Here is a 287,765-nt window from a genome sequence, read left to right as displayed (position 1 = left end):
GGCCCCTCTCGGGCGTCCCAGCGTAGCGGCTGAGCCAGGTAGGCCAGGGCCCCCCGCCGAAGACGAGCTGCGTTGCACTGCGGGTGAGCGTGCTGGGGGCGGTGAGTTGTGTTTACACGACGGCGGGGAGCGCACGGGCGACTGAGGTTACTGCCCTGAGACACGGGTCACACCTGGGGTGCCCCCCCCCGTTTTTATCACACGTCTCACAGTCCCTGGTGTGTTCTCAAAACGCCCGCGCAGAGCGTGGAGGGGGGGTGATGGGAGCAGCTCAGCTGCCAGCCCTCAGAGCTTAAACCATGGCCTGTGTGTGCCTGAAAGCCTCACCAGCAGAGTTCTCAAACGTTTTGGCCCACAGCCCACCCTGCTCAATGCAGCCAACCACCCATGATGACAAAATGGGTGCAGGAGCAGCCTGGGGTGGGGGGAGGGTGTAGGAGCAGGCTAGGGGTGGGGGGGACGGTGTAGGAGCGGGCTAGGGGTGGGGGGGAGGGTGCAGGAGCGGGCTGGGGTGGGGGGAGGGTGCAGGAGCAGGCTAGGGGTGGGGGGGGGGGTGCAGGAGCGGGCTGGGGGTGGAGGCGAGGGCGTAGGAGCAGGCTGGGGGCGGGGGAGGGCGTAGGAGCAGGCTGGGGGCAGGGGAGGGCGTAGGAGCAGGCTGGGGGCAGGGGAGGGCGTAGGAGCAGGCTAGGGGTGGGGGGAGGGCGTAGGAGCAGGCTGGGGGCGGAGGGGAGGGCGTAGGAGCAGGCTAGGGGCGGGGGAGGGCGTAGGAGCAGGCTGGGGGCGGGGGAGGGCGTAGGAGCAGGCTGGGGGTGGGGGGAGGGCGTAGGAGCAGGCTGGGGGCGGGGGGAGGGCGTAGGAGCGGGCTGGGGGCGGGGGAGGGCGTAGGAGCAGGCTGGGCGGGGGGGAGGGCGTAGGAGCAGGCTAGGGGCGGGGGGGAGGGCGTAGGAGCAGGCTGGGGGCTGGGGGGAGGGTGTAGGAGCAGGCTGGGGGCAAGGGGGAGGGCGTAGGAGCAGGCTGGGGGCGGGGGAGGGCGTAGGAGCAGGCTAGGGGCGGGGGGGAGGGCATAGGAGCAGGCTGGGGACGGGGGGGGGAGGGCGCAGGAGCAGGCTGGGGGCGGGGGGGAGGGCGTAGGAGCAGGCTAGGGGCGGGGGGGAGGGCATAGGAGCAGGCTGGGGGCGGGGGAGGGCGTAGGAGCAGGCTGGGGGCGGGGGGGAGGGCGTAGGAGCAGGCTAGGGGCGGGGGGGGAGGGCGTAGGAGCGGGCTGGGGGCGGGGGGAGGGCGTAGGAGCGGGCTGGGGGCGGGGGAGGGCGTAGGAGCGGGCTGGGGGCGGGGGGGGGAGGGCGTAGGAGCGGGCTGGGGTCGGGGGGAGGGTGTAGGAGCAGGCTGGGGGTGGGGGGAGGGTGTAGGAGCAGGCTGGGGACGGGGGGAGGGCGTAGGAGCAGGCTGGGGGCGGGGGGGAGGGCGTAGGAGCGGGCTGGGGGTGGGGGGAGGGTGTAGGAGCAGGCTGGGGGTGGGGGGAGGGTGTAGGAGCAGGCTGGGGGAGTCTGGGAGGAGGCAGGGTGCAGGGGAGGGTGCAGGGTCTCAGCATGAGGGGGTTGCGTGCGGGCGATGGAGGTGCAGGGTCGGGGTGGGGGCGGAGCTCCAGCACAGGCCCGCCTGCAAGATGGTTGCTGACCATGCTTTGAGAATTGCTGCTCGAAAGCCAGAGAGTAAATGACTCCCCCCCCCCCCCACATGTACCAGGGTTTTTAACAACTAATCATGGCTTGGAAGCTACTCTCATGCCTTTGGGGGACCCAGGAGTGCGGCGACACTGGCCCGTCTCCGGGCAGAAGCAGCGTGTTGCGCGCCGTTAGGTTTCATGCCGCCTTGCGCAGGGCGGGTCTAGGATGGCGGGCAGGGCCGGCTTCAGGCCGATTCGCCCGATTCCCCCGAATCGGGCCCCGCACCTAAAAGGGCCCCGCGCCCTAAAGCCGGAAGCGAGCTGGTGTGCCGTGCGCACTGCGGGAGGGGGCGTTGGCCCCGGAGGAGGAGCGTGGTCTTCTGTGCGCCACGGGACGGGGAGTCGGCCCCTGGGTTTGGCCGATAGACGGGACTCTGCCCTGTAGCTGGAGATTTAAAGGGGCTGTGACTTTTCTGTGTGTGCTGGCTTGTGGGTTGTTTTTTTTGGGGGGGGGGGTTGCCCTTTGGAAAGCCCAGCCAGAGCTTCCATGGACCCTGTTCGCTTGGAGGACTCGGTCCTGTTCCTGTGCATTCAGGGCTTGCTGCCATACACACGTCTCCAGCTGAGAACGTAACATCAGCACGTTCCCATGGTGCACAGTGGCCGAGGGTCACGCAGGGTGTGTCTAGACTACAGGGTTTTTTCGAAAAAAGTGGCCTTTCTACGCAAAAACTATACCTGTGTCTAGACTACTGCCGTGTTCTGTTGACAATAAATCGATAGAACGCGGTGGTTTGGTTGACAGCGGTAAACCACATTCTACGCGGAATAACGCCTTTTGTCGAAAGTCACCTTTTGAAAAAAGGCGCTGTTGCATGAAAATAGGGCTTTTTCGAAAGAGAGTCTAGATGCCCTTTTTCGACAGAGGCTTTTTCGAAAGACACTGTTGAAAAAGCCTCCGTCGAAAAAGGTGTGCAATCTAGATGTCGCCTCAGTTAGGCTCTCGCGGTGCATCTTTAAAAGGTCTCTTGGCTCTTCCCGTGGGCTTGGAGAGAGACGTGGCCAAGTGTGCTCCATGCTGCGTCACAAAGCCACGGCTCATCTGCATTCCGAGACAACGGGCCCAGGTTTGTCCTGTGCAACGCCCCTGCTGGAGGGGGCGGGAGTGGGGCTTGCCTCGTTGTAACCGATGCCAACGTTTGCCCCATTAGCCGTAGCAGGAGAAAAGTAACTTTAGCGGCCAGTGAGTGGGGCAAACGGAGACGTCCGGGCTCGCTCGCAGCGCGCTGGCCTGGGCCGGGGGGCTCCGAACTCTCCCAGCACTTCGCTGCAACGGAGGGTTCTTTTTTTAAGATGGGCTCTAGGGTGTTTCTCTTTTAACGGGGCTGTTCAGCAGGCCACGCCCCTTCCGACGTGGCCGATGGATGCTGGTTTCTGTATCGCCTGGCTTGGGCTCTGCTGGGAGCAGACGCACGGACCCCCCGACTCCGCAGTGGGGGCCAGGCAGGAGGCAGCGTGCGCCCAAAGCCAGGGAGCAGGACCCGAGAGCCCGTTTCTCGCCTCCCCTCCCCGTTGTTTCCTTTTGAACAAGCCGGTTTACAGTACAGGGACGCTCAGCGCGACGAGCTGCAGGTGGAACAGTGATCAGGCCGGGGCACCAACAGAGCTCGGATTGGGAAATAAAAGGGCTGGTGGCCTGGGCTGGAAGAGCCAGTGTGTGGGGGGGAGGGCTTCTGAGGGGGACCCTCCCCCCAGTGGGAGCAGTCAGTCCGGTGGAGTAACCCCTCCTCCTGGGCTGTGCCCATTATACAGACCCGAGAGCCGCACCCTCCTGCCTTGTCCGAAGGGAGCAGCCCCTGGTAGGCAGGAGGCCTTTCCTGGAGAAGGCTGCTGGGTTTATTAGAGCAGGGGTGAGGGGGGCTTTGCCAACCCAGCCCCCTTTGAACACACCAGCCGCTGTCGGGCTCCTCAGCGGGAGCGTGCCCAGACCGATGCCACCGGAAGGGCAGCCTCGGCCTGGCCTAGCCCTTTGCTGGGGCTGACGTATCAGTGGCGGCGCCGAGGCCCAGTCTCCGGGGCTGCGCGTTCCAGCCTGTCGCTGCTGCCTGCTCAGAGCAGGCCGTACGGGCGCCATCCCCGAGGCGGAGCGAACACGCCGGAGTGTGGTGCCTCATGCCGGAGGGGGGAGCCTCGTGACGGAGGAGGGAACCTCGTGACGGAGGGGGGAGCCTTGTGCTGGAGGGGGGAGCCTCGTGACGGAGGAGGGAACCTCGTGCTGGAGGGGGGAGCCTTGTGCTGGAGTGGGGGAGCCTTGTGCTGGAGTGGGGGAGCCTCGTCCGGAGGGGGGAGCCTTGTGCCGGAGTGGGGGAGCCTCGTGCCGGAGGAGAGAGCCTCGTCTGGAGGGGGGAGCCTTGTGCCGGAGGGGGGGAGCCTTGTGCTGGAGTGGGGGAGCCTCGTCCGGAGGGGGGAGCCTTGTGCCGGAGTGGGGGAGCCTTGTGCCGGAGGGGGGAGCCTTGTGCCGGAGGGGGGAGCCTCGTCTGGAGGGGGGAGCCTTGTGCCGGAGGGGGGAGCCTTGTGCCGGAGGGGGGAGCCTCGTCCGGAGGGGGGAGCCTTGTGCCGGAGGGGGGAGCCTTGTGCCGGAGGGGGGAGCTTCGTGCCGGACGGAGGAGCCTTGTGCCGGAGGGGGGAGCTTCGTGCCGGACGGAGGAGCCTCAGCTTTGCCCTGTCTCTGCGGCGCGCAGGGACGACTGGGCGGCAGTTGGCTGTGTGCACCGAACTCCCCCTTTTGCGCCAAGCCCTATGTCCTCCCTAGCAACACCCAGGCCGGGTCTGACCAAGGGTCCGTCCAGACCAGGGAGCTGCCTCCCGACAGCAGCCAGCGCCGGAAGCGCCAGCGGCGATGAACCGAGCGATCCATCCCGCGGTGTCCAGTGTCAGCGGCTGCTGTCTAGGGACACCAGAGCTGGGCGTTAGCGCCGTGGCTCGTTAGTAGCCATTGAGGGACGCGGACCGATCCTCCAGGCACTCGTTGAATTCTTCTCTTGGGCCTTCACCATGGACCTGGCAGCAAGTTCCCCGGGCTGCTTGTGTGGGCAAAGTTCTTCTTTCCGCAGGCTGCTGCCTCTTCATTTCACCGGGCGACCCCTAGGTCTTGTGTCAGGGGAAATTGGAGAAGGTTCAGAGAAGAGCAACAAGACTGATTTAAGGTCTAGAAAACCTGAGCTACGAGGGAAGACTGAAAGAACGGGGCTTGTTTAATTTGGAAAAGAGAAGACTGAGAGGGGACAGGAGAGCGGTTTTCAGGTATCTAAAAGGGTGTCACGAGGAGGAGGGAGAAAACTTGTTCATCTTGGCCTCTGGGGATAGAACAAGAAGCAATGGGCTTAAACTGCAGCAAGGGAGGTTCAGGTTGGACATTAGGAAAAAGTTCCTAACTCTCAGGGGGTATGTCTACACTGCTGCCCTAGTTCGAACTAGGGTGGCTAATGTAGGCATTCCAAGTTGCAAATGAAGCCCAGGATTTAAATATCCCGGGCTTCATTTGCATCTTCCCGGGCGCCGCCATTTTTAAATCCCCCTTAGTGCGGACTCCGTGCCCGCGGCTACACGCGGCACGGAGTAGGTAGTTCGAATTAGGCTCTCTAATTTGAACTACGGTTACTCCTCGTGGAACGAGTTGTACCAATAGTTCGAATTAGAGATCCTAATTCAAACTACCTACTCGGTGCCGCGTGTAGCCGCGGGCACGGAGTCCGCACTAAGGGGATTTAAAAATGGCGGCGCCCGGCAAGATGCAAATGAAGCCCGGGATATTTAAATCCTGGGCTTCATTTGCAACTTCGAATGCCTACATTAGCCACCCTAGTTCGAACTAGGGTAGCAGTGTAGACATACCCAGGGTGGTTAAACACTGGAATAAATTGCCCAGGGAGGTTGTAGAATCTCCATCTCTGGGGCTATTTAAGAGCAGGTTGGATACATGTCTATCAGGGATGGTCTAGACAGCACTGGGTCCTGCCATGAGGGCAGGGGACTGGACTCGATGACCCCTCGAGGTCCCTTCCAGTCCTAGTATTCTATGATTCTGTGATGGGAAGGTGCAAGGCTCCCTCCCTCTTCTCATTCTCCACACCGGTCCTGGATTCGTAGCCCTGTAGGCTACCCGCCCCGTCATTGTCCCTTCTCTGAATGGCGCGGTCCCACTCTTCTTACTCGTGCCCAGGGGCGGCCCGTGAACCTAGGAAGACTAGGCGGTCGCCTAGGGCGCCGCTGCCCCGGGCGCCAGATGATGATGTCACAGGGCGCCTGGGTGCCCCGTGATTACATCACGGCCATTGACGGCCGTGCAGGCGGGGGCGCCGATCGCGCTTTCCGCCTGGGGCTACAGCCGGCCTCGGGCCCCTCCTGCTCGCGCCTCACACGCAGGCCGTCCCCCCATCATGCTTGTGGCCCTTGCCCGTCCCTTTCCCCATTCGAGTGCACCTCTTTGGAGGTGGCGGTGATGAGGACGGCCGTCCGCGCCCAAGGTGTGGGTGTCCCGCGGATTTATATAGCGGCATTGTGCTATTTTCTGGTTCTTTCGCCATGCCGTCCCTAATGGCTCCTAACATTCTCTTGGCTTTTTTTTTTTTTGACTGCCGCTACACACTGAGCAGATGTTTTCAGAGAACGAGGCATGAGGACTCCAAGATCCCTTTCTTGAATGCTAACAGCTAATTTAGACCCCCCCCCCCCCCCGCATCATTTTGTGTGTCTAATTTGCCCTTCGCAGGCTCAGCTGCAGAGCCCTGCACTGCATATTCTGTGTAGGATGTAATTGCCTTTCACAAGAGAATTTCCACATTTACCACTCTGCCACCACACAATCAAAGCCAGCGCCACAGACACGAGAGACTGCCATTTGAGTTCTAAATAGATTTCTCTCCTGAGCAGGTAAAGAGGTTTAATTAAAATTAGGGCTTCTCAAAATAGCAATATTTATGAGGACAGCACAGGTTAGCTTTGTTCTACAGAAGGGCTTAATAGAGCCTTAATGGATTGACCTATCATTCGATTTCATGACTTACATTCATGAAGCAGCTCCTCATGGGGAGGGGAGGAAGAGAGGCTTTTATAGCCCACATTCCCTTAAGCGTTTGCAATTTATCAGCAGCTTCTCCCAAACAAAAGGCGCTGTGAATAGGAAGAACACTTGAGGGCATAGAAATAATCCCAGGCATATCTGTATGTGTGATGGGCTGCTTTGTCGCAGGACAGAGCCTTTGCAACTGCGGCAGTGTCTCTAAATGAAGTGAGTCAATGTTATTTGGACAACATTCTTTATTCATCGCAGGAATGAAAAGATTATTCAAATATTCAATTAACCAGTGAATAGGGTCTTTCTGAGAACCAGGTGAGTTCATCAAGTAGAACTAGCTATTGTTGCGCCAACTCAGGGTAGAGATTTGACATTTATCAATCTAACTTCTTCTTCTTTTTGAAAAATGACACTCACCACAAGCGCCGTATGCAGATAAAGAGATTTCAGACCCACTTGCTCTAGCGGAACAGGGATGGGCTGCGGGCGTGGGGATGGGAGTCCGGAGCTGGCCGTGCGTCTTGGCCGCGTTGTGACGACATGGCACCGCACCGAGCAACGGTCAGGGAAGGGCCCTTTGCTCACCGCCTTGGCCGGTCCAAGGCTGCGCCCTGCGGCAGAGGCGTAGGGGCTCCATTCATCCGAGTCGCGCTGCGGGGCCGCCGCCATCTCCCTGAAAGCCGGCTCCAGCCCCGCAGGCTAGATGTGCGCCAGAAACGATGGCACCACTTTTCTGTGCCGGCCCCAGTCCGGCGAAGCGCTGACACGCCGCTTCCCGGTGCGTCGGATGGCCCTTAAGCACCTACTGATGAACGGGGCCACGTATCACCCCGGTGCTGAGTCCGGTGTCCCTTTCTCCAGGTCCCGGTGAGGCTTTTATTGAAATGAAAAGACCCTGAATGGGCCGTGGATGCCGCAGTCACGGCGAGGTGGAGCGGCTCTTCCCTAGGGCCCTTCCGCCAGGTTTCACTCCATGGAACCGCTCGCTCCAGAGCCAGCTGGCAACGCGGGTGCAGCGATAACGGGGGAGACCCTGCGTCACATGCTTGCTACAGGGGCTCTCAAACAGCAAAAATTACTACATGACCCCCAGGAGGGAGGGACCAGCGCCTGAGCCTGCCCACACCCTGCTGCCCTGGGCTTCAGCCCCAGGCAGGGGGCCTGTAACCTGAGCCCTGGCACCCCAGGCTTTGGCCTCAGGTCCCAGTAAGTCTGACGCTAGCCCTGGCAAGCCCATTAAAACAGGGTCCCCTCAGGACCAGTGCTCCCTCTCAGTTTTTCCATCCATGTGCAGAATAAATTTTGTTCTGTGCCCTGAGGCATGTGCAGATGTGCACCACCAATGGAAACACGTGCAGCTGGCTGTGGGAGCTCTGCTAATCAGCCAGGAGGCACCTGAATCTCTCCTGCTATGGCCGCCCAAGAGCTCAGCTCACAGGCAACACTGACTGTGGGGCCCTCTGGGAAGCCACCTTGTACCCGCTGCAGGGGCCAGTCCTATAGCATTCACACCCCAGGTACCACTGGGCTGCTAGGCCTGATTCACCAGCCCCTCCAGGAAAAGGATCCAGTGGCTCAGTGAATTCATGCTCCAAAAACCTTGGGGCGCTTATCCTACTGGGCTGAGCTGGATCTATTTAACTTTTCCAAGTACTCTGTGACCTGCCCCTTATCGCCCACGGTCTAGTCCAGACGTTGTTTTATTTTGCTGGCTGGAGACAGATTCCAGGGAGATGTGCGGCAGCTCACCCAGCTCCGCCCCGCATCCTTGTGTGTTGCATTTCGCTCCTAGCAGACTCCTTTTGCCATCTCTGCGGCTCAACTCTCTCCCCGGCTTTTCACGGGCTTTAATCCCGTTGGGTGGCGTAGTCACATATTCCGCTTTGCTGCAGCTCGAAAGCCCAAGTCAGGCCCGGCTTAAACCCTGCTGCCGGTATTAGAGTCCCCCCGGTGGAGTTTGTACCCTCATCTTTTCACTGCCAGTCACTGTGTGTTCTTGCTTCATCCTTTCCATGGTCAGTTGCCATTACAAATGCCTTTGTATTACAGACCTTTGAGACAGTCTCTTAGGCTGTGTCTAGACTACATGCCTCTGTCGGCAGAGGCATGTAGATTAGGGTTGTAGGCAAAGGTAAATGAAGCCACAATTTAAATGATCGCGGCTTCATTTACATTTACATGGCTGCCGCGCTGAGCCGACAAACAGCTGATCAGCTGTTTGTCAGCTCACCGCTAGTCTGGACGTTCCCCCTGTCGACATCAAAGCCCTTTGTCGGCAGCCCCGTTATTCCTCGTGGAACGAGGAGTACAGATAGTTCGGAATGGCTACGTAGTTCGAACTATCTAGCCCTTGCCGCGTGTAGCCGCGCGGCACGGGGTTCGCACTAGCCAGCTTTTAAAAATGGCGGCACCGGCTTTATGCTAATGAAGCCCGGGAAATTCAAATCCTGGGCTTCATTAGCAAGTTCGGTATGCATACATTACCCCGCTAGTTCGAACTAGGGGGGTAGTGTAGACATACCCTATCAGATTCAGTCTAATACAAGCTGAACCCCTCTACTCCGGCACTCTCTGGTCCGGCAACACCCGTGGTCCGGCATGATTTGAGTGAACTGGGGGTTCACTTAGCATGGGTGTGGCCAAGTTTCCCGCAGGCCCATAAAGTTTGTTGACAGCCCCCAGTCCTGGCTCTCAGTGCTCTGTGCTGCGCGTTAGCTCTAATTGACCCTCAGTGTCTTCTCAGAGCCCAGCAAGCCCTGGAAGTGTTGGAGACGCTGCCAGACAATATTGACTTCCTGTGGTCTGGCAAATTCTCTGCTTCGGCACCGGTCAGGTTCTGAGGATGCCGGACTAGAGAGGTTCAACCTCTGGTGGCAACACTGGGTAGAAGAAAACCTCTGGGCCCGAGCAGCCACGCTCCAAATTTGGGCCCAATTCTGCCTCTTCACAGTATTCAGGTTCGATGCGTTTGAGCTGTGGGCTCTGATCTGAACTTGAACCTGTGTGGGGTGGTGGTTGAGGCCCATCTGTCCGCGGGAGGCTGCGCACCGCCGGCATCCGAGATCTGCTGTCAGGCAGAACGGGATGTGCGGCTGCAGCTCCACCGCGTACGGCCACGCCTGTGCAAGCCAGGCGACACAAATGCTTCCTGGGAGGCTGCTTATAGCAAGAGCCCCTGTCAGTGGAGTCCAAGGTATGAGCGTTGTGTGCACCTGAACTGGCCCAAGAATACGGCATCGGGCTCGTGCCTTTGACCCGGCTTGGCAAGCTGGGTGATGTGTGGGTTTACCAAAGTGTAACAGAGATGAAATTCGCCGAACACAAATGGAAAACTCCAGGGTTCTGTATTTACAAGAGCGCCCCTCTGGGGAGAGTTGTAGTAAAACTCCCGCACGGGCCAGAAAGACTGTCAGGTCTACGCTGCCACTTTCACTGGCAAAACTTGGTTTACTCAGGAGTGAAAAACCCCTCCGCAGAGAGACAGACGTTGCGCTGGTATAAGTGGGAGTGTGCACCGCGGACAGGTAGCGCCCGCCGCTCATCGAGGGGGTGTGGGATGGTACAAGGAGAGCTCGGTCCCGCCTGCATGGAGCGGCTACACAAGCAAGCTTACAACAGTGCGGCTGTGAGCTCCCTAGTGGAGGCCTGGGCTGCGCTTATCCGGAGATCAATCTTCCGGGGGTCGATTTAGTGGTCTAGTAAGGACCTGCTAAATCAACTGCCGATGGTGCCCCCGTCAACCCCGGCAGGCCCCAGGGTTGTGATGAGTAAGGAGCGTTGCTGGGAGAGTTTCTCCCATCGACCGCCCACAGTGGGGACGTCATGGAAATTCGCCTTCAGCTATGCTCTTCCCCCGCCTGGAGCTATGTATCTTAGGTCGAGTTTCTCGCATCGTGTGGACCCAGCCTGGCGCAAACAAGATGAATGATCCGCATCCCTAGGTTAGCCCAGCCCAGCCCGGGGGACTAACACCGTTACGTGCTGACCTCTGGGTCACGCCCGCTGATTTGTGCCCGAGCACCACGTCACACAGATCGGGGCCAGGCTCGTGGTCTAGCGCCGCTGAGCGGCGGGACTGCCCCCCACGGCAGCACTGGGCTCAGCATAGACCTGGTGGGACAAGATCCCTCAACCCTGCTTGGCCTCTAGATCCCAGTCCATGGCAGAGCTGCCAAGATGGATCTGGATGGCTGCCAGGAGGCTGCATAGAGAGAGTCAGAACATCAGGCCGGCATGGGCCCCACCCGGGCTCTTCTCTGAGGAGGGACACAGCAAAGTCCGTGGGGGAGGCAAGTGCTTTTAGGGGATTTTTATCACAGTCTTTTACCAGGACGCTCATGGGGCTAAATCCCATAGAATCCCAGAAACCTAGACGGGACGGGACCGTGCGAGGTCATCGAGTGCAGTCCCCGGCCCTCCCGGCACCGTCTCCATCGTCCCTGCCAGGCGTCTGTCCAACCTGCTCGTCAGTATCTCCAGGGATGGGGATTCCACAGCCCCCCAGGCAATTGATTCCCGTGTTTCACCACCTGACAGGCAGGATGTTTTTCCCGATGGCCAACCTCAACCTCCCTTGCTGCAGTTTAGGCCCCTTGCTTCCTGTCCTCGGAGGAGCTGTGGGGGGCGGGGGGGGGGTTCTGTGCCGGAGAGCTTCCTGCCTTGCATTTCAGTAGGGCCAGGGCCAGGCAACAACAGTGTTACCGGAGAATTGTTTGGACACGTGGGAGGCAAAAAGGCTCAGGGTTACTAGGTGTGCTGAGCTCTGTTGCCTCACAGAAAATGCCGAGTTTAGCAGGGAATTAAGCCAGGCTTGTCATAGCCAGTCAGAGATGGACGCGCGCTAAGGCCCAAGGCCTGTAAGATTGTCTGGGGGGGAAGGCGGGGGGCACAGCAACCATTAAGAAATTCATCCGCTCTAGACGCCGCAAACTTCCTGAGCGGGCAGTAGCTTAGCTGCCTGGACGCCGCTGCACCCCAGTGGTGCTGCTGTGTTCACTGTGCATCTCACACACACTCACGCTCACACATGCACAAATACACACTGTCTCTCACACACACACATGTACAACTACACACACACACACGCACAACTACACACACTCACAAACATGCACAAATACACTCTCGCTCACACTCACACTCTCACACAGCTACACTCAGACACACTCTCTCAAACATGCACTCATACACAGTCTCACATGCTTTTGCTCTCACACTCACACACACACACTCTCGCTCTCTCACACATATACACACACACACTCACACACGCGCATGCGCTTTCTCACACAATCTCTCTCACGCTCTTTCTCTCTCACACTCACACAGATACACTCACACACACTCTCACACACTCACATTCAGTCACTCTCTGACACACACACGTGTGCTTTCTCACACACAATCTCTCACGCTCGTTCTCTCTCTCACACACACACTCGCTCTCTCTCACACACGCACACTCTCGCAAACACATACTCACGCTCTCACACAATATCTCTCACACGCACTCACATGCACAACTACACACACACTCACAAACATGCAAATACACACTCTCTCTCACACACACTCACACACACACACATGTGCTTTCTCACACACACAATCTCTCACATGCTCTTTCTCTCTCTCTCTCACACACACACACACACACACACACACACACACACACACACACACTCTCTCGTGCTGTCACTCTGACCCGCCTGTTTAGAGACGCATGTTCACCCCCTCGTGCTCCTCACCCCAGTGCTGCGTTCACGGCTGTGAGCCCGGCTCTGACTTGCCTGCGTCTGTGGTTTGGTGCCGTCCCTCCTCCCATTGCTGGAGACGCCTTTTTCCTCAAGGGCCGCGCGAGAAGCCGTGACCCCCAAATCCCACCCCAAGGCTGGGCCTGTGTGGCCCTGCGGGTCCCTGCCCGCCACCCCAAAGGGCTTCGCGCTGCTGACACGCGTGGATTTGTTCTTTCTTTTCCCTTTCCTTAGCACGCGCTCTTTGGTGGCTTGGCCAGCGAGCGCTGGGCCCCCGGGTGAGGGGCAACGCTTCCTCCCTAGTGCCGGCGGGGCAGGCCTTAGGACCCCGCGGGCTTTGGGGGGACTGGGCAGTGAGGGGGCTTTGTTCCCCACTTGCGGGGAGACCGGGGTGGAGCCGTCTTGGCCACAGCAGCACTAGCGGGCTGTTTGGAATCAGCTTCGAGGGCGGTTTGGACCGGCCCGGCTGCGCAGTAGCGTACGCGCCCGCGGACGCCCCGGCCCCCCGCATTAGTCATTGCTGGGGGGCCGAGGGGGGTTGCTCTCTGTGGCACCCGGGTGCATTTCATCTTCCCTTAGCCCGTCCAGCAGGGCTCAGGTGAGGCTTGCACCACGGCCAGGGTCCTGCCAGTGCCGTGGGGCCATTAGGGATGTGCCAGTGTAACCGTGCGTGGTTACACTCAGGCTCGGGGACGCCGGCGTGTCCCCCCCCAGGGACGTGCCCATGGCTGGACACACAAGACGTGCAGCAGCAGCAGCAGGCTCACACTGACCCGCGTGCTAACGGCCCTCGTGGTGCTGCAGGGAACGCGGACGGGGCGGTTGCTGCTCTGCAGGCTGCCTTGCCTCCTTCCAGCTTGCCTGGATCCGGATCTCGAGGCGCCAGCCCCCCCACCTCTCGCCCGCTCCCACACCCCACCCAGCCCCCACACCCCAAACCTGCTTCCTGGCAGCTCCCTCCCACACACTGAACCCCTCATTTTTGGCCCCCACAAGATCTACTAGGCGGGGCCCTCCTGGCGCTGGTAGGGGGGAGGGGAGTGTCTGTCCCCATCTGATTTTTCTGTGGGATGGGCCCCCCCGATCCCCAAAAGGAGCCCCGCCCCTCCAGCCCTGTGCGCGCTGCGGTGGGTGGGCCGTGGGCGGCGCTTCGTGCCCATTCACCCGCTTTCTGTTTTCCTGTGGCAGACGTGAAGTACCTGGAGAACCACAGCCTGGCGAAGGCGGCGCAGGAGAAGGCCAACGCGGCCCTGCTGGAGTACACGGCCTGCCACTACCCGCACTGCGGGGACAAGTGCCGCCAGCTCCTGCTGCGGCTGGCCGAGGTGCGCGCCCTCAGCATGCAGGCGGAGGAGTACCTCTACCACAAGCACCTGAGCGGGGACGTGCCATGCAACAACCTGCTCATCGAGATGCTGCACGCCAAGCGGACTTGAGCGCGGCCCAGGGACACGCCACGGAGCATCTGGCCCCCCCGCGGGGAGCGAGTGGGCCAGGCCCCGGGGGAGGGGGGCCTGGCCACGCAGCCCTGCCCGCCCGGCGCCGCTCGCCGGGGCGTGTTTCACCAGAACTGTTGGCCGGGCGCAGATGATCTATTTTAATACACAGGAACTTCGTTTCACGGCTCTCAGGCGAATCCGCTTTCCTCCGTGCGGCCTGCCCCGGCGGGAGCGCCGCCTGGCCGCCCCGTCCGCAGCGCGTCCGCCCGGCTCGCCGCAAGGGCAGGGCGCCGGAGGATTAAACCTTACGAGTGGCTTTGCTCTTATGTACGCTCAGTTTGACTTGTTTGTCCTCAGCAGCTGTCTGCCCTGCCCCTTCCCCCTCTGCCCCCCGTCTCGCCGGCAGGAAAAGGGGAACAGGGTCCTTGCTGGGGTTGCCCGTCCGACAGGGCTTCGCCGGGTGAGGCCCAGGGACCGGCAGTGGGACTTGGGGTTGGGCGGGGGGCTGCCTAGTGGGTCGAGTGGCCCTGGAACAGCCATAGTGGGACGTGCTACCAGGGGAAACGCAGCCTCTCCCTGGCCACGGACGCAGCCATTAGCTCCTGGGGAGAGAAATGCTCCGGCCCTGAGTCCCAGGGAGGCCTGGGGGTCTGTGCCCCAGGGCCAGGAGCCCCGCGGGAGGCCGGTGCGGGGGCAGGAGACGTGCTGGAGTGAAGATTTCGGTGCCCCGCCCCCACCGAGGTCGCAGTGCCCAGTGGCGGCGACAGGCCCGCAGACCCGCCTCAGGGGCCAGTGCCGCTGGCCTGGGGCACCTCTCCGGGCCCGGAGGGCATCAGCCCAGCCCAGCCCCCAGCAGGCGGGGCGGAGAAGTGGCAGCCTGGCCCTCCTCCCTGCACCTCCAGCCCCACGGCCAGGAGCCCTGCTGGCCTGTAGAGGGGGCTGCCCCGAGCTGGGGCGCTCCTGCCGTGCCAGGAATTGGGAGCAGCAAGGCCAGAAGGGTGGGCGGGAGAGAAGCCCTCCCTGGTCGTCCCCCCTGCTGCCCTGACCTGGGGACCGTTCCGGGGGAGGGTGGGTGACGCGCGGATGCGGATGCTGGCCGAGGGACGAGTCCTCCCTGGCGGAACTGGGGGGGGAACGGGGGGGGAATCGCCCTAGAGTTTAAAACTGCTTCCTGGCCGAAGCGCTCAGCCCTGAGCCACAGGGAGCCCCTGCCCGTTGTGGTGCCAGGACCGTGGGGCGCACCCCTGGCCTACGTCTACGCTGGCAGAGAGGAGCAGGGCTGAGCGGGAAGAGGGGGCGTCTTGGCACGAGCCACACGCGTCTCAGGCAGGTGTCAGCCCGCGCGCCGTGCGGCCACGTGGCAGGGGAGTCTTGCGCAAGAAAGCCCGGTGGCTAAAATGTCCAGCAGAGCTTTCTCGTGCACGCGCCGCCACACGGCCACGGCAAACGCACGTGGCCGCGTTCTTGGGCACGACCCCGCCAGTGTAGACAGAGCCCGGGGGGGGTCAGCGTCTGGCTCTGGCGTTTCCGCAGGATCCAGTGAGCGCCAGCCCAGCACCCTCCCACCACCAGCCCCGACTCCCTCGCTTGGGACGGTTTCCAGCTGCCGCCGCCCTCCCAGAGCCATGCCCGCCTCGGCCCTCGGCCGCTAACGCCTCCAGAGCCCCGCAGTGGGGGAGCCTGGCGGCCGAGCCGCTGGGCGTGCTCCAGCCATCGGGGGAGCGAAGCAGCGGTGGGGGGGTGGCCCAGGCGGGAAGGCGATGAAAACGCCTGGCGGCCGGGCCGGGGAGGTGGCAGACGGAGCAGGGCTGAGCGGTGCCCCTGGAAATGGCCTAGGGCCAGCTGGAGCCATCGCAGGCCTGGTCTCCCCAGGCCTACAGGCAGCTCTGCCTGGGCTCCGGGGCGCCTCTGCTTGGGTGGCTCAGCACGTCCTTCACCGGAGCCCGTTAGCAGCGCTGGGCCCGTGTTCTCGGCTGCGCCGGTGCGGTCCAGGTGCGCACGCCGGGCCTGCCCGCTCTGCCCTGGGGCCTGCCCGCTGCACCACCCAGGCCTCGGTTTCCCTCTATGTTCTTACTCAGGCTTTGACGGGGGGATCCAGGTGGCGCCCAGGCCCGGCCCAGGGGGGTTCTGCGGCAACAGCCCTTCTGCGCCTCTGGCGGGGCGGGGGTCCCCGGGGCGAACCGGCGAGCAGATGTCTTACTGCGCGCTGGGTCCTCGAGCACGCCCGTGAGTAAGAGGCCTGGGTGCAAATGGCCTCGGGTGCCGACAGACGGCCCGGAGCTGGTCAGTAGCAGCCCTACGCCGCTCCCCAGGGTCCGGCTTTTGCTGCTGGGGGGCAGGAGCGCTCCCTCCCGCGCCAGACCCACAGCCCACCCTGAGTCAGGCACGTGCCCTTGTCCTGCTCCCCCCCGGGCAAGCCTGATGCGAGCAGCACCCCGTCACTGCGCCTCATGCCCCGGGGAGGAGCCACTTCCATCTGACAGCAGCACCCACAGGCGCCCCTGGTCATAGAGCCCCCCAGGGACGTGCCCCTGGCTGGACACACAAGGCAGCCCCCGGGTCCTTCCCCCACTGAGGGACGGTGTAAAACGCACCCGGACGGTGCCTCAGTCTTGCTGCCACCTTGGCTTCCGCAGCCGCCCTGGCCTCTTCCCCGAGCACAGCTCCTGCCCCGGCCTGGCTCCCGACTTCGCTCCCACCCGTGAGGGTCCCTGGCGATGGGGGGGTCCATGCCCGGTGCGTGTTTCGAGTGGGCGCTCGCACCCCTGAAAGGTGGCACTTGGCGTGTGCGCTGCTGCATTTCGGGACGCGTCTCCGGTGTCTGCGGGGGGGGGGGGGGGGGGGGTGTTTCGCTTTGTGTTCTGGGGCCAGAACGAGCCGAGGCTGCTGGTTTGGGCGCGAGAAGAGGTTTTATTTTCAGAAAACCGAGAAGTGTCCTTACATGTCCCCCCGCCCCCTGCCGGTCCGTCGGTGGCAGGCGCTTGTGCGCAGTGTTCTTGTCAGGATCGAACCACTGGAATAAATTTTGCAATTCACCGAGGCAGGCCGGCTCTGCGTTTGTGTCATGGCGCGCGGGGGTCGCACCGGCTCCCATGCCGGGCTCCAGGGCCGCGGCGCAAAGCCCTGGGCCAGGTTGCCACAGATGCCGCTAAACGGGGTTTGGCCTTAACGAGCGCGGCCTGGGGGAGACACTGGGGAAGCGGGTGGGACGGCCCGAGGCCAGGCCCTGCTCCCAGTGTGCGCCAGAGCCACGGGGGTCATGGGCGGGCGCCGCCCGGTTGCGCTGCTCAGACGGGGGCGGACGAGCGGCCTGGCCCGCCGCAGCCCTGCTCAGCCGCAGACAGGACAGGGCGACGTGGCGGCAGGGGAATCGGCCGTGACCTCGCCGCTAGCCAGAGGCCCCTCTGCGGCTCTTCCCGCCCCAGCTGCCAAGGGGTCTCCGGGGCGCAGCTGGGTTTCGGGGAGTCGGGCTCTTAGGCCCTGGCTACTTGGCGCGGCTCTTGGCTCTAACGCGCAGGCTGGGCTGGGCACAGCGAGGGACCAGAAAATCCCTCCACAGGCACCGGGACGAGCCCTTAACACCGTGCACCCCGAGGGGCCGTGTCACAGCCAGAGGACGCACTGGGCCCCTGGAGTCGCACCCTCAAACCCTGCGTCTGAGCCCGGCGCCCCGTGGGGCTGGCTGTGACCGATGCCGCGCGGCCAGTTTGCCTTCGGCGCCGCCATGGGCCCCGGGGGCTGGCCACAGCCCCAAGGGCGCCTTTCCTGGGCAGCAAAGTGAGCGCGGGCTGCCTGCCTGCCTGCCATGAACCCAGGGCCGGGTCCTACACGGGAAAGGGGCCTGCGGCTTAAACACACCACGGCACAGAGCTCGGGGCCTTTCAATGCCGCCCGGACGCTGCCATGACACCCAGCCAAACGGGCGCCGCGCACCAGGCGCTCTAGCGCGGGGCACAAGGAGCTGGTGTCGCTGGCTCGGCATGCGGGCTCCCCAGGCCCACTGCTGCCTGACAGCCCCCTGCAGGCAGTGCTGCCTAGCAGTGCTCCCACCTGCATGTGGGAGGCAGCGGCAGGCTGCCCTGTGGGCATGCACCTTGCTTGGGTTGCCCTTCCTGGACGGCAAGGCCTGTGGGGACCGGCCGGGTGTGCACGCCCACAGAGCCGGCACACGGACACATGGGCAGGGGCGCTGGGGGGCTTTTTTTTCCCCTCTGCAAAGCTCCGGCTCCTAGCCTGGAAGAGCAGGAAAGGGCCCGGCTGGTCTCCAACAGCCAGGAGAGCAGGCATCTGGCTTCACCATCTGCCCGCCCCCACGTCCACACATCTTTACTAACCCCTGCTGGGGGTGCTTAGGCCCTTGCGCCCACACCCCTGGCAGGCACCAGGCCGGGCTGGTCACAGACGGGGACACAAAACCCATCTGCCATTAGCGCAAATAAGTGCGGCTGCTTGTTCCGAGCGTCAGTGGCCCCGTGTCACCAACGGACCCGTCCAGGGCTGGGCCCGCGGGAGCATGCGGCAGTGCAGGAAGGCGCTATGAGCGCCCGAGCTCGCAGGACCCCTCCAGGCCGGCCCCGCTGGTCTGGCAACCCCCACGCCGGCCCGGTGGCAGTTACCCGGGGCCCTCTTAGCGGGGGTGGCCACATTTCCCACAGGCCCATAGTTTCTTGACAGCCCCGGCCCTGGCCCTGTGCGTTGGCGCCAATTCACCCCTCAGGGCCAGCAGTGGGCGTGTGGGCGACGCTGCCAGACCGTACTGCCCCCCCGCGGCCCGGCAAAGTCTCTGCTGCGGCGCCGCTCGAGCCCCACGGATGCCGGACTGGAGCGGTTCAACCTGTGGCGCCTTGCCCACGCTCCTGCCCGAAGGCCACAGGCCTGGGCCGGAGACACGGCTCCGGGTCACTACAATTCCTTCCTGGCGGGTCAGGCTGGGGGGGCCCTGGGGCGTCAGGGGCCCTGTGTCACCAACGGACCCTTCCAGGGCTGGGCCGGCCAGGGCCGTGGGGAGCATTTTGTCTGAGCGGCTGCAAGGCACAGGCCAGAGACTCCCCACAGCGAGGCCTGCATCCAGCCCGAGCGGGAGATGGGGGTCAGGGACACGCACAGCCCGTATGGGGAGGAACCTTTTATTGTGTGGGCAGCACCGGGGGGGCTAGTGCCTGGCCAGGGCTATTGCTGCCCCCCTGGGGACAAAGGGCCGAGCTACCAGCAGCAGCCTGGCGCCCGGGCGAGCGAGGACACTGTTCTAGCTGGACTCTGACTCCTGCCCCCGTGTCCCCGAAGGGCACGTCCCACGGCCGCTCTCCCATCGAGCTTTCAGCCTCTCCAGCGCCCGGCGTGGCACGAGCCCCGTCAGTCACGGTGCGGCTGTGCCAGGAGCGGCCCTGTCCGGCCAGGCGCGTGTGGGAAACCAGGGCTTTTCAAAGCGCCTCCGCCCTGCCTCCTGGCAGCCCAGCCAGGCAGCCCGGTGCGGCCCCGCGAAGGCCCAGAGAGGAGCCGCTGCGGCCTGTTCCCCTGGGGCTGACGCCCGGCCGGCCTGGGCCGGGAGTGAAAACACACGAGGTCAGCAGGTTCGGGTGGGAGGCTGCAGCTTGTTGGGAGCCCGTCGAGACGGCCCGGGCGCCCAGCTGCGGCAGGTCTGTGTGGAGAGCTGGGGGCGGGCTGGATCAGGCCGTCACCTCTCAGAGCCCTAAATGCAAGGAGAGCCAGGGTTAGTCAGCGCCCGGGACTTGCTTTGCTTGGGCCCTGCCAGAGCCCAGCCTGGGGCGGCTCATACATGGGGGGGGACCCCAGTCTCTATGGCTGGTGAGCAAACATGGCCTGGACACCCAGAGCTTCCAAGCCCAGGGGCCTAGACTCCCAGGCACAGCTAGGCCCCCCGGCCTGCTCAGTAGCGGCCCCACCCCTCCGCTCTCCCCCGGCCGGCTACATGCCAAGGCTCAGGCGGAGGGTTTCAGAACCAAGGTCTCTAAAACAGCATTGAAAGAAAAACCAGCTGGGAGCGATTCTTCCCAACGCCTGTGCATAACCAAGGGGAACGCCAATGCGGTTACAGGGAAATGATTTGTAGTGATAGAAAGACCCATAACCCCCTCCCCCAGCAAATAACCTGGGGAACTCCCTGCCACAAGCTACCACAGTGTTGGGCTGGACAGAGGCGTACGCAGACAGCCACACTCCCACGGGCAGGGCGGGCACCATACGCTGGCTATGAGCAACCTCGGTCTGTCCGGGGCGCGGGGGTGGGAAGAACTTGCTCCTGTCGACCGAGTCGAACACAGCTGGAGCCAGGCTCCGCGGCGGGATGAGCCCTTCCGAAGCTGCGCTAGCCAGTCGCTCTTCCCACCGGCTGCTTTCCCGGCCAGCGAGGAAGCCGCCAGCCACCAGCCTGCGAAATTTCGCCCCTGCAGATTAGTAGGTGAGGAGTTCCCCAGAAAGTCGCTGCCAGGCGATATTCCGATCCGCTCGCGCTGCTTAATATTGATCACAGAAGGCCGGGGTGGCCGGGAGGAGAAGACACTTGTTGCTATGTGTGGCTTAGCAACACACACAATGTATTCAAAGGGAATAATGAAATTATCACGAGGAAACAATGAAGCCCTCACTTGACGAGCTGGAGGCGGTGGAGCCCGCGGGGGGGGCGGGGGGCTCTCGTTTGCCGAGGCAAGAAAGACGCGGCTTATTGTCTGCGCAAACCTGTGAGCCGCCCGGCCCGCCCCTCCCGCGATGGTGGGCCGCCATGGGGCGGGGTGGGCTATTCAGCGGACGTGGCCAGCTGGGCAGGCATGGGGCCTCAGCCTGCGCCGTGGCCTTAGCAGGGAGAAAGGTGGCGACGAGGCTCCTGTCGGGTGGGGGAGGGCGAGGGGCAGGAGGGGAGAACGGCCGGGCTGGAGACCTGTCGCTGGCAGCTGGGGCCCACTGCACATTTAGCGCCTCGCACGCTGCCCTAATCCTGCCGCAGGATTTTGGGAACCGCGGGCCAGAGGGTTCCCTGTGCACGGCAGGGCGATTACTGGCAGGAGAGCTTGGCGCAGAACAGCCTACGCCCCCCCGGGCAGCTTTCCCTTGGCACGCTCAGCAAAAGCGGTGGCTACTAGGCGAGCAGCATTGAACCTAACACCAGGCCTGACGGAAGAGAAGCCAGCACTGGGGGACGCGTCTGAGGGGGAAGTCTGCCTCAGTGGTTAAAGTCCTGGCCCACTGCTTCGTGCCCGGCGCTGGTACTGCTTTCCTGAGTAAGATGAGGCAAGGCAGGAATGGCTTTGGCTCTTAGTGCCCGTCTGCAAGATAGCTTAACAGCTCTGGCTTTCCTGTGCTTGTCACCTTCGACCGGGAGCTCTCTGGGCAGGCCCTGGCTCTCAGGTAGGGTTGCCAGATGGTTTCAGAAAAAATACCCAACCACGACAACAAAAAACACGCCAGGAAAAAGTTTGTTGAAAAAAAAAACAAAAAAAACCCCACGCACCGTGGCCCCTTTAAAAACCAGGATTTTTGCCTCCTGGCCAGGAAAAAAAAATCAGAAAGTACTGGACATTTCTGAATTTTTTTACCAGACAGGAGGTGAAAATACTGGACTATCTGGTCAATACCGGTCGCCTGGCTCCCCTGCCCTCAGGAGGCAGCTCCGAGGTATTACCCTCCGAGGACTGAATCAGTACAGCCGGTGGAACTATTCAAACTGGGGGGCTACAGCTAGACTGGCAGGATTTTCCGCAAATGCTTTTAATGGAAAAGTTTTCCGTTAAAAGCATTTGCGGAAAAGAGCGTCTAGATTGGCACGGACGCTTTTCTGCAAAAAGTGCTTTTGTGGAAAAGCGTCCGTGTCAATCTAGACGTGGTTTTGTGCAAGAAAGCCCTGATGGCCATTTTCGCGATCGGGGCTTTTCTGTGCAAAACAAATCTGAGCCGTCTACACTGGCCCTTTGTGCAAAAGGGACTTTTGCCCGAACGGGAGCAGCGTAGTATTTCCGCAAGAAGCAGTGATTCAGACAGCAGGAAGTCAGTGTTCTTGTGGAAATTCAAGCAGCCAGTGTAGACAGCTGGCAAGTTTTTCTGCAAAAGCAGCTGATTTTGCGGAAAAACTTGCCAGTCTAGACGCAGCCGGGATGTAAGCGACTAGTTGCTCCCCCGACCCTCCTTGCTGCCTCTTTCAGAGAAAGGCAGCGGGGGGGGGGGGGGGGGGGGGAGCAGGAGCCGGTGCTGCAGGGGAGCTGGCTTTAAAGCCGGTTCCCCCCAGCGCCGTCGCCGCGGGTGGCAGGGGAGGTAGAGGCGCAGCGGGAAACGGCACAAGCAGGGACTGAAACCGTCTCCGCTCCTGCCGGTTCCACTGAGATTCGGCTTTTGAAATGTACAAGAAACCTGGAGGGCGTTGGCCCCGCGCTCCCAGTGGGGATTCCTTTTGAAATGGACAAGAGCCCCGCGGGGACTCCTGAACGGTTCAAAGGCTCAGGCGCCGCAGGGCGCACAGGATCCCCCACTGGCCACGTGCTCCCCACTGGGCTTTGGAACTGGCGCGAGAGCCAAGCAGGGCTCTTGCTTCAGCTGAAAGGCGGAGGCGCCCTGACCGGAGAGGCGATGGAAATCCCACTGTCTAGTCAATTAGTTCATGAATCTACATGGAACATCGCTAATTGAAAGGGGCGGCCGGACCGCCCGGTTCATCTCGAACAGACTGAACAGGAGCTGCCTGGCCACGTTGATCATTTATCATCTTAAAACCAGGAAAATGCCCCCAAGGCCCGATCAAAACAAAAGCGTGAGCCTGAGCTGAGCAAAGCCAAGTCCCTTGGTAGCATGTCCTAGGCCAGACACACACGTCAAAGCGCAGAGCAGAGGCGTTCACACGTTCGTGTGGGCGGGAGGGTCGCAAGCAGCCGTCCGGGCTTTAGCCTCCTGGCTTCTCCTCAGTAGCATCAGTGACACGCCTGAGGTCGCGCTGGTGCAGGAGGCAGAGATGGGGGGACTCTGGTATAGACCCCCTGGGGCCAGAGCAGGATGGTTCCCCCGTGGGCCGTCACCAGCCCCAGGCCAAGCCTAGGCTGAAATGCACCAGCAGCGAGGCCGACTCGGGGCAGCCGCCTGCTCTCTCGGCCTCGACTCGCTCTGCTGTCAGCCAGCCCCGGACGCTGTGTCCAGTGGGCCGTTCGCCTCTGCTGACCGGGAGGGGGGAGCTGTCAGAGCCGGCCCGGCAGCGTGGAGCCTTGGGCGGCTGCAGGCCCTTCGCGCGGGGCCCTGAAAAATGCGTCTTGGGCTGCAAACTCTGGGCTTTTGGGGGCTTGCCCCCTCTTCTGTGCAGCTTTCCTGGGGGCGAGCAGCGTCTCTCAAATGGGCGGTCCTGCAGGGCAGGGGAGTTACTGGATCCCAGCCAGCAGCCCCCAATCTCCAGCCGCCCAGCTCGGAAGGCAGCACTAAAATAAGGTGGCAACACCATGCCCCCCAAATAACCCTGTAACTCTTTTTTTGCTATTTGCGAAAGCAGTGCTGCAGTACAAGTAGCAGCCCCCCAACGCCCCCCCCCCCCCCCATTACAAAGGAATACGAAGGTTTTTTCAGTACATCACAAGCAGGAAGCTGCTAAACACCCAGCGGGGCCCTCGGAGACGAGAAGCGCATCACGGCGAAGCGAACGGAATCCTTTGCATCCGGCCCCTCCGCTGAGGCTGATGCCCAAACCTGCACCTCCGCAAGCAGGAGCTAGCACTGCTCCCATTGGCTGCAGCTCGCCGTTCGCGGCCAATGGGAGCTGTGGGAAGCCATGCGGCTTAGAACAGCACTCCCTGCAGCTGCCATTGGCCGGGAATGGTGGTCCATGACCAAGAGGAGCCCCATGGCCCATACCGGCGCTGACCAGGCAAATAAAGTGCCTACGGCCAGCTAGCGGCTTGCCCGTGTCTGAGCCAGGGTTTGAAAACCGCGGCTTGAAGGTTCACGTCTGACACCTCATAGACTTCATGTTAACTATGAGATGTGCCCCGGGCTTTATTACTTCTGCCTTGCCAATCTGTCCAGAAACGGGGGAACCGGTGATATTTCTAGGTGACCCTTTCAAAACAAAGAAAGACTCGATGTGCCTCACACAACTTCCTCCCCGCAAAGAGAAACCCCCGGCCAGGGCCCAACAGCTGCTAGCGTCCTGTCCATACACGGTACGCCCCAGATCAGCTTTTACAGCCAGCCGGGGAGTCGTGCACCCAGGGCCGCATTATGACTTTCGTGGGCCCTAGGCACTTTTGACTTCATGGGCCCCTTCCTCCATAAAAAAAAAATATTAAAATTATTTTTGATATAACTTTAAATACTTCAACATTTTTTTTCTGTTTTAGGCAAAATGCAATAGATTTTCATGGACCCTAAAAGTTTCATTTTTTCTGATGTGAGAAAAAAATTAAAATATTTTCTTCGACCCTAAAAGGTCATTTTTTTCCTTCTGGTTTTAAAAGAAATTAAAACATTTTCGTGGGCCCCTAAAAGTATTGTGGGCCCTCGGCACTGTGCTTACTGTGCCTAATGGGTAAGTCGGCCCTGCTTCCACCGCTCAGCCCAGAAAAGCTTCATCATGGTTAACAAGGCAAAAATAAAACCCACCCATCCACCCACCCACCCACCCACCCATCGAGGCATTTTCACACACCCGATCCCAGTACTGCCTGCGATAGGTGCAAATATCCTGAATTTAGTCTTAGGCGTTCGCAGAGGAACTAGGCAAAGACGCCATAAAACCCATTAAAACGGAGCTGATGTTCCCGGAGGGGCCTTGCCGAAGGCTCTGTGCTTTTCATTACCATAGGCTCTGTCGGTTTCCCCTTTTAACCTTCTTTAGAGGAATACAAACAGCCCGGCACAAAACAATCCCCAAGGGACAATATCTTCCAGGAGAAACTGTCATCAGGGCAATTTGAGAACTGAAAGGGACACAAATAATCTTAGGACACAAAGTACCTTGCGCAGAGGCTTGTGTGTTCGCTCACTATTGCAAGGGGAAAGGAAATATTTATTTTACTCCGATACATTGTGTCTCCCTCAATGACAGAGGCAGCCCTAAGCTGCCTCCTGTGCCGCGACTGGCTTCAGAAGTCCCCAGACACATCTGAGCCACCGGAGGTGTGCAGTGTGGGGCTGGTGCAGGCGCTGGGGGTAGGCATTCCCCCCTGCGCGGAACAGAACAGGACGCCGCGGCACACGGTACGGATCAGGCTCAGGTAAGCAAGACTCACAGCCTGGCCTCCGGCCCAGCCCCCTGCTTCCCACTGAAGTGCGGAGCGGAAACACCTGGCCGGCTCCGGGCGTTGGCCATGGGTGGGAAGGAGCGTCAGCACTCGAGGAGCAGCCTGGGGCTAGGGGCCAGCACCTCGTCCCAGCTCTGCCACTAACGGTTTGGGTAACCTTGGGCAAGTCCCTTAGTTGCTGGGGGCAATTACCCATTGGAACCGCTCCCCAAAGTGTGGCATGTTCTCCGGCACAGGCCCCTGCTATCCGCACGAGGCAGGGTGGGGCACACAGCAGGTCAGACTGTGCCCACACTGGCCCCCTCCGGCCTGGGAAACTCAGAGACCTCTCCGTGCATTCGCCCAGCGGGCAGACGGGGTAACAGCCCTGGCTCCCCTCCCTGGGGCCGCGTGAGCCTGACCTCCCCGGGTGTGTCGACTGCTCTAGGAGCCTGCTCCTGGAAGGCAGCACCAGGCACCCCAGGCAGGCAGGTTACTAATGAACCACCAGTCCAAAGCCAAAGCGCTCGCACTCTGCACCTCTCTGGGTCCACGGCAGCCAACCCAGCGCGCTGCCTGAGGCCACGGGCGGCTCCGGTGTCTGCTGCAGCCTCGCGGCAGCAGGACCAGACCGGGGCCTCCTCCGGCTTCCCAAGAGACTGGCCCTTTGGGGAAATGCACTTGGCAATCGCCAGGGGCTTGCCAGGAAGCCCCCAGGTCCTAACCCCTCCCTCTCCAGCCCAACACGTGTGCTGTCTGCAATGGACTTCCTATCGGTCGCCTCTCCTGGGCAGGGGGGGCTGGGTGGGGGGCTGGCAGGCTGGTTGGGTGGGGGGTAGGTGGGCTGGCTGGCCGGTGGACTGTCGGGCTGGCTGGGTGGGGGGCTGGTGGGTTGGCTGGGTGGTGGGCAGGTGGGCTGGCTGGGGGCCTGTTGAACTTACTGGGTGGCTGGCTGATGGGCTGGCTCGTGGGTAAGGATGTTGCATTTAGATCAATGGGCTAATCAAATAGTCGATGCGATTTGCATCGGCTATTCGATTAGTCGATAAAGGCGCCTCCACCTCCGCCCAGGGCTGTTGCTACACTGCAAAGGTGGACGTGCTGCCGGGAGCATGGAGCCAATGGGGGACTCGCTGGTCTCGTGCTCCCCATGGAGTTTCAAAGTGGCAGCGCTACATGGAGCCCGGGGGTCCCCAGCTCCACATGGCACTGCCGCTCTGAAGCGCCCCGTCCTCTTTCCCCACCTTGCTGCCTCTTTCTGATAAAGGCAGCAAGGGGAGGGGGAGCGACTAGTCCGGTGTTTCTCACCCAGTGGACAGTACCCCAAGGGGCACTCGAGGAGTCTGGGGGTTCCTCAACACAACTGACGTTTGGAGAAAACGGAATTTTAGTTTTCAGTTTTAACGCGCTTTGTTGTTTTTGCACTTTTTACACCAAAAATGTCATTGCCTGCCTGGCTATGATGAAGTTGTTTAAACAAATGTATTACAACGGTAGAAAAAAATGCATGTGTCTGAAACCTGTAGGTACGGGGGAGGGTACTTATTTTTTTTTTGGAAAAAGGGGGTACTGTACTTTATATGAAAAGGTTGAGGAACTGGGCTAGTGTGTTGGCCGTCCGATAAGCATTTGCTTATCAGATAGTCAACTAGTCCTTCACCGCCCTGCTTGTGGGGTGGCTGGCAGGGAGGCAGGCAGGCGAGCAGGGGGGCGAGCCAGCCGGCGGGCTGTCCCATGCTCGTGCCATCCGTGTGTCAGCCGAAGCCCTCGCAGGGCGTTCCCAGGAGAGGAAGTGTCATCGCCCACACGCCGAGAGAATGAGGGTCACAGGGTCAGTCACCTGCCGAGTCTGGACTAGAACCCCCGGGCGTCTTTTCTGTCCCCCTCGTCCGCTCCCTGGGGACAGAGACTGTCCTCAGAGCCCTTTGGCTTAGCCCGGGCGGATCTGGCTGGGGCGCACAGAGCTTCGCCGCCTCCCTGGCTCTTGGGCCACCCTGAGCTCGACAGGGGGCTCTCGGCAGCCCCGTGGCGGGACCTTCGCCCCGGCAGGTAACGTTCCCGCTCACCGCTCCCGACTGGCGGTGGCACCGAGAGGCAGCGAGCGGCTGCATTGCCCAGAGCCCGGCCAGAGGCCCCGACCTTCGCCTGGCTGGGAGAGCCGAGTCCCCTGCCTCATTTCGGACTCCCTGGGAACCGCCCGGCAGTGGGAATTCTACGCAGGGCACCTGCCCGCCACAGCTGTCCAGCAGCGGGCTCCCCCATGCCGCGCCCAGCGCTCTCCTCGCTGAGCCCTGACCTTGAGCAGATGCCTTTGCTCGTGCCCAGAGACTCCTGCAAATTCGCCCCTGGCGGCGCGCGGGCCTGGGGGAGCCGGAGCTGCAGCGCGGGGGACAAACGGCAGGAGCCGAGCTCCGAGAGGGGAGAGCGTGAGCCCAGGCGGGGTCAGCCCCCAGGTCCATACAGCCCAGTGCTGGGAGTGAGAACGGAATCACCCAGCGAGCCCATTCCCAGGCCCTGGCAAACAGGCAGGGACCCATCCCTGCCCAGCCTGGCTCACAGCCCTGATGGGCCTGCCCTCCCTGGACGTCCCCAGCTCTTTCGGGAGCCCTGCTAAAGCCGTAAGGAAGGATTCGCCCCCCCAGGTGGGCCCCCACTAGGAGAGCCGCCATCTTCACCGCGTTTCTCCTTCCGACACGCCTGTGGGGGGGCAGCGCGAATCCACAGACGGGGAAGCAGAGGCAGGGGAGACAGACCCAGCAAGTCCGCGGCAGAGGAGGGAGGAGGAGCCAGGTACCTGTAAGACCCCCCCCCCCCCATCTTTCCTTCCCTGCTCCCCAGAGCGAGGGGGCAAAGCGAAGGGGGGGGCACGTTTTTAATTCTGCCGATTTCTCGTGGGGTGTGTAGGGACCACGCTCCCCCTCCCCGGAGGAGAATGGCATTCGGCCGTGGCACTAACGTCTGCAAATCAGCATTCCCGGGTTCACTGCCGGGAGCAGCACTTTCTTCCCCAGGGCAGCCGCGGCTCAGGCAGCTGGGTGGTGTTTGTGCCATGGCGGCTGCTTTAGGGTTCCCGGCGCCAGCCGGACTCTGCCCAGAGCCGTTGCTGCTGCACCCTGCCTGGCCCAGCGCCCACCCCCCAGCACCGGGCGCAGACACGGCGATTCGCAGAGCGGCCCCGCAGGGGTTGGGTGCCTGGGTGGGGTGGGGCTCTCTCAGGCCTGGCCGGCCGCATTGCAACAGATCTGTCCCCCCGTGCACGACGCAGTGACCGGCAGGGGGGTGCCACCGGGGCGGGTGCACGCAGCACAGAGCGGGTAGCGGGGAAAGCAAGAGCGGCTGGGTGCCTGAGGGTCTCCGTGGGGGAGCTGTGACTCGGGGTGCACGGCTCACGGGGTGGGGGCTGCGGCACACAGGGGGGCAGGGGGCCAGGGGTCGCTGCCTGGGTACGTGCTGGGCCAGCGTGGCACGGCATTCTCCTGGCTGAGAGCAGGGCAAACGTGGGCCGGCCCGGAGACGGGGCCACGCAGTGCTCAGCCCCCCCAGGCATTCTGCCAGGCCTGATTTGCTCCGCAGCAGGGCAAACTTGGGGTCCACGCGGGGTCTCTGCTGGGCCGTTCCGAGCAGCTTTCCAGTGTCTGACGCGCGGGCAACAGAACGCAAGGAACAACATCCAGAACCCCCGGCCCAGAGCCAATGGTGCCGAGGCCGCCGGAACGGCGCAGGCCGGACCCGCTGCCGCACGCTGGGATTCAAACCGGAAGGAGGGAAACGTGCCCGAGCCCGGCTCCCCCCTTCGGCCACCAGCACCCCTCAGCGCAGAGGCAGCCAGGGCCCCGGGGTCCTTAACGCAGGGCAAGAGAAGAGCCGAGGGAGGGAGCAGTTACCTGAGGACTTGAACGCGGTCAGCTCCACCGCCTGGAAGAGAGGAGAACGCGCGTTAGCCGAGACGTGAGCAGGGAGGGAATTTCCGAGCCCCGAGGAACCCACCTCTGCCCACAGCCGCACCCCCCAAGCCAGCCCGCCACCGATGCGGCTGAGAGGGGCTTTGCCATCGCTCCTGGCAGCTCTGCTGCTTTGCAGGGAGGGAAGAGCCCTGTTCTCGTGTTCACGAGCTCTGGTGAACTCACCCGCAGGTGCCCCCCGAGCCCACCCGTGTTCGTAGGGGGCGGGTGTGAGGCGTGAGATACTGGGCCCAGTGCGAGGACAATCCAAGCCTGGCTCCTGAGGGGCCCGGGCTGGCTTTGCCAGCTCTCCCCGCACTGGGCGGCACATGGGGCCCCCCAGGGCCGACCTTGGGACTAGCCAGGCCCCCGGGCCTCCTCTCCACCCACTGCCGCACAACACTCCGGCTTCCCGGCACCCCACGCGCTCACAGGCCCGGCCGGCTTAGCACCACGCGCTTTCTTTCAGGGCCAAGCTTCAGGTTCGTTTGCTTTGGCGCCTGGGCGGGGAGGGGAGCCCCGGGGAGCAGCCGGCTTGTTCCCAGGCTCTGCGCTCTGACCGTCAGGGCCGGGATTTCTGTCACCCGCCTCCACGCGCCGTCAAGGAAAACGCCCAGGATCGGGTCCGCTAGGCGGGGGAGGGCGTTGCCTTCCCAAACCGCCAGCCTGGCCCCACCCAGACACCGCCCCGCCTCCCTGTGATGCTGGGGGGGGCTTAACGCCAGTGGGGGGTGGGGCCTGGGCAAAAGGGGCGGGGCAGGGAGCTTGCCTCCCCCAGCCCTACCTTCACCCAGCGGCCATGGCTGTGAGCAGCACTAGAGCCACAGCGCCGGCCCATCCTCCTGCCCATAGCGACGGCGAGCCTGGCTCAGACCCAAGGCCGACAGTGGCCGATGCCAGATGCCCCAGAGGGAGGGAACACGACAGGGAATCCCCACGGGATCCCTCCCCTGCCGCCCATTTCCCGGGGGGCTCTGTGCAGACGCGAGAGCTGTTTGTAGGGTCGAGTCTGAAGTCGCATTTATCCACCTGTCGCGCCTGGACCGCAACTCGTGTGCTCCGGCGGGCCTGCTCCAATTGCTACGGGGCCTCCCGCGTGGGACGGGACGGAGGACGAGGACCGGACGTTGGCAGACCACCAGGGCGGGGCCTGTCCTCGTCAAAGAGCTAAGCACAGGGGCCGGAATCCCCCCCGCCTCCGCCAGCTCTCAGAGCAGGAATCTCATGGGCACCCCCCAGCACACGGGCATGCGAAGAGCGCCCCGGCTGCAGAGGGAGGGCAGAGCGGAGAGGCGGGGAGCATTCCCCTTCAAATAGCTCGACCACGAGACAGGAGGCCAGCCCGGTCCCTCTTGAAGAACAGCTGGTTCTCCTGTTCTTCCTGCCTCAGACCATCCATTCTCCTTCAAGCAGGGACCTCTGCAGGCAGCCCCCTTCAGCCACATGGCAGCAAACGGCGACGGCCGCTTTGCAACCGCAGCGTCTGCGCAGGCCGGATGACGTGGCCCAATGAGCCAGCGCCATGAGGTTAGGGGGCGTTTAATGCTGGGGGGGGGAGGCAAATCCCCAGCTCTGAACTTCTAGCTAAAATATTGCCAATAAGCTGTCGGCAAAATGCCGTGAAACGCCCTCGGGGCTTCGCAGCCTCTCTCAGCCCAGCGTTTAACCTTTTCAGTGTTTTCAGGTTTACGGAAAAAATGACTCCTTAATCAGGAGGAGGCTGCACTCAAATCTAGCACTCTGAATTCACGCTCTCACTTACATAAGGGATTCAGGCAGGGAGCTGAAACAATACCAGTGACTTATGTAACTCACCTGCACCGCAGGCGCTAGCGAGGCCTCGGCACAGGCTGCACAAACCTCACATTCGCACTTTGCTTATTGCAAAGAAATCAGCTTCAAAATTCCCGGTTTCTGAGCATTCGCGGGTGGAGCCGAAACGCTCCCCAAGAGAGAACAGGGGAAGAGTGGCGAAAATTCACTTGCAAAGACAAAGGAATATTTAAAAAAAAATAACCAACTGGCTCCACGGCGCTTCCTCCCCCACTGGCTCCTTGGGCCCAGTGAATTTCGCATTTTGATTGTTGTTGAACGTGTATTGTTCAGAGGAGAAAATAAAGCACTTTCCATACAAATATTTAAGTAACAAATGCAAGAAGCAGCTCTGGGTGACCTCAGCCTGGAATCAAGCTAATTTGATCTTTGCCAACGAGGAAGTGGTGTGGCCTTGGCATTTAGGAAATCTACAGGCTCCTCCGTTAATGCCCGGTGCATTAGAAAACTCAAGCCTCCTGGTTAATCTCTTTAGCCCATGTCTCATATTTTGTGCCAAGTAGCTTAGCGATGGTTCGAATTTACAGAGCCAGCACCTGCCTGGGTTGCAAAAGCACCTATTGGAAAACCGGCCAGGCATTTATCACCAGGAAGAATAGCAACATTAAACAAAAATAAACCACGAGCGCCAATTTTGCTAAGTTGCCTTGAAATAGAACAGAATGTTTTCTGCCACATAAAGAAGGCAGCATTTCAAAAGCAGCACAGGAGACAGAGAAAGAGGGAATTTTTGGTGTGTGTCTAGATCCTTTGGGAAATTCCTCACATGGAAGTAGCATTAGGGGGTTTTTCCCCCTGAGAGAACTACAGCGTCTTTTTCCTGTGTCAAGTACCCGGTGCACTGCATGATCATTTCAGTGGTGGGGATGGAAGTGGTGGCCGCGTGGGCACATGCAAATGACGCTCCTCTTTGCAGCGCGCCTCGTTGAACTTTGCAGAAGATTCGTTGCTGCCGGGAGAGTGAAACGGGTTGGCTGCACAATGCACCGTTTGCAGAGACTGGGACGTGGGGACAGACCAGGGGTCTCCAACCTTTTAAAGCACAAGATCTGTCTTTGAATTTAAGTCAGTCCAGGATCTACCTCAAACCCAAGTAGCCCTGCTCCGCCCCTTTGCTGAGGCCCCACCCTCCTCACTCCTGTATCCCATCTTCACAGAGAGAGGGACAGAGAGACATCAGTGCCCCCCTGCCTCTGTCTCCCCCACTCTGCACAGCAAGCAGGAAGCTCCCAAGGGCAGCTCTGAGGCTCTGGGCCGGGGCAGCTGGGCAGTGGTAGGAGGGCAGCTGCAGTGCCAGAGCTTGCTAGCCTCCCAGCCAAACCAATCAGGATCACCTGCCAGACGCTCCAAGATCTACCGGTAGATCCCGATCGACTGGTTGGTGAGCCCTGGTACAGACACACAGCAAGCCCTTTTCTAGCTTGCTTCCGTTTTCGACCCTGACCTCCCTCCTGCCTTGGTGTGGCGTAGTGGGGGGGCTGTCTGCTCTGTAACCCGGGGTCCCCTGCGCTGTGAGTGTGATTCCCACTGACTCCCCCACATGTGGATTGGCCCAGACCCCTAGGTCCAGCCCGGGCAGTTAGAAAAGCTCTTCCCAGGGGGAGAGACAAAGGGAGGGAGGTGGAGACGGACACCAGGTGTTGGGGAAGGGGCAGCTGCTGGCTGGAAAACACGAAGGGAACAACCTAAGCTGAGGACTGAGGGTCTGGGGGGGGGAGGCGATGGATCCCCCTAACCTTAGGGGTCTGAGGCACCCTGGCCTTGACTCTGGTAAGCACATCACGTCTAGGCTGGGCTGTATCCCGGAGAAGCAATAACCCCCTTCTGTTCTACTGGCTGGCGGAGTCTGTTCTCGCTGCTACAGGGGTGCAGGACCAGGGGAACCCCGACTGCGCCGTCACACTTGGCACCGCTCATGTCCATTCGTGCTCCTCTGGGTACCCGTGTGGCAAGTCTCCGAGGGGTAGTCGGGTGAGGCTGGTTCAGCAAAAGCAACGAAGAGTCCAGTGGCACTGGAAACACGAACACGTTTACTTGGGCACAGTGGGGACGCCGGATACGTCTGACACGGGGGGGCCGCCCACGAAAGCCGATGCCCAAATAAACGTGGACACCTTTGAGGTGCCAGCGGACTCCTTGTTGGTCTGGTTATAAACAGGCCTGGGAGCGGATTCCCATCGGATACAGAATGGAGAAGAGAGACCACAAACTAGGCATCGCTAGGGGGCGAGAGGCTCCTCCGCCCCTCGTGGGCCAAGGCCCGCTGCGCCTCTCCCTCCCCTCGGCGGACCAGGAGTCAGATGAGCTCCCTTCGTAGCCAGGAGCCGCTTGAACACCCGCGAGCCCCACATAAAAGTCTCTTTCCCACAAGGGCAGGGTCGGATCACGGCCCCCTGACACCTCCCCGATTGCCCCTGAGCAAAGCCAGGACGCTGGGGGCGGAGCTGGCAGAGCACCAGGGCGCAGGGCGATGGAGGGAGGGAGACCCCCCACGCCTGAGTCCAGCTCACCCTCTCCCGAAGGGCCCTCCCGGGGCGGGGCTGGGGGCCGTTGACATGTCGCTATCAGGCTGTTTGGTGTGACTGGTCCAGGCTGGACGTATGCAGGGCCTTTTGTCCAGCCTAGTCCGGGCGCCCTGAGCCATGGGCTTCCCACCCCTTTCCCTTGGCTTTGGCCAACTTCCTTTGCAAAAAACTCTTCAGTCTAATAGGCTGCCTTTACCGATCGTAATTTCACCCCATTATTGTTTGCCACCCCTGTTGCATCATCCTCCATAGGCCGGTTGTTTAGCCGCCTTTAGGTCTCGTTTGCACTTACCGGTAGGGTTGCCAAATGGCTTAACAAAAAATACCAAACACTCCTCCCCCTCAAAACAACAACAAAAAAAACCACACTGGGAAAAAATTCTGTTGCGAAAAAAAAGGGGGGGGGAGACCAAAATTGTTAAGCAAAAAAAAAAAAAAGGGTGCTGTGCCTTTAAATGGCCCCACGCACCTCACTCCCCTGCCTGACGCAGCAGGGGAAAATAGTCCCCACAGGGCTTCCCGCACTCCTCACTCCCCCACCCCGGCCAGACACTGCAGGGGAACATTGTCCCTGACAGGCTTCCGTCCAAGGGAAACAGGAAATCCCGGACATTTCACATGTCCCGTATTTTCTGGGGTTTTTTACTGGATGGGGTAACCAAATACCGAACTGTCCGGGCAAAAACCAGACACCTGACAACCCTACTTACCGGGAGATCTACGCTGTAGGGATCAATCTCCCGGGGATCGATTTAGTGGGTCTAGAGAAGACCCACTAAATCGAGTGCTGATCGCGCTCCTGTCAACTCCATGAGGTCGAGAAGAGTAAAGGGAGAGTTTCTCCCATCGACGCTCCGCAGTGGAGATGCTACAGTAACTCAGACTAAGATACGTTGACTCCAGCTACACTATTCACGTAGCTGGAGTTGGGCACCTTGGTTCAACATTGCCCCCTTGTGTAGACCTGGCATCAAACACGTCCTTCCTTACTGGGATCAATTCCTGCAGCTGCCCAACCCAATCAATGCTTCGGAGGAGGCGCCTCCATTCAGTGCTGCCCATACCAAGGAACCTTCACAACTCCCCCCATAGACAATTCCGTGATTTACCCAGGATATGACAAGATGTCTATGACAGAGCTAGAAACAGACCCCAAGAATCCTGAGTCCTCGCCCTTTGCGCTAACCACTGGACAGCACGCCCCTCGATGTAGCTAGTCTGCCCGTGAAATGGGACAGTAACTCAAGGTACTACATACCGGTCTCTCTGGCGACATCATTGATGAAATCCCCATGGGAATTTTGGCACCAAAGTTTCCTAAAGTGTGAAGTGAGACAGTGAATGTGCAGAACAGAAATGTGCCTTCTTTCAGCAGGCCCTCGCGTTTGCTCCCCCAAGGGCCTGACGGGCTGTCTGAAGAACTGCAGTTGGTTTTCAGGGCTGCCAATCGGCTGGCGCGTGTGAACGTTTCTTTCTGTGGTTTGACACCAATTTCCTGCTCCTCCCGCACCCCACCCCATGTAAATCAGTGTTAAAGTGCTGCTCCGCCTGCAGGGAAGGCCGTGCTATTCCAGGCCAGCTGCAGGGGCCGGCAGGCAGCACAGAGGCCCTGGGCACCAACTTGCAGGTGCACCCTTAGGTGCAGGCAGTGGCAGTAGGGCCCAGAGCGGCATACCATCACCTATTTTCTCAGCCCACAGAAAAGGAATGAGATTTCTCCCGTGCGTACTGGCACCTGTTTTCCTGGGGCGGCTAGGCTCCTGATGGAAGCCTGATCAGGATGCACGGTGTTTTTTTTCTGGCTCTTAAAGGGACCACGACAGCATTTTGACCCCCAGCATTTTTTTTTTTTTTTGGCTTTGCTCAACAAGTTTGCCCCAAAGTACCGGCACCTCTTTTCTTACCAAAAAAAGCACTGGGTGTGGGGATGGAGAGCCCGAAAACCGTTTTCTTCCTTGCTGGCACAAGGGCTCTGGTCACTCCTGGTGCCGTGTCTTACTGACGGAGGAACCCCCCATCCGCTCCCCTCGAAGGCGTGAGTGACCCACGGACCCTCGAGGGACGGATCCCACTCGCGCCAAGTGGCAACCTGAACACAAAGCGCAGGTCCCAGAACGGGTGTGTTACCTTTGCTGGGGACGCTCTTCGGCGGGGGGTCTTTCTGCCCCTGGCTGGGCCCGGCGCTGTCTGGCGCGGAGGGACCCCGCTTCCCACTCGGCCAGGACGCGGTATTCCTTGGACTTGACAGGTAGTTGATTGGATGGGAGCAGTTCTGCAACGACACAACCCTCAGGGCTCTGCGGCACAGCAGCCGTCAACGGGCTTGGATGCCGGGCTGCACGTGACACGTCTCTGACCACTGTTTCCTTAACGATCGATCGCTGCCTTGCCAACAAGGCTCCTCCCCAGCCCACGTGGATGCTCCCGGCCGGTCGGAGGCAACTGCTCCAACCACAGACCCGGGGCATGTTCTCCCCCGTCCCTGGGGCTGTTCAGGACAAGGGTGTCCCCCGACTCCATGATCCTCAGATGCCAGGTCCATTCACAAGACAGTCCCAGGGCCACGTTTCATCCTCCCACGCCTGCCCGGGGCCTCAGCGAGAACCCACGCGTCTCACGGAGCGAAGATTTGGCTCCAAACCTGGATTCAAGGGGGCTGGGGAACGGGAGCGCCCTGGGTTTTAAAGACAAAAGTCTCACGTAGACCAGAACACGGGGAGAGGCCTTTTGCCCGGCCCTGGAATCCGTCCCACCCCCCACGCTGCTCGGGTGTGTGGATGAGAAATAGCTCCTCTCCCCCACCCCCGACACAGCCCAATCCAAAGCGGGGGCAGGACGGGACGTTTCCGCGTCTGGGCCTTTCTTTGGAGTCTGCGGGTGTTTAGACCGGGGTGGGCAATAATTTTTGCCCGGAAGCCACTTAAAAATTTTTTGAAGTAGCCCCAGGCTACCCGGAAGGGGTGGGGCCTAAACAGAAAGGGGGCGGGGCTACCCCACCCCCAGACCATGATTGGTCTGGCGGTAGGGGAGACCCTTTGCCCCCCCTTCCCACTAGGCACCCATGCCCTGAAAGAGGCTTGGCACGCTCCCCCACCCCCAGGCCAATCAGGGCGCGGGAAGCCTCCTTCCACCCTATGAGGAGCACGTGGCACTTTGAAGCACCGCAGGCTCCTTGCAGGGCGGGGGCAGAGCAGGAAAGGCCTTGGGCACCTCCCCGCCCACAGGCCCTGATTGGCTTGCAGGCAGGGGAGCAGCAGAGCCTCCGCGGGCCGGATCCACCCGCTCGATCTGGCTCACAGAGGCCCTTGTGTCCACCCTGGTTTAGACTGAAATCCCCAGAGAGACTGTGGAGGGCTAAGACGGTTTGGCCAGGTGGGAAGAAGAAACCAGCCTGCTCCATAGGACGCCCCATCGGGCCTCGGCTGTCAGAGGCGGGCGGATCATCTGTCTGTAGGGAGGGACTCCCACTGGATTCTGTGCTGCCGTTTTGGGGGGGGACACAAACCAAGTTTCCCAGCAATCCACTGTTCTGAGCACCCCCCCGCCCCACCCGCCCCGTCCCGTCCTCTGAAAGCAGCCCGAGCGTAGAGGAGCCGGAGCAGCGTCCCTGCCTCACACTCACAGTGAAGGAGAGCGCTTTCTTCTTCTCCTTCATCCTCTGGATGGCGTTCCTCACCTGGAAGGTGAGCAGAGACATGAGGCAGGGCTGGCGCTGCCCCACGGGAACCACGGCCTCCTCCCAACGGGTCCCGGGGGCACCAGCCACAGCTGCCCTGGGAGCAAAGAGCCAGGCCAGGAGAGCAACTTGGGTCTTTGCTGGGAGTCTGGTTGCCAAACTGCTCCCCAGGCGGGTCCGCGTCCCGCGAGCGCGCCCCTTACCTCACTGTTATAGACAGCATAGACCAGGAAAATGTACAAGCCCTGGAAGGGAGAGAAAACACCAAGTAGTACAGGCTCGCAGGAGATGGTTTCCGGTTTCAAAGTGGGAAGTGAGTGGGGTCTTTGGGGGGGAGGGGGGCTCTATCCACATTGGTCAGAGTCCAGCTGAGCCCTCCCCTCGGTCTCCGAGCTCTGCCTGTGAATCAGGGCGCTGGCCCCTCGGAGCGTCACTGGCCGGGGAAAGCCCCCGTGTAGATCCGTCGCACCCTGGCTGCTGGTGCAGAGGCGGAAGGATCAGCTGCGACCTCTCTCCTGGGGTCTCCTTCCTAGCCCGTCACTTCAAGACGTGGAGGAGAACTACGGACTCAGCTCATATGGCCTGCTCCCGTGTCAGAGCCAGAGGCGTTCTCCCCCAGAGCTGCTCGCCTCACGAGTTAAGCAAACGAGCCTTCCACAACCCTACCCAAGCAATGGGGATCATTCCACGGATAACTGCAAGCCCCTGCACATGCACTCGCCCGGAACGTCCTGCATCTCCCCCGGACACTGCAGAGAACTTCCGCTGAGAGGAGCGGCCTTGGAATCCTAGAATCCTAGAGCTGGCAGGGACCTCAGGAGGCATCAAGTCCTCAAGGCAGGACCAACCCCAACTCCATCATCCCAGCCAGGGCTCTGTCAAGCTGAGACTTAAACCCCTCTAGGGATGGAGATTCCACCCCCTCCCCGGGGATCCCAGCCCAGCGCTTCCCCACCCGCCTAGGGAAACAGTTTTTCTACTGTCCAACTCAGACCTCCCCCACTGCAGCGTGAGCCCATCGCTCCTCGTTCTGCCCCCTGTCACCCCTGAGACCAGCCTCTCTCCAGCCTCTTTGGAACCTCCCTTCAGGAAGCTGCAGGCTGCTCTCAAACCCCCTCACTCTGCTCTTCTGCAGACTGAACAAGCCCAAATCCCTCAGCCTCTCCTCCTAGGTCATGTGCTCCAGCCCCCGCATCATTTTGGTCACCCTCCGGGGGTCCCTCCCCAATGCGTCCACATCCTTCCTGTAATGGGGGGCCCAGAACTGGACACAACACTCCAGATGTGGCCTCACCAGAGCCGAATAAAGTGGATCCATCACTTCTCTGGATCTGCTGGCCAGGCTCCTCCTAATGCCGCCCAACGTGCCATTCGCCTTCTGGGCTACACGGGCGCCCTGTTGGCTCACATCCAGCTCCTCCCCCACTGGAATCCCCGGGGCCTTTTCTGCAGAGCTGCCGCTTAGCCAGTCGGTCCCCAGGCTGCCGCAGTGTTTGGGATTCTTCCGTCCCCAGGGCAGGACCCTGCACTCGGCCTTGCCGAACCTCATCCAATTTCGTGTGGCCCAATCCTCGTGTGCCACGAGGCGAGCACAGATGGCTGCGGCCAGTCCCCGGCTTTTGCATGGGTGGAGGAGAACCAGACGACAGGGCCTTTCCCTTCTCAGTGTGATCCCTCCCTCTGTGCCAGACCAGCACAGCTGAGCCGTGGCCGGCTGCGCTCCTCCCGCTTCCCCGAAAGGCATGCTCGGGTGGCGAGGCGAACGAGTGCCGCGCACGGCCGTGGCTAGCCCAGCCGGGTCTCCTAGCTCAGGCACTAGTGGCTTGTGTACGAAGGGCAGGAGGTGCTCGGTTCGATCCCCACTGAAGCACGTCCCTGTTACTCCCCATGCTCGGGAGATCCAAGGTAAAGCGGGAGGCCCATCCGAAACCTCTTGCCACGGAGGTCGTGTGAGGCCCAAACCCACCCCCCTGGTCCTCCCTCCCCACTCCAAGAGGGCAGAAGCGGGGAGTGCAGAAACTCCAGCTGGCAAAGGCACATCTAGATCCCTGTGACCAGGCCCTGGGCTGGCAAGTGCCCCACCTAGAGCTCAAAATGGGGCTACGCACCAGGGACTCGTTAGCTTTAAATGAAGGAGTTTGCCCTTAAAGGCAGCCCTCTCTGGCCCGGCAGATTGATGTTCTATCTGCGGGGTGTTCCTTATCACCGCGAGATAAATCAGCCGCAGTAAGGAGAGTCATTCTTCTTGTCTTCCATGGGCCTTGCTCTTCATCTGAAAACTCTTGGCAAGCGCCGCGGTAGCAGAGCCCTGGCGCGGTGCCATGACCTGTCCTTCAAGCAGCAAAGCCGGTCACTCCTCCAGACCAGATTTCGAGAGCGGTTGCCAAGGCAGGTCTCCCTTGAAATACTCATCTTGTACAGAACTGAGGGATGGATGGGGGGGGGGAGGGCAGGAGGGAAGCCCTGCACAAAGAAGGCCCAGCTGCAGGAAGACGGGATGTGGCTAACACAGAGAACAGCATTAAACTGGCACCAAATCAATCACCAATCCAGCCCCAGCGGCCACGGGGCAAACAGAGCTTCTCCTGATTGGCCTGCGCAGCACCTTGCACAACCTCAAGAGAGAGTCACAAGTGAGAAGACAGCCATGAAAGACTCAGACTTCAGCGGAGAGTGGGTCGTACTGATCCAGGGCAGGACAGCGAGTTAGGAGAGCGGATCTCCATTCCCAGTTCTCCCACCGACCTGTTGTCTGACTATGGCCTTCACCACTCTGTGTCTCAGTTGCTCCATCTGTAAAATGGGGATAGCGAAATCTACCCATCTTCGCAGAACCCTTGCGCTGAAATCCTGGCCCCAGTGAACTCAATGGTATGTAACGGAGCCAGGATTTCACCCCGGACTCGGCAGACGGCGCATGTGGGAGTTTTCAGAGCACTCTCCAGCTGCTCCCATTGACACCAAAGCGAGCAGTGGTGGAACAAGGCAGGCACCTCTGAAGAGCCCTCCGACCAGTGCTTGTTTGCTTCCTAGATGCATAACTTTACACTGGCTGTATTAAAACATGCCTGGTTTGCTGGTGACCAGCTCAACACATAATCCAGATTACTCTGTATCAGGGTCCGGTCCTCCTCATTATTTACCACTGTGTGTGTGTCATCTCGTGACTTTATCAATGGTGCTCTTATGTTTTCTTACAGGGCCCCGCTAAAAACGTTGAACAGCGTCGAGCCAAGAGCCTGTGGGACCCAACCAGAAACACGCCCCATCAATGATGACTTAGAATTACATTTTGAGAGCTCTGAGTTAAGACAGTTTTTACCCCATTTACTGGGTGTCATGTTAATTTTACATCGTTCGAGCTTTCACCGATTTGTAATCTCATCCAAAAAAATCAAGGTAAATTGACAGCATCTACTTGCAATAGCGACATTAATTATACACCCTCTTTTAATTCTCTTGAGTCCCGTATCAGCCACTCCATGATCTTACAACATAAGAACATAAGAGCGGCCGTACTGGGTCAGACCAAAGGTCCATCTAGCCCAGTAGCCTGTCGGCCGACAGTGGCCAGCACCAGGTGCCCCAGAGAGGGTGGACCGAAGACAATGATCAAGCGATTTGTCTCCTGCCATCCTTCTCCAGCCTCTGACAAACAGAGGCCAGGGACACCATTTTATCCCCTGGCTAATAGCCTTTTATGGACCTAACCTCCATGAAATTATCTAGCTTCTCCTTAAACTCTATTATAGTCCTAGCCTTCACAGCCTCCTCTGGCAAGGAGTTCCTCAGGTTGACTACACGCTGTGTGAAGAAGAACTTTCTTTGATTAGGATCTTGCCTGGGATCAACGTCTGACTGCCAAACCAATAATTACCCAGGTCATCCCATTGATCCTTTTTAAAAATGAGAACATTCGTTTTCTTCCAATCTTGTGGAACCTCTCCAGTGTGCCAGGACGTAGTGAAAATCAACATGATCAGTCCAATGAGATCCTCAGTCAGCTCTTTTAAAACTCTTGGATGCAAATAATCCAGACATGCTGATTTAAAAAAATCTAATTTCAGGAGGGTCCATTTAACACAGGGGTGGGCAAAAGGGACTCCGCGGGCCAGATCCGGCCTGCCAAGCACAGGGCGGAAGGAGACATCACGCGCTTCCTCCCATCTCCAAGCCCTGATTGGCCTGGGGGTGGAGGAGCACGCAAAGTTTCCTTCTCCCCTTCCCCGCTCCCTGCGAGGAGCTCATGGCACTTCAAAGTGCCTTACGCTTGCGCAGGGCGGGAGCAGGGCAAGGGAAGCTTCGCAAAGCTCCCCTGCCCCCAGGCCACTCAAGGCTTGGGGGTGGGGCAGCGCGTGACATCACCTCTACTTTGAAGTGCCACATGCTCCTCGCAGGGTGGGGGTAGGGCAGGAGGAGGCTTTGCGCGCTCTTCCCTGCCCCCAGGCCAATCAGGGCCTGGGGGTGGGGGAGTGTATGAAGCCTCTTCCCGCCCTGCCAGGGGCATGGGTGTCTAGAGGGAAGGGGGGGCAAAGGGGCTCCCCTACCCCCAGACCAATTATGGTCTGGGGATGGGGAAGCCCAGGAGCATTCTGGGCCCACCCCTTCCAGATTAGGCCACGCCCCATCTGGAGTGGCCCCCAGCCAAAAATTATTGCCCGCCCCTGCTTTAACACCATCCTGGGATACTAGCGGAATGGAAACAGTCTTATCAGACTATGTGATGACATCATTTCCCCCGAAATAGACAGCAGAAATATTTACCGAACACATCTGCTATTTTTGCATGATTGTTGAGGTTTCTACCTTTTCCATCTGGGCACGGCTGAGAGCCCTTGTCAGGGTGCCTGGCATAAACTTCTTGGCATAACTCTGTTACTCAAAGTTACCCCTCGTGTCTCTTGCCTTCCTTTATCAGTTTTCTACAATTCCTAACTTCTGATTTGTATTAAATACTTTCAGCTGCCCCCTTCTTCCTTTTGTTATATATTATTTTTCTATTTGTATAGCTTCCCCTCTAATTTAGGGGTTGATGTTCTTATGGCCTTCCTCCTCAGCTAGGGAGATTGTGACTTGTTGGGAATCCAGGGAAGTGTTCTTAGACAATTTCCAATTATTAGTCACATTTTTCTGGTAAAAAGCTGATTTAGCTCATAACCGTGTTCAGCTTTGTGAAATTGGCCTTTTGAAATCACCAAGTATGTCCATCGCTGGTCTGGACTTTAGTCCTTTTTTGCACGTTATAAATGTGATCACGTCATGACCACTTGTACCCACGTGACTATTCATTTTTAGTTCGATGAGCCATTCCTCTTCTTCTGTCAAGATGAGGCCTGGCGCGGAATTCCCCTGAGTTGGAGGCAACATGTTTTGAGTTACGAAACTGTCATCTCTACTGGTTAGAAATGCAAAGGATATTACAGTGCTGGCAGCGAGCGCGCGCCAGCCTTGGTGAATGATTGTCCATTGTTTTATGTTCAGGGACATGGCTGCGTGTGCACCGCGACAAGCACATTCATAGATTGTCATGGTGTTAATACAGCGCTGTCCAGTCAAGCATCTCAAAGTGTTCGACATCAGTGAATTTAGCCGCAGTCCCGCCCCCCTCCTGGGAAGTATTAGTGTTATTAACCCCATTTTGCAGAGGGGAAAAGTGAGGTATTGAAAGGTAAAGAGACCATTCGACACTGCAAAGGGAGTCCGAGATAGTAATGCCAATGGAAGCCACATCTCATGAGACCCAGGCCTGGACCAATCCTAGGATGGCTCTTCCTACCGCCCACGCTCAATAAAAACAAAGGCTGTTACCCCGTAAGGAAGTCAGTCCCCTGGCCTCAGCATTCAGCACCGAACAAAGTGTTCACGGAACCCACTGCCGAGCAGCCTGTCACTTTTCTAAGGGCCTAGTTCCGTCAGCAATTCGCAGCTGGCCACAGCCCGGCAGTGTGCCATACCGCTCTCCGGTGCCGTGTTTTCTTCTGCCACCGGCGGGCTAGGAGAGCACTGAGCCGGGTTTGGCTCTGACGTGCGGGCTAACCTTGAAGACAGATGTGAATTGCCCCAGACAAACAGAACACGAGTCAACAACAGCAAAAAGTTGTCTGCTACCACGTTGCCGCATGAATAAACAAGCGTGCTTTAAACGCAAGTCAAAGGTGAACTGCTGCAGAATTCTCTCTGAATAGGCCAAGCAGCAGAGAGCTGGAAAAGTGATGTTATTGTCTCTGCTTTCCCTTTACTCTGTAGCCTTCTGGTCAGGATCCGAACTCCTCCTCCTGGGTAATCTTCTAATTAGAATAACCTTCCTGGGTAAAGGGGAGAAGGCAAATGAAGACACTATATTCATGGGCGAAACTCCCCCGCCCCTCTGTTTGACTGTACGGTGAACAAGGGCGCCTTTGCTGTGATTTATGACAAAGTGATTACAGAGATTATTTTTTTTAAAGAAGAAGACAAAAGACAGAAAGAAAGGAACTAGCAGCTCCTAGCTCACCTCCGCGGTGGGGTTTCATGTGATTCATGATAGATCAACTCCCCGCACGCGCCTCACCCCGAGGAGGGTGCTTAAAAAGGCCGGGGCTCGTCCCCTGCAGCCGTGAACTCTGCCGCCGCGTGAAAACGGTGCCCCAACGGGGACTCACAACAGAGGACCGCAGCCCAGAGGCCAGTGTGAGGAGAGGGGGGTGGATGGCAGACCAGGTCCCAGTGTCCATGGTGAGGCAGCCTTGTTCCGGGCGTCACCGGAGAAGGCAAAGGCCGAATGAGCCATGGAAAACCAACTCCCCTCTTCCAGCCGGGGTGAGGCACATTAGCAGCACAGAGTGAGGAAGCTGGTGCCACCCGTCTCGGGGATACACACAGGAGGACAGTCCGGAGGGCTGCCAAATTCGGCCAGGATCGCTCACCCCTGTGCCACAAGGCACTGGGACAGCAGGAGCAGAAATGCTTTGGGGGAGGCAGGCGGGGCAAAGGGAGACTCCCCACTGAGCCCAGGCATCCGGGAACAGGCAGAAATTCCCTCCAGCTCTTCCAAGGCGGGGGGGGGGTGGGGGGGTGGGACGAGGTTAAAATGCACCCCGCGGGGAAGGCTGACCGAGGCCCCGGCTTTAACGCCGACTCTTCTGAAGGGTTCGGCCCCCGCTGGGAAATAGATTGAAGACTAAACCAACCCGGATTCGAAAGAGGGCTGGTGCTGTTCTCGGCTCCCCTCAGAGCTGCACCGTTCCAGCAGCGATGCCAGAGGAGGCAAGTGGCATTGACACGATATTTAATTACAGCCGACAGGCCTCCTGTCAACCTTCCGACATCCTTAATAGCAGAAACACGGAGAGGTGGCCTCTGGCCGGCCTTGGGCCTTCACCATCTGACAGCAAACGGATGTGCTTTAGCAGCCCCGCACAGCTGGGCCAGCTCCAAGCACGGTCAGAGAACGCATGCGAGCAGCTATCCATCTTGTGCCCGTGGCAATAACGGCTTCATTTCAGCTATTGAGAGCCGGGAGTGGTTATTAAAGCGAAACCTGCCAAATGTGCCAGAATCAGGGGCCGGAGCCTCCCCCGCTCCGACACACAGACACCACTGGGGCCGTTCTCCGCCTGGGAGCAGGAAAACTGAACCAGGCACCGGACGCCTTTGCATCCCCGTCATCCAGAGTCTGGCTGCACGGTCCCTGAGGTGGCCAGGCCGCTCGCCTGGGATTTCGGAACGTGCGAGGGGCCTAGCGAACGCACAGCACCGAAGGGTCGGTTTCCATTCAAACCGACTTTTTTTTAAATTTCAACATTAAACTCATCCGAATCGGAACAGAATGCTCCCTGCCGGATCGCCGAGCCCGAAACTAGGGTTTTTTAACTCACCGAAAATTGCTAACGATGTTGCTTTCATCCCAGCCCTAAACGGGTTTTAATACTATTCCCCCTCCCCTCCTCTGCACACACACAACAGAGCTAGTCCAAGGCCCCCTGAGCTCAATATCAGAGCGCCCTGGGCTGCCCGGCGTCCAATTTAAGGCAGGCTCAGACTCAGGATACCATCAATATGGAGCACAGCACTTCCACACGGGGTGTTTACAGTTCGGCACATGCTCCAATATCTTCCCGGACTGGAGGCTGAAGAAAGCCTGTTCAAACCAGTGGGGATTTTCCATTGACCCCAGTGAGTTTTGTATCAGGAACAGCAAGCAGTCCTGGGCACCTCAAACATGAACAAATCTCTATCCAGAGTATCCGGAGCTGCCGTGGGCCCCCCCCCTCTTCCCCCACACCTTCCCCAGACGGTTTGCACGCTCTCCAGCTCCGTCTTCTCTCCACCCGGGCAGGAGCCGCTCTCCCCACAAGTCATGGTTTGCAGGCTCTCACTAGAATCCCACCCTTTGCCGGCCGCAATTCTCTGGCCAGCCGCTGGGTTTCAGCGCGCCTCTAGCTCCACCTACAGCCGCTCTCTCGCCAGGTGGAGGAAGGCTTTTGCACACCCGGTGGCTGACCCCTGGAGGCTCCGGCGCGTATGGTGCGCTCTGTGACCCCCCCTCCTCGCCATCGGGGGACCTGCTTTGAGGCGAGGGTTCTGCGAAAGGCTCGTTCTCAGCTGGACGGCCGCCAAGACTGCCCACAGCTGCTGCCTGTGACGTGTCTAATCGGCCCCCGCCCCGGTCTCTTTCCCAAATGGCCTCACGTTCCCTCAAGGAACCAACAAGCCTGTGACCCCAAGAAACACCCCGAAAAGCGAAAACGCTGCTTTCAGATAGAGTCTGGGTCGTGGCGCCAGTCTCGCGCGGGGGGCGATATTCGTCTGTGGTACGTGCGCGGCGGTACCGCCTGGGTACTCCAGCCCTGCACCAGGCCTTAGTGTCCTAGGTGCCATAGAAACGCAGGCCAGGGTCAGTCCCTGTGGCCCCCACGCCCAATCTGATTGGTGGCATCCCACAGCCCACGCCCTAGACACGACGGTGCCAAAACCCAGGACTCCGCCCGGCGCACAGCGGGGGCAGCCAGATCACAAGTAGGGGTGGCAAGGGCATCCGGTCTGTCCGGTAGGGAAGGCTGGCTCCCTATGGACCACAGATGTCCAGACTACAGACACCGGCGACTGTGAGCTATGATGGTACCAACAAAGCTCTAGGCCCGTTGTACTCACAGTTGTACTCATCTTGGGGGCCAGGCCCTGTCCTGCCTCCTACAGACATGGCAGGAGACAGGTGACGTGACTTTCCCAAGGTCACCCGGCAAGACACCAGCGAACCCCAGGTCTCCTGACTCCCAGCCCATCACCGCAGCCACCGGTCTCTGCTCCTCCATCTTATGCAAAAGCGGCACCCCCCTTATGTTCCTCGCAAGTCACTAATGCAGCCCTACTTGGACCAAGCGTGGGCAGCTTGAGAATCAGCCGCAGGGCCCTTCACAATCAGGATTCCAAGGGTTTTAGCTCAGAAATGTGCTTGCGTCTTTATAACCCGGAAGGTGAGACGCCCCGGAGCAACGCCTGTTTAGAGACACCAGGCAGGGACACGGACGGCCCCTGACAAGCACCACTCCCGACGGCCGAGCTGGAGTTCACAGTGCCTCCCGCGTGGGTCTGTAGGAGTGGGGCTTGTTTCACTCATGCAAACTGCAATTAGAAGGTCTGCCGCGAAGCTTCATTGCAACGGGACGTTCCCCAGTAGTAAATTCTCCAGCAAATGACCAAAACAAAGCTCAGTGGAGATATTTTATGGGGATATAAATTTAGAGGCATCATTCCAAAGCCATGATTTAATGTCAGGAAATCTAATTATGAGAAACAAGATTTAGATGGCAAAACGATGAGCTCCAGGGAGGAGGCAGAAGGGAGCGCTAAGTAAACACTCCTATGTCACACCTCGTTATGACCGACTTAGGTTCCTCTGATGCGGAACCACCGCTCGGAAAAGCCCGTCGGTCCTCCGTAGTGAGAAAGGCCTGCGGCGGCCACCAGAACCCTGCCATGTTGGAACAAGGTGGGCTCAACCATCCAGGGTCCGTCGCCCACTGGGCCCTTCCTGAAAACATCGCCCATTCCAGAGGAAACAGCTAGCCGTCCTCGCCGAAGAATTCCCTGGGCCCCGTCTCTCTAGCATGGCAGCCCCACCCGTCTGACAGAGGGAGACCTTGGCTCGGACCGGAGGTGCCTAGCACCAGCTGGCTGGGCACAGCCCTCCCGTTTGACCACACTTCTCTCTGGCCCTTGGTGTGTCAGACGCACAGTGGGAACGACAGCCCATTTCGTGGGAGGCCTGGCTCCGATTCTATGGCCACGGAAACCACATAATTCCCTCGCTGGCAGGCCTGAAATTTCATTTCATTAAAGCTGCATTTTGCCAGGACTTTCACGCACACACCGGGCCGTACTGTACGTCTTCCCGCCGCACGCTGCTCAGACCCGGGGAGGTCCCTCAGCAATTGTCCTGTTTTGGTCAGTCCCTCTGACATGTCTGGCGTCGGCCACTGTCATAAGACAGGACATTGGGCTAGGCGGAGCACAGGTCTGACCCAGGAGCGCCGCCCTTATGTGCTTAAACCTGATGATCTATTGTCTGACTGCTGAGAAACCACTCGTCTCAAAGCTGCTCATTCAAGGTCAGATGTCCAGACCTGGCTTCCATTTTGGGCAGGTGTAATAACCAGACTGCGAGGAAACGCACAACTCGGTTGTGGAAGAAGAGGGGCACTCGCACAACCAGAGGCCTGCTTGGAAAACGAGGCCGTAATAACGCCAACGCTTTGCCCTAGGCAGTCTTCCTTCGGCAGGTTCTCTCGTCACACGCGTGGACCGTGGAGATGGGACTCGCTGCTTGCAACGTAATGCCCCCCCCCAGCGAGGCACTGAGAGCCCTTGGCAGTTCAACGGGGCGAGGCACACAAGGTAAATCAATCAATGAGCGTGCTGGCTTGCAATAACGCAGCACGGATCCTACAGCTTTGTTCGACTCCAGTCCAAGTTCTTACCAACGAGCAATTCCGCCCCAGGCTCCCAAGTACTTCACAGCCCCTGGGATAAGCCAGCTCTCGGGGCCTGGAGAGAACAGAGCTACAGAGCTACGTGCTCTGACCCATGAGAGCTCTCTGGGACTTAGCGGGGAGCAAAAGGCATCGCGCCAGGCCATGCGCAGCCAGGAGGGTGGCTGGGTTCCTGCCTCCTGCAGGAAATCTGCTGCACGCCCCCAGGGAACAAGCCAGCAGCCTGGTTCCATAGCGACCGGGGGGGGCTTGCTGCAGCAAAGTGCTGTGTGCGCGCGCCCCACGGCCGAGCATCACGAGTGGGGAGATGCTGCAGAGGGCCCGTCCGACGGAGTGCAGCCCAGGGGCCACCTTTAGTTTTAACCCCACTGGCCGAGCCAGGGAACCACAGGCGTGTTTCCGTCTCCCCTGGCACGCGGGTGGGGTCTTTACCTGCCCGGTGCTGGGCCTGGCCCCCAGGCAGACGCACTGAGAGTCTTAATCCCTCAGGGACCACGTTCCTTAGGCTCTTCCGTGAGGAGAGCGCCCATCCCCCGTGGGGCCTGCTCATACCTGCCCCTCCTCCCCCACCAGCATGTCAATCGGTAGCTGGGCCGGGGAGGCCGTTCAGAGCCCGATTCACTCCAGCGTCTCACAGACGCCGAGACACCTCAGTGGGGGGGAGGCTGGATTAAATGAATGGAGATTGCCGACCTCCTAGAGCTGGAAGGGACCTTGAAAGGTCATCAAGCCCAGTCCCCTGCCCTCACAGCAGGACCAAGTACCATCCCTGACACATTTTTGCCCCCAAATCCCTAAATGGCCTGCGCAAGGATTGAACTCACCACCCTGAGCTTAGCAGGCCAATGCTCAAACCGCTGAGCTACCCCTCCCACAGCCTCATCGCTGGGGCTCCACACGTCCCAGTCACCGAGCCAAGCCTTACCTGGAGGGAGTTCAGCACAATGAAGAGGTGAGCCCAGACGATGCTGAGGTGGACCAGGACCCCGCACACCCAGGTCAGGCCCAGGACTGGCAGCAGCACCAAGATGGGCTTGGCTGTGGCCCTGAGAGAAAAAGCAGCTCGGTGTGACTTGGGCCCAAACCTCCCTCTTGGAGAGCGGGGGAAGCAGAGGCCATGCCAGGCCGGCCCCGTCCTGCCTCTTTGCAGCTTCCACCTGCCGCTTCTCTGCCTGCCGCTCCCGCCGGCTCTGCCTCCCAGCGCTCCCTGCTGGCTCCTCTCGCCAGAGACCCGGGCGCAAAGCCCTGGGCCGCATCCTGCCGCGCCCTCCCGCTGGCGTTACTGCGGGGCGGGCCTGGAGGGTGTTGCCCTGGCACAGCAAAAGGGAGCCGCTTTCTGCTTGGGTCTTGCTGCTGGGCCTTCCCGAGGCGGCAAGGACCACGGGAGACGACAGCCCTGGAAAGAGCCCTGAGTCTGAGGGGACGTTTGTGACCATGTCACGGCTGTGTGCACGCCCCAGAGGCGACGGGGCAGCACAAGAGGCGCCCCCCGTAGCCAGGCTGTGTGCAGCGGTGGGACGTGGCCAGGAGAAGGTGGGTGCGAAATACATTCCTTTGAGAACAGAATGGTGCCTCCCCAAGGAGCATTGCCCGACCCCCGCTCCACCAGCCTTGCAAGGGAGGTTCTCTCAGACAATCTCTCGGTGCCCCCCACTGGCAAGAGGGCTTCTGTCTGTCTGATTAGCCTGTCTGTGTCACCCTGCCCTCCACCACCGCCCTATCTCTGGGCTACTGTAAATTTAGCAAAACGTATTTATGCAACGGGAGGAACAATGTGTGTCTAGCCATGGTGACTGGCGCCAGCAAACAACAATAAGGATTCATCAGGAGTGATAAAGTAACGGCTTGAACGGCAGTTTTCAAAATCTGTTTGGATTAACTGATTACTGAAATCTGTGTTCCAGAGCCTCCCCCGGGCCATGTTCCATGTCCTTCCCCAAGCCTGTCACCAAAACTCAGACAGGTGCAGGTATGGACCCGGTGCTGCAGTCTAGGAGAACCTCCCAAATTCTTCGAGATTTATCTTAACAATTCCTCTGTACTGTCCCAAGTTAGCCTGGGGAAACTGAGGCACGGAGCAAGGAAGCCGCCTTCCCCGAGATCACTCAGGGGGACGGTGGAAGAGCTAAACAGAAGCCAGATCTCCCAAATCTCAGTCCAGTTTCTTTATTTTTATTTTTTTTAAACTGCAGCACTCTCTTCTCTGCCAGTCAATGCTTCTGGTATTCCATAGGGTTTATGCAGTGCGTGCAACTCAAGAACAGAACAGCTGCGGCTGTTGTCTGGGCCCAAACACATTTTGTGCTCCTGCAGACTGACACATCACAGGGCACCCAGGAGAAAGCCAGGGGGAGTTTGCAAGGGCAAAGGCAGATCGGTTTCATTCTTGCCCTGATCTGATCTTCCTTCCTAACTTTAGGGTACCAGACTGACTCTCAGCACTTTTGAGTTTCATTCATCAGCAAAATAAGACATCACAGAAATCGCACTGAAATCAACGGAGATTCAAACAGAAAGAAGGGACTTTGTTTTTGCAGTAAATGCCTCAAAAATAACAGTGCTTTCCCAGCCCGAAAGCCGCTGAACGGTGTGAATTCAAATGTGGAGCAAGGGATGTGACAGACACACGACCCAAGCTGGACCTACCATCAAAGTGCTAGGATGCGGTGGGGAATCTTTTTTCAGCTGCTAAACCTCAGGGGTGATAAATTCTTAAAATCCAAAGAAACAGACAGGCTGGGCTAGTCACAGATGCTTGAGTAAGATGCAGCATTGTCCACTAGAATTTAACTCTGTTAATCCATAGCAACCCCGCATTCCCAGGGCCCCGCTGTTACTCGCAGGCAGACTATAAAGGACAGGCAAACGATGGTATGGAGAAAGTGAGTAAGGAAATGTGAAGGTGTAAACAACACAAGGACTGGGGGTCACTCTGTGAAATTAAAAGACAGCAAGACACGAGAAGTCGCACTGATGAGGCCTCAGCTGGGGTGTTGTGTCCAGTTCTGGGCACCACATTTCAAGACAGATGTGGAGAAATGGGAGAGGGTCCAGAGAAGAGCAACCAAAATTATTAAAGGTCTAGAAAACATGAGCCATGAGGCACGGCTGAAGGAATTGGGCTTGTGTGGTTTGGAAAGGAGAAGACTGAGAGGGGACAGGAGAGCGGTTTTCAGGTAGCTAAAAGGGTGTCACAAGGAGGAGGGAGGAAAATTGTTCCCCTTGGCCTCTGAGGACAGGACAAGAAGCAAGGGGCTCAAACTGCAGCCAGGGAGGTTTAGGTTGGACATTCGGAAAAACTTCCTAACTGTCAGGTGGTGAAACACTGGAATAAATTGCCTGGGAGGGTCGTGGAATCTCCATCCCTGCAGATATTTAAGAGCAGGTTGGACAGACACCTGGCAGGGATGATCGAGATGGTGCTTGGTCCTGCCATGGGGGCAGGGGACTGGACTTGATGACCCCTTGAGATCCCTTCCAGTTCTAGTGTTCTAGGGTTCTACAAGTTTAAAGCAAACATCAGGAAATACTTCTCACGCAACACACAGTCAACTTCTGGCACTCATTCCCAGGGGGTATTCCGGGCCCCCCCAACAGAAAGGATGTGGACACACTGGAGAAAATCCAGCGGAGGGCAACAAAAACGATTCGGGGGCTGGAGCACATGACCTACGAGGAGAGGCTGAGGGAATTTGGGCTTATTTAGTCTGCAGAAGAGCAGAGTGAGGGGGGATTTGGGAGCAGCCTTCAACTTCCTGAAGGGGGTTCCAAAGAGGCTGGCGAGAGGCTGTTCTCAGTGGGGGCAGGTGGCAGAGCGAGGAGCAATGGGCTCACGCTGCAGTGGGGCAGGTCTAGGCTGGAGATTAGGAAGAACTATTTCCCTAGGCGGATGGGGAAGCGCTGGGCTGGGTTCCCTAGGGAGGGGGTGGAATCTCCTGGCTTGACCAAGCCCTGGCTGGGCTGGTCCTGCTTTGGGCCGGGGGCTGGACTCGGTGCCTCCTGGGGGCTCTGCCCGCCCTGGGGTTCCAGGATTATGAAGGCCAAAAGCACAAGTGGGTTCCAAAGCATTTGGACAAACTCACAGGTCCACAATGGCTGTTGCCAAGATGCCAGGGATTAAATCCCACGCTTGGGGTGTCCCTAAACATCTGACTGCCAGCAGCCGGGGCAGGAGAACTCGATCGGCGTCCTGCCCTGGCCATCCCCTGGCACCTGCCGCTACGGGAAGGCCGGAGACGGGCTAGATGGACGGCTCACTGCTGGGGCCCGGGCTGGCCGCCCTGATCGCCTGACCCCCGGATGCCAATGGGACAGTCGGGGTCCCCGCCTCCCACTCCCTTCGACTGAGGAGAGTCAATGGGGCTTTACATGTCGAAGTGCAGGTCCTACTGCCTGGTGTCTCCTTCATCAGAGCACTGATTGCTGAATGCGCGCGCGTGTGTGTGTGTGTGGTGGTTGGGTGGGTGTGTGCACGCCCACACCTGTGTGTGTGTGTGTGTGTGTGCGTGTGCCCGCACCTGTGTGTGTGTGTGTGTGTGTGTGTGCCCACACCTGTGTGTGTGTGTGTGTGTGTGTGTGCCCGCACCTGTGTGTGTGTGTGTGTGTGTGCGTGTGTGTGCGTGTGCCCGCACCTGTGTGTGTGTGTGTGTGTGTGTGTGCGTGTGCCCGCACCTGTGTGTGTGTGTGTGTGTGTGCCCACACCTGTGTGTGTGTGTGTGTGTGTGTGCCCGCACCTGTGTGTGTGTGTGTGTGTGTGTGCCCACACCTGTGTGTGTGTGTGTGTGTGTGCGTGTGCCCGCACCTGTGTGTGTGTGTGTGTGTGTGTGTGCCCACACCTGTGTGTGTGTGTGTGTGTGTGCGTGTGCCCGCACCTGTGTGTGTGTGTGTGTGTGTGTGCGTGTGCCCGCACCTGTGTGTGTGTGTGTGTGCCCACACCTGTGTGTGTGTGTGTGTGTGTGTGTGCGTGTGCCCGCACCTGTGTGTGTGTGTGTGCCCACACCTGTGTGTGTGTGTGTGTGCGTGTGCCCGCACCTGTGTGTGTGTGCCCACACCTGTGTGTGTGTGTGTGTGCGTGTGCCCGCACCTGTGTGTGTGTGCCCACACCTGTGTGTGTGTGTGTGCCCGCACCTGTGTGTGTGTGTGTGTGCACGCGCGCCCGCACCTGTATGTGTCTGTGGGTGGGTGGATGGGTATGTGCATGCCCACACCTCTGTGTGTGTGTGTGTGAGCCCGCACCTGTGTGTGTGTGTGGGTGGGTGGATGGGTATGTGCATGCCCACACCTCTGTGTGTGTGTGTGTGTGAGCCCGCACCTGTGTGTGGGTGGGTGCGTGTGTGCGTGTGTGTGTGTGTACGCGCCCGCACCTGTGTGTGTGTGTGTATGTGCCCGCACCTGTGTGTGTGTGTGTATGCGCCCGCACCTGTGTGTGTATGTGTGTGCACGCGCCCGCACCTGTGTGTGTGTGTGTGTGTACGCGCCCGCACCTGTGTGTGTATGTGTGTGTACGCGCCCGCACCTGTGTATGTGTGTGTGTGTACGCGCCCGCACCTGTGTGTGTATGTGTGTGCACGCGCCCGCACCTGTGTGTGTATGTGTGTGCACGCGCCCGCACCTGTGTGTGTGTGTGTGTGTGTGTGTGTGTGAGTGTGTGTGTGTGTGTGTGTGTGTGTGTGTGTGTGTGAGTGTGTGTGTGTGTGTGTGTGTGTGTGTGTGTGTGCGCGCGCACGCCCGCGCTGCCTCTCAAACCCTCCACAGATGAAATGCACGACCACTCTGGAGGGGGGAATCCTGCCCGTAGCAGCGGCTCTCACTCCCCGCAGGTGGCTTCCCGCCAGGTCCTTCAGGGGCAGGATTCTATCCACAACGCTGCCCGAGCACAACCCCGTCGGCACGAAGCCAGCCGCTCCCGACTCACCAGATCTGGATTCCTATCTGCTTCTCCAGGCTGCCGCGGGGGCTCAGCATCTTCGACCTCCTGCGCGCACTGGACACTGTGACCATCACCACCCGGAGCAGCACGAAGGTGTTGACCTGCAAGTCAGAACAGAGCCGCGAGCGCCGTGCACCACCAGACTCCGCCCTTCGGCCGTGAGCTCTCATGGGGGCAGAGGTCTCTGCCGGGGGCTTCCCTGCAGTTCGCTTTGCACCCTGGAGAGAAATCAGCTGGTGGGATTGGCGAGGAATCCGCTCCGAGCTGCTGGGCTCGCATCCGGCTAATGTCGGCAACGGCATCGGCACAGCAACCCGGGGCATTATCAGACGTCTCCTGCCCTGTCGCCTTCAAACATTTCACCTTCCTCTAGCGTGGCTTTGCCATTACAAGGCAGACACGGGCTTTGCCGCGCCGAATTAGACCTTTGCCAGCATGCTGGCAGACGGTGGCCAACACTCAATCTCCTCCTCTAGCTGCCATTGTAACGTCACTCAGCAGAGAAACGGGTGTTTTCTGGGGAAGGGTTAGATGGGAGCGCTCCCTCCAAATACAATCAAGCGCTTCTCCAGCGAGCCGTACGCTGCGTCATGCATAACTGCAAACATGGGAGAAATTCACCCCACGCACAGGGAACCCTTTGGACCAGACACTATAAACCCCACCAGTTTCTTGGATTAGAAAAGCTCTCTGCCTGGCACCCTGGATCCCTTTGGTTCTGGCTGACCAGAGTCCAAGTTCCTTTCCTAAAACCAAAGAGAGAAATCGCTTCTCTCTGCCGTTCTAGAGAAGAGCTCGGCGCTTACCGTCAGAACAAAGAGCACAGGCCCGACAAACGCCCAGATGATGTCAGTCTGAACGTTCAGCCAGCAGTGCTCTTCTGCCACGTACTCGTTAAACGAAGTTGCCAGCGTCACGCCAACAATAACGACCGGCAGGCCTGAAAACAGAGATACACTGTGGGCAGCAGATGCCAAATTGGCCAGTGGCCGGTTGGTTGTTTTAAACATTTGGGCTGCGTCTAGACTAGCAAGTTTTTCTGCTTTTGCGGAAAAACTTGCCAGCTGTCTACACTGGCTGCTTGAATTTGCGCAAGAACACGGACGATCTCGTGTAAGATTGCCAGTGTTCTTGCACAAATACTATGCTGCTCCCGTTCGGGAAAAAGCCCTCTTGCGCAAATGTATGGGCCAGTGTAGAGAGCTAAAAAGTGTTCTGCGCAAAAAAGCCCCGATGGCGAAAATGGCGACTGGGGCTTTCTTGAGCAAAACCGCGACTAGATTGGCACGGACGCTTTTCCGCAAAAAGTGCTTTTGCAGAAGAGCATCCGTGCCAATTCAGACGCTCTTTTCCGCAAATGCTTTTAACGGAAAACCTTTCCGTTAAAAGCATTTGTGGAAAATCATGCCAGTCTAGACGTAGCCTCGGAGCCAGGTGCCTCACTGGCCTAAATCAGTGTAGCCCCCTTAGCTCCCGATGGAGGGTACTGATTTACGCCAGCTGGGAACCTGGCCCATGCTGTGTAACAAAACTACATTTCCTATCCTATACCCTCTGCTCTCATCCCTGAAACACCCCAAGGCCGTGTCACTCCCACCAGACAGGACAATCCAATCCAAACAATGGCACCAGTTTTACCAAGCGGGCCAGTATCCAAGCCACTATCGGAATGTCGTGTGCGCCTCTGAGCACAGTCACACGAACCCCGGATGCTCTCAGCCGAACTCTGAAACAGCCCCCCCAAATCCCAGAGCTCTGGTCCGTCCATTCACTCCGATAAAAGGGGTCTCTCCGTCCGGAACAATTTTCCGGGTTCTAGACCCCTCCCTGCTCTTCACAGAACAGTCACGCTCTCCGATTGCAGTGGATCAGCAGTCCCCCTCTGCACACATGGGTACGTCTAGACTACAGGCTTTTGTCGACAGAGGCTTTGTGGACAGGTAGGGTGTGTCTAGACTACAGGCTTTTGTCGACAGAGGCTTTGTGGACAGGTAGGGTGTGTCTAGACTACAGGCTTTTGTCGACAGAGGCTTTGTGGACAGGTAGGGTGTGTCTAGACTACAGGCTTTTGTCGAAAAAGTGGACTTTTGTCGACAAAACGATACATAAGGTCGACAGAACTCATCAGTTTTGTCGACGGCGGTAAATCTCATTCTACGAGGAATAACACCTTTTGTCGACAGAGTTCTATTGACAGAAGGAGTTATTGCATCTACACTGTCTTTTGCGTCTACACTCTCATGTCAACAGAAGCCTCTGTCAACTAAGGGTACGTCTAGACTACCGCGTTTTGTTGACGGAAGTTTTGTCGACAGATACTGTCAACAAAACTTCCGTCGACAAAGAGCGTCCAGATACATTGAGTTCTGTCAACAAAGCAAGCTGCCTTGTCGACAGAACTCCGTAGTCTGGACGCAATGTTACAGGCAATAACACCTTCTGTCGACAGAGTTCTGTCGACAGAAGGTGTTATGCCTCGTAAAATGAGGTTTACCAGCGTCGACAAAACTGCTGAGTTCTGTCGACGTTATGTCGACAGAACTCAGCGGTAGTGTAGACGCTGGTATAGTTTTGTCGACAAAAGTCCACTTTTGTCGACAAAACTAGGTAGTCTAGACACACCCAAAGAGCGTCTAGACTACAGCCAATTCTGTCGACAAAGCACAGTGCGGATGCAATAACGCCTTCTGGTGACAGAACTCTGTGGACAAAAGGCGTTATTCCTCGTAGAATGAGGTTTACCACCGTCGACAAAACTGCCGCGTTCTGTTGACTTACAGTCGACAGAACTCGGTGGTAGTGTAGACGCAGGTATAGTTTTGTCGGCAAATGTCCACGTTTGTCGACAAAACCCTGTAGTCTCAACACACCCACTGCGTGTTAATAAAGCACACCACACACTGGCAGCTAAGATCCCAGCGTCTGCTAATTGACATTTCAAGGGGGGAGAGACCCGGAGGGCGAGGGTGGCCCCCACACACCGCCCGGGGCAATGCGAACGCTTGGCAAAGGGTGACTCGCGATCCGTTATGCTGACATTTTTCCCGCAAGGACTCCGAGAGAGAAATCGCCGCGCTGAGCTCACGAGAGGCCCCCGCCGCTGGGTTCCCATTTACCCCAGCCAGTCATGTAGTAAAACTTCATCCTCTTGTCTTCACTCATGTTGACGGCGACCACTTTGCTCCAGAGGAGCAGCCCTTCCACCAGCATCCAGGAAAAGGCGGCCATGAAGAAGAGGTGGAGGAAGGCTGTGACAGCGAAGCACAGTACCTGGGAGAGGAGACAGGTCAGCCAGCCAGCGTGGCCGAGACGGGAATCATCTGCCAAAATGGCCTAGCGCAGGGGGAAGACGCGGTTCCCGGCCACGCTGCCTTGAAACACAAACCACACCGGGGCGACTCTATACAAGGACAGCCAGGCCGTGCAATGGGCTTGCGGTGCCCCAGCCACGAGTTACAGAGCACCCGGCGCACCGTGCGCCAGACAAACTGATTTACAAAATCACGCCACCCGTCATGGAAATGCAACCAGCTCTGGGGCGAGAGCGGCTCTCTTGCACAGCTCGCCGCACTCTGTAACACAAGGGGAAGGGGCCGATTTTGGGAGAGAGGACGGGCCAAACTCCTCCCGGGTGTCACTGCCCATGTCACCACGTCTAAGACGCCAGGGGAAGGAAAAGATGCCAAAGTAGCTCAGAGCAGGCTAAGCCCCTCAAGCAGGCCTGTGCTCCCCAGCAATGTTCCCTCTAATCTTTTCCGGCCACGAGCGGATTTTGTCCACCCATGTGCAGAATACATTTTGTTACGTGCACCGAGCCATGTGCACCACCACGAGAAACAAAAACGCAGCTCGGGGCGCTCTGCTAATCAGCAGGGTGGCATTTAAATCTCCCCTGTGTGGACACACATGTGCCCAGCATACAGGGAACACAGCTCCCCAGTCTAGAACCGTGCTCCAGCACATTCCAGGGTGGGAATGGGCACTGCTTCCGACAGCCTCCGGATTGTCCTTGGCAGTCTCTCCTGCTGATAGCGGGCAGGCCCTGCTTATCCTGTGGGCTCACAGGAGGTGGTATCAGCCAGGCTGAGGTTTGATGCTTCCTGCAGGGTTTTCTGGGTCAAAAATCAACCTGCCCGCACGGGGGGTGGAACCGGGCCCACAGAGGGCACCAAGCATGCTCCCGAGGGCCGTGCGATCCCGCGTACTCTGGATCACGGCGTGCTGGCAATCGCTCATCCACGAGACGAGGCTTTGTCTGAGGTCACGGCCAGCGTGACGTCCGGCAGCCTCCTCGCCCTCTTACCTGGTTGGTCTTGGCCAGTTCGCTGAACATGAGCAGAGCCTCAGCCGCAGCCAAGGCGAAGATGAGATTCTTGTGGACGGTCGTTCGCTCGCTCTTCGGCACGCTAAGGAGAGGAGCGGAAAACCCGGGCTCAGTAAAAAAGCTGGGCGGGATTCGGCCGTTTTCTTACTAGCCCCTTGCCAGGGACCAGGCGGGTCCCCCCGTGCGGCCTTCGCGCCTCTCAGTGAGGGGCAAGTGTCGGACAGAGACTTGCTGCTCTCGGCAGCGCCCGGTTACTCGGCCTCTCAGGGCTTGTCTGTGGCCACGGAGAGGGGCACCGTCAGGGTTTGATTTCCCTAAAACTCGCGCCGTGGAAACGGCTTGTCCTTACGCAGCCGCCGCCGCCGCGGTCCTTTTCCCCACTCGCGTTTTAGCCAACGGACGCCGGCGGCGCTGCATTCCCAAGCCCCCAGACGGGAACAGCGCGGGCAGCCCTCGGGCCCCGGACACGCCCGCGACGAGCAGTCGGTGCGCGCCAGCCCTTGGGAACCACCCCCCGTGGGTCTAGCGCTGTGCTTCTGGACTAGCCCTTCTGAAACCCCCAGCAAACCCCGCCCAGGGAGCAAGCCTGCAGCATCCAACTCGCCCCCTTGGGCTCAGTTTTCAACCACTGAACATCAGAACGGCCATCCCGGGTCAGACCAAAGGCCCATCCAGCCCAGCGTCCCAATGCCAGGTGCCCCAGAGGGAGAGAACAGGACAGGCAAGTATCACGTGACCCCTCCCGTCACCCATTCCCAGTCTTTGACAAACAGAGGCCAGGACACCATCCCTACCCAACCATGGAGGTTGATGGACCTAACTTCCAAGAATCTATCCAGCTCTTTTTCGAATTCTGTTAAAGTCTTGGTCTTCACAAGATCCTCTGGCAAGGAGTTCCACAGGTTGAAGAAAACCTTCCCTTCGTTTGTTTTAAACCTGCTACCTATTATTTTACTAGAATTAAATGGCTCCAGCTGTCTAACAGTTTCTCATGTGCATTCTCAGCTAAAGGCATTAAATATCCATGCCCAACACACACACACACACACACACACACACACATTCACACACACACACACACACACATTCACACACACACACACACACACACACACACACACATTCACACACACACACACATTCACACACACACACACACACACACACACACACATTCACACACACACACACACACACACACACACGATTCTTCTTACCCCACTGCCAGGAACAGAACGAATGTAACGATCAGGGCACAGAAAGAAACTCCGCATCCAATAAACGTCAGGGTCTTCAGAGTCAGCTCCTCCTCTGAGCTCCTCTGTTCCAAGACACATCACACATCAAACACAGCTCCTGTTGGCAGCTCTGTGACCGTCCCCATAGGCAGACACTCAGGCCTGCCTGCTGGATGAGCCCGAGTGTTCGACGAGAGGTCGCCGATTTACCTGCACTTTGTACACCTGCAGCAGCACCGCAAAATTGGTGGTGTGATTGCAGAAACAGGCCGTGGATCCCGGGTGAGAGCTGATGATGGAACAGCCGACGGTGGACCACATTCCCCCCGTGTCCGGGCTACCTCGGCGCAAGAGAGAGACAGGGAGGAAGCCCATAGAAATTAGCAGTCGTCCCTAAGGAACGGCAACGCTCCCAGGGAAACTCGCACTCCCGGAGGCAGCAGAATTGGGTGTAGGAGTGACGGGGCCCTATGGCGCGTCCAAGGGGGCGTTGCTGACAAGACAAGACCCTGTGGGCTAGAATACCACTGCGATTCCACAGAAACAGGACAGGCTGTGTCGACGAGGAAACCGGGCTGTGTGTGACCACATATGAACCAGCGTGGTCTTAAACCGGGCTTGGCAGCTCCTGTTCGGGCCAGGGGGGAAGCAGAGCGGTGCATTCAAACAATTTAATCACCGATCCCCAAAACGCCCTGCTCCCAACGCCGTCCCAGGGGTGCCGAGTGAACACGCAGCCCCTGCCAACGAGGACTGATGAAGGGTTTGCACCCTGCATTCCTGCCCTGCTATAACTCTCGTCCCGGCCCTTCTGTGTCACAGGCTGGAGCCGTAATTCACCGGCACTTCACGCTCAGACTTCCCCAAAGGTCACTTGGGAGTACCTTCTCCAAGAGAGAGCAGGGCCGCAGCAGGCTAGGCTGGCAGAGACCTGGGATTCCTATGAGGCAGGGGACAGGAACCGACTGAGCTCAAAGCTTCTGTCATGCACTGAGCTGGCTGCGCTCAGCAGACCCCTGATCACACAGTCAACAGGGACCCGGAGAAGTCCCCTGAGCCAGGCCAGCCCCTGGCAAGCACAGTCTGTGTCCGGCCCACACTCGGCTCCCAGACTCCCGGATCCAGAGCCCGGAGGGGCTGGGGCACCGTTTTCGGCTGCTCCGAGGTGTGCAGTTACTCACAAACGCCGGCGACCTCATGGCTCCAGACCTGCGCTTCTGTCTTGCCACCCTGAACTCTTATCCTCAAAGACACCAATCCCCTAAGCGCCCCAGCAAGCCGTGCCCGCTAGCGGGACAGGGAGCCGGCAACGCCCAGATCCAGCGATGTCCCTGGGGGCGGGGAGCTTTGCCCAAGTCAGACAGACGCCGGGCCTCAGTTTCTCCATTTTAAAGTGATTCTAACAATGGCGAGTTATTTCCTGGCAGTGGGGGGGAGGGGTTAGGAAACAGCCAGACCAGGTGAGCGCGACTCAGGAGGTCTCCAGTCCCCGCTCCATGTGGCTGGAACCCCAGCATGTTCCCGTTGAGACCCAGGAAACAGGGAGAGCCCTAACCCGGCTGTGTCAGCGCTGGGGAACCACCAGGCCGTCCAGCAGCGATGCTCCTGCTGACCCGGCTTGTTTGCTTTGCCAGACAGATCTGCTTCGGCCCCGTTCCATCCAACCCCTCCCCCCCGGGCCGACGGGGGCAGCTCAGAAAACGGGCGTTTTAGCTGGCAAATGGCACCTGATGCTGAAGTTCCAGAAAGCGCAGATCGGCTCCACCAGCTTGTCCGGCGGCCCCTGTGGGCGGGCACAGAGGAGAGGCCATTAGCCGCGTGAACCGGCCCCGTGCGTTCACCCAGACCCGGTCCCCACAAAGGGATTTCGCCGCACGCGGCCGGCCGGCCTCCCGCCAGGGCCAGGAGAGGGGCGCGTCCCCAGGCGGGTACCTGGCTGCGGTGCTGCAGGCGATAGCGCACGGACGTGCTGATCTCCTGGTAGTCGCTGCGCAGAGCCGAAGAGATCACGGCGGAGCCCACCTGGGTGCGCAGATACCTGGGGACGGACAGGAGAGCGTCAGGGGCAGCAGGGGAGCCCCCCGCAGGGTCGCGTCGTAACCTGATGCCGAAAACCTTTGCGGAGACCTGGCAACAATGAGCCGAGGTACAACGAATAGGGGGGGGAGGGATCTCGAGGCAGGATCGCAGGGGGCCAATGGCTTAGCCAGCCTCGTGTCCCGCCACCAGCCATGGCCACTGCCGACACCCCCCGGGGGCATCGCCCCTCCAGAACGGCCCGGCCCCACACGCCTGGGGGCGGGGGAGATGACCTCCGGCCCCCGTGGATGCTGCTGTGCTGATGCACCGGAGAGATCGCCCTGGGGGATGTTGTATCAACACTGGGTCCTCTTCCGAACCCTGGGGCCAGGGTGCCACAGGCCCGTGACCCACGGGCGATGTGAGGCCCAGCGGGGCTGGCAGCCCGGGGCTCCCTCTCTCCAGCAGCGACCCATTCGGGCGGGCACACGGAGCGGGAGTGACCAGCGCCAGGGGCCCTTTGCTGCAGCGCGAGCTGTTCAGATGAGAGCTCCGGGGATCCTTCCGACACAACATATGGGGGGGGGGGGGATGAAAACCAGGCAGCCCCCGCCCCGGGGCTCAGGTAAAGGAGGCTTGTGAGGAAACCATCCCCCGGGGCAGACAGCAACCGGCCGGCGGGAGAGGGCGTCTCTTGAGTACTCAGAGCGCTTCCCGCAGGCGCTGACGGCTGGTGCTTTCCTCAAGCCACTTTCCAGCCTGGTGCTCCTCCCGGATGGGCCCTGCCGCAGCCCCAGGCGCATCTGCTCCCACCTCGGCGCCGCACGGCGGCGGGGACTGGGCCAGTTCTGCCTGGCGCCGTTAAACCCAGCCAGCGAGAGCAGGTCTCCACCGGCATAGGGCGTCCACCGAGTCCCTCGGCAGGGTCCCAGCTGCCACCCGCAGACGATCCCACGCCGCTCTCTAGCACAAGTTCCCGTGGCCCGGGGCCAGAGTCTCGCTGTTTTCTATGCGGGGCGCTACGGCAGTCACAGGAGACCCAAAGGCTCCCGGGGCCTGGCCAGGTCTGACTGGCATGTCCCCGTTTGTCGGGGGGGGGGGAGCAGAGGCATCGTGCCGCCCCCAAGTAGCGGCGCACTCACTTCCGTCCTCCGTCAGACGCGGCCACGTCCTGGAACCCGACGCCAGCTCCAGGGAGGAGGCGCTGGAGGGAGGCGGAACTGTACCACGTGTTGACCACGGTGACTCTACGGAGCCCTGGAGAGACCACAGAGGGGCTGTCATGTAACTAGAGTTAAGGGGAGCAGCCAGATCACTGCTGCACCCTGGGGGGGGGGGGTATTTGCCCCAAACTGCATACAAAGGGGGCCATGTGAGGTGTCACATGAAAGCTTCTGTTCTACTGATTCTGGATGTGCTATCCATGTACTTGTATGATCTCTGTATGTGGGGCTAGACACATGTCCTCTGTGTGGAGGCTGGAAAGGTCTCTGTGGCTGAGCAAAGGGCAAGGAATGGCCAGCCAGTGGCTCTGCTAATTAGCAAGGAGACAATGGATCTCTAGGTGCCAGTACACACTCCGGGAAGGTGGCTGACGTGGGACACAAGGATCGGTCGATGGACCATGTGACCCTCTGTGGCCAGGAGGAGGCCAGGCTGGATATAAAATAACACGGGGCAGACTCCATTTCAGTCTTCAGTTTTGCTTCAAATCCAAGATGCAGCCTTGCAGGGAACAACGAGCCCGGAAGAACCGTGGACCCATCCAACAAACAGAGGCTGAGGGTACTACCGGGCAAGGCTCGGTCACTGGTCAGAGGCCCTGCAGACCCGCAGGCAATGCCCCCGTGGCCTAGGAATGGAGGCAGGGTGGGTACTTACATTGGCAGGGATACATTGGCCATGAGCCCTAGGAAGTGGGTGAAGCCGGGTGAGGAATGGAGGGATTTCGTGGGGGTACCACCCCCTCCATTTCGCACCCAGCGACTGCCGGCCAGACACCGGACCTGGAGCAAAGGCCTGTCAGGCTCTGGCACTTGCTGCAAAGTGTGTCCCCCGGGAAGTGGCTGGCTCCGGAGATGGGCAGCGAGGCCTGTGCCACCGGCTTGGACCCAGCCCCAGGGGGGGCCATGACCGGAAGCCATTCCCCCGCGAGGGCTGTGCGGTGAAGGGAGCCGGCAGGTCTTGGCTCCAAGCAGCCAAATGGCCTCTCACAGCGCCGGGCCCGGCAACGGGGAGCCCCGAGGCTGTCCAGCGCGGCAGCCAGAGGGCCAGGAGCCAGGCGCGGGTGGAGGTGGGGCGTGCGCACTGCTGCAGTCTCTGGCCCAGACCCGCTTGGGCAGAACACCTCAAGGCCAGGCTCCTCCCCGCCGTTATATCCTGTCCGGCGCTTCCCCCCACCGCGTGGCATCAGGGGGGTCCCTCCGGGATGTGGGACACGGCCCTGCCTCTACCTGTGGCTTTAAGTCTCTCCACTTCGTCAGGGGGGATTTCTATGAGGTCAGGCCCGGCGGCGTCCTGGCTTTGGATCAGATACACGTCGCTGCGGGGTTCCTGCCGGCTCAGCTCCACCGTCCTGACTTCGACCCCTGGGGCAGCGGGAAACGAGCCAGGTTAGCGTTTCTGCCACGGCCGTTACACGAGGCGCCACGGCTGTCACGTGAGGTGCCACGGCCGGCTGGCGGGGGGCGGGGGAGAGCTGAGCGGACTCTTCGAGAGAGACACCAGATTCCTCTGGAAATCAGCCAGCCACGCTCAGGCTGCGGGTCCCCACGTGGCACTTTTGCCCACCTGGGAGCTGAGAGGCGCAGAGGGACTAAGCCGAGGCGAGGAAGGCATCGCTATGGCGTGAGGTGTGACACGTGCACGTCCACGCTGTGGCAACCGCATACGCAGCACAGCAGAGCCGAGTGTTTTCAACCTCAGCTGAGGCCCTTCCACGGCAGCCCCCCAGGGACCCCCAGGAGAGGACAAAGCAAAAGAGCCTGTCGGGAGGTTTCCCTCAGACCCAGCCGCCAGGCGGTGACATCGCTGGCCCAAGGACACGGTGGCAACGCCCAGGAGGACAGTGCGTGGGGCGCTCTCCTGCTTTGGGCGGGGGAGGGAGGGGACAAACTAGGGGTGTCAGCGTGATCCACCCCTCCGCTGTCCCCACCTCTCGGCCCCCCGCCCTCACCTCAGAGCCATGACATCGCCTCAGCCCTCCCAGTGTTTTACAGAACCCCCTGCGCCACGGCCGGCAAAGCCCCCCCCGGCCATTTCTCTGCACCTCGCCCCTTCCGGCCGGCACCTGTGCCCCCGGCACCAGGCGTCAGCCTGTGGAAATCCCTCGGCCTCGCCTGTGAGGCGCCGTGTACGAGGGCACATTGCCCTCGTGTGGAGACCGGGGGAACGCCGCCCCGACGGGAGCTTTCCTCCGTCCCACCGCAGGGAAGGGGTTTCGGGCCCGGACGCTTCCTGGTTTGCGGCTCACAGGGAGATCCCACTGCGATGTTAAGGGGTCAGGAAGGAAGGAAGTTCAGCCACAGCCTTGGCTCGGCCTCCCCTCCCACCCTTAAAATAGCAACCGAACGCTCCTCGGGCAGGGCTCCAAACAAGGCCGCCGAGTGCCCAAGTCAGACCCCGGGGCCTGACTTTCCAGTCAGCGGGGGCTGTCGGCTCTCCGCTGCCAGGCCGGCCCCCCCGCTGGGAGCCCACCGACCAGGGCGCCTCCAGTCAGCAGCCGGAGCTGAAATCACGGGCCGGGGTGCTTGGCCTTGTGGCTTCATGGGCATTAGCAGAGCCAGGCCGGGTCCCCCCATAATGACCCAGGCAGGGGCTCTACCGCCAACAGCCCCACCTCACTGGAGAAGGGTGCAGGGCGGTTCCCCTCCGGCTGCCGGAGCGGCTGGTGCCAGGTCCCCTTGTCGCCCACACGCAGAGCCTGCCTCCTGGGAGCAGCCAGACTCCTGAGGCGCTGTGTGTGGGGGGTGCAGAGAACACCCCTCCTCCCCCAGCCAGGCGAGCCGCCCTGTTGCACCCCTGTCGCGGGGCGAGGAAGTAGGTAGCTAGCAGCTCCCGGCGGGAACCACCCCCGCCCCGCCCCACCAGCACCCCAGGGCAGACCCCCGCTGCCCGGCTGCTCATTCGTGCCCCTCGCAAGTGCCGGGGGGCTCAGGCCGTTGCAGCTGCCCGGAGCCCCGCTCTGCAGACTCACCGACGTTCCTGTGCCGGATCGCTAGCTTTGTCCTTTCCCCAGTGAGGAGCTGGTCCAGGTTTGAAGCCATCCTGTCCGTGTTCTCCACAACGGCCATCGGCCCTCTGATAATCTAAGAAACACACAGTCATTGAACGTAAGAGCGGCCAGGCGGGGTCAGACCAAAGGCCCGTCCGGCCCAGTGTCCTGTCGGCCCACAGTGGCCAGTGCCAGGTGCCCCAGAGGCAGTGAGCAGAACAGGGAATCATCAAGCGATCCCTCCCTGTCACCCATTTCCCACCCCCGACAAACAGAGGCTGGGGACACCATTCCTACCCATCCCGGCTAATAGCCATTGATGGACCTAGCCTCCATGAATCTATCTAGCTCTTTTTTTTTTTTAATCCTGTTAAAGTCCTGGCCTTCACCACATCTTCCAGCAAGGAGTTCCACAGGTTGACTGAAGAAAAACTTCCTTTGGTTTGTTTTAAATCTGCTACCTCTTCATGGGGTCTCCTTAGAGCCAACGGCGCTGTTTCAAACCAGGGCTGCCAACCCTCGTGTTTCCTGATAGTTGGTGTTTTCAGAACCTCGGCTCCATGACTCTGTTTTCTCTTTTCCCTTTTTTTTAAAGTCAGGCCTTTGCCCTCCTGGCAGCAGAGAAAAGCTTGAAAATGTGAAGGCTACATGCACAAAAAGCCATCAGCCAAATAAACAGGTGCCCATTGTATTATTATTTTATTATTAAATCGCATGCTTTTGGGGGCCCGACTCCTGGTTTGTAAACACTTGGGGCTGGCTATGCTGTAGAACACACCACGTCTGGTGGCCCCTGTAAGATGGGTGCTTGTGCAGCCCCTCAGGAGAGATTTCAATGCCGCCCAGTTGATGTGCAGAGCGCCCAGAGCTAGCTTTGTGCTTCTACTCATGGTGCACATGCCTTGGTGCACATAGAAAACTTTATTCTGCACATGAATGGAAACAATCCACACACCAATGGAAAAACTTAGAAGGAACATTGCCCGTGGCCTGTGAACCCTACTCATAAGGGAAAGAGCTGCCAGCAAGAAACGGAGCCCGTTCCTTGAAGAGTTACAAATGCACAGCCTACGCCCCTGCCGCGTCCTGTGTGTCTATCCCAAGCGTGACAATCATTTCACAAGGCATATCTGCGCTGGTTGACAAAGGCTTCCTTGTCCACAGCGGCGCGCCCAGACCGCCCCGATCTGCCAACAAACAGCTGATCATCAGCTGGTCGGCAGAGCGCGGCAGCCATTTACATTTAAATGAAGCCGTGATTATTAAAATCGCGGCTTCATTTCCCTCTGCCAATCAGCCTAATCTACATGGCTCCATTGACGGAGCCATGTAGTGTAGACACACCCCAAAAGTCCACTTTTGTCGACAAAACCCTGTAGTCTAGACTCACCCTAGGATTCGAAAACACCCACAAGCCTGCCAGGGGATAACCCTGGAGAACCGTCTTCAGCCCCCCTCTTCTTCCCACGGCAGCCAGCCCCACCCGCCGACCTGCGGAGGTCTGCCCCGCCCTAGGCCCACCCCCATTAGTCATCGGATCATGGTGCCGCTGTGCAAAAGGAAGTGCAGCCGCCAGCCGCAGGGCCGGCTGGGCCATACACCACGTCTGCAAGATCCAGAGGCCACGCTGCGGCAAGGGGGCAATGGGGTCCCACGTACATCCCAAGGCCTTCTCACCTGGCTGATTTCTGACCACGTGTTGGTATTTTGCTCCTCCAGGATCAGGCCCGTGACTTCCACGTAATACCGGCTCAGCGGCTCCAGCATCTCCAGCTCGCCCCGCTCCTGGACTTCGACAGCTGAAACCTGCTGGAGAAACTGCACCACGCCGAGCAGGTCAGCCGGCTCCACCGGCATCTCCTCCTCCCGCAGGGCGACGGCCAGGGCCTGGAGAACGCTGACAGCCGCCGGGACGCTCACGTCTCTCGCCTCGCCCAGGAAAACACTCTCGGGGATCTGCCGGAGAGATGCCTTTTACCCCAGAGCAGACCCCGCCTCTGCCCAAGGACACCAGGCTGCGTGGGGCTGTGCAGGGCTGTGGGGTGGCTCAGGGTGCAGGGGGTCGACAGCCACGCTGGGCCCTGGGCCAGGGAGGGTAGGGATGTGAATGGGTAAGGCGAGCGATGCTTCCCGGATACCGGTCAATCGGTACCTGGGATCCGCCCCCCGAGCTGGTCACCCACACGCACGGCAGGACCAGGAGCAGGAGCCCAGCGTGGGGGCCCCAGGTCTGCATTCCCAGAAGGGGCGGGGCCTCAGGCAGAAGGGGAAGAGGTGGGGCCATGCCCCGCCCCCCAGCCTTCAGTGCCACCCAGGGTGTGTCCCCCGCCCACCGAGCTGCCCGGATCCGGCACTCCGCACAGCTCTTCTGCTGCTGAAACAGCGGTGGTGGCTGCAGCCCTGGGCCCCGGGGACTCGCCGGGCCCTGGGGAAACCTGCCGGTGGCTGTGTCCACCCAGGCACAAGGAGGCTGCCTCCCAGACACTCGTAAGCTGGTGACGGGTGCAAAACGCCCCACGTCCCTAGGGAAGGCAGCGATGCCCCTGCTCGGCCACATGAGCGAGGCCTGGCTCAGGCCTCCCTGCTCACTGCAACCAGCCCCCCGGGCCAGCCCCAGAGCTGTGAAACGGGCAGGGTGTGTCCAGGCGACACACCGGGGACCAAGCCAGAGGACAGGGCGGCGGGTCCCTTCGTGCGGCCCTGGCCCCTCCGGGGGAGCAGCAGTGCAGGGGCCGGGCATGCCCAGCGTGGGGCTGGGGGAGAGAAACGCGCCCGAACGGACAGCGGCTCAGGCCCCGGGAAGCCCCAGCAGCCGGCGGGCCGGCGCTCGCACGCACTCACCACGGTCGCGTTGGCGCGTGCGTTGACCCGGCTGAGCAGTGACGGGCTGGCCTGGGGCTGGGTTTTCTTCAGCAGCAAATACACCTCTGGGGAGAACACAGACACAAGCGCTGCCGCCGCGATTCCCGAGAAAGCCCCGTTTTCACGTCCCCGGGCTCCCGGGGGGCACCTGCTGCTCAGGACTGACGGCCGAGCGCCCGGCTGCCCTCTGCTTTTAGAGCAAGAGCCCAGTGGGGGAGACGCCAAGAGCTGGTCTCTGTGCCTTCCCCTCCCTCAGCCCCTCTCCCCACCCAGCAGGCCCAGAACCGCTTGGCGCTGGCTGTCCCTGCTGAGCTGGGGACCGACCCGGGAGTCGTGCAGTGCCCGGCATGGGGAACAAACCACCGACTAAAACGTGAGACTCTGTGCGAGCCGACAGCGGGGTCACTCTGCCTCGCAGTCAGCCAGGCCACACTGGGCCGGAGGCCGCGGCTACAGCTAGACCCTGGCACGGAAACAGAGTCGGTATCTGCCTCCGCAGAAATGAGCCGGCGGTATCCATATCCGCCTCCGCCTCTCAAGCGGGCCCCTGCCGGGCACTCGCGACGGCTCCTTTCGAGATTGGAAACGTTCGAGATTGTCGCCGATTAGACTGGAAACTTCTCAGGGCAGGGACCGTGTCTTCCTGGGTGTCTAAGGCCCAGTCCTGGCCAGGGTGCCTGGGAGCTACCACAAGGGAAGAAATGAATAACCCCAGCGGTACCCTTCTTGTAGCGGCAGACGAAGGGCAAGGCACGCAGGCAGGAGGTGTAACTGAGTCCACCGCTGCCAACGTCCAGAACTCGGCATTCCTCCACAGGCCCTGGCAGACAGAAGCAGAAGGCCCGAGCGCCATGAGACACAGGGTGTCCCCCAGTGGGACGCAGCTGTCTCGCAAATGAGCCACAAACTTTGCTTCAGGCTGAAAACCGCCCCTTGTTCCTGAAGCAGCCCCGTGGCTCTGCCCCGCACGGCCCAGCGCACAATCCTCATGCTGGTCCCGAGCAGAGCTTCTCGGAGAACCGGCAGGTTCTGTGCCCGCCCCAGACACACCGCCAGGAGACACAAACGCCAGGGCTGGAGCTCGTGTTTTCACAGACTCACAGGACTGGAAGGGACCCGGAGAGGTTTGGGTTCGGAGTGGCCGAGCCAGCGGGGGTAACGTGCAGTGCTAAACAAGAGCTTTTCATTCGGGACGATCCTGAAGCACTATGAACACGATACACGGGGTCCAGCAACACTAATCAACTGATAGCCTGCATGTGCTCCCTGGTTATCTCCCCCAACTGAAGCTAGAGGGGACGGGGGTGGGTGACAGTGCTGCGGGGCCCAGGACAGCACAATTTCATGAATGCGCCACGGCCACAGCCGACAGGAATTAGCACATGGGCGGGGCCCAGGGCAGCGTCCCTGCTCGCCCTGCTCTATATCCACCGCCGAGAGGGGAAACACGAAGGATGAAGGGTAGAATTAGGGTTGCCAGGTGTCCGGTATTGGCCCAGTATCTGTGGCCTCTGCCCGGTAAAAAACAACAGAAAATACCAGCGAGATTTAAAGGCTCAGTGACTCTTTTTTTTGCTCAACCAATTTTTTCCCGCCATGTTCGGTATTTTTTGTGGCGGTACCTGGCAACCCTCAGGAGAATTAGCGGGTGGGAATTTGCCCACCACACTCGAGTTAATGGCGTAAAGTGCCATGGATCTTCAATGGCCACAAATGAATAGGGCCTTTGGTCTTCCCGGGATGGCGACCGAGCCCGTAGCTCGCCATCCAAACTAGCCCTCTGCCCTCCAGAGACCCACCATCCTCCAAACATTTCCCAGCTATTCACGCTCTCTTCCCGGGGCGACGCTCACACCCAAACGGACCTGCTGTCGTTGGGACAGCTGCCCCGGCCGAAAGGGGCTGCTTGTTACCCATCGCCAGCCCAGACCCTGAGCCTGGAAAGCTCCATACGCTGGGGACTGGAGGCTTTGAGCGGGTCTTACCTGGGCATAGGAACTGGACTGTCACTTCTTGTACCGTGGGCTCAATCTCCAGCGTGAAACTGTCCCAGCCAAAGATCAGCTCGTGTTCGATCGGGCGGCACGCCCGGACTCTCTCGATCTGCTCTTCGCTAAGGACTCTCCGCCACAGGAACAGGCCCGTGATGTTCCCGCTGAAGGACTCTTTCTCCTTGAAGGCGCCCCCCAGGGAATCCTGGTCTTGTCCAATAATAAAGGTTCCCCGATCGTAGATAGCCTGGCTGGCGAGCGGCCCTGCGGCGCATAGTCCGGCAGCCGAGGCCGCCTTCCTCCCGTCGGCGTAGACGGCCCACGTCCCGTTGCGCCGCTGCCAGGTGACACAGAAGTGATGCCACTGCCCGTCGCTGCGGAACACCGGCAGGTACGGGGAGTGGTGCCCGTGGACGATGAGGGCGAAGCGCACAAACCCGGCCTCGTCCACGAAGCCGCGCAGCTGGAACTCGTTCATGAACGCCGGGGCGGCGTAGGAGAAGACGGTGGAGATCTCCTGGGCCTTGCTGTCCCACTGGAGGTGGGCGCAGGCCGTGACGGCAGGCATGGCGGGGAAGTTGGCCAGCACCTTCACGTACTTTGTGTCCGTTTTCTTTCCGAACACCAGGACTGGGGCCGTGTGAATTCCTGCCAAGAGAACATTCAAAACTGGACCGAGTCCCGCCCCTCTCTCTGGCCCACGTTTCTTTTACTTCCTCCCCAACTGCATGAACAAGCCCTGATCCCGGCGCACTACAAGGCCATAAATACGCAGGTTCGTGGCTACTTCTACAGGGGGCGGGGTGCTTGCTACCGTGATGCCTCGAGAGGGAAGGGGAGTTTGATGCACTTCCAGCAACCAGGATGGTAAATCACGAACTCGGGATTAACTGCTCCTGGCCAACGGCCCATCTTCTGGAGGCAGAGCCTAGAGAAGGCCTCCTGGATCACCTGCCCCACGCTCAGCCCAGCCGTGTCACATGACTACCCGCTGCCACATCGCTCCAGCCTGCGCCCCGGTCACATTACTTATAGATTACCTCTGCAGAACATGGCCAGCGGGGGGCCTGGAGACTTGCTGCGTCCCCCCAGGGCCAAAATCCCTCCCCAAAAGTCTCTGCTGCCAGGATACTGACAAAAAACTAGATACCGTTAAGGCAGCTGATGTGCCACTCCATGGCCAGCTGTACTCTCCCCCCCCGTGTGTCTTGTACTTAGACTGTGAGCTCCCGGGGGCAGCTCCCAGTGGCCCCTCCACACAGCCCCTTGCCCAGTGCAGTTCTGGCCCACCTAGGCCCTGCCACGATGCAACTCACAACACACATTTCCCCTGGCTAAGAACTTCCCCGCACAATCTCCAGGCACATCTGTTTTGCAAAGGAAGGATCCCGGCTCAGGGGTGTCTTGGTCCCTGGCGCCACCAGCCTCTCTCATACTCACGTCTCTGTTTGGGTTTACGCAGGAACGCCTCCCTCTCGCCTAGCCAGACCGCGCCGGGCACTCCACGGGCGCGCAGCAGTTTGCGGAGGGAAGCCAGCCCGCTGTCCCCGGGCGCCGTGAGCAGCTGCGCAAAGCGTTGCTCACAGTGCTTGCTTGCATGCCACCAGTCCAAGGGGACGTCCGCGAACTCGTACACCTCTCCCGCGGCCGCAACGGTGGCCGGGGCAGCACCAGCATCTGAAAGGACATGTGCCGGTTTGCAGGACGTACCAGGGCGGTTCCCTCATCCTCTCCCTGTCGTCGTCTGAGGCAGGCGGACTTCACGCCAACAGCCTCATTAATACGAATGGCACGCACACACCCACTCGCGCCACCGGGGGGCAGTCTCACACGGCAGAGCAGCCGCTCACCGATAAACGTGGGTGAGACAGCCCTGGGACAATCCAAGGCCGACTCTCTCCCCTGCAGTGTGAAGGGACAGACTTTAGCAGGATGCCTTGGGCCTAGGATGAGGGACATAGAGAGCTGCCCTTCAGCGTGTGTGCTTGGAAGTGTTGGCTTCCCCCACGTCCAGCCCTTGCCTCCTATGTGGCCATATGAAACACCTGAACCAACATCAGGACACAACAAATGCACTGCCGTACCCCGGAGGCCGACACCTTTCTTACTTTTTATTCACACTCGCTGAAGGACAGAGCTTGGGGCCCATTCTTCCACTCCCCCACTTTCCACACCTGCAATTTCCACTCATAAAATTGCTCCCACGTGGTCTACACCCACAAATGCATCAGGGGCACAAACATGAGGGTTACGTCTAGACTGGCATGATTTTCCGCAAATGCTTTTAACAGAAAAGTTTTCCGTTAAAAGCATTTGTGGAAAAGAGCTTCTAAATTGGCACGGACGCTTTTCTGCAAAAGCACTTTTTGCAGAAAAGCGTCCGTGCCAATCTAGACGCGGTTTTACGCAAGAAAGCCCCGATCGCCATTTTCACCATCGGGGCTTTTTTGCGCAAAACAATACTGTGCTGTGTACACTGGCCCTCTTGCGCAAAAGCTTTTGCCCGAACGGGAGCAGCATAGCATTTCCGCAGGAACACTGACAATCTTACATGAGATCGTCCGTGTTCTTGCGGAAATTCAAGCGGTCCGTGTAGACAGCTGGCAAGCTTTTGCGGAAAAACTAGACGCAGTCCAGCAGTCAGGCAGCGCTTACCTGATTTTCACCTGCTAACCTGGGAGTTTGCTTACACAGATTAACACCCACAATCAAATTTGGGTCCAAACAACGTTGGTTGCAATTTACAGCCAATAGAAAGGCAGTGGTAGTGGCCGGAGGGGGAGAGAGAGAAACATTAGCTCTTCAATCCCAAACATTTTCATAGAGTCTGTGCTGGACATTACTCATACAAACCAAGTGCTGCTTAGGACACTAACCTTTCGAAGTGTGATTATGAGCGAGGGCAGCAGAGTCTAAGAGGGTTCTGCACAGGCTACCAACCTGCAAGGGAGAACACCAACCGGCGGGAGCAAAGTTTAGGTGATGAACAAAGAGGGGCACGTTTACTGCTTAGTTCCCTGTTTAAGCCTCGGAGCCTGGTGTCTGCTCACGCTGCCCTATTCTAGTAACTTTTCCTGGGTATGTGGACACGTGTGCAAGGAACCTCTGAAAATAAACATTTCATAGCAAAATACTCTCCTCCGCACAATGACATGGGAGGATCAATAAACCAGAAACATCACACTCGCCACTGCTGAGGCTCTAGACGCAAAGGGTTATTATTCAAGTCCCTGGATCTGCCAAATGAAATCCCACATCTTGCTGAAACACTACAAGATGGAGCCAATGTTCCCTCTAATTTTTCCACCAACATGCAGAATACATTGTGTTAGATGCACTGACGTGTGCAGAAGTGCACCACCCATAGGAGCACATGTTGCCGGTTGCTGCCAGCTGTGAGTGCTCTGTTAATCAGCTGGGTGGCATTGGAATCTCTTCTGGGTAGCCGCCCACGTCAATGACTAAATACTTTGGATGATCAGAAGGGTTCGTTCATTTCATTTTTAGAGGAGGGTTATTCCAATGTCCCTCGGCATGGCCTCTTCTGAGACTCAGGCTCCGTGTGGCCTGGCTGCTAGGGAAGTGTGCTGGGACAGTTCCTGATTCTTAAACATTCAAATTATCCAACTAATCAAAGCAATCAAGTTCGTGTAAAACTTACCACAAAGCTGAGGAACCAATATTCGGGTCCGGAGCGCCGCCTGGCCATGTCGACGGGCTGGAAACGGGCCCTGGCTGTCAGAATGAACAAAGCACGGCTAGGTGAAGCTGGACTGCAGCCGTAGAGCGTTCGGAGTAACGCCAGCGGCTTCAGCAACTCTTGCATGACAGAAGTCGCGGGAAAGACTCAGCGGGACATAGCCGGCCCAGGGAGCCCACAAGCCAAAATAGCTTTCCTGGGCACATTGTGCCTGTGCAAAGGAGACCCCCAAAGCCAGTAACTCTGCAGATGCTGAATATTAGCTCCTAAGCCAGCTGGCTAGTGAGCTCTCCTGACCTGCTTTTACTCCAATAAAGTCAGGTGCCTAGATAGCCTGCCTGAGTAGTGTCAAGTGGGCTCTTTGACAATGTTTCTACGTAGGCACACTGCCCTGGCCGGACAATGGGATGTTTTAAAGGTTCCGATAAGAGGCAGCGTAGGGACTAACCATGACCAGCTGGTACCACCCCTACATTTTACAGGTGGGTAAACTGAGGCACAGAGAGGCTAAGAGACTCGCTCACAGACACACAACAAATCAGCATTACAGCTCGGAGGCGAGAAGCCAGGAGCCCTTCCAATCCCCTGTTTTTAACCACTCCCCCCGGGGTGGTCCTGAACATACACAATCGATTGGTCGATAGCCAGTCCTTGGCACCCAGAGTCCTATGAAAGCCATGCCACGTGGCGTTTTCGACAGCTAGCTTTCCAAATCAGCCAGAGGGGGGAATGACTCACAGAACCCTAGGCTTGCAAGAGCCCTCGGGAGGCATCGAGTCCAGCCCCCGGCCCAAAGCAGGACCAACCCCAACTCCATCATCCCAGCCAGGGCTTGGTCAAGCTGAGACTTAAACACCCCTAGGGATGGAGATTCCACCCCCTCCCTAGGGACCCCAGCCCAGCGCTTCCCACCCGCCTAGGGAAATTGTTTCTCCTAATCTCCAACCTAGACCTCCCCCCCTGCAACTTGAGCCCATTGCTCCTCGGTCTGTTATCTGCCACCGCTGAGACCAGCCTCTCTCCCTCCTCTTTGGACTCCCCTGCAGGCTGCTCCCAAATCCCCCCTCACTCTTCTGGAAGGGAAGCGCAGATCCATTCGGCAGTCAGACTTTAGCATCAAAGCCCTTTGGAGGCCATGGGAAAGAGACTCTGGTTCTAACAGAGCAGCCTTCAGGTCTGGAGGAAACAGACACTGCTTAGCTGGGGAGGGCTGAAACACCCTCCCGTCCTTGCCTTCTGTGACGCAGTGTTGGTACCTTGCTGGTTGCTAGGCTGGGGCTGTGGGGACCCCCACTGGCTGCTGCCTGTACCACGGCCCAGCAGGACAGGGGATGAGTCACTAAGCCAGGGTCTCTCAACCTGTCCGACCGGCTACCCCCCAGGGAGAGAAACAAAGGAAGGGGGATGCTGCCCCTGGCGGGGGGCAGGGCTGGAAGAGAGTTTTAGTTTCTGTCTGGGAGCATGGAGGAGACAGCCTAGGGAAGGGGCTGGAATTTAGGGGCCCAGTCTCCCCCATCTCAAGGGGGGCTGAGGCATCCTAGGCCTGCCCTGGAACCAGATTCCATCTGTGCTGGGCTGTATCCTGGAGAAGCAATAAACTCCCTCTATTCTACTGGCTGGTGGAGTCTGTCCGTGCCATTACGGGGGTGCAGGAGATGGGAAAACCCCAACGCGCCGTCGCACCTTCCCTCCCCAAGAAGAAGAAAAAACCCCATGTGACGGCGTGTCGGGTTTTTCCCGTCTCCTGCACCCCCGTAATGGCACGAACAGACTCCACCATCCAGTAGAACAGAGGGAGTTTATTGCTTCTCCAGGATACAGCACAGCACAGATGGAATCTGGTTACAGGAACCAGGGCTAAGAGGCCTCAGTGCCCCCCTTGCGATGGGGGGTGGCTGGGCCCTACAATCTCAGCCCCCTCCCTAGCTTCTTCTCCCCTGCTTCCCAGACAGAAACTAACCAACTCTTTTCCAGCCCTGCCCCCCCAGCCAGGGCAGCATCCACCTTCCTTTGTTTCTCTCCCTGGGGGGTAGCTGGTCAGACAGGTTGAGAGACCCTCTTTGCATAATGACTCATCCCCTGCCCTGCTGGGCCATGCTACAGCCAGCGGAGGTCACTCACAACCCACTGCCCAGCATAGCAGCCAGCAAGGTACCCCCCACTACGTAACACCCCAACACATTGTTTTCCCAGCAGTTAGCACTGTAGTCAAAGGAACGCATTCAGCATGGCCCGAGGGGGCGGGGCCAAAGACCACACGGCAGAGAAGGGGGAACCGGAGGAGAGGACCACGTGGCAATAACAGGACTGACTATAACGAGCGTTATGTCCACACGGCCTGCAAATATCCCCTCCGTCTCCTGTGGCAAAGCAAACGCACGCAGTGGAAACCGAAGGATGCCGGAGGGCATTTTAGGACGGCGACACTTTGCTTTGGTTTTATATTACCGTAACCACGGCAGAGCGGCTGGTTTCTTGGAGCCCACGGACAGTTTTCCACACCGCAGTGGGTCTCCTCACGTGACCTATCACGACGGGCAGCGCATCACGCACACGCAGATCACTCCCAATACGTTCACACTAAAACTAGACCGAACCGGATTGAACGTGTGAGCCGGGGATCACGTCCGGATCCCACCGTGTTTCGGGGTCGGTATCCGCATTGATCGTTGCCGATGTCGGAGGCGCAGAGACTGGGCGAAATCTGCAACGACTCGGACACACCCTGGATGCTGCTTTTGTGAATTAACCCCTGGCTTCAGCTCGCTGATGTGTCTTCTGGCTCTCGCACGAAAGCAGAGAGCAGAATGTGCAATGGCAGAAATGTGCTGGGCGGGAAACGAATCCCATTACTAGCCCAGGGGTGGGGAACCGAAGGCCCAGGGGCCAGACGTGGTCCGTGGCTTGCCTGGATCCGACCCCTGAGGCTCAGGGCCCCCCCCCAGCATTGGGGAGCCCACGCTGGTGCTCCAGCTCCCCTACCACCCACAGCGGGGCGGGAGCACACAAAATCCACTAGCCTGGGCCCCCCAGGCTCTGGTGTGGGAGGGGAATGTGGCGAGTGTCTTTCTCCTCCTCAGTCGGGGACCACGTCAGTGAGCGTTTGTTTGTTTTGTTTTGTTTCTTACTTGTGTGCAACCCTCGACTGATTTTTTCTGTGGGCCAACAGCCCCTGGCCCAAAAAAGATTCCCCGCCCCCATATTAGACTGAAGATTTGCATTGGGAGAGATCCAAAATGCTTGTTAACTGGGTGCCCTGGTTACCGGAGCGCCAGGTAACCGAGCCTTTGCTGTAACTTACACCAGAGACAGACACAGACGGGAACATGTAAAAATCCAACTGAAAACCAAGCTGCTTGTCATCGGAAGGGAAAGTATTGTCGCGCTGTCCAGTCCAGCTTCACGAGGGATCGAACCTCCGAGCACATCCCTGAGGCAGCTGTTGGTTCCCCCAAGTATAAACCAGGAGGTGATGAGGCCCCGAGCAGTTTTCCATGGTTGCACGCGTCTGAGGAAGTGGGTTTTACCCACGAAAGCTCCCACTCTAATAAGCCGGTTCGTTTCTAAAGTGCCACACGACTCCTTGTTGTTTTTGCCGACGATACAGACTAACACGGCCGCCCCCCCGAGACTTTTCAGCACGCGATATCTATTCTTTCCTTTTTATGTCTGATTTCGCTTGCAAGTCGTACTTCTTCCCTCTCGGAGAGGCCAAGCAAGTAGCAGCTGGCAGGCTGAGAGTGTAGAAAGACCATCGCTGAGATCCGCGGGAAGACTCTGTTCATTCTCATCTCTCAGCGATGACCCGAGGAGAACTTTAATAACCTCTCCCGGCAAGGCGCCGGCCTTGCAACTCAGCGACACAAAGCAAAGCGCCGAGCGGCTGTGTTGTCAGCGGGGGCTGTGCTGAGACCACCTAACTCCTCGCAGGTCTGACGGGACTAGAGCCAAGACACTGTTGTTTAACCAGTTAACCAATGAAAAGGGGGACGGATGGGTGGGGGGACGGGGCACCCAGGATCGCCGTGGACAGGGGTGGGCGGAAACAGCTCCAGCCTCTGCCACTGAACCAGTTACCCTTCTGCATCCCTCCGGCACATCCACTTGCAAGGCTTCAAAATCCATTTACTCCAGCCAGACTCCTCTCCTCTGGGGAGCCCCTGGCTTCTGCTGAGCAGACAGAATCTCCCGAAGTTCGACGTTGCCCCAGATGGAAAACTAAGCAGCAAAGTGCTTAAGAGAGTCTGATTTTGAAAATCAGCGCAGGAGGCTGCGAGATCATCTTCTCCGGGATCATCTCCCAAAAAGCCTGATCCTTTACCCTTGTATTCAAGAGGGCAACCCCCACGGTTGTGACTGCTCCTGTAAATCCGCCGCCCCCGACCCCGCAAAGCTCGCAGTAACATTCAAGGTTTGGGAAGATGCGGGGCAGGCCCACGCGGGCCCCTTTAAGAGTGGCCAGAGGGTTTCAACAAAAAAGGGGACACACTTGACATTGCATCACACTCTACAGCCCATCCCACAGACTCATAGACTTTAAGGTCAGAAGGGACCATTATGATCATCTAGTCTGACCCCTGCACAGTGCAGGCCACAGAATCTCACGCACCCCTCCCAGAATAATCCTCTCACCTGCATCTCAGATATTGAAGCCTTCAAATACTTCGAAGGCCCCAAGATGCAGAGAATCCTCCAGCTGTGATCTGTACCCCATGCTACAGAGGAAGGCGAAAAACCTCCAGGGCCTCTGCCAATCTACCCTGGAGGAAAATTCCTTCTCGGACCCCACATATGGCGATCAGCTAAACCCTGAGCATGTGGGCAAGACTCACCCGCCAGACACCCAGAAAGTTCTCTAGGGTAACTCCTGTCCTCCCTCCAGTGACCTATTCCCACTGCTAATGAATGGTCAGTTAGTTCCCAAGATCATGTTATCTCATGACTAGAAAATCGCGGGCATCGCTGGTTCTCAAGTTGTTTCCCCACCAGAAGCTCAAATACCGGACGGGCGTTCAAAACCGGGCCCCTGGCAGCCCTCGCCCCTTCTGCCTGCCAGGCAGGCTCAGCTCCCTGCCCCTCTGCCGACCCCCCAAGAGGGCAGCTGCAGCCCCCCAGCCGCATGAAATACCCAGACCCCGCTCGGGCTCTCCAACTGCCCCGCGGTCCGGTCTCTGCGCGCCCCCCCGTTCCCCCTCCCTGGAAATATCTCGCTACCGAACCAGACACCCCGGAGCCCCGCCACTGCCGGAGGCCGGGGAAAGGGCCGGTCGCTCGGCTCTGAGCTGCCCAGCGGGGCCAGGGCCCGGTACTTACGGCTCTGGCGCGGCACAAGCCCCGGCAGGAACCGGGACGCGGTGCGCACTGTGGGCCAGCCAAGTGGTGCGCCCGGGAGACCCCTGCCCGCCCCGGCTGAGGGAGCCGCCACCCCCGGGGGCTGCGAGGTGGCTCGGCCCGGGGGATGCCCCGCGGAAAGCCCCGGGCCGGGCGGCTCTGGCTTCCCGAGCAGCCGGGGATGGAGCGTCCCGGCGCCCGGCCCCCGAGGGGCCCCCAGACTCCGCCCGCGCCCCGCCCCGCCGGCCCCCCAGCTCCTACCGTCCGCCGGCTGCGGGGCGCTCCGAGCCCTGCCCCCCGGCCCGCGGCAGGTGCGCGCCCCGCCGGCTCCGGCCGGGCCATTCACATGCAAATCGCAGCCCGCGCGTAACGCTGCGCCGCCCCGGGAGCCGCCCGGCCCGGCTAGCGGCAGGGGGTCGCTGCGCGCTGCCCCGGGGCTCCCAGCCGGCTCGGCCCCCTCCCCCAGGGGCTGCTGGCTCCCGCCCCGGCCACTTGGCAGGAGACTCGGGCCCCTGCCCACCCCGTGCCCTTTGCCTTGCTCCTCCAAGGTGCCAGCAGCCCCAGCCGGGGAGCGTCTCCAGCCGTTTCTGTTCCCAAGCGCAGACTAAGGCGGGGCTTTCCTGTTAACACCGGCCTGGGCCATGGGGACAGGCCCTGTGGCAAGGGTTTGGTCCAGCGCGGGGCCCAGGTGGGCACGGTGCTCGCGGAGCGCGGGGATGCGTTGTAAGCGAGAAGCAGAGAGGCCAAGGCGCACTGCTCCGTACCTGGGCATGCAGGGCGCTCGGCCTGGCACCTCCCCCGCTGGTCCTTCCACCCCGGCCCCCAGGAGGGAGGCGAGAGCACGAAGCCACTGCCACGTGCGTACAGGCCGATTACAGCTCCCTAGTGCCAGCGTTCCCACCCCTCTCATTCAGCGAGCGGAGCCGGCCTGTCCCGGCCTAGCGCTGTAGAGGGGAGAACAAGGGTTATACAAAAGGTCCCAGCAGAGGTGACAGGCAGCGGGGACGCCCTGGGGCGCAGCTCTGGCAGGAACAGACGGAGCTGGGGCAAAAGCCAGCGGGGACCTATTGCAGGAGCGGGCAGCACCCCGGGGTGCGACAGGACAGCACCTGGCACAAACGTTCAGTTACTTTCCCGGCTGTTCCCAGCCAGGACAACCTGCGAAGGGCCGTTGTGATTGTCAGAGCCACGTCCCCACCCGGCGCCCTGCGAGCAGAGGCAGGATTTTAAGGCTCGAGTGTTTAGGCCACTTCCACAGGGCCCCAGAGAGGTTCTCTTTTGATTAATGCTCAATTCCGCTTTGCTCCAGCAACAGGCCGCCGGGTCCCTCTCCTCCCCCGGCAGCGAATGCTTGAGTCAGGCTCTGGATTCACGGGCAACTGCCTTTTGTTCTTCAGGGCCTCCATCCCGGAACGAAGGCAATTATCACACCCCAGTGTCTCCGCTGCTTGCAATAAATCTCCAGCAGAAGAATGGATCGGGGAGGCAGCCGCTTTGGGCTGCGGCGTCAGCGCTGCCCGTTGGTAAGCTGACCGATGGGGAGATCCGTCATGAGCTGCACAAAGCTTGGAAAGTCTTGGCCGGCAGCACGGCTGCTTGGGAGAAGGTCTCTGCAGCTGACTTCAGCCTTGCTCCCTCTGGTCCTGGCTCGCTAGGAGACGCGGGGAAGGAGCCAAAGCCAAGAGAAGTTGAGATTGTCTCTCTCATCTGGCACTTGACCGCGCTTTCCTGCTGAACGCGAGACCATGAGGTAGTTTGAGAACTTTGCAAAGCCGTAAATCGTTCTCCCCCCGCCCCGTCTTAGGAGGTCAGCGAGAGAGGTCCCGATATACCCTTATTTTGCATCTGCGAAAGCCAGTTTTTCCTGCAAGCAGCGTGCTAATCGGTACAGCCAGCAGTGAAATGCAGGTGTCCTGACGGTGCTTGTCTAGACTGGGCTGCTTTCAACCACCTCATGAGAGTCGCTCTAGGGTCTGCCTTTTACAGAGGGAAAAGAGGTGGGGGGCAGGGAAGCAGTACTCCACCCCCCCCCCCACACACACCTAGAAGAGAAGAACAGCCAGACTGGGTCAGACCAACAGTCCATCCAGCCCAGTTTCCTGTCTGCCGACAGTGGCCAATACCGGCTGCCCCAGAGGGTGGGAATTCAACAGGTTATCCTCACGGGATCCCTCCTGTCACCCGTTGCCAGGCAAATAGTTTACAGTGGTGTCCTGTGATTGGCCTCTGCAGAGTTAAAGAACCAAAACGGAGCTGGGCGACAGAATAAGCCCCACTGGTTCCTGAACACGTGGCTCTCAGACGACAGTTTCGCCGTGGACTCAATTAACTCTTGGGGGATGAAAATCTTTGAGTTTTGTGCCAGGAGGTTTCAGTCCAAATACTATAAACAGAAGCTGGTCCGAGTGAGGATCAACTATCAAGTCACTTATGCTCTGAAGCTGCATTTGCCTGAAGCATATTCTCTATAGTCCTTGTAACTAGAAGGAAACTGGCAGTGTTTAGTAGCCCTTGCATGCGAGCGCAGCTAGAAAGTTGAAGCCCGTCATCTCTCAATAGACAAGAGGAGAATGAGCAACTGTGACAATAAAGAGGCCGGTGGCACTTTAAGGTCTAACGAATTTATTACGGTATTGGGGCTATGAAGAAGCATTACCTTTCAGACACAGCAAAGCAATTGTAGAGGCCAGTTTCCAAACCACTTGCAGGGTATTCAAGGCACGGCGCACAGCTTTATAACAGGAAACATGCTCTTGGAAACTCAGACTGGGAAGTTTTTCTGACTTCTGGTTTTTGAGGGATTCAGATTCCTTCGAGAGAGGGGGGGAGAGACTTATTAGTCGGACTAGAATCCTGTTCTTTCCGCTTTGCTGCTATTTAGTGCTTTCTCTTGGCTTCTCCGCTATTTTTGCCTTTATTCCAAGAGGCATCGCTGCAGAAGCCGGGCAGGAGCAGCCGCCCAGGGCACAGGTAGGTTCATTTACTGAAGCAAGTTTGTGTCTTCTCTCAGCAGGGACTCCCACAACGTACCTTGGACCCCACGCAAGAGGTGTGTTGAGAATGGCGGCGAGGCAGGCGTCAGAGCCAGAGGCGTTCTCCCCCAGAGCTGCTCGCCTCGCGAGTTAAGCAAACGAGCCTTCCACAACCCTACCCAAGCAATGGGGATCATTCCACGGACAACTGCAAGCCCCTGCACATGCACTCGCCCGGAACGTCCTGCATCTCCCCCGGACACTGCAGAGAACTTCCGCTGAGAGGAGCGGCCTTAGAATCCTAGAGCTGGCAGGGACCTCAGGAGGCATCAGATCCTCAAGGCAGGACCAACCCCAACTCCATCATCCCAGCCAGGGCTCTGTCAAGCTGAGACTTAAACACCTCTAGGGATGGAGATTCCACCCCCTCCCCGGGGATCCCAGCCCAGCGCTTCCCCACCCGCCTAGGGAAACAGTTTTTCCTAATCTCCAACCTAGACCCCCCCACTGCAACTTGAGCCCATTGCTCCTTGTTCTGCCCCCACTGAGACCAGCCTCTCTCCAGCCTCTCTGGAACCCCCCTTCAGGAAGCTGCAGGCTGCTCTCAAATCCCCCCTCACTCTTCTCTTCTGCAGACTGAACAAACCCAAATCCCTCGGCCTCTCCTCAGAGGTCATGCGCTCCAGCCCCAGCATCATTTTGGTCACCTCCGCTGGACCCTCTCCAATGCATCCACATCCTTTCTGTAGTGGGGGGCCCAGAACTGGACACAATACTCCAGATGTGGCCTCACCAGAGCCGAATAAAGGGGAATAATCACTTCTCTAGATCTGCTGGCAATGCTCCTCCTAATGGCATATTAGGTTACACTGGCCCTTTTGGCTACTAGGGCGACTGTTGACTCAGATCCAACTTCTCATCCACTGTAACCCCCAGGTCCTTTTCTGCAGAACTGCTACTTAGCCCGTCGGTCGTCCTCCTCTTCTGACTTCCTCCACCAGCTAAGAAGGAAAGTCAAGCAAACCCCACGGCGTCTCCTGGGGCTGCAAGCAGCAGGCGCCTTTGTGAGTGGGAGCGAGCACAGCTGCATGGGAGATGGTGGGTGCCGGCTCGGAGTCAGGGTCTTAGCCTGGTAAAGGGGACGCTGCTGGAGAGGCAACACCCTCGGTGAAGAGAGATTGGGAAGCAAGCGCAGGGTAGGCTGTAGGAGTCTGTACAGGCCCCCTCACTTCCAGGGGGGCGGGACAGGACGGAGAAAGAATAAACGTGAGCGGAGTATCCAGGATGGAGAGAGCCAAGAGCAAAGCCGACCCAGGGAGACAGCACGAATTGGCGCATCACTGGGGGTTTGCCCAAGTCAGTGCGGGCTCTTCAGTGCCACAGGCAGCACTGGGTGGTCCCGGAAGCGAGCCCCCTTCCACCACCCTGGGCGCTAACTCTGCTTTTCAGACTTCCCCGCCCCAAACAGGGCAGCCCGTTCCCCAGGCAGGGCGCAGCAGGAGAACCCTGCCCACCGCTCAGCGGGCACCCGAGAAGAGGGGCGAGGGATGGATCACTGTGCAAAGAGCAGTCAAACCATCGGTGCGGCTCTCACCAGACCGTGAGAAACACGAGAGGCAGCCTCATCCCAAGGCAGCCTTTGTGCCCTGCGGCGGCTTTTACAGGACGGGCTCTGGGGACACAGGAGGACACTCGGTGTCGGTGGTGGAATGGTGGTGTTCAGGTGACGCCGGGGGAGGAACCAGCCAGCCAAAGATTGGATTACATGGGCTCAGAAGTGTGAGGAGGAATTACACCACATTTGCCAGAGTTCCTGCTCTCTGACCCTCACTACAGCTGGTAAATCTTCCACCCCACTTTCGAACAGAGCTTCTCAGCTATGGGGCAGTGCCACCTGTGTGCTCACACTCAGCAAGTGCCCCTACATCAAGCAGAAAGGCCTGTCTTTACAGGAGAGCCCAGGGAGCGACAAAGCAAGGGAGCGTGTTCATTAGGTCACGTTGCAGGGCGGTGGCTGGTAAAGCTCACATTTCAGAGGGTGGAGATGGATGGCAGGAGAGAGATGGCTTGATCGTTACCGGTTCTGTTCCCTCCCTCTAGGGCACCTGGCATTGGGCGCTGTGGGCAGACAGGACACTGGGCTGGATGGACCTTTGGTCTGACCCAGTGTGGCTGTTCTTATGTTCCCCCAGCCCAGTAGGTGGCAGTGTTCCACTCCAGCGTTTGTTTTTGCCACTTGTGAGGCTGACCTCTATCCCGTTTCCCCTCACCGTTTCGATAGAAAGCTGCTCACTCGTTGCGAGCGCGTGCGCCAAATCTTCCCCTACTGGGCCTTCACCGTTACTGCAGTTCAGACGGCAACGCCTCCAGCGGCACCTGCCGACGGTTCAGGCTGTGACAGGGCCCTTCGCTCACCTGCTTTGTGGCTGCAGCTACTCCGCGAGGCTGCCCAGCTACGGAGCCGGCTTTTCTGAAGCCGAAGGCCGGTGCTGCAGTGCCAACAGCTCCTCTGGGTTCTTGCCAAGCTGCATATGAATGCAGCTCCCTGCCTGGGAGGAACTGAAACCACAAACATTCCATGGGGGTGCCGTGTCCCCCGGCGGGCGCTTTCTCCGTTTCACTGAGCATGCTGGGAGGAACAACCCCCCCGGCGCTGGGCTTAGTCACTGCTGTGGGATACGGTGATGATGGTCGGGGCAGCGGCTGGTTGCCGGGAGGCAAGAGCAGGAATTGAAGCCTACGCTTGCCCACAGGCTCGGCCGCTTCTCTCCCACGCCCACTGCGAGAGAAGAGAGATCGGGCCCTCGGGAGCCAGCTTCTCAGCCAGTCCTGGCCCCGGCCCCCAGCCGTCAAAGCCACTGGACAACACAGCTCTGACAATGCAGACGTGCACTGGCAGTCTGCACCCCGACCTCTCCAGCAAGGAGGCTAGGAGTTGGGGGACGGCACAGAAGTGGATTTTCTCTACGGCTGTGGGCAGGAATAGGGGACGACTTGTCCTGTTCCCTTGGCACTGAATTCCACATAGAGGAGTCCGTCGCCTTCGCTTGGGAGGTCAACCCACTGCAGAGACTCCACTGTGGTGCCGGAAAAGGGCGCTGATGGCCGAGGGTGCGCCAGCCAGCTGGAAGGCCCCCGCCAGGCCTGGTGTCTGCCCCAGCTGAACCCCCAGGTCTCAGCAGGCTCGTGTGGCAGAGAAACGTCTGAAGCCGAGAGTTCATCAGTATTCCGAGCGGGGCTGGCAAATATTTGACCTTGGGAGGCGTCTTTGTAGCACAGTCCAGCTTGGCAAACAGCTCCCAGTGCCAGGAGGAGCACAGGAGGCCCCGAACGATGACCCAGGAAAGGCGCTTTCATCCCCTGCCCTCCCACCCACAGGGAGCAGCCTCGGGCCAGTGGGAGCAGCATGTTGGTGGACAACCAGGCCGACATCCCCATGTCCCGCAGGCAAAGGTGCAGCCTCACCTCTGCTCCTTCGGGACCAGCTTCTGGCCCCACAGGCTCGGCCGCTTCTCTCCCACGCCCACTGCCCACGCCAGCTGCCCCCGCGCTCACTGCTGGCTGCGCTTGCGCCCGGGGCCCCGGGCCCACAAAGGCCGTTTCACATTCCCAGCCCTGCAGGAGGGAGGTGAGGGGGCTGGCGGTCACGGGGACTCTTTAGGGTCCACGACAAGTGTCCAGCCCCCGCATAGCCCCGCAAAGCTCTGACCGGCAGGCCCCAGCTCATCAGCTGCGTGTTTTATAGGCCGAGCCCTTGCAGGCTCTCGTGTGGCCAGATACGGGAGTGGGGGGGGGGGGGGCCCAGTTCTGGTATTTGCCTGCTGTGCCCGTCGCAGCTCTGGCCAGACGATTCCGTAGCAGCGCAGCGCGCACAGTCGCTGCCTCGCGGCCACAGACAGCTGAGCCAGGAACCGTCTGAGGGGCAGAAACAGACACGTCCGGGGACCAGCCCCATCACCCAGCTCGCTGCGCTCTGCAGAGCCCTGGGTTCTGCAGCCCCGGTTCCGGTCAGACCAGGCAGCACTCTGGAGGCTGTGTGCTTGGACTCAGCCCCTGTCCAGGAGGAAGAGGATACTGGGAATTAGAGAGACCCCCATCTGGCCAGGCAAGGAGCAGCATTAAAGGCTCCCAGAAGGACACCCGACAAGCTCCACCAGTCAGCTCTCCGGCCTTCCCCTGTTCAGTCCTCAGGCTGAGAATTCAGAGGCTAGACATCCACGGAGATGCTGGAGTCCCAGACATTCTGTCTGGTTCTCTGCATCCTGGGGCGGCAAGAGGGGGCCGGCAGAGAGGTCCTGCATCCAGGCTCGCTGCCACGTAAATCCATCCGCCCACGGGATCCACGCGCCAACGACCAAAGGGGCAGAACAAAGTCATTGAGACCGTTTCTGCAGCCCCCTTGCTGGTATTCGAGACCCCGCGTCCTTTGACGTGGGTCGATCTTGAACATAATGCAAGAGGACTTCTTACGAACTGCCCCGACCCGTCACAACTCCTCCTCGTTCCAGGGTCAGACGTCCCTCCGCCGTGGACCGGCACTGGAATGGCCGTTCCCAGGAGCTCCCAGGGGACCGTGACGTACGTTCAGCAAGAAAGCAACATTCCCACCGAGCGGCTTCATGTCAGCCTCTGCATGGCTCTGCAGCACGCCAGACCCGGGAGCACAGGCCTGACACAAACTGTGGCTGGCCTACTGCCCAGGAAACCGTGACCCAGCGGGGCTGCATGCTTCCGCCCTCAGCCCTGGGGAGGGTGGAGATCCCTGTGTTAAAGGATGAGAAAAGCCCAGGAGGAGCTCCAGGGTCTGGTGTGACCAGGCAGACTCCATCCAACTGCTGGTGTAAACGTGAGCCTGGCCGCACTTACCCGTAGCATTGCTGTAGACAATCTACCCATAGGTCTGAGCAGCATCCCCTGCCAGATTCCTCCTCCTTGACAAGAGTGCCGTTGCTGATCAGTGGTTTGCAGGTGGTGGCACAGCTGGCATTCTGAGCGGGAGGAGCCAGAGGCACTGGGACATTGGGCAAAAGAGGAAAAAAATATGCCTAGCTAGCTGGACCAAGCCAGGCAAGCAGTCTGACAGGCATGCTCTTTGAGAAGGGCTGAGCAAAGTCTCCTCCAGGAGAGGGACTGAAGGATCCAAAACACACAGGCTGTGTCTACACTGGACGCTTGCTTTTCCGGAAAAGCTATGACGATCTAATGTAAAATCATCATTGTTTTTCGGAAAAACTATGCTGCTCCCGTTCGGGCAAAAGTCCTTTTCCGGAAAAACTGTTCCGGAAAAGGGCCAGTGTAGACAGCAGAGTAGTCTTTTCCGCAAAAAAGCCCCAATCGCGAAAATGACGATCGGGGATTTTTAGCGGAAAAGCGCATCTACATTGGCCACGGCTGCTTTTCCGGAAAAAGTGCTTTTCCTTATAACGGAAAACTGTTCTGTTTTAAGCATTTCCGGAAAAGGGTGCCAGTGTAGATGTAGCCACACAGACACAGACACACAGAGCAACTGACTTGTCAGCAATGTTACAGTGTACAAAAGAACATAAAAACAGCCAGACTGGGTCAGACCAAAGGTCCATCCAGACCAGCAGCCTGTCTACCTCAGAGTGAGGGATCATAACAGGTGATCATCATGCGATCCCTCCTCTGTTTCCCACTTCCAGAGAAACAGAGGCTAGTACCACCGTTCCTACCCATCCTGGCTAATAGCCAGTGATGAACCTCCATGAATCTATCTAGCTCTCTTTTGAACCCGGTTAAAGTTCTAGCCTTCACTGCATCCTCTGGCAGGGAGTTCCACAGGTTGACTGTGCGCTGAGTGAAGAAAAACTTCCTTTTGTTTGTTTTAAAACTGCTGCCTATTAAATGTGTCAAGTCAGGGCTTTAATGGAAGCCTGTGCTATCCAGAACTGTGTCCGGGAGATACGAACACAGGTTACGGTGACGAATGTGTGAACCCGTCAGTGTAGAAAATTGCAACTGATCTACAGACCAACTGCAGCAACACCTCACAGCCGTGTCTGGAGACAATCGGGCACGTACCGGGGCAAGTGTTTCTACGACACCCACTCCACACCCCTCGCATTGTCCAGCTCAGAAGAGACTACGCTCGATTAAAGTTAATGAGAAAATATTGGAACCCCTGAAAAGACAGCCCCAGATTAGGGAAGGCCCCTGTTCAGCACGTCCAGGAATTAGCAGCGAAAACGCCCACCACGAGCCCTGTTCAAAGGGAAAGGCTTCATGTGAAGGCTAGGCAGAAATGGAGGGTCAGCGCCGGATCTCCGGAAGGCAGAGAGCATGCTGGGAACATGCTGGGAAGCTGCTCAGAGGAGCAAGACATGGAACTAGCCAATAGAAAAGCCTGAGTTTGTACCATTATGTTCATTCTCCTTGTAACTTGCGTTTGCTTCCCCCCGTTCCATCGTCGAAGCTATGGCTTTTCTATTCACTGGGGTGCTTATTTTTACCTTAAGCGGGGCTGCGGTACAAACAGCATAGAGTGTGCATGCGCCAGAGGGCACAGACCGCTGAGGGCAGGTTTCACGCCATGGCGGGGGGGACGACAAACCAGAGGGGGAGTCGGAGTGTCTGGTCACTGTGAACTCAGGGAGGCACACAGAGGAGGGGGCCCCACAGGGCCAGAAGGAATGCAGAGCTCCCCCTGGAAGGAGCAAGGGGGCTAGTGGAAAACAGAGCAGGACCTTACACACGTAGACTGGCTACTAGTGTCAGCACGCTGAACCGCAACAGCACAACTGCAAGACACCCCCGGGCAGACACAGAACCCCCACTGGCCTGGGTGATACTAGAAACACCGGCCTACCCCTCCTCGTATGCTACCCTCAGCCAGTCTGGGGTAGGGAGGCGGAGGGGTGCGGGGGAAGGGAGGGAATACATCCATGCTCCTTGGCCAGCCACGCCCAGTTGCTTCTGAAAATAGTTAGCCCCTGCCTCAGACTCCCCAGTGGATGGCAGGCGCCATGTGTAGCAGGGGTCAGGGAGCGGTTACTGCCTACCAGTGCCACCTTCATGGACCGGAACCAAATCTCTTCCTGTGTGAGGGAAGGAATGACAGAGCAGTCGGAGAAAGTCGGATCTCTTGCTTCCCTTAGCTTTATTACTTTTTTAAGACTCTTCTGTCACACGCTGTCATAGCCAGGAGGGATGGCCAGCAGCCTAGGGCCTAAGGGGTTAACTATGTCCCCTGTACTTAGCCAGGTAGCGGTCAGCCCATAGAAATGCAGGCAGGGATTTCAGACTGAGACAAAGGAATTTTGGGCTTTTCTCTCCTTTGTTTGAGCCAGTTTGCTCTCTAGATACTGAAGGAGACAGAAGACATGTCTCTCTCCCAGAAAAAGATTCTTCAAAAATGTGTAAGTAGGGTAAAGTCTGCATAAATCCATCAGGTTTTATTGATTTCTGGTTTGGGAATTTGGAGCTGATGTCTGTGCTGTTAGAAATGGATTTTTCCTCTGTTTTGTAAGTAAGTCCTGAGCCTATGGGGGTCCCCCATAAGTATATTAATTGCCAACTTTTTCCATCTAGTCATTATGCTTGCAATGGTATTTTTGTTTTGATAATAAAAGTTGTTTTTTTTTAATTACCTGGTATTGGTTCATTTGTGTATCCCGGTTTTACTTTAGGGCTGAGATTCCCCAAGCGATCTCTTCCCTGGTTTTCTTATCATTACTTGGATGGGGGAAGCGGGATTTTAGTCTCCAAAGTCCAGGTGTTAGGATTTTGCAGGGAGTTTTGTACCAAAGCCTGTAGAGATCAGGTTTTGAGGTGCTTTCGTGGGTCCCCACTTCCGCATTCATCGTGCCAGAGTGGGGAACAGCCTTGACACACGCAAAAAACAGAACCAGCTCCTGCTAGTTCAGAATTCCAGCCTGTGTTACTGGGTTTTTTATTTTGGCCACAGAAGAGGTACCCCAGGGTGTGGGAAGAGCAAGCCTGGTTACCTTGTCACTGTAGCTCTCCTGAGGTCTGATGGCTGAGAGGACTCCTGCCCCAACAGAAGACAAGGAGTCTGAGATTAGTAGGACAAGCTGCCTGCGTCCTCATGGGGCTTTTAAGAAAAAAAATCCTCCACACGAGGATTAAAGCGTAGCTGGGACACAGCTGCCTCTCAGAGGTAATGGGATTACAGCCAGGGGTTCAGGGGCCAACTTCTGGGCTATGGGGCTTTCAGCAGCATGAACAAAGATTCGTGCACGCTTCTCCCTGCCCTTTCTTTCCAAGTTCATTTCCTGGGAGAGCCAGGAGGGTCTATTCTGCACCACTTGCAGAGAGGGCAGAGCCTAGGTTCCTGAGACTTTAAAAACAGTCCGAGGGGGGCTGATCTGTCACTTTAAGGTGCCACAGGACCACTTGTTGCTTTTAGAGACTCACAACACACATATCTACTAGCAGGAGAGTCCGTGGGCAAAGCCCACTTCCTGAGATGAGCTGGAGTGGGGGGCGGGGAACCCAGAATGTATACGAGAAAAAGGAGGGGAAAGTACCTGTCAGTTGTAGTGCCAGTGCTAACGCGTGGGCCAGAAGAATTTCAGTCGTGCTGCCTGACAGTTCCAAGAGCAGAGAAAAGAGTGAGATTTCTTGCCTGGAGAACCTCAGGCTTGTGACTTGCACCCAGAAGGTAGCTGGGCTGATAGCCGGATGCTGTTACCTTCAGCCTGCAAAGCCTTGAAATGGCCCGAGATCCCAAGTACCCAGAGACCCTCCTGGCACCGGAGCCCCAATTTGGATTTCAGGAAAGATGCTTGAGTGCAGGGCTCTTCAACTTTGGAAGCCCCGGGGGCCACAATGATACAGCACATGCCGAGGGCCGCAACTTAAGTGTGGTTGCATAGACATGCAAAGATAGATGCAAATAGCTTCTTTCACGCTGACGGGCATGAATACAAAGGTGAAGGCAAGACTACACAACACGCAGGCCCCATTTACGTCGGTTCTGCTGCTATTAATAAAATGCAACATTTACCCGACTTCACCCATACTACCCCAACGTAAAAAGCAATGACAGTCCAGGGATTTAACGACTAAACCACATAGCAACAGGAGACCGTTATATTAACTTGCCGCTGTGGAGCATGTTCCCAGTGGAGGCCACGTTCAAAGGATCCCACCTGTTGAGCCTCGCTTGCCCCCCTCCCTTTGGCTCACTAGGGACAGACGTTCGCCTGCTGGGAGCGCTATCTGTTGTGTGACTTTCTTTCTAGGACTCAGGGTGAGTTGAGTGCCCGGAGAGGGGCAGCATGGGATGTCGGCGCTTTGGGGATGGGGAGGGTTTGTGCGCTGGCCCACTGTGAAGTTCCTCCCTCTGCACAGAGCACGGGGCAGCACGTTTTATACAAGGAATTGTGCAAATGCTAATTGTGCCTGCTAGCTGCACAGTGGGTCTAGTTCCCATCCATTACCAAGCACAAGAAGTTTACGAAACTCAGGTGCTGGCTTTAACAGCAGAGGAGTCTTGCCTGGATACTTCCCAAGCACCGGAGAATCATTTTACCCAGGGAAGTATTGTGGCAGGTTGTATTTAGACACTAGCTGAGGGCAGGAGTTGGAGGAACCGGAGCCAAAAGGTACGTCTGATCCAAATCCACTGGCTGTTGATTTTGGATGGGCCACCTGGCACCCAGCTGACTGCTCCGGCCGGGACCTTCCTTCCCTCCCGGGCCCAGCCTCCACATTGTGGCTGCTATTCCAATGCTCTTCTGCAGCCTATGCTCATCTGAAGCGTCAACTCTGGCCATTTTTTGAATGCCGAAAACAAACCACGCCGAGACGGTTTCACAAGCTCCTGTAGCCCCGCCAGGCTTAATCTTGCTCTTCCAGACCCTGCGCATTGTCCGGACTGAAAGCTCCGCACAGAGGCTCTTCCATTAATTGCCAGTTTTATGTCTTCCAGTGACAGGCATATTGTCTGCAGGAACAGACTCCATTGTGTCCCTGCGCAGTAGGACACCAGCTGCTGCTCCTGCAGAGCTTGGACGAGGCTTGTGTTTAGAGCCATCGCCTCTAAAGAAATATCAGAGTAACCTAGGAACTTTCAGTGGAAAAAAGCAGAAGCCAGACCCATTCTTCTTCGTATTCAGTTACTCTCAAGCCACTGGCTGCTCCTGCCTCCCAGCTCTCAGATGGGCCGCTTGGTTCTATTCCCAGACACCCTCCCTCCCTGTGCCTTTGCTCCTTGCAGTCCAAGTCCCCCCTCCCACTGCCACATCAGTTTCTACCAAAAGGATTTGGCCGGGTGAGCCAGGCCCCCGCCCCCACGCCTTGACTGGCGTTAGGAACAGCAGCTTAACGCCGGGTTTCAACAGGGTTCTCGCTCTGCCCATTTCTGGTCCAGGCCTACACAGGGCAAGATCCAGACAGGGCAGGACAACAAGCCAGGGCTGAGAACAGGACTTCAAGCCCCTCCCCAGGTTTACAGCTCGGGCCCCTTTCAGCGCCGTTGTGAAAGCGCCATCTACTCGCCTCACGGTGATAACCGGCCTGGTCAGCACAGCTCTGTCCTTCAGCCACCGCCAGTGGTTGGGTTTCACATCAATGGCCCAGGCAGATCCATGCTCAAAGCTGGTTTAGCTGTAGCGGAGGGTACGAATGGGCCCGCCTCTCCAGCCCCATACGGATGGGGCCACATTTGCTGGGTCTTCCTTCCTGCCCCAAGAGCGGTGGCCTCTGCAGACCGTTTCTTCTGGCCTGGAGGGATGTCCAACACAGGCTGATGTGGTGCCAAAGGCAGGCTGGTCTCCACATTACCCAGGCAGACAGAGTACCCTCTGGTGCCCTGGGTCACACAGAAGGGCAGGGTAAAAATGCCTCCCCCACAGAAGGGTTCAGAAAATCCCAGCTCTCCCACTAGAGAATCCCGGCTTCTGCCCTCAGCACCGCACCATGACACTCGAGACAAATGGCTCGGACAGGCATGTTTGAAAAGTGAGACCAGTGGCTCCCTCCTGCCCCCAGGATTTGGCGGCGGCGGCTCAGCTCAGCAGGAGGTGGCAGGAGAACGCTCAAAGGAGCAGGAAGAGAAGGGAGGGCGTGTTATGTGGCTCCCTCTCCATTTCACTCCATGGCACTTGCTGACACCGTCAAGCCAAGTCTGCCAACCGGCGTGTGCGGGGAAAGGAAGCACTAGTGACGCTCGGGCCATTGTTTTACAGTGAAAGAGTTGTGGGTTTTTTCCCAAGCAAAGCCATTGGCCTTGAGGCAGCAGCAGAATTTGAGACACCTCCAAGGACAGTCACATGCCGACAAACACACGTTCTTCCTCAAAGGACCACTTCAGAGCATGTCCCTCTGCCCCCTGAGCACAGCGCCTTTCCCTCCCTGCCCCGAGCGAGGGAGGCAACTGCTCAAGTGCCTCTTCAGCAGCCTTGTGTGATGGCATGTCAGGTTTTTCCCGTCTCCTGCACCCCCGTAATGGCACGGACAGACTCCACCAGCTAGTAGAATAGAGGGAGTTTACTGCTTCTCCAGGATACAGCCCAGCACAGATGTAATCTGGTTCCAGGGCAGGCCTAGGATGCCTCAGCCCCCCTTGAGATGGGGGAGACTGGGCCCCTAAATTCCAGCCCCTTTCCCTAGGCTGTCTCCTCCATGCTAACTCACTCACATCCAGCCCTGCCCCCAGCCAGGGATCCACTCCGCCTTCTTCCCAGTGTTCTGCTCCCTGGGAGATAACTGGTCAGACAGGTTCGAAGCCCCCTTGCATAATGACTCATCCCCTGCCCTGCTGGGCCGTGCTGCAGACAGCAGCCAGCGAAGGTCACTCACAACCCACTGCCCAGCATAGCCACCAGCAAGGTACCCCCCACTACGTCACACCTTGCTAGTGCTCAGGAGTTCCTTGTTCATTTTTTTCTTCTTGAGGCCAAGGAATTAAAACCATCCCTACACATACCTGCCAGTCATCTGTTTGGGCTGCACACTGTCCGTCCTACCAGGCTGCTGGTTAACGATTGCCTTGCTTCCTGCCCCAATCCACCGAGCGCACAGAAGGTTGCAACTTTTAGCTTCCTGCAGTAAAAGGGGAGGGTGAGAGGGAGGAGGTTGCTTGTAACGTGATTTCAGGTGGACCGGAAAATCTGAACTCTAGGAACGTCTGGCTTCAGGGGGTCAGATCAGAGTAGACATTTCCTTCAGCGCCTCCTACGCTTTGACAAACGTAGGCTGCGGTAATGCGACTCCCGACAACGTGCCGGATGTCATGGGCTGTTGCTCATTGATGCAGTTTGAATAGCAGGGGTGGGGGGAAGGAGGGTGGATTTCTTGCTGTTGCTCTGAAACACAAGAGGGGTTCTAAAAAAACCTTGCCACCTCTTCTGCCAGCTGTTTGATGCGATCTGCATGATGCCGCTTTTGAGTCAACAGCTTTTGCTGAGCCAGCTTCTTGGCCATCCGACGTCCTTCCATCATCAGCTGACGTTCTTCCTTCTGTGCCCGCAGCCTGGCTTCCTCTAACTCCATTTCAATTCTGGAAGCAGAATCAGAACATAAGCAGAAGTGGCCACAGTCTGCATCTACTTTACTGCTTCCTCAGGTCATGGAATGGCATGTTCCATATATAATTAACTGTTACAGACGGCCCCAAACTTTGCCCATGGAGGTATATGCAAAGGGAACCTAGAAAGACAGAAGTTTTGCAAACGGATCAGCAGGACACCAGGGACATGGAAGTCCATTCTCATAGGACCTACTCAAATCCAGTAAAAATAAAAAAGGGGGAAAAATTACCCTACAACATCCACCATGTCATGGGATTCGATGCGACATCACTAGGCATCAACATGCTCTGATCATAGGGTCCCTCTCTGGGCTCCGCCTGCATCACGGTTCACAGTAGGTGAACAGCATGAGCTATTTAAGAAGATTTTATCCCTGTTTATATCTAAAAACTGGAAGCATTTTGAAACTGGAGGGCCTACGGGGAAAGCAAAGTTAGTTTCAGATTGGGTTGTTTGACAACCACGTTAGAAGAGGTACAGGCCGAAGAGACCTGTTGAGTCACAGGCCATTCCGGCCCAGCAAGCGGAGTATGTCTCAAGGCCCACTAACACTCTCGCTGGATCAAAAACCATCTATCAGGATTGGGGGGAGGGGAGAAGAAAGTTCCTGTGTACTCCCAGGAACTGTAGTTACCGGTTCAGCGTAGACCAGTGGTTCTCAACTTGTGGCCCACTCTGCACGGAGCTGCGGCTCATGAAATATCCTCAGGTCAATACAGGTAGAATTGGATGCAGCAAATAGGTAAGATCTAGACCAGGGGTTTCAAACCTACAGGGACTAAACTCTAGAGAGGCACGTGACAGCAGGAGGGCGCAGTCTGCTCTGCTCCCTTTGACATCGGAATCTCTCCTGATTTGCACAAACATTTGAGTTTCCATTGAGTCCGAGTGGGACATGCAAGTTACAGTCACCCTGCCATCGAGGAAGAGGAAGTGGAAGCCGAGTTTCTAGTTGAGCCTGATGCCATGTTGAAGGATTGATTTTTTTTTTTTTTTGGCCCTCCACACATTGCGTCAGACACCGCTGCTCACTCCTGACTGTCTAGGAGCTACCGCCAAAGCAGAAACAGCCCTAATGAACAGTTGTTATTTCCGGTTGTATTTTTGAAGCAAATCTAGTGCTTGTGACTAGAGCAGTCATTTCGCTATTTTATACCCCTCCCCTCCTCTATTCCCCCAACCCTGATGACATGCATAGACATGCAAGCATATTTAGCAGAGTCCACTGGATAACACGATCATTCGCATGCATGGGCAGCGTTCTAGGAAGCCCAGTGTTGGCCCTTAATTGTACAGCAAGCGGAGCTCTGCTCAGACTGCTGTTAAGACACCGAACTGGAAGTGTTCAAATTGCTCGCAAAATGTTTTAACCCTGGCACGCATGGGGCATTTTCCAAGCCTGACAGACAAGTTAATACACAGAACAAACTACCTCTGTCTGCAGTTTCCAGAGTTCCTATGAGTGCAGATCAAATACCTCTGCTCAAAGCAGATATTAGGGAAGGTCACAGAACACATCCCGTTACCCACTGCTTGTGAGCTTCAACCAGCTCGTTTTTAGCAAATTCAAAGTCCCTCAGCCCATCAGCTCCCCCTGCTGGCATCAAAGAGGGACGGCGTTCATTCTTGACCTCCATTGGAGGACTGAATCTGAAGTAGGGGTTCCCACCAAGAATCACTCTCTCCTCCTAATGAGGATAAATAGAGTTACAAGGTATCAAAGCAGTGATCTGAACGAGGCGTGTCGTCCCCTTAGCCTGCTACAAAAGAAGATCTCATTTCAGCTCATCCGATAAGTGGCGTTATTAACTTCACACGCCGACGTTCTGCCTTAGATATCGCAACAGGCTTTAGCCTCACGTTTCGGAGTTCAAGTGACAACATTCCCAGCTCCTGAGGCCCAGAACAAACCTCTTTAAGGGGACTGCTCTGCCGACAGTGCTGATTCCTGTTGTAAGGTAACCTTACCACAGAAATCACCTCCCTCCCCCTTGGCCGTTTAATAAAATTGCTCTTGAAAAGGGAGGGAGCAAACCTGAGGCTCACGGAGATGGTTTCACAACAGAGATTCGCACACAGCAAAGCAGTCACTGGCAAAGTGGGCTGGGTTATGTGAAGTGGTAAAACATTTCCCCATTCACTTTTGCCACCTGAGTCATGATTTTATAGCCCGCTAACATCGACCCTCCTTAGCTGTCTCTTTTCTAAGCGGACCAGTCTTTTAAAATCTCTCTGCATACAGCTGCTGTTCCATACCCCTCATCGTTTTCATTGCCCTCCCCTGCACCTTTGCAAATTCTAGGATCTTTTTTCAGGATGGCACAAGCAGACTGCAAACCATATTCAAGGTGTGGGCGTACCACAGATTTATACTGTGGAATTACATAGTCAGTCTTATTTATCCCTTTTCTAATGGTCCCTACTATTGTTAGACTGCCACTGCATATTGAGCAAATGTTTTCAGAGAACTATCCACAAGTGACTAATACTCAAAGACCTATTGTACTTCTTCAGTTGCATTGATCCACACTGAACGGTAGAGTAGGACCCATATATGGTGCAAGGTGACAGCCTCAACCTGGAGGTTTCCATTCACAAAAGTCTTGCCATCCAGGATAGGACTTAAGGTGACCACTCCTTGAACACTGGGAGGGAAGAGAAAAGAAAAAACCAGCAGAGTGAGGCCTAACTTCTGTTAGACTTGGGCCTCGTCTACATGACTCCCCACTGTTGCCCTAATCTAGGTCACTTCAACTACACCAATAGAGCAGCTGAAGTACATGTACTCATTGCAGAGTCTTGTGTGCGGTAAGGTTAGTAGGGGCTGCTCCCCCCTTGACGACTCTTCTCATCCTGATGGAGTACTGGTGTTGACGGGAGATTGCTCGGAGATCGATTCATTATGTCTGCGTAGATGTGATAAACCGATAGCCAATGGATCGATTGAAGTTGTGAAAATATTTCACTAGGCGGATGGGGAAGCCCTGGGCTGGGGTCCCTAGGGAGGGGGTGGAATCTCCATCCTTAGAGGTTTTTAAGTCTCAGCTTGACCAAGGACTGGTTGGGATGATTGAATTGGGGTTGGTCCTGCTTTGGGCAGGAGGCTGGACTCAATGACCTTCTGTGGTCTCTTCCAGCCCTAGGATTCTAAGATCACGAGTTACGCAGCAGGTAAACTTGGGAGAAATTGCACTAGTCTTGGAGAGGATACTGTTAAGTTCTGCTTTCAAAGCCAACTTGAAGAGGGAAGTGGATGAATTTTGGATCCCGTAAGATGAAGTGCAGCTCTTTTCTGAAAAACTCCTGCAATGCCATGGTCTCAATCCCTCTATCAAGCGTTTACAAGTAAGGGCCATTTTTCTATGGGTCATCCCTGGAAAATCGGCCAGGGACCAAGGTATCAAGCAGGCCTCTTTCACCCTCAGTTATAAGGGCTCTGAGGACGACCTCAGCCATTACAGTTATACAGCTCCCGCCCGACCAATGCCAACGTGTGCTCTGACGCCGGCTCCACGGGCCACTCTGATGTCCAGTTCAGAGGCTCCATCTCTTTAATAGCTGCGATGGCTCTGCCAGGCCAGCAGACAAATAAAGCTGTAGTCACTGGCACCAACAGCTAGGTCTGCCCACCCACAGGGAGCCGAGTTAGAAGCAGTTGAAAAGTCCCACTTTTCTGGCTAGAAGCCAGCGATAGTCTGGTCCTTGCATCTGCCACACGCATGGACAGCTCCCCTTCTCACGCAGGGCGGTAGGTGAGTGAGCAGCGAGCATCCTTTGGGAAGAAGCCCAAGCTCAGGAGTTCAGAGGGGGAATTCAGCAGTTCAGGCTCCGGCTAGAAGGCCTGCTTGGAGTTCAAGGAGCTCTCCCCTCCCGGAGATTTTAAAAGGGTGTCGACTCTACGAGGACTCACCAGTGATTCTCTGAAAGGAGGGTGCCCGTCAGCTGGCTGTCGTGCTCCGAGTCTGGATGCAGACTCCCCACTCTCGTGTCCCCTTCTTCGATGCTATAAGGAAGGGTCTCAGAGCTGTGGGTCTTGGTTTAGATTTACCAGGGGCACAGAGGGTTGTCAGCTTTGAAGCACACTCCTGGTTTCTATAAGGAGGCAGCAGAGACAGCAGCATTTTAGTCACGAGCAACTAGTGGGGTGATGAGAATCTAGCTCTTCCTTCACAGTTAGGGGAGTTTGTATTTTAGAAGAGACCTCAGAAATGGAACTCCTTGCCCTTAAGCTTCAGACAGGCCCCACGACCAGGCAACTTCAGCAGACATGTCAAAACTGGATTGGCCACGAGAGGGCACCCGTGTTCTCAATACAAAAGAAATGCCGGAAAATGGAAGCTTGTGTTGTGCTCCTGTGCATACAGGCTCCCGATGCAATACCAGCCTCTACTGAAAGTTACTGTGATGGCAACAAGTTGCCTCACGTTTCTCCAGCTAGAACGCTTACCAGAATATCACAGAAGGACAACTCCGTTTCCATCACAGCGCTTTGATGTTTAACAAGCATGCCCAGAACCTGGCAGGAATGGGGAAGCTGTGTGAGGCTGGCAGTAGTTCCCTTGCTGTACCAGGTTAACACAGAGTCTCTGTTCGGGTATGTCTACACTACAAAGTTAATTCGAACTAACAGACGTTAGTTCGAATTAACTTTGATAGGCGCTACACATACAAACCACTAGTTCGAACTTAATTGGAACTAGCGGAGCGCTTAATTCAAACTAGGTAAACCTCATTCCACAAGGACTAACACCTAGTTCGAATTAAGCAGTTCGAATTAAGGGCTGTGTGGCCACTTAATTCGAACTAGTGGGAGGCTAGCCCTCCCCAGCTTTTCCTGGTGGCCACTCTGGGTACCACCAGGGAAACTCGTCTGCCCCCCTCCTGGCCCCGGAGCCCTTAAAGGGGCACGGGCTGGCTGCAGTGACCGTGCCAGGTGCAAGCCTGCCAGCACCCAGCCAGCAGACCCTGCACCTGGCACAGCACGAACCAGCCACCCGCTGCCACCCAGCCCTCCGCCTCTTCCCGGGACCAGGCTGGCGGCTCCCGGGAGCCTGCCCGGGTCCGCAAGAGGTGGGCGCCCGCCTGGTCTAGTGCGGACATCATGGACCTCATCCACGACGTCCGCACTAGGCACAGGAAAGTGGCCGTCTAGGGCAGGATAGCTGCCAGCCTGGCCACCCAGGAGCAGGTTTGCATGAAAATCAGGGTGGTCCAGTGAGACCCCCGACCCTGAGCCCTGAGCTTAGAATGGCAGTACTGGGTCAGACCAAAGGTCCATCTAGCCCAGTATCCTGTCTGCCGACAGTGGCCAACACTAGGGACCCTGGAGGGGATGGACCGAAACAATGACCAAGCCATTTGTCTAGTGCCATCCATCTCCAGCCTTCCACAAACAGAGGCCAGAGACACCGTTTCTACTCCCTGGCTAATACCACTCCATGGACCCAACCTCCATGACTTTATCTAACTTCTCTTTAAACTCTGTTCTAGTTCTAGCCTTCACAGGCTCCTGCAGCATGGAGTTCCACAGGTTGACTATTTGCTTTGTGAAGAAGAACTTTCTGTTATTAGTTTGAAGCCTACTACCCATTCATTTCATTTGGTGTCCTCTAGTCCTTCTATTATGGGAACTAATGAAGAACTTTTCTTTATGCACCCTCTCCACACCACTCATGCTTTTACAGACCTCTATCATATCCCACCTCAGTCTCCTCTTTTCTAAGCTGATAAGTCCCAGTCTCTTTAGCCTCTCTTCATATGGGACCTGTTCCAAACCTCTGATCATTTTAGTTGCCCTCCCCTCTCCCACCCACTCTCTTCCCCTCTCCCACCTCCTTTTTCCAGTCTCCCCGAGTTTTGTTCAATAAAGAGAGTTTCAATAGAGAGAGGTCTAGATGCACTAGTTCGAATTAGCTTAGTTCGAATTAACTAATTTGAATTAAGTTAGTTCGAATTAGTGCTGTAGTGTAGACATACCCTAAGATACCAACGAGTCACTATCATGAGTAAAGATGCAGGCAAGAAGGCAGCAGTAGATGGAGCTAGTGACACAGTAACAGAGCTTTGAACTGGAGCAGGCTTACCTGCACATCTGCAAAAGAGACAACCACATACCTGGGAGGATAGGAAAGAGGCACTATATTACTAGAAGGTAAAATAATAATTGTAGGACATCTGCTTCGTTGTCGAGGACCATGAGGGAAATAAAACGGTTGTCCCCTCTAGCTAAAACCTGCTGTTTCGTTTTCCCCAGACTCCCAGCCACCAACTGCTCCACAGTTTGGATGCCAATCCAATTCTGATGCCTCTAATTCACCTCGGAGACTGTTTATTTTAACTTTATCAAGAGAAGAGAAAAACAACTGTGTTAGACGGAAAGAGAGCATCTGGCAGCCAACGTTCTCCTTTCACTCCCAGGTACCAGCCCGGGCCAAGAAATGGGTGGAATGAGCCAATAGAGCAACACACACAAAGAGCGGGAATGTGCAGGCTTAAGGAGGTCCCCATTGCGGTCACCCCGATGTGGAGACAGAGGGCACTGCTCCAGGAGGCAGCCCTCCCTCAGGAGCCAGACAGCCCGACATATGGGACCTGCTGCAATATCTTCTGTAGTAGAAAAAGAGAGCCCACATTGACCTGCAGCCTGCTGGATTTTACCAGCTGACTAACAGAGCCCTTAGCTGCGCACACAACTGCAAGGTACCCAGGGCTGCGAGGTCTCATCCTGCTGTCCATGTTAACGACGGGAGCAGTTAGGAGATGCAGACACAGTGTTTAGGTTGTTTCGGTGTCTTTAAATCTCAGGCTTCTTCCCCACCCCCCATTAAGAGCCATGCTGCTTTGCAACAATGGCAACATATTCCTCAAAGTATTCCACTCCCAGCGCCGTGGTGTCCAACACACTAGCCATATGTGCAGGGGCGGCCCGTGAGCATAGGCAGACTCGGCGGTTGCCTAAGGTGCCGCCAGCCCGGGGCGCCTGATGATGATGTCACAGGGCGCCTGATGATTACGTCATGGCCATTGACGGCTGTGCAGGTGGGGGTGCCAATCGCGCCTTCCACCTGGGGCGCTAGCTGCCACAGCCGGCCTTGGACCACTTCTGCACCTGTGGCTATTTGGCCGGCTGAGCGTAGCGAGTTTGCTATCGCAATAGCCACTACAGTGGCTACTGCTTCAGAACTGGTTGGACACCACGGTCCTAAAGCAATCCCCTCCCTTCGCTTCCTAGGAGAAGCGAGTACAGGAGTTTCATCTTGATTTCAACAAGCCCGTTCTCAGCTATCTGGAGACTGTCAATCTGAACAGCACCATTCGCATGCCCCGAGGAGGCTGCATTCTCGGCTTTGAGAGAGGTGTGTACTCCTGCCATAGCAGGATCCACAACGGTTCTGAAAAGTCTGCATGCAGCATGAGAAACAGTCGTTTCCTGATTCAGGCAGAGAACATAGGTTCTACTCCCAAGGGTAACACCAACTTCATGCAGGGTCTTGGTCACATTCCAGCACCCAGGCGCCTCACAGTTGCTCTCTGTAATCAAAAAGATTATTCTTATCCTGTAGGGATAATTCCTAACTATAGTCACACTGGGTGGTAAGATAGAAAGCACAATGGGAGTGCTCTGTCATTAGTGGTTTTACTTAGAATTAACTGGAAAGTTTCTTTCTAAGGGTACGTCTTGACTGCAAGGCTATTTCAGGATACTGAAGGTTTATTTTAAGAAATAGCGCATCCGTTATTTCGAAAGTTATTTCAAAATAGCATATGCGTTCCTTGGACATGGGGTAGCTATTTCAGCATCTCTGTGAATCTCATTCCTCAAGGAATAAGGGAGGACTCGAAATAGTGCTGTATTTTGAAATCTGGCGCTGTGTAGACGTGCCAAATTTCAAAACAAAATGGAAATAAGATCCGCACTAGTGCAAATTGCATACCTTATTTCAATTTTAGAGTGCAGTCGAGACATAGCCTAAGAGGAGAAACTTAACTGCAGAATCAGGAAGCTTTGCATTGATCTGAGGGCAATGCGGCTGCATGGCATGCCCAGTGCTGAGCTTGGGGGCTGGTGGAGAGATTAGAACCCTGTTTGTGTTAGTCCCTTCAAGGGAAACCCTGGCGAGTTTAAGTGTGATGCTCCTGTTTTTGTGTATCAGAGTTACATGTTCAGATACTAGCTCAGAGTCCCCATAATTAGGCCTGGCTTTGTGCTGGGAGCTCTGTTCATACCGAGGGTCAGTTTTCCAGGCTGGCGAAGCTGAAAGGCACTTGTTAAACCACTGCACGTGTTTTTCCACTTGGAACCACGACGGTTCTCCCTCCCAGGACACGTCACTAGCAGTAACACGATGCAGGACACCTGGTGAGTTAAGTTGGGGGGGGGTCTACTACCTAAAGACGCTCCAAAGTACTCCCCTCTGCTGTGCGACCCAGGGGGAGCCCTGGGTATTGGAGAGTCTCTTCCTACACTGTGCTTTATTGAGTCCCAGGTGGTAGAGAGAGAGGCATCCTCCGTAATCTACACAGCTGGTCCGCTCACTGGTCCAGCAACAAAGGGGAAGAGCAACCTTTTTAGATCTGGAAAGGAGTTCTGTTTTGCCCAGAGGCTACTGCTCAAACCAGGCCTCCTAAGGGGTCCTCTGCACTTCTGCTCAGACTTCAGCTCTGGGCAGCAGCAGCTGTGGAAGCTCCGCTCCAACGCTGGTTCCAGGCTGAAATCAAGGCTGCTGGGGCAGAACTGCATCCAGCTCATCTCCCAGAGGAAAGCCTGACAGTTAGGGTTGCCAGGTGTCCGGTTTTTGCCCGGACAGTCTGGTAATTGCGTCTTCTGTCCAGTAAAAAAAAAACCCTGAAAATACCGGAGATGTAAAATGGGGCAGAGCTGCATCCAGTTCTGCGGTACAATCACGTAAAGTTTTCCAAACTTGCGGCTTTCTTCTTGTCATTAACATCTTTGGATGATGCTAAGAGATCACGTCCGCTCGCTGTACCCTGCCGCGTAACTCAACTCAGTGTGAGGTTTCAGCTGTCGGACTAAGGGAGAAAAACCTTACAAGTACTGGGGTGAGCAGGGGGAAGGGTTTCAAAATCCATTTTAGCCTTCAAACACAGGGCTTCTAAATGGAGCCGCTCATTTCATGTCGCTGGCCCTTTCAAAGTTGCATTATGTGTGATACAAGGTGCTAATACCATATAGTCCTGTGCACATTTACAATGTTACGTAAGGCTGAAAACCAACCATTGTCACTGGTGCAGACACAAACACTATCTCCAATTCAGCTAATAGCAAGAACTATTACAGATAATATAAGCCTTCACGACAGTATTAGCCCTACCTACAACATTTCTGAAACACGGTCTATTAGAAACAGTCTTTTATAGCAGGATCAAAGCTAGTGTAAGACACAAACTGCTTTTGATATGTTTGGTCTTCGTCCTTTGCAGGGAGAAGATACCAAAGAGTGTATATTTTACAGGAGCGATAGCTTTTCATCCAGATTAAGGGAGAGCAAGGCAATCCCATGAAAGGCCCTGGCCAATTTTTGGCCAGCTCAAATGCAGACTGGGAACTTTTATCACTACAAAATATTTAGCAAAATGTTACCTCCCCTTGTTGAGTCAGATTTACTTTCTAAAACATTTCCTTGGGGAAAAAAAATCATAGAATTATGCCCACCTCAACAGCATAGCCTGCCATTCTGTTGAAGACACCTATGCTTTGTTGTGCTGAAAACCCAAGTAGGAAAAAGACAGTCAATTTTGTTCTAGTCCTTAATATGGCAAAATTATCTAATCTGTACAAGTCACAGAATCACAGAAGATTAATGATGGAAGAGACTTCAGGAGGTCATCTAGTCTAACACCCTGCTCAAAGCAGAACCAACCTCAACTAAATCAGTCCTGTCCGTGTTGTGTCAAGCCAGGACTTAGAGGATTTTAAGAATGGAGGTTCCACCACCTCCCTAGGTAACCCATTCCAGTGCTTCACCATCTTCCTAGGAAAAACCATTTCACTAAAAACCAACTGTGACGGGTTGTTCTCGGCCCGCACTGAGGAGCCCGAGGGGGGGCAGGGAGAGACAGGACCCTCCGCCATGGCGCCCAGCGGGAGAGGGCCTGCACACGGCAGACGCCGGCCGCGGAGGCTCCCTCTGTGGCTGCAAAGACAAGCTGCGGCTAATACGCCGCCCAACGTACAGCAGCCGGGAGCAGGGCAGGATGCGGCGGGAGAGCGCGCACCGATGCCAAAGGGGCGGCGCGCCGGCAGCGCGTCACCTCTGGCAGGCCATTTAAAAAGGGCCCGCCAGCAAGGCAAGGGGAACGCGATCGGGGAGGCCGGCTCCCAAAGGGTTTGGGGCCAGGTGCGGGGAGACGCCACCCCAGGAAGCCCGGAGCCCCGACGAGGACCCCCGGAGGCGAGGGGTCGAGGACACTCGCAACTGCGGGCCCTCAACGGACGCGGACCTCCTGGTGGAGGACGGACTTCACCAGCGCCAAACGACCGAGCCACGGTAGGCTACGGGGGCCCCACGGGGAGGCCGACGGGGTCAGCGGCGGAGAGGAAGCAGCCCGGGGCGGGGCCCTTTTGGCAACTGTGGGTGGACGCGTTTCGGGAAGGAATCCAACGTCCGCCACACAGGGAGTTAGCTGACCCCTATGCTTAAGGCCCCGGGCTGGGACCCGGTGGAGAGGGTGGGCCTGGGTCCCCCTCCCCTCCCGCCGTCGTCGGGAGCAGCAGGGCACGCCAGCACCAACGAGCCGGAGCCTCCGGCAGTGACCGCAGGGAAGAACCCCGCTTAAAGGAACAGGTGACCTCTGGGCTCGCAGATCCCCCGGACTCGGCGGAGCGGGGTGATCGCGCCCAAAGACGTTAAATCGGACTAGACTCCGGGACCAACGAGCCGGAGGCCGTCGACGGGGTCCACCGAACCCCTCTCCTGGGGCGGGAGGGGGTGATCGCACCCCGCAGCGGTCACACCAACCTAGACCTCTGTTCCCACTACAACTTGAAACCATTGCTTCTTATTGTGTCATCTGCCATCACTGAGAATAGCTTAGCTCCATCCTCTGTTTGGGAACCTGCCCTCCTTCAGATAGAAGCCTTCAACTACCAAATCCCCCCTCATTCTTTGCTTCTGCAAACTAAATAAGACCAGTTCCCCAGCCCCCTCATTATTTTCTTTGCTCTCTGGACTCTCTCCAATTTGTCCACATCTTTTCCAGAGTGGGAGGCCCAAAACTGGACGCAACACTCCAGATGTGGCCTCACCAGTGCCGAATAAAGAGAAATAATCACTTCCCTCGATCTACTACTAGTACAGCCCAATATGCAATTAGCCTTCTTGGCAACCAGGGCATGCTGCGGACTCATATCCAACTTCTTGTCTACTGAGATACCCAGGATGTTTTCTGCAGGACTGTCGCTTAGCCAGTCAGTCCCCAGGGCCTGTAGCACTGTTTGGGATTCTTCTGTCCTAAGTGAAGGACCCTGCACTTAGACTTGCTGAGCAGCAGCAGATTTCTTTTGGCCCAATCTTCCGATTTGTCTAGGTCACTACCTCCAGCATAGCCACCTCTTCCCCCAGCTTAGTGTCATCCACAAAGTCCTCCCCGCAAATGAGAAAAAGCCATCATGCTTCCCTTTGTTGAACGACCTACTGTTCTATAGATTAGAGTTGTTACTCAATCTAGTTTAGAAAGACTGTCTTTAGAAGAAATTAACTTATGATTTTGCTTCATTTTAAAAGCCACACACGTTTTTCACTCTTCCATTGAGTTAAGAGTTTAACCACCTAAGGTTTTGAAAATTAAACTTTTAGAGGAGAATTATTAAGTGGCCGACTCTGATCAAGGGACTCAATTTAGTTTCTTTCCTCAAATAAGCCTGAGATGGCTTGAGACAGCAGTTACATTTACAGTGGAGTTCTTACGTGTATGATTTCTCACATCCAGTTTGTCCATAAGCAAATAGGTAAGCATGTGAATCCTCACAGACTGTCTAGGAACGCTTGGGCCAAAAGATAGTTCACTGTTTCTAGACTGGCAAGTCTCTTCTCTGGATTATGAGGCCCATAACCATAGTCTTAGAAGAAAGCTGGCTGCTTGTTTGTGTGAGGCTGGTGTATCGGTATTTCCTTTCCAGAAAGGGAACCACCACATTTTGCTCCAGCTCACTGTTGCCTGTGAAGTCAGAAAAGAGAAATTTTAGTTTGGAGACAACTAGTTTGAGTTGCCACAGTAGGAATTGCAAGTTGTGTATCTTTTTCCACTTTTCTTCTGAAAGAGGGTTTTCTGACAATTGGCCCGTATACACTGGGCTCAAGGTTTGGAAAAAAGCCTCTTTCGGAACATCCCTTCTTCCTCGTAGAACAAGGTTTACTGGGATGCTGAAAAAACATCTGCTTTTCTGAATTTTCTTTTTCGGAAAAGCAGACTTGTTCCTTGGACGGGGCAGAGCTTTTCCAGGAAACTCTGCATTCTAGACATACCCTTAGAGGGGTGAAGTGGCCACCCAGCTCCTAGCATGGAATATCTACATTGGATATGGTTCCAGAGAACCATCTTCTCATACTTTGCCTCTACTGAAACGGGATCCTTAATATTCTCAGCCCAAACTTTATCTGGGCTTGGCTGTTTCTTGACTACACTCTGTTCCTGTCCCCCTAGCAGTCTGCTTCATGCTCTGAGAAACAATCAATTTCGTTCTCTTGAACTGAACCTAGAATGACCCATGTAGTTGGGCATCAAGTTGAGTCAGACAGCCAAAGTCAGGATCTGTGTGCCTTCCCAAAACTCTGTGTGCCTTCCCTTAACACATGCACACCAAACTGGTTTAGTTCAAGTATCTAGCATAAGGATAAGAAACCAGGCTGTTCCCCTTGTTGCTGGCTAGCAGACAGGTCATCAGAAAAAGCATTAAGTCTGATTTCAAGCAGAGGGCACTGCTACCCAGCCTCACCTGTCAGGTGTCGGATACACCTTTTAAAATAATACTCAAACTGCCCCTGGAAATTCAAATACATTGGAAATGTAAGGCCGATTCTGAAATTGGCAGAGTTACTTATCTTTACAACAGGCTGAACCAAACCCCCAGGCATTCAAAATGCAGATCTGGAATATGCTACCCAAGCCTGTTTGTGTTTGGAGAGTAAATTAAGGCGTTGAGTTTAATATTTATGGCTCAGTAGCTGTAGATAATAATTTCCACGTCTGATGTTAAAGACACCAGGAGATGGTGATGTAAGGAAGAGGCAGCTTAGCAGCACATCTGTAGTCTGATCATGCGGGCTTCAACAGAAGCTATTTACGAGCCCAGCTGAGCCAATAACTAGGCCCCTGTTTACTCAGTCTGAGGTGGGTTCAAGTTCTGCTGCTCAGTTTTTATCTGTGGAGCTGAACCAACAGGCAGGATGCCGGCTGTTCATACTGGAGGCAGACTGGGATAGACGATGGGGGAAAGGAAAGGGTATTTATAGCTGTGTGCTGGAACTCAGTAGATGACTATGTTCTCATGGGTTAGCTCACAGCCCTGTTGGAAAGTTATCTGTGGGTAGTGGCCTGACCTGACGGCCGCAGCGAGGGCACCGTTTTCTCCAGAAGAGACTTGTAGTGGGGCAGCTGCCCCACTCCTCCAGGGAAGGGGTTAAAGCAGGCTGGAGGGAGTCTGGGCAGCATCTCAGCCAATGAGAAAAGGGCTCTTCGAAGGAGCCAATCAGAGAGCAGCATGTTGGGGCAGCCCTGGTTTTAAGGAGCTGTTCCGCAGAGCAGAGGGCAGTTGGAGCCTGATCACAGAAGGGGCAGGACCAGTTCCCATTCCCAGAGAAACACTTTGGCTATCACAGTGCTGGGCAGGCTCCGGGGAGTAGAGTAAGAGACTCCAGCCTGATACCAGCCAGGCTGCAGGCCTGGATACATGGGCCAAGGTGGTGCAAGGGGCCATGGGGAAGTGGCAGAGGGGAAAGCCGGCAGTTGAGGGAAAGTGACGGAAGGCAGGACAAGAAGGTCGCTGGGCCAGGACCCAGAATTGTGGATGGTTCTGGGTCCCCCCCATTATACTACAACTTGCCACCAAGGAGGGTGGCTAATGCAGACTGCAACTTGCCCTAAGAGAAGGGGCCAGATCCTGGCTGTAGCTGACCACAGCAGAAGATGCAAAGACGGAGGACGGCTGACACCCCCGGAAGGGGGGCAAGCGAGCGTGGTGGGCACTGTTGGCGGGCAGTGGCCTGACGAGGACACCATGATCCTGGGAGCAACGTGGGTCCAGAGGAGAAGGTGGCGAGAGCGCAGAGCAATGACTGGCGAGACACCGGCCAGAAGGGGGCGCCCTGCTGAGGAGGGAGCTAATTCCTGGCGTGACCAGCAGGCGGTGCCACGGCGGTGAGTCTCGACCCCCGTGATAGTCAGTCTGTAACATGCTTGGCTGGCTTCTGGCATAAAAGGCGTCTCATCTTCCGGATTCACGCCACATCGGCTCGTTTCAGCCCTTGTCACAATTGCATTCCGGAGACTGAGCCCCTGGAGTAAAATGAAGTTCCAAGAACCTGGGGCCGGCTTCCTTTTCACTTCAGTCCAGAAACGCCGCACTGCTCGGTTTTTCCAATTCTGTTATACGCAAAGAGTTACAGCGTCTTAGAAAGAGATCTGTAACCCAGGCAACGCCGTAGGTTTAACAGAGTATCTGGGTATCATATGGATAATTAAAAAAAAAAATACTACTACTCCTTCACTGCTTTTCAGTAGCTTTCCCTTCACAGTTCAGAAACCTGAGATGGCAGCTATATGCTGGCCAACAGGCATCTTCTGTTCATTGCCCACACAATCCTACTTCAGGAGGGACGGAATCATTCAGAAAATTCTCCCTCCACCCCTGTTCCCTGCTAACAGAGGTGTTGACAAGTCCCAGGGCATCATCAAGCATTAGCAAAACCAACAAGGAGTCCGGTGGCACTTTAAAGACTAACAAATGTATCGAACAGATTTCTTGTGTGCACTGATGTCACACTCCCATCTCTGTATTCCCCCCCCCCTTTTTTTTTCTTTTCTACATCTGAAGTGAGTTGTAGCTCACAAAAGCTTACACCCTAATACATTTGTTAGTCTTTAAAGTGACATCCAGACTAGGAATGTTACATTTTGATTAATTGGCTCATCGAGCAGTTGATGCAATTTGCTACACTTCAAAGGCGAAAATGCTGTGGGGAGCATGGGGCCAGTAGGGGCAGACCCCTGCCGGCCCTGTTCTCCCCACAGTGTTTCAAAGCGGCGGCAGCGCATGGAGCCCAGGGTCAGCAGAGTCCTCAGCTGATCCTGGACTCCATGCAGCACTGCCACTTTGAAACATCGCGGGAAGCACAGGGCCAGCTGGGGACTCTGGTTGGAGACCCCAGGCTGCTCGCAGCATTTCAAAGCAGCAGGCCCCGGGCTCCATGCGGCACTGCCACTGAAACACTTCATGCAGCCCACCAGCTGGCCCTGGGCTGCACGCCACACTTCAAAGCAGCAGTGCCACGTGGAGCCCAGGGTCTGGCCTCAGGCTGCACTCAGCCCTGCTGCTTTGAAGCTCCCCTGCCTCTCCCTGCCCTTACTGCCTCTTTTCTGATTGGATAATCGACTAGTCATTCACATTCCTGATCCAGAGTCTTTTTTTGTTTTTGGTTGAAACAGATGAACCCAGCTATCCCTCTGAAAAGTATTAGCAAATATGTCAGAGTTTTGAAGTCTCATTCTTGTTGGTGGCAATGGGAGTTAGGTGCCTAGGCAGTTCTGAACATCTCTACATGCCAGCTCTCCACATAGTCCTCTCTCCACGCCGACTTAACGCCACTCCTTTTATCAATCCGTGGGGAGAAGAGTAGAGAAGACTACAGGGTTCATTATCGTTCATATGGACCAGCCTTCACTACCCCACGTCACGCAGACATCACTTAGAACTGTATCTGTACTCCAAGAACATGGCGTGGAGACCATTGTCCAGAGAATACAAGAGACACCTGGATTATAAATATTCTCCTAGACAATGTGCAGTGCTCTTCGCAAGGCAGTGAACCAGTCTCAGCTAAAACAAACCTTTCAGAAATTCACATGAAGCATCACTCAATACAGGCGCTCTCTCAAAGAAAAGAGCACGGTAGTGCCAGACCAGAGTGTCTAAAAGCAGCATTTTGGCTCTATCTGTAAGGCTTTAAAGCACATCATTTGTAACGATCTTTGCTCCTTCACGAATATGGCCAGGAAAGCATCAGCTGAAATACTGAAGTCTGTTTTCTGGACATTCTGCTCAAACTCTCTTCATTTCATAGTTTGGGGGCACGAGACGGTGACATGAGAGCTGAGATTGGTGCATTAAGGGATAAAAAAAATCTATGGCTGAAATGGATTTCCCCCTCCTTTTTCCTGGCTTTGCAGGAGGAAGAGGATTTATTATTGTATTAGTAGGGCTGCATTTTCAAAAGCCATACTGAGCCATTGATAGGACTTTAGTTAGATCCATACAAAAAAGTCTGATTTAGGACAGGGATGGGCAAAAAGGCCACCACAGACTGGATCTGGCCCTCCAAGCGGGTTGATCCAGCCCCCGGAGGCCCTGCCACTTCTCCCCCCGCCACCTCCAGGCCAATTAGGGTCTGGAGGTGGGGAGCACCTTTGCCCCTTTAGAAGCACTATGCACTCCTAGCTGGGCGGGAGGAGACTTTGCGTGCTCCCCTGCCCCCAAGCTCTGATTGGCCTGGGGGCAGAAGGGGAGCACATGAAGTCTCCTCCCACCCCAGGGGCATGCGCACCTAGGGAGAACCTCTGTCGGAGGGGCAAAGACGTCACATGCTCCCCCACCCGCAGACCAATCACGGTCCATAGGTGGGGAAGCAGGGAAGTATCCTGGCCCTGCCCCTCCCACTTGAGGCCCCACCCCTTCCAGTACAGCCCGGGGCCACTTCAGAAATTTTTGAAGTGGCCCCCAGCAAAAAAAGATTGCCCACCCCGACTTAGTAGCATCAGACACTGGTGTTCTTGGTTCCCCCACCACAGCCCTCAGCGCGCTTTACAAGGGCAGTTGTGTCCCACAACGCGTAAGTGAGAGAACTGCATTATTCTCGGTAGAAGTTGCGACTCAGTCCTGGGCCCCTGACCTGTGTTCAGGCCTAGAAGGAAGCAGTTCCAGGTCCGGCCCTTTTCCAGGGCACAGAGTGGCTCAGGCCCCAAAAGCCGTTCAACCGTCTGTAGGCCCAGCCCAAGCCCTAGCTCCAGGGCAGGGCAGATACACAAACAGTTCACAGGTGCCGTCCTGGCTGCAGGCTGAGTACGTAGTTTCTTAGGCCCGGCCCTTGGTCAGGGCGGTGCAACAAACCGTACAAACAAGGCTCCGACCTGGCTGCAGGCTGAGCAGCAGTACAAACAGTCACCAGTTTTAAGGCCCTCACCTGTCACAGGGGTTGGGTCTCCTCGCTGGCAGAGAGTCGACAAGCAAAGGGTTTTGCCCCCACAGGGGAGGGGTCGCAGGGGGATGCAGGTCCACCCACTACCCTGCGCCCAAGCCCTGACAGTGGCTGCACGGCGGCCACTGGGTATCGAGACACAGCACACCAACCAGGTCGGTGGGGATCCGAGCTCCAACACGCTGTCCACCCAGTCTCCATCTCCTCAGCTGCCCCGGGGTCCATGGTCCCTGGGCTGCTTCCCAGTTCTCACGGGGGGGGGGGGCCCTACCTGGCTTGGGCACTGCTCCTCAGGGTCAACTGGGGTGCAGGTGCTGGCAGCATGGCCATAGGTTCCGGCTCAGGTGGGGGCCCAGGTGGACCAGTCCAGTCATCGGGGCCTGGCGAGGGTCCCAGAGGTCTCGGCAGCTCTGACCAGTCGTCAAGGCCCAGCAGTGGCAGCCTTGGCCAGTCACTGGGGGCCGGCAGCAGCCCTGGTGGCCCAACCCAGTCCTCCCGTTGCAGGCAGCATGGCTGGACCTTTTGCCGCTGGAGCTTGGGCTGAGCATCTGGCCTGCCCGGCAGCAGAACTTTAACTGAGCGCCGAGCCCAGCCTTTTATACTTCCTGCTTTGGCTTTCTGCTTCCTGTGGGTGGAGCCAGATCATTCAGGCACCACCCACCGAGGGGTCTTAAAGGGCCCTTCCTCTTCTGAGTCAGAGGGCAGCTATGTTGCTTGCCTAGACTCTCTCCTTTTAAATAGGCAGGAACAGGCACTGGCAAAATTTTGACTAGAATCCAGATTCTGCATTTCCTGATCTAACAGGAGAGGCAAAATCCCTCTCTCCACCTCCCCAACTAGTTAAGTCATGCAGATATTTCCTATAGTTTCAGATTAGAACAATACTAGCATTTGTATCCCCCAGGGTTTGAGTGTGCCTCTAGCTTCATAACATGAACTAATGCATTCCTCTTCACTTCCTTCCTCTAGTCCTTCTGTCACCTTTAATAGATTTCTTAGGGAACCAATGATTCGTTCTCCACTCCAGCTTCACGTTAGAAGTTAAATTCCTATAGGACTAGAAGGTCAGTTAATAGGCGCTCAAAGCGCAATGCTGGAGGAAATAGTTGGGTTATTTGTACCCGCTCAGTAAAAGTCTGCTCATCCAATTATAGGCTGCACTCTGCATGCCACAGCCAAGCCCAAGGCCATGTGTTTGAAGAACTTCCTCTGGACACACTCCAAGTAAGCAAACTTCAGCAATGGCCTGGACTGGCAGACGAGATTTATACTTTATTTCCGGCTAAAAGGGAGGAAGCGTCACTCCTTCCTTCGGGTTTGCAAATAAACTTGTTTCATGTAACATTCTAGTAACCAGGATTCTAGTAAATCAGTCTTGGTCTAGACCTCTCACTGGTGCTCATTACAGGCCTCGCTGTGTCATTTCACGCCTCCGAGAAGTCTCTCTCTCACTTTCTCAACAACGTGAAAAAAATGTTTTCCTTTTAAGCAAGTCAATTATAGCGAGTTACAAATACCTGATCCAAACCTTGCAGAATGGATCTAGTTTTCTAGAAAAGTCAGATCCAGGTTATATTTCCTATGTTTTTTACCCCCCACTCATGGGGGCAGGGGACTGGACTCAATGACCTTTCAAGGTCCCTTCCAGTCCTAGTATTCTATGATCTGTTTGGAAAGGACATGTGGGTCTCCTTTGAGACTTGCTCCAAACAGCGCTGGCCTTACTATGAGGCGAACTGAAGTAGCTGCCTCCGGTGCCAGACTGTGGGGGGAGGCACCACTCGTACCAAGAGTGTAGAAAATTGTGTCTGCTGCATATGTATTCTCTCTGCTCTAGATGCACAGAGATGGTGGAGTGCTGTGCTGGAGGAAGGAGGGCACAAGAGACATAACAGGCAGGCAGGAAAAAAGTGGCATGGGGGCGTCATTTGAGCTCCCTGCCTCTGGTGCCAAAATGTTGTGGGCCAGCCCTGGCTCCAACCTCCAGGAAAGTAAGGAGAGTTAGTCTGGATTGTGACAATTCTCATGTCAAGAAGGCTACTACCACATTTGCGACAAACTCTGAAGGAAACACCATTTTCTCTTGTGTGCTCTGCAGAAGCTATGCTGCTGCTATTTTGAACAGGTAAGACAATATAAAGTACCTCGCTAAATGTTAATAGCCTCACGTGCACAGGTACATTTAGAAGATTAATAGTTAAACATTTAACAGTACAGTGCTCTAAACACTTCCTAGCTTAAAGGCCATCTCTTTGGTTAAGTACACAGAGTAGTGTCAAAAAGAATAATGGTGTTAAAAGCTAAACAAAAAGCTCTTAACTCCCCTTGATTGGGCAAGAAATAGGCATTAAAGAAGGGAAGGGGAAAAAAAAACAACTGGCAACCATTGAAGCAAGAATCGCAAGCCTTAGGAGAGATGAGAGGACACTTGTTGCAGATGTCCAGATCAGACATTTAATTCAGCATCAGATTGGCAAACACTCAACCCATTGGTTTGTACAGCTTAGTCACAAATGCTTAATTTATTTTTAGTAGGGGTATAGAATAGAAAGTTCAGAGGCTGTAGAATAACCACTGAGGTTTACCGCACACAGTCTGAGAGCATTAAGTACAAATACAGTGACCAGCGCCAAGTCCATCACTCTCCTGGCTGAATGCAGTTCAACATACAGCAATTGCAGACTAGTGAGAGCAGCTCTGTTTAGCAACCCCTAGGCAGCACACCAGTAGCCAGCTGGAAAAACAAGCTTTGGAATATTATTGAAAAGAGATGCCTTCCAAAGTCACGCTAATCTATTAGCCAATGATACATTGTCAAGAGAGACGGTCCCTCAAGATTTTCAACAGGATATTTAGTTTCACAGACAGAGCTAAAATGAGCTTACTAGTTCTCATGTAGGACAGGAGCATGTGTATGTTTTCTCTAAGCCCTGCAGTCAGTTCTCATCACCGGAAAGCTTTGCTTCCAAACATTTACATAGAAGTTAACTGAATTTAGAAAAACCCCACAAGAACAGTCTATAGGATAAGCTGATAGAAATCATAACAGGGAAAAACAAGGCAAAGCGATACCCACCAAACAGCCTCAACAGTCCACTATTTTCTATCTTTTATTACTAACAAACACAGAGCAATTCTAGCAAAGAAAAACATAGCAGGCAAGCAACTTTGTAAATTAAACAAGTAGGAATAGCATTTTACCCACACAACTACACTCTCACAAACTACTCTACTGTCTCTTCTCTTCAAAAGGCCTCTGGGGGCTATTTTGCTTGATGTATTCCAGCTGGATTAATAACCCCAGCTGGTCTTCCTCAAACCAACAGCAGTATCAAAAATTCAACAGCTGGTGATGGGTTAAAGCAGCATGAGGTGAGTAATCACAATGATAGTTAATGTCTTGGAAGTCATAAGCCTGGATTCTGCAAAGACTTGCTTAGCTTTATGCACAGAATAGTTACAATGATTTCAATTGGACTATTTGCAGTGAGTGGGCAAGTTTTTTCACAGGATCAGGGTTTAATGCTTAATGAAGTTTACTCTATTCTATGGCTGTGTCTAGACTGGCCAGTTATTCCGGAAAAACAGCTGCTTTTCTGGAAAAACTTGCCAGCTGTCTACACTGGCCGCTTGAATTTCCGCAAAAGCACTGACTTCCTACTGTAAGAAATCAGTGCTTCTTGCGGAAATACTATTCTGCTCCCGTTCAGGCAAAAGTCCCTTTTGCACAAAGCTTTTGCGCAAAAGGGCCAGTGTAGACAGCTCAGATTTGTTTTCTGCAAAAAAGGCCCGATTGGAAAAATGGCGATCGGGGCTTTTTTGCGGAAAAGCACGTCTAGATTGGCACGGACGCTTTTCTGCAAACAGTGCTTTTGCGGAAAAGCGTCCGTGCCAATCTAGACGCTCTGTTCCGAAAATGCTTTTAACGGAAAACTTTTCAGTTAAAAGCATTTCTGGAAAATCATGCCAATCTAGATGCAGCCAGTGGTTTTCATGTGTCTATGCTGTGTGCTCTCATTTTAGAGTTAGACTGTCCCTAGAAGAAGGTCCATAGCCCCCGCTGATCACGTGTTTCCCTTTACAATTTCAGCTTTCTCTTGGTTTTTCCTATATTTTTTAACATGAGTGAGGACTTTTTTAAATAGATAGACCACTTCCCCTTCTCCATATATATAGGAAGCTAGCACCATAGGGCTGGAAGGGACCTCTTGGGTCATCCAGTCCTCTGCTATTGCAGGCAAACCCCATCATATTATCTCATTCAAAAATGTATTTAATTTAGTGATGAAGACACAGTTGTTTTCCTTCCCACCCTAGAAATGGCAACTGGTGGCTGCTGAGGCCAGAAGTATAAAAGGCTGGGCTCAGAGCTCAAAGTTCTGCTGCCGAGCAGGCCAGATGCTCAGCCCAAGCTCCAGTGGAGAAAGGTCCAAAGTGAGAGGAAGGTGAGATTGTGTGAAAAATAGGATCAGATGATGATGAGCAGGAGATAGCGGAAAGAGGCAAGAAGCAGGGGGAACAAAACGTTGAAGTCTATTCAAATAAACCAGGCTAATGGTGCACATCCATGATTGGCGAGCATTGTACTGGTTTAAAATGATGTTTCTTGTTGGTACATCTCCAAAATCACCCTGCTTTCTTCCCTTTACTTCTGTTCCAGTGCTCCCTGTAAGCTGAGTGCTACCCAGGAGAGATTCAGGTGCCACCCAGCTGATTAGCAGGCATGCATTTTTATTGGTGGTGCACATCTGCACCTTGGTGCACATAACAAAATTTATTCCAGGGATGGATGGAAACAAAATTTATCCTGTACATGGATGTAAAAAATTAGAGGGAACGTTGTTTGGATCCCTCACTATCAAAGGCCTTATGTGATGGTGGCCAAACCTTTGCTCTGGGGTCTCTCTCTCACATTGAAACCTTCACCTATTTAAAGCAGAATGCACTGGTCACATAGCGTTCCAGTGAGATAACCTATGGTCTTTCACACATGATCCTGCTCACAACTCAACAGGACCAGTTTCTGTGGGAAGATTTGCAAGTTAGGTCCCAATCCTGCCAACATAGAATCATAGAATACTAGAACTAGAAGGGACCTTGAGGGGTCATCGAGTCCAGTCCCCCGCCCTCATGGTAGGACCAAGCATCATCTAGATCGGTGTTTCTTAAACTTTTTAAGACCGAGGAACACCAAACAATTTTTTTTTTTAAATGGGGAACACCAAGGATTTCTTTGTTAAGGAAAAAAAAAAAAAAGCCCCCAGGGAAAAGTTGTTGAGAAAAAAAAAAAGAGGCTTGTCCCTTTGCATTCTGTTCTCTCTGCAGCACACCTCCGACTGCCTCACAGCACACCAGTGTGCCGCAGAATGCACTTTAGGAAATGCTGGTCTAGATCATCCATGATAGATGTCTATCTAACCTGCTCTTAAATATCTCCAGTGATGGAGCTTCTACAACCTCCCTAAGCAATTTATTCCAGTGATGGATGCAGGCACTTAATTTTACTACCATAAACCAATCCCATTGATTTTAATGAGGCCACTCAGGGTAACGAAGCTAAGCACTAGCAGGGATCAGAGTGTTAGTCTGTAACATATCACACCTATCACAGGCATACATCTCAGATGACATTTCTTGGGAAAATGTCTTATCTGTTATTGGTTGTGGGTTTTTGTTTTTGGAGTTGGAATAATGCATGATCAGGGCTCGACAAACTGTGGTGAGAACTACTCACCAGCCCCGTACCATGTATGCACCAGATTGGCACTGTGCATGCGCCGGAGCGACCGGCTGAAATCTACAAACAGCGGTTTGTTGAGCCCTGCGCATGATTGATGTATTCAATGACTTTCATCTTTTCTCCCTTCTAGTTCTCTTCTCCTCTCCCACAAGTCTATAAACCCGTGGTGTGCAACACGCTAGCCATTAGCCACGTGTGGCTATTTGGCCAGTCAAGTGTGGCTAGGTGGCTTTACATTTTTTAGATTTACAGTTTCAGAATAATGTGGCTAGTTTGCCATAGCAGTAGCTGCTATACTGGCTACTGCTCCAGAACTAGTTGGACACCATGGCCATAAACGGACTGAAATTTTCTCAAATATACTTATCACTCTTGGTCTACCATGCATGGAAAAGTGTTACACTGAGACCCTTTGGCAAGCAAAATGTGGGCTGTGTTGACTGGAGGAAGCCACATGAGCTGCCACTGGCTCCTTAATGCAGAGCTGGGGAAACATTTTTGGGTCAGGGACTGCTGACCCACTAAAAAAATCAGTTGGGGGTGGCACACAAGTGAGAAGCAAAACCCACCTCATTGATGTGGACTGAGGTTCCCTACATTCCCCTCGCACTCCAGAACCTGGCGTGGAGTGGGGGGGGGGGGGGGGGCTAGCAGATTTTGTTAGGGACGTGAAGGACTAGTTGACTATCTGCTAAGCAAATACTTATTGAATACTCAACAGGCAAGGTGATTAGTCGTTTCCCTGCAGCGGGGGAGGGGGTACTTCGAAGCAGCAGTGCCATGTGGAGCCTGGGGCCAGACCATGGGCTCCCTGCAGCACTGCTGCTTTAAAATCCCGTGAAAAGCCCAGTGGGGGGTGTGGGATGGAGGGGAGCTGGGGTGGGATGTGCTGGAGAGGGTGGAGGGGAATTGGGGTGTGTGTATGTGAGGGGGTGGGGTGGAGTTAGAGGGTGGTGAGGGGTGGGGGGGTTGGGTGGTGTGTGTGGGGGGGGAGTGGGGTGGCGGTGGTGGGGGGAGTTGGAGGAGTCTGGGGGGGTTGGTGTGTGGGGGGGGAAGCTGGGGGGTCTGGGGGGAGGGAGTTGGGGGGTGTTTGGAGGAGAGTGGAGGGGTGGGGGCAGTTGGAGGAGTCTGGGGGGGTTGGTGTGGGGGGGGGAAGCTGCGGGGTCTGGGGGGAGGGAGTTGGGGGTGTTTGGAGGGGTGGGGGGGAGTTGGGGGGGTCTTAGGCTGCCCACCCCGGCTTAGGCCCAAGTAACACCCGGGAGGGGGAGGGGGAGGGGCGGCCCATCTCTCCCGCGCGCCGGACACGCGCCCGGGGACCCGCCCCCAGCTGCGCGAGGGGGCGGGGCCGCCTCAGGCCCGGGGAGGGCGGTGACCCGGAAGCGCCGCGGGTGACCCGGAAGCGGCGGCCCGCGCTCGCTGAGTCACGCGGCGCCCCGGCAGCACCACCCGGCGGCAAGATGGCGGCGGTGTCGGTGCTGCAGGCTCCGAGCGGCGGCTTCGGCTTCGGCAACTGCGCGCGGTGAGGGCCGGGCCGGGCCGGGCCGGGCCCCGTGACTCGGGGGAGGCGGCTGGGGGAGCTCGGCCTGCGGAGCCTGGCACAGCCCGGGGGGGTCAGCCTAGGGCGGGGGGGGGGCAGGTGCGTGTGTGTGTGAGGGAGGGGGGTTGCTGGGGGGCGGGGCCAGGCGTGGGGGGGGTTGAGGGGTTACTAGGGCGGGGCCCAGGTGTGTGTGTGAGGGGGAGGGGGGTTGCTGGGGGTCTGCAGGGGGGAGGGGCCAGCTGTGTCGGGGGAAGGAGAGTGGCTGGGGGGGCGGGCAGTTCAGCCGTAGGCGGGAGGGGATGACAGCCTGGCTTGTGGGGATGCTCTATCTGCCTCATTCTCCCTTTTGGTCCTCTGGTGGTTCCAGGAATGCACTCCTGGATGTAGAGTTTGCCAAGAAAGGTTTTCGGCTCCCTGCAGCCCGGAAGACTGGCACCACAATTGCTGGCGTTGTGTTCAAGGTGAGGCAAAAAAAGGATGATATATAGCATCGTCCGCTTTCGTGACCTGTTGACTGTTCCTTCAGGTGGCAAGAGACATTGTAGCAATGCATACCATATGAAACCTAGGTGGAGAATAACATGAAGTCTTATCTACAGGAGGTCCCTGACTTGCGCTGTGATCGGTTCCAGGGAAGCATCGCAAGTCGGGGGTGTCATAACTCGAACTCTCAATTACAATAGGTGCCGTGCGCCTGTCGTAAATGCGGGCCAAGAATGTAAGTCGGGGGGTTCAGGCCCCTTCCGTACTTACAAAATTGGTTGTAAGTGCAGGGAGTCAGAACTCAGGCGGTCGCATCTCGGGGGGCCTCCTGTATTCAGTTAAGGTCTACTATCCAGACAGTCATCACTTGAAAGTTCCAGAAATGGCCTCCTCAGCTAACATTGCTTGCTGGGCGCGGCATCTTGTCCACTGCCGACTTTGTCATCTCTCTTCACTCAAAAGTAGGGATGTAAAATCCCTTTTAATCAGTTAACCGGTTAAACACTATGTTTAACCAGTTAACTGCTAAAATGGGGGTGGACGTTGGGGCTGGAGCGGCCTTAGGCTGGAGTTCACTCCTCCCTCCATCCCCTGCAGTATGGTGCATCAGTCCTAGCTGGAAGGGCAAGTCCCCGCCTGCATTGGGTAGGTGGCTGCTCCAGCCTGGTGGAGCTGCCAGGTGATGTTTACTAGTTAACCATTCACACATTCCTACTCAAAAACTCTGTTTAGTACACTTGCTCTTTCCTGTTACATTGCTGTATATTTGGTGTTATGGGAACTTGTGTTTAAAAAAAGAAAAGACTCCATCATCATCAATTACAAATTCTTCTACAGCCTAGTCTTTACCATTTTCTCTCTGTGAGGGTACATTATTGTTGTAAGAATTGTAGGCAGTGACAGTGGTTACTGTTATTGAATGAGACAGACTACTCTAAATGAGCAATAAAATAATGCATTTTTTCTAGATCTTGACAAATTTTTGATTAAGTATCTCTTCTTTTCTGTAGGATGGCATAGTCCTTGGAGCAGATACAAGAGCAACTGAGGGGATGGTTGTTGCTGACAAGAACTGTTCAAAAATACACTTCATTTCTCCCAATATCTAGTACGTATTAAAACTGCCAGTGTTACAGAAAGTAAAGTTTAATTTTAGTGTTGATTCTTGTAAACTATGCACCTTATTGCTAATGCCACACAATGAGAACTTTGAAATGGTAGTTAATTTCACCAGTATTGTAGTTTGGTTTTTCTGGTGGTCATTCATGCCAGACAATAAAAATAGGCAAATTTGCATCACAGTTAGTATCCTGTCAGTTTCATTTTTCCTCCTATGCCAGCATAAGGCTGTAATGATTGGGTTGAAATAACTCCAAGAGTGTATCTAAGTAGGAAGCAGTGACACGTCACTCTACAGTTGCTAGTGAAGGACCTTTTTGTGCAGATGCCTGTTAACTCTGAATGCATGTGAGCCGTCTTTGTATACTACAAGGGACAGGAAACTATAACTCTTATTGGATTTGATTAAATCAAAGCAAATTGAGGAGATGATAATAATCTGGCACATTAAATAATTTTAATTTTCCCTGTCTGAATAGCCAGTTTCTACCTTTGTAGTGGCATGGCCTTTTTACACTTCATGGAAGTTTAAAGCCAGTTCTACTTCTAGTGACCAAAAGAACAGGGACGTTAATTAAAAACAAAGGTTTAAGAGTTTTTAACTTGGTAACTTGCCAAAAATGTTTTCCAGTTGTTGTGGTGCTGGGACAGCTGCAGATACTGATATGACAACTCAGCTGATCTCTTCCAATCTTGAGCTCCATTCCTTGTCTACTGGACGGCTTCCGAGAGTTGTCACAGCTAATAGAATGCTCAAACAGATGCTTTTCAGGTAACTCTATGCGTTCACTTTTATGTTAAACACAGACACTGGGTATAACTGGGAAATACGCTCTTTTAAGTTAAATGTTAGTTTACCCTGAAGGAGACTGTGTTCATTATCAGGATTTTATAAACTATTCCCTGGTTCACCTGACCTTAAGGGAATGGGATAGAAATGAATATCTAAATTGTTAGTATATAAAGTAAAAATAACTGTGTGGCTTCAAAACAAAGGGCAGATCAAATAAGGTGGCTGTATTTAATATTGGCTAATGGTTAAGACTGGCATGTTTTTGAAAGATGCACATTTAGATTATTACGCATGGAGAAACAACCTGTTATAATAATGAAAAAATACTTTAGTTTTCAGAATGCATGTATTATGTTAGAGTGAAACACAGTTTATCCTTTTATTCTGAATGCCTGTATTCATGTTTGCACATTGTCCATCAGGTACCAGGGTTACATTGGTGCTGCTCTGGTTTTAGGGGGAGTAGATGTCTCTGGACCCCACCTCTACAGCATCTATCCTCATGGATCAACTGACAAATTGCCCTTTGTTACTATGGGTGAGTAATGTAGCTTTACTTGGGAAGACAGTAGTAACAGTGTCTGCTAACTGAAATGCCTGTAGTTGTATTTCATACAAATTTAAATTCTCTGACTCATAAGTGGTGATGAGAGTTCAGCATTAAAGGCAGAATTTTACCTGCCTCTGTAAGCTATGGATGGTTTTGTTCCTTCCAATTACATTTCAAAACCACTTCTGTAACTTCTCATGCCCCAATAATATGGACAGTTGTGGGAGAACTGGTGTTAGATACATGGATTCCTTAGCAGACTCCACACTTTGACTCTTTACTCTTCTTATTTACTGGCCATTTGAAGTAAAGCTCCCCTAGCTCTTTTTGTAAGAGTTGGGTTACTAACCCTGTGTCTTGCCCAAATTCCAGCTTGGGTAACTACATTCTCTCTCATGTTTGTTTCCCTGGTGGTTTCATGCTTCGCTCTGTGTCTGAAATGGTTGTGAAGTATTTTCTTTATGCTGCAAAATAGCAGTTGTATCCCACTCCATAGAAGTGGCAGCATTTCAGTGGTGAGTGAAGTATTTTCTGTGGAGCTTTTTGCCTGTCTTGATATGGTAAAGGTTTAATTAATGTGAGTTTCTCAGTATGGTAGGGAACAGAAATTCCCAGTCTCTTCCTCAGTGTTCACTGTAGCCTCTAGTATCAGTAACTGACGTTGTAGACTGCTACTTCAAATCATTCAACTGCTACTACCTTGAGACTCTTCAATCCTGCTGCGTAATCTACCCTTTCATAGTATTTTTCTGCAACTGCAGAATGAGAGGTACATTTAATTGCATTTTAGATGGGCCCTCGTAATTTCTTTCTAAGCTGTTTAGTTATTGGCTTAGGCTGATGTAGGCAGTTTTATTCAAATGCCATACACCATCTCACGCTCTGGTCTTCATAACATCTCATGTTTTTTCCTCTTGCTTTTCAAAATTCACTTTTCCCACAGACTTCTGTTCCTGGGGTGTCTGCTCTTCTCCTCTTATCTTGTACCAATATCTAGTTTAATATCAAATCTTATAGAGCATTGAGGACCACATGAAAGAAAAAATTCAATAGGTTTTTATAAAACATACACTGGAAGTATCTAATACATAGAGCCCTGCAGTTTAACATATGTGGTGTATGTGAGCAAAATACATGTCAATTGTTCAACTTTTGTGTTTCCTCTTTGGAGCAGCACAACACAAATCATTGTGCACGCTGGCTGACTGTCTGTCTTTTAGGAAAAAAAAACACTGCTCCTATCCTGTGATTCTGCCTCCTAGAGGTGTAGGAGGCAAGTACAGAGCTTATTGCCCTTGTAACTCGATTTTGCCTACTACCAAGAAGCATGAGTGCAATCATAAAAAGGAATTTGAGTTCCTTCTAACTTTCAGACCCTTTTAAATGAAGTTTCTGAACAAAATATAAATGTCTCCATGGAGTATGCTTGGAGGTCACTTATCACAGAGCATAGAATCTGTGTCCTAGAGGCTTGTCATTCTCTCTCCACCAGTGTTCATACTTCACGTCTAAGCATAGCTTTTCTGCAGTAATTGTACAGGTTTGCCTTTAAACTAAAACTGAATGTTTCAGAAAGAACCTGGAGGAATACTCAGTTTGTGTCCACATTTAATACTGATAGGATCTCCCTGGTCCAGCACCCAAGCGGTCCCGAACCGTGGAGTTTGCCAGACCAGGGAAAGTCACGGTTCCACTCCCAGCTGTTGGTCCTACTCCCTGCCACTAGCCATGCTGGACCCTGAACCTGGCCAGCTAGGGCTTCCTGTTCCAGCAATATTGCTGGACCAGAGAGTTCTGGATGTTAGAGATTCAACCTGTATCCTTTATTTTGATTGACCTCTTTCTCTGAAGACAAATGCTTGAACAGTCATGTGAAATGAAAACTTTCTGGGGTATCCACATTTGAATTCTTTGATTCTTCAAACATCTAAAGACATGTGGAAAATGCTGCCCTCTATGAAATGTTCCAATTCAGCTTGGGAACTTAGAACATTCGCAGATGGTATGCTACACTCCACTGTTATTAAAATAGTAGGAATTGCAACCAGTGAGGAGTAGTAGAGAAGCTAATGCAAAATTCTTCATAATTCCATTGTTCAGGAAAGTGATCTGATGGCAAGAGTTGGGCTCCTCAGTAGAATTGGGCAATCAAACTTTTGTCCGAAAGGGATTGCACCTGCCAGCTGGTGAGGGCCAAACATGGCTTCCACAAAGTTACAGTGACTTCAGATACTCATGGTTAACATGAAAGATGCCTTTTCAGCTGACCAGATTACAGTGAATCTTTGCTAGCTATTATCTTTGCTAGACATGTTAAAGGGACACTCTCAATTTAAAATTCACACGTGAACTTGGACATTCTGTCCCTACTATTGTTACAATAGGTCAGATTGCTGCATTTGAAACATGAGAGAGGTACTCTTAACTTTTCAGTTGGGTCTTTGGTGCACTTGATAATGCTGTATTTCATGTGTCTAGTCAGTCTTTGTTTCCTCATGTAATGTGTGACCATTGAAGATATATTTGAACTTTAAAAGAACAAAGGTGAATTTGGATGTGGGCTACTTGATAAGTTACTAATTTGCCTTCAGATGCGCTCTTGCCAGTGGAATTATAAAATGAAGTAATAGGTATTCTTTCACTTACCATTTCTGTAGTTAGTGCTCACCTAGGGCCACGTTTTTGGTCATTGTAAATTACTGGGATTGCATGATATCTCCACTCCAGCTATTGCCTCCACGTTAATCAGATGAATAATTTTAAAATTTTAAAGAAATCCCTTGTAGACATTGTTTTCTTAATTCTCTATTAATTAACTTTTTTTTGCTAGGCAGATGTAAGCATTCATTTACAGCTTCTTGGGGGCTATCTCCAGCTCTTGGGTTGTTGACACTTCTTGTAGGAGCAGTGGTAAAAGTGGATCAGAGTCTGAACTTGCTAGTTTATCCTCTACAGGATTTCAATATGACTAGAATTATTTTTAAAGGAACAGTTATCTGGAAACTAGGGCATTAGACAATCTGGGAATACTAACTTACAGAATAAACATTATGCCCCCTCAGGGAAGCCTGGGGATATCTATCCAAGTCATCTAGATAAGATTTTATCTCTCGGTACATTGATCAATTTTTTAATTATTCAGACATGTCCAGAGGACTCCTATGTTCAGAATCCTGTATAATTTAACAAGCTCTCTGACTTGCAGGTGAGCCATAATGACTGACGATAACCTTTGTAGTTTTGTTACAGGAAGGAAAGTAGCATAGAAATATCACTGAAGGTAAAGCCACAGAAATTGCAGTAGCTCAGAATTTCACCCATTCTCTCCTAAGTGAGCATTTATAGCAGGAGTGTCAAACTCTTTCTTTAGAAAGAGCTGAATTCTATTTCAAATGATGGTCTGTGGAATAAATTTAGGACTGCTGGGTCACCTGTACCCACAGCAGACAAGGAGTGACATTAACAGGAGAGTTGCACAAAGTTCTAATACAGAAACTATGGCCTCTAGCCGGTAATTAAAAGTTTTGTCGTCCTTATTTAAATTGTAGTCTTATAAATAAGTAATGAAATGCAAATTATTTGTACAGTGACATGATTGGACTTTATAGTTAATTCTCATCTGAACATTAATGTAGCTGGGCATGTTGACGTTGCCAGAGCCATTATTGCAGGCTGTCTGTAGACTCAGGAAATCAACTTTTCATCATTTGACTCTTGACTTATTTTGGAGGTTGAGGACTTTTAAATGAAAGTGTACGTTCTGCAGAATCTGAATGTAATGTGCACATAAGTAGATCAAATGGGCTGGATCTGTCCTGTTGGCCAGGAGTGTGACACGCCGATTAACAAAGTATTTACATTTGTTCTTATCTCTAGTATGATTACTGTCATTCTAAGAGTCTCAAATGGAGAAAGCTGAACTGAAATTAAGGGTAGGTTACTTATTGCTCTCTACATAGGCGCTTCTTGACAGATTCCTCAGATTAGTCATATAAAATGCTCTTTTTATTGTAAATTGTTCGAAGTTTTGAAGGGCTATCTTGAGTAATATTTTCCATTTAGTTAGAATACCTTAAAATGGCTTCCATGACAGCTGGAAATTGGATGACTCTTGTTGCTGCTGACTCAAACCCCAATGGCCAAGGATCCTGCTTCTCTAAAACACAGAACCAAAACACTGGATCCCTGACGTTTTCCTGGAGGCCAGGGATAGCACCTCAGTCGAGGACAAGTGTTATAACACTTTAGGATATTTACTCTAACCCACGGCTCTCCCTTCCCCACCTATCAGTTCCTCAGTTATAACTTGCCCAGAATGCCACATTATTGAATAGATGGACTGATAAAATAGATGTTTACTAGAGGTTGTGGTTAATGGAGCGCTTTTTTACCAATCTATTTGACCCTCATGCCATCCTCTTTCCTCCCTTCCCTCTCCCATGCTACTCCCCTGCTGAATTCACAGGCATAATAGGGCTATTTTTATTGGCATTGTAGCGTTCTGCTTAATTTGTTAATCTGAAGAACAGGACAGAAGAATGTCTTTTATTGACTAGATTATAAAAACATTTCTGGAGTCTGCCGAGAGTGTGTCTTTGAGGAGAGTCTGGAGACACAATGTGATAATGAGCTGTACAATTCATCATTACTTTTGTGTAATTTTAATTTTGTTTTTCATGTGACTAAAAGCTAGACATTCTAAACTCCTTTGTGTACGTGATTTCAGACCGCGCTGATGCCTCTCTCAAATGTTAGTGCGAGTGGGCTTCTCATTAGGGCCTGAGAGATATATTCATCCATTTGCAAGTGCTTGAAAGTCTGTGGCCTTTAAGAACTGATTTAATATATTAAACAAAGAGCTAATGCATTTAAAAAAAACTAACATCTAACACATCCCCATTTATAACACACATCCTTTAGCAGTTAGGGTTTTAAATGCCTTTTAGGTTGCTAACGGAAAACACAGTAAATTAACAGGATTGTTCAGTTTGTAATGTGAATGCTGATTAATTTACAGATATTCTGCAAATATGGCATTAGACCAATAGATGGTGCCATTACCTTAGAAACTGGTAAATTGTTTGTTTAGAATATAAAATTAATGAAGCCGTTGTGTTGTAAGTGATGTCATGATCCAGTCTAGCTCTTGATAGATCTAAATTAGTATAAAAATTGGATTGTGTATTTTAGAATGTACGGTAAAACTAGTATATTACCAAATATAAAACCAAAAATGACTTCCTAATGCAAGTAGGTAGTGCTTGCTTAGTGAACCAATGGTGTAAGAATACAATCTGCTTTTATCAACATGGTTTCTTTTGGAACTTTTGCTTTAAAAACTTTTAAAGTCTGGTATTTCTCTAGGCACAATTCACAGATTTTGACTAAAGAAGATCAGCTAGCAGCAGCAGTTCATATAAGTTGTACCTGGAGTTCTAGCCATGTTAGTCTTTTGCTTAAACTTCCATTTCATTTTCTGCTGTACCAAGTCTGTTTTGTTTAAAAGCCTAAGCAAAAAGTCATGTCCAGTTGACCAAAGAACATCTTGTATCCTGCCATATGCAGCAGCAGATGTGCTGTTTCTACCCCAGTCTGGTCCACATTGTGCACACAGGTTCCCACCTTAATTAAAAGAATTGGTTAAAGCTTGATTAGCAGCAGTGTTTTAATCTGCATATTAGGGATTGCAGTGCTGCCGTGGCCTTCCGAAAGAAGCGGTGGTGGGATACAAGAGCCTTGGCAGGAAATGGGAGATGTGGTTGGTGTGGGATGGGCTGCTTTTAAGCAGGAGAGAGAGAATGGCAAGGGTAGTGGTACTTGTACAGCTCTTGGGTGTGAAACTTGGAGATAATGGGCTGGAACTTAGATATCTCCTTACAAACCCAAGACATGTATTAGTATTTGAAAAATGCCACTGTGTAAATCAAGGCTGTGTATTTGAAACCAAGCTTAGGCTGCATCAACTGATGGTTCCGTACCAGGAAGAGGTAGATGGTTTGCAGATAGGTTCCATTATATAGGGGTTGGTTCACTGAGTCAGAGCTGTATAATGATTGTAATGAAGATAGCTTTACCCTTCTCCTTAAAGCTATATCTGGCGTTTAAGGGTTTTTTGTTATTTAACTCCTAATTTTTAAAAAAGGTTTGTCACACTTAATGCCAAAGAATATTTTCAAAATACAAATTAGTACAATAAACCGGTACTTTCTTTGGTCATCCATGGATAGCTTTGCTTCAGGGCAAAATGGATTTTTCTGTAGTGAGTTGTAAAAATGCTTTTGTCGATGAATACAGTGTTTTCCTTTGCACTGGGTTTAAAAGATACTACTCAGTGCTTACTCAGGAGTGAAAGCGTCAAATTAAACTGTTTATGCTGACAAAGGACAAATATGGATTTCAGCAAACTATGCAAGATTGTCTGATTGCTTGTCTTGTCTAGGAAAGCTTCTAGCCAAGCCTTATAATGAAATGCATGCATAAAATTAAACCGCTTGAAGTCTGTAGTTCAGCTTTCGAAAGCAGTAAGATATATTCCCGTGGTCTCTAGTGGCTGAACCTAGTCCCTCGGTACCAACATTGTTTTATATTCATAAATCAGCTCTTCATGCATTGGCAATGTCGGCCTGCAGAGCAAACAGTACCACCAAGAGACTAGGCCACTGCGCCAGGAACCAGATTGAAAAATGATCCCAATCGATGGGGCTGTGGAGAGCACTGAATTTTTCCCTAGAACGAGCAGCAAATTGAATAACAATGAGTGTGTGTGAATAAGTGCCCTGTCAGGGAGTCCTGACACTGATGGATTAGAAAGTTCTAAATGTTGCTCTCTCCATGCTGAATACCTCCTCCAGAGTGGCAGGCTGAGGGAGCAAACAGGTCTTTGGGTGCTGGACATGGACTGCTGATGAGCACTTTGAAGCTCTCTGCGGTGAAAGTTCTGCTCAAAAAGATCCAGTTAAACTGGTTTTTAAAAAGCCATTGCAATGCATTATGAAATGGGAGGAGTGGGAGAAGCACATTTGGATTTTCAGGGCAAATACCTTTCATTTTAAAATGAAAGGTGACTGCCAAGACAATTTGATAACTCTGAAGCTATGTAAAGGACAAAGCATGATTTTTTTTTAATGTAGAATTCCATTACAGCAGAGTCTATACCCTTATTGTTACTTGGGAGCCTACAGCTGCGGTTCTCAAACTTTTGGCCCAGGGCCCACCTTGCTCAACTCAAACCTTTCCGCAGACCTCCAGCCAACCACCCATGATGACGAAAAGTGTGTAGGGTGGACTAGGGTTGCAGAGTCCAGGCAGGAGGTAGAGTGGAGGAGCAAGCTGAAGGTGAGGTTGCGGGGTCTGGCAGGAGGTAGGGTGGGGAAGCAGGCTCAGGATGGGGTTGTGGGGGTCTGGCTGGATTTTCGCCAATGGGAGCAGCAGGGAAAGCCTCCAGGTGAGCCATTTCCATTTTTTTATTTCAGAAATGCATTGTTAGGTCACGTCCCTACTAATTACCACAGAGGTGGGGAACCTCAGGCCTGGGGGCTGTAGGTGGCTCCTCCTTGCCTGGATCCGGCCCCCAGGCTCAGGGCTCCCCTGGACCTCCACCGCGGGACTAGAGCACACAAACTCTACTAGCCTGGGCCCCCCAGGCTCTGGTGTGCAAGGGGAATGTTGGAAGTGTCTTTTCAGTTGGGGGCCATGGCCACGCCACTGACGGGTTGTGGCTTCTTTTTTCCCTTCTCAGTTTGGTTGGCCCCCAACTGATTTTTCTGGGGGTCAGCGGCCCCTGACCCAAAAAAGGTTGCCCACCCAAAATTACCAGATTAACGAAACTTTTAGTGCAGATATTATCTCAAATTGACAGTTATTTGTTTAGCTGTTCGGTTAATTACTAATTCTTTAATAATCATCTTCCTAAAATGATGCTTACAGAAAACATTTGCAAGGTTAACTGTGTTTTATGGCCGACAGATCATGAGAAGTGCAATACATTGTACTTTAAATGTATGTTGAGTTTTTACAGGTCTTAAACTAATCATTCATAGAAATAAAAACTGGTTGAATGTGTTAAAAAAAGTCTGACACTGTACTTCTAATATTTACATATCTAGAATTGTTTAGGTCTTTAAATGGATCTGACAATGCATTTTTGAAAAACTTGCTCTTCATTATAAGATTTATTAATTGAGCATGGTAATTATGCAGGTTTCAAATCTCTTAAGAGAGGCGGTTGTGGCTGTGTTGAGCTGAGGAAAGAGATGCTGAGTTACTACAGGCAGTCCCCTAGTTACACGGATCCGACTTAGGTCGGATCCGCAGTTACGAACGGGGTTTTTCTCGCCCCGGAGGATGGGAGTGGCGGGACGCCCAGATGCGCCGCGGTCCCACCGCCCGCGTCCTCCGGGGCGAGAAAAGCTGCTCCGCGTCTCCCTGGTCTGCTGGGGCGGGGGGGGGGGGGGGGCGAGAGCGCAGCTAGTGCTCCCCCACCCCCAGCAGACCAGGCTTTTCTCCGGACGCCTGTGGTAGAGCAGCTGGGGCGCTGCCGGTTGGTCCCGTAGCGCCGCTCTGGGCGCTACGGGACCAACCCGGCAGCACCCCAGCTGCTCTGCCCCAGGCGTCCCCAAGTCAGCCGCTGCTGAAACTGACCAGCGCTGACTACAGGAAGCCCAAGGCAGAGTTGCTCTGCTCCGGGCTTCCTGGAATCAGCCGTTGATCAGTTTCAGCAGCAGCTGACTTGGACGCCTGAGGTTCTTAAGTTGAATCTGTATGTAGGAACTGGCATCCAGATTCAGCCTGTTGAAACTGATCAGCAGCTGATTCCAGGAAGCCCAGGGCAGAGCAACTCTGCCTTGGGCTTCCTGTAGTCAGCTGCTGGTCAGTTTCAGCAGCGGCTGAATCTGGACGCCAGTTCTGACTTACATACAGATTCAACTTAAGAACAAACCTACAGTCCCTATCTTGTACGTAACCTGGGGACTGCCTGTAGTTTAATCAGACATGATTGTAATTAACAGTAATGCGAAAACAAGTATGTAATATTATGTTGAATGTGAGAATAGTTAGTGATTAAATAAACAATTCATTGAATTACCAAGTATGACAATACTCCATTAATTCTTTCAGTGGTTTTGAGGTATAAATTATTGTAATGAATCAAAAGTGTAGCTGTTCAATCAGTGAGGTTGAAACTTAGCTGCTGCTGTTTTATATTGGATGCTGTCTATACAGAGTGGGAGCCAATCTCCAGAAAAAGTCCACATTTGTGTTTGCCAGCTGTAAAAGCAACCTGGCTAACTTGCTAGTTTTGCCCTATCCTATTGTGCTAAGTGTGCAGCTAGAATTTGCCCCTAGTCCTTTTTAGTTTTTCTAGCCAGATTTTCATAAGAAGTTGTGCAGCGGCTACTGTGATGGGTCACAGGACTCTGTACATGGGTGGCATCTCTTCCTAGCCATTCTGGGCACTAGCTCTGCAATGCTGGTGCCCCTTCCTGCGGTTGCACACTGTTACTCCATCTCTCTTGTGGTCTGCAGCCCCCTCATGCTTCATGAGCTACTGCTGCATTGTGACTCAGCCTTCTTGGCATGTTTTCCTTTTCCAGGGCTAGTCCTTCAAAGTTTGTCACTTTCACATTGATACGGGCTGTTATCCACTTTGCTGGTCCCCCTTCCCCCCAGTGGTAGGGAGAGTAATCTGGGTCTGCAAGGCGTGGCCACAAACCAACTGGCGGCCCGGCCCTAGCTCAGGGCGGGGCAGCGAAATGGCGGCCAGGCCCTAGTGCAAGCCGTGGCTGCACACCAGACAGAGTGAGTAAGCCCTAGCCCTGGAGCGGGGCAACCAACACAATAAGCAAAGCCCGGCCCTAACTCAGGCAGAGCAGCAAATGGCGGCCGGGCCCTGACACAAGGCGTGGCCGCAAACAAACACCCAGGTTTGTAAAAGCTCCTAGTGCAGGAGCTGGGCAGGCAGCGCACCTGCAGCAGTGGCGAGGGGGAGACCTGCCACCCGGTGAGTGGATGGCGGGGGAGGGGGGCGCAGGCCCACCCACTCCACTGCCCCCTGGCCCAGGGGCCATGAATGCAGCAGTGCAGCTGCTACTGGCTCAGCAGGGGCTCCCGTCCGCAACTTGCTGGCCTAGGACTGCTCTCAGCCCGTGCTACCCCCTGGGCCACTTCTTGTCTCCCCCTTCGCTGGTACCTGTACCTCCAGCAGGTCCGTCAAGGAGTCGAGGGCGGTGTCATCCCAGCAGGGTCCAGGCGGCCCAAACCAGGCTTCAATGGGTTGGAGCTCTGCAGCGTCCAGCGGGCTCGTCAGGCCCCGGGGTTCAGGCAGCCGTCGGGGTTCAAGCCAGTCCACCGGCTCTGGCAAGCTCTCAGGGTCCCTGTCAGTCTGTAGGTCCTCTGGCTCAGGCAGGACCTTAGGGTCTCTGGGTGTCCACAGGCCTCGGGGCTTAAGCAGGACCTCCGTCTCAGGCAGGTCCTCAAGTTCATCAGGCACCAGCAGAGCCCCGGGTTCCTCTGAGCCAGAGGGTAGCTCTGCTGGCTGGCTTTGCCAGGCCTCAGCAGCCCTGGCAGGGCCATCTTCCCTGGCTGCATGGAAGGCAGCCAGGCCTCAGCCTCCAGGTCAGGGAGCTTGGGGCAGGCCTCTGTCTCCCTCAGAGGTTAGACCCTGACTGAGCTCTCATCCAGGCTTTTTATAGTCCTAGCCCCGCCCCTTGCCTTCTGGTCAGGTGACTGGGCGGAGCTAGGCTGCACCCAAAATGGCTTCTGGAGGGGTATTTTCTCCTTTCCGGTAGTGGGGGAAATCTCCACCCCACTACAGTTCCCTTTAAACTTTTCCATCCATGTGTGGATTAAATTTTATGTGCACAGAGGCATGTGCGAATGCACCACCAGTAGAAACAAAAAACCTAGCAGTGGGTGTTCTGCTCATCAGAGCTAATGGGCAGCATTTGAATCTTTACTGAGTGGCCGCGCAGACACACAGCTTACAGGGAACGCTGCTTTTGGGTGTTGAAAATTTCTGTTTCAAATTCTTTCAAGACAGTAGCCTTGATGGAGAGCAAGAGTGGGGTTTTCGTTTCCATGCTTAGCCTGGCCTGCCCTGCCCTTTTCTGATGCCAAAGTGAAATGCCATTTACCCCGGATTGTTTAGATGTTTTGTAATTTCATGCTTTAATCAGTGGTTAGCCCAGTTTAAGGATAAGATCAATAGTCTGTAGCGTTAATGTAGCATTGAGCTGAATAGATGCCAGTCCCATCTCTGACAGAGCTTTTGTTTAAGGCTGATTGCAGGCATCACTATACCAATTACACTTGAAGGTTATTTTTCAAAAATAAGAGCTAGAAACTCTTAATGCTTAGAGCAGTGGTCCCCAATGTGGTGCCTGCGGGTGCCATGGCGCCCGCCGAGTGATCGGGGCCAGTTCCACCCCCGGACACGTGGTGCATGGGCGGTGCCGGTCTCTGGGCGTGCAGCGTATGGGTGGCCCCGCCCCCGGGTGCCCAGCGCAAGGGCTGTGCCGGCACCAGGCACGTGGCGTATGGGCGGTGCCGGCCCCTGGGCGCACGGCACAGGCGTGGCACTGGCCCCAGGTACGTGACACAGGCAGGGGCAGCGCCAGCCCCGGGCGCGCAGCACATGGGCGGCCTGGCCCTGGGCGCACGGCGCATGGGCGTCCCCACTCCTGGGCATGCAGTGCAGAAGCAGCGCTGGCCCTAGGTGCGCAGCACATGGGTGATGCCGGCTTCTGGGCATGCGGCGCATGGGTGGCACCAGCACTGGGCACGCAGCATGTGCGCAGCCCCGCCCCCAGGCGCATGTGTGGCACATGAATGACCTTGCCCCCGGGTGCCCGGCAGCCCCGAAAGGTTGGGGACCACTGGCTTAGAGTCTCAAGCACAAAAGGCAGCTTACCAGGGAAGCACACTGGTTACTGTGAACTGGCCCAGTGGTTTGAAGTGCTTATCAGAATTTTTAGTAATTTGCAGCATTGTTACGGCCCCATTACTTCCAGGATCTGAGCGAGACAGGTGGGTGAGAAAGTATCTTTTATTTTGCCAGAAGTTGATTAAATACCGATATTACTTTTCCTACCTGGTCTGTTTTCTAGTACAATAAACTTCCGATAATCTGGCACCTTTAGGACCCGGGGGGTGCCAGATTATCAGATATGCCAGACTATTGGAAGGGGGTGCTGTGGGGGGGGGATGCCACCCCAGGCCCCTCATAGCCCCCCCCTTCTGATAGTCCGGCTCTGCCCCAGGCGTCCCCGATTCAACCGCTGCTGGTCAGTTTCAGCAGCGGCTAAATCGGGGAAGCCGGGGGCAGAGCAGCTCCAATGGTCCGGCTGTCCGGAGCACTTCCAGGTTCCTGGTGGTGCCGGACCATCAGATGCTGGACCAATGGAGTTTTACTGTACTTGTTTCTTTCCCTAACTAATGGACAGCAAGGAATGCAGTGTTAAGATCTTTACCTCTCTTCAGTCATTAGCACTGGGAAATGCATAACATCTCTCTCCATGCTTTTTAGAAATTAATGTTTGGTGGCTGTAGAATACGTAAATAAGAGAACAACTTTGGTTCGCACATACAGCCAGGCTATCCACAGTCCCTTAATACCGTGGTGCCCAGCACGCTAGCCACATGTGGCTATTTGGCCGGTTGAGTGTGGCTAGTTGGCTCTCACAGTTATTTACGTTATCAGAATAATGTGGCTAGTTCACTTTTAGCAATAGCCACTAGAGTGGCTACTGCTTCACTGGTTGGACACCATGGCCTAAATACCTGGGTTTTACTTTGTTTTCAATGGGCATTGCAATTAGAAAAATCAGATGTCTAGCTTTCACTTGGTACCCTGGATGTTTATTGCCTGTTTGCCACAGGGCCGCCCGGGGGGCGGGAGGGAAGCCCCCCAAGAATATCTGAGGTCTGAGACAGGGAGTGCCAGGAAGGGGCCCCCCAAATTGATTTGCCCCAGGCCTCCTGAATCCTCTGGGTGGCCCTGGTTTGCCAGGCATATAGTGTATAACTTTCCCAAGACAGCCCCAGTACCTGGAACGTTGTGCATTTCTTTGGATCATACATCGTGACACCACTGGGAAGCTGGTGTTATTTGATAGTGAAGTTCCACAGCTGTATGTGGAAACAACTGTCTTTAGCTGGCTTTCTGCCAGGCCTGCAGCTGTATAAACAGCCCAAAATCTGATGTTAGGACTGAGTTCATCATCTTGAACAGAAGAATGTGAACAGTTTATGGTTTCAGACGATGCATTTTCTAGTCTGAATGGATCTAGGTACAGTTCATTGTCCAAAGTATCTCACATCATTGTTGGGAAGCAGTGGATTATTTGGATTTTTAGAGGAATGCAGTATTTATGTAGTCTTCTAAAAATGCATCCCTTTTTCTAGGTTGCAAATATAAAAGGCATAAAAATACAATTTATAATCTTCAGAGATTTTCCAAAGTCTCTCTTGAGCTCCAAAAGCGGCGAGGAGTCCTGTGGCACCTTATAGACTAACTGAAGTGTAGGAGCATAAGCTTTCGTTGGCAAAGACCCACTTTGTCAGATGTAGATGCCTCTTGAGCTCCATCGTTCAAAAATCTGTACCTCCTCTGATGTATTGAACTCTGTTGCTGTACAGCATGTTGGGCTGTGCAGCATGTCTCCTATCAGTGCACTTTGCTTTCAGCGTAAGGGAATAAAAGCTGTACTGTAAGTATAAAACACTGGGGATTTACAGACTCCAGCTGTGCAGTTCAGAATTGGTAGCGATACATTGTACTCCTGCTCTACACTCTGCTTTCTATTTTTATTAGTTTTGTTTGGATCGTCTTGGACTTCCATTGTTTCTGGATGTATGTAGATTAACTAATGTAACAGATGGAAAAACACGGATCTCAGAATTTAACAGCTTTCAACGTCTCCTTGAGAGCTTCCTTATGTGTGGGATAAACTAAATTCATTTTTAAATTTGAATTTAAAATCTAATACTTACTAACTATCTTGATCAATATAAATAAGAAGGGGCAACTCCAAGGAGCATTTGAATTGTACGTTATTTATATTAGCTTACATAACATTTTTATATACAGAAGACTTTCCTTTCTTTAAAAGTTTGGGGTTCTAAACCTTTTGGGCTTAAAACCCACTTCATATTGTTCTTGGGATCTCTCTTCACCAAGCAACTGGCAGAGTAGAAGATTGCATCTTTCCTTGTGCTTTGAGATTGTTTTTTTTTCCTTATAAAGCAACATTCTAATTGAAGAGACCAACACAAGTGCTAGGTAGAGTAAGTGGATGGTGGAGAGAGCTCTTTCTCCTCTAAGAGTATCCACTGGTGTATACAGGAAGTGCGTGTACAAATTGAAGGTATATGAACTGGGGGTATGTCTACACTACCCCGCTAGTTCGAACTAGCGGGGTAATGTATGCATACCGCACTTGCTAATGAAGCCCGGGATTTGAATTTCCCGGGCTTCATTAGCATAAGCGGGGAGCCGCCATTTTTAAATCCCCGCTGCTTCGAACCCCGTGTAGCGCGGCTACACGGGGCTCGAACTAGGTAGTTCGGACTAGGGTCCTATTCCGAACTACCGGTACTCCTCGTGAAACGAGGTGTACCGGTAGTTCGGAATAGGCACCCTAGTCCGAACTACCTAGTTCGAGCCCCGTGTAGCCGCGCTACACGGGGTTCGAAGCAGCGGGGATTTAAAAATGGCGGCTCCCCGCTTATGCTAATGAAGCCCGGGAAATTCAAATCCCGGGCTTCATTAGCAAGTGCGGTATGCATACATTACCCTCCTAGTTCGAACTAGGAGGGTAGTGTAGACATACCCTGGGAGAGTAGTAACAGAAGTTTTAGATAATGAATATAACATTTTCTCTCATGTATAGATCAGTTGTTACTTAAAAGCAACAATCTTGTCTTATATTCTGGAAACTTTATCTTTTGTGCAGTCATACTGTTAATTATATGAAAGATACCTGGATCTTAGCAGTTCTAAAATGCTGGGTTTTAGTATTTTTCATTAGGGTTCCCATCCTGCTTGTAGAGGGCCTTATCTGAGTGAATAAGAGGCACCTATAGTTTTGGGATCAATCCCCCCATGAGGCTCTTTATCTTTCCAATTAGAATTGCTATTCCATATAATTCCACCTAGACTAGCTTTGTTTTGGCAGCTTCATTTATACACAGGGTCCCATATCTGTTCCAGAACGTTGTTTATTTTGCCCTTAGTTAGAGAATCAGTGAAATTTCTTTTGTTTGGTGTTGTGTCTGATGATAGCATCTGTTCACATAGTTCTTTTCTGCTGCCAGTCCTTCAAAAATTCTTTTTGTTTCTAGTTTTAGCTGTTAAAACACACATTGCTCCAAGGTCTAAATGAATAGTCATTGCTTGTAATACAAGTACACAATCGGAGCATCCTACTGCTTTTCGATGTGATGTATTTGGTACTGTAAAGGTAATGATCCTCAACCACAGCAATATTCTGTAACAGGAATATCTGTCATATTCATTGGGATTACCATGTTCATTGATTTGTGTCTGTAAATCTGCTGTTTCTACCCTTTAAATTTGATCTATAATTGGACCTCCTTAAATGGTTCAGACAAGGTAGTCTGTATTTCCTCAACAGTGTCACTGTCAGCTTCTCCTTTTTCATTATACATTCAGCAGACTTGATAAAATCAGCAGGACACCTCATTTGAAACTGTTTAATCGCTGCCTTTTTCTTTTGCTAAACCATTGAGGTGGTCAAGCGATGTACACAAATCATTTTAAATAGAAAATATGGCTTTCTGTGTGACCTAGCTAAACAGATAGTGGTATGCAAAACAAGTTAAAAAGTAATAAATGCCAAAAAAATCTTTAATTGGAGTAAAAAATTGTTGGTAACTTTATTCGTTCTCCAAAAGTAGAGCATCCTGAAATATTGTCAGGGCCATGTGCAGACAAGATGATGTCTTCCTAAAGAGCCACTTTTTTCCTGAACAAAGCAAGTCTAAAATTTCAAATAGCACTGAGCTGCTTTTTGTCCATGTTCAGGGAGTGTATATTTATTTATAAGGCCTGCAATCACATTGCTTCAGGAAAAAGGGGTTCTCGTTTCTTCAGTGCCCTTGTGCAATCTTTGTCTGGGTCAGAGATGTGATACTAAATTCTTGACTCCACATTTGTCATTTTATCTATTTGCTGTTACTGTTCAAAATAAAAAACAATCGCTCAAAATAATTGCTGCATAATAAACTCTTTAAAAGTAGATGTGGAAAATAACCTGGTGGTAGCAGCTATTGCCTTTGCTGATACACTTGTCTCCATGTGTCACGGTTACTATCCCTGGCAGCCCGTTAATACAGTCTCTTCTTTCTAAGTGTCTTGATATTTAGTATTTATACCCTGCAACCTGGCCAGGCACAGGAGCAGTAGAAGAAATGTAAACTCTGGCAGTCTTTTAACTCTTTCTGTAACCTTGTTTTCATACTTCAGTGTTTTACTGTAAATAATTAGGACCACACCAAGTCTGTATAGACTAGAAGTAATTTTGGGTCTCAGGTAAGTGTCATCAGTCATGAGAACGGACATTTAAATGTAGAATAAGGGTCAGTTTTTTTTAAGGTGTATTGCAGTTACCACTCTTGTTTTCTTTTAAAAACACACTCTAGAAATTCAGCAGTTGTTGTAAATTCATCAACATTGAAATAAATGTCTGAATTTTATTATTGTAGGTTCTGGATCGTTAGCAGCCATGGCAGTATTTGAAGATAAATACAAACCAGACATGGAGGTAAGGAATATTGGGGTGTTTTAATTTAGTATTCTTTCTTTCAGTAATTCACAGTTTTGGAACTTACATCACATGGATTTGATGCTAATATTGAGTGTTGTTTGACTTTTTTAACCAAGCATAACCCTCCCGCTCTAACCCACGCTCAGTAGTATGCTGGCTCATTGGAAAGCTGTCAAAATTCAAATGGGCACAGCCAGCTTACGAATCCCACTCTTTCTGTCTGTAATTATTTTCATTGGTTGTTACAAAAGCTTGGATGATTAATGGAGGAGAAAGATTGGAGGAAATAATTCTCTGTTTGCAGTTTACTTTAGGTATTTGAGAATGTCAGTAGAATCTGTATCACTGCTTCCCCTGTGGAGTCCTTTTCTCATTCTCCCCCTTGTTTGTGTGTCTTTCCCATTGTGGTACAGAAATGTGATTATCAAACCACAAAAACTGGCAGAAGCCAATACTTGAAACTATCGTTAACTTGCTTTTTGAAGCTGGCTGGGTTTCAAGTTGGCTGTGCCCATTTGAATAACAATTGTACTCCAGTCTTCAGAATCCACATAAAAGGTGTTATCGGAACATTTATAAGTTGCTTTGCAGATGGTCTGTCTCAAACTTGAATAATCTAAAAATGCATCTTACTATGCAGTGGTGGTAATGTAGGAGTAAAAGCGGAAAGTAGTGGTGCCATGCTGGAGTTTTGAATGCGTAATGTGGCAGAGTAGGACGGTCCATTCTCATTAGATCTGTTTATGAACATAGCTGTTGCATTATTTTTATTTATGTATAGCATTTCTTTACACCTGTGTAGAGATAAGGTGTACCTAGGATAAGGTGTTACTCAATAAATATTCACCTAAAGAGATGAAAAATCCACTATTGTCTGTTGATGAAAATAAAACCAAAAAAATTACGAAGCTTCCTATCACTGTGTCTGGTAAAATGCCCCAGTAATGTCAAGCCCTCTTTTAAACCACATGAATCTCTTCAAACTTTCCTTGAATGCATACTGCTTCTACTCACAATCAATTAATATTTCCACATTTTAAAGAAAAAATGATAATTCAATGCAAAATAGATGAAAAATGACACTAATACTTAGGTTTTTTTCCACAATTGTCATTAGCATGTCAAAGATCACTATAACCTCACTTTATGGTATTTTGTATTTAACCGAATCACATAGCAGCAAAACACAACGTTGATTAACTGCAGTAAATGTCTTCAGATTTCACTAATTTTGTTGCATTTCTGCTATAGACCAATTTCTTAAGTCTTCATTCAACTGATACGTGTCTTTAGCAGTGTGATCCCATAATTCCTGTAAATTCCTGTCTGAAATTATTTAAATGTACAATGTTAAGTGCATTACTGTATTCCGTTAAATTTTCTTATGGGGAAATGTCACATGGATTGACAATTGAATAAACATTAGTAGTACTTGTTTTTCCAGTTGTTAAATTGGTTAAAAGATTGCACTTTGGGCAATAAATGGGTCACTGTTCATATTGCTGCTATAGAGGCTCTTCCTAGAAGTTACACAGGAAATAGTTATAGTTCTGTTACAATATTTTTTTAAGTTTTGATAACAGGATCAAGATTGCAGAGCTGCTGTGCTGCAGAGAGCACCTAATGAGACAGGACTTTGTTTAGTGCCTAGAATGCATAAGCAATGTTGTCAGAATTTGGAATATTTTTAATTAGGCACTCAAACGCCTTCATTTAAATAGCATTAAGGTTGTGCGACTAACAGAAAAATCCGTTCAATATGAAGCAAAGGTTGAGTCTCTGCCTGCAGAATGCAAACAAACCCTTGTGAGTGGCACATCAGTGGTGACTCTTGTCCAATGTCCTGTGTAACTCTGGATTTTAACATGTGCTGTCTGATTTGACAGCAAGGGCTAATATCCGTGAGAACAATCCCCACTGCGCTATAATCTCTCACGATTACTACTGCACTACAACGCCTTTTAAAATTCAGTAGCATTGTTTTCACCATCTTGGAAGGAAAAGTGTAAATCTTATTTTCAATGAGGTGCCAAGCTTTTTGGTTTTTAAAGCCATTTTTGAGTGTAACATCTTAAAAAAATAAAAAAGCATCAGAAATTAGTAAACTTCCAATTTTTCTACTTAAAATGGTCAGCCTAATGAAATTGTCTTCATATACAACCCTAAATGGCAGGAGAAATTCACTACTGTATCAATCATGTAGAAATGCTGTCTTGCCAATTTGTTGGAATTATGTAGGTCTAGAAACTAGCATATAATTTAAGCTTGGTTTTGAGTTTGTAAGGTATTCTGTTAATTAAAATAAGGATATAATACCCCATCCGAACAATCTCATGTAGCTAAGAGCTAACTGGGAAGACTTTTGGACTTTCTTTTAATACTTGGGATGTTGAATAAGAATAAAAAAACAAAATAAATAGTAATGATAGTTAATATTAATATAAACATAAACATTAATGATAGTTCTAGTGAAAGGAGTAAACAAAATCACATAAATGCAGCCAGTATTTGTAATACACGATCTGGACATAACAATTGTCCATTGCTAAAACACATTGCGGGGATGAGAGATTTAGAATTCTTGGAGATTAATTCATTAAAACTGGGTAGAAACTAATATTTTTCTGTCAAGATCAGTATTGCTCCCTTTTGCATTAATTGTCAAAATATCTTGCTGGGGCTTCTGAAAGGTAGTGGTGTGCTGCAAGACCATCACATCACAGAACATGATTCAAAGGCAAACTGTCCTGCACCCTCTGGTATCGACTTGCAAATTAGCATCTGGAATCTAATTAAACAAGCTTAATGAAAGTAGCAGCTGAATACTGCTGGAAAAGACAATCAGCCTTTTTCCCTCTGATATATATTCTGTACTATTGAAGCTGATCACCAAACACATCGTGTGAGCACAGTTAAAAAAATTAGCATTTATTTGAAGAATAGGAACTGTTTTTCATTCTGTTATGCTTTTGGCATGCACTGGCGTCCCATGAGAGCCATGCCACAGCAGATAGTGCACAATATTTATAAATCCATGACAGGCAATAATAGGAACTTGAAAAATTCTTTTGCTAGAATTTCAAGTTGAGAGCTGCCAAAAGCTGAGAGGATCAAATCTGCAATGGCAGCTGCTGTGCCCTACAGTTAGAATTGTAGACTTTGAAGATGCTCAACTTAAAGAAATGAAGACTGCAGGCATAGCCAATTTTTGCAGGTTTCTGGAGCCCTGGCTCTCTGCCTTTTGAAGATGAGTTGCTGAAGCTTCTCCGACTGCCTTGAGGCATGCTAACACCAGCAGGATGTGGGTTGTTTTTTTTCAGACTTAGTGTGTCTTCAGTTTTCAGTAGCACATGCTTTGTCAATGCCAGCTGTGATGGTCCTTCCCTAGTTGCAATGCTGAGAGATGATTTCTACCCAACATCCTTCAGAGAAACTGCTAAGATGGATAGTGACGTACACAAGTGCTACTTCTGCAGTCTGATTTATGGAGTCATGTTTCATTGTGAACCAAGTGCTGGCCTCTAGAGGAACTGTTATAGATTGCTGAAGAAGTGAACACTTTCAGCCCTGAAGGCCTGTAGAGGCTTCAAAATGTGATGCCAAGCACCTGACTGCTGTAGAACAACATTAATTTGTCATGTGGGTAGCTACAGATCTACCTTAAATAATATAAGTGGAGGAACAGCACAGTGAATGCGAGCTTAGATCTTACAGTACAGTCAGTTTTTCCTTTTTCTAGAGTACCACATGGTGTTAAACACCACATTCAGGTTTTCAAGTACATTAATGGTTTATGCTGTTCCAAAAAAAAAAAAAAAGAAAGTATCAAGAGATATAGCAACTATCCTGAGCTGTGATAAATTCTGCCTCCATTATTAAATGCTAGAGGTTTGGATGGTCTGACTCCTAGTGGTGATTGTATTCCTAGGGATACTTGTGAGGGGAAAGAGCTGGCTTTGATAATATACATGTTGGTGTTTGGCCCTCTCTCTCACGAAGAAGTTTCTTTAGATTCATGGAAGAAAATTACTTGATAAAATACAGCTGTGTGCACCTGTATTTCTTAAGTAATGAAAGCTTCATGAGTGACAGAGCAAAGATACAGGCTGCACTTGCTTCTGCTTCCCTTCATATTTCATTAAACCAATAAGAAGCCAAAATAAGGAGACTCTAGAAAGACGACTAGCAGAATTCTGGAAAAGCATGATAGCAGGGAGATTTATTAACGATGTGTAAAGGGTTCAGGGTCAGAGGACAAATAGAAAAAATAAGGGTTTAGGATGGAAATATGGATTTTAAATAATTTAATCCGAAGTGGATTGTTCTGAAAATGTGAGAATATTTTGGATCTTGCAGTCTAACCCCTGAATACAGACAAAACATTTTACCTAAAGGAGGAGAGGAAACATTTCTGAAGCCAGTGGACAAGATTTCTGTCTTTTTCTTCAACCCCCTTCCCTGACCATTTCCCCTTCTTTAAGGGTATGTCTACACAGCAGAGTTTTTTTCGGGAAACAGCAATTTTTCCGATAAAACTTCACTTACGTCCACACAGCATTCGTGTTCTTTCGAAAAAAAAAAAAAAAAAAGAACAGAGGGTTTTTTCGAACATTGGTAAACTTCTTTCTACAAGGAAGAAGCCTTTTCCCGAAAGAGCTCTTCCGGAAAAAGGCGTGTATGGATGGGGAAGAGGGAGTTCTTTCGAAAGAAGAGGAAAGGGGGAAAAAGCACAAGTTCCCTGGTGACCGTCCATAGAAATCACAGCTTAAATGTGAGAGAGCATCCATTCAATGTGGATGCTATCTTTTGAAAAAGCAGACTGCTTTTTCAATGCGCTTTTGCTGCGTAGATGCTCTCTTTTGGAAGTTTTTTCAGAAAATCTCTTCCAGAAAAGCTTCTTATGAAAGAATTCTGCAGTCTTGACAGCCTAAAAGTGTTACTGTACAGAACAGGGCAGGCCATGGTCTGCTAGTTAATCCACAAGATATCTTGGTCCTATCACTAGCTCTGCTGTTCATCACCGATATGCCTGGAAGCTAATTTCTCTGTGCATCAGTTTCCCCTTCTATAAAAAGTGGAAATTATCTTCCGCAGAGGGAGATGACTCTTACTTGGCTTATGTAAAGCCATTGGTATTCTAAATGGACTCTATTTAACTATCAAGTTACTGCCATTTTTTTCAATCAAGTAGAAATACTTAAAAGGTGTAGTTTTGCAACGTTGGGAAAGTTTGCTATTTTACCCAGCATTGCTGGGTCCCTCAGGGGAGGGGGCTGGCAGTGTGGGAGGTGCAGGGTCAGGGCAGGATATGGGGGGAATAATCCTGTCCCTGGAACTTCCCATTTTCTTGGCACAGCCAAACTCCGACCTTGCTTGTAGTTAGCATAAGAGGAAGCTACCTGCTGAATTTGTTGGTCCTAGCTCTTACGGTTTAGGAGGAGTTCTTGAACAGACTCACAGGTGGACAAACACACATTTCTAAAAGATCTAGATTGCTAAAATAATTCAAAAATACTTTGGGAAACGTGGGTGTAGCAATATGTAGTATTTGTAGAGCCTGTGTTGTATCTGCATCTGTATCTGCAAAAATGAGCCGCGGGTATTCCCATCTGTGGCTATCCATGGATTTGCAAGTCTCTAGGTAGTTGGTTTTGCTAACTACTGACAATAATGCTGGAATTTTTTTGACCATCAAAGCTCTGTCATCTTTATCAATAGTTGTCTCATCAGTCATCTTTAGACTGCATCCGCGTGACTCAGTGCTCATGAGCAGTGACAAGCTGGATATGAATTTTGTATTCATTAGTGATGGTTGATCAAAACGTCTGTGCCCCTGTCATAGGGCTCAGGTGTGCAAGTCTGTGGGCTAATCCCACCAGCTGACACTCAGCGGTTTAATGACTCCATGGGAAGGTGACCACTTGCTGGGAAGTTTCTTGGCTGAACTCAGAGATCCCACAATAGAGATCAAGCAAAACTATCAGAGTTAAGCTGAAGAGCCTGCCTGGGATGCTTGAACACCCGTTGGCCTCAAACACAGCTTGTGTAAACAAAACCGAACAAAATTAAAAACCTGACCCCCTGCACAAAAAGAAATGCCCTCTTGTACCTGAAATTTCTGCCCTTTTGTACCTGTTTATTTTATTATGCAGTGTGATGGTAGACAAGGCTGTTCGTAAAGCTGTCTTTACTGCCTCTTATTGATAGAGCGCATGTTAGTACAGATTTCATATCTCCTCCTGTGACTGTATACTACTCCATCAGCTGGAGCTGTATATCTTGGCACAAACTACTGCCAGGTATTAGCTCAGACAAACCTTTTTTCAAAGGAGTTATGTCCTGCTGTTTCTCTCCTGTTTTAAACTAAAATGATTGAAACTTGTTAATTCCATTCCTCTTTGACATATTGGACATGTACTGTCCTTAACTCCTTGCATGGACTGCCATGAAGAATTGATTTCCAGTATGGAACTTACAAAAGACTGGAAATATGAAGTTAATTTTAAATGTATTGTACTACTTTGTGGCTAGATATGCTCTTAAATGCCTGGGATTACTGGAGAGGAGTTCTTAATATATGCTCTTTGCATGTATCAAAGCACAATTTCCAAATGGAAGTCAGATAATAAAACTGCCTAAGGGTGATTTCCTTCTGAGTTACCATTGATACCCAAAACATTTCTTTTTTCTCTATACTGACTATCTCCAGATACAGAAATCTTGCCTGAGTTCATCCATTCTTTAGTTTAAATTGGATGAAACAATTTCCTTACCTTTGCAGAGGTAACAGTTTGTACACAATACACATACAAGCTATTCACAAACTGTGCTGAATGTTAGAGGACCTTTGATAAGACATAGGATAGATGTAAGAGAAGTAATTATTTGTTCCAGTCTAAATTGTTTGTTTCCTGTAACTGTGGGACAAGGAGAATATACTGAGAAATATTTCACATAGTTCAGTGCCTAAATTCTGCCCCAGCAGTGAGATTCATGAAGGAAGAGTGGAATTTCTGTGCTGGCAAAGAACATTGAATTGAAATAAGGTCAGAACAGATTTTACACTGGGTTGAGGGAGAGAGCCCTTTAACTGAATGAATACTTAAGGTTTATAAAGCATTTTGTAAACATTGGTGGAAAAGGACTACAAAAGGGCTTAGGATTTTTTCTTTCTAAAACGTTGATCTTTCTGCACCATCCTCACTCAACATTTTTTATGATGGTGAGATGAGCATAGACTGCTTCACTTGAGGCAGCAATATCGTGGCTGGACTCTTCTTGCGTATAATGAATGGCAAACAGTTACTTAAAATGACTCCTTGGCATGGTTTGCTTTTCTCCCTACTTTCCTGTAGTTAGATCCAAAATGTCACTCCTTGCGGTGGTGTAATACTAGGAAGTTGGAGGATTTCACGTTCTCCAACTAAAGCCTTTAGTGTGGTAGAATTAGCAAGATCTCTTATTGCTGAACAAGTTCATGTCATTCTGAGAATGTTCCCTCAAACTCTAAATATCAGACCATCACAAGTGATGGATTAAACATGTTCTCATGTTAATTCACAGTTATTGTGAGGAGAGAAGCAGCCAGATATCCCACAGACTCAAGATGAGGCTTGTAATTTAAGATTTCGTGCCACTGGAACAATGTATTCTGCTACTCTTTGTGTAAGGAGTGAAATATAGGAACCAGTGTTACCGAATAGTATCTTGGAATCGTATAAGTTTTTGTCTTGGCAGGTAATTTGGCATAAATTGTTAATGTAAATCCAGGTTAGTGGGGAAGACATTATTTTACTAAAAAAGATAAACTGCTGATTAATTCAGTATAGAACTCAATTACAAATTGAAAGTGTCTCTGCGGGACTCCAGTACCCTAAAGACAGCAGATGTTGAATTGATACTCCAGCATATTTCACACTGCTATGAAATATTAACATGGTTTATTACACTTGTGTGGTGTACAATATCAGACGGGGGGAAAAGGGGGCTTGCAAGCATATGTACCAATGAAACATGAAAATGGTGTGATTATAAAGAAGACTAAGGACTTTGGTGTATTGTGTTGAAGAAAAGATTTCAGTAGAAAGTGTTAAGTTTAAAATAGTACAAATATTTAAATTTTGTTTACACAGTATATAGAATGTATGAGAAAATATAGAAACATACCTCGACGTACAAAATCAGAGACATTCTTACTACAGCTTAAATTGCTGTGTTCACAAGACTGCTAGCCTCAGTGTCCTGGTGAGAGCTAGGGATGTTAGCGTGTAATTGTTCATCCGATTGTGTGATAAGCCAGCCTGCCTCCCTCTATCAGAGGCAGCAAGGGGGGTGCGGAGGCAGGGGCCAGTGCCAGTGGGGAGCTGGCTCCCCACACGTGCAGGCTCCTGTGAAACCACACCCACCACCCAGCACTGCTGCTTTGATAGAGAGGTAGCCAGCACGAGGGGTGGGGGAGGCTGGCAGGAGCCAGTACCTGCAGGAAGTTGGCTCCCTGCATGTACTGGCTCCTTCAGAACTGCCTTCCCTCACTGCTCCCTGTGCTGCTGCCTCTGATGCAGAGGCAGCAGTGTGGGTGGGCAGGTAGGAGCTGTATGCATGGGGGGCTGGCTTTCAAGCCATCTCCCTGCAAATGCCAGCTCCCAGGGAAGCCACCTCTTCCCCACGCTGCTGCCTGCCTGTCAGAGGCGGCAGAGAGGGAGCTCCTGCCTGCCTTGCTACATGTAAGTGCTAATCATTTCAGTGGTTACACGTTTATACAAACATGGTTATTAACATCCCTAGTCAGAACTAGTTTGGGCAATTAGTTACTGACTATTTTGCCCTGTTGTTTCAATGGGGGGTGTTGTTGCTCTTGTCTGTAGTGCACCATTCCTTTTGAATAGATGCTGTATTCACTCCAGACATGGTTACACGGTAATGGTAGAGAGACTTGTGGGTTACTTACCACCACGATGACAGCGGCATAAATTCTGCAATAGATGCTTGTAGAATTTGGATCCAAGAGATTAATTGAGCCACGCCACACGGGAGGGCAGTGTGCCTTTTTAGAGGTGATTGGATACAGAACGTTAATTAAATTGAGCGTCCTAAAACTGACATGATATGGGTGATTGTAGCCACATCACCCAGCAGCAATGGTTGTGTTAATCTTCAGCAAAGAGGTAAGTGTTGGTGTTGGCTAGGACTATGCTGGAACACAGCAACACGTTAAAAAAACCAAACCCCTAAAAATGACACAACTAATCCTATTTTAAAAGCTTGCAGAAAAGCTAGGGTCTATGAAAGTTACCTTCTATAAGAAATGCATCACTCCAAAAACAGTTCCAGTAAGGAGAAGTTTGCCGAGTGATCCAAGTCTAATAATTACCACTTTTTGAGCTTTTTATACCGTCCGAGCTTTGAACAACAGTGGAGAGACGTGTCCATCTCTAGGGTACGTGGATTTGTGGGACGGGATCTCAGTGTACGTGGCAATGCTTCAGAATTGGAGTTCTTCAGTTTTGTTCCTAACTAGAGGCTGCAGGACTGGAGAGTAAAGCAATAGTAGCCTTAGCTTGATCCAAAATACGGAAAATGTTAGAAGTTCTTATTTTGATCTCTTCGTTCACCATTGTTCTTTCACCAGCTGGGGTGTTTGTGGGTTTCTTTATGTCCTAACATTGTAAAATCAATGTTACAACTAAGTAAAACCTTTCAGAGGACTCTCATCCCCCAGTAAACCACATTCCGCCTGGTACTACACATTTCCAGAATTCTGTTGGGGAGAAATTCAGCTTGGATTGGAGGCTCTGTGTTTATCCTTGTACACATGGGCCTCGCAGGACTTTGTGGGCTGCTAGAAGAATCGTGGGGATAATCTTAATCCAGTGGCACAGAGCACACCTCCCAATGAGAGTTAGTTACAGTGGTGGTTGAACTCTGATGTAGTCACGTCCTAGTTTCTTGATCATCAATTCTGGCATCACCCTAATTTCCTACAGTCCAGAACAGTGTTTCTGGCATGTGCATCGGCTTCATCTAAGCACTATTTTGAATACAGAAGCAGAAGACGCACTAAATCTTTGTTTTTCACCCTGTCAACAAGCTAATCTTGCAGTGAGTGCTCTCGTGGTAATCTTTCCTGACCAGCCTTTCCTCGTGGCTGCCTTCCCTTTTTTACTACGTGCATTTTGTAATTCTTTCAGCTGCTCTTCTAACTAACTTTAGCAGCCACGTGCTTTAGCTTCAAACCAAGTCAGCGGATTCAAGTGCAGCATCTTTTCGCATTATGTGTTTTAAACACACACGCACAGTGATTCTCCTTAAAGAAATTCCAGTTTCTCTCCAGTTTCTCTCTGTGCCCTGTTATTCCTCTGATGCCCGTTTTTGTGGTGCTGGACTACTCATGTCAGGTGGAGCTGTTTACTGTGCACCTCTTCTTTCGTTTGCAGCAATATGTTCCAGAATGTCTGAATGCTGCATCGCTTTATGGTCCAGCCCCTCACTCTTTGTCATCCTAGTGCTGAGACAGAAATAACACCCGCTTTACCTTCTGCTTTTTACTTTTGTTAGTATCTTAGCTGCCACTTACCCTGCTGGAGTAGGGTTTCCAGAATCCTGCTACATTTGATGTGGCGGCTTTGAAGATCTCCCTTTGGAACCTCTCATTCTCTCAATTATTTCATGCTGTGATCAGTTGCATGCTAAGATGAGCTTGTTTTTAAGGTGTTCAACAAGCACAGCTTCCCTTCCCCACGTGCTCCAGATGTGCTTATTAAGCAGTGGCCCCATCTTGCACTGCTCAAACTATAGGATTTCTCTCCACTCTGTGCCCCTGGCAGCTCCTTCAAGACCCTTTAGAGCAGGGGGTCGGGGGCCACTGATCCACAGAAAAATCAGCTGGGGGCTGTGCACAAGAGAAACAGGAAAACCTCACTGATGTGGCCCCTGACTGAGAAGCAGACAAACACTACCCACTTCCCCTCCCACACCAGAGTCCAGGGGGGTCCGGGCTAGTAGATTGTGTGTGCTCCAGCCCCATGGAAAGATGGGGGGGCTGGAGAATCAGCACAGCCTCTCCCATGCTAAGGGGGATCCCTGAGCCCCAGGGCCCAGATCCAGCCCCCAGGCCTAGATTCCCCACCCCTACTTTAAACCATGTACAAAAGATGGGGGGGAGGTAACAAAACAATGTGAAGGCAATGTCACTGCCTCCCCGCAGTCAGCACCAGGTGCAGTTCAATTAAATGTAACAATTCCCAAGTGCTCACTCGCTTCACCCAAACAAAGTGAGATGAAAACAAAGCGCAGTCTCGAGTCACTCGGTGCAGAAACTGCATCGCGCTCTGGGTGGGTGCTGTAAAGCAGGCACCTGCCCACCGCGTTCAGCGCCATCGGCTGCCATGCTCAGCGACTGGGCAAGTGAGAGTGGATTCCCCAGCACCTCCTGCCTCGCTTCCCGGTACAAATGCTGCCCCAGGGATTGATTTCAGGCTAAATGGTTGGCGTTCGGCCCCTCTTTAAGCAACAAGCGCGTTGCATAAGAGCTGTCCTCCCGGCTTCACTCTCCTTGGACTTTCCCAAAAGATTTTCGTGTTGCTCCCCGACACGTCGATCTCCAGCACAATGTCTCCCAGCCGACAAGCGTGGCCGCACTGTCACGTTCGGCAGCCTGCTGATTTCACTTCCTAAGTCTAATTATCCTTCTGCAGGTGCTTAGGCCCTTCAAGAAGTATCTTTGTCCGAGCTCCCAGGCCCTCTGTAAGGATTTTTACTGTGTCTCTGCCCTTCTTGGGTGCCCAGGACTTTCCTTACTCCTCAGATTCTCCTGTAAAGTAGTGTGTATATTGCACTTTTTCAGTACAGTTACGACATGGAACAAATTTCACCCTGATGCAAAAGTGCCCTCATGATATATGCAAAAATAGTTCTACCCAGTATAAATATTCCATAGGCTGATGCTTCAGGCTTGTGATGAAAGGCTAAATTTTCAGAACATTTTACTTACGTATACACTAAATATCAAAATAGGCTACTGCTGGTTGTCTGTTAGAGACTCATTCCATTTTGGTGATCTTTTTATTTAATTAGTTATTTGGATTATCTTTGCAATTTACGAATCCGTGGGAAAAAAAGAGGTCTCGTACATGAATTGCTTGTCAAGTTCCCAAAACATCAGGGAAATAATATTCTCTAAACAGCTGCAACTGCTACATTTGTTTGAGACATCACTAGGCATAAATGATTTTTTTTCCTAAAAGCTTTTAATTGGATGTAGACATAACCAACATGCTGCATCGAACAGTCTTCTAAATGTGTACTCAGGTAGGATTCAAAACCTGAACATCATTCAAGTGTGAAGAGAAATTCGATTCAAGCAATATAAAAGAGTAATATGGAAAAGTTCCTTCTCCTTGCTGTTTGGGACTTGCACCATAGCACATGTAGTGAGGTAATCTATCAGTTCTTGAGTGTCTACAAAATGCAACTCTCCAGATAGCAGGTTTAAAGTAAAGATTTAATACAGGCTCCATCTACTATGATGTTGCAGTGACAGTTTAAAACTCATTCTCTAAATCTCAGCAGACTTTATAGCTAGCAGTGGGCCAATATAAAGTTTAATGGCATTACAACACATAAATCATCTTTTAAAGATGCTACTGGTAGCTCCAATATTAAATGCAGACAATCGTCTACGTTATAAATAATTTATCAAACACCATTTTAGATTAGGCTTCCATGCTGAGTTATTTATTTTAGCCTTTACTGTAGTATTCCTAAGGCACGTTTTGAAAGATCCATTACTGGTCAGTTTAATGAACTTGGGGGTCTGTTTTGTTGCCTTCAAGCACGCGGGTACAGCTGTGGTGACCATTACATGGCTGAGCTGGACCTCTTTGTGCCTTTTACAAGTGCTGCCCATTTGTCATGCAGTGGTAAATGGAGTTGCACATTGGAGTCCTGGGACACATTGTGTGATGTAGTGATGGAGGCAAACAGATAGCTCTATAAAGTGCTGCTTGTCACAGCTGACTTGTATTACAGTACATCACTCTTACTGTAATCTCATTTAAGAAGCAGTGTGGACCCGGGAGAATGATATTCCCAGTTAGCTTGGTCTTTCTAACCATAAAGCAGGAAGTGCTCCTTTTATATACTCTGAACTTTTAGGATTTTTTTTTTTAGATTAATTATTACAGTGACTCATTCATGCCACTGTAGTTATGGCTGTGTCAGCGCTTTCATTATAACTGCCTATTTTCTGACCATAAAATCTCACTCCTTTGGAAGCAGGGTCCCTACCCAGGAGCAATTTTTCTTAAACCAGTTTTTACAAGGCCATTTTGGTCATCTTTTTACATGATGAAAGTTGGCAAAAAATATTTGTCACAGTTGGGCGCCGTTTAATTAAATGGGTTGAACGATTTCAGATTATGGTCCTGTAGTATTTAATACTCCGAGAGGGTCTTAATTGTAAGATACTGTGTTGGTGTATCAGATGCGTTTGGTTTGCTGACCGTAACACACATGGTGCATTTTAAAAGCAAAAAATTGCTTTTTTTTTTTACTCAGCAAACTGAGGTGAGACGGAAAGATTTTAGATCTAGCATTTTTTTTAATGGTCAAATTGGCAACAGCACCTTTCTAGAACTAAATCAGATACATTAGAAGCCACAGGCTAAGGAGAGTATGTTCCTTAATTTAAATTTCATTTGAGCTTGATTAAAACTTGTACAAAAGGATTAATTTAAAATAGTGGTAAACTTCCAGGTAACCAAACCAGTGTAATTTTATTTGAAAACGAATGGTCCTGTAGCACCTTAGAGACTAACAAAAATATATAGATAGTATCATGTGCTTCTGTGGGCACAACACTCGTTTTGGTTTGCCCTGTTCATTTCTATAGATGGTACTAAAATGTTCCTGTCAGAGTAGGAATCTAAATCATGTGAGGATTCCTTTCCAGTATTTAAAAAAAAACAAAAAACCTCGTTACCCCCAAACACTGAAGTGAGGAGCCAAAAACACTTTTATGGGGCTTTGCAGTTTTGTTCCCCTGCGTGAATCTGCACAAACTGCACTTGAATCAGTTTGAAAAGATTTCATATGCTGAAATGGGAGCGAAGTAAGAAACAGCAGCACTATTTCTGTGGCGCTCAGTCAATGTCCTCGTTAAACTGAGAGAGTGCATCCTGCTGAAACCCGGCCCTGGAGAATGGGAAGTGTGCCTGGGGGACAGACATCACCTACTTTTGGGACCCTCCTCAGCTCCACTTGAACTTGTACAGCTGCTGCTTGAATGTGCAAAAATCTAGGACTAGCACCCCCCTCCCCCCGTTACGGATCATTATTCCCGTGGCAGGTCTTTTTTAAAACAAAGTTTGAAGGCTTCACATGAAGTGAGCAGAGCAGCATTTTCCATAAGCAGCTTTTGAAAGCCAGAGCGTTTCCCATTTCTAGCGACGGCAAGTCAGTTATTCAAACTGCTACCTGAAATATTAAGAGCTTGAATAGAACCGGTAACTTTGGAGACTCAAAGGTCAGTCTCTCCATTGTGCCTCCGTTTTAAACCGTACACAGGAGTAACTTCTAAGGAAGTGGGGAATTAACAGTTTCCAAGCGTCAGTCACCAAGCAGTAATTAAAGTTAATTAAAGCCTCTGGGTATTTTAAAACAAAGCGAGGCTCCAAATATCTCATCCCAGTAGAAATTTGGGACCAGTCCCGGAATAGAAGGAAACAAACAAAATCAGGCCAGTAAATCAATTTAAACACCACATTTGTTGTCCCAGTCTAATCCTAGTCATCAGCAATGAGGGAACATCCTTTAGCCGTGGTATCCCTACTGTCTCTGCTTTCAGTTGCTCTGTTGTTTCCCAGAGCTGTGATTCATGAATCTGTGACCTTTATACAGTATGTGGCTTCTCTTAAAGAAGTGAGCATTAGTGGGACATCTGCTTTTGGTGTTAAAAGTGGGGAGGGGGGAAGAAATATTCACTTCACTCTTTTTTCCTGAAGTGTGAGGGAAGAGTGGTCTTAAGTTGTGATTTGAAGAGCGCTACCTACCTCTTGTTAAATGTGATCTAATGGGTTGGGGTAAGAGTTAGATAAATGTTCCGACAATTGTTTTGCTGCTGTAGTTGCTAGGGGGATGTTTAGTGATCAGGAATGGCAGAGGTGGTGAGCCATGGCACATCTGGTAAGTTTCAGCAAGGGACTGTTTCTCTTCCAGTTGTGAGCCTTTCCCTGCTCCTGTTGAATGTTTGTGACGCTTTACCAGGAACAACCTTCCTCACGTCAGTAAAACGTGAATGCAGCAGCATGTTCAGTTACATTGTGAAATCTCAGATTCTCCTTGGTCTCGCAATACTTAACAGCTTCCAAAACTGTTTGCAACATCCCTGGATCTGCTCAGGGATTGTCAGTTAAACGAGTTACATTTGAAATGAAACCTCGTTCTTTCCCTGGCTGAGTCTGTAGAGGGAGCTAATGCAGTTGTAATAAGCGTCCCCTTTCTGCTGCAGGCTACAGAGAAGCTACAATGATGGGACTCATTTGGGGACATAACTTGCATAGTTTGAGGCCAGTTAATCAGTTGAGTAAAGGGCGGTGGTGGAGTTGTGTGTACAATTAAATAGATCTGACTGTAGCGTGCTCTCCAGGGGAGAGGGTTGTTGCTTAGGACACTGGGCAAATACTAGTCTGACGCATGGAGCTGATCAGTGTCTCTGAACAGTAATTCAGATAATTTCCATTAAATACTGAACAGTTCAAATTTCCTCTGAGAAACTCTATAAGCAAGGTGGTTGGAGAGGTGTGTGTATTTCAGAAATTATAAATTCTTTGAGCATGTTCATATTTCAAATACACATTTGTAAACCTGTGCCGGACTTAACCAGCAGTGCATATTCTTAGCCCCCATCGGAATTTTCTTTTGATTTGAGCAAATTTTCCCTAGTTGATACAAAACACCTCTCTCTTCTTTCCTAGAATATCCGAATCTAGAGATGAGTAAAATTTTGCTGCTTCATTAACTGAACCAGATAATGAAACTGCATAGTAGAGTGTTTATACTACATGTATATTTAGTTTTAATCTGTTTGCATTGGTAAATACTAATTGTTATTTTTAAATAGTAACATTTAGAACACACATTTGGATGTATATAAAAGTGGCCATGCTCTCATTTGTGCTATAAACTTTAGTCTCATCATGTATTTATCAATAACTTAGTTAAAATACCAAGTGGAAGTCAAAAGCGGAAGTGTGTAGATTTCTGAAAGTTACACTATTTTGACTAAGCGCTCAGTAAGTTTCTTTTAATCCTCTTTACCACTGCATGACACTGGAACATGAAAACATTAGCCAGCTGGGACGCAAGGCAGATCAAAGCTCCCCTGTAATGCAGAATCGATTTTGCAATCCAAGTTTGCTATCCTGCCAAACATCCAAATCATTTTAGTTAATATAGAAGATGATTCATTCGCCTCCACTCAGGGAAGTCTTGTAACTGAACTAATAGAGATCTTTGTTGTATGGAAGTGTTTCCACGCGGCGCACTACAGGGAAATGTGCATTGTAGATTGCTGTACGTATCGTATGGTATTTACGGTCTGGAAGATCGCTTTAACGTCCATTTCTCCCCTTCATAGCTGAAGGATTTATTTCTTAAGTGTGCTCACCCTGGCCGCTTCCTTGTAGAAGTGATGGTGCTCATGACTAGAAAGCTGGGTAGCGACCATTGTTCAGACCCACAGTACTGCATTATAAGGAAGATGCTTGTTTGTACCTGTACCCTTCAGAGACCACTTAGGGCATGTGTAGAAATATACGTCCCCCTCGGACATTGTCGCCTCCGCTAATAGGGCAAGTGACCCTGCTGAATCACTCACTTCTCAAAAGCGGCCCCTTCAATTTGGTCATCTGGAATGTCTCTCCTTCCGTACGTGATGTTTTTCCTGAGACAGTGACAGTTTAAGAACGTGTCTAACTGTGCTGTGCTGCATAATTTCTGCCTTTCCAGGAGCTAGTAAACGGGTGAGCTTTGTTCCCTTTTCCAGGAAGAGGAAGCCAAACAGCTTGTGAGAGATGCCATCGCCGCTGGCATCTTCAACGATCTGGGCTCTGGCAGTAACATAGATCTCTGTGTTATAAGCAAAAGCAAGTTGGATTTTCTTCGTCCATATGACATGGCCAACAAAAAAGGCGAAAGGTTAGTAAATTGCGTTCTCTGTTTCTAGCGGCATTCGCTCCTGCCCCCAAACAGAGTAACCACTTACCCTGGGTTGGGAAACAGCTTGTACGTAGGGAACTGGTTAACCAGTTCCTGGGGAGCAGCCCCAAACCTGTGGCCTGCCACAGCAAAGTGCTGCCCTAGCCCCACTGGGTCCCCACACGGGTGCTGGCTGGGGACTGCTTGGGCTGGTTAAATTTTAGCCGATTAACTGATTGATCAGGACTTTATATCCTATTGTGCATGGAGTAGCTGGTTTTAAATGTCCTCTGTAGATCACTAGCATTTCCTTTAAAACATAGACACTACCTAGCAGTTTTTCTATAAATAATGGGACTGTCTGTTCTGTGGCTAACTTTGGCCCAACCAAAAACTTCCATCTAAAGGCATTTAGGGGAACAAAGGTTGCAGGTTGTCACCACTGCATCCTTTCCCTGGAACATCTCTTGACCTTTGCACCACCTAGAACTTTACATGCTATTTATGTTCTCCAGCCTCTAGTTTGACAGGCCATAGCAAAAGACCGATTTCCCTCCTTTCCCCCCCCCGCCCCCCCCAGAAGCTGATGCTTTCTGAATTCTCTGGGCTCAAGCATCCAAGAAATTAAGCACAGCCACCCTGACCTGATCTAAGTGTGATTCTGCAGGGCACCGTTTTCACGACTATCATAAGTGACAAACTGGCAGGGATATAAATTCCAAAGTAAGCGCAGTTAGTTGGGAAAGAGACCAGCTGAAAGTTAACGGCTAACGAGTCAGTGAGTCACCCACAGGCAGTGAAAGGGTTTTGCAATACACATATTTACACAAGGTGTAAGCAGTTGTGCAATTTTACATCCTAGTGCAGAAATAGTGGAATGGAAATTTTAAAAAAAAATCACCTGTCTTTAAAGGAGACATTAGGCAGAAAGCACAGACCCAGGCAGCCCAGCATTGAGATACTCTGCGAGTCGCACAGCTCGCGTGGTAGAATTTCCATTATAAACCTGCCTGGGAGATGACATTTTATGAATTCCCTCTGAGCTGGGCCTTGTTCAGGCGAGAATTCCATAGAGTCACTCAAGTCATTTGAATTCCATAATGGAATCATAATATGTATGTGCAGCTTCCAGGTTAAAATCAAATGTGGCGAGTAACATGCAGTCACTGACTTAGTCTTTCAGGACTGCTGAATGGTTGTAGATTACAACTTTGGCATTCTACAATAAAATTAACATGTTTGTGCAGTGAGATGTTAGCAGACTGTTTTACTGGTTACTATGAACTGCTCTGTTCAGGGACAGTGCTAAAACCACCTGCAACTGTGTGCTCATCTTACAAAATGCAACATTCAGGAAAATTTCACTGTTGCAGTTACTTTTAAAATTATGCTTTTAAGATTACTTGCTTCTGGCTTGTCTAAGGCTGATTCTCCATTTAAATAGTAAGGAGTTTCCTGTAGCACTTCACTTCAAAGAATACACCTTTTAAACATTGTCTGAATCTTAATCAACTTGATATTCAGTTTGTTTGGGTTCAACCTATGTGGGGAGAACTGCTCTGTAACTTTCCTTTATTATTTTGTCAACAGGTATGGTAGATACAGGTGTGAAAAAGGAACTACAGCTGTTCTCACAGAAAACGTGGCTCTCCTGGAGGTTGAAGTGGTGGACGAAACAGTACAAACAATGGACACTTCCTGAAGTAGTATACTGAACTCTAGTGACCCAGAATTACATTAGCCATGGCTGGTTTGTTAGAAGCCTTCCTGCATGAAAAAACTCAGTATATCAAATAAATGTCTGACCAGTTTGTAGAGTGTTGATTCGTTCTGTAAGTAAGGAATGGTAAATCAGCTAAACTCCAACAACCTCCTCCATGTTCTCTGAAAGGTTGTTGTGTGTTAGCTATTGAGTGACATTTCATGTGGCAGAGGTCGGAAGCACACATTCAGCCAGATGTACTTTGGGTAGTCAGAGGCCTAGTGGAAAACCCACTACTACTAAGTTCAGGGGCTTTTGTATCTCAACACAAAACTGATGTGAATTGGTATCAGTGGATGGGGTAATTTTCCTTGGAAATACAAAGTCAGTATAGCCTCGAACTTGTACAACAGGCCAGAGGTTAGCTGTTAGAAAAATTGATGAAACTGTAATTTTAGTGCATTTCCTAATAAGCTGAGCTTGATGCAAGATTAACATAGATGGGGGGATAAACACTTTGACTTGACTCAGTCATAACAAAATGATGCTCCTTAACACTGGACTCATTTTTACAAAGGAAGTTATTTATTTTGTAAATCATTGTTTTATTTATCTAAAAATGCACATTTGCAAAAATTTACCTTCCAAAATACATTTACTTAAGCACTAATAGATCTTATGTTGCAAGGAAGTGACTAGACTTATCAAAATTCTCAAGTAATTTGAGTCTTCCTGACAGCCAAAGAACTCCTCTTCTCCATTACACCAACAGAGGCATTGCACAACCATGGCTATGATGTGCAGTTGCTGCTGTGGTTTAAGGGAAACCTGCAGTACAAAGGTGACGATCTTTATTATATAATAAAAATCTGGTTTCATGATACTTTCTGAACAGGTTAGCATTGGGAATGGCTGAGCTGAATATCACAGCTCCCCTACGAGATCAACAGCCTGGACTTCCTAGCAGGAAATCTCAGTAAAATGGCATCGTCTATGAAGTGATACCAGCATCATTCACAGCAAATTCATAGCTTTAGGTTTAACACCTTGGCCAAATACTTTGAAATTCAGTGGAAAGAGTTTAACTTGGCACTGTAGTTTTCCTTAAAATAGAAAGAACTAGGTTTCAAAAATCCATTCAAAGCATAAACATGTATTTAATCCTCTTACCCTCATTTTATTTCCTAGAGACCAAGGACTTTTTTAAAAAAAGTGTCACAGGCTGTGTTTAAACACTTGAACAACTGTCACCCACAAACATACATTATAGCAATGGACACAAGCTCACGCAGAAGAAACACTAACAGTACATGTTTATTTCCCCTGGATGTTGTCCTTTGAGAATGTTAACTGCAGCAGTTCCCCTGAACACGTAGGTGAAATGGAAGCACTTGAACGTGACTCCGCAAATTTGGTTTCTAAAGCAGTGAATATTTTCATTGTCACTAATGAAGAAACATCATTGATTCAATGAATGAATTTAGTTCACTGAAAAATGTTAGGTCTTTAAAACAATTGTCTTAAACAAGATGTCTCCTTCAAATCAGCTTGAGTTTGTTACAAAAATTCACATTTCATAAATTAGCTTTCACAGTTAAATAGCTATGGGCTGATCCTTATTTAAAATTTCACAAAGCATTGGTCTTATTTCATGCTAAATATCATTTGAAGAGGTTTTAAAACACTGCTTTGCTTACATTTTATTTATGCCTGGCTAAAGTACCGTTGGATTTGATAAAAGCATCTTCCCCAAAATAGAATTGGTTTAGAGTAACACTGGTTTTATAATGAAGACTTTTAGCCTAACAAGATTAATGCCAAAGGGGAAAACACATTTATAAAGATAAATTGCTTACAGAAGCAATGCTTTTCAGGTATATACTAGAACTCACCTCATTGTTTATAGTCAAGTTAACAGATAAATGTATCAGCAAAATATTCACTCTAAATTTTCAGTTAAAAAAAAAATCTTCAAACAAGTATTTCCCCCTTCCTGTTTTTAAAAAGGCAGGGATTAAACAAATAGCTGAATGCTTTTAAAATATATGAACTAAACTGAAATTGCTATTAACCATGTGCAGAAGAGGCAAAGTAGCAGTTATACAAATTACACAAATCTACTGCAATTCTTACATTAGTAGAAAGTGATTTCACTGAAGGAATTATTTCAATATTTTCACATTACAGTTAAGATAAGGGGGTGTGTCAAAGGCTCGATGAGACACCCTTGTTAATATAATCTAGTCTAGATTACACACAACAGTTTTAAGAAAGGACCCTTAAATGATCTACATCTGTAACATGTTATTGGCTTTTTTTTAAAAAAAGGCTTGCAATACCTCACAGAATCTTCACTTTAAAGCATGACCACCTGGTAAGAGTCCTTGTCAAATAACCTGCAGAAATAATGGAGCCTCTTGCTACGAGTGCTCAACTCTCTCACTTGAGTTTGACTAGGCACCGGTCGGTTTCATCTGAGAAATAAAAATTCAAGTAAGACTAAGCTGCGCTGGCTTTTCTTAGAGAGTGTCTGCAGATGGTTCAAGTGCTGGAGGTCCAAACATGCATCTGTTTTGCTATTTGGTGCACATAGCCAATGTCGGGTCTCTGGTCTGGATCAGGGTATATGCACATGCTGACCAGCTCCCGTAGCTGGAAAGGAAAGGGAAAAAATAACCACATGGAAATAGAATGGGACGGTTTGAACGCAAAGAGCCCTGGATCCAAGTGTCAACTCCAGCATTCTCTGCCATCTGCAATATGTTCATGGCAAATTGTGAAATGTGTGTCCAGTTCCCTTAGCTGTAAAATGACTAGTCACTGTCTAGCCAAGTAACTGGGTCAGCACTGACATCTAATGTTCTGTACCAAGTGAGTACTGACTACTTAGACACATTCTGATCCTGAAGAGTTTGCAATCTAAATATGGGCAAGGAGGTAACCAACAGTGGTTAATCTGGCATTGTTACAGATTTTTACACACACAGTCAGAGGCAGACGGCTGAGAGAAGTGAGCAAGTAGCAGGTGCCTGAAGGAGAAGCGTGTGTATTTCTTGTACAATAGGTGAGACAATTCTGAATGGGAGGGAGGAGGCGAAGGGTTGAGTAAGGCCAAAGTGTAGAGCTGAGCTTTCCCAGTGAGGCCAAGGATCTCGAACTGGATGCGAAAGGATAAGCGGGGAGGAGGTTTTACAAACCGGGGACACGATGGCAAAGCAGGAAAAAACAGAAAAAGCTCAGAGTACTGTTTGAGGTGACACCTGATAAGACTTGTCAGTGAAGGTGGTTTAGAAAGGAAGATGGAGAAATGCAAGTGAACTGTGGGGTTCAATTTAAGTTCTCTTGAGGACTAGGGATTTGAGCAGTTAACCAGTTACACGGTAAGTATCACTCTTGGTGGGTGATGCTTATTGGTAACCAGCGGCCCCGCCTGGGGGATCCCACGCAATTGGTTAACTGGGTAAACGAGATCTTACATCCCTAGGCGGGACATAATCCTGCACGGTGTCCTAGAGTGAATAAAGTTCTGAGAAGCACTTTGAGAGCGCACAGGCTGGGAGAGACAGCAGCGTGACTGACATTCTTGACTCCGGGACCTTGTGGAGAAGAGAGATGGGGCACTGATTATAAGTAATAAAATGCAGACGGACCAGAGTCTCCCTACCTCCCCATCCTCTTTATTGTGCACATGAAAGATTGTAGCTTTTAATTATACAGACACGGAAAGCTGCTCGCACCCCCGAGGCATGGGGAGAAACAGCCTTGAGCCTCTGATCTTCTCTCAGCCTCCCAGTAGCCACCGTGCCAATTATTTTAATGGTAATTAAAAGCATGACCGTACAGCTACCAAGCACACAGCTTCAACTGCGTTGCTGCATTTACCCAACCGAGCTTTTCACTTGTGAATGGCGCAGGGTCCCGTAAAATGACAACTGTGTTCAAGCCTGGAGCCGATTGCAAAGGTAGGAAGGGTGCGCAGGGGCACAGGCTGAAGGACAATCGTGTTTACGTGAGCAAGGCCCACCCCACAGGAAATGTGCCAAAACAGGCCGATTAAGCTGCAGACCCCACTGTAAGGTGGCTACCTATGACCGGGGGGTGGGGGAGGGGGAAACAACAGCACAGGGTGGCATCCTTTGCTCTCCCCGACGGCCATAGCCTAAACCCAAGAGTATCAGAGCGTGTTCACTACACTCCAGTCCACACCGAGCGCTTTGACTCTCCTCGCTGCGGGATGAACACACTGCTGGGTCAATGCGCTTTCTCTCTGACCACAGTGCCGCAGAAAGGCTTAGCATGTGCCGAGCTCCTGAACGATCAGATGGATGGTGCCGTATTAATCTCCCAGGATGCCAAGCTCCTTACTATTATTTTAATAAATTCTAAGCACTCAGTGTGTGTGATGTGAAATCAATCTTCTGCCTTTTGGCAGAGTAAATTATGCTGCTTGGCTGCAGAATGATGGAGAGGCAAAGATTGTTTTCCAACACCCAGGCCTGCATACAACTTCCATCCTCATCTACACACCGGTCAGATCAAGCCTTGATAATCACTGCAAATTAGTGCCTGAAATGACTTGATCGAGCTCCCTCCAGCAGACGGACGGGGCAGCTGGAACGTTGGCTGTTCCCTGTTTCCCGTCCCAGGGCGAGAGCCGACCGCTACCAGAGGAACTGCACGGACACCTCCGCTTTGAAAAGCCACAAAAGAGGAACGGTTCATTTTAAGGAGCTTTACTAAAGCAGGGCGCTTCTCCAGCTTGTTCAGTTTATCTAGAGCTGAGCATGCCGGAAGTGAGAGATTCGTGGAATTAGCCTGCAGTGTAACACATTAGCAGAGCTCAGTCTTAGCTTTCAGAGGCAAAGGGGAGATCTGCCATTAGCTCCCCAGTGACTGAGAAACGTTGAGCCTCATGGCCTGGGCAAAGGAGGGACCAGTTAACCTCATCTCAACCCCTGCCCTCTGTGCATGAGGCTACGCAGGCTCCTTTCCACACTGCTCACAGGCCACCAGGCAGTGAGGTGTTGGAGCAGGCTAGAGGCTGGATCTGAGCAAGACGAACCAGCCATTTACTGGAAGGAGAGTGCCTGTATTCGAATACAAAAATAGCAAAGTCACCCACTCTTCTGTGACTCACTGATTCCTGCCAGAACAAGCTCTGTATGAGGCAGATTCGCCCATAGCTGCAGCGTTTTCAGGAGGCCCCTCATGGTGGCCGGCCTGCCAAAGCAGCTTCCCTCGGTGGTTAGTGGGTGGAGAAAGCCCATGTTCCCCCACCCCACACACACTAATCACTGCAAACGTTACCGGCTGGGGGTCTCAGAACCAAACCAAACATGGGTCCATACAGTAGCCATGTTCCAGCATCAAAAAATGAAACTTTGCAGCTTCACGTAACAGCAGCAACTAATATGGTAAAATAAGCCAGCACCAAAGGCCTGGCCCCTTCGCAGACTTTGTCAAGCGTTCAGTTAAGTGTCTGAACACCATCTGTAGCCTAGTTCTCTGGGACCTGGTGCTTCTGAGCTTTAAAACCACCCTTCTCACCCTGGCTTGTATCACTGTGCTACACACTCTTAGCAGTGCCAGAGGGAAGCAGCCAGACAGTAATTGTAAAGACAGGAAACACATCTGTCAACTTACACTAATTCCTAGTGCCAGCAGGCATATCACGAAGCGCATGCTACAATGGCATAGCACATGGAAATGATTCGGCTGTCTCGAAACACAGCACTTTCTAGACCAGTTCTCAGGTTTTTCAAGTTGGTTGCTTAGCAAGAATGCTAACGGTGTGAAAACCAGACGCTCTGGTGTCTCTTCAGGAACACAGTGCCTCTTACAACCAAGGCTCTCCCCTCTCTATGCACACAGACGGCCAGTATTTACAGTCAGGAATTATGGCCGTGTCTCGCCCACACCGCAGGACACCTGAGAAACAAACCAGTTGTTTGGGCCAGACGTGCTGACTCTCAGCTCAGGGTAGGAAGTTAATGCTTAGAACAGATGCTCTGACAGAGCCGTGTACGAAGGGGCGAGAGAAGAACCGACTGCATGTGCACGTTCCTAACGTGACTGGACATGTGCTTTGATGACCGGGGTGGCCTACTGAAGCTTTTAGAATCCCCTGGCTCGGGGAGCTGTGTAAGCATTTTGGGATCCGTCTCTCCAGGGGGCACGGACGTGGCTGGTGGGGACGCCGTTCGAGTCCAACCTGGCTCTATCCCCAGGATGAATTCGGAACGGCTCAGTTCTCTAGCCCAGACAGCCACTGCCTACAGGCTCCAGGAGACAGCACGAGGCTAGTCCAGCTGTCCTGGGAGAAGTGGCATGCGGTAAACACCAAGCTCAAATTCTGGTGAGTAAGGTGAAGTTATCCCAGGTCCCTAGGAGTTTAGCCTCCCCTCAGTGGCTGACACCTGCCATTTGTGCCCCTCCCCCTAGCAGCGCCTCGCTGCAGCCAACCTGCAGCTTTATGACAGGGTTCGGGGTCTGTCCACACCAGGCCTGCAACACGAAGGGGAACGATCTGCATCACGGGAGGGAGAGACCCCTGAGCCAGCACACGGACCGTTCCAAAGCGCACTCTTCACTTCACTAACGCTGCCGTGTGCGCGGGGCCAGAGCGCAGCCCAGCTGCTGAGTTTGGTCTGGTGCTGTTTCCCAAGGCTCTGTGCACAGAGCTGGCCTGGGACCTTTCCCTGGGAGCCAAACAGCAGCCGCAGGTGAACCGGTCGCCAGCTAAAGCGCTTTCAGCTCAGTACCACGGATTTTGTTGTGTGTCTGCTTTTCACAGCAAGGAGACATTTACAACATGGACAAGGAGCTTGGCAGGTCGCAAGCTAGTGCTCACCACTATACGGATGCCCTGTTGTTTCGATTTCCAACCCCCTTCCAACTCCATCCTCCAGTGTCCTGTTACCTCTGACCAGCGAGAGAAGACGGAACACTGAGCAGGGGTATTTCTCTAATCCCAGGAAAGACACAGACAGAGGCGGACTTCTCTAGACCAGCTGCATCTATTTAGCTTGTTGCTTCTCATCTCTATCAGGCACTTTAGCTCTGCAACCCGGCAGCAAAGATGCTTTGAGCCTCTGCCCAGCCCTCTTCTGGGGAAGAACCTTGGGATACATGCAGCTGTCTGCTTAGCTGCCCAGGATTTGAATTCCCCATCTCCAGTCTCAGTGCACATACCTCTGTTCCTACCAAAAAACTACAAGTTGGGCTCTCTCCATTACCTTAACTCCCATTCAAACACTAGGCAGCTATTCCTGAAAAGTGGAGGAAAAGAGTCGGTTCAGGGGGGATTGCTGATTCAGGCGATTAATGCACTTAGCAGCAGATCTGGTTTCCTGTGTGATTTAGATCCACATGAAACAGACGTGGTGGGCTTCAGTCGAGTTGACATTTGGCCACTCTGCAAAAGTTGCCACACAACGGTCCACTGCAAAGAAGGGGCTGATGGGAGCTGGATTTAAGAACAATGGCTAAGGGATGAGGAGAAGAAGACAGAGCAGCACCTTGTGGTATAGCTGGGTCCAGCCTCAGCTTTTCCATCTCTAGCTTTCACAGCAATAAAATTAACCAGACGTTAAAAAGCCCCCATATGGCTCCTGCTTAGATGCTTATTGTACTCGGCTAATCACTTCACTTCCTCCTTTTAGTATCATTTTCCCCTTGTTATACATTTAAACAAACTGAGGACTTTATAGACTACATTTAAACACTGTTTTATGGTATGTTATTGTAGGGAGGGAAGTCGGGTTTCACCATCACGTTTCGCTAGTACAGGAGTGCTCCAGATCAGACTGCTCCTCCTTCTTGCAAACTTCCTTTTGCCCCCCCCGGTCTCAGACACCATATTGGGAAGGGTCTGAGTCAGGTATAAGCTGACCTAGGAAATCCTGCCTAGAGGCCCCATTTTTTCCAGATATTGGGGGAATCTACTTCAGATACGGCCAAAAAACACTTTCCCCCTCTCTACGCACACTCTGCCCTGCCACAAGGTCAGTTATTTTACCCCCACTGGTCCAATCTGCCCTACTTACCTTTTCCGAATAGTGCTCAGCTGGAAGAGGAGGATAATCGCATTGTTCTATCTTTTGGCAAAGAGAAAACAGATTCATTTTATCTCCATAGAAAGGACTCTGAAGAGCTGCCATCTGTAGAGAAAAGCGGAAGACGGTTTTACACTGTGAAGGGTTTGCAGCGCCCGATGCCGCTGATTGGCAATAGTAAGCCTGGCTCTGTGACCGTGCACACATGACTGATATTGGTGCTTTCCGACAGTGTACACAGACGAGCAGGGTTGCACTTTGGGACATTGGTTTGTACACTGCCAAGCGCTTTGTGCCAGACACCCTGCACACCTGCCCTACGCAGTGGACACAAGCAAACAAAAGCCATGTCAGGCAGCAGCAGTCGCACAAAGCACCTCGAATCACAGAGCACCCTGTCCACAGGAAAGGAACAAGATTTGCTATTTGCACTGAAGTCAGACCTCTGCCTGTCCCCCATACAGATGGCTGAACTCTAGCTCACCATGCGGCAGAGACACAGAGGTTCTAGGCAGCTAAACTGGTTTCCTGGTGCCCCCAACAGGTAAGTGATAATTGTTGTAACATCCCTGCCTAGCAGAACGGAGCCTCACAGACCAAACACCTCCCACCACTTTCTGCAAATGATCAATGAACACTCATTACACTTTTTCTGGCCCTCATTGTACTGGGGGGAAGGGGGATTTCTATATTTTCCCCCAGCACTGTAATTATTTTTCCCTAAAATGACTTACTTGTGGGACTCCATAGATGCTGAAGGACAGTAATTTTAGATGTACACAGAAAAAATTATAAAAATCAATGTCTTAAAAGCAAGGAGATGGGATTTCAGTGCTGCAGGAATATTACCGTTCTAAACAAATGGCACGAAGTGGAATACGATAACCTATCTATCAAACAGGATAATCTTTTAAAAGTAAACTCACTTTCATCTTTGATGCATGTTACAATTTCAATCTACTTCAGTTACAATCATGTTAGAGCAGACAAACTGATTTGTCTTCTGTGCCTGCTAAATTTTTAGTGGACTGTTTTAAAGAGTGAATTGATGGTTTCTAGACAACAAGCTGCTACCTAAAATTCAAAGTCTTGCAAATACGAATTTGATTTTTGATTTTTTTAAATAAAGCAAACCCTTGCGTTATTTAGAGAAGAGGATTCTAAAAAGCTTTTGCAACCAAGCCTACTGTGTCTTTTCTAATCCATTCCACACCCCCCCCCCCCCCACACACACAATTTTTGTTTCTTTGGTTCATGAGACTCATATCTCAAGTTATTCAAACATACTTTTTTTCATGGGGCTAAATGGAAGATTCAAGCAGACAGGATAACATGATGGAGGGTTTCTGAGGGGCTACGATGCACACATGGTATTTAAAGAGTTTTTTTATAAAACTCTTTATAAATAAACGCAATTAGGCCTCATAAAAGAAACAGCATCTTTGTGGAGGAAATCACTTAGGTAAGGACTTGCCACTTAAGTAAGAGCTCTAAATGAACTTTAAATGCTGAGTCCCAGAACAGCAGCCACAAAGGGATGTGTGTCTGTGCACTTACAAAATACAGCAGGAATATTTCAAGTGAACATGGAGTTGATACCTTTTTTGCTCTGCCCCCTTCTCCCCCAACCATGATTCAAAAAGAACAAGCCTACGATCCAGAGCGTACACAGACGCAAGCCCAAGACTGTTCACTGCTCCACCTGTCTACAGGAATAGTAACAAATGAAACCCACCATTTGCATGTTTGGGAACCAATAGCACTAACAAGAATGGCCTTCAAAGGGAAAGCTGTGCGCTGCGGAGAGACCCAGTAAGCAAGACACATGCAGCCCACACCGTGCCCCATCTGCCTATTACTCCCTAACACTGTTCAAGTCACTCTCGCTAGCTGTCACCTGCCGCACCACCCAGTGGAGTAATCCCTCCCCCAGTGAAGCACTATTGGGTAATTGTTGATATTATCTACTCTGTTTAGAAGATCTTGTAAACCCATTTTGCCACGAGCCGCCTCAGCGGGCAAGCTTTTCATATTAGCGCTGGCTGAAGTTGGGGCTTCTCGCCATGGATTTAATAAGAGGGATTTGATAATTGTTAGGCTTTTGCTCGTTATCATGCACTGTGAAAGCTATCCAAAGAATATCATCTTGTGGCTGACACACAGCAAGCTCCTAGCAGTACTTAAAAAAAAGTCAACTCAAGACACTCTGCTCTGAAATTCTATAGTTTACGTACAATGGCAGATTATTAGTGATTTGAGGAGAGAGATGCAGCATATGAATTACACTGGATTTTGAAGACACTGCATTCGGACTTGTTGCGTGCAGTTTTTAGAAGGCTTTTAACTCAGTAAAACTGCATCAATACACAAACCAGATTATTCTCATAACAGAATTGGTGGACTCACTCCACTTTCCAGCAAAGTTAATTAAAAAAACAAACAAAACAGCAAGATTCTGCAGTGCATTTTACTAAGAGATCACTAATCACAAAATATGCTACAGGTATGAGCAGAGAGGGGAAGTTTATTAAAATTAATTAGGTAATTATTTAGTTAATTAAAATAATTCAATTGTTAATTTGGAGGAACAGTGGTTTATTTCTGAGTTTAAATACATTTCAGGAAGTTCTTGTCGGTGTCATATGTCAGATATCCAAACAAACTTACACATGGTAACTCAGTTGGGATTCAAAATTACTCTGAAATGTGACAGATGTTGGGTTCCCAATACCCTCAAGCTCTTTTAAAAAATCCAGTTTTTCTTGTAGATATCAAGCGATAGCTACTTTGTATGTGTAGTTAGGAATGTTTGCAGAGCTGAATTTTACAGTACCAATGAAATCTAATATCATGTGCCCCTGTAGTAGTGAGCTGGATATGCCTAGACTCAGAGAACAGATAGCAACTGCAGTCTGGGAGAAAATAAGAACCATACAGGATACACACAATTAAGAATCTTTAGTCATCTTTTGGTGGCTCAGAGTTTAACATTTTACAGTGTGTACAGAGAGCTTGTGAAATGCCATCAGTGGTAAATGGGATCTTCAAAGGGAAAACTAGCATTAGTAAATTTAAAATAAAATAGGGAGCACAAATTCCACGATTTTCTGAAATACGGTGATGATCTGTGAGTTAGAAAGCAGTGTCAGGGAAACGTTAACCAAAAGCGCACAAAATAGACTTCAATGAGAGAGTCAATTCCTGGAAGATCTCTCGATTCCAATTAAAATTCCTGTCCAGAGCTAGTTCCATGGCCATATGCAAAGTAAAACAAAATTGAGCACAATGCTCCTGTTCTTTTTCAGTCTGGCAAACAGAAAATTAAAACTGAAAAAAGAAGATGCCCCATAAATCCGGACTCAAATGCCTAGCACTGAGAGCTGGAGGGCAGTGACTGCAGGCATTCCAAATGTATTGCTAACAACACGGTGTGATGCCACATTCGGGTTTGCTTTTGACATTTTGGTTAGAACAATTGGAGCAGAAGGCCGGTCCATTTAAAATTGACCACCACACTGCATGACTGGTTTAAAAAATAGGAAATCCTGTTAGTGTTTAAATTGATCATCTTGTTAAAATGGCTGAAGCCATCGCTTGTGGCTACATTCTGGAAACGAAGAACTTATTTTTATCCCCTCTAAGTTATCCTCATGACACATTTCCCAGGGAAGTGTGGAAAGAAGATACCTCCCACTATTTTGATAAGCTTTAATAAAAATCAATGTGTGATTGTAAATGGCACAGGAAGATGGGGCTGAAACAACGCCACTTTCCCCCAATATTACTCAAGCGAATTCCAACTGACACACACGTCTCTGAAGGTAATTTGTACATTAAATCTTTCTTGAGTTTATCTCCACAATCAAGTCTGGAAAGTGTTATCGGAAGTAACTAATAACCAGCCAAATATTGTTATTTTCCCACTTTTAAGTCCAACGGCTATTTTATTACAAGAAATTGGTATGAATAAAATGAAGATCCTTCAAAGAGATATTTAGATTGGGTAGTTCAAATAAACTAAAAAAAAGTCAGGTAACTTCTCATTCTCTAAAACCAAATGGCAACTGGACGATATTTCTGGCAATGTCAAAATATCAGGCCTTGTTCACTGCTAAAATAGTTTCCCACACAGACATCAAGTACAAAAATGCTTTCCAAGCCACACCAAGGAAGCCACATGCTGGGATGCTCTGATTACTGTGTAGCAAAACCCCATCTTAGCATAAGGCTGAATACTGCTCTCTGAACAAAACCTGAGCGCTTCCCTATGGCAGAATTCATTCCTAGGGGCCACACAAAGCAGCCTGATCAAGAACTCGTTCTGAACACTGATCAGTGATGGGGCAGCAGCATTTAACTTGGTTATTGTGAATATTGCTTGTCACCAGTAGGGTTAATGGTGCAAAAAAAGGCATTAAAGCTTCAACTGAGCAAAGCCTTGACTGGAAATCTCAGTTTCAGGTCAAATCTGAACATTCCAGCTCTGTGTAACGTAAGCAAATAATTCAATTCTTAAGAGCCCACGTTTTCGTCACAATAACTCTATAAAGTCTCTGGCATGCATTTCCGGTGACAGAAACACCATCCACATGTTTTAGATACTGCTGCATTTATAGTTCTAGTGTGTACAGTGCTGGACTCATTAGATACGGAGGTTCCATGCATGTAAAGCAGCAAGTTTTTTAAACTGGATTATAGATTCATTGGCTACAAGTCCAGAAGGGACCAATATGTTCACCTAGTCTGATCTCTCCCACAACACAGGCTACAGAATGTCCCTAAATTATTTTGTTTGAACTAACGCACACCTTGTAGAAAAATATCTAATCTTGATTTCATAATTTCCAGTGAAATTCACCCCAGTTAATTGTCTGTGTTAAAAATGTGCACCTTGTTTCTAGACATAATTTGTTGTTGCTGCTGTTGCTTTAGGACTTCGAATTCCAAGTCCTTTGTATTCCTTTCCTAGAGGTTGCACTTTGCTCAGCTGAAGTAGTACACTTCCACAACTGCGTATGAGAACAAGAACCCTGAACCAAGTTGCCGCTTTCTCCTTTTCCTGTATGAGGCTATCATGCCCTTTTTTAATTAGGCCAAAAGCCCTCTTTTCCCACCTGGCCACACTGCTCGGAGCAGGCAGGATTCTCAGGACAGCTTCTGGCACATTTTTTACACAACTGCTAACATGAACCTCTGCTCTCGTTGTTAAATAGATACTGAAATCGTGTAATTAGCCAATCTGCAGGATTCTCCAGCTCTGAAAGAAGTGTTTTCTTTTAATGAGCTTGTCCTGTTTTAAAGCTCCATTTTATTGATTGATCGCAGAACGCTTCTTTCTATGCAAATATTAGCTTCCCACCTGCTTTTCTTGTATGGCTGTCTCACAGATTCAGAGGCAGGAACCCCTTTAGGACCTTACAAAAACTCCCATTGAAAGGCACCACCACTAGGATTTGAAAGGCAAAATGGCTCTGATTTGTGTCCTCCTTTCTGGCAGCAGCGTCTACCTCTCAATCTACCAACTCTCCCCTCCCCTAGCCCCGCATGCTGCCCTTACAGGGTTCCGCAGCACCATGCCATGGATGAGAGAGGGACCAAAAACAGGACAGTTTGTGAGAGAAAAACAGCCAAGGAAACTCCCTTCTACTTTGTCTGCTTCCTGGCTCTCTGTTGTTAACAACAGCCCAGCCAGAATGTTTTTGTCCGTGCTTTGCATTATCTGGCAAAGGCCTGGCAAATAATTTCCCTACTGGCCGTGGTATCCAGCATCAGACCTGTGCGTGTTCTTAGCCCGCTGCTCTAATCCCCAGTGAAATTTCACGCACCAGTCAGTGGTATGACATACCGCTCTAGCATCTCCGTCCAAGCAAATCTACTTCTCAGCAGGGCCAGCAGCTTTCTTTGAGACCACCACGACCTACCCTTGGCCTTTACCTTCACTGCAACTCTTCACTGCATTTGTACTAAATGCAGCCTGGCTGCTTTTCCATTAACTAACCCCTGCCCAGGACAGCAGGAAAACATACATTAGCTGTCTAAGGAACGCCTGCATTCTTTCTGTGGGAAACCAGCATCTCTGACGGGCAGGGGTCAATGTTTAGATACCAACATGATAGGCACCTAAAAACAATGTGTAGGTACATTTGGCCAAGAACATTTTTAGGAATAAATTCCAAAGCCATAATTGCATCTAAGCGTACAGTGCTGGAGTTCTCACATGCGAGAAGCACAGTGCTGTTAGACTCAAGCTGCGCTACGCTACTCCCATAGGAGGCTTAATCCCTCTAGCAGGCTTTTATTGATTTATTTCATTGGCTTCCCAGCACCGATATTTCTCTCTAGATACACACACCACACCACATTTTCACACTCTGCCAACAAATAAATCAGCACCTATTGAACTGCATGACTCAGGCTTGGTAATATACTAATGACAGTACATTACCTTGTTAAACAAGCATTTAGCTATGCTAGAAGAGTATATTCTGCCCAGCAGTAAACAGTAACAAATACTTAACTCTTATTGGGAAGACAACTGCCTCGTTTGCTTTTAAGATAAAATTAGCATTAAGAAAAAACAGCTGTTTGGGATTTGTTTGTTTACTTTATGCAGAAACCTAGCTAAAGCTGATGCAGTAACTGACCAGTTTATGCCAAGTATTTGCCCTTTGAGTTGTTTCATGATGGTGAACAATTGCAATTACAAATACAGGCAGTCCCCGGGTTACATGGATCCGACTTACATCGGATCCCTACTTACAAACGGGGTGAGGCAACCCCGCACTAGCTGCTTCCCCCCAGCAGACCAGGGAGACGCGAAGCTAGCGCCCGCCCCAGCAGACCAGGGAGACGTGGAGCGGCTTTTCTCAGCAGACACCTCAGCTTGAGCATAAAGGACTGAGGGAAGTGAGGTGTGGGAGAATAAAACTGAGCTCTGGAGAAATGTTTGGCTAGAGTTTGCCCTACAATATGTACCAGTTCCGACTTACATACAAATTCAACTTAAGAACAAACCTACAGTCCCTATCTTGTACGTAACCCGGGGACTGCCTGTACTACTTCATTCTCACAACTCCAGCTAACCAGGAAAACATAGCCAAAACACGTAGACAGCCAAAGCTTTGAAATGGGCCTAGCTTACACTCAATTACATTTTACCATTATAATGGGCTCTTTACTATATTTGGGCAGGGGGAGAAAAGGGAGTCTTACCACACACTTCTTTCATTTTGGCTACCCTCTACAGAGCCCAAAGCTGTTTCATACATTTATACTGTAATATTCCAATTGGTTTAAATGAAAACATAATTTGTATGGATCTCAAATCTTGACATATTTTCATTTTTCTCTACACTTTAAAAATCGAATGGCACGGTGTTCTTCTACAATCATAGTATTGTAATTGCAACAGTAACTTTCTTCTCACACTTTAATATATCTAGTATGTAGTAAACACTAAGTATGTAAAACTGCATGTTGTTCACACTGAGGATTTCTGCTTTCAAAAGCTAGTCTTGCATTGTTTTGTATGGCTTTAAACACACTTTTAAAAACCAAACTAAATCCTCTCAGTGGGAACCAAAAATTCATTCAAAAGTCACAGCAGTTTTCTTCATCAAGAGTTCTAACAGGTCAAAGTATTTCAACTTTTCAGAACTCACTGCTCTTTACACTAAATTACATTAAAATGTTCTGTTCTGTCTTTAAAACAAACCTAGCATAAGGAAAGAGTTCTAAATACATTCTTCCAATAACTGCCTAGCTTATAGCAGTAAAGAGTGAAATAAATTGGCTTGCTGCTGTCTGTGGGTATGTCTACACTTGCACCCTCTTTCGAGAGAGGGATGCAAATGAAGACATTCAAAATTGCAAATGAGGCCAGGATTTAAATATCCCATGCTTCATTTGCATATTTGCATTATGGCGCTATTTCGAAATAACAGACACTGTTAAGACGCAATTATTTCGAGAGAAAGCCCTTCTGTCAAAATAACCGCTTCTTAACAGCATCTGTTATTTCAAAATAGCGCCATAATGCGAATATGCAAATGAAGCGTGGAATATTTAAATCCCAGCTTCATTTGCAATTTCGAATGTCTTCATTTGCATCCCTCTCTTGAAAGAGGGTGCAAGTGTAGACATGCCCTGTATCTCCAACATAGTCTGTGGTTCACAAAACCCCAGCTTTGAATAAAATCTGTTTACTATCTGATTTTTAAAAAAAATACTCAAAGAGAATTCAAAGATTGCTAACATTTTATAGGGTTTCACAGGAATCAGACGTAAACAGGTCTGAGTTAAACTGTTTACTCCAAATTCATTCCTGTTTCCTTTAATTATGTCCTTATTTATGCAAAGATAAAAGAGTTAAGAAATGCTTACCTCATACAATAAACAGCCCAAAGACCAGATATCAGATTTAAAGTTATAGCCATTTTCATGTATTCTTTCTGGGGACATATAGTATGGCGTTCCCACTGCAACAAAGCAAGCAAAAAAACAAAAAACAGGAATTATCTTTCTACAAGCAACACCAGTTTGATCAACACGACGTACAGATGTTAATCTCTGTGAAGAGCAATGGCTCTAGCAAAGCTGGCAAACCGCACACTGGAGATGGTTTGTACAATTTGGAAATAAGCCATGGTTTCAAAAGACAATGGAAGAAACATTCTTTTTAGAATCATAAGGTAAAAAAGTTAGACAAAGGGCAGCCAGGCATTACTGCGATAATTTTATGTTTTTTGAACTTTGAGGAAAACAATCTTCTTTTCCACCTTTCTGGGCACTTTTGGAATGTGTTGCTTATACAGAACAACGGTAAATGATCACTCTCTACTTGGTTCATTCAATGGCACATGAAGCCACAAGTCAGATGTCATGAACATTCACTGCTAAAACAGGAGTTCTGTGACAGTATATCAACTGAATATGTTCACCTGACACACGCTGAACTAGCTGCATGACAGACCAGCTCCAAATACGATAAGATACCTTTCCTCTAACGAGCAATTTGAGATCTCAAGAGACCATTTGCTGCAGTGGAGAAATAGTAGTAATAAACTAGGCATTCAAAAACTTTTCTGAAAGAGCAGGATAATCTATGAAATTCTACAATTTAAAACGCTTGTAGTTCTCAATCATGTTAGGAACTATGAGCTTTCAACCCTGCTTCCAAAGTCTGCATTTTCTAAAGATAAATATGCCATGGCATCTTTGGACAGGAGTCTGAAATAATTAATAAATCTCTTACCAGCAAAACTCATTTTTATCGCAAATCAATGAGTGGAACTGAAAATACAAGATACCCTGATATTCTCAATTATACCCAATAATTCTTGGCTACTTCATTTATACTTAAAAAAAAAATCAAGGGTTCAGTTACTATCTTCTTTCTCTGCTTGTCAAACCCTCTGTTAATTGTTCTTTTTCTGTTCTTGACATTCCTCTAAAACCTTCCACTAATGACCTTTAAGTGGCAAATGTTAAATGGCCTCTTCTGTTAAATCCACAATTTCTTCATTCAAAACCCTGGCTGCAAATAAAGTGTAGGTTTTTCAGCAGGTGTAAGTCAATGGGTCTTCTGGGTGCTAGGAAACATTCTACTCCATGCAAAATTAAACAGAACCAGTGTCTACAAGTGGGTGTGAAGGTTGGAAATGAAAGGGGTGGAAGCAAATTATAATAAGTACTAGTAGTTCAAAGCCCACGCTGTCTCACATGGGCTAAGTAATCCACCATCTCAGTAGTCCCCCTCATACAACCAACAAACCTGTTGCATGCAAATTAGCTGTAGAGTAAGGGCGGTGGCTGGCTGAGCTACCCCGATGTCTCAATAGTCTAGTACTCGACAGATACATACATTTCTGTAGCGGAAAGCTTGTTCTGCCACATGGGCGTAATTCATAAAGTCAACACGAATGAGAATGAATAAACTAGGCGTTCAAACACTGGACAGTAACACTCCGCAAATCTCAGCCATGACTGATGCCGGTGACAGTCGAAACAAAAGGAGCTCTCACCACGGTAGCTGATTTCATCAGTTCACACTGACTCATCAGACATTCTAGGCTGCAGTGGCAATCTAGATTCTCATCACACAGATTCCTGTACAAAGTGCCTTCCTCCCAGACATTACTGAAATGAGCTGGGACATGTGGCGACTAGTTATTCCCACTATGGACCAATTAAAATCTCTCATGCATTTTGAGTGATGGAGATAGCCATAACCTCTAGCTCATACCTTCTGTTACTTTCATAACTCGCCTGGTTCCCAAGAAAGAACATCTTTATAATTAGGTGTTCATACCTAATGTTTTCAGTTTATAAAAACCTTCTTTGGGGCAATTTAGGCTAAATCCATTGTGACGTAGTGGGGGTACCTGGCTGGTTTCTATGCTGCTGGCTCTGGGGGAACCCCCACTGGCTGCCGTGGGTACCACGACCCAGCAAAACAGGATGAGTCACTATGCAAACCAGTGGCCAGACACCCCCCATGGAGAGGAACAAAGGAAGGTGGAACGCTGCCTTGGCTGGGGGGCAGGGCTGGAAGTTAGTGAGTTGGTTGCTGGCTGTCGGAGGGCATGGAGGAGAGCCTAGGGGAAGGGGCTGGAGTTTAGGGGCCCAGTCTCCCCCATCTCAAGGGGGCCTGAGGCATCCTAGCCCAGTTACTGTGACCAGATTACATCTGTGCTGCGCTGTGCTGGAGGAGCAATAAACCACCCTCAATTCCACTGGCTGGTGCAGTCTGTTTGTGCCATTTCGGGGTGCAGGAGACGGGGAACCCCCAACGCGCCGTCACATCCATACCAAATTAATTTCATGGCCTTTAATTTGGACCTATAAATACAGGCTTAATGCATCGTCCAAGTAATAAGTTTCCAAGCAATCTGATTTTTGTAGGACTTGAAAGTCCTACCGCATGAATGGGTGATTTCCTGTCACATGATCAAAAAGGGATCCCATTATTCACCCCTTGTCCTGTGCGAAGGAACGTGAGGTACCACAGTCTTTCTCTAAGCCTTATATAGCAGAAGCATGGCAGCACAGGCATAAAGAGGTTATAGTCATCCATGGTGAACTCCGAGAGCACAAATGGGAGAGGTCTCAGACCTTGATGCTGAAGACTCCAGGATGAATCCCTGCTGATAACAGGTATCTATGTGTATGTGACTAAGGTTGTTGCAGTGTGTTACTATCCATGCCTCCATTTTAACTTCCCACCTCTCTTGGGGAGCTATGGCTGCAGCATGGACTTTAGGGAGGATCAAAACTTTGGGAATGTCGAGATGTCCGTCCATTGGGAAAGCATCTGTGAAGGATGCAGCATGCAAACAACCTCACAGAGCACTCCAACCTGCTTTCATGAGTCTCGAACCCAAATCTTCCCCATAATGTGTGGTGAGTCTTCACATGTATCAGTGCCAAACCCTAGCCATTTTATTACTGAGCTATTCACAAGGGTAGCATATTGTTAAAGCAGGAGCCATCAGACCTGTGTGATTCACATGAAAATGGTAAAATGAAACAAAACCTACAACATGAATGTGGAGCATATGGAGTTACTGGATTCATTCATTCTGAGCGTCAGAAAACAGAGGACTCCTGTGCCTGGCTGGATGACTCACTTGGTCCTCCAGCCTAGTAACCTGCCTCTGGCACTGACCAGTAACCAGCTACCCATATCTCATAATTGTAGCTTGCATTTACAGTTCAGTCACATAAGACATTACATGAACCTGAGGGACGCATCTCAGGTTGGAAATGTTATTTGCGCAAATTCATCGTAAGTACATATTTTGTGAGCGAGAAAGTGACTTTCAGAAATTATTACATCGACATGCCTGTCTGCGAGTCTCTCTCTATAATACAGCATCACTTATTAACCCAATATCTAATATCCAGTCTAGGAATATTCCAACATAGACCTTGACCCAACGTTGGCCTGATTTAGCTTCCTGTAAAAGGCTGCTGCACATGGGATAGACTGGAGTCCTCTCATTAGTTACTAACCCTTTTAATGAACTGCATGGAGTGACAGAAGGGGAGACAACACAGTACTATGACAGACCTCCTATGGATCTCCTCCTATTTGCATGTAAAATGCAGACTGTGGGCAAAATGAGCTCTGTACATAATTTCTGTACACTTGGCTGTTTTCTGTAAAAAATTTTTTGCATTGCATGAACATCATTTACACATTTTTTGCTGTTTAAAACATGCAACTGCAGCAGAAACTCAAAGTTATTTACTCTCTGAAGATCACTGTGAAGCGTTTCCATAATTCTCATCTGAACACTGATGTGTAAGATACTTTCCTGCCTCTACCTTTTCTAGGCCTTTCCTCTTTTCAGAGCTGCCAAGAAAGTTGAAGAAGTATTGGAAGAAAACATTGAGAATGCTATCCCGTGGCTGTCTGTAATTAATGGCGATAATCTGAATAAAGTCCAGAACATGCAGCTGGTAGGAATAAATGTGGTCAACATTTATACTCTTATGCCCATAAGTCTCATTGTGTCAGAACACTTTGGTGCCACTGGTGGCCTCCAGTCTTAAGTGTTCTTGAAATCGGTTGTTCTGGGTCACTGCGTGACAAGCACACAGTAAATAACTGTGTGGGATTGAAAGTTAAGGCCTTGCCTTCCATGTTATCATGGGTCTGTTTGGTAGGCTTTGTTCAATTTAAAATTGTCGTTTTGAATAATGCCTGAAAGTGACCTTCGATCAAGGCAGAATGACAGTGTTTATCATACGGATGAATGCGTCATATTTCTTATTTGGTTTTTGTGCATTAGGCTGTTCCATTATATTAAACAGGTTTGTGGGGCAGCCCACGCCTGAGCTGATCCTATAAAGACTACCTTGCACATTTACCTATTATTACTGTAGTGTTGTCAGCAAATATACGAACAAGCAGGTCCCTGCATTTCAAAAATGATACATTAATTTTTAAATAAGTGTCATGATAAAAGACTGACAAGCCCAATTCTCTTTATGGCCTGTCCAACATTATGTGGGAATCTCCTGTAATGAGCATCTTCTAGAAAACTGCACAAGACTTCCAATTTAATCAGCCAGGGCTCACCAATGCATTACATTAGTCAATTTGACAAGAACAGTCTAATCGGAGACTATTAATCAGAAACTTTCTTTTGGCATTTGCCCTGCTGAAAATACCAAATATTGTTCAGATTCAATATTAATCACCAGCTGGTTGAGTAATGCCTCGTAAGTTATAAAGGTCACAGAATAGAAGAGAGGATTATGACTAGCGTCAGCATCTTCTCATTCTACCTCTAAAAGTCTAAGCACTTCTCTTGAACATCGCCATCCTTGAGTGATAGAAACCAACACAGATTCGTTCTATCAGAGGTATTGTATTTGCTATAGCTAAACCAGCCAAGGACACCAGAACACCTCTGGGTCATTTGTAGCATCCAATTGAAGAAGAAACTGATTCTTCTACAAGTAGCCCATTTGTTTCCCACATCTCAAAAATATATGCAAAGACAGCCATGTTCACTAAATGTACGATTCAAATTCATTCCCTCTCTTTGAGGCAAGCAGGGAGTGAGAGATTATGGAACTCAACGGGGGGGCGGGGTAGAAAGATTTAGGTTCTCTCCCCAAATCTGCAACTGAATTGCTTCGGGACAAATGGGTATGTCACTTCTATGCCTTGATTTCCCCTTCTGTAACAAGGAGATAACAATGCTCACCCATCCTCGTAAAGCACTTTAGGATAGCATGAGGGGCGTTTTCTGTCATTAGTCAAACAATCACTGCTGACTTCTCGGTTTTAACGAAGGGTATTTGTTTTAACTTTTCAAACACTGGGTTAGAGCAGAATTTTTTCCTGTGGAAATTAGGGATGTCAATGAGTAGTCAACTAGACGATTAACCGATAAGCCTAGGCTTATTGGTTAACCCTGTCAACTACTCGCATTCTCTTCCCCCGCCCTTGCTGCTGTCTCTAACAGAGGCAACAAGGGGGGCAGCAGGAGCTGGTACTGGGGGGGAACTGGCTTAAAAGCTGACTCCCCCCAGCACCAGCTCCGAGGTGCCGCCTGCTCTCCACCCCCGCGCTGCTGCCTCGATCGAAGGCAGCAGCGGGGGGAAGAGGCGGCAGCAGAGGCTGCTTCGTGGTAGCAGCCCGTCTGCAAAGGGTCAGATCACCCCATGGACAGTGGCTGCTCCACATCTCCTGAAGCAGCCTTTGTCTGTGATGAGCCTGCCCTCGCTGTGAGCAGAGGCAGCTTCACAATAGCAGCTCTTGTCCATGGAGAGCTCAGAGTCCCCGTGAACAGGGACTACTGCCACCCCGCACTGCTGCCTCTGGATCTGTGAGCCGGTTTGCAAGTGGAGGTGTTTTTAAACTGGTTCCCCTCGCGGACTGGCTCCCTGGGCAGGGGACTCCCCGGGAGTGGGGCCAGGAGCACTCTGGCTGCTGGCCTTGCCCCCGGGCACTATAGGATAATTGTGTAACTGACAAGATTGCATGCGGTTACACGACTATTCACATACCTGACATCTAACATCCCTAGTGGAAATACAATGCATTTAGGTATCAGAGCTCCCTGGCTCTTCACAACCTGAAACAAGAAGAAAATCTAATTCACACTTTTAGGATTCTCCTCTATTTCCTTCTCTGGTTCAAAATTAGTTAAAAACTAAGTATTCAACACTCTCCTGTTGCCATATTCTCTCTCACAGCTCCCCCATTGCCTTCAGGCACAATGTCAGACTGAAAACGGTGTGGTGGGTTTCAAAATATTTTAGAAGGCTTGTGTATTTTTAAAAAAATATGGAACATGAAAGTGTCTATTTGAAATTGGTCAAATTCCAGAGTCACAACTGGCTGTAATATAAACTAACAGGTAATTTGACAAGGTAAGAGGTATTGTCTCACATTAGGCAGCATCTTCTAGCTAATCTTTAATACTGAACTGAATAGTGTTTCTGAATCTATCACTTTGCCTTCTCCCAGCAGGGAACTGAGTTCTCTATATAAAAGAAGAACCTAACAAATTCTGACCTTTATTGTGTCTTTACAGAGTATTCCCAGTTTCAAACCAAGAAATATCAGAGCACAACATGGGCCTCCAAGGGGTAAAACTGATGAAAGCATTCCTTCATTCCAGAAATGTTCCCACTTCTGTCAAAACAAACTTTGCAATGTTTTGAAATACTTGTGGTTTTTGAAACATGCTCATTACATTTGAAAAGGCGAAGGCCATGCCTCAGAAAACTCAGGCGGCACACAAGTCTAACTTAGTTTAAGCATTTTTTCACAAATAATTTAAAAAATTGAGGATTGTTCTCTTGCCATAGATATATGCAGGACACATACGGTGCGCCTACACTGCACCCTTAGCTCAAAATAAGTTATGCAATAAGCTGTAGCTTATTTCAAGTTAATTTTGAAATAGGTTATTTCAAAATCTATTTCAAAATAGAGCGCTATTCTGAAACGTCCATTAATCTTTGTGGAACAAGGTTTACAGGATAGTGTGCCCGTTATTTCAAAAGCTATTTTGAAGTAATGGGTGCACTGTCAAGATGTGGAAAACACTATTTCGGGATACTGGAAGTATCCTGGAATAGCGCAACTATCTAGATCAGTGGTCACCACAACGAGTAGATCAGAATCTACTGGTAGATCTTGGAGCCTCTGACAGGTGATCCTGACTAGTTTGGCTGGGAGGCTATCAAGAGCTGACAGTTCAGCTGCCCCTCTCTGTACTGCCTTGCTGTTTCTACCCAGAGCCTCAGAACTGCCCCCTGTGAGCCTCCTACTTGTTGTGCAGTGTGGGGGAGACAGGGGCACTGATGTCACTCTGTCTCCCTCCCCTGTACCCCATCTTCCCAGAGTGAGGTGGGCAGGGCCTTGGGCAAAGGGGTGGGGCCAGGGTATTTGAGTTTGAGGTAGATCCTGGACTGACTTAAATTCAAAAAGTGATCTTGTGCTTAAAAAGGTTGGAGACCACTGATCTAGATGAACCCACAGAGTTACAACCACAGAGCTAGAAAACCACTATGGTTTGAACATAACATCTATTTAGTACAAATAAAATCAAAGGCCCCAACTCAAAGAGGAAATCAGTGCGCACAACTGCCAAGTGACTCATCTCTTAACATACGACTGTAAATTGTTTCTTAAGAGAATTTACAGTAATCCTAAGTCGTTGTCTAGTCATCATATTGCTATCTGAGGGTTTAAATGCCAAAACAAAAAGTTTTCATACTTTGGTGCACACTTACTAGAATGAATCTCAATCTCCCTATTGAAAGGCATTTAACTCTTACTTCTGTAAGCTACTATTAAGATTTTTTAAGACAGGTCACCTATTCTAGTCCTTTGTAATCTATTGGAACCTTAAGAAACTATGAACACTTTGCAATTTTCTCCTATTCTCAATCATCCAGGTTAAATCTGGTTTGCAATAATGGAAGTATTCAATTGACATTGGCTGCACTGCAGCTTCTACTGTTACCAAAAAAATAAAAAAAATCCAGCAACAATTTGAGAGACCCACTCAAGTCAAATTGAGACGACATTGCACTTTATGTTGCTCTTAGTTTATCCATTCATTAACGAAAGAACTACTGCAGGATTTGCTGAGTTCCTGACAGCAGGCGTGCATGCTGTCTCCATAGCAGAGTCTATGCAGATTCTTACAAACAAGATAAAGGTGAAAGAATGGTCAAAAGCATGAAATAAATTTACTCTAAATTCCTTCGGATATCACCCTGACGTACAAATTTCACTCCAATAACTTAAAGAAAGATTAGATTGAAAACTTCTTATACCTACAGCAAGAAGATTACATGCAAATAAAAAAAGGAGTTATGAAAAATTAATGCAACAAGTAGATTAGAAAGAGTTGTGATACGACAGAAAGTATTCCATTAGGAACACTAGTGCAAATCATCAAAAAACCTTTTATCTGTTATGTACTCTAATTATACCTATTAACCATAACAATAAATTAACCAACAATTCTTTGATTAGAAGTTTGCATTTTATCCCACAAATGCTATACCTACTGCATGTGCCAAAAGATAAAACAGTCACAGAACACAGAAAGATGGGCAACTACAATTTTAAGTGCAGGTTTCCTCCATCCTTTATTTCCCAAAGAGGCCTGTTTTCTAGTCACTGCTGCTCTAAATGTCCCATGACTCTGCTTGGAATGACACACTGGCTTGGCAAACAGAACAATGGGGAACAGTGTTTGTTCACCAGATCTTCCCAAGACAAAAGAGGTGCTCCCTGACTGCCCTCTAGTACAGCAGAAAACACAGAAGGAATGTGTGTTCAGCAACCCACACACCGTCTTATCAATGGCCATTTGTGTGTTCTGTTTTGGGAGGGTCTGACATAGATGGTGGTATCTCCCAAAAAAGAAAAACTGCTCTAAAACAAGGAAATTGTAGTCTATTTGGCAAAAGAATGTCAAGGGTCCACCTCCCCCCAATTTTTTATGTCAACCTGCAATTTTGTATTATACAATGAGACACAGGATTTTCATTAGTAAAAAAATACTGTAATCCATTTAATAAAGTCAATTTTAACATTGATGGAAATTATATGTTATTTAACTATTGTACCAGGTAAATATTTTGGTACATTTAAAAAGAAACCAAAACTAAATCAATTCAGTGTTCAATTTTTAGTCAATACTTGACCATGTTCTGCTGTTTACAATCTTCTCTTAAAACTGTTCTAACTTACGCAGTGGGACCCATTTAACAGCTAGAATAAAATACACTAAAATATCATACCCTGATTATTTATTCCTCTTTTTGCTCATCTCATAGGGAGAAGTTCACAAGGGGAATGATGAAATGTATATTGTAGGCTTTAAAACAAGTTTAAAGAGCAGCATATGGAAAAGATAGTGCGGGAAAAACTGCAACTCTGCTCATTCCTGTTACTTGCTGGAAGAAAGCCACTGTAACTCTGAAACTGCTATGCACCGTGGGTGGGAAACAACACATCTACTTTTTACATCTCATTTCATTTTTGTTGCTAGATAAGAAGCTTTAGGTGAAATTTAATAACTTCTTATACTTAGAAGTGAAATGGGGTGTCAAAGAGGTGCCATATGGTACGAAAAGACGACGTACGTAAGAAAAAGAAAAGATTGTTAAAAGTAATCACGTATGCACTGTGATAAACAAAAGAAAAGGAATGTGCACTTTTTGTTTTCAATAATAAAGGTTAAGGAATACTTTCTCCAAAGAAATTCATTTAAAAAAATGCCTCTTGCCAGAGACTTCCTCCCCTTTTCTTTGGTAGAAAAACTTAATAAATGCAAGTTTTAATGCTATGCATATCCATTCTCCTTTACAACCAAAACCTGGGCTTTATCCAGGGAGGAAGCAATTTCTTTAACTGGGGACAGGATAGAAGGGCAGCACTGCTCCTTGCAATGGCAGCTAATAAAATACACCTTAGCAAGTAATTCACCTGAATATGTTTGCTTTAAAATGTGCAAGATGTCAAGTAAAACACTGAGCAATGAAGAGTGCTCCCTGTGAAAGAGAGACCTCCAGAGCAAGGGAAACTCTAAAAGTTTCCCCAGGTTATTCCTCTAGCCATCCGGGAAGAACTGATTTCACCATTTTATTTGTGGGGTTTACAATTCATTCCATTCCTTATTCATACAGGGCATGTCTACACTAGGAAATTATGTAAAAAATATCTACTCCTGAAATAACAAAATCAAAATAGCGTATCCCCACTATGAGAGAGCCTTGAAATTAGTCCGAGGCAGGCTTCATTGATGTGGACGAACTACCTCGACTTAGAAGCATGGAGAGTAGTTATTTTGAATTTCTCGGGGGGATAGTTATTTCGAAATAGTGGCACCTAAGCATCCACACTGCCACTACTTCGAAATAACTATTTCAAAATAAGCGTTATCCCCCGAGGAAAGCAGGAGTACAGATTTCAAAATAACCAGCCCGTCATTTTGAAATAACAGGCTTGATAGTGCGGATGCTCTGCTTGTTATTTTGAAATAACTCCCTAGTGTAGACCAGGGTGCTGGTTTTAATGCAGGCAGAGCCAAATGGGATCAGCAGGCATCCAAGTTTTGTTTCGTTTTTTTGCAGGTCTATCGGGTATTTGTTTAAGCGGGCCTCTCACTCTCTCATTTTATGAATGCAGACGATGGTGGTGAAATAGGATCCTCAAAATCCAGCCATACAATTTGTCGTGCAGCCTGCTGTTGCTCCAAGCAAGATACTCGCTTGTATCTTGTGAGCTATGTATGGGCAAATCTTTCATTTTTCTTTCATTACCCCGGCGTGTACTGTCACTTAATTTTTATGTATGCAATCCTTCCTGACAAATATGATCTGCTGCCTGGTAATTCGTCTGACGTTCATTCTGTTCCTTGCTCTAATTATGGCTTCCATTTCTGACACTGAGGCGGCTGCGCTGCCAGAGCCAGAGAGTACACCTGTCAGACGGGTTGTGGTACTGCCTAATGCCCTTTTATGCCAGTCTGATGTTAGGAAATACAAAGAAAGAAAAAAATTAGATGAATATATTTGCATAAGCCCTGTGTTCAATTCATGGGTCAGCAGCCTTAGAAATTATGGTTCAGGGTGGTTGCTAGGGCAACATGGCTACAGGAAGTATCATATACCATAGACTAGGCCTGTATAAGATATCTAGCTACCTTTCTTAAATAGAATATATATATAATCATCATTCATACTTACTAAAATGTAAATTTTCAAACTATTTTTTTTTCTAAACCAGACTGTGTCTTCTTGCTACAAAATTACAAATCTAGCCAATTATGTCAAAATAGCTATTACTCCAAATATTATTTGTCTCCAAAGTATCTTTTGAATGTAAGAATGTCCTTTTCCTTTGGATACGAGCATCCCCATAAACAGCTCTTTTACCCCTTGGAAACCTGGATTTTCAAACCGATTCGGATTTTGCTTCAGGATGCTATTTCTCTGGAGGAAAGGTAGGATTCACAGAAAGGAGCTTTAACTCTTACTACATGCACTTTCTCAATTAAGCGAGAGGAACTCTGATAAAGGTCACAAGCCTGGTTGATATGTTCAGCCAGTTTCCAAGCCCCAATTTATTCTTATTAATATAATAAGCACAGCAGTCAAACTAGATAAAATCAAATTATTGGACATGATCATATTTTTGTCCATTCCTGATGTGATTTTAACTTGCTCTGATGGGGATTTTCCCCCCCTCTTTTTATAAATGCATTCTAGACTAAAATCTGACCGTAACAGAAAACTGTTCCAGTATTTTGAATACGTACATTTTAGAAGTGCCTTGCTTGCTATTGCATTTTTTTTTTATAACACAAAATATTATGCGTCTTCTCTGTTTTTCTGCCTACTTACAAACCTCGCTAGTGTATATGACACGATTACCAAATAAATGTTGATTCGGTGCAGGAAGTAGTGGAAATTTTAGCTAGACTCTCCCGCTGAATGTGAGAAATGGCACAAATATAGAGTGAAATAGAAACCTTGTGTGATCCAAAACTGACTTTGGAAACTAAAGGTAAAGAACTGAAATAAAGTAATTTGCTCTGTAGTAAGATAAGACTCAAGTATTTTTGAATAGGTTAATACGGTATAAACATATCATTGACGAGGAAAAGAAGCAACCTCTCTTAGGTAATCACACCTTTTACTTAAAAAGAGGTGACAGGGTTAAGAAAAAGATAATAAAGACTCTGGAATGGTAAAATGCAGGACAATGTAGCACTTTAAAGACTAACAAGATGGTTTATTAGTCTTTAAAGTGCTACATTGTCCTGCATTTTGCTTCAGCTACCCCAGACTAACACGGCTACACTTCTATCACTATTCTGGAATGGTAAATGCTTCATGCTCTCAAAACCCAAAAGACTTATATCAGTATAACGGAAACCATACAGTTTATCCAGTGTTTTATAAATCTTGCAAACCCTCAAAAAGTGTATTATTCAAACAAAGGAATTGTTTAAAAGCATTTGAGTCACACTACTGAAACCTAGAAAACAGATATACACAGAAGTATATGATTAGTGATATTTAAGGATGTTAGTTGGACAATAAGAACAAATGTACATTTGTCAGTTTTTTGACATCTCCTATATTTGATTTTTTTAGTAGAGCTGTCTTTTATAATAAGTAATCATAGTTTGCTTTGCAAATTGTATATGTATTTCTATTTGTTTTTATCGTTCTAATATCTCTGTAATAATCTGGTAAATTAATTTTAAACAATTGATATGAAGTCTTGGCATTAGAAATAAGTACGGGAAGTGATAAAGCACTTATCTGATACTTGTATATTAGCTGTCACACGGTATCCAGACAACAATTTATATTTTAAGATAGCAGGTATTTCATTAACAACGTAAAACAATTACTTACCCTCTAAATTTCTGATTCCCTCTCACTGTGAAGTTAAGAAAAATGTCCTGTATAGAAGTTTTACTCTCTACCTACATAGATACTTTAGCCCAGATCACTGTAGAATCTACCTGAGCACTTTCTAACCCAGTGTAAAAAAAAAAAAAAAAAATCTACTGAAGAAATCAGAGATGTGAGAAAAGTGCAGTGAAATCCTACAATGGTATTAAGTACAATTTTCCCCACTTACTGTTTCAATGCAGAACCACTGAAAGGCTATGTGAGTAACACTGCTACATAAATGGCACCTGCACTACTCCGGAAATTTACTTTCCACACATCAAGTGTATTAGTACAGTGGTTCCCAACCTTTTTATACCGGGGACTGGCAAACCGAACCACAAACTTTGGGTGGACCGGTAACATTTTATTTGCATGTTTGTGTATTCATTATACAAATAATGAATACGCAAATAAAATGTTACTAGTCCGCCAAAAGCCCCAGCCCTAACTCCTAGAGCCCCCCACCCCTCCAATACTTCCCAGCGCCAGCCACTGACCCGAATCCACTACCCCCAGCCCCCATCCCAACCACCTCAGAGCCCCTGCCCCTTAGAACTCCCTACTGCCATACCCCTCCACTGCCAGCTTCCTGATCCCAGAGTCCCACTGCCCCCAGCCACCCAGAGCCCTCCCTAGTGCCAGTCCCCAAAGGCCCCCAAGTGCCAGCCCTGTCCATAGCCCCCCCTCAACAGCACAAGATCCGATCTCCTCTCCCCTTTTGATTACAAATGCAATGAATCACCAAAACAGGTGACAAAGGACTGTTAATCTTCTCTCAGTGAAGCCAATGCTGCTCCAAGACTTATCTAACTGGAGGAAATATGAAACAAAAGACAGGACTATGCAGCACTTTAAAGACTAACAGGATGGTTTATTAGGTGATGAGCTTTCGTGGGCCAGACCCACTTCCTCAGATCAGATCAATGATATGGTGTGGTTGTTAAATATTATCTGAAGAAGTGGGTCTGGCCCACGAAAGCTAATCAACTAGCTTGTTAGTCTTTAAAGTGCTGCATATTTTTCCTTTTGTTTTACCAAGATCAGACTAACACAGCTACCTCTCTATTATCATCTAGCTGGAATAAGAGTAATGGCTGCAGAGCCAGAGACACAGCAGATACAAGACACTGAAACACCCAAACAAAGGAGTTTGCTGGGCAATTAGCACAGTATTGATTTTGTGTCCTTTACAGAAGCTTGAATATTCAGCATTGTAAGCTCTTTGGGGCAGGAAGAAGATTGTCTTACCCACTGTAACTATCTAGCACACTGTAAGCACTGATGGAGACAACAAACAGTAGGTATAAAGACACTACTGCAATTATAACCTAACACTAGAAATCCTACAGTGATATACTGTGTAAGTAGAGTTATAGCCAAACTGCAATATCCAACTGTGTGGGGGATCAAGAACCTGCAAAAAAACTTCCCTAAGAAGCAAATTTTGTTCAAATAGTAAATTTTAGGCTGATGAAGGGTGCCAGAATGACTACCCTGGAGACAGAATAGATACTTATTTTCTAAGACAGACAGCAAGGAACTGTCATTGACATGCACTGAGGTCTTCCACTTTGCTCTCCTCTACCACTGCCTGACCACTAGACTGTCACGGTGCTGTTAAAATCTGTCCCGTAGATCTATCAAATTAGATGCTGCACCCTGACTCCTCATTGCAGGGCTTGAAGGCTTACAGCGTTATCACTCCTAAAACAAAAAGGTCAAAAGTACTTCTTGCAGGTCCCACTAGGAGTATAACGAAACAACGCACCACACAAGGATAGTGGATGATTTTGAAAGACATGCAATTGCACAGCAGAAAACTTCAAAGCCTTACTGAAGTATTTTAACCAACCTGTGATGAAAGCATGTCACCTTTACATCAAGCTGCCGTTGAGCAAGTTCCTGAGACACATTTATAAAACATACACCTACTCCTGAAACTCAGCTCAGGTCTCAGCGCTGCATGTTGCTCTGAGATCTTACAGTAGTTGTTTTAGAACTGTTGAGCTGGAAAGGCTTTTGCGGAAATGTGCTTTTATAAACTTTCCATTCTCAGAGAGCAACTGCAATGTCATCATGCAGGGACCAAAAAACCAACAGTACCAGAGGAAACTGGTGGTGCAACAGTTGATAGTGTACAAAAAGGAATTTAGGGAAGGGAGAAAATATCTTGGGTCTTATTGCTTATTAATCCTCTAAATACAGTGCACCACACATTCAAATGTGCTATTTAAAATGCCATAAAGAGTTTTAATTAACAATATTTAAAATGTGCATAAAGAAATTCAATATCTATTGACAGCAATTAATATTTGTGTCACAGAAGACGTGTCGGAGGCACCCACTGAACCAACCTTTGTCACATTAAGACGACAGGTATCACTTTGAACCCCCCAGTTATCCATTGTGTAAAGGAGTTTAATGGTTGGAAATGGTATCTTACCTAAGGAATGTGCTGCAGTGGTCTTAGAACTAAAAAAGCGGCCTAATCCAAGATCTCCCAGCTTCACCACTCCTGTGGCTGTTATAAACACATTGGCTGGTTTTATATCTGCAAGAAGGGACAAGGAGGTCAAAGTCACAAAAGGTTATCTGGTTGTAATACTGCAATAGAAGCTTAGCCCGGAGCCTCCTCTGCACAAAAGAGAGACTCAATCAGAGCCATGTTTCTGCACAGCTTTGATAGGCTGAATCTTCTAAGACTTCAAGACACATAAAAAACCCAAGCATACTTCTCACTACAGCCGAAATATTAGCAAGGGGAAAGTAGTCGGAAAATAGCATAACAAAAGCGGTAACCTCTCTCACTCAGGGAAATCGAAGAAATATTTAAGTCCAGATTCCCTTTGGAAATATCACATGTGCACAGAGAACTATTTATTATGGTTGACTTTCCCCTTATATCAAAGGCTAATCTACATGCCCAAAACTGATTCACATTTTGTGAAAAGGACAGTGACTTATATAGATGGTCTAAATTTTTTGTATCGGGCTTAAGATTAATATTTGCAAACTGTACTGTGCTGTTGGTAGCATGATCTTGTGCTTCAGTTGGCGTTGGGAATACAAGGAGACTCAGATTCTATTTTCAGTTCTGAGTTATGTCATAAATGGCCACTCAAGGGACCACCAAAACTGCCTGTTTAATACAGGGGAGTCCCTCCTAATGCAGGGGGAGCCATATCTCCACACAGAACATTTTGAGGATATGAGAGGGAAGTCACCTAATTAGGACGAGCTTGTACATGGTTCATTCTACCACTCATTCCCTTTTCTTATCAACTTGTTCACTGACTATCAGTCCCCTGGTAAGCAGGGGCAGCCCGTCCATATAGGCGAACTAGGCAGTTGCTTAGGGCGCCAAATTAAATGGGGCGCCAAATGGTGGCGCAATATCATTGAGGGGTTTGGAGGCGGGGGCGCTGATTGCATAGTTCGTCTAGGGCGCCAGTTGCTGGCAGCTAGTCTAGGGCCACCCCTGCTGGTAAGTAACAAATGTATCTGTAAGACAGATTAGCATTATTTTGTACCTTTCACACTGAAATGCACTGCAATGGGCGGGAACTAGCTTGTGAATAGAACATGCAGTTACAAGCAGGCAGGGAACTCACCAAGCAAGGATTCACCTCAGGAATCTAACTTAATAATTTCATCTATCTTTAAAAAAAATATTGTTTAAATGCTGTTTAATAGATTTCTAAGGCCTGAAGAAACCACTGTGATCCTTTAGTCTGTCCTCCTGTATTACACAGACAATAGGGATTTCTACACATATAATTTCTGCTACAAGTTTAATGGCTGTGGTAAAAAAGAATATATTTAGAAAAACATCAAATCTTGATTTAAAAATTGCTAGTCATGGACTGATCTTCCCATTCTAAAATACTGAATGTTCATTATATCAGTATATATGGATCTGGACAGGGGACTGATCCAGAGCCAACAAAAATCCATGGTGACAAGTATCAGAGGGGTAGCAGTGTTAGTCCGAATCTGTATAAACAACAAGAAGTCCTGTGGCACCTTGTAGACTCACAGATTTATTGGAGCATAAGCTTTTGTGGGCAAAGACCCACTTCCACATGCATCTGACGAAGTGGGTCTTTGCCCATGAAAGCTTAAGCTCCAATAAAACTGTGAGTCTATAAGGTGCCACAGGACTTCTCGCTGTTTATTAAAATCTATGGGACTCTTTCTTTTGATTTCAACAGGGCTCAGCTCAGGCATTAGCATATTTGCTTCACCGTACGAGAGGCTTAGTGGGGGACAATGTCATAATCTGAATGCAGAATGCTTCTGCCACGTGGATTGCATAGTCTTCAACATCTGGACATCTCATAAAGGAACAGTAACGCACAATCCCTGCAGTGCCTCATACCTTGCATTGAATCAAAGATGGCTCCCACGGACAGGACAAGAAAATGACACTCTCCATGCAGAGTTTTGTATGAGGCTACTATTCTGAAGAATCTCAAGAAAGCATAAGCAAACACTGCTGTAGCAGAATGCATTTCTAATTGGAAATGTCTAACATGTGACTGTTCGAGTCCAACATTTGGAAACAAAGATAATTCTAAACCAGAACAGCAGATTTTAATCAGGGAGAAGGTGGAGGGCTTTGGGGTTTGTTTTACTTTTGTAAGGACGTTGCCGACAGCTTTGTCTCATATCCCCTTCCACCCTTTACCAAAAAAGAGAACAATTTCATTTTCCACAAGTCTAATAACCTAAAAAGCAATGCAGGAAAGCTCTCAATTGCCTTCGCTTCTCTCAAACCCTTCCCTCCCCTCAGTATTGCAAGGAAAATGAGTAACTGAGAGAAAGCAGCAAAATGTGAATGTGGCAAGAGGGAGGGGTCCTCTCCAGGAAAGCAACTAAAAACATGGAATAGAAGGTAGCTAGCCCACCCAGCTGAATATGCATCTCACTCAAAAAGCAGAGCTTTTACTTTGCCCAACACATCCCGCCTGACATGACACGGTCGGGGGTTCTATACGAAATATTTTGTACACTTAAAGGACAAAGTAACTGGAGCTCAGTATCCCCAAGCTGAACCCCATGTCACTATGTATACCAGTGAATCCTCTTTCCTCTGAATTATACTAGTCTGTGTACATGACAGACTACTATCATTTGCAGTCTAAATCAGGCATACCTGGAAGGCTGCAGGAGGCAACTCTGTAGGAATGGAATTCTAGTTCTCTCTTTGCTGGCAAATTGAGCAACGCATTTGCCATTTGTAATGGAATGGAATTAAGAAGCAGGAGAGACTGGTATTTGCTCCTTTTGGGGGTGCCTTTGCACTTCCTGGGTCAAGTCCTTCACAAAACATTTCATTTGTGCTACAAGGGGAAATGGAATTTTTGGATAGAGCCCAAAGTGATGAAAAGTTCTAAGACAAGAGCTAGAAAAATAATCAATGAACACTGAGAATGGGGTAAAAAAAAAGTTTGAAACATATCCATATTAATATTCCCAAATCAGTCCGAGACAGAAAAAATCCCCTAAACCCTAAGGTCACAGGAAATACAATTAAGATTATTTCTTAAGACTTCACTGCAGCTACTAATCTGAGTATTTTACTTCTGACACGTTTATAATGGCAGGTTTGACACTTCTAGTTAATATCAGTGTCTGGAATAGAAAGCAGCTCATCTTCATAACACCATATTCACTTCGGACTGAATCTTCTAACAAGGAGGCAAAAGACACAAGGAGATATCTATCTTGCGAGCACCAGTCTATCTCTAAACATGCACTGGCTGAACATCAGCATAATTGTTTTTGAATGTGGGCGCTTACTAATTGGAACATTATATTAGTATTCAGTGAAAAGAGACTGAATTAATGTTACCTCTGTGCATCACCCTGCGGGAGTGCATGTGTTCGACTGCACTGCATAACTGCACAAAATATTTCCACACCGTCCTTTCTGGGATTAACCGTTTCTGCTTTTTAAAATACTGTGAAAATAAATAAATAAATATCAGTGAAGAAGCAACATATCTGTCTCACTCCTGGATTCATGTTAGTGAGCTGTCGACTGTTCATGTCCACCAGATCAGCAGAGGCATGGCTCGTCTTCTTATTAGCATTTAACTCCTTCTCCGTGTATGTAAACTTTAATGCAATTCACTAATTAACAACCATTATGAAAAATATGCTTAAATAGGTTTGACATTTTTGAATGGACACCAATTATAATTAGCATTAATCTCCTTAATTACCTTGCAAAACATATTTTATGCCTCAAAACAACAAATGTCTGGAGTATTTTGCCTTAAGTAACAAAGGACTTTTTTTTTAAACCCAACATCTTGTAGTTGTTCATCATTAATGTACAGTCTACTAACAAAGATAATCATTTTCTCCATTTTCATCTTCCTTCCCCCCCTTCCAAAAAAAAAAAAAAAACAACCAACCCCCACCCTACCATGGAATCAACAGAATATCCCCAGTTCTGATGTAATAATATATCCCTAAGAATTCACACAGAGACATAACTCTTGGGAAAGAGAAACTGTCTCACAACAAAAATAAAAGCCGACTACCGGGAAGCAAACATTGAGATTGTAAGCTCTTTGGGACAGACTGTCCCACCCTGGCTTTGCATGTAGTACAACGCATTGGACGTGCCTGCTCCCGCCAACACCACAGCAGGGGTCCACCCCCCACCCTCACTGGAAGCAATGGGGAAAGCAAAGCAAGCAGACCCAGTTCGCTCTGCTCCTCCGGCTGTGTCACCTTTGGGAGGAATGGGGCCACCCTCCACAAGTTCCAGCAGGAAGTGGAGCAAGGTGGCCGGGTGAGCGAAGCAAGCTGGGGCTGCCTGTTTTGCTTCTTCTGCCACTGCTGGCGCCAGGCAGCATCAGTTGGGGGAAGAGGCGGGGAGGATGTGAAGCAAGGGAGCAGCAGGGGCAGGAAGAGGCAGGGACTAGGGGGGCGGGGGGGTTGGTCCTAGCCCTTTACCAATCATATGGCTGGTAGCCCCATGGGTTCCCCCTCACCAGTCGCCTCTGAGTTCAATGGAGCCCTGGTCCTTTGGGCCCCTGTGCATTGCTAGAACATAAATTAATAATCATAATCACCACCACATATAACAGCCATAAATTGTCTACACTTATCTGGAGTAGTTTTATGTGCTATTCCCCAAGACGTAAATAAAGAAAGGCATCGAGTTGTCACCAGTATAACCCAGGGCAGACGTTGCTGCAATATCCTCACTAACCGGGCACCTCCCTCTCATCCTGTGATTCTCCTCTCAAAACTCACTTCATTGGGTTACCTTTCCCTTGGCTGGCCAGGACTTGTTCTCTCCTTAGCAACTGTCACTGGGTGCTAACCCAATTCTTTTTATTTATACATTTACAGTTAGAGAACCAACAACATGTATATGAACCTCTGTTAAATGTTTCTTATGGTCCTCCTTTCATAGAATCCTAGAACCCTAGAACTGGAAGGGACCTCAAGAGACCACTGAGTCCAGCGCCCTCATGGCAGGGCAGACCAAGCACCGTCTAGACCATCCCTGATAGATGTCTATCTAACCTGTTCTTAAATATCTTCAGGGATGGAGAGTCCACAGATTTGCCCTGTAAGGTATAATTTAGAATACTGTGATCACTTCTGGACAGGGAGCTGTGATTTTTTTTGCTAAGGTGTCGTGCACCCTTCTGATGGGCTACCATTTGCTTTACACCAACAAGTATAAGAATTTTCACAAAAAACCTTAAGAGGAGGAATAAAGGTGCTAGATTGGGTGAAAGTTGCCCATTTTGTATGTGTCCCTCTTAATACAGACAGCTGATGCCTGTTGTGACATTGAGCATTTTATATGAAAACCATGTGAATCAAATAATAGCAAAAATTTATCTTGCAGATCAGCCGTGAAAGGGTGTAACTGTGCAATTCGCCAAAAGGCAAACCTGACAGCTTGCAGCAGTTTGAAACCAAAGCCTAAGAGCAGAGTGCAGCAGAACTGCAGAGGTGATGGATAAAGTGTTATTTACACCATAATATTAGCTTAATTCTCATTAAAGTATTTAAGTGAAGATATGTTAGACCACAAGTGGTAATTTTCTAAATGTCATGTCCAATAAGATTTGCCTGACATTTACTAGAAAGCCAAAATTCTCCAGTGGGTTATACAGCAACACTCTGTTACATCAGCTTTATAATAGCTCATAAATAATGCAGGCGACAGGGACATGACAAAGACGTCCCTGTTTTTATCACTCTCACACCTTCAGAGTGTTGTTATTGCTGTTCCTACCACCTCCCTGAAGCATAAGACTAACATACGTCTAAACAAGGAGGGAGGAGGAGAAGGAGGAGGAAGGGGGAATCAAACAACCTAATCCATTAATATTTTGATTCTATTGAAGCACTACAAAACACAATTCCTTGTTTCAGTCCAGGGCCTGGTTGAGATCCTGAAGAATCTGTCAACAGGATCACTAAAGAGAGCCGGTTCTAGCTTTTTGCTCTTCACTGCTGTTTGCTACCCCAAGAAAGAGACAACCACAGCTCTTCACCTATTCGACCACAGAGCAGGTATAGTGCCAACTGCAGTGGAATGCCAATAGAGTCTTCCCTTTCCAGTTCTGGCTTGTATTTAATTTTTTAAACATTTTAAGTTCTGCACACACAGAAATTCTCTCTACAGGTTTGTCTCAAATGAAAACACATAATCTGTATCTTGGGAGAGGGGGAAAATCAATGCCCCTTTCCTTTTATAAACAGACAAGTCCATAAAATATGTACTAGTAATAGCACCACCGTCTAGTCCAAACGAAGGGCAGACAGATCTGCCCTACCGCTTATGTTGATCTAACTCATGTCACTTAGAGTTGTGAAAAAGACACCTCCTTGAGCAACACAAAGTCACAGGTACATAAGCGCAGGCCACAGGAGCATGATGTTGGTGGGAGAGACTCCTGCAGACACAGCTTCCACCTCTCATAGAGGTGGAGAAATTCTGCGGACACAAGAGAGGTTCTCCTGTCAGCACTGACACACTGCATCAGGGCAACTGTGCCAGCGTAGCAGTTCTACGGTAGACATCCCCTTGGAATCATCACAATTAATTTTTAGAGAAAGTCTCCCAAACAGGAAATGAAAAATACTAAAAGCTGAAATAATCAACCCTGAATGGTACGTTTGTGTTTATCACTTTTATGAAAAGTTCATTAAAGCCAGACAAAAATGTGAAAATTCTTCATCAGATACAGTAATATTACCAAATGATGTAGGCATCACTTTTTAAAACTAAGCAGACTCTACTCAAAAATTTACACAGCAGGATGGTCGTTGCTCTAATACTTGCTTTCAGAATGGTTCTTTTCTTTCCCCACATTTTTAAATGCAAATACTGAAAAGCCTATGATAAACCTTGGTGTTTTCTGGGATCTCTTGGGAGAAGGAGTAACATGCAGTCAACAGCAACAATGGTAATCTTGAAAGCACATGGAAGATTAAACAATAATTATGAGCTTCCCTCAAGGGCCTGGCTTTCTCCCTGCTCTATGTAGGCTAGTATATTCAGGAAATAGTATTACCTTTACACAGGTCACTGCATGAAGCCATCTTCAGCATGAATGTACAGCACATTGGCAATACACTAGCGTTAGCATAATCATACACTTTTCTGAGTCACCAGCGCCACAAATACTGATTTTTGGATGTTAACAGCATTAACTGTGTATGGATAAGTGCAGTGGCTGAAAACTTTAGGCTGCCCCATAAGCTCTCTACCATATGTCCATTCCCAGCTAACTCCTGCTCTCCTTGATGAAGCAAATTCCTTTTCTGAAATGCAGATTTTCCCTGACACTGTAAATTTAGCCACTAACTATGGGCTAAATGGCTAACTTGATTGACAGGCTTTGGCCTGATGCCTCATAGCTGAGCTGACAGAGAAAACAAATCTGTTAATCAGGTACTTTAGCTGTGACAACAAGGAAGAAGTGAACTTTCCAAAATGTTCATTTATGATAATTACAGAATGATGATGGCAAAAACAGGTAAAATATGGAGAGAAGGTTAAGAGTGCTAACAAACATGATATACCACATCTGTTCTCACAGGGGATGGATGTCTAAAGATTAACGTGTCAAAGAAAATACAAAAGCAGGTGATAACAGCTTAACTAAAGCTGGTTCCAACAATACAAGTATTCCTAAGAGCAACATCAGAGAAGAGAAAATACTTGGAAATTTTCTCAATCCTAAATCCCTGTAGTGAAGGAAAGTCAATATACTTTTTGAAATGTCTTCAGTGTAGCAGACATTGTGGCTAGTTACCCTACAATAATTAAACGTGCCTAGCAATCATAGACTGGGTAAACCAGCCTTGCAAAATACATATCCTCTTGCTACTTTTGGACAGAACATTTGTTCTTTGTTCCTTACCTATCATGATGGGCATTTTTTTAAGCCAGTTTTGCAAGACTGGCATGTCTACACAGAATAGGTTCATGCCAATGTTGCTCACAATAGAATGGATTAGGAAACGGATCTGCAATGTTACAGTGTGAAAACCCCAGTTCGCATAGGGCATTCAAGACTTCTAAATTCCAGGGGAGAAGACAAGTCCACCTTTCTTCATAAACAATTTTGGAAACAAAGATTATTGAGGCAGCTGCGGAAGGGGGAAAGGAGCAAGAGCAGAACACACTGAGGAAAAGAACAAGAAAAAATAAACAAGTTTCAGAGGAGTGGGTGTGTGAGTCTGTTTCAGCCAAACAGATGAGGAGTCCCTGTGGCACCTTAAACACGAACACATTTATTGGGACATAAGCTTTGTGGTCTGGAACCCACTGATGAAATAATTTACAGTTCATGAAAGCTTATGCTCAACTAAAGAAAAAAGCAGATAGTTAAAGAGAAAGCTGATCTGAGAAAGGTGAAAAAAGAAACATTAAGAATATTCAAGTTCATGGATCTAGAGTAGGTGCTGGCAGCCTTTTCAAAACAAAGAGCCAAACTACATCAAAATTCAGAACAAGAGGTCAACAGAGAGCAGTATAAGAATGCCCATTTGCATGACTGAAAATATACAACCTAATATTATAGATAATTGATATGATAATAATAGCATCAATGAAACATTGGACTCATTGACTTTATTAATGGGACTTCTGCTGCATCTTTTTGCACATTTCTTTGACGTTCACATCATAACTGGTCAAATCCAGCTTCATGCGGGCATTCAGGGTTCTGACAATCAAATGGCAGGGGGCTGGGGATGTGGGGGTGCAGGAGTCGGGGTTGGGGTATGTGAGGGGTTCAGGACAGGCGGTTCAGGTGTATGATGGACTCAAGGCACAGGGTTGGGGGGAGGGCGGCGTGAAGGTAGGGAGGATAAGAGAGCAGCTAGACGTAGGGAGGTGGTGGGTCCTCCAGTAGCCCAATGGATAAGGCATCAGCCTCCAGAGCCTGGGGCTGTGGGCTTGAGTCCCCACCGCAGCCCTGGGAGCAGCCACCACCTGCCTACCCAGGGCTGGAGCCTGCATCAGCTGAAGGGGGGGGAGGGAGATAGCTCAGTGGTTTGAGCATTGGCCTGCTAAACCCAAGGTTGTGAATTCAATCCTTGAGGGGGACATTAGGGCATCTGTTAGCGATGGTACTTGGTCCTGCCATGAGGGCAGGGGACTCAACTTGATGGCCTCTCAAGGTCCCTTCCAGCTCTATGAGATAGGTATATCTCCATATATGAAAGGTAGGGAGGATAAGGCAACCACTGAAGGTAGGCCAGGTTCAACACTGGCACAATGGACATTGACCCAGCCTCCGGAGCCTGAGGTTGTGAGTTCAAATTCACCACCACCAGGGTGGGGCAGACAACCCACTGTATCAGAGTTGGGATTTTCCATTTAAATTTAAAAAGTTGCATGTATTTTGGGAATGACAGAAGAGCCATAGGTTGCTGATCCCTGTCCTAGAGTATGAGCAGTTCCCAGTGAAGCTCCCACGCAATGAAACAGACAAGGGGAAGAGGAGAAATGCAGGGTAGTCAAGCTGGGAGATTCTACCAATCAGAAGAAGGCAAAAATTATAAACACTATCAGAAGGAAGAAGTGTATTCAAAAAGGCCATTAAGGGTGACTGTAAGGGCAGGACAAAATTCAGATACACTAGTATTGAATTTTCATACTCCATCTCTAATTAAAAGGCCAAGACAATAAGAATTAACAGCTGATGAACTAACATGTTAGGTCCTGTAAAAAATTGGGAGGAGTCATGCAAATCTATATAAAACTTCCAAGTAGGAAGCCTTTAGGGAAATATGCGTAATCCCAAAAGGGATTTCCCCTCCTAGGGCTTGTCTAAACTGCTTTCCTTTTTCGAAAGAGGAAATGCAAATGAAGTGCTGATTAGCATTTTCTCATGCTTAATTTGCATATCCTCTTCCAATCCTTTTTTCAGAAGAAGTTTTTGTGCAAAAGAAAGCAGTCTAAATGCGGCTTTTTTGCGCAAGCCCCCTTTTTTCGAAAGAACCTGTAAACCTGATTTTGAGGAATAAGGGTTCTTTCGAAAAAAAGGGGGCTTTGCGCAAAAAACGCTTCCAAAAAAGGATATGCAAATGAAGCATGAGAAAATGCTAATCAGTGCTTCATTTGCATTTCCTCTTTCGGAAGAGGAAAGCAGTCTAGACAAGCCCTTAATCATTTTTTCCCCTTGCCAAAAACATCAGGCTCACTTCTCTTCCTCCTTCCCCTTCTTTTTGTGCTTGTTTGTATGTACAGGTAGAGAGAGAAGGAAGGCTACATCAAATACGATAGCTTTGCATGTTGCTCCACAGCTAGCTGATGATAATTCCGGTGTGCTCCAAATGTAAATTCTGAAGACTAGTGCTCTGAGTCGAGCCCATCCTCCCATGCCCACAAGTTTCACAAAATAAAGGGAAGGAAGGCTCTAGTGACACTGAGGACTGAAAGGACATCCTAATTTTTGTTTATTTGGTGTGGGGGAGGGGGAGGTTTGTGCTCTAAATAATACATATCTGAAGTTACACCAATCAGAATAAAAATTTAAAATATCACCATTCCTCATGCTTCTGATTTGAAAAACAAAAATACATGCTAAACTGTTCAGATCACCTTCTCCCTTTCCTTTTAGTTGTATTTTCATGTAAGGGATTATCAAACGAACAAACCACAATACAAGTATCCATAAGATTTTCAGGCTTAAAATGATTCCTCACATGCTTTAATCAGCATTGGAAATAATCATTTAAGCTTAGTCTCTAACATTCTAGTAAAATTCCAACACCACCACTCATTCACAATACATTTTATAGTTTTTCTATATTTCCTTATATTGTGTAACTTTGTCAGGTTTATTTGATTTTCACTTAGGAAACAGTTCTGGTTTTAAGCTTGTTGAAATTTTCATTGAAATGGCCTCCTACAAGCAAGAGGGGAATCGGATCTCAAGTTTCTAGTATGGACTAGGGATGTTACATATCGGTTAACTGAATAGTCGATTAACTTCATGAATTCTTACCAGTTAATCAACTATACTATTACATCCCTACTATGGACCTTCTTGCAACTGCCCCCTGAATTTTAGAATAACGGGATGCCCTTAGTTTGCCTCAAGAATTGGTATGTTCTTACCTTAATCATCTGAGAGAGATCACCTGCATCTGCCAGTTCCAGGACAATGTTCAGTTCATTGTCTTCAATAAAAGAATCCAAATATTTAATTATATTGGGGTGGTTCAGTTGCTGCAGAGAGAAAGAGCAACAGAGAAAGTACAAAGTGAATATGGTACATAAAAGGTGCTTCTGTAATGGCGACTCACAAATATACCGCCCATCAGTGTTTGTTCCCATAACTGTTCTACAGAAATACCCTTAATGAAAAGGCAAGGCTATGGTATTAGGCTATGGTATTTGCTGTGTATCCCTAGACAAACAAGGATGCGTGGTGAAACAATACAGATTCTCTCTCATGTGTACCAGGCAAATGAGAAAGCCAAGCAGTCTTTTGTAATGAGCAATTAGTTCCATGGTTGAGGTCAAAAGGTCTTTTTTGTTGTAGGTTCAGATCTTCAGTACCTGTATTTAACATCACAGTCTTGGAAGAAACTTGGTCTGAGCTACAATTATTGGGATTTCATTTTTTTTAATTAATAGCAAGTCCCACCATGCTACTAGTATGTTTGTTATAGCAGAGCTTCAAATCCCCATTAAGGATCAGTGTGCAAACTTACTAGATACTACTCTGCAGATATGGTCTCTGCCCCACCAAAATACAAAGGGCAGGGGAAGGACTACAACATACTTGATTACACACTGTTCATTAATTCTGACTTTTTCTTTTAAAACTGTATTTATGGTTAAACCTCAGTTAAAAGAGAATTTGAACTATGCCTTTATCAGGTTGATATTTTTGCATTTAATCCTATCTTTTTTGTGTGGATTTACAATTAAGCTTAGAATATTAAAAACTTGCCTATTTCTAATGTTATATTTGACTTTATCCCTCATTTTTTCTATTTGTTAAAAAAATATTTTTAATCCGTGTCTATAATTTCAGTATATTTAACCCATAGCTTTATTTTAAAAATGTTAACCCATACAGAGCTTTTTCAGAAGAAATCATAAAACAACTGAAAATGTAAGCACTTAATATTTAGATAATGAAAGGCAAAATGAGCAATTTGGATCATATTTCAGCCTTTTTTGCCTGTACTGGGTCTTGAATAAGCTTAGGTAAATATTAATGTTGCCACAATTAAAGGTTTGCTTCAATACAAATGAAGGTGCCAAACCTATGAACACTTGATTGTCTACCTTTGTGAGCATGAATATACACACTGACATGAATTATGGCAATTACCACCACTAACACTTCAGGTTAAATACGTGGCTAGGTGGAGCTATTATGGGGACCACTTATCCTGAAGCATTAATGTGTTCACAACCAACACATTTATTCCTTGGAAAGTACAGCACACAAGAAAGTAAGCTCCTTCAGAAATCATGTTTTACAAAAAATCTGCTATGAATCAGTATCAGAAAAGGGGGTTATCTGAAATTCTTGCATACCTGGCACTGAAGATCATTAGATAGACAAATTCTGCAGCAGAAACTCTTAAACAAAATAACTAGTCAAAAGTAAGGAAAGATTACAAAGCCCTGAAAAGTCAAGTGTGGACTCAAAATGTGTGGATTCCAGGCTTTTCAACTATTTTGATACTGTGCCCTAACTTATGAAAAAACGTCTCCAATAGCTTCCTGGGAACTGATACCTGAGATGCATCCATCTATGATGAAAGGATCCAAAGAATCCTAATGCATGGGTCTGGAAATACAGGATGCATTATTATAGTTTCTGTCTGAAGTCCATGATAGCAAAAAAATTGTAAAGGAAGCAGGTGTGTGTGCTTTCAAAGAGAACAAAATATTATTTCCTCATTACCCCAGTCCTATTAATCAAGCCCAGCACAAGGAAGCCAGCCTATTGTTCCATGCGCAGTATTATTCATGAGGAAGCTTATATTATCTGAGACACGGATTCTGCTGAGTTTTATCTGGAAATTATTCTCAAAATAAACTTATTCCTGACTTAGCGTGGGAGGCAAGACTTGATGAGTACCAGAGGTCTCTTCTAGCCCTACATTTAAATGATTCTACCAACTGTTCCCTACATGTCTCGGAAGAGATATCACTTGCCTGTATTCCAATTCTATTACAGGACAATGATCAATCTCAGGGGTGTTCCCATCACTTGTCTACAATATGGTGACAAGCTCAACATCCATTCTGTATAGTTATGCGCTTTGACTATTTTTTATTGTTTTTATAATGGTTAATTCAGATTTCATGCCTTTAAATAGCTTTTGTTTTTTAGAAAGTGCAGGATGAGAGGATTTGCACACTAACATACACTATAATATTTTCCTCCTGTTTTCTGATCGTATTAGGCATTATTACCAGGTCTAAATTAAGAAATAAAAACAGCATATTACAATTTCTGTTTTAATATTTTAATGTCTGGTTCTCTTAACAAAACTGACAACAATGATGACTAGGAACATACCACATGTATTTTGATTTCTGTGTTCCCTCTCTGCCTCTCTGAGCTACACTTTTCTATTTTATAAGTTTGAAGTCCAATAAAAATAAATTTTAAAAAATAAAAAATGGCATTTCATCGAGCAAAATGTAGTGACTCCTGTTTGTCTATTTCACGGGTTAGTGAGCTGACAGAAACACTGTTATTACCCATCATGTTAATCACTCTGCTCTGCATGAGCATTAGGGGATAGATTCTCCTTCGCAATGCCTGGACACTAACTCACATTAGTGCTAATGGGATTCATGTGTAGGCATCAAGAGAAGACTATTCACACAAGCCTGAACTTAAAAATAAAAATAGTCAAGGCATTTCAGCTGAATATTTTTTAAAAAGGTCTCCCTTCAGGTGTGTGGATCCACTGCCCTTCTAGTCACAGAGTCAGATGTTCCCCGCAGAACTAATCAACATGACATTGCTCTGCCCCCAGTACTGGAGCTATGTGCATGCTCTTCAGGCTTGCCTGTGAACTTGCCTCCCAGTAGTCACTAATGGCTTAGCAAACTTGATACAGGAATTCTCTCTACGCAACCCAAGTCCTAGGCTTCTTCTCCACTACAGTCAGGATTGCCACTGCTGCGATTGATCCACCGGAGGAGGGCCCTAGCTAGAGGGTATACTAACAGCCACTAAATCAACCACCAATTGCTCAGCCATCAGCTCCGGTACTCCACCAGAATGAGATGAGTAAGGGGAGTCACTGGAGAGTTTTTTCTGTTGATCCAGGAGGTTTGCACCCCGCACCTGCAGTAAGTAGATCTAAGATATGTCAACTTGAATTACGCTACTAGCATAACTCAAATTGTATAACCTGGATCAACTTTTCCCCCACTAGTATAGATCTACCCCAAGTCTTCTGGCTGGTACCCAATACATACGTGTGTGTTGAGATTAGCTATCTTTGTGAGCTGGTCTCCCATCATTTCCCCTTTGAACCTATGTTGTTATGAGCAGGAGATGAATACCAATTCCTCTAGAGTCCATTAGGGCTGTTCCTAGCGAGCTAACCAGAAAAGATTCCAACTCTGCCACCTAGCACATCAGGCCAGCACACCCACCAACATTTTGGATTGTATAGAGGGATTTATTTTTAACCTTTACATCTGGGCACCGCATTTCAAGAAAGATATGGAGAAATTGGAGAGGGTCCAGAGAAGAGCAACAAGAATGATTAAAGGTCTAGAGAACATGGCCTATGAAGGAAGGCTGAAAGAATTGGTTTTTTTTAGTTTAGAAAAGAGAAGATTGAGGGGGGACATGATAGCAGTTTTCAGGTATCTAAAGGGTGTCATACGGAGGAGGGAGAAAACTTGTTCATCTTGGCCTCTGAGGACAGAACAAGAAGCAATGGGTTTAAACGGCAGCAAGGGAGATTTAGGTTGGACATTAGGAAAAAGTTCCTAACAGTCAGGGTAGTCAAACACTGGCATAAATTTCCCAGGGAGGTTGTGGAATCTCCAACTCTGGAGATATTTAAGAATAGGTTAGATAAATGTCTATCAGGGATGGTCTAGACAGTACTTGGTCCTGCCATGAGGGCAGGGGATTGGACTCGATGACCTCTCGAGGTCCCTTCCAGTCCTAGTATTCTATGATTCTATGATCTTATTTCCCACAACTCTGAACCCCGTCACCAAAGAACATCCAATAAAGTCACACTGGTGAATAAGATACATGACTGAAGCTGAGATCCTTTCCCCTTCTCCAGCCTCGCCCCTCTTCCCCCAAATGCTTGTGCATACACGTGGCAGGGAAGCGATGGAGGCGGTTACTTGAAATTTCTAATTTTTTGACAGAAGGAAACTGCATAACCTTAATTCTCTCAAATCGTTACACGCACAAAACAGCACAAAATGCCCTAGCTTGGGTTATTGACATTTTCTCATTTCTTTAATGCAACCTAAAAGTTTGATGGCAGTTAATGCCTGATGTGTATGCACAGCAATGCTGTCAGCAAGAGGCATGCAGAAGAGCAAGCCTTCTCCAAATGAGCGAGTGTGTTGGCTCCCTGCTGCCGATTATAGTCATATTACTGAGTTATTTTACTCCCTCTTTTTCCTAGGCTGGTTTCTGATGGGCTATTTGATTTTTTTACTGTTCCAGTACAGTTTCTATTACTTCTAAATGTGAACGTTTTTTTCAATTAACCTAACAAGCATAAAAACAGTATGTTTGTAACCATATAGGAATTTTTAATCAAAAGAAAGCAGAGTCAAAGCATCATTTTGACACAGATTCACTGCAGCAAGCCTGTCTGAATCCTTCAACAACAACAAAAACTATGGAGTCTAACTTGATATATTAAAAAGTTGGGTAAATTGTTTTCATTTGGTATTTACTCAAAATTTACAAGTATAAGTACCCAAACTCATTACTTGGCGAGGTTCCAAATAAAATATTACTGATAGACTTTGATTGTATGTCTGTAGACCTATTAGTAGTACACTGACTTGAATGGGACTTAGTACATTTTAAGTAGTTTGCTGAATCCAGTACTCTTTATTAGGCATGGCTTTTTATTTAAGACAAAAATGAACAACTGCCTTTATCAAATAATCCAATTATCAATAATATTTAAAAGGACAGAAGTTATTCATTTTTACATAATTGATACAGCAAGAGTTGGGGTGTTCATATGGATATTTATTGCACATTAAGTTATTCATTTGAAAAAAAAATAGTAGTGACTTTGAAATGTATTGCACAATAATATAATGAAAACAATTAAGGCCAGTTTTCGTTAAAAATGGGGAAAAAGTTTAAAAGAAAAAATTCCAGGGGAATTCTCTGTGCCATGCCATGGGAGATCAAATGTCTTCTTCAACACAAACTGGGCTCACACTGTTAAAACCTTGCTCCTTTCTCAAAACATGGACTTGTTCTGCCTCATGCCTTATGAGTAGAAACATCCACTGCACCATCCTCAATTTGTACTGCAAGGCACATTATACCTATACAGCCGGTCCCCAAGTTGCGAACAGTCGACTTACGACTGTTTGCAGTTACGACCAAAACTTTTGTAAATGGTGGACCCTGAGTTACGAACACAATCCGCACTTACGAACAGCACGGTCGTGTGTAACTCTATGGGGTCCGACTTACGAACAAACTGAGTTACGACCAATTGCTTGGTCCGTAACCGTTTCGTAAGTCAGAGAGAGGCTGTATCAAGTTTTGAAATGTGAAATACAACTTTTTCTTAGAACCACCTCTGTAAAATGACCTTCAGTTATTTATATATAGCTGTAAGAACAACCAGCCTGGGAGCTATCAATTAACAAGAGATGAGTTGCAAATATTGATTTGACAAGTTATTAGCTTTACAGCACTGAGTGAAGTGCATTCCAGTTGCTGACACTGACAGACATACTGAAGCTGGTCTCTTAAAACCATCCCTAGTCTCTAAACAAAACCTTGAACAACTCTGCCTCTCAGTCTTTTGGGAATATAACTTGCCTCTGTATCAAATTATCAAAAAATGCTGACCTGTACAATGTCATTAAAAATGCTTCTCAACTTTTGACATTTATAACTTTCATTGCTCTTAGTTGTGATTTGTTCAGTTGCTCAGAAGCTGACTTATATAAATCTTGGGTAAAATCCGTCATTTTGTTGGATCTTTCATTTGAAAGCTAATAGACATTTGAAAGATGTGCCCTATCAGCAGTATCAACTAATATATCCCTTGTGCATTTGCAATGCAATATGATTTATCAAACTGCATTTTTAAACCATACTTTGAGCTCCAGCTTATTTGATGGGGCTATGTAACACAACCAGTGACAATTATTCACAGCACAACACGATTATTCTTTACTGCATTTTTCAACCAGGACTTTATATTGTCAAGAGGGGAGACAGACTTGTGACAGTTATGCTTAAAATTCCCCAATTCACAATCATTTTATATAGCAAGTAATTAAAAACACAATTCAAAGTATGTTATCACACGGCAATAAATAAGGATCAAAATGCAGAAAACTTGGGAGACTGCAGTGTCTCCTGAAATGGAAAAAAAAAAGTAAAAAGAAGATCCCTGTATTATGAAGTCTGTGATTTTTTTTAAATGAATGAATTTTAAAATTCTCTTATTTGTCACTGCTTTTGCACTATGAATGAATTGCAGAACTTAAATAGATAGAAAGTGATTATCAAATATGCACCTTCACTTTTTTCTAATCAGTTCCGCTTCCTGTTTCTCTCTCACACACAAGTACAATGCTGAAGTGCTTGAGTTGCAAATGCTGGAGAGTGATTGGTGTTAAAGAACAAAAAAATGAAGTTTAATTTGAAAGTATTATCAGGTCTTACAATATGTTTCAAAAATATATTCACTGAGCCCTATAGTACACTTGCATTTAAGCAGGGAATACCTACCCATTGCACATACAAGTTGCAATGTAAAATGGATAGAAAAATCAATTCAGACATAAAATATGAATTGGACTAGATTCATTTCCAACCTCAAAGTGGCACAGATTTTGTTTGTTTTTGAGTAAAAAAAAAAAAAATCTAAAAAAAATCAACAGCTACATTTTAGGTTTAAGTGAGCTGGCAACCTCTCTACAACAGAAGCTTCATCCTACTGATTTTCATCAGAAAAATCTCATTCCTATCTAGCTTAGAGTGAGCAAAGACACATATTAAGTTATCCTGGCAAGATTACTCAAACTTCAAACACTTAAGGTAAAATTTACATTAAACAATTTAAATTTAACATTTTAACAATTTTTCTGTTTTCAGTGGTTTTAAGTGGTTACATTTTTCTATAAAGGTAAGTGCCATGTTAGCATAAGTTACTGTAGATTTCAAACTAAAATGGCTTTTTGTCCCTAAAAATCTATCTTGGATAATGTATGCGTCTGTGTATACGTTGGTAATATTTTTAAATAAATCAATTTTAAAAATGAATTAATAAATGTACTTCCCCAACTATGGAATAAGAACCATAAACTAAGTCTCTGTGGCCTGTGATGCACAAATGTGGCATATTTGTTGTTCTTTAGAAGATAGCTATCACATTTTTCAGGACACACCATAATTTACTTGATCTTGAACAGGTAAGTCTGCCCAACTTGCACATTCTGGCTAAGTTACAGCCTGATCCAACTGCCATTGACCTCAAAGGGATTTGGATCTGGCCCTCAATTCTGCCAGCTGAAAACACATATACCAAGAGATAGTGTGAGAACAAGAGTCGTCAAAGAGCTAAAAATGGAGGAAATAAACAAATTTTAAACAGCAATACAGTGGATGGAGAAGTGTTAATTATCTCGACATGCCATACCATTTCTTACTGCGCTTTTCACAATCCAGACTGTACAGTATTCACAGCGTGACATCTGGCTCCTTGGTGAGCTTTACACAGAAAGATTTGGAGTTGCCTCTAGTCATCTCATACAGTTAGGATGATAATTGACCGTCTAGGCTCCCTTGTCATCTTGGATATTTTATTTTCACTCACCTTTGATTCTGATAAATTTGCACATACTATCCTGAATAAGTCCAGGGCAAACATATGATGATGCCCCCAACTAAACAATCCTTGTGTAATAGCTGAATTGCCAGGAACTAAATTCTCTTGGTGAATTGTAAATGTGGCATTATTTTCTCTTTCATTAGACACTCTTTAGCAGCTAGACTAAATGCACACAAACAGCTCTGATACAATTCTAACTGTATGTCCATATCATATAACTGCCGCAGACTGACCAGGCTTTCCTCTACAGGAGTAGGATATCTGATACTTGGAGGAAGAGCTAATTCCTACTGGTGTACTGACACCCCATTCTGCAGATGTAAAGAGAGATGAAATAACATGGCTTCCAGTTGGATAAGCGCTGGTGTGAATTCCAGCTGTTACCACCATGAAGCTACTGCAGGATGTTCTCCTCAGGCCATCAATTTGTGTATACACAAACTCACACCGATAGATGCCCTTGTGGCAGTAGCTTTGGAAAGGTAGACCCTTGCACATTAACTGATTAAAACTCATTCTTGTCATGACAGAGCAGCAACAACCATATGATCCAACTGCAGAAGCTGAAGCTGGGTTTTTATTACCAGAGGTCACATGTAAAGTCTATCAGGGTATAAACTACCTGATTACCGAACCACTAGCCAGAGTCAAGAGAGCCAGAAGAGGCAAGTTGCACTAATTTCCTGACACCAATTTCCAAATTTTATTTTGTTCATCACCTACTGGCAGAGCCTATCTCCTTGAGTAAAAATGGCACAAAGTGGCGTATTTAAATTTGTTCTGTCCTCTATTACTATAGAAAAAAAGAGGGATGTGTGTACTGTGGGGAAAAAAACATAAATCATCAGCACTTCAATAATCTCAGTTCACACAAGGACTCAGACACATAGACTGCACACAAATACACAATACTCTCTGGCCAAAACTTGGCCAGCATCAATGCATAATCACTGGTAAGAAAAATTACCTCCCAGCCAGTGTACCTACCATGCTGTATGCAAGATCTATGGAAGTGAAAAAATAAACATGTGCACAAGGCAAAAAGGATCAGAATGGATACTACCCTAGAGGGGTTCTCAAACTGGGGGATCCTTCACAGGGTCACATGGTTATTCTGTGGGGGATGGGTGGTCACAAGCTATCAATCAGCCTCTACCCTCAAACTCCACTTCCCTCCGGCATTTGTAATAATGTTAAACATAAATAAGTGTTTTTAATTCATAAGCGAAGTTACACTCAGAGGCTTGCTGTGTGAAAGGGATCAGCTGTACAAAAGTTTGAGGACCACTGCCCTAGAGCTCTAAAGGGCAGAGAACTAAAAACATCTAAGAGGTGAGCCAAAGGGCATGTACTGCACAAAATGTCTACAAAAACGAATTAGGTAAATTGCCCTACTACCAAAGAGGAATGCACTGCAAACTCTAGAGAGGAGTTGTAAATATGTGTCATCTAACTTGATTTGTCACACAAGACAAACAGTAATCTGCCTGGATGGACAGAAAACAAAATTATCTCAAAGAGGAAAAGCTAAATATTAAGTCTCTGTATAAATTCTTACCTTCAGAAGGTCAATCTCTTTAATGCAGTCCTGTCTGGCCTTGGCATCCATCATTTCGAATATCTTCAATGTAAGGCAAAAGTGAAATATTAAAAAAAAAAAATCAAGCAACCAGATAGTTGTAGTCAGATTTTAAAAGCAGCATTGGTTTTCTTGCTTTGCCTTTCTTAATGGGCATAAGTATCCTATTGTATTCACCAGACTTGCACCTGGTTGACATATTCTTTGTTTTAAAAGCACTACAAATTAGCAAGCAGAAAAATTAACATTAGCACCTATTGGCAACATGCTAAATAGTAGGGAAAATGAGATTTTAGTTTGTGGATGTTTTGCCTATTTGGTGACCTTAAAAAACAGAGCTTCTTAATTTAACACTTTTCACATTGTGCACAAAATATATTTCTATTCTCTCTTTAAACACTTCAGAGCTGTACTTCCTTTCACAGATTCCCCTCCATTAATTAAGATTAATTAGCATTAATATTCATTCTCTAATAATCGGAAAGCAATTCACTGATAATGGGAATGTAAAAGATCTGCTGAAGGATTAAAGAAAAATTTCTTCAAGCAAAACACTTTTCAAAACATTACATTATACTTTAATCCAAGTTACAAGTTCGTACTATATTTGCATGACATGTCTTTAGAATTTTGTTTTAAACAATATAACTAATGATAGTAGAAAAACGACTAATTTCTTTTTGTCTTCCATCAACGAAAGTCTGGCCTTGGAATATCTTTGTTCATCATGTCAGCTGCTCCTCTACTTCCAAACACTAATGACTCAGATGAGAAGAGCAGTGAGCTACCATTTCCATCCCTTACTCTACATCCTCAACCATCTGCCCCTTTTCAGTCATCCGGCCTTTCTTCACATTCAGTATTCTCGTCTGATAGCACATATCAAGATGCCAGGTTCCTAATCTTATGGCTGTGCATATTAAAGCCTTTCTTTTTATACATAATTTCAATCAAAACTGAAATGGCCATAGTCTCATAAAAATTAAAGGAAAATGAAAAGTAGTATGAAATGTCAATCCTTACACTGGTGATACCAAAATTGTCTAGCCATTTCTAGACCTAAAGGTCACAAGGGATCAAGATTTTGTGGCACAAGCACATTAACTACACTCTGGATGTGTCTGCCCTACGTGGAATAACCAAGGAAGAGGATTAGGCGGAGAAAGCAGAGAGTCAGGGCTTGGGTTCTGCTCCCAGTTAATACCACTGATTCACTTTGTGACACTAGGTAAACCAGCTAATCTTTGTCTTCATGTATCCATCTGTGAAACGGGTATGATAGTACTTGCATCAAATAGGCTTTATCCCTCTTAATTAGTGTTTATGAAACTTGTTTGAGCCTTTCAAAGGTGTTGTTCTATATGAAAGTCAAAAATAAACTAATGTTCACAATAGCAATTAAGGAGAAAAGGACTTCTAAAACAGCTTTCTGTTCCTCTGGTTTACTTCCACTGGTGACAAAATTCTCAAGGAGAAGCAAGCACTTCACTGTCACATCTGTGCAAAGTAAGTAGACATCTCAAATCTTTCTTTTACTTGCAATACAATAAACTACAATTTTAAACGCTCACCTGAACTTTCTTTAATGCCACAGTTTTTCTGTCCAGAAGGCAAGTTGCTTTGTAGACTTCACTGAATTGCCCACGGCCAATCTTTTTCTCTATCTGAAAATCTGCCAAGGTGCAGTGATATGGATATGATGTCAAATGCCTCTGTTTATTCAAAAGAAATAAAAACAGCCAGTGAACTAGAAAAATCTGACAAAAACATGCACCAGTTTTTCTCCACACCCTCTCCTTTTCTCACTCACAGCCAACACCTTATATGGCTTGAGATAATCATAGTACGTATTGTGCCACTGTACCGGGAGTACAAAAGTCAGGAGGCCAAAGAAAACTCCACTTTCCATAAAGTGGCTGATTTCTCTCTCTGATCACAACTTTCCCTTTCTGCTTCAGACCACTTCCATTAAAGTACTGACCACAATGAATATTCAGTGCCACTGCGGAAAACTCAGCACAGATCCAGGATGTCCTACAAAATGTATCAGTGTAGAAAAATAAACTGTTACGTGGCATCAAATGGATTGACTGCATATTAAAGCCAGCAAATCCCCATACACTTCACAAGATTGTTTTACAGATCCAGTAAGCAACATAGCCTTTCAGATCAAGTTAAATAAAAACAGTCAATTTATCTAATGCTTCTTTGGGGGCTGCAAGAATTTTAAATCTTGCGTAATATTTGTAGCAGCAAAATTTTCATTCCATAACACCGCTGGCAAACTCTTTCACTTCTTATGTACTTCTGCACTTTTGTGTATTACCTACTTTAAAACAACAAGGAGTCTTGTGACACCTTAAAGACTAACAGATTTATTTGGGCATAAGCTTTGTGGGGAAACTCCCATTTCATCAGATGTTTTTGCAGATAAAGATGTAACACGGCTACCGCTCCGAGACTTGTCACTACTTTAAAATATTACCCATAGAAAATCCAAACATAAATCTGAGCGCATTAGTTAACTCTAATGGTTACAGAACAATTGTCCTGAAATAAAAATAAAACCGTAATCCTGCTAATACTTTTGGTCTTATTTCTGATGTGCAAGAGCTGAATCTGGACTGATTAATCTATGGACACATTTATCTGTAAATATATTCATTTTTAGTCTAATTCCACTGATGTTACTTGTCTACTTTAGTTAGTTAAAATAAGGAAAAAAGGCAATAAAGAGAGTAGGCTGGTCTCATGTGTAAATAACTAATTAGTCCAAACTGCTGTCTCCCCAGTTACTTGCCCTCAGATCAACTTTGCATATTATTTTCACCAGGGACAGATTGAATTCTACTTTCAAGCAATCTCAGGTAAATATGTGGTTAGGCAGGTATACACAATATAACAAGCATTATGTACTCCACAGACCAGGAACTACTCCCTCGAGTCATTCTGGTCTCTTCTATAATTAACATCAGTGCTAACCAATGTTTAAGGAAAAAATTAATGACTAAAAGTTGCTGTGCATGCCTAGTACAGTATTTTCAAGTATCAATATCTTAAGTCATTTCTGAATTATTGTAACAAAATAAAATATAGACCAGTTTGTAAATCAATCTTTTGTTCACTTACATCCTTTGAACATAAATTATTTGCCATTTGAGCCCCTATTTGACCATCCCGGCAAAGGTGCCCAGGATGTATATTCGGAGGCAAGAAGCCAGCCCTACTATTACCACTGCCTAATCTCTTCTGTGGCTAGAATTTTTGAAATACATGTAGCTAAGGCAGGGCTGGTCAAAATAAGGCCCAGGGGCCAAAATTGGCCTGCCAAGCCACCAGATCCAGCCCAGGAACGTTGTGGGGAGCATCAGGCAGACTCCCTGCTTGCTCCATTCTCCACCCTCCGCACCACCACACACAGCACTCAGAAAAGCAGCTGCCACATCCATTTCTTTTTCTAAGTTGCTGCTTCACGGGGTACTCCCATCCCCAGCACAATCCCATTGGCCGATTTCCGGCCAATGGGAACTGCCTGTATGAAGAACTGGTAACATGTGAAGCACCACTCCCTGCTCTCCTTAGGCTCTTATTCACCAACACACATGGTCCCTGCAGCCTGTGCAGGGGCGGGGCAGGCAGCCTGAGAACCCTGCTGGGGCTGATGGCCAGGAGTCACCCAGGTAAGCCTCCCAGCCAGAGCCTGCCTCTGGCACTCCAGCCCCTCCCTTCCCCCAACCCTCTGCCCTCAATTTCATGTCCCCCTACCTCCCACAAGCCAAATCCTCTGCCTCCCTTACACCCATACCCCCTCCCAGACTCTGCACCCCAATCTTCTGTCCAAGGTCACAACCCCCTCCTGCCCTAGATCACATCACATCCCAAACCCCAGTATCTCTCCTGTACCCCAGGCTCCTGCCCTAGGTCACAAACAAAATCCCTGCACCCCAGTTCAGTGCCCCAGGTCACAACTGCATCCTTCACCCAAACTTCCTCTCAGACCACACACCACCTCCTGCACCCAATCCCCTACCCCAAGCTCCCTTCTGCACCCAACCTCCATCTCAGACCCTACCCCTCTTCCATTAATATCATGGACGAATGCAGCCCTCGATAGGGTTGCCAGATGGTTTAACCAAAAATACCGAACACCCCCCCCCAAAAAAATGGGGAAAAAATTCTGCTGAGAAAAAAAGGGGGAGACCAAAGTTGCTGAGCCAAAAACAAACAAAAAACCCCCAAAAAACCCACCAGCATGGCCCATTTAAGAAATGCTTTTGAGGCCTTTTGGCCCTACTGGTCTGTCGGCAGCCATCCACCATCTTGTCTTCCTGCTCCAGGCGAGAGAGCTCCCCTTGCAGAACCAGGTAAGCACCTAGTATTTTCACCTCCTGGCCAGGAAAAAAAAAATCAGAAAATACCAGACATTTTAGGTGTCCAGTATTTTTTGATTTTTTTTTTTTACAAGACAGGAGGCTAAAATACCAGACTGTCCTGGTCAATACTGGACACCTGGTAACCCTAGCCCTTCACCACTTTCCAAAATCTAGGAGTGGCCCTCCATCAAAAATTATTGCCCACCCCTGAGCTAAGAGACTGTTATACAAATTGTCATGCTCAGCAAATTCAAACCATTTTCAACTACCACCATCACCTTCAACATGACAAATACAGAACAACAATGGACTGCTATTCCACTGGAGATATAGGGCTGGTTGTATTAACAAGTATGACATGGACTGGTTGTATTAACAACTATGATATACAAATATAATTCTGTGTAATCAACTGGAAATTAAAAGAATATCGAAGTCTTTCATCCTGTGTCCCCTTTTTTTCTGCGTCATTTTGTAACTGGCAGTTTGTTTTGTTGCTATGCCTTTTAATACGTGTTTAAACTACTTCCCCACCATGGTTGTTCCAAGGATTGCTAAATGAGCATTACAATACAGGATAGTTCTCAAAAGACTACACCACTGGTGAAATATACATATGGATGGTTATCAATTCCATTCAAGATGAAAATATCACAATACTGTAAGATTTAGTCAAAGCTCCTAATGAAAGTAGGCACATGATTGTGCATTTAACTCCAGGTCATCTTCATCAATTTTCCCAGTTTAAGTGCCCTAAAAGAAAAAAAAAACTACACTCATCTTCCTATAAAGATAAGTGACACAGTAATTGTTTTTGAAACATCAAAGCCAAGGGTGAATTTTTTCCACCCCCCAGAACTCCTAAACACTCTTTATACTACCATCTGAAATTAATGTTATTACTCTGGGCTGAAGAACCACAATTAGAATTTTAACTCAAGTATAACAACTTATACAAACAATTAAGTTAATTAACGACTAGCATTTAGTTTAAAAAAGGTCAGTCAAGTGGAAATTGGAAGTTAATTACAGGGAGTATTTTCTTTTAACCATTATATTCTCAGGCTTTGTTTCTTTCCCATCTCAAAAATTTGTACTTGTATGGAATCCAGCATACTGTCCGACCATACCTCTCACGTGGGCTGGAATCAAAATGTTTGGGTTTTTTTAGTAAAGTGAACTGGATTATCAAGAGTTTTGCTGTGTTTGGAGTTTGTAACTCACAGGGTTACAATCAGATTCTGGGCAGATTTTTTTTTCCCCCCCACAGGTAAAATAATAATAAGAGAATACACAGATTTGTTCACAAATATTTGCACTGCTTGGTAAATAGGTAAAAATGGAAGCTTCCCTGCTCTTCTGTCTTTATACAGTCACTTCTATAAGGACGGATTCATTCTACTATTCTTTCTTATACAGTCAAGTCATTGTACTAACTGAATATGAAGAGTTTAATCTAAACAAGGTCTCTCTCTGTTTAAACACTCAAGATGTGCTTATTTAAAGAAACAATCATAAGCTTCACAGAGCACTTATGAAGTAAGTAACTGGATGTCAGTACAAGAATGTTTATAATTAAGGGGGTGGGGGGGATCTGTATTTTGGAGCACCGAATTGACCAGAAGGAATTGCTGCAGTGGTGCCGCAATGTGCCTTCTACACGACTCACTTGTTCAGATGTTATGATCTCAAAGGAACTATTTCAAGAAACATTAAAATGAAAGATACAAGCCCAACCAAAACACGTGGTCTTTGCTTATCTCAATAATGGTATCAAGTAAGGAAGTTAAGGACTAGTCGACTATCCGATAAGCAAAAGCTTATAGGATAGTCAAGTTGACTAGTCGATCCCCTCCTCCCTTGCTGCCTCTCTCAGATAGAGGCAGCAAACGGGGGGGGGGGGGAGGGGGGAGAGAAGATAAGAGGAGGTACTTCAAAGCAGCAGTGCCTCACAGCTGATCCCACTTGTACATTTCAAGGCTGGCACCCAAGTGCAGCCCAGAGTCAGCTGGACTTCCCGCTGTCCCCGGGCTGCACACAGAGTTCTGCATTCCCAGGGGGTCCTCTTGTACATTTCAAAGGAGGAATGAAAAAGTGCCTATCAACTAGCCGAGTAGTTGGTGGAATTACTCCATATTTAACATCCTTAGTATCAAGTACAGCTGATTTGCTATTTTGGTTTCACTCTAGTAATGCAAGAAATGGCAGCATTTCCAGCCAATTTTAAACTTACCACAGGGCATACAGTCCTTACAAGGCACTGGGAAATGTTTGCACAAACTAACTGTTTGAAATGTACACAGCAGGTGATGAAACTTATCAAATTCAAATTTGTGTCCCACTAACTTTTAAATCACCACACATGCCAATACTTAGCCTACTACATGATGGATACCTCAATGAAAGAAAGAGATCCATGTTTAACATGAATGGTAGCCATATGCTTTACAAAAACTGTCGTGCCCTACATATGCATTAAAAACATACATTCATACATAAAATACTCTTGGTTTAAGTGTATGCCAAGAAATATATCCAATAACTTAACTCGAAAAATAAATAATGCTCATGGAATGATGGGTAGAGGTGGTATTATTTCTCGCTCCCTCCTTCCTTCCCCTTACCACTTTCAACATGATTAGCAGAGAAAGTCTGCTTGCCATGCTGGAGTTAACACTGGGTGATGGCTGGACACCTCATCTGATATGTTCTGGCATACTCCAAGACTACAGCTGCACATTTACATATGCAATGACCTAGATTTGCATTTGCTATCACAACCTATCAGACCTAATTAAAATAACGGCGTTTTCATATAAAATAGGAGAGGATGTTAGATTACAACATGAACCAAAGAGCATGCTCAGGTCAAATCAAACCATACCAAGAAACTCCCCACTGACTGTATTTTTCTGCATGCCTATTTAAAATTTAACCACTTACTATGTGTTCTTATAGCTAATGCTAAAGGTGACTTCTGTCGGTGTATAAGCTGGACTGTCGATACAAAGGAAAGGAACACAATTGACTTGACTTGTAAATAAATATCTACCCAGGAAAATTTACTATTCTGACCCTTATACATCTATTTCATGAATTTCATTATTGAAAAGTAACAGTGTTTTCCTTAGGTCCTTCTCAGTTCAACCCTCAATATTACTGTTTAGCAAGCTGTCAAAGAACAGACAGAACTGCAGAAGTACACGTCACAGAATTACAGAATCACAGGACTGAAAGGGACTTCCAGAGGTCATCTAGTTCAGTCCCCTGCACTCATGGCAGGACTAAGTATTAAGTTCCTGATGAGTGTTTGTGTAGCCTGCTCTTAAATATCTCCAATGATGGAGATTCCACAATCTCTCTAGGTAATTTATTCCAGTGCTTAACTACCCTTATAGGAAGTTTTTCCTAATGTCCAACCTAATCCCCTCCCCCCCTTGCTGAAATTTAAGCCCACTGCTTCTTGTCTTTCTCCCTCCTCCTTGAAACAACCTTTTATGTACTTGAAATCCGTTATGTCCCCCCTCGGTCTTCTCTTTTCCAAACTAAAAAACCCATTTCCTTCAGAGGTCGTTTTCAGACCTTTAATCCACGTAGTTTTTTGTGCACATAGTTTTTTGTCTACCAGTATTACTAAAGTGGACACACTGCACTTAAAGCAAGGGCACGCTAAGTGAGGTGCCTGCTGACCGCACACAACACAGAGAGCCGGGCACTCCCTCTGCATCGAATCGAAGTGCTGCCATGGTTCAAGCCGCACACACTGCAAATGCAGATAGCAAAACTTCTGGATCCCAAGAGACAGTCTTCATTACTCCAATCTTGCGGCCCACTGAGATGAAGGAGAGCCACTCGTGCTGCCCACTCACTCACCTAGATTTCCCCTCACTGATTTGGTATGTTCTAATTTATTATCACTTTAAGCAATGGAGGCTCTGTTACACTAACACAAGGAACTAGACTTAGAAGGTGCCTCTGTTTTTTAAGAAAAAGACAATTTTCTAATACATTCATGTTTAGAAACTAGCTTAAGTTATCCTACGAGCCAGAATGCAAAACAGAACACAGATGCATCTGGATTCTTACAAATTTGATCTTTTTTTTTGGATGGACTATTTCTCAACCATCAGATACAACACACAGATCTGATCAGTGCCTTTCTCCACAGACTGCTGCAGAGATTGGAGTCTTAGCAACAAATACCCAAGTGGAAAGTACTGGTGGTATTTTCTGCACGTGCACGTACAGACATATCTTAGAATGCGTAGGTGCAGCAGACATCTTTGAGTGCTTCCATCCAGCATCAAAACTGCTCAACTTCTCCTGAAGGACAGCAGGTATCAACAAGCAGAAATAAAGAGCCAAAATCTGCAAAGAATTTTTGAAGAATTTTGAAACGAGCACCTTAGTAAGGTTCTTCTTCAGGCATGGGAGAAAGAGAACTGTTCTGCAGATAGACTTTTTCAGTCTCTGGTGAGACTGACATAATTCATTTTGCTAATATTAAATTCTCACTATTATTATTAAAAACCCTAACTGTCGAGACCTACTGCATAATGCTTAGACTAGAGAGATCAGCACAGACTAGGACACCGTGGTCACCGGAGGATGTGAAACTAGACAGTAAAATCTCAGCACAATAACAACATTACATGAAGCTGCATCTATGTGACTACTTCCCTGAGGTATGGGGGATTTTGAGACTGGGTGTGGCTAAAGGATGGGAAAGTCCTGTGATAACTGCCTACTGTGTAAACAATAAAAGCTAATGTTAATAACTAATAAGTTCTGTTGATTGATTCAAGCTTGTTTGGCATAAAAGGAAGTCAGCACTGGCCATACATTTGCTCAAAATATTTCTGGCTTAATCAATTTTTAAAGAATCTTTAGGGTAACAAATAGTTAAGTTAGCCATTACACTCCTCAGTTACCAATAACAACATTTTCCCCTATGAGCATTAAATTCAATATTTTTTTATGAAAGAACAAAAAAAGCATTCACCCAATTAATTTTCTGAAATCTCATTAAAAAATTTAGCCTGACTAAGTCATAGACTTCTGACCTGAATTTTAATTATCTTTACGCTGGATGTAAGTTTTTTTTTCCCTGATATTTGCAATGCATCATTAATTTTAAGGCAACTGTTTCCATGATTTTAAATTGCACATTTCATTTGAATGACAGTTACTATAAACTAATTCCACCTTTGAAAAACATATGTGATGGTACATGGGAAGGCCTTAGCATATGCAGTATACTGTATATGTATCACAAGGACTGATTTATGATCAGCCATTCAAATCTTTTTATGTACATGCATATCCATAACATAAAATCTTGATGAAAAAAAATCTGTTATCAAATTTTGAGATAAAAATTTTTTTCTGGTGTGGATTTACTAAAATACACAAAAAAATAATTGATTTAATATAGGCTTTCCAAGCTCCACCAACTAGAACAGGAAAATGCTGGGCTTGTAACATGTGAATTATTGCTCAACTATCAAATTGCTATTTTGATAATGACTGCAGCTGATGACTGTATGCTCTCAGCTTTTGGGCTTCACAGCTTCCAAAACCAGTATGATAGTGTCTGATATTCGGAATCTGAATCGTTAGCTACAATTTGAAGTTGGATGAACAACTTGACTCCAGTTTGAAATGTTATCTTCTCTACTTGCTAGGGATTTAATAGTTTAGTCGATTAACTGATAGGCAAAAGCTTATAGGTTAATGCTGTAGACTACGTGCATTTCCTCTCACCCCTTGCCAGTAAATTTTTTAGCAAGCTGGCCAGTAACCCGGCTCAGTCCCACTGCATTTAAAGTGTATTAGGAGCCAGGCAGGCAAGCAGCCCACCTCAGTTCCAGCTCATGCCAAATCCTGGAGCTCAGCTGCTGCCCCCCGCCCTCTTTACAGAGGGGATGCCTAGGGACTATAGAATAATCGACTAACCAATAAGAATTCATGAAGTTAATAGACTATTCAATTAACCAATATTTAATATCCCTAACTACCCACAAAAACTTAGTACTGGCTAATGAAAAGTCAACAGCAAAGAGAAATACGGAGAAAGTTTTGTTATCCAGCATTCATGGTGAATGGGGGTTGTTGGTTAACTGAATGTGCTAGATAAAGTTTATTGCTCTGCCCCAGCCCACAACTAGCAGATCCGGCTCCCAGCAGCTCGCGTCAGGGTGAGGGACAAGGAGGCACCTGCTGAGCATAGCTGTCAGAAGTCCCACAACGGCCTGCTGGATAGGAGAGGTGCACACATCTGAAAATGCAGCAGTATTGTTGCTGTGGGCAATGCCGGATAACAAAGCTTTCCCTGTACTAACTTAGAATTTGTAGGCAAGTTGATATTCAGTAGAAAAAACTGAATAAAAAGCTGGATGGCTCGGGGAATTATAAATGGCACCCCCAGGAGCAGTGCACCAAGCATGTCCCAGCCTCCCTGGAGTACCAAGGAGGGACAGAGAAGAGGGGCAGCATGCCAAGTGCTCCCCAGCCTCCCTGGAGCAACAGGGGAAGGGCAGAGAAGCGGGGCAGCATGCTGAACGCTCCCCGGAGCACTGGGGAGAGACAGAGAGCTGAGGGGAGCAAGCATGCAACACAGCTCCCAGAGCACCAGGGGAAGACAGGTGTTGTGTGGTACCAGCCTCCCCAGCGAAGAACACGGGGGAGGGCAGGCGCTAGGGGCAGCAACATTCTGCCCCCAGAACGCCTATAACAGGCATTCTGGTGGTGGACTGTGGGAAGAGCCAGGCTGGCAGTTTGGGAAGGCAGAGCCATCCCCTGCCTAAGCCACCAGATGCCCATGTTCCTTTCAGTGTTTTATAATAAATGGCTAAAAAGATTCCATTTTTTTCTTCCAGGTCTCTTGGCAGCTTGCATGCTATCTTTATTCACTGATGACGACAGAGACCATGACAGTTCATGAAGCGAGTACACCAACCCGCTGATGCAATAAATATTGATGACTTTACTGACTTGTATTTGTCGTCTTTCGACATCTGCAGAGCATGCAGATGAATTCCAGTCCCAGTGAGGAGGTACCCATTTTGTCAACATTCAGCAAACCAATCACTGAGATCTTTCTCCAGCCCAGGAAATTAAGCGCATGTTGCTGGACATTTTTTCTTGCTTCTTGGCATGTCTTTTAGTGTTGTTTATTTTCTCACCATTCTCTTACCTGCTTCTCATCAATACAGAATTCACAAGCAGCAGCGCTATTATTGCTTACTTCTGTATATTCAACCACTTTACGTTTGAACGCTGCATAAGACTGTTTCTTTATTTAACTATTATTCATTCTAAATACTAGTGTGAAAATAATTTAGTTACAGATTTTGTAGGACATTACAGAGGAACGTCACCTGCTTTATCACTGTCAAATTATAATCGATCTTTTGTTTATTTCAAAGCTTCCCTGTAGATTGGCATGTCTGTGGCAATTTGAAATTGTAATAAAATGTATAGATTCTGCGCACATTTTCAGATTGGCTATAGACTTAGGAGGTCCAGTGGTCAACATGCACAAAGAGCTCACAGTACGCAGTAGCAGACTGACACCAGTGCCACAGTATTTACAACAGGGGTCAACTCACTTTCTCTCCCAGCCTATCAGGGTAAGTTGCTGGCGCACCAGGAAGTTTGTTTACCTGGAGTGTCTGCAGGCACAGAGCTGCTCACCTCTGAGTGGCTGCGATTAGCCATTCCCAGCCATGGGAGCTTCAGAAAGTGGTGTGGACCAAGGGACATGCTGGATGCCACTTCCTGCTGCTCCTGGTGGCCAGGAACAGTGAATCACAGACACTGGGAGCTCCAGGGCTCCATGCCTGCAGACGCTCCAGGCAAACAAAAAGTTCCGACACGCCAGCAGCATACCCTGGTGAGCCAGGAAGTTTGGCAGCTGCTGAAATACCGGGTCAGCTTATGAAAGAGTCATAACATTTTACCATTTTTATCTATTCATCTTGGTTGGGTGGTTTATAAACAAATGGGCTAATGAACATATAATAAAAAGGTACCACATATACATCTCCAACTTAAAAAAAAAATCTAGTCACCAGAGTACCAGAACTATAGCTCCACATTTTTTTTTAGAAGTACGTAAGAATGGTCATACTGGGTCAGACCAAAAGTCCATCCAGGCCAGTACCCTATTTGCCAACAGTGGCCAGTGCCAGGTGTCCCCGAGGTAGTGAATCGAACAGATCATGATCAAGCGATCTCTCTCCTGCCATCCATCTCCACCCTCTGACAAACAGAGGCTAGGGACACCATTCCTTACCCATACTGGCTAATAGCTTTGAATGGACTTAACCTCCATGAATGTATCTAGTTCTCTTTTAAACCCTGTTATAGTCCTAGTCTTCACAACCTTCTCAGGCAAGGAGTTCCACAGATTGACAATGCGCTGTGTGAAGAAGAACTTCCTTTTATTTGTTTTAAACCTGCTGCCCATTAGTTTCATTTGGTGGTCCCTAGTTCTTATATTATGAGAACAAGTAAAAAACATTTCCTTATTCACTTTCTCAACACCACTGATGATTTTATATACCTCTCTCATATCCCACCTTAGTCTCCTCTTTTCCACGCTGAAAAGTACCAGTCTCTTTAATCTCTCCTCATAGTCGACCCGTTCCAAACCCCTAATCATTTTAGTTGCCCTTCTCTGAACCTTTTCTAATGCCAGAGACCACCTCTGTATGCAGTATTCAAGATGTGGGCATACCATGGATTTATATAAGGGCAATAAAATATTCTCTGTCTTATTCTTTATCCCTTTTTTAATGATTCCTAACATCCTGTTTGCTTTTTTGACTGCCGCTGCACACTGCGTGGACGTCTTCAGAGAACCATCCACGGCGACTGCAAGATCTCTTTCCTGATTAGTTATAGCTAAATTAGCCGCCATCACGTTATATGTATAGTTGGGGTTATTTTTTCCCAAAGTGCATTACTTTACATTTATCCACATTAAGTTTCATTTGCCATTTTGTTGCCCAGTCACTTAGTTTGGTGAGAGCTTTTTGAAATTCTTCAGTCTCCTTTGGTCTTAACTACCTTGAGCAGTTTAGTATTGTCTGCAACTTTGCCACCTCACTATTTACCCCTTTCTCCAGATCATTTATGAATAAGTTGAATAGGATTGGTCCTAGGACTGACCCTTGAGGAACAACACTAGTTACCCTTCTCCATTCTGAAAATTTACCATTTATTCCTACCCTTTGTTTCCTGTCTTTTAACCAGTTCTCAGTCCATGAAAGGATCTTCCCTCTTATCTCATTACAACTTAATTTACGTAAGAGCCTTTGGTGAGGGACCTAGTCAAAGGCTTTCTGGAAGTCGAAGTACACTATATCTACTGGATCCCCCCATCCACATTTTTATTGACCCCTTCAAAGAACTCTAATAGATTAGTAAGACTTGATTTTCCTTTTGCCCAGCTTTAGCCCAACAAATTATGTTCTTCTATGTGTCTGACAACTTTATTCTTTACTATTGTTTCAACTAATTTGTCCGGTACTGATGTTAGACTTACTGGTCTGTAACTGCCGGGATCGACTCTAGAGCCCTTTTTAAATACTGGCATTACATTAGCTATATTCCAATCACTGGGTACAGAAGTTGATTTAAAGGATAGGTTACAAACCAGAGTTAATAGTTCCGCAATTTCACATTTGAGTTCTTTCGCAACTCTTGGGTGAATGCCATCTGGTCCCGGTGACTCGTTACTGTTAAGTTTATCAATTAATTCCAAAACCTCCTCTAATGACACTTCAATCTGTGACAAGTCCTCAGATTTGTCACCTACAAAGGACGGGTCAGGTTTGGGAATCTCCCTAACATCCTCAGCCGTGAAGACTGAAGCAAATAATTCATTTAGTTTCTCTGCAATGACTTTATCATCTTTAAGTACTCCATTTGTATCTTGATTGTCCAGGGGCCCCACTGGTTGTTTAGCATGCTTCCTGCTTCTGATGTACTTAAAAAACATTTTGTTATTACCTTTTGAGTTTTTGGCTAGCTGTTCTTCAAACTCCTTTTTGGCTTTTCTTATTACATTTTTACACTTAATTTGGCAATGTTTATGCTCCTTTCTATTTACCTCACTAGGATGTGACTTCCAGTTTTGAAAAGGTATCTTTTTATCTTTCACTGCTTCTTTTACATGGTTGTTAAGCCACGGTGGCTCTTTTTTAGTTCTTGTATTATGTTTTTTAATTTGGGGTATACATTTAAGTTGGGCCTCTATTATGGTGTCTTTGAAAAGTGTCCATGCAGCTTGCAGGAGTTTTACTTTAGTCATTGTACCTTTTAATTTCTGTTTAACTAACCTCATTTTTGAATAGTTCCCCTTTTTGAAATTAAATGCCACAGTGTTGGGCTGCTGAAGTGTTCTTCTCACCACAGGAATGTTAAATGTTATTATATTATGTTCACCCTTTCCAAGTGGTATTGTTATAGTTACCTCTTGGACCAGATCCTGTGCGCCACTCAGGACTAACTCGAGAATTGCCACTCCCCTTGTGGGTTCCTGTACCAGCTGCTCCAAGATACAGTTGTTTAAGGTATCAAGAAATTTTTTCTCTACATCTCATGCTGAGGTGACGTGTACCCGTCAATATGGGGATAGCTCCAGAATATGAACTATACAAAGGACAAGCAGCAGCAAAGATCAGACTACAACGGAGAAGCTATGCTGGTACTAGCAACTCACACAGCATTAAGAGAAGCAAATACCATCTTCCCACCTGTGCAGAACTGCTTTAACGGTGGCACTAGCTATAGAAGGGCACGGCATAAAAACATATAGTCTTATTATGGAAGTGTTGTCTAGTAGCTAGAGAAGAGGTTGGGGTCAATTTCCAGCTCTACCGTGGATATGACCTGTTATGCTACATTAAGTCACCCACTGCCTCCACTTTGCCACCCACATAATGGAGATAATACCCTTTGTGATGCGTTTGAAATTGTAAAATGCAAACTGCTAAAAGCATTTTTCAATTTAAGAGTGAAAACTATTGTTCGGAAAAACCTTTGGGGCAGGACTATATTCCAACCCTGGCCCTTCTGCAGCTGAGTGCATAACCTTGACTGAAAAAAACCATTCCAATTAATTTATTCTCTCAATTTCCTCTCTACCCCCATTTTTTTTCACTGAGACTTTAAAAGACAACACACTGCATGCTCTGCAGAAACAATGAAGACCCCACGGGGCATGATGCTTTTCATGAACCAACATTTCCCCCTCTTCTACCCCTAACTACAGGGCAGTATGCTAGCATTACTAACATACTCAAAGACCAGGATTGCTGCATTTAATGGTACAGAAATTATGTAGTTTGAGATCCTTTCACATAGAAGCACCACAAAATTAAGAAGTTCTCTAATTACATTTATGCCAAGTGAAAAACCAGATATAGTGCTTAAAACCATCATCACCATGACACACATGGAAGTTATATTCTGTTTCTTATTACAATATAATTTACTTTAAAAACTAACATTTCGCCTTCTCTGTAACTCTGTTTCTCTGGTTTATTCAGCATCAGGGCTTAAAAAAAGGAAGCAAAGATGGAAGAGTTCTTAATCCCACCCCCAATTTCCAATCCGAACAGTTGACACACTCAGACACCTCCACTGATATAATTTAGATACTAACAGGAGAGAGAAGAATCCTCACTGAACAATGACCATTCCATGAAATAAGGTTGCTCAGCGTCAGGGTAACTGCGGAACATAAGAGTATTACCTACTAATTACACTTAACTATGTCATTACAAATTCGAACATGTGCTCCACAATGCCATGAATGTATCTGCTGCTTAAGAACACTTCCTAATCTTGTTCACGAAATAATTACAGGGGTTCTACCCTGCCAAATGAGGCAGTAATTAACCCTAATTGCTCAAAATGCAACTGGCTAATTCTAGGAGATTAATCAAGGGGATTCAATTGTTATTAAATGACTTAATATGACAAATTGCTGCATTAGGAGAAGGGGGCTGTGAGCCATAGAATATATTTTCAAAGCAGCACTGCACAAAGCACATTCACTGTCATATGTGTATGCAGGCAACCCATTGCTTTTGGAATCTTGTATCTATGTTTTGCTATTGCTTTCCTAATTAATCATTCCTATCCAAGGAACCTCAAAACACCACTGGACCCAATACTTAAAGTGGCAAATTAACATCTACAATTCCCGGCAAGACTTTTACCCTCTTCTCTAACTTTAACAGATTTTTGTTAACCGCAGCAGGTACTCAGTGGGTAATAATATCTGCAGCCTTAAAACACCGTCCAAGGAGGGAGGTAGCCCCAAGCCATTCCAACAAAAATAATTAGAGCCCTGCAAATCTGCAGATGTCCACTTTATATCCATGGGTATCCACAGACACAGATGCTGATATCCACAGCTCATTTTTGCAGCTATGGATATGGATGCAGATACAAACTTTAGAACATTGCAAATCTGCAGATATCCATTGTTCATTTTTGCAGATACTGATGCAGATCCGCACAGAGCTTTAAAAATAATCTCCTGGTTAAACTGTAAATCTGCAGTTAGTCTGGAAATAAGACCTAATGATATCTTTATCTCCTACCCCTTTGGTGGATTGTCAGTTACAAGAGAGCATTGTACAAAGAAATATATTTGTGCAGACAAAAAAAAAAATATCAAGGAATACTGCTCCTAGAGGCTCAGAAGACAGAAAGAGAACATACAATTTCTTCTGAAGTGACCTGTTTCTTGTATTTGGTAAATATCACTAAAATATGCATTATTAAAATATGCAATGAGATAAATAAAGAATATATTTATCATTACAATTCAAACAACGTCTTTTCTTTGGCCTCCTTTTAAGGAATCACAGAAGCATAGAAAGTCAGTATTCAACCAGTACACGCTTTTTAATAGCTAATTTCAAAAAACGCTTGCTATTTGACCATTGAAAATATTTCTCCTGTAATCATCAAAAATGGGTCTGAAGCAACACTGTCAGGATGCTTAGGTCCAAAATGTTTTACACCTTAAAGACTACAACACTGTTAACATTAAAAAGACAGTTATAAAAGGGACTCTAGAGGTCTTTAAAAAGAAAAAGGGAGAGATTAAAGGAATAAATGTGCTTACTTGAGGATCATGCTGATATTCCGGCCCCGGTACTTTGCAAAGAGGGTTGTTCTGGTCCCCTAGATGATGTGGATGGTTATGCTGTCCTTCCATGGTAACATGCCAATCTTTGCTCTAGAATTCTGTTGAAATAAAACAGAAAGCCATGTCACGGTTACCGATCCAACAGTCTGAAGGTAGAAAGTATCTGCAGTAGTCTGGGTATGTGCGTACCACATGTTTGTACATAAACAGAGGAAGAGCAGCTAGTCTTCCTCTCCTTCACCCCTGTGGATGTTTCAATGTACAGAATTCTTGAATCAAGAACCCTTCTTCTTCTACCAATGCCTCTAAATAGGTCACAAATACACTGTGCAGAGTCCTTCCCGAATGCAGAAAGCAGTGGGTCACACTATGAGTTAAGGTTGAATTTATTAAGCTTGATTTTTTTCAGCACCCGATTTTTTAAAGTCAAAGGTGCATGTCCCCACTGTGCGCAAGAATTCGACGCAGTTCAAAACAGCGCATCCTCAGGCGGGTGGCGCATCAGTTTTGACAATGATGCACTGTGAGTAGCTATCCCACAATTCCTGCACCCCTTTGTATTCTGGATTATGCTCCCAGTACATGCAAGGACCAACACTGTGCAGTGGGTGGTTCTGGATACGTTATCAGCGTCCCATAATGCATTCATCTCCTCCCTTGCCCTCGCTTGAAAGCAATGGCAAACAGTCACTTCACGCCCTTTTTCCCCCTGGTTATCCACGCAGATGCCATAGCAACGTAAGCATGGAACCCATTGTGGATCCTGTTGAGCATCAAAGCATTACAGCAATCGTATTAAGTGTGGTGAACCTTATCCTGGAGTATATCCAGGGTCCGCCAGAATGAGGAAGAATCTTGGGAGGCGATGAACATACCCTTTTGTGAAGCACTTGAGTTGAGTCACTGGCAAATGCCACCAGCATTCTATCCTCTGGACACAGTGGAACACAGTGGAAGCACAGACTGATGGGACCATATAGTTATGCAGGCATGGGATGATCAGCAGTGGCTGCAAAATTTCCACATGCGTAAGGCCACTTCCACAGAAGTTTGAAAATTGCTTTCCCCTGCCCTGAAGCACAAGGCTACATACTGAGACCTGCTCTGAGAGTGGAGAAGTGAGTGGCTACTGTCCTATGGAAGACTGCAAAGCCAGACAGCTACCGGTCAGTTGGGAATCAATCCAAAGTGGCAAAACCTACAGTGAGGGCTGTCATGACCTTTCTGCTACAGAGGGTCTGACTCTGGGAAATGTGAAGGACAATGTGGAGGGCTTTGCTATGATGACGTTTCCTAACTGTGGCGGGGTGAGACACAGAGCCCTGCAAATCCACGAATATCCAGAGGTATCCAGATCCATGGATGTGGATGTGGGTATCTATGGCTCAATTTTGCAGATACAGATGTGGATACAAATTTTGCATCTAGAACCCTGCAAATATCCATTTTACATCCACGGATCTGGATAGCCACAGATATCCATGAATATGGACGCGGTAACACGCAGCTCGTTTTTTTGGTACAAACTGAGATACAAATTTTGTATCCGTGCAGGGCTCTAGTGATAGATGGAAGGAACAGCCCTATCTTGACACCCAAACACTTTGCCAAAGAGTGCATAAGCTGAAAGGGATACTCCTCAATGGCGTTTCAGGTGCTGATAGATCACAAGGGCCATTTTACTAACCCCCCAACAACTTCCTTTTAAGTCAGAACCACCAATTTAAGAAATGCTGGTGTCTTCTGTGAAATCTGTATAGTGTAGGGTAAAAGCATGCAAAAGACCAGATTTCATACGGGTCTGGGGGTTGAAGACCAGATTTCAAGGTCCATGATGTGTTTTTCATGACTGAATTTGGTAGGGCCCTACTCATAATATCCTCATAATATCCTTGATTTCTATGAAAGCTTTTACAGAATATCAAAAACAGCTAAAAGTTTTATGTTATCTCTTTATGTTACCCATAAAAGACTTTGCTTTCACCAATTCAAATACAAATTCATTTTTCTGCAAAAGCTGCTACTGCCGCCAATTCAGCTACATGGTCTGAATGCAATTTCAAATGCAGGTAAAAATAATATAAAAAAGGTTAGCACTTTTTCCACTGGTAAAAAGAAAGGCACCAAAAAGATTAAAAAGAGGAAGTAAAAGAAAACTGTTCCTTCAAGAAAGATTTTGTATATCTAACTGCTCTTCCTGGCACACTATCTTACACTGGTGGGACTTACAGATCCGATCAGTCTCTCTCATCTCCAGTATCTCTTTAAATCAGAAGACATCTCAGGTGTAGACACATCATGCACTTGTGCACAATTTAAAAATACAGAATTAAACTGTGAGCCAATAATGTTCTCCCATGAGTCTATTTTGACATCTTTCAACATTGCAAGCCCACATAGTTTTGTTGGTGTCCTCCATCCCATCCATATCTAGTCAGTGGAACCTTTATAGAACAAAAATGTGTGATCCCATCTGAAGTGTTCTTTCCTTCTTCCTTCCTTCCTAGAGGCATGCATTGCCCTGATGCCTGTACAAACTAGAATGTAATAGTATAGTTGATTAACCAATTAACGGATAAGCAAAAGCTTATAGTTTAATACTATAGCTACACACATTTCCCCCTCGCCCCTTGCCAGTACATTTTTTTAGCAGGCTGGTCAGCAGCCCAGCTCAGTCCTGGCTTGCACTGTGTCCTGGATCTACCCCAGCTGCGGCTCTGCATTTAGAGCGTATTAGGAGCTAGGCGGACAGGCAGCCCGGCTCAGTTTTGGCTTGAGCTGGGTCTGTGAGCTCAGACCCCTCTCCCTCGGACAGGGACTGCACAGAGACTATAGAGCAGTCATCTAACCAATATGAATTCATGACATGAATCAACTATTCAATTAACCAATATTTAACATCCCTAGTACAAACCTCCAGATGCCCTTAACAAGAGTTAGCAGATGTAAAGTGATGCAATAATGGACCCCATGTGTTTTTCGGATCCACACTTCCCATTTCCTGAGCAGGCAGTTCATGTCTGAAAGCATCCCTTTTTACTCTTCTTTAAAACTATCCCCTCAGCACCTTTTCTGATGATGGGAAGTAAAAATGAGCCAAATACCTGTTTTTATTTTATCTTTGGCAGTATGACAAGTGCAAGTCTTTGGGTTAATCTAAAAAAAGAGGCACAGAAGAGGGGCTGCAAGGTCAGGGATTTTCTGAATGGAGAGGAGGAAAGATTAAAAGAAAAATCCACATGTGTGAGCTCCAGGTAGCTTCGTTAACGTTTTTAGAGAGAAAAGCTGCCCTTTTGATCTGACAGAAAAATAATTTGATGGTCCTGAAAATGAAGGCCTTTTAGATTTTGAAGCTTCAGCTGCATTTGGAGTAAAATTATTTCCCAAGCAGATCAAGGCGATAACCTATAACCAGGGCTCGACAAATTATACAATCTACTCACCCGTGGTGAGTAGATTGTAACCCGGAAGAGCTGGGTTTGGAAAATCTGCACATGCGCAGATCACTGGACAGTGCGGCTGGCGAGTGGGGCTCGCTGCAGTTCAGCGAGCCCTGCCTATAACCTTTACTGAATACTCTGTAAGTGTCAATCAATTCCAAGAACATTTTTCCAGTGTCACCCTGAAGCATCACAAAGATTATCATATATTAGCAATGCTGTTGTAAGCAGTGCAGGTCCTGGATATTAGAGAAATATGGTGGGTGAGGTGATATCTTTTATTGGACCAACTTCTGTTGTTGAGACAAGCTTGTGAGCTTACATAGAGCTCTTCTTCAGGACTGCATATGTTTCCCAGGCACAACTATAATGGGCAACAGAACTGCAATAAGGCTCATGACTGGAATGTTCATATTAGGAGGTATAGCTTGTTCAGGATGAACAGGCAGGATAAAAAGGGTGAAGGTGTTGCAATGTACAGTGAGACTATATAGACAAATTCTGAACAACATGAGAGCCAGTCAAGTGGAAAGTCTTTGGATAAAGATAAAAGGAGTAAAAACTAGGGATAATGTCATGATAGGGGGTTGATTATAGACCATCAAATCAGGAAGAGGAGGTAAAGGAAGTATTTCTAGAACACACAACTGAAATATCCAAAATATATCATCTGTCGTAAAAGCAAGACACAATTTCTAACAAATTCCTGGAATGTACCGAGGACATTTTGTTTCAAAAAGAAAACATCCCGGGGGAAAGGGAGAAACCATTTTAGATTTGATTCCGACCAACATAGAGAACTGCTTGAAAATCTGAGGCTGAGTGAAAATGATCATGAAATTACAGATTTAATGATTTTAAGATGGGGGAGCGGGTAGGGAATCTCTAGCCTGCTGACCAGACCTGGCCCACTGCTTAATTTCATCTGGCCTGCGGCAAATCTCCATGCTGTTGGCCAGAAGCCCCAGTATATCCCTGATGTCCATAGGCATAGGGGAGATGAGGGAAGCTCTCCATTGCTGCCCGTCCCCAGTCCCAGCTCCACAGTTCCCATTGGCTGGGAACCACCGCAGAGCCGGTGGAGCGCAGGCACGGGAGCAGAGCCGGTGGGGCGCGGGCACGGAAGCAGAGCCGGTGGGGCGCGGGCACGGAAGCAGAGCCGGTGGGGCGCGGGCACGGAAGCAGAGCCGGTGGGGCGCGGGCAGTGTGCAACATACAGAGCTGACTAGTCCCTCAGGTTAGGGGCTAGCATATGAGCTACTTCTAGGAGTGGCACGGGGCCAAACCAGGTAGGGATACCACCTTGGCACTGCTGTGCCACTGACGAGGAGGCGCCTCAGGTAAGCACAGCCAGCCAGTGCAGGCGCTTCTGGCGACTGCTGGAATAAACCTTGGAAATTTTAATAGCTATGTTAAGAATATGACTTTGTTGTTTTGGGGAGGTTGGGGAAATTCCTGGAATAGCTTCAGTTAGAGTTGGCAACCCTACCTCTCCAGCACCCCAACTTCTTACCAGATCCAAAATTAAAGGCACTAACTACAAACTAACCTGATGAGAAAGGGTATGGCTACACTCACCACCCTAGTTCGAACTAGGGTGGCTAATGTAGTCATTCAAACTTGCAAATGAAGCCCGGGATTTAAATATCCCGGGCTTCATTTGCACATTCTCGGGCGCCGCCATTTTTAAATGCCCAGTAGCTCGAGCTACCTGCCCGCGGCTACACGCAGCATGGGCTAGGTAGTTCGAATTAACACTTTTAATTCGAACTACTGTTACTCCTCATTGCAGGAGGAGTAATGGTAGTTCGAATTAAGAGTGTTAATTCCAACTACCTAGCCCGTGCTGCATGTTGCCGCGGGCAGGTAGCTCGAGCTACTGGAAATTTAAAAATGGCGGCGCCCAGGAACATGCAAATGAAGCCCAGGATATTTAAGTCCCGGGCTTCATTTGCAAGTTTGAATGACTACATTAGCCACCCTACTTCGAACTAGGGTGGTTAGTGTAGCCATACCTAAAGAGAGATAGGAAGAATAGTAAGAGGCCCATATGGCTCCACCAGGAGCTATTTAATTACCTGAAAATCAAAAAGAAACCCTACAAAGAGTGGAAACATGGATGAATTTCTAAGGGGGCACACAAAAGCATAGCATAAGCATGTAGAGGGAAAAATCAGAATGGCTAATGCACACAAGGAGTTACACCAAAAAGGGATATAAATGCAATAAAAAGTTCTTAAAAGAAACTAGGGGCATGACAAAGGAAAGTGTAGGTTCTCTTCTCAGTGGGGAGAGCTAATAACTGATGGGATCAAGAAGAGCAAGGAATTGCTTCAGTTTTCACTAAAAAGGGAGTGATAACTAGACACTCAGCACTGTTATTATTAGCAACAAAGTGGAAGGAATTCAGAGAAACAGAGAAAGAACAAGGAATGTAAGTTACATATGAGCAATTATACAATTAATCAATAGTTCCCAGGGGTGGGTTAGGGTGGGTGGGGGGGGAAGGGTGGCAGGGGAGGATGGCCACAGAGCAGCCTCTGTCCACAGGGAGCTCGGAAAGAATTTTTAAAATTGTCCAACCTTATTTTGACTAGCATAGCACTGTGAAAATAAAAGCAGAGGCCTATGTGATGTAGTACAAGTAATGGTGAGTTAATAGTTTAATATTTAAAATCATTTGCTTTTCTTAAATTCCAGTCATATTCCAATTTCCACAATATTTCTACCAAGAAAGGTGAATCTAGCCTTTCTTGGATTGTCCCACAAAGATTAATAATATTCCAAGTGCAGAAGAACAACTGAAACTTCCAAAAATGATTCCACTGTGCTGGTTAAACTCAGAATAAACCTTTTTTCTTCATTTTTTGTTACAATCTTATCTGAACTATGCAACTAAAAACTTGATGAAATAATTTGTTTTACATACTGCTACTAACATTTATTAATACTTTGCATTGTTTGTAAGACAGGTAGTTAAGTATAATCCCCATTCAATAAATTGGTAAACTGTAGTAAGTATGTGAATTCCCCAACTCACTTGCAGAGAAACAGATAAAATACAAGTTCTCAAAAACCAGACGGCTAATTTACAAGCACACTCTATGAACTAAATCTGTAGTTTATAAGCATTTGAATTAGTGGAAAAAGTCAATGGCTATTAGGCATACAGACCTATAGCTTTGTACTCTCCATCCCCAATAGCACCATTTGCAGGGTGAGCACAATTTAAAACATTACATAGATTGCGGAAGGACTTGAGGATCATCATCTGTACAGTTGCGGCTCAAAATGTCAAAGCTGACATTACACTGTAACCTAAAAACATCTGAAAAGTTAAGATTCAATTACCCCCCCAAAATGTTCTTTTCGTACAAGTTTGTGTGATGAAGAAAGCAATAGCTAGAAGGCCTGTTAGAATACAGTTGACACCGAAACACTGATTGAGAAAGAGAGAAAAAAGAACAGTAATACAGATAAATTTGTTCCATTTTTCCCTTACAGCAATTACTAGAGATAGCATCTCAGTAGTGGCTCCGATAGAAGTTAGAACACAGAACCTGTCAGCACCCAGTAAACTGCAATCTCTTATTTCATTCATACTTTCACACTTATCCCTCATTTTCAATCTAAAATTTCCCTTCATCCCACACAAATTGTGTAGCATTCTTTAGCACTGAAAATGTGTTGTCGTCATAAACGTGAAGTGCTGAGTCAAAACGCAAAAGGAAATCTAATTCACATTTAAGTTGCCAGTAATGTGGTTGCTGAAAGCAGTAGTGAAATCCAGTACTCATACCACAACTCAGATTCCAGCACCTCGAGACACCACATCTGGGTTTATCTAAAATCTGTAAAGAAGAGTGGGGGATTATCAAGTGGTTTCAAGTATGACTGAAATACCTCTACAATTTAAAATAAGACTATGTAAAAGCCTGAGAAGGTTGGGGAGGAAGACTGAAAAGACATGCATGAAAGGGCCCTGAGAATGTTACAGACAAGCCACATTTGCAAGTAAACTACTGGGAATCCAATCTTTGTACAATAACTTTTTGAGAACCAAAGTCAGATCAAGTCAACCTAGCCTGGAAAAGTGAAAATCCCCTATTGGCTGAACAGCATGAAGAAGTTTGCTAGTTGGGCATAGCGAGACTTTTTACTACCCAAATGGATCTCCCATATATATGAAAGCACTACCTAGATCCAATGTAAATAGAAATCACAGGCATGATGCCTCTTTTACTCCCTAATCTTTATTGCCACTAGTGTCCATCAAAGATAACTGATATGCTACGTAGTCCCGTGGCACCTTAGAGATTAAGGAATAACAGAACACTAGAACTGGAAGGGACCTCAAGAGATCATCAAGTCCAGTCTCCACCCCTTATCGAAAGACCAAGCACCCCTAGATCATTCCGGACAGATTTTTATCTAACCTGCTTTTAAATAACTCCATTGATTGAGATTCCACAACTCCCCCTCAGGCAATTTATTCCAGTGCTTAAGCACCCTGACAGTTATGAAGTTTTTCCTAATGTCCAATCTGAACTTCCCTTGCTGCAATTTAAGCCCATTGCTTCTTGTCCTATCATAAGTGATCAAGGAGAACAATTTTTCTCCCTCCTCTTTGTAATGCCTTTTAGGTACTTGAAAGCAGCTATCCTGTGTCCCCTCTCAGTCTTCTCCTTTCCAAACTAAACAAACCCAATTCTTTCAGTCTTCCCTCGTAGGTCATGTTTTCTAGATCTTTAATCACTTATGCTCCAATACATCTGTTAGTCTATAAGGTGCTACAGGACTCCTTGTTGCTTTTGCAGATCCAGACTAACACGGCTACCCCTGTGATACTTAATCACTTTTGTTGCTTTTCTCTGGACCCTGTCCAATTTCTCCACATCTTTCTCAAAATGTGGTGCCCAGAATGGGACACAATACTCCACTTAAGGCCTAGTCAGCGCAGAGCAGAGCGGAAGAATTACTTCTCATGTCTTTCTCACAAAACTTCTGCTAATGCATCCCAGAATCATGTTTGCTTTTTTTTGTGCAACACTGTCACACTGACGACTCATACTTATGATCCACTATGAGACCTTCAGCCCTTTCTACAATACTCTTTCCTAGACAATCACTACTATTTTGTACATGTGAAACTGACTTCCTTCCTAAGTGGAATACTTTGCATTTGTGTTTATTAAACTTTACCCTATTTACCTCAGACCGTTTCTCCAATTTGTCCAGGTGATTTTGAATTATGACCTGATCCTCCAAAGCACTTACAACGCCTCCCATCTGGGTAACATCTGCATGATCATACAGGATCATGCACTTTCGTGTGTAAAACCCACTTTCTAAGATGCCACTGGACTACTTGTTGTTTTTAAAATTACAGATGGTCCCTCTGAGACTTTTTGATATGGTATGGTATTTCCGTACAATGTCACATGCATAACTTGCATAGCACCTTAATAAATAAAATCAGGGCTGAGGGAAATTAAATGTTTTTAAGCAAAGGAATATCTGATCCAGGTTATATTCATTTATGCACAAAAATGAGTATACAACATAGCCTAAGAGGAGCAGTGACATGTATTTTGTTACAATAAGTCATATTTAGAGGGTTAAGATAATTAAAATGACTAGAGGCAAGGAATGAATATGGATCAGTTTTATGCAAAAAATTTTAAAAGTCCCATGCATAAAGTTTATGTGGACTGAGGCACTACTCAATATGAGTAGATGTATCAGATTCTTGTCCTCCAATCAAGGTTTTTCTTCAAAACTATGTATTCAGAATGTACACATTAAATGCTAAATGATTCAGGATACACACGATTTTGAATAGAGCTTTTTTTGGCTAGCAAAATAACATGCCTTGTTATTTATCCATCTGTGTTTCAGATACCATGCGCTAGTTTTAGGTCACCTCTTTGTTGCTGGTCTGATAACTATTCCAAGAGTACAACTGTGACAAGAGAAGATTTAGTGTCACAAGCAAATCTTGGTTCCAACAGTCTTGGCAAACACTGAACTCAACAGGGAATTTTGCTATGTATTAATAGGGCACCGACTTCCTTTTACTTTAAACTACAACAGTTGGGAAAAGAGGAGAACCATCTATAGTTTAAGTCATCAAAAGAATTTTTGCATTGGAGATTAATTAAATGTTTGTAGAACAAAAAACAAAGAGCCTTAAGAACAGACAGAATTGTGTTGGTTGTGTAGAACACAATCTACCATAATGCATGGATGTAATACTGACATTTTAAAAACATCCACGATCTTTTTAGGGACAGGAAATTTAGAATTAAACACAAAATTAAGTTTTGCCTAAAACAAATTAAAACATCCAGTTCCAATGCTCTGAGCTAGCACTGCATTTATCATGTGAACTGCCAAGTTTTAGGTTATTGTCTCATCTCTCAAAGATTACATCATGCTACTTCCACTCAGTAGCCATACAAAACACATGAACAAACTGGGTTCCCAATATTGCAGCAGGACAAGCTGCAGAGTCATTCTAGACCTAATAGCATTCTCTCTATTTTTCAGTGCTGGCCTTTAGATTATGAAAAGGGGTTGGGGCTTCCATGAGGAAAACATTGATGCTTCAGCGGTATTGATCTACCAATCAGGAAAGTTGTAAAAACAACTCATCCAGGCACACACCTGGACAACCATTTTGGTTCAAACTGCTCCTAGATCATGAAAGAAGCATTCCCATTACCAAAGAACTGCAAGAGCCCTATAACGCAGTATCTGCCAAAAGCAGGGTGCTGAACAGTGCTGGGTTGGTCTAAATATAGGCATTTAAAAAGTTACAATATGAATTTGAGTTTGTTTTCATTGTCCAAGAGAAGAGGAGTTCAAAGAATCAGCATGAGTAAGAAAAAGTAACATTAGATGTTAACAGTCTTGCATTTTTAATAATCTGTACATGTATTAGTTGTTGTTGTTTTTTAACTCCCTTTAATAATAATCTCTCTCTCTCATATAGCACTTTTCATCAGTGGATCTCATAGCCCTTTATAAAGGTCAGTGTCATTCCCATTTTAAAGACGGGTAAATCAAGGTACAGAGGAGGCAAAGATGACTTGCCCAAGGTCACCCAATGGACCACTGGTCAAACTGGGAACAGAATCCTCATCTCCTGAATCCTGGTCCAGTGCTCTATCCACTAGACATGTGGAATTTCTTACATGCACCTTCAAGCAATTTGTATGTTATATGTTGCAGTCAGAGCCATCACATTTATATTTCTCTAAAAATGTGACCTACTATAACTAGGATTTATACATGTTTCTTATTTAAAAAGAAAACATAATAAAAAAAACCTTACGTGCATGGAGAACATACTGATATGATCTACAGTTTACTGACAGATTCCCTTTTTGCCTCTTACCGCCCAAGACAATTAAATGTCACACTTAAAAACTGGAGATACTGGAATGCATTAAAATATCACGTCCCAGTTGCCATACTATAACATTGATCCATATCCATAGCCTAGCATTGATCTTACATCACATCAACCATAGCCTGCCTTAGGGACGGAGTAAAGCCCAAAAAGAAATCAAGTTGCTTGTGAATCTGAGAAGCCAAGCCAGTCAGCAGATCACAGGAAACTCAGGTGTTTTAAGAGAATCATAGCTCGCTGGGTGCGGCAGGATACACAAGGTATGTTCAGGGACCAGGAGCCATTAGACATGGGAAAGTAATTAACAGCTCAGAATAGCACAGCTGCCACAAGCAAGCAGAGAGTTTATTAGGCAGAGCATGAGGGTTTGGCCAGTGTTTGGTTAGGCTGCAAGCAAAGAAAGGAGTAAGAATCAAGTCAGCTTTGAAAGGGGATATGGCTCAGCTCACATAACACCAGCTCTGATCCCCGCTGACACCTAAGGGACAGAGTGTCCTGCTTGAAACTGGAAGTTCTGCTATTCCCTGCTCTTACTGGCATTCACTCCGTCTATAGGTAGACTGGCAAGAGGTCGGACAGATAGTCTTCAGATTGCTGCTAACAATGAAGTAGTACTTTGTAACATCAGCACAGGCTCCTGAATTATAACTCTGCCAAACGGTTGTATACTTTTCAAGTTTTATGACACTTTAAATAAAAACAGGCAAAAAGGTAACTAAAGGCAGCAGGCCACTTGCACTTTTAAACATGAATACTGGCAGTCCCCGACTTACGCAGATCCGACTTATGTCAGATCCGCAGTTACGAACGGGGCTTTTCTCGCCCCGGAGGACACAGACTGCGGGACCTCGCGGTCCCGCCGCCCGTGTACTCCGGGGCGAGAAAAGCTGCTCCACGTCTCCCTGGTCTGCAGACCAGGAAGACGCAGAGCAAAGCCGCGGAGGGGCTCAGGCAGCGGGGCAGCCCAGGCGTGCCTGGGCTGTCCTGCTGCCGGCTTCCCCCGAGGCTTTGCAAAGCCCCCGAGTCCCTCTGCGGCTTTGCAAAGCCTCGGCGGAAGCCGGCAGCGGGACAGCCCAGAAGCGCCTGGGCTGCCCCACTGCCCGAGCCCCTCCGCAGCTTTGCTCCTCGTCTTCCTGGAGACCCCCCCAGCAGACCAGGGAGACACGGAGCAAAGCTGGGGAGGATGCGGGCGGGACCGTGGCGCATCTCCGCAGTCCCGCCGTCCGGGTTTCCCTGTGCACCCCCCAGCAGACCAGGCTTTTCTCGCCTGGGGTACAGCAGCTGGGGTGCTGCCCAGTTGGTCCCCGCAGCGCTGCCCCTGCGGGGACCTACCAGGCAGCGCCCCAGCTGCTCTGTCCTAGGCGTCCAGATTCAGCTGCTGTTGCAACTGATCAGTGGCTGATTCCAGGCAGCCCAGGGCAGAGCAACTCTGCCTCGGGCTTCCTGTAGTCAGCCGCTGGTCAGTTTCAGCAGCGGCTGAATCTGGAAGCTAGTTCCGACTTATATACCAATTCAACTTAAGAACAAACCTACAGTCCCTATCTTGTACGTAACCCGGGGACTGCCTGTACAATGTAGCAGAGAACACTGGGAATTCCTGCTATAGCTAAAAGCTACACAAATGTTTACAACCTTCCATCTTCCAAACCCCATTTTCAGATGCCTGTAGTTTTTCCAACAAACAAATAGAAAAGATTATTTGAAACACCCACACTGTGGGCTGAAGTTTTACTGCCTTTATGAAATATATGGATTAAACATGTTCAAAGGCAAATTTGTACCTAAGGATTATACTGAAGATCAAATTACTAATTGATACCTTAGTCACTCACTTCTGTGTTTACAGAATTAATACATTTTAAAAACATTGTTAATTAAACCTGCACAACATGGGGCAGACTAACCCACCAATTCCCAAGAGATAACTACCACAAACCCTTAAACCTCACTAGGATAACTATTTTCCAGGACTGAATGAAAGGGAGCACTTAAAAATTGTGCCTCTCGCTCTTAACTGTTCTTTTTAGAATTACTAGAGTCCAATCAATCAATACAGACTTGCACCTTATATTTTGGCTATACAAATCAGGATGGGGGTGTGACATTCTGGAGCCTGCAGGCAGAACTCTTCCTATACTCAACAGGAGAAGACTGTAGAGCACGCGAAGGCTTTGTCTACATTGCCACTTCAATGACTAAACTTTATTAACAACCAGCACTCCTGTGGCACCTTAGAGACTAACAATTACATCATGAGCTTTCATAGGTAAAACCCACTTTATCAGATGAGTTGGAGTGGAAATTACAGAAACCAGAGTATATAACAGCAGAAGTAGTTACCTCTCAATTGTAGGAACCGTGTTAATGACCCTAATTGAGTCAGGCTGGATGTGTCCCATTCATAGCTTTTGATGTGAAACTAGGAATATCAAAGGTGAGGGAAATTGCCTCTGGATTCTGTCATTTCCATTCCAACTCATCTGATTAAGTGGGTTTTACCCATGAAAGCTCATGATGTAATTGTTAGTCTCTAAGGTGTCACAAGACTGCTCATTGTTTTTAAAAGTTACAGACTAACACAGCCACTCCCCTCAAACTTTTATTGTTCATGGGTGTTTTTAAAAGCCCTCCCCCCTCTCTCTTGACAAAAGTTTGGCCACAAAGCGACAGCATGGCTCTCCTGCCCACAATGTAGAAACCCGCTCCTATGGGGTAGAAGATTTTATTGACAAAAGTGCCAACTGCCAGACTTTTAGCCACACAGCTGTGTTGCCACAGCCATGTCACTTAAAGCTGTTTAGTGTAAATCAAATCTAATACTCTTTCAGCCAATTTTAACCATTTTACACCTCCTGGGTCAGAAGGGTGTTAGTACAATGCTGCTAATCAACACAGTGAAATACTTCAGTGGCTCTTCTCTTTTTAAGATGTTGGGTTTTAAAAGGTAAAATGTGACTGACGTTGGAAATAAATAAAAAAATATATCAAGAGATTTTAGCACCATCTGTACCCAAAGAAATTAGTCAAAAGTAATTAAGTTAAAAGAAATCAAAGATCTTCACTGAGCAATAGAATTCTGCCAGATCTTGGGTCCAATATTACTTCCAAGTTTGTTAACCAGAAAGAAACCCTTGTCAAATAGAAGGTAAATCTACTCGGACATTGAAAGATCTCAGCTTAGGTAGATATACACCCACTAGCTTCAGTTTGGCTGGCACAATAAAAATCACAGTGAAGACATGGTTGCATTGGGCTTCAGTAAAAGACATGCAAGCCTACCCCTACAAGTTCAGAATCACATTGCTAGCCCACACAAACTGGTGCCACATCGCCTTCTGTGATGGATAGGAGGAGTGCTGGCCAGCACTTGATGACTAAAGGGTTAAACTCAGGTAGCTAGCATGGGTGTTGGCAGGGGGCCAGAAGAACCAATGAGATACAGTGCTGAAATCTGAATAGATACCTGGTCTGCTCTTCCTTGTGGGACTTCTAAGTTAAGGGCTAGAGGGAGCAACATGTAGTAGTCAGAATTACCATGCCTACAAGGAATATTGGGCATGGAAATGGACCATGAAGGGACCATGAGTAAATAAGGGGGAAAAGTATATTTAGTCGCGATCAGGGTATTCTTTGTTTTGGTTGTTTGGTTAAGCTTCGCTGTGCAAAATCCACGTGCTCTCTTCCTCCACGTGAGAGCCTCACTATTCACTATCTAAGCTGTACCTAGAAAGACTATGTACTCTGTGTTTTTAATTTGTTTTTCCTCAGTTGTTCCATAACACCTAGCAACTATGTATGTTTTATTAGGATATCTTTTTGTTTTGTTAATAAAATCACCCTTTTTAAGGTGATGTTTTGATCCCTGTGTCCTGGAAGATAACAGGAGGTCTGTGTGTGTATGCCTGCTAGCCTGAATGGTCAGCTATCAGAGAAACAGTTTGTTTTCTGTGCGTTTTTTGTTCCTTTTTTCAAGCTCTCTTATGGCAAAAGAGCTTGAGATAACCTTGGGGAAGGAATTCAAGTGTTTCTTCCTGTTTTTCAGGGTTTAAATCACTTGATGGTGGCAGCTACCTCCCAAAGTTAGTGAATCTGTGACACTGGGGAGTTTTTGTAAGCAGAGCCTATAGAGACAAGATATTTAAGGTCTCTTGCAGGCCCCTATCTTCTGCACTCAGAGTGCCAGAGTGGGAAACAGTCAACGTGCCAGAGTGGGAAACAGTCCTGACATCTTCATTGCTATTTTTAGCACGCTAGCCCGATTAAAACTAGTGCAAGTGTGACTACCCTCCTGCAAATCACACCTTCAACTGCAACATAGACATACTCGGATGCTCTTCCCACAATGCAGAAAGTATATAGCTAGCATCCTTCACAGTAGATATATTGGGAAATAATTCCCCCCCCCCCCCCATTTAAATGAGGGAAGATAATGATAAATATAAGATTTTAAATCAACTAATTTTTTTTTTTGTCTTCTAACTGTGAAGAAAAGAACATTGAAACTCCATCTGCAACCAAGGACGGTAGAGAAGGAACCAAGGAAGGTTGACTCATGCATGTGATATGTAAAGATGTGAACACCATGAGACACCTATGGCATGTGCGTGGTCTAGCCAACTACTGCTGGAAAAATCTGCAATCTGTGGTGCCAGGACAATCGAACACCTACAGTGGAGCACCCACAGGGACACAGCTCAAAGAAGAAGTACAGAGGAAAGCTTTCATAGCTTTTTTAAGCATGGCACTTAAAAGAATTCTGGTTAAAAATTATTAAGGGCATGCTATGGTTCTTGCAGTATTTCGGATAAATTCTAAGTGACCACATAAGTTCTGAATGATGTGTATAGCCAACCAATCTAATAAGCCTACCAATACCACATGGCAATCTGGTTAGTTTCATACAACAATAAAGCATAAAGATGTCATTAATTAGTGTTCTTACTCTATGGTATATTTGAGAGCATATCTGTCTGTTCAATAATTCCTCCTAAATGGTAAGAGCTAGGACTACCAAATTTGGTATACAGCTTCCTCTTATTATAACCTAAAGCAGGTAAGGGTTTGATTATGCCAGGAAAATGGGATGTGCCTGGAATGGGATTGCTTCTCAGAAAAACATACTGAAGACAGAGAGAATCACCAGGCAGGTGAAAGGGGCTGCCCTAGGGGTGTTTTTCCCAGCCCTGAGCCTCCCGCCCCAGACACGCTTCAGAGAGATGGAAGGGGGCCTGAAGCATCTCCCCCCCACACACATCCGATTTGCACAGGGATATTGCTGGCTGTTCCCCTTTGCCAGAGAGAGGAAAGTGGGGGGCATGTACTCCTTCCCTGGGCAGACTGCATACTAAACCCCTTAGCTTCAGCCCCCACCCCAGAGCAAGGATTTAAATGAAGTATGTACATTTTCATTTTATTTTCCAAAAAACAAACATTTGAGCTGAGGACCCGAGCAACAGTGGGTAAATCTTCTCGTTTACCTATAAATGAAAAATGATAGAAATACTTCTATTGAAGTGTTCAGGGACACAAGAACTATCGTATAGGAAAAGAATGAGTAGCAAATTCAGTCAGGTCTCCTCCTCCTGCCATGCCAGACCAAACCAAATGACCCATCCATGCTAATGCCTCAGTCAGCGGCCCATGCAATAAATTTCAGAAGAAGAAAAATAACCCTATGCTAAACAAATTGTATAATCCTATGACACGAAGGGAAGTTTCTTTTTTTTACCATGACCACTGGTCCCATATGCCCTGAAGCACAACAGACAGCCCAGTTTTATCTCACGTTGGTGTAACTGCAGATACTAGTACAATTTGCATAAATGTCCAATCACTTTTGAAAGTTACAATCATTTGATTTAGCAATATCTGATAGCAGCAAGTTCCACAGGATTTATGGCATGTTACATTTAGGAAAGCAGCATAACGCAGCCTCTTCTGTGCACAAGAACAAAACTTGCGAATTACAATTATGCAACAATAGTAAAACTGGCTATGCTGCTTATATGCAATCTGTACTGTGTTCCAAGAATGGTCATGGGCTACTAAGGGGGACTCACTCTCTGCATCCCCACCAAATCTACAAAAATCAAGAAACAAACTTCTCTCACAAGAAAACAAAGATGAGACCTAATATGAAGAAACAAGCCAGGGACATACTTCAATTATTAAAATGCTGACACTTAGCTACACATTCTAAGTAAATTAAGCAACACTGTCTCAGTTAAGCACTTAGTTTTGTAAAGAAGACACATCAGGAAGCATACAACTGCACAAAACCTGACAGTTCCATTGTGACTCAATATGCTGCTTACCTAAATATTTGCAGTGGAGTTACTGGTGCAGGATTGTCTGCCTGTATCCAAACCAGTAGGGAAAACAGTTTACTGGAAACAAAGGAAGGAAATAAAACATGATTAATTAGAGTTGAACCCAATTTTAAAACATTTCCAGAAAAGAACAATTAACTCAGCATAATGCTGCTTTCCTTCCAGCAACAGATCTGAAGTTACAAACTTTAAAGCTAGGAAAACAGCATTCTGAACACGTAGGACATACCAAACTTACAACTAACTGTCTTCTGATGTGTGTATGTGCACAGACATCAACAATACTTTGGGATACATTCCAAATGAGGGATGTGAAGGTTTACCAGTTAAGATTAATCTATGGGGCTGGAGCAGCTCCCTGCCGGTCACAGGCAGAGGGCTGACCCAACCCCGCTGAGCCCCACCACAGAGAGGGACTGCTCCAGCACAGCCTCTGCCTGTGGTGGGCCAGGTGTCCTGCAGGCAGCAACTGCTTTGATGTCCCAGCTGGTGCAGCCCTGCATGCGGTGGGGGAGCCGCAGGCGGAGGCTGCTCTGGCCAGGCTGCAACAGCCCCTGTATGCGGCGTGGGGGGAGGGGTGTTTCCAGCCCAGTGTGGGGGCTTGCCCCCCGCCTTTAATCAGTTAACTGGTTAAACAACGGGATTTTACATCCCCATTCTAAATGCAGCTATCCACCTGAAAAGAAGAATAAAGATTTTGACAGTGCAGAAGAAAGACTAACCAAGCAAACCTCACGGAACCTTGTACTCTCTCTCAGCTACTAAGAGAATAGGCTTTTCTAATGTTTGCCCCTGTATTTGAAGGTGTGGCATGAGATGAAAGGAAAGTGTATGCCAGGGCACGCTCCAATACACTCACCCGCAAAAGAAATTCCCCTATCAAGCAATTATGAAAATTACATCCTAGCTTCCACTATCATCATTCAGAAGTACAGTTATTACTACTACAGTATATTCATTTATGTAAGACTGTACTAGTCACAAGCAAAATGGAATTTTTACAAAGCCAGAGACAACATACGTAAGTACCAACAAAAAAGGCTTTTAGATTGGAAATGGAATTATCTGTTACTTCAGCTGCATTGTTACTAACACTTGTGAAATAAACAAAGTCAAGTCTTTACAACATAATTAAAAATCACCAGCGTAAGAGCCCAAAGAACTGTAGCCACCGTTTTTTATAGCCAGAAATGCAGAGGTCTAGAACCAAATTCTGCCCTGACTTGCATCCCATTCCTAAATCTTAGTCTTCAGTCAGTTCCACTTCCATCTGCCCAAGCCACAGCAACTTGTCAACCAAGGTGCCAATTTACCACTTCTCCTCATTTAAGTTAAATGAACCCCCTAACCTGAAGGGTCCCACATTGCACATTCTCCTGGGAACTCCATCACAGGACCTAAATACCACACAGATCTCTTCTTGCTCTTACTCTTTGATTCAAATATTCCACTCAGCCAAAAACAAAACAAAACAAAAAATTCCACAAACCCCTGCAGATATCTGACAGGTGTCTTCCATACAGCAGAAGAGCCCAGGGCACTTGTTAGATATTGGAGCTCCAGATCATTAGTTACAAGATGTACATTAAGGAACAGAACCTCATCAGCGTTCACATTCTTATGCACCTAATGCCCAAGGTGCAGCTCCTCTCCAAACCAGCCTTGGCAACAGCTGTGGCTGTGACTTAATCGGGTATTAGCATGTGCCTCTGGATGCCTAAAACTCAACTAGAGGCCAAATTATTCTCTCCCAGATGAACAATCAGTATGACTAGAGCAAAAAGCCTCCCAAGTAGCTAGTGAAGCAGCAGTAGTTGCACCCACACACGTCTGTGTCCCGTGCCAGCACCCCTCCATCTTATTACCTGGGCAGGCATACCCAGCAGCTTTCCATATGGTTGATGTTTGGTCCCTTTTGCTGTCTGCAATGCTACTGTCAGCGAACCTAAGTGTCCACAGATGAGCCACTGTTAGCTAGCCTAATAGGTAATTGACAAAAGAAAGAACTGTACTACAGAGAGAACAAGTGCCCACTTCCTCCACAGAAAGGACTGTCCTCATCGGACCTGCATAACAAATCTTTTCATACTGCGTTAGGGCCTGTTGAGATGGATGTTCCCATGAGCACAAAATGAGCCACACAGATTACTGCTCTCCTTAACAATGCCAGAAACAGTAAGGCTTTGCACTCTGAAAATCCTTTCTTGGAGGTGATAAGAAAAGAGAAACCCGAAGCTAAGTGATTTCCACAAGGCTATCATGAGTTTCAGTATTCCCACCTGTAAAATGAGGGGAGTAGTACCTAGCCAAATGGCCTTTTACATCTGACATGTGCTTTAAGGTCATCAAATACAAAGTGATACAGCAATGTAAAACATTATTAATATGGTATATAGACCAGTGTTTCTCAACCTTTTTTTTATAACGTACCCCTTTTTAACAAAAAAATTATAAGTACCCCCAGTATCTACAGTTTTAAGACATCCAAAAAATTTTTCTACCATTGCAACACATTTGTTTAAACAACTTAATCGTAGTTGGGCATGTAATGAAATTTTTGGGTGTAAAAAGTACAAAAATAACGAAGTGCTGTAAAACTTAAAACAAAAATTCAGTTTTCTCCAAATTTCAGTTGTGTTGGCATACCCCCCAGACTTCTCTCAAGTACCCCTACCACTGGTTGAGAAACACTGATATAGACTACACACCCACATACATACTTTTTTCCTCCAATTACTATCTATGTCTATTCCCCACTCTCAAACCCTGGGGACCATGAATGGGGGAAAGTCTACGTTTGGATTAGATGAAAATAGCTAATGCAACAAAGTAAGCAATCAAAATTCACACCTTCCCAGATCGGTGCATGATTTGGCCCCATTCAAGTGAGTGCCCTATTAAACTCCTGCCAGTCACACTGTGGCACATACAGAGGGATCCAACACATAACTGTGCATAAAAGCTCTAATATTGTTATCTGATGAGCAGGCTCTTCAATCAATGACTGACATAGAAATCAAACATCTTACACACAGAAACAAACTTCCCCAATGTCTAGTGAGTGGTATGTCAATTAAGGTAGGTTCCCTGAAAGAGTGAAGTTATGCAAACTATTACACAAAGTAACCACTAATACAATAATACTTTCTTCCTCTCTGCTGCCCATAATGTTCTCTCTCTGGCTTGCTCATAAAATAAATCTGTCAAGATGCTATATGAGATTATCTATATTTTAAAATGATGATCTAGGCTTATGATTACATTATCTCCCTGGTTCAGAGTACGTGTGGTGTAGAAGGCAGTCCAGTCCTAGGAGAGTATTATTTTCGAGTGACTTTTATTATCCATTATCTTACAGCATTTATGCCACAGCCATGATGCCTGGTAGGAATATTTCACAACAGAAATATCTTTGTCGTTAGTATTCTCATTGCAATTTAGTCAGATCAACCTTTAAATCTCATCTATCATACTGAAGAGCTTTGGCAACGCAAGCACAGTAATATATGCTTCCCATGTAGAACCTAATTACAGGCTAGGTTAAGCAGCACACCCCCTCCTCCCCACTCTGTATTACAAGGGGATAGGAAATCCTGAGCAGTCTTTGGTTTCTCACCCTCCCTTTTTGTTGGTGGAAGTACATGACCAGTTCATTATAACAGACTGATTCTGTCTGGCACATGACAAACTCATTTGAACCTAACAAACTTCTGACAGCATTTCCAAAAGCAGAGTATTTACTGTAAATCCCTGACAAATTTTGCTCCTTAGTCGGTCTCGCTCTTGACAGTCGCCTAAAAATGACTAGAAATTACCATAAGTAAATAGCAGTTTAACATCCAAAAAAAAAAAAAGGTGTTAACATTTAACACACACCTGCCAAAACTAAAGAACTATTAATAGGGATGTTGAAGGAGAAAACCTAAGGCATGCCACTAAAATGCACTAGACAGGAGAGACGTTTACAAGAAATGATTAAAACAATACTACAGGGCTGCACCCTCTGCTCGCTACACTCGCCTACACCCCCTCTCTGGCCACCTTCACATTGCCGAGAGTGCCAGTTGATGTTATTCTGTCATCCAGCAGGAAAAACTTTTTTATAAATAAAGAGAGAAAACTGGCAACCATTTTGCTTAAAGAGACTAAGATCGGGCCATATAGGTAAAGGTGGCTTTTATGCTACACTGATGAGAAATTGATTAGAAAGAATATAAGCACTTCAGAGCAGGGACTATATTCTTTCTTACTAACAGCTAGAAAAAGTGACACCTGAATTTAAGGGGGAAAACTGTCAAAAGTGAAGCTCTTACATATCAATTTAGAGTCTCAAAATCTAGGGCTTGGTCTGTACTTGAAAGTTATGTTAGCGAAGCTCAATCTTTGTCAGACTGTGAAAAAATATGACACCTGGGACAGAGATATGCTGAGGTCACTCCCAGTGTAGACCCAGCTATGTTCTACCTGGACTCGATGACCTCTCAAGGTCCCTTCCAGTTCTAGTGTTCTATGTTAACAGAAGAGTGGTTCAATTAACTTAGCTCAGTGTTTCCCAAATGGTGTTCCGTGGAACCCCGGGGTTCCGTGAAGTGAAAATAAGGGTTCTGTGAGAAAATTCCATTACAATAGCATTTTATGATTAAAAAAATAAAAATTAATATTTAAACATTTATGAATTTTATTGAAAACAATTTTAATTTGTGTTTGCCACAGTAAGTGTCCCTGTGTAATGCCAGCTTAGCCAGAGAGTGGGGACAATGATGTCACTACACAAAACTGAGCACGCAATCAGTCAGCAGTGCGATCACCTATTATAATACCACTGTAAATCCCCATACATGTTCTCAGGAAGCGTGGATCATGCGGGTGACCGAATACGAATATACTAGTGCCACGCTGGACAAAGTTGAAGCTTCCGCTGTCAAACCAGTTGCTTGTACAGGAGTGCGTAGGGAGTGCTCTCGCGAATACTTTACTCCAGTACAGTCACACGATGTTTTGTATTTAAAAATGTAACCATGACAAATATAAACTGACTATAATAGATTCATCTACAATACAGAACAATAATACTAATTTGTGGTCTACTTTTTCAGCGCCATATGTAAGACTGTTATGAGGGGTTCCGCAAAATTCTTTCGAGTTTAAAAGGGTTCCGTGGCCAAATAAAATTGGGAAACACTGACTTAGCTAATATTGTTCAGGCAAGTGGTGTTCCTACACCAAAAGAGAAACCCCTTCTATTAGTGTAGGCTGCATTTATACTAAAAGGCTTTGCTGGCATAGCAATACCCAACTTAAAACAATGTCAGAAGAAGCTGTATAGTATTCTCCAACCTGAAAAACCCAAGGAGATATATTATTAACCAGTATGAAGACAGTAAGGCTATTGAGGTCTCCCTACAATATACACCAGTTAGTCTTATGTCATGGTCATCTTAATTCGGTTACTAAAATTGATACGGTTACTAAAATTTACAGCTAATAATATTGTCTTATTTAGTTTTACTGTTCCCTAAAAGGCACAAGCTCTGGAAATCTAGAACGGCAAAATTCAACTGCCTCAGTCTCTCAAGCTGAAGAAGTTTTTAAAGTGAGAATTCTGGATCCAATAGTAACCAAAAAAGGCACCAGTCATTACAGTCAACATAAGTATATACAGTTTCAAGGCTGAATGGCAGAGGAACTCACCCAATAGATCATAATGGCTCCCAAGCAGGGGTCCTCAACCTTTTATCTTTCTGAGGCCCCCCAAGAGCCTATAAAAATTCCATGGCTCCCTTGTGCCACAATATCTGTTTTCCTGCATATAAAAGCCAGGAGCAATGTTACAGGGCTGCAAGCAGGGCAACTGCCTGGGGCCCCATGCCACAGGAGGTCTGGGAAGTTAAGTTGCTTGGACTTCAGCTCCGGGTGGTAGGACTTGGGGCTCTGGGCTACAGTCTCATGCAGTAGGGCATCAGCTTTCTGCCCTCAGCCCTTGCAAGTCTAATACTGGCTCTGCTTGGCAGATCCCCTGAAACCGACTTGCGGCTCCCAGTGGGCCCCGGACCCTTGCTTGAGAACCAATACTCCAGAGTAACCAGGCATTCATTCAGTCTTTAAAACACATAATTGTTTGGTAGTAAAATGACTTATGAAATAGTTCCTGACTGAAAGCTAAAGCTTCTTTTCAAAATGTCCTGACCATATTAAAGTCAATTAATCTACAACTTTTTAATTCAGTCTATCTTTAGATGTATACATGTGCAGTCTTAGTCAAGACTATTAAAGTCTTTACTGTTCGAAGCGTAGGCTCGCCTAAATGGGTAACCACCTCTAATGAGTGTTATATATGTACATCACAAGAAATAATATTGAAATGAAAAGAAGTAACTCTTTATTTTTCTTATCCCTCAGTAAAATTTCTGTGTGCAAGTTATAAACCTCCAAAAAAGAAAAGGAGAACATTTATAAGGGAAAAGCTTGGCAGACCCTTAACTGGAAGCAAAGAACTGAAGTCTTTTTAGTATTTTTGTCACACCCATTCTATTTTATAAGTGTTAGAATAATTTATCCTGAAAGCAGGTGCAGATGGGGCTGTGTTAATACTTTGTGCAGTCTTTACTATTGCAATAGCTACAGTGCTAAGAACGGTCTTCTTGAAGATACCAAAATGTATTAACTGAAAACTCTTTAGTAAAAGAACTGAAAACCCCGGAGCAGGGGTTGGCAATCTTTTCAAACTAAAGAGCCAAACTACAACAAAATTCAGAACAAGCGGCCAACAAAGAGTGGTATAAGAATGCCCATTTGCATGAATGAAAATATATAACTTAATATTATTGATAATTGACATGAAATAGTAGAAATGAAACATTAGATTCACAGACTTTATTTAATGGGACTTCTGCTGCTGCATCTTTTTGCACATTTCTTTGAAGTTTACATCATAACTAGTCAAATCCAACTTCATGCGGGCATTCAGGCTTCTGTCAATCTTATGGCAGGGGGCTGGGGATGTGGGGGTGCAGGAGTCTGGACTGACGTGTCTGAGGGGCTCGGCACAGTGTTGGAGTGGGGGGGTGCAGGTGTGTTATTGCAAGGAGCTGGAGATGTGGGGGCGAGGTACTCTGGGCAGAGCCAGCCCACAACATTTTGGCACCTGAGGCGAGGTGCTCAAATGACACCCCCATGTCCCCTCACTTGGGCCAAAACTTTGAAGTCTCAATTCTCTGGGTCCTAGTGACCACCCCCCCTCCAGTCTGGCACCTGAGGAGGCCACCTCAGTTCGCCTCATGGCAAGGCCAGCCATGGGCAGGGGTATATGAGGGACTCAGGGTAGGGGGTGCAAGTGTATGATGGACTAAGAGCACAGGGCTGGGGGGGAGTGGGGAGTGAAGGTAGGGAGGATAAGAGAGCAGCTGGAGGTAGAGCAAGTGAAGCGGGTCCCCCCCAGTGGCCTAATGAATAAGACCTCACCCTCTGGAGCCTGGGATTGTGGGCTCAAGTCCACCCACCGCAGGAGCAGCTGGTGGGGGAGGGTAGCTTGCTTTGGAGTACTGCCATGATGGGAGCAGCAATGCAGCCACCACACAGCCCCACTATGTGTCGGAGTTGGCATTTTTCATTTTAATTTAAAAAGTTGCATGTATTTTGGGAACAACATAAGAGCCATATTTAATTCCATACTGAGTCATATCTGGCTCAAGAGCCATAGGTTACTGACCCCTGCCCTACAGCATTTTTTTATATTGTTATGTCAACAACTGACATTCATTAAGCAAATGACGACAGCCACTGTAATACACTGTTCCATTCTTAGCAGCAAAATGACATTCAGCTATTCAGAGTCACTCTACAGATGTCAATAGAACTAATGCTACTTGCCAATATTTAAATTCCTACTTTGTTTCAAATCCTTCTTCACCCCTACTCACGGTGTTTATTAGTCAGTGAGATTAATCTTTTGACAGAAATACTACCAAACATCTTACATTGTAATAGCCAGAACAACTCCCCATGACATCCAACTTGTTTCTGAAAAAGTCTGGTGTGTAATAGTTTTCACCATTATTAACCAACCTATCTGAACTATGGAAATTCCATAAAATAGAAGGTTTTAAAAGTAATAATAATAAAAGTACTTTATAGCCAAAACATTTTACAAATTAAGTTGCCAGTCCTCACGACTTGCCAGTGTAGTTACATTACTACCATTCATTTTAGTAATTAAGAAAATGATATAATTAAAGGCTAGCATCCCCATTACATTGTTAAAATATTTGTAAACTTGTGTCCATCAAGCCGGGTATATTTACTTTTCCTAATGCTTCGTACATTTTAATCTTTCCTACCACAGAGGCCATCTCATTCCTTACAATACATGCTGCCACCGCAGAATGAGTCAGCTTGGAAACATTTACTGAAAGTCCCTACACGTGGGGCCTGGAGCCAAAACGGACCCCAGCTCAGGAATGTTTTTCCTCTTCCTGGCCCAACAGCGCTCAAGACCCTGCTGTCCAGTTCATGGTCCATCAATTCTCTGAGCCATCCCTCTGAGGGAGTGATTTTGAGATTGCTTTTCCTTTATTTATTTTATTGGGTGATAGTATTTTAATATTCATTAACACTGGTCAATAAAGTCTCATTATCTATTTAAGTGTTGTATGAGCATCCAGGGACAATGTAAAGGCCACTCGCTAGGCATCAGAAATAAGTCAGTTTCTTAAGCCCCCTTATTTTCTGTTGCTTATCTTTGACTCTTCAGTATCTTTTGATAATGAGATGTCCACAAGCATGTACACGTTTTAGATGCAGTCATACTCAAGCCAGAAAGGAAGGCGCTATTGCCACTCACCCTCACAAGGTAGCACAAAACTTTGGAATATGCAACCCAACCCGGCTTTGACACTCTCCTATCACATTACTGGCTCAGGTCTATTTCACAGTTCATTATCACTTTTTTGCAGGGAGGTTTTTCCTTCCATCTCTGGGTATGTCTACATTATGAAGCTTTTAGCAACAGGACTGTGTCAGCACAGCCTGTTGCTAAAAGTCAGCATGTGTGAACGGTGTGTGCCGGCAAACACTTCCAACATCAAGCAGGTTCTGCTTTGTCAGGAGGAGAGCGCTCCTGTTGACAAAGCATCGTTCACACGTGCACTTGCCATGGCAAATCTTTGCTATTCATGGGCAGAGCCATGCCATCCATAGGATGGTTTGGGGCTACTGCCCCAGGCCCCGTGCCTGCGGTGGCTGCCCCAACTATCCTATGGACAGGATGGTCCCCCATATTGCTTATCTGCCAGCCCTAGGGAGGCCTGGGGGATTGCCTGGGGGGCATGGCGCATATCAGCAGCAGGGATCAGGACCTCAGCACTCATTGCAGCAGTGAGAGCTGCAAGAAGCAGAGCAACCCAGCAGCCTTCTCCGCTCTGCCCTTTCCTAGCCGGGCTGCTCCACTGCATCATCGCAGCTTAGACTTGGGGCAGCAGAGCAGGCTGGGACCAGGCCACTCCTCTTCCCACGGCTGCAGAGAAGCGGAGCAACCTGGCTGAAAGAGGGCAGCAGATCAGAGCAGACTGCTGGGTCACTCCGATTCCCATGGCTCCCGCTGCCACAGGAATCAGAGTAAACCATGAACAACAAGTTTTGTCAAACAAGTGCAAAAGTGTGGACACCTCTTAAGTTACAGATTACTTTAACAGCTTGTATTTGTTAAAGGGATTCTTCCAATACCTTTCCTTACTATCTGATACACAGATCTTTATCATCACCCTTTTCTTACAACTGCTTTGGCCATAGCTCATTTCTCTTTTGAAGACTGGTCATACATTTATTTTTCTACACTCTCCCAGAACCAAACCAAACTACTATGACTTTTGAAGCATTGCCAGTAGTGGGCTAATTCCCTTAAAATGCATGTCATCCAGACCAACTAATTTGTACATATCCACACTTTCCATCTACAGTATTCACTCACTGTAAATTATGCTGTAAATTACTTAAGGTTTTTTTTGGGGGGGGAGAGGAAGGAGGGCTGAGCAAACTAAAACTGAAGCCACAAACAAGCACTAGCATAGACCGTTATGGAGTTCCATGGGAGTGGCATCTAAACTGCTCTAACTTCTTTTCACAAAAAGAAAACAAAAAGTATTCACTGCCATATTATGGTCTGTATGAATTCTGTTTATTAATCAGGCTATTGTTTCGACTAATAAAGTATCTCCCTGATATTTTTAAAGTCATTATTTTCCTCTCACTCTCACACTCTTCTTATCCTTCACCATCTGTGGAAAGGTTTAACAAGCTAATTTAGGCTATTCTTCAGGCAGAGAATGGTCTGTATTTTATCGTCTACCAATCTCCTTTAGCTCCACTTATTTTCCCCTATAAATAAACTTATAAAACACCATTTTCTTATAGGTCACCTATTCCATTGCCTTTTGCAATATGGATTTGGGAGAAAGTTTTAATTTGGAAGTGTTTATGCTTTTCTTTAAAAAAACCCTGATCTTGCAAAATGAGCTCCTTAGAACTTGGGCCAAATTGAAATAAGATATAATTGTTTTTAAGAGAGACTCTTGAATATAGTTTGAAATGTAGCTCATACCATTCATGACAAGATTGTTTCACATGGCTCTCATTAAGCAATCCTAGTGCCAAGACGACTTGGTGATTTATAATCAACGTGACGAGATAAATATGGCTTCACGTTAGGCTAACTATGCTATTCTTACCTCTTACATCTGTTCACAGATACACACACACAAAACTGGGTCCATATATATTTAAGACATGTAGATACACATACATATGCACATGTAAAATTTAAGGATGTTAAGTACCGTGTAACTGACTAATCGAATAGTCGATGCATTTTTGCATCGACAATTCTATTTGTCGATAGGGCAGCGCTGCCCCTTTGAAATGCCGCAGCAGCGTTTCAAAGAGGCAGTGCTGCACAGAGCCCAGGCTTAGCTGAGGAGTCCCCAGCTGATCCCAGGCTCCCAGCAGCGCTTCCACTTTGAAATACCACGAGGAGTCTGACGCCAGGCTCCCCGTGACATTCAAAGCTTGCAGCACTGCCACTTTGAAGTACCCCCTTTTCTCCCCCCGGCCTTGCTGCCTCTGATAGAAGCAGCGGGGGGGGGGGGGGGGGGAGGAGGTGCCGGGAGAAGCGACTAGTTGACTAGAGCTTAACATCCCTAGTAAAATTCAGTGAGCATGGGTAGGCATCAAGTGCATTTAAAATGACATCAGTTCTTCTGAAAGAGGTTTAATACCATAAACATAACACATTATCCACAGACATCTTTACAAAACAACTTGCTCTGCTTTCTTTTCTTTATTTAATTAAAGGACCTATTTGGTACAGATGAGTTAAGACAGTATGGACTTAAGTGCTTTTCTGTGCAATCCTGAACTCCAGGTAGACATCCACTATACAAAAGTTCCCATTCTTTGATACAGCAGTAGCAGACTGCCCATGCTACTACTGTAACCAGTGCTTTTTTTGTGACGGTACTGCCTGGTATGTAGTACCGGCATCTCCAGTCAGAGCTTACCTGGAAAGAACAGAGAGTACCGGCACCTCTGAATGCAAATTTCCAACCATCAGCTGGGCTGCATATCTTAAAAGAGACACGTCTCTTAAAAGGGCAATGCTGGCCCCACCCCAGCTTTTTTTTCCCCCCCCCCCTCAACAACTTTTCCCCTGGAGTATCGGCACCCTTTGTTGGTTTTTTTTGTTTTTTTTTTTTTAACAAAAAAAAAAGCACTGACTGTAACTAATATACACCCATATTAAAACTATCTGGAATTTTACTGTTTTGGTTACCAAGCATGCAATAACATGCTTACCTTTTAATTTATAATGGAATATAGCTTTCAAGCCTGAAGCCAAGTTATATAAGCACATTTCCGCTACCACTCTCATAATTTGTGCATTTCTGAACAGAAAAATTAAATAGAAGTTGTATATTTATATAGTACTAGAAGACGTACCCAACATTGCTTAGGCCCTTCAGGACAGGGGGCTGTTGGTGGGGGGGGGGGGGGAGAGCAGGAGTCTGGGAAGTGGGATGGGAGTGGGGGTGTGCTCAGGACAGGGGGCTGCAAGATGTTGGGGGGCAGAGGGCAGGAGGAGTGTGGATGCAGGGCAGGGGGGTAGGAGGTCTGGTAGGGCTGACCTGGGCTGCACACAACAGAGAGGATAGCACTTCAGATGCTGCCCGCCACCCAGCTTCTCTGGGAAGATGGGGCTACAGTGCTCAGCCCTAGATGCCAGCTCCTGGAGTGGAAACAGGGATGCACGTCCCAGCCCTGGCAGGCGTTCAGGAAGTGGAGGGGCTGGGGCTGCACTGGTTAGCCCTGGAGATGCTCCTGGAGAGGACCACAGCAGTAAGACACTCTGTCCGGCACTAGGACCGAGGGTGAGGGGAGAGGAGTTTGAGGGCAAAGGCACAACTTACCCTGTGGACCCATGGCCGGCAACATGGAAAGCTCTGGCCCCAGATGGCAATCCCCCTTTGGTCATGCTGCATTATAACTGTCCCCTGTGTTCACTGCCCCCAGTGGTCATTGCGGAGCACAGCTGTCCCTGCTCTCAGCCCCCCATGCACATCCCATTTTCCTGGGATAACCAAACCCTGACCTTACTTTGTTAGGATAAGAGGAAGCTGCATGCCAAATTTGGAGGCCCTAGCTCTTACCATTTAGGGAAGAAAAAATGGACTCAGACAGAAGCACAAACTCTCTAAAATATAAATGTATGTAAGGGATGCTGACATGCACTCATGTACACGGTTAGCTGATACACCTGCGCTCATCAATCAATCTACATGGTTACACGCACCCCCGCCCTGATGCCTCTATCAGAGGCAATGGGAGGGGAGAGGTGGCATCTGCCTTCTCCCCCTCTGCTGCCTCCCAAAGAGGAAGCAGTGCGTGGAGGGGGGCAGGAGGGAGCATGCAGGAAGCTGGCTTTAAAGCTGTCTCTCCACGCGTACCGGCTCCAGCAGAGCCGTCTGCCCTCCACGCAGCTACCTTTGAATCAGTACCTTTGTATGACCATATTGTATAGGCTGCTAGAAACATCATTACAAGAATATTAAAATCAGTATCGGCTACATCGCGCCATGAAAGCTGCAGTATCTAAACCAATCCCCAGAATTACAGTTTACCATCATAAAGAGCAAAACTAAGATGCCTAATCATTTGCCCACTTCTACAAACCAAATACCCCCCGTTCTTTCAAGTAAAACCTCAGCCAACACATGGGCTTTACACAGGGGTCCTAGGTCAAATATAGTCGACTCTGGAGAATCACAAGAGAACTCAGATCTAGCATACAGCAGCGTTTTGTAAACTTTTTGAGACCATGGAACACCAACCAATAATATTTTTTATGCAGAACACCTATGAACATTTTCTTCAAAAAAAATTTTCAGACAAAAAAAGACAAAAACAAAGAAGCAACAAAAACAAAGACGAGGTCGCAGCATACCTGCAAGATGTTCACAGAACACCAGTGTTGCGTGGAACATAGTTTAGAAACTCTGACGTACAGGACCTTCCATCAATTGCTACTCACTGCTCTCCCAAATCTTTCATCTAGGAACTGTTGAACTGAAATATCTCAGCTGATCTCAATAAACGCTAAATAAATACAACAGTACTAATACTAAACCTTAAGGCGCCTTCCTAAAAAAAAAATCTAGTGATAATAAACACTACCCTTTTACATAGATGTAGCCCTGTTTAACTGAATCATTGCCAAGCGCTTTGCAAACAGTAAGCAATCCTTACAGCACACCTCTGAAGTACTGCTGTCATTTCTCAGATTTCTAAGAGATACCAGAGCACAAGCACCAAGTCAACGTCACAGATGAGCAGACAGAAGTGCTGACTAAGATTAGTTCAACATGGTCATGAACTCAATTTGTGGCCCCATAATATGAATATTATAAGGGATAAGGAGCCAGTACTGTATACCTGTCCTGCTGCAGAGGGAATCTGCCAAAGGCTAAGGGCAGGAATAGAAAACATACGTGCACTTAACTTCAAATAAGCCAGAACAGCTTGAAGAATTTACATTTCTCGTAAACAAAAGTAAGAGGAAATGATGCTGAGAATTATGCAAGTCAGACAGTCTAAAGAATCATGTGATTCAAAATCCAAAGGCAACTTCAAAATCACCTCATAAAAGTGTATGCAAACCTTGCAAAGCAGCCAGATGAGAACGTTGCAAGAAAAGCTTTTGCAGCATCTGGATCATACAACTAGCAACCAAACGGAAGCAGACACTTTTGCCAGTGTAAAAAGATTAAACTTTTTTTCTCCTTAAACAATAACTAAATTAGAGATAAACTTAAAATACAACAAATGGTCTGGTAGCACTTCACAGACTAACAAAACATGTAGGTTAGAGATGTTTTTCCTGAGAATATTTGTCAGTAAGAATATACTAATTTATAAATGTGTTCCATCTCCTGAGTAAAATCACTACTAATCAATGTTCTTATATATTCTGCAAAAGTATGCCATCACACTTGGAACTAACAGCACCAGTTTTTACTTGCTGTTCTTGCTAACTTGATACTGACAGTTGTGTTTCACTTTGAACAATAGGTTGCTTTAAAATAAATGCAATTCCTTGCCCCATATGGACAACTTATTCTCCCAGAATAAGGGTCACACACTGATTCATTTTAGAGTAAGACTATAAGGTGAATCTTACAGTCTGCACTACAGCTTTTATTACTTCAGCTGATGAAGAGGGTGATCTTTAAGTTCTCCCAGAGAAAGGGACTCTTCCCCTCTCCTGGGCTAAATGCCCAAATTCCTTCAGGATTCACAAGACTGTCTTTTTGTAATCAAGTCCAACTTTTCTACAAAAAAGCTTGCACATAACGTTCAGCAAAGGAACTGAAAATCAGCCTTTTAAGAAAATTATAAATAAATGTGCATACATAACAGACAAACAACATATTGTTTTATGTTCTTCCCTACATGCAACAATTTTGTATTATTCTAAAACAAATGTTCTCAGTACGGCTAAATAGTATCAGTGGAATCAGTCAGTAATGCCCTTAAGCTTTTTTTTTTGGCAAACAAAAAGATTTGACTATCTTGTCTACCCCCTGCATTTCCTTCCCAAACTCTTTTGACTGCCAAGACTTTTGTGTCTAGCACAGCACTGATCTCAGATCACTGCTACTTCATGTAGCACAGGGTACATATTTATTCTTTTAAAGCGCCAGAAAAATGAGGTTTTGCTCACCAGGATAATAGCTCTACATTCCCACTGCCATCTGTCCCTTCTTTCAAGTCTTACAACAGCAAACTGACCCATTTTCAGCCCTTCTTTACAGAAATCACCTCTATGACAATATCAGAAACTGAGCCATCTTCTCACCTGCTAGCTGAGGCTACGTCTAAACTACACCTCTCTGTCGGCAGAGGGATATAAATTAGAGGTATTGAAAGTGCAAATGAAGCCGGGATTTAAATATCCCGTGCTTCATTTGCAATATGGCGGTCACTGCTTTTTTTTGTGAGTACAGGCAGTCCCCGGGTTACGTACAAGATAGGGACTGTAGGTTTGTTCTTAAGTTGAATCTGTATGTAAGTCGGAACTGGCGTCCAGATTCAGACACTGCTGAAACTGACCGCCAGTTCTGACTTACATACAGAATCAACTTAAGAACCCCAAGCGTCCCCAAGTCAGCTGCTGCTGAAACTGATCAGCAGCTGATTCCAGGAAGCCCGGGGCAGAGCAACTCTGCCTGGGGCTTCCTGTAGTCAGCGCTGGTCAGTTTCAGCAGAAGCTGACTTGGGGACGCCTGGGGCAGAGCAGCTGGGGTGCTGCTGGGTTGCTCCAGTAGCGCCGCACCTCGGTGCTACTGGACCAACCCAGCAGCACCCCATCTGCTCTGCCCCAGGCGTCCTGATTCAGCCGCTGCTGAAACTGACCAGCAGCGGCTGAATCAGGACCTGGGGCAGAGCAGCTGGGGTGCTGCCGGGTTGGTCCAGTAGTGCCCAGAGCGGCGCTGCAGGACCAATCGGCAGCGCCCCAGCTGCTCTGCCCCAGAGTCCAAAACAAAAGCCTGGTCTGCTGGGGGGGGGGGGGGGGGGGAGAAGCACACTAGCTGCGCCCCCCCCTCCCCCCAGCAGACCAGGGACACGGGAAGCAGAGCCGCAGCGGCAGCGGGGTGCCGCGCCTCTGAGGCTTTGCTCTGGCAAAGCCTCAGAGGCGCGGGACCCCCCCCGTGGCTGCGGCTTCAGTCCGGGTGCCTGTCAGATATCTTGCTTGGTTCAAGTCAGGACATTCAATGAGCTTCTTGGGTTATCCCTCAAGGGATCTACCTTAATAAACAACAGTAAACCTCTGTACGTACAATACTAAGCACTGAAGGATCTGAAAGTGTTTTACTGACACACTAACATTCCTATGTTGAAGGCATTATTAAACACACAGCGGTAAATGAGGCACAGAACAAGTAAGTGACCCTGCCCAAGGTCATAGAGAGAAAAAGTCAGAGATGGGAACAGAACAGATCCATCCTGATTGCACGCCCTGCTCTAACTACCAAGCAGAGTCACAAATTATATATGTGGATCACTGCAATGATTTATAGATGTCTGGAAGTCACTGGGGGTAAGTGTGCAAAGTTTCTATTAAAACAGCAATGATGTTCTGCTAGTTCAAATTCCTACAAATTGAAAAAAAATGCCACATTACAGCCAGCAGCTTTAAAACTTTATTCAAGAAAAGAACAGTGATGTGTGAGACAAGAAGAACATACAGACAAAAGAATGAGATATTAGCAGAAATAGAAATATTTTAGGAGTGAAGTCAGAATACATAAGAATGGCTATACTGGGTCAGACCAAAGGTCTACCCAGCCCAGTATCCTGTCTACTGACAGTGGCCTATGCCAGGTGCCCCAGAGACAGTGAACCGAACAGGTAACAATCAAGCAATCTCTCTCCTTCCATCCATCTCTATCCTCTGACAAACAAGAGGCTAGAGACACCATTCTTTATCCATACTGGCTAATAGCCATTAATGGACTTAACTTCCATGAGTTTATCTAGTTCTCTTTTAAACCCTGTTATAGTGCTAGCCTTCACAACCTCCTCAGGCAAGGAGTTCCACAAGCTGACTGTGCGCTGTGTGAAGAACAACTTCCATTTATTTGTTTTAAATCTGCTGCCCATTAATTTCATTTGGTGGCCCCCTCGTTCTTATATTATGTGAACAAGTAAATCACTTTTCCTTAGTCACTTTCTCCACACCACTCATGATTTTATAGACCTCTATCATATCCTCCTTTAGTCTCCTCTTTTCCAAGATCAAACATCTTAGTCTCTTTAATCTCTCCTCATATGGGACCCAGTCCAATCCCCTAATCATTTTAGTTGCCCTTCTCTGAACCTTTTCTAATGCCAGTATATCTTTTTTGAGATGAGACGACCACATCTATACGCAGTATTCAAGATGTGGGCATACCATGGATTTATGTAAGGGCAATAAGATATTCTCTGTCTTATTCTCTATCCCCTTTTTTAATGATTCCTAACACCCTGTTTGATTTTTGACTGCCGCTGCACACTGTGTGGACGTCTTCGGAGAACTATTCACGATGACTCCAAGATCTCTTTCCAAGTTAGTTGTAGCTAAATTAGCCCCCATCGTATTCTATGTATAGTTGGGGTTATTTTTTCCAATGTGCAGGGCTCGACAAACTATGTAATCTACTCGCCCATGGCGAGTAGATTACAACCCAGAAGAGCCGGGTTTGGGCGATCTGCCGCGGCTCAGCAAGCACTGCCAGCGTGCATTACTTTACATTTATACACATTAAATTTCATTTGCCATTTTGTTGCACAATCACTTAGTTTGATGAGATCTCTTTGAAGTTCTTCATAGTCTGCTTCGGTCTTAACTACCTTGAGCAGTTTAATATCATCTGCAAACTTTGCCACCTCACTATTTACTCCTTTCTCCAGATCATTTATGAATAAGTTGAATAGGATTGGTCCTAGGACTAACTCTTGGGGACTGACCCTTTCCCCTCTCCATTCTGAAAATATACCATTTATTCCTACCCTTTGTTTCCTGTCTAGAAATATTTACTAGTTGGTTATATTGCTGCATAAAATAGTGCCGCATTTATACTAGATCTGCAGAAGCTCATATTACAAGTGGAAACATTCTATTCTGCATTGATGTTTTTTCTTGGATTAAAAGAATTTGTCAGTCAAAACAGAAAGAAAGCCACCTCAGTGATAAGGAAGAGGTGTCACACAGAGAACTAGTCAGGCCTAGCCTTTTCCTCATGCTACAGCACAAGGATTTCCATGGGGCATACAAAACGCAGACATGCTGGCATTTCAGGAACTGGATCTTATGAAAATGGAGGTTGCATCTATTTATCCTTTTACTTCACAATTCCATTAGTGCTACTTTGAGCCCAGCAAGTCTTTCTTTCCACATCATATCAGACCCACATTCCATCTTTTGTGCAGGTTAAAATTATTCAATTTTGAACTATTAAAATCCTATGTTTATAGTGCCAAGCACCAAAAATTAAACGAGTCGAACATGTATTTGTTCAAACCTTTCAGGACTACTAAAATCAATCATTACACCCTGGGCCCTACCTAATTCATAACCATGAAAAACATATCCCAGACTGAAATTTGGTCTTCCCACATGAAATCGTGTTTGTGTGCTTTTGCCCTACACTACTGTCAATTTCACAGGGAAGATCTGTATTTCTCAAATTGAGGCTCCTGACCCAAAAAGGGAGCTGCAAGGTTATTTTAGGGGGCTCACGGTATCGTCATCCTTACTTCTGTGCCGCCTAAAGAGCTGGGAGGTTGAAGAATGGCAGCTGTTGGCCAAGCACCCAGCTTTGAAGGCAGCAGTGCAGAAGTTAGGGTGGCAATACCATACCCTACTACCCTTACTTCTCGACTACTGCCTTCAGATTCAGATGGTCAGAAAGTGGCAACCATACCATGTCATCCTTACTTCTGGGCTGCTGACAACAGCTCTGCATTCAGAGCTGGACTCCGCCTTCAGAGCTGGGCTCCTGGCCAGCAGCCATGGCTTTCCAGTCGTCCAGCCATCAAAGCAGTGCCGCCGCATGCAGTTGTGCAGAAGTTAGGGTAGCAGTATCCCAACCCTCCTACAATAACCTTGTGACCCACCCCCAAAACTCCTTTTTGGGTCAGGACTCCTACAACTACAAGACTGTGAAATTTCAGATTTCAATTGCTAAAACCTATGATTGTGAGCTAATCAAAATGGGCCATGAATTTGGTAGCAGCCTAATTATACCACTCATCTTACAAGCTCATCATTGGTCCTTACTGTATTTAAGTGAAATTTATACCGAGACATTTTGATGGGTTCAATCTCCTTTGGACTGTCCCCCAGTATGCTGAACACATCACTCAGTCTGCCTACCTGCCCTCTGGGACATCCCGCCACCCTGTCCCTCTGGGCCAGAAGCTCTTCATAATAGTGATCTGTTTTGGTGGACCACTGGTCTGATTTAGTAAAGCATTATTCTATGTTCCTTCCTAAGGACCTAATCTTACCACAGAGTTCAACTACTTCTGCATGCTAGATATGTCCTTAACACTCAATAGACTGGAGCGCTCGAGACTTCCCTCTTTCAGTAAATATTGCGACACAGGCTCTACTGTATTGCAGGTTCAAATGCTGAACTCAAACAAAGCTATCTTTCACCAGCTTCACCCATTCTGCTGACTTTCTCCAAAAGCCACACTTACTCATACTAAGCACCCATTCAAGGTTTTGGGTATTTTTTTTGGTTGTTTTTCATTCTAGTGTTTACCACATTACAAAGCGTGAAAAATATTTTCTAAGACGTGAAGTATTTCAAACACATATACGTAAACCAAATTCAACTGGTGAGACAGAACAGTCCTGCGGGCAATGTACTAGATAGGGAAATCAAGAAATCTGGGATATAGTACCACCACTGTCACAGGAAGAATTTTACCATTAACTTAGCTATGTTTCTACATCTGTGGTTAAAAGGTTTACCTAACCACATCACACGGTGCAAGATTTTTCACAGCCCTGAGCAATGTAGCCAGGTCAATCTAATTTTCAAATGTAACCAGACTTCATTCTCTTTGTGCCTCTGTTCCCCACCTGTAAAATGGGGATAATGCTATTGCCTTACCTCACAGAGGTATTGTAAGCATCAATTTTTTATGAAGTGCTCAAGACGCAGCAGTGAAGGATGTACAGAAGTAAAATTAGTCTCTTATAAACATAAAAAAAGTGAAGCAGAGAAGGTATGTATGTGGAGAAACATAACACAATATTCCATTTTGAGAGTGCTTTTTTAATTGCCTCTTTCAAGTAGTGACAAGTTCAATTAAGTTATTTTTAAAAAACAGAAAAAGAGCAATTCCACTGCTAATGGTTTAAGTGCAATGCTAGAGGCTGTACATGTGGCCAATACATCACCATGCAATTAATCACTGCTGCTCATGGTTAGGTCTTGATAGCTGTGAGGTACAAATCAAACAACTGAGCTAATAATCTTACCAGCTATAGCTTTACAGTATGGTACATTCTGTTGAGGTAAATGTAAAAAACAGATATTATAATAAATCCTTTGCCAAAAAAGTTATGAAAAACTTCACTCAAATAATATTTCTTATCTGGAAACTGAAAGTCTAACTCCCTGGTATACTTCATACTGAGCAGCTAAGAAAAATGAGCCAGCTTACAACATCACTGATGCGTCACCTAGTAGGTAGTGGGTTTGGGGCTTTTTGTTTTGTTTCTAACAAAATAGGTATTAGGCATCCTCTTTAATACAGCCTCATATACAAACCAATTCCCAGTCCCACGCAATACAGTATTTGCCAAAAGAATTCAGTTCACTAATCTACAAAGTTCAAAAAGATGTATTTGCACTCCTTTAAAAAATACCAATATCTACTACTTCAGGAAAGAAGTGACTAACCGGGAAAGGGTGGGGAAAATGTTTACATAGGCTTATGTTTTCTGAAACTCAGAGCCATGAGTCAACCAATTAAGACCAATGCAGGAAAAGGAGACATTCTAAAGTCAAGGGGACCCTGCTAGCATCGTTCCACTTTGAGCATTTTTGCTGATCTCAAATGTAACAGCACTGCATGAGGAGAAAAATAGCACAGCATACGGGCCCAGCATTTCAGGGCTTTAAAATTATTTATTTGCATTATGGCAGCACCTACAGATCCCAGACCCACTGTGTTAGGCACTGTACAAACATATAACAAAGAGATGATCCATGCCCCCAAATAAAAGCCAAGTCAAAAGTTAATCAGGAAACCGACTGGTAGCCTAATACATGGACTCTCAAAGGAAGACTGAGGACATGTCTACACTGGCACATTTTAACTGCACAACCCTCCCTCCGCCTTCCCTTCGAAAACTCACCATGTTCAGAATCTCTGGAAAGAGCTGTATTTGCCTCTAAGATAACAGGGAAAGGGGCCAGTTTTGTTCATGTTAACGAGACATTTCAGTTTTTATCAGGAATAGTACCAGTAGTCTCTCTATTGTTAACGGATGCTTTTCCAGACCAGATATTGACAGGTTCCATTAACTCAGGAATAGGACCAGAGAGGACCTAGTGAAGGATATTTTTCAATCCCCTCTCCAGATGAAAAATGGGGACAAAAGGCAGATCAGGGAGATGAAAGATGGAAAAGAAGCCACTGACCGCATGCTAAATCTCATGAAGACCAAACCAAGATACTGAAGTATATAATTAAGATGCAGAGTGAGCAGATCTGGCAAAGGCCTCCCTGGCACACATGCAAAATTCCATACCTAGCAAAATTCTACGCCCACACCCCCATTTTCAGTCTGGTAATGTTTTTTACCAGCACACTCCACTCCCCATTACAGCAGATGTGACTTTGACAACTGAGCGTTAACACAATTGTGAGGTTTTCCCCTAACCCTTAGCCTCCCTTACCAGCAAGCATTTAATCTTGGTGTGTGACCATGATTTGCAGTGAACAATAAAGGCAAAACTAATGCAGGGTTCAGTGAGTTTATTTTGTGTTATATAACCTATACCAATCACGCTGGTCCCTGTGGAAGCCTGCAACATGCCTTGGTTTCATGGGAGTGCCTTCCTCAGGGTGAGAAATGGGATGAGACAGGGAAGCAACCCCAAAACACGGAAATGTCAATGCCCCTCATTGTCAAAGTGCTTCCTCAGAGCCCCCCATGGGCTCCTCTGATAGCCCAAATGTCTGGCTGTTCTGAGTGTGAGCCTAGGATCTGTGCCTCAGCACTTACCCATGGACAAATATGTCACCCTTACTCTCACACAAATTATGTAAGCAATAGCATGTGACCAAAAGCACGGGGATATGATCCTCCTGACATCCAGTCTGCCACAGACACACCTCCATCTGCTTATCAAAGGCACATTTAACAACCATGTGGCATCGGCTTAGCCTTTGGTTGAACCCTTCTTATTGCCATCCCGGTGCTCTGTGTAAGGCTTCATGAGCCAAGGTTGTAAGTGGTAAGCTGGATCATTAGGGGCATTTCCGCATCCCTCACTGTAATTTTCTGGTCTGGAAAGAAAGTTCCTGCCTATAGCTTTCTGGAAAGGCTGCTGTTCCTGAAGATGCGTGCAGACCACCCTGCATTTATGTCTGTGAAACACCCATGGTACCTGAAATACTATGGATACATACCTCTTTTGACTGACGTACCACGAGGCAAGGTGGGGTGGTGCTATACTGGGAAAGTGTGCACCGTCGATTGCCCCGCCACAGTCTGGAAAGCCCATTTCAGCCAAGCCACCCACTATGTCATCCACATGGCCCAGAGTCACAGTCCTACGCAGCACTATACGATGTATTGCCCTGCTCACTTGCAGAAGTGCTGCCCCGCTGGGTAGACTTCCCACCCCAAACCGATTTGCAACTGAACAGCAGCAATCAGGAGTCACCAACTCCCACAACGCAATCACAACATGCTTCTCTACCAAGACAGCAGCTCTCTTTCGAGTGTCCTTGTGCTACAGTTCAGGGGCCAGCTCAGCACACAGCTCCAGGAAGGTTGCTTTATGCATCCCAAAGTTCTGTAGTCTCTGGGCTTCATCCCACCCCTGCACGTTTGCAGCCCAAAAGCGATGCTCTCCTCTGTGCAGCTGATTTGTGACATGCTACTTCACTGCCGTCCCTGTCTCTCACATTGTCATCTGTATCTGAGCCTTCTTCCTTGGATACAAAGTGCATAAGTAGCTCTGCTGCACACTGACCCAAGCACATCGAACACAGCGTCAGAGAGAAGTCTAAGATCCATGATTTCTCACAAGAGATGCTGAAGTGAGCACACGGCAAGAACGGGCCATTTCAAATGGCACAGAAGTAAGCTGGAAGCCCCGGGACGGTGGGAAAGCAAAGGGGTGGCTGACCAGATGTTTTGGCACATTCCCAAAATGCTTTGTGCCACACTGAACAGTTCCCACAGTGCCTAGCGACTGACGATGGTACCAGGCACTGTGGGGTGCATACTAGGGATGTTAAAATGTGTTTAATTTTGCAAACGTGTAATTTTCAGCAGCTTCCCAGAAGCACTGTCCCCATCCTGCTCCCACTGCTGGCATGACATTACTTTCATCTCCAAACTGTCCAGTGTAGACAGAGACCCCCTGGCAGGATGCATTACAGGAAATTTGCACTGCTGCCCATGCCACATAAACTTCCCCTGTTAATAGGCAACGCCAGAGTGCAGAGCTGCCAATCTGGCTTTTGTCACCAGCTCAAAACTCACAAGAGGCATCATCATTACAGAACTGCAGATACTGTGACAATTTTGCCTGGATATGATATGCGAGCAGGGTTAGAGAAGCCCCTAGTTTTCTACTGGACACTGTTAACTGACAGAGCAAGTGGTGCTAAACCAATGAATATAGTCATTCTGAATTTCCGGATCTGAAGAGACAAAGTCCTCGTTTCCTTTATCATCACCGTGACGGTTTTTAATGCCTAAGCAAACAAAATAGAAAGATTTTTGCAGAGACAGAATTATACTAAAGGCAACACTGCAGTGCAAATTGCTTACAACACTGCCAATTCCAAAGGGCTGATTTTGTCTTTGAAAAGTTGCACAACTCCATTAACAACTAATATCCACAGTATGTTGTATCCAAAATGCTGTAAAAGTTGCTTTTCTCCATGAGAAAGAATCACAGTTTTCCTCAGGGAGGAAAGGAAAGTCTAACTAGAACACTTGCTCCTTAGGGGACTTATTAGATCCTCAAAGAGTCCTTGCAGTTGCTGAAACCTGCTTTTGCCAGAACAAGCTTCATATTACAAATATATAACAGAAAAGCATAAGAGAGAGGAAAACCCAGAAGATTACACTTCAACATTCCCAGAGAACTGAAGAAATACAGTTCGATACTGAAGTATTTAGCCTCGCTGGCCTTATCTACACTATACTTTTCTGAAAATTTCCTACTATTGTACTTCCACTAGAACTAGCAACAGTGGGCACTCCGATGCAGCCAGGATGCTGGTAACCACCAGTGTGTAACATGTTTCCGGCTTGTCTTTACTTCTCTTAAAGACACTCTGGGCATGATTAGGTGACACAGCAGTAAAAAGACTAGATAGATGCTTGCTTATCACTAGGACTTCCACCTGTGGCACCAAAAATGGTGAGCAGCAATGATTGGAAATGTTAAGAAAAAGCTCCATCTAGGCACAGTTTCTAACCCCCCTCTTTTAGTAAGCATCTTGAAAACCTGTAGAATTGGAAGGTCCTTTTAATTTAACAATAATCCAACAGAATATCTGTAGAAAAACAAGCCTTTCCTTTACAGAACTATTAAAATCCAAATTCTCCACAGATGAACATGTGTGCACAGATAATTGTAAGAGTCCTAACAAACTCATAATTTGTAGCTAAAAAGGATATACAGGAAGTCCCCGGGTTACGAACAAGATAGGGACTGTAGGTTTGTTCTTAAGTTGAATTTGTATGTAAGTTGGAACTGGTACATATTGTAGGGGAAACTCTAGCCAAACATTTCTCCAGAGCTTAGTTTTATTCTCCCACACCTCACTTCCCTCAGTCCTTTATTTTCAAGCTGAGGTGTCTGCTGAGAAAAGCCGCTCCGCGTCTCCCTGGTCTGCTGGGGGGAAGCAGCTAGTGCGGGCTTGCCTCACCCCGTTTGTAAATAGGGATCTGATGTAAGTCGGATCCATGTAACCCGGGGACTGCCTGTACAAGCATTATAAGATTTAACCTAATGAAAAGGGCGAGGTGCAGCATTTCCTTTAACGAATACTGAATTCATTCATTTTCTGCTTTCAAGCTTTGTAATCAATGCATAGATGGCAAAAGTTGAGAAAGCATTCACTCCAAATCTGACTCCAATAGCTGTGACATGATTAATGGTCTCTCTCAGAGACTGCTGATATAACTACTTCTGGTTTTCTGCCCTTTCCTTTCCCCTTTTCCTGCTTTTGAGAAAGTAAAAACAGTAAATAACAGAAATCATAAAAGTCCTGCTTAAAGAACAAAGCACGAACTAAAAATATCTCATTCAAGAAGTTAGGAAAAGCTGTTGCTTATTCTGTAATGTTTCAAGGACTAAGCAAACACAGGTAGAGGTACCCAACTGTTTATTCTTGGACAATAACATTCTTACAACTGACAAGATGTTATAAATTAAATACCTGACCAGTGAAGGAAATAGGTAGTTCAAGGAAGTTAAACATTTTCCTATAAATACCATAAAGATTAACAGATTTGTAACATCCATCCATGAAATACTTGCTCTAAGTACAATGATTATGAAAACACAGAGAAAATATTTATTACAGAGCACTGACTTTAATATATACAAACTGCCACACAAGATAGCGCTGCTTCTTAGGGCAGTAATTGCTCAAACCCAGCATTAGGATGTTCCAAGTTCATTAAAGATGACCCGTGAAGGAAAAAATACAAGGCTGTGCCTTTTTAGATTCTAGATATTGTATTAAAAAAAGCCTGAAAGATTGTTACAGGTTACATTTCAACTTATTTTCTCTATTAGAAATTTAAGTGACTCTTCCCTCTGAAGAACTAATGAAACTATCACAACTCAAGAGATTGAATGAAAGCAGAGCTACTGAGATGGGACAGAGTAAAACTATTTATATTTTTTTTAATATATGTTTTTAGGCAACCATTTTATTCTAATTCCTGATAAACACATGAGAGAAAACTCTCAGAAGCTAAAATAGGGCACAAAACCAATTTTCTATAAACCCTCTGCAGGGCAACTTTCCTCTTTGACGAGCCATGCCAATTTGCTGTGACAACAATTGGGTTTGGAATTTAAGCTCAATAACGGAATCACCAGTTGCAAAGCATAGCCAGAGCACTCTCTGATCTTCCAGTTTTCAGTTCCCACTATGGCTTCAAATGCACAGAGCTACTCTCTGGTCACAAGGAGGACAGTTGGCCCTACGGAAAGAGGGAAAACTGGTACTTGAGTCATCCTACACCACTTGAGCCAGGAGCAGGTTACTGACTCAGAGGCAGGCATTTACAGGCAGCAGCTATGGGTGAATTTGCTTAGGTTCCAGACCACTCATTTGCACACACACCCACTCCCCAAGAAAGTAACCCCATCTATCCAGTTGTATTCCTAGCTAGATTACAAGGAAAGGGAGAACGGTCCTGGTCTTAAGAAACCCAGCTCTTACCGCCAGTTCAGTATAGTTCTTTCAGATCAGTCACAGACTTCCTGTTTGACTTCGGATAAGTCATTTAGGGTGAAACCAACACAACCACTGACTGACATGTTTGAAATAAAGAGTGCATAAAATTTTGCCAGATTAGCGATTAAGGCTATAAACTCTTCAGGACAGAGAAAGTCTTCATGCACGTTTGTACAGGACCAAATAAAATGAGCTAATGCAGTGGTCCCCAACCATTTGAGGTTGCTGGGCGCCAGGGGGCATGGCTGTTCGCCCACTGGGCGCCAGGGGACGCCCCCCCCCCCATAGCCGCATGCCCGAGGGCGGCGCCCCACCATAGCCACGCGCCCGGGGGCGGGGCCCCACCATAGCCACGCGCCCGGGGGCGGGACTCCCTTCAAGGGCCGCGCGCCCAGGGCCGGCGCCCTCATCCTCAAGCGCCGCGCGCCCGGGGCCGGCGTTCCCCCCGCCCAGTGCCGTGCGTCCGGGGCCGGCGTTCCCCCCGCCAAGCGCCGCGCGCCCGGGGCCGGCGTTCCCCCCGCCAAGCGCCGCGCGCCCGGGGCCGGCGTTCCCCCCGCCAAGCGCCGCGCGCCCGGGGCCGGCGTTCCCCCCGCCAAGCGCCGCGCGCCCGGGGCCGGCGCTCACCGTGCGCCATGTGCCCGGGGCCAGGCCAGCCCCGAGCACTTGGCGGGCACATACAAATGCCCCCGCGGGCACCGTGTTGGGGACCAGTGAGCTAATGCAATGAAATAATATTCCTGCCTCCATAGATCCCCAACATAACACAGGCGAAAGCACAACCTCTTCAAGGCTCACTTCACCAAGCCATCACAAAGGAGGGCATATTAAGACAAGCTGCCTCAGTAGGGTACAGCGAGGATAAATAAACATCTATAAACTATCTGAGATATTTGCATGAAAGTAGATATGCCAAATATTTTATATATATATACACACACACACACACACACACACACACACACACACACACACACACACACACACACACACACCCTTTTCCTGCAAGACAACAGTGACATCACATCACTCTGCGTCCCACCTGACTCCTCCTTTCCTCCCTCTGACTCTGGCCTCCCTCCCCTTCCCCTTTCCCCAGTGCTCACTGCCACGCTGCAGACTCCTCTTTTCCTGGTGGCCGGGGGAAAGGATGTGGCCTAGCAAGGCCCGGAAGTGGCCCTCCTCCGGTGGCTGGGGGCAGAGTGCGTGACCTGGCAGATCCCAGAAGCGGCCACCCTTTCCCCATCCTCGGTGGCCTGAGGGAGAAAGTGGGGCCTTAGGAGACCCAGAAGCAACCTCACTCCCGCCCAGCATCTAGGGGGAGAGCGTGATGGCTGCGGGGAGAGTACAGGGCCTGGAGAGGCCTCTGAGTGGCTGCCCTCCCGCTGGCGGTTGGTGGGAGAGCGCGGGGCCTGGCGAGGCACAGAAGTGGCCCCATTCTCCCCCCTACAGTGGCTGGGGGGAGAGTGCGGGGTCTGCCTCAGCCCAGCCCAGTACCCCAGCGGACAGAGAGAGAGAGAGCTAGGCCAGCCGCGTTGTCAACCTGGCCCAAGCCCCTGGCAGCCAAAGGGAGAGAAGGAGCTGGGCCAGCCATGGCCTTGGCCCGGCCCAACTCCCCAGTGGCTGGGGGGGGGGAGGGGGGAGAGCCAGGGATGGCCTGGCCTTGAGGGGGCCCGGCAGCCGGGGTCAAGGGGGGAAAGAGAGCTGGGGTAGGCCAGGGCTGCCACGCCTCAGGCTGCGGGGGAGGGCCAGGCAGAGCGAGAGCTGAGCTTGGCAAGCACAGCGAGCAGGGGGCACAGCCTCCTAGTAAGCCTTGAAAAATAACAATTGTCTGCATTTCATGACACTGATGAATTTGTTTAGTTTAAGCATCTGAACTATTTTCACACATTTTGTACTGCAGGTAGTATTAATTAACAAATATTAAAATATCAGATCAGAACATGATTTAAGACTCGATGCAGACCTGTGCATTAACTCAATTTTCAAAATACCTAGAAAAACGGATACAAGTATTTTATATCATCATGAGCGTGCACATTCAATCTCAAAATGATTGAATAGAGCAAGAAATTCAATAAAAAAATCACGAACACACTCAGTTTTCATACCTGTTCCTCGAGTCTGCAGTCTACTAGCTACTTGCACAGGTCACTGTTAATAAAGAAGGATTTGTTACACATTTCCCTGAGAAATCTCCAGGCTATCTGACCTTACTGTATAAAATAAAAAACAAAAACAGAACACAGTGTCATCTTCATTTGGGCAAAACACAGTCAACTCATAAAACATAATTGAGTAAGTGCTGCAAAAGCATGTAAAGAAAAAAATTAAACACATGCAGTAATAACGTCACTGTAGAGACACCAATTGCATTTCAAGTAAGAATTACATTTTCTAAACAGCTCTGGGCAATGTGTCAATGTGTCAAAATAAATATTAAATAAAGTCATCTGTATTTCTAAATCTACTTTCTTAACAAAGATGTATTAAGTAATGCATTCTGCATTGCAAGGTAGAAACATTTTACTTCAGAGCACGTGGCAACAATTTTACAAAGTTTGAAGTTCTTACTCAATATTTAACTTGTGATTTGGCTAATTTGCTGAAGTGCTACAGACTGAAAAAATGTGCAGAGACTTTAAGATTTATCAGAACGATTGTAAAAAACAACAAATGGTCTGGTAGCACTTTATAGACTAACAAAACATGTAGATGGGATCATGAGCTTTTGTAGGCAAAACCCACTTCTTCAGATGACCGGACATCTGAAGAAGTGGGTTATGCCCACGAAAGCTCACGATACCATCTACATGTTTTGTTAGTCTATAAAGTGCTACCAGACCATTTGTTGTTTTTTTCTGTAACAGACTAACTCGGCTATCTCTTGAAGAATGATTGTAATTATTCAAAGTAAAGAAGTAGGATCTTTTATTTTAGTTCACCAACTAGAAATAGTCGCTTGCCTGCTTTAGCGAAGTAATTTAATATACGAATTTGACTAAGACACTCTCATTATATTACTGTTGGTTTTGCATGAAAACTTATTTGGAAACAAGCAGCAAAGGGGAAATTTTTTTCTCTCTCCCATCTGTGACAGGCAGCTGCTCACTAGCTGGAATGTCTGATGATACCAGACACTTAAAGTAGCACCAAACGAAAGTAAACACTGCATAAATAAACTTTAAAAACGTCAGTCCCACTTAATAAAATACAATTTTGAATGTAGTTGTGCTATTCCATATGATAGTTATAACTGTGAGGAGTGGGCTATGTTAAATATTGTCCTTTATTAGAGATTCAAATATTGATTTTCATATTTTTAATGTCAAATAGTTTATTTCTGACATTAACAAATATATTCAAAAACCACAACTGAACCCAAGAGATTTCTCAGGCATGCAATACTGTGGTACTAAAAGTACAGATGTTTAACTACTCAGCACAGGTTAGAATGTAATCTTAATTTGATCCAAAACATTTCACGTGCGAAAATAAGCCAAGATACGAAAAGAACAATTCAGTCACAATTATTTGATAGTTATAAAAACTGTCATGTCTGAACCACAGTTAACATCAAGAAGGTGTTTTTTCTTTTAAAGAAATCTTGCCTTACAACTTTTAGTTATTTTGCCACGCATTCAAGTAGAATATTCATTCTCCATGTCATATGTAACAAGCATCAAGACAGATGCTAGTTTAGTTATATTGTTTATTTAAAACATTTTAAGGCACTTTTAAACAAACAGATTTACTCTATGATTTAAATGTAGGGATTAGAATTTGCCACTATAGAGTTTTATTTTAAAAGCAGTTTCTAATCCATGTTTGTATGCAAGATTTCCAAAGCTTATGTATTAATACATTGTCTGGAACTTTATCATTTGGTCCACGGCCACCACTCTATATCCCTCTCCTACCCCCAATAAAACACTTTCTTTTTCTCTGTCTCCAACCTTAGAGAGATGAAAATATAACCTGAATCACAGAATCTTGAAATGAGAAAAACCTATTAGATAATTTCCAGCCTAAAGATCTTCTAATGTCTTGTCTAGTGATCTCACATCTTCCTGAAAGAGGCCATTCCATAAACTACTACAATGTATCATTAATAATTCCCTGAAGATGTCCAATCTAAATATTCTCATGTTCATTATTCCTCCCAATGGCTCGTTATTAACTACTAAGGGGAGAAAAACCTGCGAGTTTCCCAACACAGTTGCAGCTGAATACATGTAAAGCAGTGGTCCCCAACCTTTTGGGGGTGGGACCGTGCATGCGCCTAGCACCAGGGGCCCAGAGCACAAGAATGGCTTGGACTGGCCCTGGTCACTAGGCGGGCACCATGGCACCCACGGGCACTGCGTTGGGGACCACTGATGTAGAGTGTAAGAAAAGAGTCCCAGCAAAGCCTGGATGTTTCCTGAAGACAACTGGTGGCTTTTAAAGACAAGTGTTATATGAGCATCTACAAAACCAATTGTATCTTCATCTCACTATTTCTTAATTTGTTTTCATAAATGGACTGGCAGACAACAGAGTTCTTTTTCCAGCTCTGCCACAGGCATGTGTGATCTTGGCCAGATCCCTACCTCTCTTTGCTGCTGCTTCTCTAACTTTATGTTGGGGGGGCTTATCCAGCCTTCTCAAATTGTTCTGAGATCTGATGAAAAGCAGTAGGTCTCTATTAAATATTATTCTGCATCTCTACTAGAAGCTTTGCAAACAGAATGGCTGGAGACAGACAGTAAAAACCGAGATCTCAAACTCGCAGCCTGGGGGCCATCTGAGGCCCAAGCACTTCCCCAATCCGGCCCACAAAATATTTTGAAAAAGTTTTTTAATCAGACCTGCACAGCTGCTGGCCCGGCGTGGGGATAATGGACGACACACGGGGACACATCCTCACACACAGCTCCCATCCCCCCAGTGCCCACATATCCCCGGCCACAAAGGGTTCGGTTGGGCAAGCTGCACTGGCTGCCTCCGCCATGATGCAAACCACTTTGCATGTGAGCTGCAGCCAGTAGGGTGGGCCAGAGTTGCACTTTCAGATACACCAGGCGGAGCAGGGAATCTCAGCACCAGTACACTTCTGTTAGTGTGGGTCTGGGGGGGACCCCAGCAAAGGTCATGAATGTTAGTGGGGGGACTTCGCAGCATAAGGATGGGGGGTGTCAGTGTGAAGACTCAGTTTCATGCCTTTTGTAGGTTCTTACTCTCTGTCTGCACTCCTAGCCACAGGAGACACTATCAATTTGCATGGGCTGTATTGCCAACCCCAAGCATTCAAAGTTCCCAAATCAGTCTTCCCCTCCAAAAACAGAATGGCTTCTTGAAATCACAGATAAAAATACACTTGGGGATCTTCTTATTTGGCATCTGGTGTTTGAGGTCTTTGGCTGAACTCAGGGCACATTTTCTTGCTTTTCTCCACAAACCATGAGACCTAAACTTTTCCTTAAAAAAACAAAACAAAAACACAACTGGGATTCTCTTCCAATACCCAGCACCACAAACAAGCATAACCTACCAAGTCAGAGTGATCACAAGCTCACATGAGGTAACAGATAGTGATGTTCCCAGATCTGTATTAATTCTTATAATGTGGATGGGGCTTTTCAGGGGGAAAAAAGCCCCAATTATAAAGAGGCTTGTGATCAAATCAGGAAAGTCCTCATCACTGATATCTAGTCAGTTTCATAAAATGAGCTAACAGTTTCACAGCTTACACCTATGGACAGCAAAGCTCTGCACACTGCAGTGGCAGTGGGGCCCCCAGTGGGTTTTAAATCACCCATGGGCAGCAGGCGGGGCCAGGGGATGTATGGGTGGGGGGAGGGAGTGCATGGGCTACCAGGACAGTCCAGGAGATATGCAGTGGAGGGATGCGCAGAGACCTTCACCCCCCAGAGACCTGCCAGATGGGGGTGCCTGCTGGCCCACTAGGAGGATTTGAGGATTGGCATTGGTCCTAATATAAATTGAGGTTTTTTTGAGACTCCTGCATTAAAGTTTAATGGGACTAATTACACAAACAAAGACTATCAGAGACAGCTACATCTTTTAAGATCAACTTCTTAACCTACCCTCCAATGCGGCTTTCAGATGAGACCTTAAAAACTTTTCTGTTCCACATGAATATTAAAGAGTTTGTGTACACATGCTGCAGCATGTCTGAAGAAAACGCTATATGCAAACAGGAAAGGCTCTCTTGCTGACATAGCGTTGTCCAGACTAATGCTTACATCAGTGTAACTTATGTCACTCTGGGATGGTTTATTCACACTCCTGAGCAACATAAGCCATGCCAAAGTAAGCTGTAGCGTGAACACAGCCAAAGAATCCATGCATTTTATATATTAACTGAGCTTCTTCGCACAAAGTTTAACACACTACCTTCAGACACTTTGAACAGAAACTCAGATTCCATTCTTCATCAAGGATGTTAAAACGCAAGGGTTTTTTGGGTAAACATGTAACTGCTTTTAAGCCTGCTCTCCATGAGCACCAGCCACCCGCAAAACCACCTGCCCTCCCTCACACACCGCTGCCTTTGTATCACATATATAGTTATGAGTCTAATCTAACGATGACCATACTAAAGCCTGCTTCATTGCTCAGTATTAGATCTTACATTGATGTCCACAGTTCTGTAATTCATTTTTCAGTTTTTGGTTGTTTTCCTTGTTTATTGCAACTTATTCCTTCCAACATGTACACTAACTTTTTTATTTATTTATTTGGTTTTAAGAGTAAACTGAACATGTTTTTATTTTTTGGTTTGTATCCTGTTTATTCTGCAGATTGTTCTAGGTTACACTGTCTGACTTTTTATATTTGCATGTTGAAGTCAATTTTTCAGAGCCTTAATCTTCAAGATATTTTTCTGTACACATATCAACAAATTAATCTTCACAACACATCTTGGAGCTGAACTATTCCCATTTTACAAATGAGGAAACTGAGGTAGAGAGATTGAAAGAAAAGTTGGAATCAGGAGGTTCTGGCTCTTAGTCCTGTGTTCGCAGTACTATGTAAATAATGTATATAGTGCAAGAAATATCTTCCATTTTAAGTCTTTCAAGACTCCAGTAATGTCTAAACAAAACCAAAAAGCTCTCCATTAGGTAAATCACAAATACAATTTTCAGACCATTTGCTACTGCGTTTCCTCCTTTATGAGGAGCAATTAGAAAAGAAAAATTACATCAGACCAACAGTCCATGCAGGCCAAAACTATTTACAAGTAGGGATGAGAGACAGCGGATAAAACAGTCGACTGAATTCTTAGCGGTTAGCCAACTATTCTGTACACTGCAGGGGTGGGGCCAGCAGCCAGTGCAATCCAGCCCCACTCCTGGGGAGTCCCCGGCACCGTACGCTGCTGCTTCTGTATCAGAGGCAGCAGCATGGGGTGCCAGGCAGGAGCCAGTCTATGAGGCAAATCAATTTAAAAACAAGCTCCCCTCACGGACTGGCTGCCTGTCGCCCTGTGCTGCTGCCTCTGATACAGGCCCAGGCTCACCGTGGACAGAGGCTGCTCTGGCAGCAGACCCTGTTTACAGGGAGCTCAGACCCCCCCGTAGACAGGGCCTGCTGCCATGAAGCAGCTTTTGCCAGGAGGAGCCAGGGCCTACTGCAGGCAGAGGTGCTTTGTGGCAACCTCCCCTGGCCTCTCCCTGCTGCTGCCTCTGCCACCACAGAGCAGGTGCTGACGGGAGCCGTCTTTTCCCAGCCCTAGCTCCTGCTTCCCCTACCTTGCTGCCTCTAATACAGAGACAGCAAGGGAAGGGGGGGGAAGTGCAAGAGAGTCATGAAAATTTGCCAATAAACCTAGGCTTATCGATTAATCATCTACTCATCCACATCCCTATTCAGAACAAAGACAGAACTCTGACTGTCAGACAGGAAGGGGAAAGCAGATGTTATAAATAAACTCAATTTCCAGTGCAGACATGGACACAGGCGGCTTTGAATTTTCTATTTTACCCCCTTTTCATAGAACTAAACAAAACTGAAACTTTATGAACTTTAATGAAAAATTGTGCAGTTTAGAACACTATAATCTGGGATTATTAAAACAAAGGGAAAAATGTTTATTTTGTATTAGTGAGTTCCTCCTTGAATTGTAAACATCTCTTCCATTTTGCTTAGAAATCTCATTCTCACTGAAAATACTTCTCTTTCCATCCCCCATTATTTTTTTAAATCTAAGCCACAGGAAATAGTACAGCAGCCTTAGACTAAAACAAGTTCCCTTTCAACAAACAAAAAAGAACTTGCTTCTTGGACAAAGTCTACAGGAAAAAAATTATTCTGACAATAAAAGTTTGACTCAGCAGCAAGAAGTGTGTCAAAATTTCAATACTGTGTAAATGTCACATACGTTAAATGTTTCCTTGTATTGCTTCCTAAGAGATTAAAGGATAGAGTGGGAGGACAGGAAGAAGTTCATATAAGGAATTTGCATCACCGAACTTTCAATTGCCATTGTATTTCCTATCAGATTATTTGTTCAGCAAAATATCACAGAAATCTCATTGATAAAAATACACACACAAATGGAGTTTTTTAGAAAGCTTTTACCATTCTAAAGTAGTGCAAATCACATTTTGGATTGGAGAACATGTTAAAGAAAATGGCTTTTGGGTCTTAAAATGTACTGATTTTATTCCAGATACTATACCATTTAAGAATAACAGAAAAAAAAGCACTCTAAGACTAGCTAGGCACCTCTCCCTTAAAATGTTCAGCAGAATGTTAAAACCCAATAACAGAAGAGTCCCCAAATGGAAAATGTCTGATGGTAGAGAGGTTCTCAGAGTAGAGTCCATACACTAACTAGTAATTGCAGAGCTCCGTGCATGGCCCATGAAACCACAGAAGAGAATAAAGTAGAGAAGGTAAGAGATTTTAGAGCAGTGGCTTTCAATATTTCCAGATTACTGTACTTCTTTCTAAAGTCTGATATGTCTTGTGTATCCCATTGCACCTTACTTTAAAACTTACAAAATCAAATATAACTGATAAGTGACACAGAACACTATTACTGAAAAATGGCTTACTTTCTCATTACCACTATACTGTTATAAAATAAATCAACTGAAATATAAATATTGTACTTACATTTCAGTGTATAGTATACAGAGCAGTATAAACAAATCATTGTCTATGAAATTTTAGTTTGTACAGACTTCACTACTGCTTTTTATGTAGCCCACTAAACTATTCAAATATCTAGATGAGTTGATGTTCCCCCAGAAAACCCCAGAGTACTCCCTTTAAATCAATGTTTTAGAAGATGGTTGAGAACATATTCCATGAGGTGATTTGGCTCTTCCAGAACAGAACAGAAATATACGGAAACCGCTGGCTAAAGTATGTGTGTCAGACAGCACCACCATCTCTAATGTTTTTTTAAAAAAGCAACCTGACACCAACCCACATAAAACCACACAAATAGCCCTATTTTTAGAGAAATTTTAACTTTGCTTACCTCCTGAAACAATGTTGCCTGCTAACACCCTTCATAACAGCACTTATATATCAACAAACCTCCATTAAAGAAGAACATACTGCATTTTAGTGTTATTTCAATCTATCCTCAAATTCATCCAGATAAGTGTTAGTCTCAAAACTCAAGAGTTGCAATACATTTGGGAAGTCACATTACCAAAGGAAGCCATGGCACTACCACTCAACACTTCTCCAACTCCTTTAATTACTTATCTCCTCCTGTCTGCCTTCCTATTTACATTGTTTCTTTCCCCTCCATTAAGACTGATGTCCATGTGATCCCAGTACACTAGCAAAGCGTTTTTCAACTTTTTTTTTGTGAAGTACCTCTTTTCCAAAAAAAGTACCCCCTTTTAAAAAAAATTATAAGTACCCCCAGTACCTACAGTTTTCAGACACACACAAAAATTTTCTACCATTGCAACACATTCGTTTAAACATCTTAATAGTAGCTGGGCGGGCAATTAAATTTTTGGGTGTAAAAAGTATAAAAATAATAAAGCGCTGTAAAACTTAAAACAAAAATTCCATTTTCTCCAAATTTCAGTTGTGTTGACGTACTTCCTCCCCTCCCCGACTTCTCTTGAGTACCCCTAAGGGTACTCGTGCCATTGATTGAGAAACACCGCACTAGCACATTACTTTGTGACACTTATTCCTGACAGCGAGTTCTAGTCTGTTAGGGTTAGTCTACACAGCACCCTAAATTCAAAATAAGACACGCAAATTGCATATCTTATTTCAAATCTTTTTTGAAATAGTTTCTTTTGAAATTTGGTGTGTCTACACAGCACCAAATTTCGAAATAACATTCCATTTCAAGCCATCTCTTATCCCTTGTGCAACATGGTTTACCGGGATGACAAAATAGTATGCCTGTTATTTTGAAAAATATTTCAAAATAATGGGCAGCTTGTGTTGATGTGGGGTTGCTACTTCGGGATACCTCTGGTATCCCAAAATAGCCGTGCAGTGTAGACGTACCCGTTTGGACTAGTCCCCCAGAGGAAGTGATGGACACCCTATTTGTCTGGAACATTTAAAATGAACAAAGGACAAGAATGTCCATTAGGAAACAATCCTGCATTAGCTCTGGAGAGGGTGGGAAGAAATAATATGTCCTAATAGGACTTTTCCCTGTCTCACTCTATGAGTATAAAAGTGACATGGAAAGTCCTTTTATCCTAAAGACACACAAAACCCCTGTGCGGATAGCACACGAAGTGGCCACCAAAGGAAACTTAGGCAAGCAAGTTTAGGCAGCAGCAAAGGCTCCAGCACACCATTCCTGAGCCAGCCCCTAACCTGGCCATTACATACATTCAAAAAGTGACAGAACGAAGACAGGTGTCCCAAGAGAAGAGAGCAAGTCGCATCTGCCTGCGAGATGGACCTTCCCCCTGGCCCCGGCTGAACAGCAGCAAGCCCAAGAGCCACTGAGACAGGAATCTTCCTCAAAGCCCTGCACATCAGTGGCCACCCCGGGCCCCCTCCCACTACAAGCCTTGCCCAGCCCCTGCAGGTCAATGGCCACCCCCCCCCCGTACCACAGGCCTTGCCCAGCCCCTGTGCCCCCCCAGCCAGCTCCTGTGCCCCCCCGTCCCACAGGCCTTGCCCTGCCCCTGTGCCCCCCCAGCCAGCCCCTGTGCCCCCCGTCCCACAGCCCCCCCCCCCGCCAGCCCGTGCCCCCCCATACCACAGGCCTTGCCCTGCCCCTGTGCCCCCCCAGCCAGCCCCTGTGCCCCCCGTCCCACAGCCCCCCCCCCCGCCAGCCCGTGCCCCCCCATACCACAGGCCTTGCCCTGCCCCTGTGCCCCCCCAGCCAGCTCCTGTGCCCCCCCGTCCCACAGCCCCCCCCGCCAGCCCCTGTGCCCCCCCGCCCCACAGCCCCCCCCCGCCAGCTCCTGTGCCCCCCCGTACCACAGGCCTTGCCCTGCCCCTGTGCCCCCCCAGCCAGCCCCTGTGCCCCCCCGTCCCACAGGCCTTGCCCAGCCCCCGCAGGTCCGTGCCCCCCCCGGTGTCCGTAGCCCGGCCCGTTCCCGCGCTGCTCGCGGGGGGAGGGGGGGCTCTTACCTGCCGCCGGGCGCGAGTCCCGGGGCCCCCGCTCCACGCTCCGCCGCGGCGAGTCCCAGCCACAACTTCGCCGCGCGCTCCCGACGCCCCCGCCCGGGCCCGCGCCTGTTGCTCGGCTCCCCCGCCGCGCGGGCGCGCGCCGCCCCAGCTGCCACGCAGGCCCTGCCGCCCGGGAGCGCGCGCGCCGCCGCCGGGGCCCCGCAGGCGAGGGGGCGGGGCGGGGCCGAGGGGCGCGCGCGCTGCTCCCCCCCCCACCCCCCAGCCCGCGCGCTCCGGGAGGGGCGCTTGCGGGGGGCGGGGCCCGAGCGCGGGGGTGCAATGGGGGGGGCAGCTCCGGGCTGCTCTGTTTGTGCAGCGCCGGGCACCCCCGGGGCAGTGGAGCCCCCCCCCGTGGGCGCGAGCGGGTCCCTGGTCTGCCCCAGGGAGGGGCATTTACCCGCCCGGCCCCGGCTGGGGGGTGCAGCTCGTGGGGTTCGCCCCCGAAACTCACCGGCCCGGGCTGGGGGGCAATGCCCCCCCCTCCCCCGGAGTCACTGGTGCACGCGGGCCCCTCGCCCTGGGTTCACTCACACGTGGCTGCCCCCCCCCTTGCTACCCTCCCCCTCAACCTGCGTGGGGGGCAGGAAGCGAGCGGGCGGAGATGAGTTGTCACCGGGGCAAAGGGCTATATTTAGAATTGCTTTCCTCGCCCCGTGCAGTGTTGGGGGGTGTGGTGCATGCACAGCATGCTCACAGAAGAGAACATGAGCTGCCCGCTCCTTCCACACACCTGCACTGAATAGTATGGAAAAGGTAACTAAGCCCACTGAAATCAGTTGAATTACTTTTACAACCCTAGTTTTTCTGTCGTAAATTCTGGGTTTCTGTTCTCCCTCCTCCAGCTCATCCGATGAAGTGGGTTTTGCCCACAAAAGCTCATGGTGCAATATATATATATTTGTTAGTCTGTAAGGCTAGCTCTGCACTACAGCTTTTTTTTCAGAAAAAAAAAAAAAAGCTCTTTTGGAAGAGGCTTTTCTGAAATTTGGCTCATCTACACTGGGCCAAATTTCAGAAAATCCCCCTCTTTCAGAAGATCCTTTCTTCCTCATGAAATGAAGACAGGGCTTCTAAAAGAGCGCATTTGCACTTCCGGAAAAAAAAGTGGGAGAGCAAACATGTTCCCTGGATACAGCAGAGTTTTTCCGGGATACCTCTGATATCCCAGAAAAACCCTGCAGTATACACATATTCTAAGGTACCACAAGACTACTCATTGCTTTTAAAGCTACATATAAGCAGGGCTACCCTCTGAGTAGATAGCCAGTGAATAAGTAGGATTGGGTTCTTAGTGCAAGACTAAAATTTAGGCTTTGCTAGAATTCAATAGGACTTTTCAAAACACAAAAGGAATAGAAATATTTCCATAAAATTTTCAATTTTAAAATAAAATGCTATTTTGTGGTAAAGGGTAGATTTAAATATTTCTCTGCTGTATTTTACAACTAAATATGATAGAGGGTTCTTTTTATTAGTGAAAGAGAATCCAAAGGTGAAATTAACTTATAAATAGAAGGGAAATTAACTACTTTGATTTCTCTATCAAAGCTGGGTGAGAAGCATGAACAAACAGTTTATATGGTGAAAAATACATTTTGTTTATAAAATTACGTTCTTGTAATTTAAAGTGTAGTCTACACTCAAAAAGGTTTGCAGGTAGCTACACGGGTACAGTCTGGACCTCTAAAATCCGGGACTCTCTGGTCCAGCAGGACGACGAATGTTGTTGGACCAGAGAGCCCTAGCTGTCCAGGTTAAAGCACAGCCAGGGCAGGGCTGGCGATGGGGAGCTCAGCCCCAGCGGGTACAGCGCGGTGAAGAGCACAACCCTGGCCAGGGCTGGCAGCAAGGACTGCAGCCCCAGTCAGGACTGGAGGTAGTAGGGCCGGGGGTCAGGACCACAGCCTTTGCCAGGACTGGTCCAATGCAGGATCACAGTCCCGGCCGGGGCTGGAGTCCACTAGGAGTGCAGCCCAGGCTGGCACTGGGAGAACAGGGTGAACAGCACTTGCTGGGGTTGGGGGTAATGGGGCTAGCCCCTGTCCTGGGGACGCAGCCTCGGGCAGGACTGGCACAGAGTGGAGCTGGAGGCAGTGACAGGGAGCGCAGCCCCAACTGGGAACAGAGCCTTGACCTCCCATTGTCCGGCAAACTCCATTGTTCAGGACCCCTCAGGTCCAGAGGGTGCTGGACAAGGGAGGTCCGACCTGTATATTCATATGAGAACCTTCCTAGGTTACACGCATTCAGCTTACGCAGGCAAAACAAAGTCCTTTTGTTAGTATAGATTATGCAAGTTTGATATGCAAAGTAAGCTATACTAGCAAAAGCACTTTTAGTCCAGTAAAGCTACATCTATGCTAGGGCTTTTGCAGGTGTAGAAATGATGCAGTGCAATCCTACCCCTAAACCAAATTGCAATACCACCAAAAGTTTCTAGTTGTAAACTTGGCCTGAGATGTTAGATGGTCCATTATTCTTTGCAAATAAATCTCAGACCTAATAGATTTGTTACTCCAAACATGTCTTGCAGTATATCTATCCATAAAAAGTAATATGTGTAAGGCATCTGCATAAAGCGTATGACTATCAAGATACAATCATCGTGAGATGTATGTACCAGGAATAATGCCTAGAAACAGTGTAACTAGATGGGAAGTATGCTTTATGGACTTGGAGTAGAAGTCTGTGACCAGAAGATAAGTCTTGGTGCTGGCTGATTCCACAAGGAGGGAAGCTATCATCCTGCCACGTTTAGCCAGTGAGGTAATGCAAGGCTCAGTTGTCTGGCCTTATTTCTTCCCAAGACTATCAATGGAATATCATCAGTGACTGCAAACAATCCAAACCACTTGGAGGTAAAAAAGGAACATTACAGCAGACCAGTTTGTCCTGTCTATAAATAAAGATAAAAGACTTTCCTTATAACAGAGGAGGGGGGGAACATATGCAACCTTTCACTGAGGATGCATCCTGGTTCTCCTGAAAAATTGGATCCTGCTTCCAGCCAGCCAGGTCTGCAACAGGCTGAACTTTGGGGGAAGCCTACTTCATGAGGTAAGAAGGTAACTTCATAAGGATAGACCCAGGTTTGTGTTTTATGATCCGTGCTATAAATGCTTTTCTACACCCCTCTCCCCGCTTCTAGTTAATTCTCCATTTTTTTTCACTAAAAAAAGGTAAGTTGATGTATAAGCACTCACAGTTAACACGAGCAGTGATTTAACACAAAACTACTAAACTGGGTCACACTGTTTCTTGGAGGAGGGGGCAAAAGTTTGGGTATTTCTGTGAGTAACCAGTGGCAGGGGCTGGATATCACAGAGGAATGATTGAAAGAGACAGAAACTGAGGTTCACCAGTTCAAAGACAAGACTGGTGTAGCCCACAGGCAAATGCTTACGTGACAAACAAGTTGGCAGTGTCAGGGAGCTAACACCAAGTTGCAACAAAGCAAGACACTCACACCTGAGGCAG

The 287,765-nt window shown here is 48.4% G+C and overlaps 4 protein-coding genes and 1 long non-coding RNA gene across 10 annotated transcripts in view; 3 read left to right on the top strand and 2 right to left on the bottom strand.

Moving 5' to 3' along the window:
• Nucleotides 1-14,119, top strand: part of NR5A1 (nuclear receptor subfamily 5 group A member 1) — a 56,176-nt gene extending 42,057 nt beyond the window's left edge. For both annotated transcript variants that reach the window (XM_075905674.1, XM_075905675.1), the window contains exon 7: nucleotides 13,682-14,119. In XM_075905674.1, the coding sequence (XP_075761789.1) occupies nucleotides 13,682-13,929 (248 nt within the window). In that variant the 3' untranslated portion in view covers nucleotides 13,930-14,119. The remainder of the gene's footprint in view (nucleotides 1-13,681) is intronic.
• A 2,665-nt stretch (nucleotides 14,120-16,784) lies between these two features.
• Nucleotides 16,785-113,804, bottom strand: ADGRD2 (adhesion G protein-coupled receptor D2). Of its 4 annotated transcripts, XM_075905672.1 has the most exons (27): nucleotides 112,876-113,804; nucleotides 94,572-95,144; nucleotides 74,319-74,392; nucleotides 73,534-73,597; nucleotides 72,098-72,334; nucleotides 70,652-71,305; nucleotides 69,388-69,486; nucleotides 68,646-68,731; nucleotides 67,482-67,760; nucleotides 65,787-65,898; nucleotides 64,045-64,179; nucleotides 62,734-62,848; nucleotides 61,505-61,610; nucleotides 61,300-61,355; nucleotides 59,783-59,909; nucleotides 59,552-59,655; nucleotides 58,314-58,416; nucleotides 57,127-57,280; nucleotides 54,817-54,950; nucleotides 53,996-54,111; nucleotides 49,007-49,127; nucleotides 37,315-37,356; nucleotides 37,058-37,111; nucleotides 35,563-35,707; nucleotides 34,694-34,752; nucleotides 29,021-29,051; nucleotides 16,785-19,621 (listed from the first exon to the last, which is right to left on the bottom strand). In XM_075905672.1, exons 3-27 carry the CDS (start codon nucleotides 74,364-74,366, stop codon nucleotides 19,614-19,616), a joined length of 3,189 nt encoding a protein of 1,062 aa, XP_075761787.1. In that variant the 5' UTR covers nucleotides 74,367-74,392; nucleotides 94,572-95,144; nucleotides 112,876-113,804; the 3' UTR covers nucleotides 16,785-19,613. The 4 variants fall into 4 exon arrangements, with proteins under 4 accessions (XP_075761787.1, XP_075761784.1, XP_075761786.1 ...); XM_075905669.1 differs by lacking the exons at nucleotides 16,785-19,621; nucleotides 29,021-29,051; nucleotides 94,572-95,144; nucleotides 112,876-113,804 and adding exons at nucleotides 31,186-31,942; nucleotides 79,950-80,064; XM_075905671.1 differs by lacking the exons at nucleotides 16,785-19,621; nucleotides 29,021-29,051; nucleotides 94,572-95,144; nucleotides 112,876-113,804 and adding exons at nucleotides 31,187-31,942; nucleotides 80,453-80,560.
• A 5,902-nt stretch (nucleotides 113,805-119,706) lies between these two features.
• PSMB7 (proteasome 20S subunit beta 7) lies at nucleotides 119,707-158,614 on the top strand. The gene is made up of 8 exons (XM_075905663.1): nucleotides 119,707-119,863; nucleotides 120,249-120,342; nucleotides 121,375-121,472; nucleotides 122,115-122,255; nucleotides 122,699-122,814; nucleotides 139,549-139,607; nucleotides 156,652-156,803; nucleotides 158,394-158,614. The coding sequence occupies exons 1-8, from the start codon at nucleotides 119,802-119,804 to the stop codon at nucleotides 158,503-158,505; spliced, it is 834 nt and encodes a 277-aa protein (XP_075761778.1). The 5' UTR covers nucleotides 119,707-119,801; the 3' UTR covers nucleotides 158,506-158,614.
• Nucleotides 158,615-159,068: 454 nt separating this feature from the next.
• On the bottom strand, nucleotides 159,069-284,408 carry NEK6 (NIMA related kinase 6). 2 transcript variants are annotated; one of them, XM_075905661.1, is made up of 11 exons: nucleotides 284,250-284,408; nucleotides 245,874-245,945; nucleotides 228,682-228,803; nucleotides 212,730-212,870; nucleotides 211,138-211,200; nucleotides 201,634-201,744; nucleotides 193,870-193,978; nucleotides 190,459-190,566; nucleotides 174,942-175,036; nucleotides 166,551-166,664; nucleotides 159,069-161,157 (listed from the first exon to the last, which is right to left on the bottom strand). In XM_075905661.1, exons 3-11 carry the CDS (start codon nucleotides 228,772-228,774, stop codon nucleotides 161,047-161,049), a joined length of 945 nt encoding a protein of 314 aa, XP_075761776.1. In that variant the 5' UTR covers nucleotides 228,775-228,803; nucleotides 245,874-245,945; nucleotides 284,250-284,408; the 3' UTR covers nucleotides 159,069-161,046. The 2 variants fall into 2 exon arrangements, with proteins under 2 accessions (XP_075761776.1, XP_075761777.1); XM_075905662.1 differs by lacking the exon at nucleotides 245,874-245,945 and having other exon boundaries at nucleotides 284,250-284,405.
• On the top strand, nucleotides 178,765-186,693 carry LOC142819338 (uncharacterized). Its single transcript, XR_012897200.1, has 3 exons — nucleotides 178,765-179,021; nucleotides 181,613-181,667; nucleotides 185,679-186,693. It is a non-coding gene; the product is annotated as an uncharacterized LOC142819338 (long non-coding RNA).
• Nucleotides 284,409-287,765: the final 3,357 nt, after the last annotated feature.

The sequence above is a fragment of the Pelodiscus sinensis genome, chromosome 22, assembly GCF_049634645.1.
Source record: "Pelodiscus sinensis isolate JC-2024 chromosome 22, ASM4963464v1, whole genome shotgun sequence".
NCBI lineage: Eukaryota > Metazoa > Chordata > Testudines > Trionychidae > Pelodiscus > Pelodiscus sinensis.
Note: the sequence above shows the minus strand (reverse complement) of the source record. Positions and strands in the feature narration are given on the sequence as shown.

What these genes read in the sequence shown, in the direction of transcription:
- ADGRD2 (XM_075905671.1), bottom strand. Translation starts at nt 74,366, where the DNA reads ATGGCCAGGCGGCGCTCCGGACCCGAATATTGGTTCCTCAGCTTTGTG. An exon ending in ATTGGTTCCTCAGCTTTGTG is followed by an intron (nt 73,598 to 74,318) that starts GTAAGTTTTACA and finishes TCTCCCTTGCAG; the next exon opens with GTTGGTAGCCTGTGCAGAAC. An exon ending in AACTGGCCAAGACCAACCAG is followed by an intron (nt 57,281 to 58,313) that starts GTAAGAGGGCGA and finishes CTCCTCTCCCAG; the next exon opens with GTACTGTGCTTCGCTGTCAC.
- PSMB7 (XM_075905663.1), top strand. Translation starts at nt 119,802, where the DNA reads ATGGCGGCGGTGTCGGTGCTGCAGGCTCCGAGCGGCGGCTTCGGCTTC. An exon ending in AATACAAACCAGACATGGAG is followed by an intron (nt 139,608 to 156,651) that starts GTAAGGAATATT and finishes TCCCTTTTCCAG; the next exon opens with GAAGAGGAAGCCAAACAGCT. An exon ending in GCCAACAAAAAAGGCGAAAG is followed by an intron (nt 156,804 to 158,393) that starts GTTAGTAAATTG and finishes TTTTGTCAACAG; the next exon opens with GTATGGTAGATACAGGTGTG.
- NEK6 (XM_075905661.1), bottom strand. Translation starts at nt 228,774, where the DNA reads ATGGAAGGACAGCATAACCATCCACATCATCTAGGGGACCAGAACAAC. An exon ending in AAGAGATTGACCTTCTGAAG is followed by an intron (nt 201,745 to 211,137) that starts GTAAGAATTTAT and finishes TTCTCTCTGCAG; the next exon opens with CAACTGAACCACCCCAATAT. An exon ending in CTGAGCACTATTCGGAAAAG is followed by an intron (nt 161,158 to 166,550) that starts GTAAGTAGGGCA and finishes TTTCCTTTCCAG; the next exon opens with CTACGGGAGCTGGTCAGCAT.